Below are 229911 nucleotides of genomic sequence, written 5' to 3'. Positions count from 1 at the left end.
GAGAGAGAGGGGAGGGAGGGAGCTGGAGAGGGAGGGATAGAGGGGAGGGAGGGAGGGAGGTGGAGAGAGAGAGGGGGGGAGGGAGGGATGTGGAGAGAGAGAGGGGGGAGAGAGAGAGAGGGGGGAGAGAGGGAGGTGGAGGGAGAGAGAGGAGGAGGGAGGGAGCTGGAGAGGAAGGGAGGGAGGTGGAGAGAGAGAGGGGGGAGAGAGAGAGGGGAGGGAGGGAGGGAGGTGGAGAGAGAGGGAGGTGGAGGGAGAGAGAGAGGGGGGAGGTAGAGAGAGAGAGAGGGGGGGACATAGGAAGAGAGAGGAAGAGATGGAGAGAGGGAGGAGGGAGAGAGAGAGGGGAGTGAGGGAGAGATATTGAGAGAGAGGAAGAGATGGAGAGAGGGATAGATTGACAGAGGGAGGGAGAGAGGGGGGAGAAAGAGGAAGAGGGGGAGAGAGGGGAGGGAGAGAGAGGAAGAGATGGAGAGAGGGAGGGAGGGAGAGGGGGAGGGAGGGAGAGGGGGAGGGAGGGAGGGGGAACATGGTCACTAAACTAATCTAAACAGAGTTAAAGAGAATTTGGGGGCTGGTACATTTTGGATTCCTTCTGCCACTAATGAGACCTAAAGGCAAGACCGCAAGAATGTGAACATTCACAGAGACCATACATTGAAATTGAAAATCTTGTGTCAATATCTGAAATTACAAAGCATGTAAATTGCAGATTGTGTGCAATTGCAACAGAATTTCAGTTTTACTGTGTAATATGTTTGTTCAGTTTTTCTCTCTCTCGTAGATGGCATGTATGTAGCCTATTTCATATTTCTATTTAAATATAAACCCAACAGCAAAACCACAATCAGCTCTCAGTGCTCCCCTTTTAGCCCTGTTTGGTTGATTTACTAGATTAAATTATTTTACTGAGACAAAAATTAGTGCATGAACATTTGTGTCAGCTTGGGAAGACTCCCCAAGTAGACTCAACTACCCATGGAGACGGGAGAATCACTTATCCGCTCACATGTATCACTAGGCAGGGAGCTGGGAGATGCAAGCTTATCCTTATCATTTCGACTGAAATCAGCCCTCGGTTAGACTCACACTTCAACTCTCTTGATGTCATTCCAGTGCAATTTTGCTCTGGTTGGATCAACAGAAAATGCACACTGTCTAATTTATAAGTTTCAAAACCTTTAAACACGAGAGATCGATAATTTTTCTAAATTATGTTCAGAAGTTATGTAGGAATCCCTGTTATATTGAGTGGAATCTGTCAATTTTCACTTATCTCATTTAAATCCTGGATGTCTTTCGCCTGATAATGGTTGAATTAGATGTGGGTGGTGTTATCGGAGTCTGGAAATCTGAATCTGAATACTTCATTCCTGTTGAAAAGTCCCTTAAGTCTCACTCTATCACTCGCGTGAAAAACAAAGGGTTTCCGCACATTACTAAAATCGTTGCACTAATATTTGAATGTGACTTTTCCCATGGTACCATTAATTCAGTTGGCCTAATGGTGTTAACAGGACTATCGGTGTTCAGCATTTGTGACGTCAGTCAAACATTTTCTCATGGTACCCGGCAGTGTGGGAGACTGGTGCGACACAATTTCCTGAAACTCACTGACAAATCCTGACATTCTGTACACTCCCATGACACACACACACACACACACACACACACACACACACACACACACACACACATACACATACACACACACCTACACACACACACACACACACACACACACAGTTCAGCACTTCCTCCTAAGAAATATGAATACCGTATCCAGGAAGCCACACTTTGGCCACCCAGCACGGCACTTCATTTCCTTTGAAACAAGTGGAAGAGCACGACCATTCCCCGATGCACATCCCTATGAGAGCATGTCAATGAGGTGCAGATGACAGGGGTGCATTGTGAGATGGGTGCAGAGTGGGAGTCCCATGTGACACTCGTGAATGGGCTGCCGGGGGTTGGCCGGGGGGGAAGGATGGCAGGATCCACAAAGGCCCATTGAAGGATTGCAAACTAGGTACACGACTGGCACTGGTCCTCCTTCCCTTCCATGGGACGATAGGAGGAGGCTGCTGCTTGGTACTGACTGAATAGAGGGACTATTTCTGAAGAACTGGAGAGGGGAGGTTTATTATCGCCGTGTAACACTTCCTTCAGTCTGTTGATGGCCATTATGTCTACTTCTGCACATATACTCTGATTTACCACTGCGTCTCGCTCATAAAGCCTAGAATAAGCTGTTGTTTTGTCAGCACCATAAAAGAAATGCTGTAATTCAATTCAGTGACAAAAGATACAAAACTGATGACAATGTTCACTCTATATCAACATTTGACAATGAAATTATTTTTTCTCCATGTTCACAGAAGGAACATGAATTGTGAGTTGGCCATGTCATGTTTTTATTTTGCCTAGAAATGTAATTATATCAGTGAAGGGATGCTTAAGGAAGTCAGGTCAGATAATATGAGGAGCAACAGAGTCAACACATCAGGCAGCTTGTGTTGGATGAATGGGTCAAGGAAAGAACTTTTCACAGAAGGGACGAGGGTTTGAATCCCATTTTAATGATTGTATTACAGTAATTTACTTAATTTTTCACTTTCCTTTCAGGGCTATGGTTACTATCACTTTGTCATTGTCCAAAATATACAAACGCTATGACTCATTGAAGGCTGCCAACATGTCAGCCTGGCTATGAAGCTGTATTCAAGTCGTGAGTAAAAAAAATGTAACCCACAATTCTGCCAGAATGTGTGTTAATTTATTGGGGGTGGAACAGGTGAAATATGCCAAACACAAGATTGAGGAATTTGTGAATTGATTTAAGTCTACGGTGTTGTGGAAACCAAATGGTTTATGGACAGTGGTTATTATGTCATGTTCAGTCAGCACTGACTTTAATATGATATCTTTGTATATACACATATGACTCTTAGACTTTTAGATGGACCATGATAAAACTACACTCGTAGCCAAAGACAGGACTGAGTTCAGTGCATCCTCAGGAGCACTCGCTGTATTAGTGATAAAACAAACATAGTTACAAATCAATAGATCACACTTTGCATCATACATACATTATGCGATATCATAGATGATCTTAAACCACTTTGACATGTTTTATGTCAGCTTTATTTGCAGCTTCTTGCTGCCACAATTCTCAGTGTGAAACAAGTACAGTTGTTTTTAAACAGTATTTCAAACAGTCTGGATGTTTTTGCAACCTACTGCAAATAGCAGTGTGTTAGGCAGGAAAAAGCATCAAACCTCAGAATTGTTCACCTTCTTTAATTTACTTGAGTTCAACTATGTCTCACATACTGTACCCTATTGCCTTTTGTCATCACAGGAGAGTTTTACCGGTGCATTTGTACTAAGACTTTCTATAGCATTACTGTATATTTGCTGCCCTCTTGTGGTGTTCATAGTGCATCAAATGTTTAGATTGTTTACTTTAAATTACAGCAGGTCAAAGCAGGACAGTCCGCATAGGGAAGAATCAGAACAGTGAGTTAGTTGAGCTTTTTCTTTTTCAAATTCATGACAACGGAATTATACTACACACAATCCATTCTTAAAATTCTTGTTATGTGTCAAAGGCTTTCAGGACCCAAATGCAGACACAACTGGGAGGACAGAGACCAAAAGGAAGAGGGAAATCGAAGCAGGGATAATAGGACTCAGGTGAAACCCATCTGTGTGGGACAGACTATCACGAAGGCAGGAAAAGAAGGCAAAGTTAGGACTGGAACAACCAACAGCAACACAACACATGTGACGTCCAAATAAATAAATAATAAATTAATAAAAAGAGACTAAACAAGTCCCAAGTGTGCAAAGAGTCACTTTAAAGGGACAGATGATATTTTATATGACATTTTTACAAACACACATATATATATATATATATATGTATATATATATATATATATATATATATATATATATATATATATATATATATATATATATATATATAATAAGAGTCAATATTCTTTCCAATAAAAATCCATCCCGTCTTGTTACAAATCAGTCAAAGGCAGGACTTTGTTCAGTGTTTACGAGGCTGCCAACTCGGACTGAAAAGCACATCTTATCTGAGAGTGTGAGCATCTCCTGCAGTCTGCGTGACATTTAGACTCAGCAAGGTTGTTGGGCTGCAGTGCATGTTTTGTAACAGGAGAGGTCGACGGTCACATAACTCTCCCAGCGCCACCAGCTCTCCCACTGTGACACACTTCACTGGAGGGGCCTGTGATGAGGCAGCATATCCATTGACATACACACACACACACACAAACATGGGAATATGTTTACTAAGTATTTTGGGGAAGCACGGCTGTTTTCCTTGATTAATGTCATTGCATTGTTTTTTTTCTTCCTTTTTATGAAAAAGAGGATATTCAAATTTGCAGTTGCACAGTTTTCATGAGGGAAAGTTTTAATCACCTCAGAATTAATGCTGCACTTATTCATATTTTTATATATGTGTAATGAACTATTTCCTTCACAGCTGATCACCAAGTCAAAAGAATCAAGGCAATAACGCATGAATTACTTGTACTGTATTTTAAGTAGGTTTTTCTCAGAAATGACTTTTAAATTCACACATTTCTTTCCTCAGCGTGAAAAACAAGGCACACAAACAAAATTAGCAACTAGCTGGTGGACACAGAGGAGCATCTGTCTCTCACAACCACATTGTATTTCTCTCAGGAGTTGATAAACACAAAGGCGACACCTAGAGTAAAGTGAATATTGGACATACGTTACTCAGAGGTGTCCAGAAAGACCTCTCCAATCAAATGCCAATTGAGATGATGAAGTCAACAAGGTCCTAATATGTCAGTTTTAATGTTTACTGCTTTACTGTTTAAGATCATTTGAACATTTTACCGTCTGCCGAAATGTAACATTTTGTCTCTCTGAATATTTAGAAGTCTAGGTCTAGGCTAAACGACTAGAGATGTTGTTGAAAAATGCATTTGGGACATAGAGTGAGTGCATCAAGGGCGTTGGTGTTTCATCCCTTTCCTGGACTTCTAAAATAACCTCCGCGTCGTGTGCACAGGTCAGAGGGTTATCCTCACTGCAGGACCACCGGATGAGACACAGCAAAGGGTTTTGTTCTTCAGACCAAAGATAAGGCAGGAAGGGATATTTATTATCACACCCCTCCGTCCTCACGTCTGTCCTCGTCTGCTTCCTCCCTCTGACGAGCTCAATGTGTGTCTCACTGCACCTTTTTAATTTGCTGTCCCTATTTGTAGACCTCCTCCATCATACTTTCCTGAGGAAATCAACGATAAATGTATGAGATTAAAATGTAAAGTACGGGGGCAGTTTGTGGCTACATGTGCTCCCCATGGCCGACCGAAATAATTTCAAACATCAGAGATAAAAGTGTACGCAGCCTTTACTCTGTATACAAAAAATAATTAATACTTGTCTTAATTACCACTACTTTACAGACTATTCTTTAATTTGCATGGAAGGAAAAAAAAAATCACCAGCCCGTAGTTTGTCTCCTCACAGGGTCATTTTTCCATTGTTTGAATTATATTACACATGGTTTTTTTTTAAGTGGAATTGCAGAATACACACTTTAAGCAATACCCAAGATTTATTCAATGTATTATGATGAAGATACTCACAAGCTAATAAAAACAAGATTTATTTAGAAAAAGAAAGTTTGACAGGGAACAGTGTCATCTCTTCCTTCTCCATGTACACATGATCTAGTGGAATCAGCAAAAAAAATTTGCCCATTTTTTTTTTGGTATCTTATAGAGAGTTCCAACAATCTAATAACAATAATTTTGCACAACAATTTTATTGTGGTGAGTGAATATGGACATAAAGAAATATGTTATATAAAAAGTATGATATACTCCTGTTCGAGCAATAGATAACATTTAGTTGATTTGGATAGAAATAAAAAAAAGGCTTGGACTTGAACTCTGTTCCTTTTTCGTAAGAATTCTTTTCTGTCCTGTTTGCAAGTTGGTTTCCTCCAATAAACCAGACTGCAAAAAAAAAAATTCAAGGAGGATTGCAATTTGTTGTTCTGCTGAGTCAGACAGAGAAGTAGAAGTGGACCAAGGAATTACGTATGCTGAGTAAAACAAGCAGACAAGGGACAAAAAGATGCCAGATTTACATTAACAAACTGAAAGGGTTTGTGTTATACGAATTTATTTATGGATTAGGTTTAGTACTGGAAATACAAAATTGCATAAAAAAAGCACAAACATTAAAGAGCAATAAAATGATTTGCCATCAACATCTTTTTGTTACCAATAACAGTACAGTATCAATACAAGGAACCTGAAAAGTTTAGAAATGTATCCCTATGTAAAAACAGTATCATTTATTTTTCTTGAGGTGATGATTACAAACATTCAAACAGCTGGTCTGGCTTTTTATTCAAATTGTTTTAAGAAACAAAGCATAACACATATGATTTGTTTGTTTTATATTTTCTTGTTTTTCATAGGAGTTGATTTATATTTATTAAATATAAAGCCAATACCTAGGCAGTATTTTGAGACAACATAGAATTCAACCAATTAAGGCTTTCATGCAGGTTGCTCGTTGCTGGGGAATGTCTCCGGATCAAGAAAGGCAGTTGTAGCAAGCTGACTGATGCCCCTCTTTACTGAGTTCCTGTGCATGCTCTAACTGACCCGTCAATGAAAAGCCACTTTCTTCCCCCTCTCTGGTGCGTGGCTGGGCAGGAGTGCAAAGGGGAGGTGGGAAAACGATGGACAATACAATAACCCAACGCTGGACAGACTCACAATGTGAGGTCTCTGTGCCCTGGTCGACCAACAGACAGAGAGGCCTTTCTCATGATCCAACTGCTTTACCAATCCCACGCCAGCATTCCCTTGAACTTTAATTACACATGCATATTCACGTGCTAATTACATCACCTCGGCCAGGGCACCCTGTGAAGTAATTAAGATGGCAAAAGTATCATGTGATCCAAGGGGACCAATACAGAGAGAGGACATAGCCGCCTTGTGATTGCATAATTCTTCCAATAAAAGACAGACTGGCTGATAAGGACCCGCAGGATACCCAGCTGTGCCCTCATAACTCTAGCTTCAGCAAGCACAGCATGGCTCCATCCCATGTCATAACAGCAATCCAATTAAAACATATATTCTATTTTTACATGGTAATTGTTGGAAATACTAATATAGGCCTATTATTATGTACACAGTTTTTGTATTTCATCCAATTTGAAGCAATTGGTTCACATATAATAATTATTATTATAAATTAATATAATAGTAAAATTTTGAATGCAATAGAATTATGATTCATGTCTTTTCCTATTGCCTTGTGTCTTTTATATTTTATCTTAAAGCTGGAAGGAGGGAGTTTCCCATATGAAAGAAAATCAGTTTCTGGTGCAGCAGATAAAAAATAATCTCTTAAAAACAATGCACTCCATACAGTTGCTCAGGAAGAAAGGGCTCATGTAGCATTGTGGTTGTTGCCTCGTCTTTTATTAGATGCTATCTGCAGGAAATGCTTAGAGAAGACCTTTTTATTTGGCCGACCTTTTGCATGAAGACTTGTCAGGCTAGAACCTGGTCGATGTGTTAATCTCAGAACAGGCAGTGAAGCAATACGACTTTGCCCCCAAAGCTGATTCAGGCAAAGTCCATGAAGCTTTGGTTCCTTGAACACAGGAAGCTTCAGATATTTGTGTACTTGTGTAACAAGTATCTGACGACTAAGTGGATGGACTGACAGGATGATTGGTGTAATTTTCCCTTGGTATATACTGCATGTGGACCTCTAAATGTATGGATTATCTCCGTTTTAATGTATGGCGTGATGTGATCTTCAGGACACGAGACTGCAGGCCACACTGACATGACATGCCAATATCAAGTGGAGAGAAAAACAATATTCTTCAGTATGCTCCCATAATATTGAGCTTAATGCTTTCATCCAACCTACTGTGATAACACTGTGCTGATGTTCAAGTGAGTTTATAGTAAATAAACATAGATATACCAACTCTTATGCAAGTTGCACTATGATTGTAGCAGAAATAATAAAAATAATGGCTGTGATTAGAAATCATGTGTCAGTCAGTACCCACCTGCATTGCATTGGTAACACTTGGCAGGATCACCCAAAAACTACATAGCTGATTTCCATTTTGTGTAGGGGGGGGGGGGGGGGCATTGCCCGAGGAAGAACCTCTTCCAAATTTTGGAGCAGATAAGCGAGCAGATCCAGAAATTTGTATTTCACTTTGACACAAGGCGTTTGCCTTAGAGCACTTATAGCTGATATTTTGTTTGGTAACATAAAATTAATAAGTGCATCCTTCACAAAACGCAGGTGAGCATGGGCCTTGAAGTATATTCTAGTAACCTGTTGACGTGACCCAGCTGACACTAAGCAAGAGGCAGGGTACACCCTGGACAGACCAGCCCAACCCAGGGCCAACGTACAGAGACAAACAACCATTTAAGTCTCACATTCACACCTATGGTCAATTTAGAGCCTCCACCTAACCTAACCCCGATCATGCACTCTGGGAGGAAGCCGAAGTACCCGGAGAGAACCCAAGCAGACTCGCAGAGACTTCTTGCTGTGAGGCAACGGAGCTAACGACTGCACCACCGTACTGCCCCCGACCCCAGATGAAAGATGAAAAATGTAGCCTCATTCGGAGAACTGCATATTCAAAATGTATTTTTCATTGACAGAACAAATACAGATACATCAAAACTAGAGTTAACGTATTGCTAGCGACAATTCTGTATTTTTCTTTCAATGTGAAGGACATTGATAAGATGTTGTTGTACATTGTGAAAGGACAATAAAGGCATTCATTCATCTATTTATCTGGAGTTTGAATGCTAACTCAATCATGGTGGTGGAAATATCTCATGTGAAGATTAGTTAAATCTATTTCATAGATGGTGATTTGACCAAAATCAATGATTCACTGATCAGAGAGAATTGCTGCTTTGTCTTGCAGCCGCCTCCACTCTTCCTAACACAAAGATAGTTTGTTTTCCAGCAGAACAATTGCATTAAATAGCATATGTATTCAAGTTGTCATTTGCTACTGTACCGTGCAGTACTTTACTTAAAATTGTATTTATCGTTACTATTGGTTATCACGTCAGGTTCAAATATTTCCTCTTATTTTCTCGTGAAGCTGCCTCCGCTAGTTCAACTGGTTTTGTTAGTCAGCTGGTCAGTGCAAATCAGACTTCAGGTATGATGAAGTGTGCCTGTCTGCAGTAAAGAGCTGAGAGGACTTTCATAATCCATTTCAGAATTGTTAATATACTGTATGTTTGGTGTGTAAACTAGGCTATAAGATTGCAGATACCTAAGTCAAGAGTTTTCTGTAAAGAAATGTTTGGTAAACATGACTAGTCATAAAGAATGTTTGACACTTATTTATTTTCTATATTTTAACTCCGCTTATTTTGTATAACAGTTTGTGAAAAAGTAGTGTAATTTTCGGCTGATTATTCACGTGATTGGCTAAAAACCTTCCTTCTCAACAAAGCACAGACAAAGGAGCAGGAAGGGAGGCGACCGGGCCTCAAGATGAATTTTAGCGACTATTGGCCCTAAACTAGACAAACGGTGATGACATCCGAGAGGTGCGCTGCACCCAAGATTCATCCAAATAACTTCCTGTTGATCTACGGGTTTGGACCTGTAGATAAAACAGCTTGGCGTGGCTTTTTGGAGAAGTTAAAGGGTCAATCCACCAAAACAAATAGGAATTTTCTTGCTTGACAACATGAAACAACCACCACAGGCAACATCATCAATTAAGAATTATGTGTCTTGTCATTGAAAAGACACCATAAACACTTTTTTTCCTACCCACCATCTAAACAATTGTGATTGTTATGTTCGTTTATTGATTTTTCATTTATTTTAATTAAGGATTTTTGGTTTTGTTCTGTAGCAGGAAAGAAGGGAGATCGTGGCTGGGTTTTTCTTGTAAATTATTGAAAAAAAATATTAAACACCAGTCATTCCTTCCTGAATTAATAGTGTTTGTGTGAAAGTTGGAGACGGACAAGAGATAAAATGTGCCTCTATCCTATAAATATTTCTGTGTTTAGGGTGTGACACGCACAGTCAGCCTCTTCATTTAAATTCATCCTTTGTGACTTGATGCCTCTTAAACATGTTATTCTTACGTACATGTTGTTTTACTCATAATGGTTTTCACGAATTTGTTCCTTTTTCTGTTTTTTTGGTAATGTTTCCTGTTTAGGACTATTATGGCATCGCATATTATCAAAGTCACAAGGATAGGGTGTAATCTGCAAATAATTTACTCATGACGTTTGGTACTATTTTCAGAACTTGAACTTGTTAATTTCTATTTTCAATTTTAATGCTACTTAATACTTTGACCCCACAATAGTTCATACGTTGCACTTTTTAATCTCACTGTATTTATTTCATTGATTGTTTTAGATTAAACTAATCCACAGTATAAAGCAGTTAATTAGAGCATCTTCATTCAGTTGCAACACTGCAATGCTGCTTGCACGTTACTACATTAGTACCGAAAATAATAAAACAACAATGCAAATAATGGCAACATTATGAATGGGCCATTTTGCTGCCTCATGATTACTTTTAAAGTTTTAAGTATATTTTTTCTAATAATGTCTCTGTACTTCTGCTTCAGTAAAATTTTGCTACTTCACCCTGACCCCAGAATTTAGATTGTTGTTTTAATAATTGAAGCCATAACATCAATGTTAATCATATAATTCGTGCACATGTAGAATGTGTCTGCCAGTGTATTGTGCAGGTGCTACTGGCGGCGTGGGGATCCAAGTCTTTTTGCTCTTTTTCTTAGCAGGGACTTGTCTCCTTGTAGGGATGTTCCCCACAGTGCAAATCAGGTAAATGTTCGGTTTTGGTTATGTAAGGGTTGAAGATAAGAAAGATTGTATTTAATAGCTATGGTTACAAAACACAGACGTAAATGAACAAAATCCAACTCTCCAAACCTGAATTTCAGTCATGGCTTTTGGTTATTGGTGTGCCGAGATTTTCAGTCGCCAAGCCCCCCCCGTGAAAAACTGCTGGGAGAGAGAGACACGACACGTGTGTGTGTTTGTGCGCGCGCGCGCGTGCGTGTTTGCGTGTGTGGGTGTTACGCAGTGGAGGGGGCGGGTCTTCGTCGTCGTCGCGGTTCATGAATAACCAATGAGGAGGCGGCGGCCACGGGAGGAAGAACTGGCTGCTTCTGGTTTCCAGGCATAAATACAAAGCGGAGCCGGGTCGGAGGAGAACACGGCACAAAGGAACGCGGAGCAGTGTCGAGGGTTTTAAAAAAAAGAAAAAAGAAAAGCTGAAGACCAAGAGAGTCAGGTAACCAGCGGGCTCCACACGCACACGCACACGCACACACACACTCATCGCAGTGTGCGGCGGGTGTTTACCGACGCAGGACCGGTGTCTCTGTCCGTTAGTCAGTGTGTCGCTGGATGCGCCGCGCGTCTTTATTCATCATGTCAGTAAACGTGCGGAATGTTGGCGACATTGTATCGAATGTCACCGGTTTGTTTTGTGTTGATGTAAAGAAAACAACAACAACAACAACAACAACAGCAGCAACAACAACAGCAGCAGCAGCAGCAGCAGCCACCGGCAGATCAGATGAAGTGTTACAGTTCCACTGATGTACTGTACGTCTCTCTCTGTGTGTGTGTGTGATTTATTTTCTCTTATTTATTTATCTATTTAGTATTTGTCCACTTCTTTTTAAAATTTGGGGGTGTTTGCAACATGTTTTTTGAATAAGTCACCATAGAGCGACTTGGTGAAGTTTTCCTTGTTTCCCAACTGCCGCTGCCACTTTGGCATCACAGCTTATACGTGGCAGTATAGCGTTTACTACTGTGCAGCTCGATTGTCCTACTTTAAAAAAAAAACCCTGCTCTGCCTTCAGTCAGATTTTTGTTATTATCTGTTGATATGACATCGAGATAAAAAAAGTTTTTAGTCCTCGTTTTCATTATGGACATTTTCATCCCACGTTCCTCTAAGTCACCCGTAACCAGTATGAGCTATTACTGATGCAATAAGTGATGAATGTAAGGCATTTTTTAATACGAATTATAGAAGATCAAGAAGGGTCAGGTTTAGAATAAAAGGTTTTTAATCCGTCAAATATGAAGGATGATGATAATCAATGGATTTTGGTTCAAGAAAGGGATTTTGTGGCATCCTGTCAACTGAAAAGCCCCAAAACTATTTTGAAAAGAAGCCATTAGTTTCACCTCATTAACACTTAAGGAATGCAGATGTATTCAGATTGAATGAATGCCTGCATTTTTATAGGCTAGTTAAACCAGGCTAGTTTATAGGCTTAAACCTTCAGTGTGATTCACTGTCTTGGGTTAAGATGTATTTTTTTTGTTTACAGAAATTGACCTAAAAATAATTTTTCATGGATTTTGTTTCTATACATTTATTTATTTAATTGCTTTGGGGGGTTTTTGGAGCATAATCTGTCATCATCCTTCTGTTAACGTGTGGGTATATTTTCAAATAATACAAAATCGTTCCACTCTTTATGTGCACCAGGGGAACAGGCAGTCTGAGGTGTAGTAGCACAGTGGTGTGTGTGTGCGCGCGTGTGTGCGTGTGTGCGTGCGTTTGTGTCATCATCTCAGCAAGGGAAAACCAGAACTGGGACAGTGGAGTATGGAATGTCTGGCCTTTGCCCCCCCCCCCGGCAAACAACACAGCATTTTTTCAATGTAGGTATGTAGAAATGTTTGTTATCATACTCACACTTTAGCAGGACTGAGACACACAGTCATTGAAGATATTCCTACTCAAGGCTGGCCCTGCTCTCAAGAAGGCCACCGACAGACGTACTGTACTGTAGATTGCCATTTCTAGGTCAGTGGTAGCCCTCACCCACCTGCCCCCCCCCCCCCTCCTCCTCATCCTATCTACCCAAGCCCAGCCCACAAATTAATCTGCAGTGGTGGTGTAGAGCGTGACACATTAACATGTGGTGAGTGTATTTACAAGCAACCGTGGGAGGCATGGATGCAGTCCGTCAGGCAGGCCAGAGTGTGACGTGATCAAACGCCGTCTATGAATTAGATCATTCATTCATTATAATCAATGTTGCTTAAACTGGGACATCATTACAAAGGTTTGTTTCTCACATCATGTTGAAGTAAAGATAATAATAATAATAATAAATTTCATTTATAGAGCACTTTTCATTGCTAAAAGCAACCTCAAAGTGCTACAGAGTAGAAACAAGATAAAAGAAGGGTTGAAAAGAAAAAACATAGGTCGAAGAAAAAGAACAAACATTTAGGGGAATGCTTGTTTAAAAAGAAAGGTTTTCAGGCCCTTCTTAAAAGAGAGAGTGCTTTGTGGAGCCCTCAGGTGGTCTGGAAGGGAATTCCACAGGCGAGGAGCGGCTGAGCAGTAGGCTCGATCCCCCATGGTGCGCAGCCTGGTCCTGGAGGGGTGAAGGGTGATGGTTTTGTTTCCGGAGCGGAGGTTGGGTGAGGAGGTTTGTGGTGAGACTAGATCTTTCAGGTAGGGAGGGGCATTGCCATGGATGCACTGATGGGTGAGTAGGGAGATTTTGTAATCAATCCTGAAAGAGACAGGAAGCCAGGGGAGTGAGTGAAGGACGGGTGTGATGTGGTCATATTTTCGTATCCTCATCAGGATCCTAGTGGCGCTGTTTTGGACGTATTGAAGCTTTTGAATGCTCTTGCCAGGAGTCCCGGTGGGGAGAGCGTTGCAGTAGTCCAGCCTTGAGAAGACAAAGGCGTGGACAAGGTTTTCGGCATCTGACAGACAGAGTGTGGGACGGAGTTTGGCAATGTTCCTGAGGTGATAGAAGGAGGTCTTGCACAGATGTTTAATGTGGGTGTCAAATGTAAGATGAGGGTCAAATCTTACACCCAGGTTGGTGACTGTTGATGACAGGGGTATATTTTGATCAGAGAAGGTGATTTGGGTTATGGGGGATGACTGGACCTGGTGTGGTGTGCCAACTAAAATAGCTTCTGTTTTGGAACTATTTAGCTGTAGGAAGTTTTCTGTCATCCACTCCTTTATCTCCGCAAAGCAGGAGCTCAGTGATGATGATGACCATGACAGGGAGGCTGCAGATGAGATAGGGTCATTTTTTCTGTAGAGCTGTGTGTCATCAGCGTAGCAATGGAATGATTTTCCATGCTGGCTGATGATGCAGCCAAGGGGAAGAGTGTAGAGGGTGAACCGAGTTGGGGCCGAGAACCAACCCTTGGGGTACTCCACAAGTGACAGTGAGTGTTTGCGATTTTGCTCCTCCCAAGGAGACGTATTCTGTTCTCCCAGACAGGTAGGACTAGAACCAGCTCAGGGCGGAGTCAGAGAGTCCGATGGTGTGTTGGAGGCGCTGAAGGAGGATGTTATGGTCAACCGTGTCGAGAGCTGCAGACAGATCCAGAAGGATGAGGAGCGATGGTGATCCAGTGTCAGCCGCCATCAGCAGGTCGTTGGTGACCCTGACCAGGGCTGTTTCGGTGCTGTGGGCGGAACAGAAGCCAGACTGGAACTTCTCAAATAGGGAGTGGGAATTGTGACACTTTCTTCTGACCTTAAAAAAAATAAGAACCTGAACTGTCATCCTCCTCCTGTCCCTTGGATGTAGGTGAGGTGGAATCACACAAACCTACTCTACTTCCAGCAACTGGCTGAGCAGGCCTGATGGGCCACAGTGTGCTTGGTCTAGCTGATGCTGGAAGTAGAGTAGAGATTTGTGGCACAACCTCACCTACGTTTAAGAGGCAGGTCGAAGGAAATGTAGGAGCCCGAAACTCCAACAACACTTTTACTTTAAAGAACAGATTTCTAACACATTAAAATGTGTTTGATAAGGCCATAAGATGGATCACACTGGTCTCACAACACAATTGTTCTTTGTACTTGTGTTGCTTGACTTATTGTAATCAAATTATCAATATAAAATATCATGATATTTGGCCTTGTCTCTGCTATCAAGTTTGTTTGAGTGTGTATTTCATGGTCAGACAGCAAAGAAGCTGTGGCATTGATCCAATAATCCCAGAATACAAGTTGTTTGAAAGTGTGTGTTGGTGTGGCAACAGTCGCTCCAGGGTGTCGGATCAGGACACTGAATTGGGGTTCAGGTGAGAGTGCAGGCGAAAGAGAGAGATGGAAGCACTTGTGGAATTCAGACTATTTATCTAGACGCATTCCAGCATGCCAAAAACAAGGTCATCACATTTTAAGTACAATCCAAAGGAAATGAGTCGCGAGGAAGTCTTGAACGAGTCTTTAAATCTGAGGAGGACTCGCCACCGCTCATATATGACGAGATCCATTGATCTCAGGAGTGGGTGTGTGCTAGATCACAGGAGTGTGTATACCAGATCACAGGAATGTATAGCTTTGATCCTTCAACGGGATAGCTAATTATTATTATTAGTCTTTTACTGTCCAGGAAGTCCAAGAGACAGTGATCTATTATATATTTTTATATATACAATAGTGAAAATACCGAAAACACTCAATGAGAAGTTAGCAGGTGTGCACGTAGCAGTGCTTGGAAATTTATGTGTCAGCAACAATTCAAAACAACATATTACCCAACACCAACGATCGCAGAAAGGTCTTTAAGCTCGAGGTTTGTGTGTGTGTGTGTGTGAGACATTATAATGTATATATTTGATGATTCCGCAATTAATATTGTATCACTCCAGAATTAAAACTGAACAACTTCATTTTCTTTTTCTTTTTTGAAGCTCAAGAATGAGACTATTCATTGTGATACTGTTGAATCAATATTTCAGTCTAGAGATGTAGGAATCCAACGTTAAACAACTGGAAACTGAAACTCGGCTTTATTTTGTGCGTACAAAAAACTGATTCAGTAAAAGTCTGTGGTCCGAGCAGTAGGCTGTGGTAACGACTGCAGAATGGAGTCCGATTAGACAGAGTCGCTGCTACGTTCGTGCAGTATGGATAAAGGCAAAAAAGTATTACTAAGTTTAGTGCAACTAATGAACAGTAACAATCTGCCATAATAATCATAATAATAATCATATTGCCACAATGAAGTCTTGCTCAATCATTGACGGCATTGTCCACAGTGGCCTAATACACCCAGAAATAATATGCTGATAGCAACTGAAATATAAACAGTATGGCACTTCTAATAGAAACACCTGTTCAGGAAATCCCTGCGTGGTCGGACAAGGGTCACGAAGTCAGGTCATGTGTCGCATGTAGAAACGACCAGATTAGAAGGTTTAACCCACATCTGCGCTGGAGGTCAGTCAGTGGTTGATTTGAAACCAGATGTTTCAGAGATTTACAGAAAAGCATGTACAAAATATCTCCTTCTCTTCATAGTCTTTGTTTTTGTTTCAGCTGACACAAACAGTATCCTTTCTTTTCTCTGCGACTGCCTTTGTCAGCACTTGTCGGGCAGGTGATTCATCCAACTGAATTTTCAGGGTTGACAATTTGATTGCAACACAGTTGCTCAGATGTCAACATTGAAGCTCAAAGTTAAAACCAAGTGAATAGGACCAATATCCTGTGAGACAATAAAAAGGTTACATATTAATAGTGTACAAACTGTGTGTACTTGTACTTTTTCTGACCAATCAAAGGAGGATGAATGACAAAAAAAATACATGAGTCAAACATGATTTGGATATTTTCATCCACTGAATTCTTGGTGTGCGGACTTGAGTGTGAACCGTATCCTCTGCTCTGTGTCCGTGTGCTGCTGTGGTAACAGAGCGGGGAGTTTGCATATTTATCCATGTGTGCATATGCGTGTAACAGCAGGATATCACTTTTGCTATAGTTTTTTTTTTATGCATGTCAAGACAGGGAAAACAGACTAATTTCTATGGAGCCAAATCAGGGCCATATGTTTTGTTAATGTGAAAAAAATATGTTTATGTTTTCAGATTCAAATCACTTTTTTTCAGTGTCGAATCAAATTTTCACATTGCACCCTTTTTTTCACTTTCAGATCTTTTTTTCGGTTTCAGGTCGATTTTTTACAGTTCAGACTTTTTGCACAAATGTGGCGTGGGGGCGTGGTTTCACCTGAAGGGGCGTGGTATCATGGCTGAGAGCATAATAAAGAAGGATGGGGACGTTCCTCGATCACATTGGCTTCAGGAAAAGTAGGTACTGCAAGAAGTATAACCAATTATACCTTTAGTTTTGCCGTTTCCCACTTTCCCGCACGACTGTGAACGACGAGTAGACACTAGCTATGGCGTCTGCTCCACCAAGACAAACCGCTGGCACCAGCACTCAGGTAAGAAACGTTCGCAGTGTTTTAACATGCTCTTGTGAGTGCTGGTGCCAGCAGGTTGTCTCCGTGGTGGTTTGGCTGTTTAACTGCACAAATTGGCATTGTAATTTTATACTGCTGATTAGTACCGAGCCCAGTCTAACACAGCTTGCTAAGTGCAACATTGTCACTGGCATCAGTTTTTTAAATGACAATCACGTAATAAGGGTGCATATCAGCTGTACTTCTTGAAGTACCTACGTTTCCTGAAGGCCACGCCATCGACGAACATTCTCAACCTTCCTAGTTATACTCTCCTACATGATGCAACGCCCTTTCAGGTGACACCACATTTGTGCCAAAAGTCTGAACTGAAAAACATTGACCTAAACCCGAAAAAAAAGATCTGAAAGTGAAAAAAGGGTGAAATGTGAAAATTTGATTCAACACAGAAAAAATGAGATTTGAATCTGAAAACATAAAAAGACCACAAATATCAAAAATATTTTGAAAGTGAAAAATTGAAAGATAACGATTCTTTCAAAAGAATTCCGGAGTTGACTCAAAAAAAAATTGATTTGAAGAAACGTTTCCTACACTTATTTTTCTTTTGAACACAGTTTTATTTTTTCAAAGTTCAAGATCAAAACGTGAACTTTCAGTTGAAAATATTTTTTTCGCATTAACAAAACACGTGGCCCTGATATAGCTCCATAAATTTCATAATAAAAGCCACCACAACAGTTTTATCATTACGCTTCTTCTATGTCACAGTATTGCTTGTTTGCATATTTCTCGATCGGGCTAACAGGAACGCTGACTGAACAGACGCCGGATGTGTCGTTCTGGCACACAGCTTCCCATACGTTCAGAGCAGCCTTGTGCACTGGATTAGCAAGGTCACTAGTGTATTCTTCCTCACTCTTAATTTTACTGTCCTTGAGCAGGACCACTACAACAAAAAGATTAAAAAAAAAAAAAGCTGAAATGATAATAACTAATATTTATTTAGTTATTAATCATCAATCATTTATTTTATTCATTTGTACATTGTTGTTATTATTATTTATAAAATCTTGCCAAACTGCATCGGCGAAGAGAAGCAATTACCCACTGGGGGACGATAATCAAATGTAAATCTTGATCTGATTTGTGCAATGAGTGGCTTTTTCCAAGGTATATTGTTATTGAACGTATTATTCATGTCATTTATAGGTAAATTAAGCTGAGAAAATAAGTTGATTTTTTTCTATTTCCCTCATTATTGAACGTGCCATGATTTGACTCTGGGCCCTTGTCTTTGATTTGTCCCCCAGACTCCATCGAAGAGCAGCTTGGACGGCATGCAAAGTTGTGAAATTTCGTCAGACAGCACTGATGATCCTCTTAGTAGCGGCCTGCGTACTCATCGACAGCCTCGAATAGTAGTGATTGGCGCTGGCTTGGCCGGCCTTGCAGCAACTAAGGTCCTACTGAAAAACGGCTTCACAGATGTCACTGTTCTAGAGGCGTCAGACCACATCGGCGGGCGAGTTCACAGCCGTGAGCACGGTGAGAGGACGTGTGCCCGTTGACCCCCGATGTTTCCTTTAAACTCACTGTGAATGTGAGCCTTTTCACAGAATGACTGACACTGTAGCAGGGCTGCAGGCAGCTCAGCACAAAGACATGTTATCGACTCAACCAATTGCAACACATGTATTTGGTACAACTCTGTGCATTCATTCCTCATTTTGCAAAAACTTACAATTGGATTCTGGCTAAATCATGAAGTGCTACACCACACGCCCAGTAGAAATAGTCCAGTGACACATCTGAAGTTGGTGTAACAAATTTGCAGACATCGTATTATCTAATCTTAAGTGGTGCTCTTTCATATCAAAGTACAGCACGCTGGCCTCTTTTCTGGAGTCACATTATCATGAATTGGTAAATGCCTCATGTTTACGGGAAAATTGAAAACTGTCAAATCAGGCAACCATTCATTCACTCAATCGTCCCTTTATCTGCATGTCCAGATACAAGAGAAAACAATAGTGCTATTTAATTGATCTGTTCAAGTGACGTTGGTACATTTTGTCACAAAGTGAAGAAGTGCAGAATGTACATTTGTCTGCCTTTGATTTCCATCAGAACAAACTGCTCCAACTGGCAGTGATAAACAATTTGGGATCAGCATCTTCCCGTGCTGCTGATACTGTAGGCTTGTGAAAAAAGGTTGGTTACGTGAATGCTTCTTTGTGTGCGTAGACATTTCATAATCAAAGAGATGTTAAATGCCAATTCTGTCGTTACGTTACGTTTTTTATTAAATAAATTAACTGTGTGATGTCATCATCCTTAATAAAATATAATATGATTAATGGTATTCCTGTGGGCTTCAGTAACTCCAGCAACTTAATTGAATTGACCTTCTTCTGTTCAATCATCTAAAACGGAACTTTGTTTGTACCTTTGTTAAGTCTTTAGATAGAGTTTCCTTCAAAGCCACACAGGAGTCAAAGCGATCCAGTTTTCTTCCAACTTCCACTGATCTCACCTTTTTTTCTTTTTTCTTTTTTCTCGTAGGACAAGCAACTTTGGAGCTTGGAGCCACCTGGATCCATGGCGCCAATGGGAACCCAGTGTACCACCTGGCAGAGGACAACGGGCTGCTGGACCACACCACAGATGGGGAGAGGAGCGTGGGACGGATCAGCCTGTACACCAAGAACGGTGTGTCTCACTACCAGACCAATGTCGGGAAGAGGATCCCCAAGGACCTGGTGGAGGAGTTCAGTGACCTGTACAACGAGGTTAGAGGACACACACACGCACACACAGGCGCACACAGGCGCACACATGAAATCACAATTTCGTGCCCTAGTAGATGTAAATGGGAATCTGCCGGGGGAACGGCCACCGCCGTAACAGAGTTGTAACAAGCTGCTACAGAATATATATGACTCTGTCAGACTGTGTGGAAAAATACGATTTTCCAACCGAAAAGCTTCTTAGGAAGATACAAAATGGGATAACAATATGTTAAGGGGTGGATTTCTTCCTTAGTCCCTTCACCAATCCTCTGTTTATATCTGTGACAGCCCTATTAAACATACCTTCAGCCTTCGGACCACCGGAGCATGCTGATTTTAACAAGGAATTTTCGATTTTGTCGGCCCACTTCTCTGCTCTCTGCTCTTGTTGTCATATAAGTGGGTCACATCTGGTAAAGCGGTTGCAGAGGGGAAGGTACAGAACACACAGAAGACATTGAGTTTTCTCTAATCCCATGTACATCTTCTTCTTTTCTGTTTGCACCGTGTGAACCCCCACCTACGCTGTGGAAATCTGCTACTATGGGGTGTATAAATGAAAGTTGACTCGAATTGGAAAGACTCCAAGCTTCCATCTCCAGGATATAGTGACCTGACAAACTGTGGAATGAGGAGGAACATGTTCCTCTCTTGTCTCCCTATTCACCTGGATGATCGCCATAGTTGGCGTCACGTGGAGATGACTCATGATGCTGATGCGCCTTCATTTTCGATAACCTGACCATAAATTCTGTGTTGCTGTGTTCACACCAAACCCAAAGTCAATTTTCCCGTCGGACATTTCTTCACATTTAGTCCAAAGGTTCACTGGGACTCTAAAGATGAACTGATTAGATTTGTTCAAAGATCAAGATCACACGGCTGTGTTTTTGGTTGTCAGTCCATCATCTGTCTGTATGTTTTTATGTATTTCTATTTGTCCTCATGTCCATTCCATTCTTGTAAAAAAAATAGATCTCAGGAACGCCAGAAGGGTACAGCATTACGACTGGCACAAACACCAGTCGTAGAGTTCAGTGGTCAAAGGTTAAGGTCACTGTAACACCAAGAATTATGAAAACATGAGCCCGGACACGTCTGGATTGGTTGGCGAAGACATTCGACCACGGGGTGGATTATTTCTAGTTATTTGTAGGCGTCTCTCCATCATGCTAAAAGTAGAGTTTACAATTTCACACATTGAAACGCTCTGAACTGAACTAAACTGGTTTCTCTTTCCTCTTTTGCCGTCTTCTACTTTGTTTACATCCTTCCTTATTCTTTTTGCTTCAGATTGACCACGTCTCTCACATATCACCCACTGCTTTAGGTGTACGAGCTGACTCAGGAGTTCTTCCAGAACGGGAAGCCAGTTTGCGCTGAAAGCCAGAACAGCGTTGGCATCTTTACTCGAGACGTGGTGCGCAAGAGGATCATGCTGGATCCTGATGATTCTGAGACCATCAAGAAGCTCAAACTGTCCATGCTTCAACAGTACCTCAAGGTGTTAATGCTAATTAAATAGTGATTTACCTCATATTTACTTCATCATAACTATTTTCCATAGATATCCACAGATAAATATCCAGCGTTGCACTTTCTGTTGTTCCAAGTGCAATGTTTACCAGGCAGCAAAACACTCACTAAGAGATGTAACAGGTCTGATTGTCTTTGTTGAAATGTTCTTCTGTTTCAGGTGGAGAGTTGTGAAAGCAGCTCTCCCAGTATGGATGAGGTGTCTCTGAGTGAGTTCGGTGAGTGGACAGAGATCCCCGGTGCACATTATGTCATTCCAGAAGGTTTCATGAAGATTGTGGAGGTCCTGGCCAAGGACATCCCCTCCTGCACCATCAGCCTTGGCAAACCGGTCCGCTGCATCCACTGGAACTACTCGGCCCAGCATCAGGAGGTGATCGCCAGCAGCAGCGACACCAACCAAGACAACAACCACAATGAAAACAACCTCACCTGCCAGCCTGACCAGGACCCGCCGATACTGGGTCGCCCCATTTGCGTGGAGTGCGAAGATGAGGAGTGGATCATGGCCGACCACGTGATCGTGACAGCATCTCTGGGCGTACTGAAGCAGAACCACAAAGCCATGTTCTCCCCGTCTCTGCCAGAGGACAAGGTGCTCGCCATCGAGAAGCTGGGCATCAGCACCACCGATAAGATATTCTTGGAGTTCGAAGAGCCGTTCTGGAGCCCCGAGTGCAACAGTATCCAGTTTGTGTGGGAGGATGAGGCTCAGCTCGAACAGCTGGTCTACCCCGAGGAGCTGTGGTACAAGAAGATCTGCTGCTTTGACGTCCTCTACCCGCCCGAGCGCTACGGCTACATGCTGAGCGGCTGGATCTGTGGGCAAGAGGCGCTGCACATGGAGCGCTGCGATGATGAAACAGTCGCTGAGACCTGCACTGAGCTGCTGAGGCGCTTTACAGGTCAGGGGCGTTCACACACACAAGGAAATATTGCTTTACACGGTGGTTCCCCATCATACAGTGCGTTCTGTTCAAGAAGCTTTTGTGGGTTTTCTAGGTTAATATCTAAATCTATATATACGTTACCTCTCTTTTATTTAATCATCATCTAAACAATGATTTCTCAAGGATAAAATACTCTTAAACAACTTACAATAAAACAACTTTCTGTGTAACTCTGATGTATTTTGTGTCAGCTTCTGGCAGGAAACTGAAAAGACCAACTGCCATCTTAACTATTCTAGTTAAGCTTTAGGTAAGAATCAGTAATCTCGAGCTAACACAATAGGCCAAGTTGACTGAGAGTGAGCCTGTTAGTTCAGTGAGTGACTCACATGATCCATGAACCCACCATGGGTCATTGTGTGTCGGTTAGAGGAAATGACATAAGCTTCAGCTGACGTAAGTGGCTTTTTCACGAGAAAAGGCTGACAGATAATACAGCTGGATGACTCAGGTGTCTGTTTTTGTGTCCAGTGAGCAGCGGCTCACTGGTCTGGTGTCACGCCACAAAAACAAAACTGAGCAAAAGGAGTGACCGCGTGTTAGATAAAGGGACCGTCCTTTCTTTTACTCAGTGTTGTTACCGCTAGTTATCGAAAAGCACATCATCTCGTTTTTTTCCCTCAGGAACCTGCTTTAAGGTGATAGCATCATGAAATGTAAACGGCAAGAAAAAATAACATGACTAAAGGTTTATTTACCTTTACCTTTTTTTTTTTTTTTACAGTAGATTAGGAATATGTAGAGAGAAAATTCCGAGACTAATACTTGACACAGAGAAACCTAAGACCTGGAAGGTGATATTTTATTAATCTTGTGGCGGTAAAGTATTTATCTTGTGTGCACAAGAACACAAGATAATTTTTTATCTTGTGCACATAAAATGATAACTTGTGCCCACAAATGAATAACTTGAGTTTTTTGATACATAGTTACGACAGAGTATTAGGATCATATTCAAGAAAACAAAATTCAGAGTTTGAGAATCAAGTCATAATATTACACGAATAAAGTCCCAATTCAATGACAAAATTTTTTAAATATTATGAGAATAAAGTTGTAATTTAATGAGGGGAAAAGGAATAATATTACAAGAATGAAGTCATAATTTTGTTGAAATTTTGTAAAAAAAAAGATATTCTCTCAAAAAATTATGACTTAATTCTCTTAAAATGAATGAAAATGACTTATTTCTTGTAATATTATTTCAAATCAGATTTTTTTCTTTCCTTTTGAAGAGGTTGTAATACATCGTACTCCGTAGTTGCCCAGAAACGGGTCACAGTGCGAGCACAGAAACAGTGACGGTCCCTTCGTCCTGAGGTCAGAGGACCTATGGATGCAGGCTGTACGTCGCATACACGCTCACTCCTCATTGAGGTCATTGTGGTTTAATCCCCGCAGCTGTGGTTTGATTACATATAGACTCACTGGTGCCTCTCTGCTCACTGAGGGTCACAGGTTGATTAGTTTTGACAGATGGGACGTCCCAGTACGAGGCCTCAACTGACGGTCGCCGCGCTCTTAGTTTGCACTGGCTGGATTCTATCAGGCACTGGATTTTTTTTTTTAGACACCACACTGTCCAATGCTTGTCGCTAGGTTTGGTCCCTCCGCAGTCTGTATTGACGCCCACGTTCCCCGTGTCTCTCTCTCTTCTGCTCGTCCATCCACAGGGAACCCTGACATTCCAAAGCCCCGGCGTGTCCTGCGCTCCTCGTGGGGCAGTCATCCATACATCCGAGGCTCCTACTCCTTCACCGGGGTGGGGTCCAGCGGTGGGGACCGTGAGATACTGGCAACGCCACTGCCTTACGCCAATAGCACCAAGGCTCCAGTAAGACAACCACACTGCAAACACGCATATAACAAAAACACCTTGGCTATATAATGCAGTTCAGTAAACGTGAAAATAACTTATTGAACTGGTGCAGAAGATTTGGGAAGTTCGTACAACAAGAGTAGTTTCACTGACAGTACATGTAGTTGTTTACAGTCCCGGTGCTCACTCTGAGGGCAACTGGTGTCATCACCAACATGTCACATCCCAGCACACGCAGAGCAAATACAGCTGGTGTCAGGGGGGTAATAAATGCGGACTCTTGGCCAGCAGTCTAGACCAGGAAACCTGACGCTTTCTTGGAGAAGGGGAGAATGGGTTATGAGGGCGGGGGGTGTGGGATGAGGTTACTCACTTGACACTGGTGAAGGAACGGTATGACCTCTGCTCAACGCCCTGTCAAACAGAAATCTTAGGCTGGGAGCAAAAAAAAAAAATCATGTCACTCTGACATTGACAGATCTTGTTTTGGATTTGTTTTTCTCCACTAATGGATTTTCTCCTTCTCTCTCTGCTCCCCCACCCCCCACCCGCTCCTTCATCCTCAGCCTCTGCAGGTCCTGTTCGCTGGGGAGGCCACCCACAGAAAATACTATTCCACTACCCATGGTGCTTTGCTGTCAGGACAGAGAGAAGCCACTCACCTGGTAGAGATGTACCAGGACCTGCACAGAGCTCAAACCACAAAGCCTAATATGTAAATAAATCAAACCTCTGACTAATACTGGAGAAGAAAAAAAAACCTATATAAAACTGTGCGTTTTTAGTCTTTTTATTTTGATGATTAAGTTATACTTAAAAGCATAGTTTGGGCATTATTACATTGATAACAAATGAATATTGTTTCTATTGTAGTGTAGATTGAGATCATGCTAAATTTTATTTGGGGTGTACTGGTCAAAAGTTGCCAATGGTGCTGTCATTTTGTGTCCTTATCATTTTGTCTTATGTCGGTTTTTTTAATCAGTAATTTAATGTTTATAATAACAGCATCTGTAATTAAACATGTTTTTGTAAGTGCCTTCTGTATGTTACGTTATGTTATTTCAAAAAAATAATGGAAATACTACATGAAAATTGAGAAAGTTTTAATAAAATAAAAACTCTTATCATCATCGAGGAAGACGTTGATTCGGTAAATCATTTAACTCGGTGGTGGGAGCCATCAGATCTCCTCTTCACCCACTTCATTCATCTAAAATCTTAAACTCAGTGTTTTTGAAAGAAGAGAAAGACAAAAAAGTAAAGTGCACACGGTGGGAAAAGAAAAGGCTCCAGGGCTGTAATGCTGTGCCAAAGTGACAGATGGTGTTGGAACAGACCTCAACCCAGTCCTCACTTCTGTTGGACAACAGTGTTAATCCTCTTCAGCAGTGACAAACACAATCAGGAGCTGAGAAGAACTGGGAAAGTTTCAATTAGCAACAGAAAAAACTTAGATCCCCTCTTCCTACTTATTAGCAACTTATTTCACAGTAGTACAGATTATGTTTATTTGAATGAACACTTCCTGTTACAATTTTGCTATTGACACCACAGAACAATTCATTCAAACGTTTGTGCTTTTACACAAAAGTTGACAAAAGTATTTTGGGTATATAAACGCATTTAAAACACCATTAGGTTTATTAATATATTCCATTTGAATCTCAAGTTATGTGAATCTTGAGAGGACAATCAACCAATTTCTGGTAGCTAATGCTGGTTGAAATTAACAATAAAGAACAATAAACTACTTCATTTTTTGTAGACCAGGAATAATAAAGGTCGAGTAAAGGAGCCCTGTGGAACACCATCGTTTTGTAGACTAACGTGCTAACTATGGGATCTCAGATTTCCTTTAAATTTCATAATAAGTTCAAGACCTTAAAATATAATAAGGAGAAAATCCAAAAGTTCCTGCAGCAAGCAAGCACTTGGTGACAGTGGGGAAGAGGATTAAAAAAAACTCTTAACAGGCAGAAATTAACCTCTGACAGAACTGGACTCAGGGTGGGCGGCCATCTGTATCGACCGTTTGGGTTGGGAGGAGGACAAAGAAGAAGATGGGAGAGAGAGAGGAGAGTGGAGAGAGAGGGGTAGGGAAGAGAGAAAAGACAGACCAGGAACAGCTGCATATGCTGTTGTGTTCAAGTACTGTCAGAATGGTTTGGATAATGACAATAACTATAAAAGCAGTTCTTACAGCTGTAATAAGAGCATAGTAGCTCAAATTCAAAAAATAAAAAAATAACTGTTGAGTAGTAGTGGCAAATCTGGAGTTACAGAATCCTGCAAGGTGAGGACAGGGAGAGAGAGTGGACACAGGGAAAGAGAGAGACGACAGAGAGACAGCTGTAATGTCATATAAGTAATGAGGTATGGGGATCAGATATATAGTTCGTGACCTGGTTGAATGAGGGTCTTCACAAACACACTGGAACAACTGAAGAAATGGAAAAGGACTCTTCAGCACGACTCAAGTTGGATTCAATTTAATCTTTTGCTTGCCAAAAAGTAAAAGACAGGTTCAGTGCACAGATGAGGAGTCAGAGGTTCAGGCCAACAAGTCTGACAGGGAGAGACAAAAAAACTGACAGATCAGTAACCAGAAATACCAAATCATTGGACATGTATTGGAACTCTTGGCAAAGACGAGCTGGCACCGAGGGAAGGGCCCACACGGACACAGACGAAACTAATCAGGGTAGGTTGGACAATCACACAGACGGGAAGCACACAATGACAGGAAGTGAAGCATCAGGGACAGGATTAGATTAGATTGAGGTGAGTATATCAAAAATAAAACAGGAAACAATGAACGAACGGCCCCGATGAAAAACACAACTGAAGGCTCAGCACGAGACATGATGCAGAAATTGTTAAAATAAATAGTTATCTAAAAACGAAATAGAGTTATTTTTCTATTGACCATAGGTCTCTAACCGATCGTCTCAAAGTGTCTAGGGCATAGATACAGACGTGTACGCCAACACCAACATCCAATCAGAGCTTGAGTTACATTTCCTGGCAGATTAGTGACGATATACCACAACATGGCTCTGATGAACACAGCTCGGCCTAATTAAGTACAGGAAAAAAAGTTTAAAATCATTGACTGTATTTCCGTGCACCTAAGTCAATGTTCTTCGGAGACTTGACTGGAGAAAAAAAAAGATGTATTTCCACCATGGGCAAATTAAGATCCCGCAGACAGAGCATTGTTAGTATTCACTTGGGGTCGTTATTCTGGCCACCAGGAAAAAATATCTGGGCCTTAAGCTGCTAAATGTCTGACTCTTTGCCAGGTAGTTGCCTAATTCTGTCAAGCATTTAGTGCTGGCTGGCTTTATTACAGTGTGCCTGAGCCTTTTCACTTTGGAAAATGGGTTGTACAGTAAATTTGGCCATAAAACCAAAACAATATAAGCTCAGAAAGCCTCGAATTGTAAGATTTTTAAATTGTTTTTGTAGCTTTGGGAGAAAACCTCTTGAAATGAAAAAAAAATGACTCTCTTCAAATTCCACCTGAACATTCGACTTGCTGCTGTAAAAACATTGACGAGTGGAGCTTTAACACAAAAGTAAGGACATTCAAATGGACTAGGGGGATTGTTGTGCTTTTGTGAGTCTGTGCACAAGGCTTCAGAGCTGAAACCTCTTTTTCTTCTCCTGTGGGCAGTGGACTGACCCTCCCTCCTGCTTCATTCAGACAGTTGGAAAGCAGAGAGGGAAACACGGGGACAAAGTTCTGGCAGGAGTCCCAGGCCTGCCGGAGGAACACGTGAGGCTGCAGAGGCAGAGGACTTAACCATTCAGCTGCAGCTTTCAAAAGAGGGTAAAGTCATCCCATTCACTGTTTTGTTGGAACAGACTGCTCATTACATCGAGAAACAGTGTTTTCAAAGATCGGGGAGGAAAAAGAAAAACAGAAAAAATCAGGACGTGACGGTGGATTAAAGGGGGGGGAAACAAAATTTTGCTCAGAACAACCCACAAAGACATTAATGGCCAGAGGTGAAAAAACAACAACAAATTGAAAAATTAAAATCAATACTTAAGGCGCAGCATCCGCCATTATTGTTACCTTCTCTCAGCTGAGACTGAACACTGCAGTACACTGAACACACTTCCTCTCAACCAATTATACACAAACAGGATATTGAGGAGTAAATGACGAGGCCAGACTGGACCAATGACTATTGGGAAGTGTTCTGTATTGAGACTAATCATTATTCGCTAACTTTGTTTTTAGCTGTATAATGTGTTTGTGCTTGGCATGATACGAGTGAGGACTTGTGGCCTTTGCAAGCCATTGCACGTTTGAGCAAATCCTTTCGGCAAAACGCCTGCAAGAAGCTTCATCATCACTACCAAGTGACACCAGACACCTCAACAAAGAGAAGCAGTTCAAGCCATCGCACTGAGAAGTTACTGTGATATGTGTTCATTAATTCAGTATGGCTCTCAAAGGATTTTTTTATTAAAACTGGCCCTTGATAAGAAAGAAGGTTCCCCGGCCCTGGTGATAGTTTGGTCCGCATGTCGATAGAGTTTGGCCAAGACTTAAGCTTAGCATTTTTTATTATTATTATTACCATCGTCATTTTTTGTGTTGGTAGTTCGAAGCGCTGCGGATCTTCTCCAGTACATGCATTCAAAAAAAAAAACCCCAACTAAAAACATGTGTATCCTCACCTCCACCACATGGCACTGAAGTCCTTCTGTTCACAGCATCCTCAGTGCCATGTGAGAGGCTTGCTGTCCCAAGCTGCATGGGGAGGTCATTTATTTAAAAGAACTGCCTCAAGTCAGACACAGTGAAGGAAGTTCTGTTTTTGAATGAAAGTCCCTAAAAATACTCCAACTCCCGTCTTTCACCAGCATGCACAGTACTGCTCAGTGTGGTGTGTACACGGATGTTACCCTGCCATCCTCAATAACAGGCCTTTATAAACATATTCAATGGAAAATGACTGACTAAGTTGGTGGCTATAGAAGTGATAGCAGGGCAATAATTATTTTTTTCTTTAGACTAGAAGGTCCATGAAGGATCCGGCTGCTGCACATTAACTTGAGCAGTAGATGTCGTCAATTGCTGGCTAACTGCTTTTTAGGAAGCTGTCAACTGGTTTTCCAGCAACTAGGAAGTTGCAAGCAACTAGCGACTGCCTTTAAAGAAAACCAAAGTCAAGAGCTTTTTATATAAAGTCTGTGGTCAAAACACAAGTAAAGCAGGCAACCTTCTAAGAACCAGGACATGAAGAACAAACAGTACTGTTTGTTCTTCATGTCCTGGTTCTTGCCAGAACATTATTTCCTGAGTAAATAAACATTTACTTATAAACATTTTCTCAGTAAAAACATTATTTACTGAGAAAATTATGTTCTGTCAACTGAAAGAGGAAATGACAAGATAATACACTGAGTACTAGTTAGCTGACGTGCAGGTGACAATTAAGAAAACTGAGCTATGGTTATGTCGTAGGGCCACAACACAATAACAGATCGCAACGTGATTGGTCGTACAGCAGCTTTGTATTTCCGTTTCCTCCGAGAGTGGCAGATATTAACATATGGCAGAAAAGCGTAAGAAGAGAGGTACCTATACGTTGACGGATTTAGTGATGATTGATTTTGAAACCGATATATTTTTCATTTTGATTTTGATAGGCTTTAACGAACCATAACCCGATTGAAGTTAAACGCAGCATTAATACGAGATACTCTTGAATTATCTATCACATATTGGTCTTAATTATTTTGAGATATTCCCCTGAGATTTCTGCTGCCAACCAAGGGAGGTGAATTGAACTGAAAAATTTCATTGAACATAAAGAAAACAAGCCTTTTGTGAAGACTGAGACGCCTGTTGCTCTAAACAATCCACAGACTTCGCTGTGAACAGTTCTCACAGGACAAGGACATAGTTTGCTCAAGAAATGATAAGCAACAGATTTTAAGTACTTGACAATATGAGCAAATACAATTTAAAGCAATTTTATTGATGACAACAAATGAGTGAAAATGGGTAGTAAAACATTTCCATCTGTTGCAGTCGTCGTAGAAGGCTGATCATCTTTTGGGAAAGTTTTTTTTTTTGTCCAGCAACAAAAATCCGTATTGTCGTTGTATAGCAACAAGGATGAAGTTCATGGATCAATTGGCAGACCTGGTGATGGCAGTCAAACAATGAGAAAAATACAAAGACAAACTGCACACTTAATTGCCCAGATAAGTGTCGAGGTAATGTGTAAAATACTATTCAGATGAATGGGCATGAGTACAATCATTCATACATAAAATATGTACAGAGAGGTACATGAACACTCAGACACTGTCTTTCAGTTGCACAGTATAATGAAGTTGTGTCATTGCAACAAAGGAGGACTAAATCTGGATTCAAAGGAGAAAAAATAACAATTAAATACACATTTACAGACGCTGCTTAAGACTGAATAGATAAAATAAATTAGTATTTGTCAGGGCGACATTTGGAGAGGCAGAGAATGGAGATGTATGCCAAAAAATAATATTCTGGCGTACTTGGCACCTCAAATCTGCAGTTTCAGATTAGAGCCCACAGGCTCGGCAACATCTTCAGCAGGTCCATTTTCACAAGAGAGCAAATGTTTTGTTGGTATGAGCATGAAACATAAAGGAGAGAATAAGGTCATATTGGCAATGAACCTAAAAAGCACTTGCATGTAGTTGAATCAGATTCAATCTTTGTAGCATCCCAACCGATAGAGACATGAGAGATGGTGTAAGAGAAAAGAGGCAAACTGTACGTCCGTTCACAAGTTCATATGTCGTCGCTGCGTTTCCCAAAAAAACCCGTTCGTCCCATGAAACCGAACACGAAAGTGAACAGTTACGTTTTTCATACTACACCATGAGATGCCGCCGGGCATCACGCTCACAGCAAACCAGTTTTGTTTCTGACCGATGACCGGCAGGCCGAGAAAAGCGTTCAGGGAAAAAGTGCATCATATTTTTGTCAAATACTGAGAAATAGCTAAACATTTAAAAACAACACTCTTATAATAAACATCTGAAATATTTTTTTTTCTTCTTCTTTTCTCACTAGTGCAACAACAGACTGGATCAAATAAAGAAAAACGTTATTAACCTGCAGGCAATCAAAGCTCTTTAAACATCGAATAATTTTCTGGCCACAGTAGCAGAACAGTTCAGAAGGCAACTCAATGATTGATGCTTGAACACAAACATGCCAACATTATACACAGCGCTCTTTTTTTTAAAATATAGAAATAAATAGCTGAATTATTTAGCTTTATCCTCTTCTTAAATAATCTCCATCTCTATATGACTCTGATGCACATTTAATATAAAGTATCTAATACACAACTTCAGTTTCAACACTACTGTTATACATAATATAATTCTCTATGTTGCTTTCATTCAACTTTGGAGAGAAAATGCTTACAGAATGAAGGCCTGTAAACTTCAACCTTTTCCACTCATATTTACGACCTTAATATTGTAGAACATCAAATGTTGGTCCTTTTTTTTTTTCTTCTGGTTTTTGTTGACGTGTTTTCTTCTTTTCTTTTTCTTACAAACACTTTGTACAGAGTGGCTGTTAGCGAAGGCAGGATTGTCTAAAACTCAAAATCAACAAGTGCTTTTTGTTTTTGCACCTTTCTCACAAACCCTTTTCCTCCGTCGACAGAACCCAGCAGAACCAGTGTAGGATCATAATTATATGCAGTCCTGGAAGAGCATGAAGAAATGGACATCCACGACTGTTCTCACACACGAACCTCAAACATCATTACCACAAAACGCAGCTACACAAGTCCTCATAAACACTGTTGACTATGAAGTAGAGACCAAACGAAAAAACAACTAACGGTAGGTAACGGCTCTCGGCGTCAGTGTGCCCACAGGACAGACCCCTGCTCAGTATTCATGGAAACTGTCACCTCGCTCTGTTGCACACTCCTGCCATGAATGTTAAAATCTGCTGTATAGACAAATGAGGTAACAGGAACAACTTGTTTGCGTGTCGTTAGGTAGGAGACGTGACGTTGTCCCTCCCCCTGGTGCAGGATTCATTTAAAAAAAATCTTTAAAAAGAAAGATTGTAAGTGTCTAGAAGGAGCTCTGTTTGAAGGGGTTCTCCCCCGAGTTAGTATTGCACTTTCATAAGGGGACTATCTTGACGGACAGAAGAGAAATCCTTATTTCGGATGCGCCAAGCTCAATATGCGCCTTCCCTTAATATCTTCTCATATTTGGCCCTCTACGCCTTGTAAACACCAACATCTCTCTAACTCCACCCAAACCCATTTGCAGGATAGGTTTTAATGTAACTGTATAATCTCCCAAGTCTAAAATGAACCCTGATCACATCGTCAGGGTTATTTTCTCAGACTCGACAAAGCTCCCCCAGAGCCACAGAAGACAGTATACCTCTTTTGTTTGTCAGGCTGAGTGGTTCCCCTCACAACTCGCAATTTGATTTTGGTGTGTGAAATTGGCGGAGCGCCCCTTTAAATGACCACAGAGGAGGAGGGCCCACTCGGTCTCACTGCTTGTAAGTATTGCTACTCATACCTGTTGACGATTTCTACACTGAACAGTGACAAAAGACTTGCGCCAGCTCGAAGATGACTCACTCTCTTGGTTTCGACACCTCCGAAATATCAGAGCGGATTCCTGGGGCAACGTTTTCGAGTGTCTGATCACGCCGCCTGTACGACTGCCTGACAACACCAGTAGAGGGAGCCAGAGGATATCCACTGCTGGATAAATAAGGATTGTACGTGGGCTCAGCCACGGAGAGCCCTATGACGAGGAAATGGCACTGTTTCAGTAGGAGACGTTCATGATATATAAACACTACTGTATAATAACCTGGAGATCATGTTCCACGTGAAACAAAACACCCAGGAAGACTCATCATTCTTACAACATCTGACCCCTTCCCTCATTAATGGCACATTGGAGAAGAAGCTCACCGGAATGAGGACAGACACCGTTTTCGAATGGCACCGGTTTTTCGAGAGAAATGCATTATGACCCTTTCCCCCCCCCACAGGCTTATTGAAGAGCAACATCAGATGCTGCATCCTGTTCTCTCAGACAAGAGATTAAGGACAAAGAAAAAGTCCCAGTCGATGACATGATCCTGTTCACACATGAGGAAGCAGAGGATGCTAGAAGAGGCAGAATGCGTCATTGCCATGCAGCGGCTGTGAGACTGTCAAGGTCTGTGCGTTGCAGGGAGGCAGTGCGCCGCTGTGCCTGGAGCTGGTGCAAGCGCGTTGCTGTTCTGGGTGAAGCCGGAAGTGTTGAACGTTGTCCAATGTCAACTTTCAACGTACAGTTGTGCAGGGCAGGCGGCATGAAAGCCCATTCATTCAAATGTTGGCAGGTCTACTTCTGCATTCACTCATCCACGCACACGAACACAAAGCTCCCGTTTTTCGAGACTCTTACCCTTAAAGAGAAGTCAAGATCCTTTGAGGAAATCGATTTTCTTAAAACCCCTGCCGACATTTGGTGCCCTTCTCTGTGGTAAGGATGATCGCCGTGTGATGTGCTCCTGCCCGTGAGCCGAGGGTCGTCTCAGGTTTTTACAGCAAGCGCTATGTTGATGCGGACAGGTAAATACAGCATTGTCACCTGGCTCCAGGTGTTTCTCTGGAGAAAGGGGTCTGGGCTTTGTGCGACCACATGATTCATCTTCATATTGAAATGATTGAGAAACAAGGAACTTAGGTTGGGTTATTTGAGTTTGTTAGGTTTAAAACAGACCCTTTATGTCATATATAGTGCCACTGCGAATAAGCCTCCTGACTTGCTCTCTACCACAAAGCCAACTTCAAGGAGATATTGATTCCCAATGCTGGAATAGTTTTAGACTAGATTTTCTGTTTCAAGCTTGGGTAGATGATGCACATTGAGCCGCGGTCCTGGTTCATCGCGGTGAACTTTCATGGTGAACTGTTGTTTCTGTTGGTGCTGCAGACACACTCGGCCCCACGGAGTGGGCTCAAAACAGCTGGGTCTTTCGGACTGACCGGAGGCAAGATGGCACCTCACCAAGACGTTGAAAAATCTGAACAAGAGATGTTAGCAGAGACTGTCTGCTTTCACGTGGAGGATTTTGGAAAATCCAGGTCTCTTCTTCAGAGCCTAAAATAAAAGGACAGAATCAATATCTTAGTGTCATACAATACAAGTGTGACTTGTCTCTAAATACCTGGAGGCCAAATATTATATTTCTACTTCCGGCAAGTGTGCACAATAACTGATATATAAAAGGAAGTTATATAAAAAAAAACTGTAAAGCACTGAGGTGCAGCAGGTTAAGGACGACTGCCTCGCTCCATGTAATTCACCTCGACACAACTGAACATGGAGACAACTCTGGCTTCCCTCTCACAGCAAACTTGAAGAGGGGGATACAAAAATAAATTATAGCTGCTTTTGGAGACGTTACCTAACTGCTGTGAGCAACTCCGCCATCGCGAGAGTAAGATCCAAGAAGAACACACTGTAAACTGACTCATACAAACTAAACATAAGTCAAATCTGGGATTTCACCGCTTAAAAAAAATCTGTTTGTGTGTGGCCAACTATAAAAAATGACCTGAGCCTCTCACAGTGAGTCTCTTCGAGTGAGTGAGCAGCCGCACATCCACAGCCAACCATCACTGGGACCTGAAGGACTGAGTCATGGTTTAAACGGTGAGGAGCTGCAGTAAAAATAGATGCATCTCATCCTCTGAACAACTATTAACTCAACTGTTAGTCATGTAGCTATAGTGGTGCAAAACTCAGAGGACCTGTTAATAAATAAACATAATTCATAAGAACGTGCTAAGACGGTGAGCAGACCTCTGTTTACGGAGCACAGTCAACACTGCACTGGGTGGATGGAGTGGTGGTTATCCAATACAGGGATGAGTTTATGGATTACCAACCAGGAAAAGTGGGCAACTGCCCAGGGGGCCCCAGACCCTCAAGACCAAGAATGATTACCCCAAAGCATTTGAGTCTATTTTATAATGTCATCAATCAAAATGAATGACATTAAGCTCCCACTCACTCTCCCGAGGGAGACCCCCCCCCCCCATGCATTGCATTCTCATGTACAGCCCCGCTGGAAAAGTTCAGGCAAATGTCCGGACTTCAGTGCACGTCTGAAAAAGCTATAATAGAAGCAGGCACCAGTGAATTTTTGGCATTTTTGGAATAGATAACCTCAATGATTAATGAAGATCAATAATGAGCAAAACATGTTTTCCAGCTGACGGTTTGTCAAACTGAGATGAGTCTCAGATCAGACCTGAGACTCATCTCAGTTTTTCAAGGGAACCGTTACCTGCAGCTTGTTAACCATCTCATCAAACAGTTTTCTTGCTTCGGGACTGTTGGGGTCCTCAAAGTAGTCTTCTATACCGATCTGGACCACGATGGACTTCAAGTTGCGGCAAACACCTGAGCGGAAGGACAATTTGGGCATTAATCTGCGTTAGTTTTTAAGTTAATCATGGTAAAACAACAATAGCAGTTATGGCGGTCTCAATATTCACATTTACTTAAACTGTTTTAGTCGCCTAGCCAATAGAATGCAAAATATTGTTGGTGACTGATTTAAAAAAAATTACCTTTACCTTAAAGGAAACCATAACATAAATCAAAGCATATATATATATATATATATATAGTTATAGTTATAGTTATAGTTATATATATATATAATGTTTCTCTGTAGTCAGTGCAGTAGACTCACTGTTGAAGTGGAGCAGGGCTTTGGGGGTGACCGGTGTGGAGGTGAGCACCAGCATCTCCAGACCCTTCAGGCCTTCTCTGCAGACCTCTGCTGCCACCTCCTGGTTGATTTCACTCACATGGTCCAACTCCAGCACCTGCAGACGCATGCAGTTCCTCGCTGGTGGTGGTGGTGTTGACAGGCAGTAAACAGATGAAGCACATAAAGGCCTGTTTAAATGTAAGGACCAATCATGCCTGGAGTGCACACTTATTTTTCTAAAACAGAAATAACACTCATTTGGATTAAAATATTATACTTGAGGCTTTATTATGCTGCGTGTGATTAAAAAAAAGATATTTTTCTTCTGTGTCAAATGGAAAAGAATTCAGGGGCCGGTGCAGATCAAAAGTAACTTCTGTCCCGTCACGGTTTCTGCAACTGCAAAACTGTGCATTCGTGACAAAAAAGGCTTTGAGGGGTTACTCTGCCTTCATCATAGCGCTGAAAACAGAAAACGATCTTATGGTGCATTCGCGTGGTGTCGGAATCAGAAAAAGGAGTTTCGCCACTGGGAAAATTCACGTGAATGCCACCTCAAGTGAGAGTGGCGCCAAACGTAAAACCACTTGGAAAGAGAAGAAAGGTGAAATGTTGCCCATTTACACTTGAATAACAAAGTACAGAAATAACTACTTGTTGAATAATCGTTTTATAAGGAGCGTTTACCAAGCGAGGCCAAACCCTGGATGCCACATCCTGCCCCTCCCACACCGAGAGCGCGGAGGTGTGGCCAACATCGTCCAATAGTCTGCAGACATCGGTTACTGAAACGAGCCGGCTGTTGGCTGAAAAGAGACGAGAAATAACATCTGAATCCACTGATTCAACTGACATGAATTCACCACAACACATACGAGCATTTAGTTATGATCAAAGTTGTAAAGATACTGTATATTTCACCATACATTACCATGGGTGCAGTGGCGCCACCTGTAGGGAGATGATGTCTCTACAACCTGCTCCGAGGGCCCAGATCACCTCCTGGCCAACTGGGTCAGTGGCACTCCTGCAACGGGAAAGATATAATAACACAATTCATGAAACCCAGTTGTCTTTTGGTACATTAATCTGTTGATACATGATTAAATTGATCATTTACTCTAAAAAAACAACAATCGGATCTACCTGTAGGTTACAGCCTGCAGAGCTCGGCAGTAGCAGCTGGCCAGCCAGAGGGAGCGATCCGTCAGCAGGTTGGGGCAGTGTGAAATCTTCAGTATCAGCAGGTTGCTTCCTGTGGCCTTTAGCAGCGCCTCCAGACCCTCCTCCAGACAGCCACTTAGATGCAGATGTAAGTGAAGGTCGACGGGAAAAGACAGACAGAGCGGAGGAGAAAGTACAGTCATTCTCCTGTCCTTCACAGCAGCACTTCCGCCACTTACAGTACAGAACGAAATGTTCCCCGGAAAAAAAAGTTTGTGGCAACATGCTGCACGCGAGAGGAACATTTAAAAAAAAACGTCTTCAAGCTTTAATAGACACTTTCTCCCTCAAACGCCATCTACAACTGTTTACCTTTTTTCTGAACACACGTCAAATTATTTTCTTTAAAGCAATGAAGACTAAACTAACATTCTACATGCAGGTCACGATGAAATGGCTCAAAAAATGTCGGCATGCAATCGTTTTATCTCGTCTTGTTGGCTTCCTCTACAAAAGCAATACACGATATGTAAAGTTCCTCCCGTCAACTGGGTGATGTGTTGTGCAGCTGTAAGTTCCTACTTGTGTCTGTCCTGCTGCACGCGAGTCTCACCGTGTGCTTTTCAGGTAGTCCTCCTTTGTTTCCTTCTTGCCGCGCTGTCGCGGTTTGAGGTTCTGCAGGATGAGGGAGTGCGTCTGAGTGCACCACTGAGACAGCGTGCTCAGGAACTAAGAGAGAAGACACGGTGACAACGGGAAAAATATTCGTGACACACATTCATATTCAGCACACGCCACCGCTTTCGCAACGCCGCCGGCTATCGACTGCACACACTGTGTTCACCTTGGAAGAAATGCGGGCGTTCTCCAGGAGCACTCTGGTCCACACGGCCGGGTGGCGAGCCACGAACTTCCAGTCCCGGCAGACCTCCGCTGCCCTCAGCAGCGTTTTGGTATCCAGGTAGGTGAAGATGCAGAAGAGGGCTGCACGCATCTTCAGGATCTCCGGACTGATCACCTCGTTGGACTTGGACGGGCTCTTTTCATGACGACATGGCTTGCTGTGGACCCCATCCGACCGTCCTGTGGGAAGAAAGAGCCAGGTCTTTTTTTGGCGGGTTGGAATGTCTTATTTAAAAGAAAATGAATGTTTCTGATTGTTGAAATGAAAGGCTTGATTAAGGGACCATACGCCAGCATGTTTTTCATTTTTTGTTTGAAATAATGACTTGTAAATGTGTGTAAATTGTAAATTTTCATAAGGCTGACTGAGACTTATACTTTTATTATTGTAGACAAGCCCATTTCGGAAAAGCTAATTTCTTGAGAACGAACTCAGGTAAATACCTTTCAGTGTTAAAAGATATTCTGTCACATGGTGGCGCCAACCTTCAACAAGACACCACATGAGATGACAGGTTTGTTTTTTTCTCTCCCTCTTTTCAGATTTATTGCCATCCATCTATTGGCAGAGACCACGTGTCCAGTCCAGGCCCGGCTTATCCCTCGCGGCAAGATTGCTCCTAGATGACTCATTTCATCTTTGGCCTTGGAAGGCGTCTGCTCAAAACCATCAAGGCTATGAACCATTGCTTACACTCTCACTCTGTTTTTTTTCTCCCTCTTCTTCTCCCTCGCTCTCTCTCACACACCACCTACGCTCAAGACTGCTAAATGAACTAAAAAAGCGGAGCTGTGTGTTACATGCTGTGTGAAAAAAATGTGCTTGTAGATACATACCATCTGATACAACCTGGCACAGACTCTCCCAATAAGGAGAAGTACGTCAGAGCAGAGGAATGCAAGTAACATGTTGAGCGCGACGTGAGAAAAATGTTTGAGCTAATAAGGCAGTCACAGCAGTATATACCAATTTGTCATAGGGCTCTGGCCCAGTTTCACTCCTTCCCGGTCTGCCTTGGTCCAACCTGGGTTTTTTTTCGGACGAAACCCGACAGCAGGTGGAGGAAAATGGAGAGCAGCAGCAGTGAGTTTAAGGATCTTGGCAGGGCAGGAAGTTAACAGAGAGATGTACAATCTGTGGTGGATCTGAAGGAAATGTGCGAGCATGATTGGCGGTCGGACTTGGCTCAGTTACAGACGGCAAGGCTCCGCATGAGAGGGAGAAACTGAGAGCGATGCAACAGACAAGCAGCATCGAACAAATACAAATATGCTCAATGTCTCCCAAAGAGAGTATAGGACATAGCATACTAGTGTTAAATAAAATACACCTCAGGAAAAAAGGGAATTTATCTTACAGTGGTATGATTATTCTAGTTACCTCCAACAAAGGGGCGTTTGTTTGTCGTCACTTGTTTTGTCTGTCAGCAGGATTATGCAAAAACGACTCAACCCATTTTTATTAACTTTTGTGGAGGGGTGGGGTATGACCCGAGCAAGAACCCATTACATTTTGGAGCAGATCCGGACAAATGAGCGGAGTGTGTGTGTGTGTGTGTGTGTGTGTATATAGAATAACTGAAAAACGCATGGACGCATTTTCACAAAACTTGATAGGAATATTACTTTGGAGGGTGTCGCCTGATTATTAACTTTTGGAGCCGATTGGTCGGGCACGCACACAGTACGCTTGTACAGACTCGGCCTGCTGCTGAGAACTGTACGCTTGTCGCGTGAACAGCAAAAGCCGTATCTACAGAGTTTATGCTGATGCCTGCCTGCCTGCAGAGGATCGTGGAAACTTCCGCGACTCAAGATAACAGACACCGATGCAAGCAGGATTTCTCCCGGTGCTGCTGGCGGTCGGTCTGACCGTGACCGTCAATGTGTGTGCGAGGGACAACGCGAGAAAAAGAGAGAGGGAGCGAGAGAGAGAGAAAGCGAGCGAAATTGGGGAAAAAGACATTGCACACAGCTCATCTTTTCTGCTGTAGTATCGTTATGAAACTCGGCAGGACAAATGTAGCATATAGATATACTGTATATTTGGCAGCTTAGCATTAGTTTGTTTTTTAAATCAAAACACATGGCACAAATACATAAAGACTTGCATAAAACAAACGGCACCCTATTACCAATAAAGAATTAACGTTTCTTTTTTGAGCGTAGTCAAAAATACCAATTTCAAACTACTTTTACTCTTTCTGCATCTATTCTTTTGTGCATACACAATCCCAAACACACAAAACTGTTAAAAAAGTTGGAAAAATTGAACTGGCTTGAAGATTTATTCTTGGCTAAAGGAACAAGCTGTTTAACGAATAATCATCATCTCAATATCTCCACGGAAACTGGGTAACTGTGGAGACCAGGAAAAGGCCAAGATGTGGCTGAAAGTTACATGTTTGTCTCCTCACGCGGTGTGTACAGCTCACGACACCCTCTGCCCTGTGACCACATGTTTAGCAAAGGAATTGGATGGGAAAAATTCTTTAGAAAATCAAGATATTTAGATTTATAAGAGTGTTTGTGTTGCTGCTACTCATGAAGTGTTTATACAGTCGTGTCAACACACTGCGTCAGATATGGGGTCTCTTCCCTCTCTAAGCTCACCGTATATTCTCATGTCTGATCCACAGCTGATCATTCTTCACTTTGCACAGTGGATGGTGACACAGCGGCTGCATCTCACCCAGACCTAAATCCACAGTCACTGCTCTTAAGGAGTCAATTCAAGACCTTCATTATGTGAACCCTGGCTCCTGTGACTCTGAGCTGCAGCGTGGTCCATCTCCACCAGCTCCATGCCCTGAGTAACTTCACAGAGAGTCCTCACCTGTGTTGGGGCGGTATGCTGCCCTGCCCTGGTGAGGATAGGGCGGGGCAGCCTGCTGGACCTCAGCCACGGCTCTCCTCTCCTGCTCCCACATCTCCACCTCGGACTCGGTCGTCCGGGAGCCCACGTCCGACACGTCTCCCTCATCGCCCTCGGTGCTGTTCCTGTACGGTCGTCGCTGCCAGTTCTGGATGGCCTGTTTGCGGAGACCCCAGTTCCTGGAGCCGCCACACCCAGGGGACCGCTCGTAACCCCCCTCGCCCAGCCGACACTGCATGTGATAGTACTGGGCCTCGGGACAGTCCTCCATGGGATGCATCTCGACGCTGTCACTGTCGTAACCGCCAGATCCCTGCGAGACGGACTTTATCCGTCCCGATGCTCTGCAGCAAGAGAAGGAAGTGTGGCATAAATGACGAGTGAATCGTTTTTTTCTTTTGACAGGAAAACACAGCTAAGATCATGTCAATGACTAAAGCGTGATCATCATCAACACGACTACGACTCAACAGTTTCATATCTTGGAAAATATGTTTATTAATTTATCTTGCACACTCATTACTCAACGATAACGACGTAGAGCTAGAGACAGACAACCGCCAGACTTACATTAATCTGCACTTAAAAAAGCAATGTGTGAAAACGTTGTGGTTTTTCCAGGGAATGTGTGTAAAGGAAACGACTCCAGGAAGTGACCGCACTTAAACCTTGGTAAAACCCCAACCTGACATTTACACTTTTTTCCTTGTCAAACTTGTTTTTCCACAGATGAAATAAACAAAATATAATTTGTGGATTAGTCAGGCTTTAGAAGCTTATTATTATCAGCAAAGACTTCTACACTACAACGAACTTTTCACCAGTAGGGTTGGTACTATATTTATTTGAGTGAACCACCCAAAAATGAACCACAAATAAGGACGGTACAGTACTACTGACACAGAACCGCTGCATTTCAGAGAATTTATATTAGAATGAGGGCAGCTCTGGTACATATGTACTGTGACAGAGCTTAAAATAACCTCCTAGCCAGCACGAGTAATGAGCAGTTACAAATATCAGCCTCTCAAAAAGTAGGACATTTTTCTTTCCCTTTCTCATGTTTTTCTTCTCAGAACCCCATCCTCTTTCTCTCAGATTAATAGGGAGATCCACGGCATCTGCTTAAATCATTTTAGGAATAAAAATGAAAGTGAATGACTAGGTGATCCTGCAGGAAGAGCCCTTCTCAGCACATCCAAGTGAACAGGACGCAGGGAAGATGACAGTCACAGATTTAAATGGGCGGCATTTATATAGAGCTTTTCTAGTCAGTCAGTCAATGAGACTTTATTTATATGGCACCTTTCAAAGAAACCATATGCAATTCAAAGTGCTTTACAGGTGATTGACTAAACGTGGGACCATAAAAGTGAATTTAAGACTCGGATTTGGAGACTAATGCACCAAAATAAATAAATAAATAATAATTGAAAAGACAGCAATAAAACATGGGAAGTTAACATAATATAAGATACATAAAAATAAAAACTAACAATAAAAACAGCAATGAAAACAATAACAAAGTACAAGGCACAATAAATTATACAAATATAGTAAAAGGTAAATACAGTTAAATATAGTTAAAAATAAAATAAAATAAAAATCAACACTAAAATTTTAGTAGAACAAAAATTAAAAAGGAATTAAGACAATAAAAAAGGATAAAATATATAATAGTGATAAAAAGTAAATATAAATAATATGACCATTTCATTATAAAGCACTACATAGAAGCCAGAAAAAATAGGAGGGATTGTAACATTTTCAGCTCCTCTAATAAAGTGTAATTCAATTGGAAAAGACTCAATGAGATGAAATCTATACAAATATCAAAACAGCTCCAATAACTATTACGTATAAAAAATATATAATAAATGAGATTACTGATCATTAGAGAGTGATACAAAATGTAAAATGGGACAAACTGAGATATTTTGGTGCAAAATTGACGCATGTAGAATAATGATTATTGCACAAATATCTGGTGAGGTCAATATCAATTAATCACTCAACTGTCGCAAAAACGTTATCTGATGAAGAGCTATTAATAACTAGAGACAGGAGGCTTCAGGGGATGTCATTGGGCCAATGTGTATGTGTGTGTGTGTGTGTGTGTGTGTGTGTGTGTGTGTGTGTGTGTGTGTGTGTGTGTGGGATCTGATGGGGAAGGCCTGACAGGTTTTGCGTGACATCACCTTAGGAAACACACACCAACTGGGGACGACAGCTGTGTTAGTCAGAGTATTATGACGCGGCCATGTGTCTGAAATCTCCAGCAGAGACCCGGAAATACTCCAGTCACACCTCATGTTGCGTCTCAGTGCTGCGACTGAATTAGAGTCTCTGGTCAAAAACAGGATCTATTCCATCACATGTCACCGTGTCCAACACTGTGTAGTACATATGAATAATCCTTATGTGGATGTGTGAACAAGCATGTAAGATGAGGAGGCGTACGATTCAATAAATCTGTTGTTGTTGGAGTTAAATCAGTGACACAACTAACTGTTATTTACCATATCGATTCATTGTTTTGTCTGAAATATCACAAGAATATATCTAAATTTACAAAATTAGTCATTTAAAACATAGAAAAGTAACAAATCCTCAAATTTAAGAAGCTATTACAAGCAAATGTTTGCTTGACGAATAACAAACAATTAATTGATTAAAACATTTTATAGATTGTTTTCTAATAATCTAATTGTTTGAGCACCTAAAGATTACTGCATGAATCTAAGCTGATGCTGCTGCAGAAACCTAATGTGCTGTAATGTACAGTGTTTGTGGAGATAGTCAATCACATTCTAACCAAGGCACTTTCTCTGTTTTCATTGTTTTTCCCGAGTTGCTGTAAATTGCTACTGCCGTGCTGGCAAACATTTACACGGAGGAACGACAAGTTCTACCCTGAAGGCAAAAGGGGGCATCCAGCACTTTAGTGTGTTGGGTTAAAAGCTCTGTGGCTGTGTTTCACTACAGCAGCTCTCACTGGGTGAGAAAGACGAGCTGCACCAAATTCATCTGACAGGCAGGAGCCACAAAAATCTCCAGCTGGACCAGAAAAACCTACTTTTGTCTTTTCAAATAAACAGACGCACGTTTCACAGCTCCCGTAACCGCTGACCATCAGGAAATACACCAACATTCATATAATCATCTAGAGAACACTGCACAAGAAAAACCAATGTCTAATTCTGCCACTTGTAATATAGCAATTAGGATGATCCTGTCTCGGGCACATGAGGGTCTCTTCCCTTTGTATCGTAAAGCTCCTTATGGCACAGTGGTGCTCTGGATGGTTTACAATTTACGCTCAAGGTCGGACAAGGTGCGAGATTGTCCGTGGGCAAGGTGCTGACTTACCCTGTGCTGGGGGAGGAACGTCGCTCTGACACCTGGTACATGCCCCTGGTGCTCCCAGAGAGGCTGGAGTTTCTCTGGAGAGAAACACAAAGATACAGATTGGAGGGAAACAAAGGAAAGTATCATCATCATCATCATCATCATCATCATCATCACAGTTACTCAGTACTATGTGCTACTGAAGAATGTCTACAGTGTATGAGAGTTTTGATGGATACAGAAATTTGTATTTTGAAAATATTCAAACATATAATAAAGAGAATAAACTAAAACTTCAGCACAAAACGCTCTCTATGTCATTATCAAACAACCGTCTGTCAATCAAACAGACTGATTAGTTGTAATGGAATAAAATCAAATAGCTAATGAACTAGTAGCCTTTTTTTTTTTTACCATGGGGAGGTTTCCTTAGCATTTTCAAACGGGCTCTGACAGCTCAGATGTTGGTCAAAAAGACGAATATGAAGAGTATAATCAATATTGAAATGAGCTACACGGTTTCTTCTCTAATTAGAAGCATTTCTGTCTGGTTTGGTTTCATCTAACTTCAGCTCACAGATTTGAGCACATGACAGCGGATTAAAGCGTCTGAGTAAGTGTTGATCACTCACAGACGATGGTTAGGCAAGAGGAAGCTTGTGAGGACTGTTAGGATCATTTTGGCATTTGGCATAAGACACAGACGAAGTCCGTGAATGTCCTCGGTAAACGACATCCCAGTTTGACTCTGATATTTCTTTTCTTTTAAAAGTTTTGGCCCAGTGTTGACACGGGTCACCCTCAAGATGAATTCCACTGAGACCAGGAATTCCCACAGAAGCATTTCAGTACGTACTGCTGTCGCAAATCTTTGAGTGTATTTGTAACAGTGTATGCAATGTGATGGCGGTGGGGAGAGTACAATCTGACTTTCACTCACGTCTGTTTGCCTGAGAGCAAAATCCTCCGTGCCGCTCAAAGCCGGCCGTGCATTTAAGTATGCCGTGTGTAGTGTTTGTATATGTGCGTTTGAAATAACGCTTGTGTGCCGGACGGGCGACGTGCCGCAGAGGAAAAAATGTGCACAAACACAACACTCTGTCACTCCCTCTCTTTGCCTCTGCTTTACTCGCACAGCAGCCTGATTCTGGCTTCGTGCCAGTGGAAATGGACCATGGGAAGAAAAACAGGGGCAAACACACCATCCATGGTTTTCCCGGCCAGTCAGCAGTGAAAGCAGAGCAGGAACAAATCTCCCAAAAATGGATGGAATAAAAAAGACTCCACTCTGGTAAAACGTGTTTGGTCTGAACTCAATTTTCCTTTAGGCTCGCTCCATTTCTTCTTGTTCTCAGCCACTGTCGGTACTTAAACACTCATGTGGCTCTAAGACCTGAGAGGTAAAGGGACGACCTTGCTGATGCTGAGCCAGGTCGTGAAGGTGTGTGGTTGGTCGCCTCGCAGTGTAACAGAGTGCCAACCAGCGTCTGACTCCACACTTGTACCTGTCATGTCGATTGTTCACAACACTAGAACAGCTCACATGCAGAGAGACACGTCGCTGACAGATTTTTCAAAGAGATCATGTGTAAATTTGGGAAGCATTTCAGGCCAGCCAAAGCTCAAATATAGCTTCACGAAAAAAAAAACAAAAGTACATCTATCACTTTAAAAGGTTTTGTCTTTATGACAGAAGTCTGTCAAACGATCTCAGGCATCTCTGCAACAAGCTACCCGTGGCATTAGTAGGTGATCGAGCCACAGATGCCGACGATATCTTTGCACTTGGTGAAAGATATCGACTCAAAAGCGAAAATGGAGCAGCCAATTTCTCCCGGGCAGATCTGTACCGCCGAACAGCTAATTCAAAATCACGCTGGAACCTTGAGAAAGAGCAGCGAGAACTGGTTTCCATGGCAGCACACATTTGTGAAATGTAGAACGGGTCACCTCTCCAAGAGGTGTTGGATAATAATTTGAATTAGTGACATTTTTAAGAACAGGAAATGTCTGCCATTTAATCTTCTTTTTTTTGCAACAGTGGAAGCTGTGTTAGAGAGATGATCTCGGATTTCCGGAGCAAGACGGAGGCTTTAATGCAACAACACCCTCCGGTCAGGATGTAGTCTGCGACGGAGCCTTGATGTTTCCACTGTTTTGATGCTGAATGCTGAACGGACAGGAGTCAGGTCTCGTGCAAACACATGTCCTGGATTTAAAAGCCTACGGTGGCTGAGCAACACAAGACACAATGCTGCAGATAAAGTACATACACTTTATGGGGTAATATATGAAAACATCCCCGCCCTCGTACTTTTGTTTACTATTGCTCTGAGGATGATTCTCAAGACCCCATTCACGAGGCCAGAGCCATAAGGAAATTGATTTTCCCAGTTTAGTGTGGAGGGACTTGACTGGCCTGCAAAGAGAGAACTGGGTCCATATTTATCACACAGCTAAAAGTTAAACTTCAGACTTAAAGTAGAGAATAAAGCAATAATCTTTCACTTAAACCCCTAATTTAAAAAAGTTGGGAATAAAAGCCAAATTTGTTGAATAGCTTTTATTCCGCACTATGCAGCACTATCAGCATCATTGGCAATGATGAATAATATATGCAGTCGACTGTGTTAAAAAACTTCTACCAGAAGCGTAAAACAAACAAGTTCATCAAAACTTGCAAACCAGGTATAAAAAATGACAGCTGCATTATAAATTTGATAAACTGGATGAGATAAGGGTAGATTTTTTTATTGCTTAGAAAAATTAAGCAATCCATTAAGCAGACAGGTTGTTTCCAAACCTCATAACTTCAAGTCATGTTGCATTTAAGGTTAAAAAAATAATCTCTGCAAGGTTTAATTACAGTCATGATAATACCATCAATGAGAAGCTAATGAGCGGCTGAATTCCTGGAACGTCTTAAAAGGACCTCATGCACACATTGGTCTCAGACTGAAATCACACACACTGCTCCTCACTCAGTCTCATGGGCTTCTGCTCTACGAACAAACCTGCAGCTTGCAGGTGATATCAAGCACACGCTCATTGTGAGTACGTACGTCCTTTCCCATTTTCTTTCCCACTCACGCACACTGAATTCTCGACCTGTGTTTGCAGAGGATTTTAGATCTGATACCAGTTTATTAAACGTCACCAGCTGATGTATGGAAAAACTGGGGTGGCTGCTGCCCTTTAGCTTTTTAATAAGAAGACTTTGTTGTCTCAGGCATCTTAAAGTCTATAATGGGTTTGACCTGCGGTGCATCACAGCGACATTACTCATAATAATCAATGCTTGTACACAATTCAAAAGCGAAAAGCTGCCCTGTCAAGTAAAAACTCTCGGTCGCAAATCTTGAAGTAGCACTCCGTGGAAATGTTGTAGTGGAGTCTTAGGTGATAAAAAAAAAAGTGCAATGAAATAAAATTGAGTGATTCCGATCCAAAGGTCTGCTGTCTAATTTATTATAACAATCGAAATGTGTCAGATGAGCAGAAGTGACACTATATCTGTACGTTGAGTCAGAGATCCTCACCTGGTGTCCATTGCCCTTTGAGGCCTGGAGGCTGCAGCGTCCCAGGCTCCCGTTCGGCGTGGTGCCACAGCTGCTGATGATCTGCAGCTGTTTCTCCGCGCGGTCGGCTCGGTCCAGCAGCTCCTCGATGAACTGCTGCAGGCGCACCTTGGCGTTGGCTTCGCGCGCCGCCGTCTCCTGGAGGAACTGGTCAATCTGGGCGACCTCCCTGCGGGCGCGGGGGACAGTGGCGGTAAGATCGGCACATGCTTCAACCTGGACTGCTTATTTTGTTACAGTTGTCTCGTTGTGTCGTCAGAGGGGGAACTACAAATCTGCTGATTGATGTTCAGCTCACGTGGATTAGTATTGAGCCAACGGTCCTTATGTGACTGCGGGACGCTCTTTTTCTCCCCCATATTTTGCCAAAACCTCTCTCCCATATACACCAGCTGCAGTGCTGCCCTTTATACACACCGTCAGATAAATACACAATCCACACACACACACACACACACACACACACACACACACACACACACACACACACACACACACACACACACACACACACACACACACACACACACACACACACACACACACACACACACACACACACACACACACACACACACACACAGAGAGAGAGAGAGCACAGAAATGGCTTGATTTTTACACCGCAGGCAAAGGACAGCTAAGTTCCCATAATTTTAAGGGACAGCGTGTTACTTAGATACAATTGATTTCTAACTCTGGAAAAAAAAAAACGGTGGTTCTTTCTTTTTTTTTTAAACTCAGCCTAAGTCAGATCACATTAACTCAATAAATTTAAGCTTGGATTATGAATTACGTAAGAAGTCGGTGATTTCCAGCACCAATGAACAAATCTCTGCAGTGACGGAAACTGGCCTTGACTTGGAATAAGTTCAAATCAGACAAAAGGAACAAGTCAAACCCCCCACCAAAATAGTGTCAGTGGAAAATGCGAGTGTTTACCTTTGTGACAACTGCCACTGCTTTTCATATCCAAATATCTACCAACACAATCTCACATTCCCTCCTCTGTCCTTTTTGTTTTCATGCCTGTTCATGTGAAACTGCCTCCATGTTGGACGTCTGTTTATTTTTTATTTTATGCATCTATGTTTGTGACCTTATGTCAAGCCTGAGCCTCTACTGTGTAGACAATGCATTCAGGAGAGCTTCACAAGGCAATTCAATCATCTGACCAAAGGAGCCTTTAAAGGGTTCAGGGGATTGGGACATACAATCCAGTTTGAATTGGTTGTTTCTTCCTTTTCTCATTCAGACATCTTTAACATGACATGAAAAGCTAGCCCAGGTGTTTGACTGCAGGGGAGAAATGGAAGCACGTTATATCTTAACTGTGAGTAAATAATCAATGTGTCAGTAAATGATACGACGATTACGTTGCTGTTAAGTCGTCGCTTCCCATCTGTGATCGATCTTGTTTAGAGTTTCTCTCTTGGTAATTGCCCATAATGTGGTATAACATGATTTGTTGTATCTATATTGGGCTGAGTCATGAAAAATGACATGTAAAATTATTAAAACTGGCCAAATGCTGCACACTGTCTCCACTGCAATGAGAGGAAACTCCTCACAGTGGAAATTTACAGAGAAAACATGAAGTGTGTGAGTGTGTGTGAGACATGAACTGTGTCAGCCTCTAAGCTCTTCCATCCATCTCATCCTCACTAAACTGTAAACTCTCCGCTCTGCTTCTGGCAAAAGGCAATTTCAACATCCATCTGACACATCAGAGAGACTGTATGAACAGAGATCTCTTAGAGACTAACCGAAGATAGAAAAACAGGGTTTAGTTTCAACCACACGAGGGTTGAAAAAACTGCCATTATCATTGGTACTAAATCTAAGACAAACTTTTAAAAGACGTCTCATCGCCACTTAGACTTCATTCAAATTAAGGTTAAAAATATTTTGTTTTCCCTTTGACTAATAATGAGAATGGACTCATTTTTTGGCCACTTGGGGAAGAGCTGCAAACGCGACACTGAGACAACGCAGGCCTTTAAAGTTGTTCTGGTGTTTTTTTCTAATGCAATATGTCTGTGCACTAAATGTGCAACACAAATACACTTGCCTTGCCTAGAGGGAAGGAAAGATTGAAAGGATGGTAGAAGTAGACAATGACAAGAATATGATCTGCTTTGTGCAATATAAACACAAGGGTAGCTTTTTATAAATAAGTCAATATAAAAGCAACCCAGGATGGTATATATTAAAAATATGAACACTCCCCAGTCTAATGATCCAACAATTTAGCTTTTTTTTATGTCAATTCCTGAATTGCTGTAAGACCACCATGCTCATCAAATAATATATGCAGGAAAACAGATGCTGGATGTGGGAGTGCTCAGGTCAAAACAGCATGAATAGATTAACTGCCTCCACAGATAATATCATTGATTCATCCTACTGTATATCATGACAGTGCACAATAAATGACTCCAAGTATCGACTATTATCATTTGTTCTTTTCATGAATTATTTGTGCACCAGAAGAGATCCAGAGTGGAACCCAAAAGGTTTTCTTATTAAAACCTAAATTTGAAGTAAGTGAAAGACTGATGGCTTATTCGCTCGATGGGCAATGGCGAAAAAAGTGAAGCTGGTGTGAAACGTCTCATATACTTTGGTTTCATATTTACAGCCGTGCCGAACATGATGTATGATTAAGCAGCCGGGAGGAATTGTTAAGAAACAGAGAACAGTGCGATTGAGCACTGCTTTAGCTCAGCTTCTCGGGACTTCCTGAGAGAGTAGTTGTTGTCTTCACCTCTCTTTCCTCTGTGACTGGAAGAAATGTACGGGTGAACAAGACAGCCTGGCTGTCTAAATCACTCAACTGAAGTAACCTCACTCAGCGTGGAAATCCTAATGGAGGAAGACGGGAATGAGGCGAGAGATCGAACGAACGAGCTACATGGTGAAGGGGCGGCGAGAGAGAAGGAGAAGAAGAAGAAAAATCCCCACCAGATTCCCAAGAGACATGCATGGGGAAAGGGGTGAGACCGGAAACAAAGAAAGAGAGAAGAAAGAGGCTGAAGCTGAAGCTGACGCAAACCCACGAGGAGGAGAGGATGGCCACAAAGAGCGTGAGAGAAAAACACACCGCAGAGGCAAAAGATAACACGGCATCAGAAAACAGAAATCTGCAGTCATGCGAAAGCAGAATGCACAGGGGGTTAGACAGAGGAGGGGAGGGAGATGGGACGCGGCTGCTTCCAGTTGTCAGTCCAAATTTCAACTCACACTTCGCTCTCGCAGCCTGACTCGCACCAACACCTCAGAAATAAAGCCTCAAGGTGATAAACATGTTTACCCGGATGCTGGGGGGAGCTGGAAAAGCAAGCCACCATCTTAGAGCGAACGTGCAAAGTCTGGGACGTGATCCAGGGTGGAACATCGACATCGTCCTCGTCGAACCGATTCATGTTCATGGATGATGTGGAAACCACACATTTGTGACCCTCATGTTCACAGTTTGCTGAAAGTGTCCCAGAGTTCCGGCTCCTTTCTATCTCTGTTTCCGTCGCGCGCACACGCATCCAGATACAGACTTTGCTCTGATGTTGTTCAACACAAATTACTCTTCTATAGTTCTATAGTTCACTAATTCACATGTTGTGTCTCACTTGTTTAATTCATACGTCCGCGAGGAGTAAAAATGAAAAGTCCCCTTAAATGTGTGGTCATGTTGTGGGCAGTATATGAACTAGAGCAGGTTTAGCCATTAAAGGGGCAGTAAGCGATTTGGAGGAAGATTGTTTGTTGTTGATTTTTTGACTTCCCTGGTTGGGGCTTGTCGGCCTCCCGTACCAGCCTCGGGTACGGGAGGCCGACACGCTAACCACGAGGCCAAAACCTCTGAGTCACACCATCTGTCGCTAGCACTTCTGTCAAGGTGGCGGGAGTGATGATTACAAACTGCACACACACTGTTGTGTGGTGTGGTCCGCACCATTTTTTGGGGGGGGTTCAATTTACACAGCCAGGGCTGAGCCCAAAAAGAACGTGAGGAAGTATTAGCCGAATTTTACAAAATGTGAATTGGATTAATATTGCTTACTGCGCCTTTAATTCCTGACATATTGTATATGAAATACTTGTTATAACTGCAGTACCAAAGCATATGTCTGCTCTCAAGTCAAAGGTTTTACAAATATTCTTGGGTTTTTTGCTAAAAATTGCACAACTGATCTTACCACAGCTGATATACCACATCTATGTACAGTCGAGGGAACAAATAAATGTCATTGTTCAAAATTTACTCATAACCGATTTAGTCATTTCTCCACTGGATGCAATCTAACCACTACACTTCCAATGGATCTGTCCTTATAAAAGTAAATAGTACAAACAAAACCTCTGATGCAAGAACTGAGCCACAGTGAATCAGAGAATAAACACTGACACACAAACAGTGGAGAGTGAATCAATACTCCTGCACTGATTGAAGAGAAAAAGATCATAGTCGTTCATTTTTGTGTTATTACACATCAGTGGCCGCACAACACAAACACTGGCTGCTGCTTTATTCTCCCACGATTGGAAAAAAGGGGGCATGTTTAAAATGGGATGTCTTGTTGTCCCTCTAAGCTCATGGAAATAAAAAAAGAAGCACTATTTATTCTTTCACTTCCCCTTGCTACACAAACTTAACTGTAGTTATTATTAATTATTTTATGAAAAGGAATGAAAATGGGTTTTGAAAACCTCAATAAATTTCTCACGCTGTTATAGTGCTGCATGTGTACAGAGAAATAATGACTAAGCCAGGTTTCATTTCCCTTCTACTTAACGGCCATAACAAAAAGACTCGCGCACACCCAGCTGTTGCAGACGTGATTAATACAGCATGATCTTCTCAAAGCTTCTGTTGAAATGTTAATCACAACCACTGGTCAGCCTCCTTTCACAGTTGTCACCGTCTCTGGCCATTAATTCAAAATGATTCCTCATTAATATTTAGAGCAGCAATGATTGACTCAAAGGTCCGCATAAGAAAGCCGGGGATGTTGTGTGAATTCAAGCTTTTTTCCAGTTTAACAAAGGACAGCTGCTCGTGTGTGTCACTCTGTCTTGACACCTGGATCCTACAGCGTTTTGTCTTGATGAGACAGATGCAGTGAATTGTGTTATCGTGTCATAATGTCACCTATCTCTATGCATTACACACACAAATAACGCGGCACAAAGAGAGGCATCACGAGGAGCCGCTTCGGAGAGCACGGCGACACGAGAGGAGATGTGAGACCGACAAGGATGAAAGGCCGAGCGAAAAACGGGATGATGAGAGAGACACAGGCTGAAATGTGGTGTGTTTCCAAAGCCCCTCCGGAATAAATACGCATGACTGAGTTTCCCGAGAACCAGCTAATCCAGGTCCTGGCTCGAATCAATCAGAGGAAAGTAAATATTTTATTACGGCTCAAACGCTCCCAAAATGGCTGAGTCAACCAGAGACACAACAGCGAAGGTGATGGTGAAGAGCAATTTCAACATGCATGAAAGAAAAATGGATTCATTGGGCAAGAAAATGCCACACGAAATTCTGCTGTCTGAATTTCCAAAATAGAGAATGAATCTGTCCCCAAATTTGCAGAGGTTGACAACGGTGTTTTTGTTATTTTTAATACAGTGAAATCTGTACGGTAGAGCTGCTGCTAATGATTATTATTATCATTAATTAATTAATTAGTAGGTTAAGTCTACAGAAAGTTGACCAGAGCCCAAGGTAACACCTCCAAATTGCTCTTTTTTTTCTTATCAACAATCTAAACCTCAGAGATACTAAGTTTACAATGAAATGAAACATAAAATAGCAGCTAATCTTCACATGAGAACCTGAAATCCCCGAAGGATGTGGATTTGTTTCGCTTGAAACATTAATTAAATGCTCAATTGGTGCAGATTTATTTTGTGACCATAAACTACAAGAAAAATCAGAATTTCAAATTTTGAAAATTTTGAAAAATCAATTTTTTTTGGGATGCATACAAACATTCAACCTGCAGCCCGCGTTCATCTCTGTCAGCTTGACAGCCCGAGACAAAAAAAAGACAATGAAATCATGACGAAAGGGACGAATGCATACGTTCTGATGCTAAACCCCAGGAGATCTTTCAAGCAACTTAAATTTGCTGTAACCCTTCTGCTGACGCGCAGCAGCGAAGCGCTTGTCAGTCCTAACGAAATGAAAAGGAAGACAAACGTGTCCTGTGAAAGAGCGTCTGCATCATCCCTCTCATTTACCTCTTCCTCCCTGTTCAAAATGGTTTCATCCAGCCTCAAGGACAAACATGTCAGTTCCTTTCCGTCTAATGACAGACATGAACAGCCAACCGCCCATTAATCCTGCTCTTACTGGGGGCTAACAGACACTACAGTCTGGATTGATGTAATACCGCGCAGAGCTCTTTCTTGTCATGAGACACTTCATATCAATGCTGGAAATCTGACTATAACTATCTGTAGATTCCCAATCCTCGCAAATTCGCTTGGTGCGTATTGTAACAGTCCCTGTTTATTGATGACTGTGCAGAATTCTAACAAATGCTTGTTCATAAACATAAATCGAATATTAAAATTCTGTGTATTTAGTAGTGCATTTTGTGCATGTGTTTTTTTATATTGTGGTGGTGTTTGGCATCAGCAGCACTGCAATATTTTACCACCATCGAAACTATTTACTGGTTTTGCATGACATCTGCTCCTGCAGCGTGTTATTATCACTCCACCGTCTTATGCTTTGACGCCTGTTTGAGACACGCTGCACTCGAGTATTTATGTTGAAAACACAGGCTCCTTGGTTATATCAGGTCCAAACAGTTCCACGCTCACAGATAGACGCTGCAGATCACGTTCCTCTTTAACACCCATTTCTTAGAAAGCCTTCAGAAGTCTTGCCGTTGCACTCACCCTGCGATTTCTCCTCTCGCTCAGACGCTGACGATAATGAGGCGAGTTCTCCCTCTGCCCCGAAGGCTTCGCTTTGCATTCAGGATCGCTGGTCGGTGAAGAGTGAGCTTGTTTTCTAAAGGAGAGACAGAGACGGCGGAGAGCGATGGCTCCTCCAGCCTGCAGTTCTCATATGCTGCACACAGGGCACCGTGAGTTTATCATCACGGCTTTCAGGAATAAATCAAGCTACTTGGGTTGAGGCCTACTGCAGCACTGTGTGAGTGTGTGGACGCACGATCCCCCACGTGCACACCACATCCTGCAAAGTGTGTACTATTAGGGAATCGCTCACCTGATATGCTGCAATATCAGCACTGATACTGATCTCATTAAGTTGAGTGGGTATTGGTTATGAGATGACCGATCTACATTAAACAACGGTTCAATTTAAATTCACAGTTTCCACCATCGGTTACTTTCTTTAGGTAGGTCGGTAGGTAGGTGTACTTTTTTGATCCAAAACTGGGAAATTCCAGACACATTATTCCAATCAGTTCCACACAGTGAGGTGAACAGATATAAAATGTAGGAGATAGATTAGAAAGCATTGGTGTTAATAATTGGCAGAAACTCTGAGCTGAGGTATCAGAGATATGAGGGGGAAACTGTACGGTTAACACATCTCTAGGTGTATTACAGTATAACACAATCTGGAATGACACTGCTAAAAAAAATAACAGCCATTAAAATTACCACAATCTTGATAGAAAGTCAAAAAAAAAAAAGATACAAACTATAAGCCTCAAAAAGAAAAGTTTTTAGTTGCATGGCTGCGCATGATGAATATGTTCAACGTTAATCTTCTGGTTATTTTCTCAACACACTGATTCATTGTTTTGTCAAAACAGTAAAACAGAAAGAAAAAAAAACGGTCCCGACACCGAAGATATTCAGTTAACTGTCACGTTAAAATAAAGGAAAAGCACTAAAATCCTCGAGATTCCCAGAAGGTGGGACGAGGCAACATTTGGCGTTTCTGCGTGAAAAATGTCAAACAATCAATAATTCTCCGAATATTTTTTTGTCAGTCGTTTCAAGGCTGGAGTATTGGATTGCAACTAGTACGTTGGTCTCAGTGATGCTGTCTCAACACCCAGTTCATCTCATGCAAATGTTTCCCCAGAGAAGAGAAATAGTTAAGAATTTAAAGGGCAGCAGTGTTGCAGGAGCGCTCAGCGACGACGGCCATCATCCTCTCGGCCACGTATGGACCTTAAATGGAACTGCCTTATTGTAAACTACAGTAAAGATCAACGTTAATTGCAATTGGCTCTTGAAAATGATCCACTGGAACAATAATACAGAAATTAGCCTATAAGCAATTGTAGCGATTTTATGGCAACCAAATGAACCGCCTGTCGTGTGTCATCAGGCAATCCTTTTTCATTTCTCCTCAGGCTCCAGTTTCTGCTGATTACAGCTGCTCCGGTTTATTCCAGCTGCTATTGAAGCACTTCACAGCCACGCTCCAGAGACTCGACTGCTACAGTGAAGTGTGATGTTTATCCTCATGAATTGTCAGTGCCTGTTACAGTGTATTGTTGTTTGTGAGTGAGTTGCGCTGTACACCGATTATTATAAGGAAGACCGGACTGAACTGTACCCGAGGCATTTCATAATAATTCACAGTGATTGCGAGCGGCAATATAAATGATCAGGTCGGTGTCACATTCTCATGCATTGTACTGCCTGCAGCAAGAGCCATTTAGCAGGAGTTCCCTCTGGTTGCGTAGCAACTCACAGGTGACTCACGCTTAAAGCAGTTGACACTGCAGATGTACAACATGATGCATATGTTCTTGAAAGGGCACAGAGTTTCAAAAGAGTCTCCAAAAGCCACTGGTGAAAATCAAAGGTTAAAAAAAGTGAGGGTATGAGGTTGTTAGGCAGACACGTTTAAGCCGATAAGCTGCTCTGTGTCTTGTTAACTACTGCTTAGTCATCAACGCTGCTGCACACTCCCCAAGTGTGATACTCTTTTTCCATGTCTCCTCTGAATGAGCTTACTGTTTGACTGCCAGCTCCTCCTCGGAGAGACAGGGACAGAAAAAACTGTGTGTGTGTGTGTGAGAGAGGAGAGGCTGTTCTGCCGGCGTAGCTCGGAGGCAGTCACACAACAAAGACAAGGTTTTTTTAAGATTAGGACGTTCTCGGTTCGATGCTGATGTGGTACATGACCACATCTGCACCAGGCAGCATCCTCTCGCTTGTAACCTATACAAGAGAAAATACACGTCTCCTGCTCATTCAAACCAAGGAAACTATGTTTTGTCAAGTCCTGTCATGAGATGACAACTCACATTTCATATTTTGGCTACTGTGCCTCTGTCAGATATCCCACTATTGTGAGTTAGCCTTAAACCTGCAAAGGCCTTCTACCCTATTGTATAGGTCACAGACTGTATCCGGAAAGTGAAGCCAATGTGTAATTACCCTAAATAATTTCTATAGAAGTATATGAGAAAATGACTCTACTTCTCACTTGATTTATAACATCAGTAAACATTTTTCCTGAAGTGTTTATGGTCTCAATCTCCAGTTTCAAGTCTTCCTTAATACAGCATGATGTTCATTTTGTAAATTATGGTCCCATTTAGAGTCAAATAGACGATAAGCATTGGGGCATGGACACAGCGTGACTGACAGCTCGTACCGTCCAATGGGTGCAGGTTGCTGGTGTAGGTGGACGTGCAGTGGGACGAGCTCTCAGTCAGGCCCCACCCCCTGTTTCTCCAAATATGGTTACATCTGTTTTTTTAAAAATCAAGAGGGCGCTGGCCAAAATGCTAAACTCAAGGTTTCAAAACGACAGTTCACAAACAAAGGGGCGACGTCACGGTGGGTTGCCACTTGGTGTATATACTAATATATTGGAATATTATATGAATTCATTGAGTGGGAGTAAGAAATTCATGTTTATGTGACACAATTAGTCAAAATTAAATCTGCACAAATGTGAATATGTGCTGCTTTTCTCTCTTTTCTGTCACTGTAACCGACAGCTGTTTTTAAAAAAAGTCCAAAAGAAGAATCAATAACAAAAAGTAACATTGGTTCATTGGTTAGAGCCCTAATATGACCAAGAAGCTAAATCCTCCCTATTAATGCACTCACAAGCATGAAAAGGATATGGAATATAATCTCTATGTGCGCTGTTGCTGGTGCCTTTAGAAATCAGCGAGCAGCACATATACAGTGCTGTATGATCATATGATGTGTGCAGTGGTTTGTCTGTGATGAGATTAGAGGCCTTGGAAAATGCCTCTCTGCCTCTGACCTACTGTTGACATTCGGGCTCGATAAGGAGACGGAAGAGAAGTGATAAAAACCGGGAGGAACGTGGAAAGACGAGGCTCTCTGACCAGGAGGAATAAAGACACAGCACAGATACTAGATGGCTTGAGGCTCCAATGGCACTTGTCAACATTTGACGATTGTTTCAAAAAGGAGTAGGTATCACAAAGAAAAGAGCTTGTGTTTGAGGTTGAAGATGCCACGAAAAGTCTTAGAAATGATTCTATAAAAGTTGGAAAAGGGTTCTATTAAATTCTTCCAGAGACTTCTCTTCTCCTTAGATTGATTTCCTGCCTCATGATTCCCTCTTGTAAACACTTTCTAATAAGAAACTGCATCACTGTTTGACATTGGTACAACAATGGCACACATCTTTAAAAACCTTATTATGGGCAAGAGGATACATGGACTTATCCTCAGTAAAAAAATATATATATTTTACACATTGCTTCTACCAAGTCAAACCCAAAATAGCATCAATTTTTGGAATGCACAATAAGCCGAGCTGATATTAATTTCAACAAAAACTCTGAAAACCACTGAATTGAAGCCTGGTCTTACTCACTGCTTGTGCCGTTCTGTGGACGAGCTCCAAACCCGCGTTCAACAGATTCAGAGCCAGCGATAACTTCTATCAACACTCTGTGATTTGTATCCAAGTGCAACTTCTCTTAACAGGAGAACTCTTTTACTATTTCATAAAGCAGCCTGGCAGCTTCATGGAGAAACTGGCCTGAGAGTGAGAGAGACACAGAGAGAGAGAGAGTCGGGGCAGCAGCTCCTGTCCAACCCTCCATTCAGAACGAGCAGCTAACCGTCCCTGGAGGGAGCCAGATGCAGACCACATCTGGTGGGAGGGTATAATAAGAATCAAGCTATCAACAGAGAGGCAGAGGTGAAGGAGAGGAGGGGAGTGTGTGTACGAGTGTTTGTATGCATGATAATGTGTTTTATAGAAGCACCACAGCACTCGTCCGGACCTGTGGCCTGGCTACTCTTTCCACACACTGCAAAATACCATACTAATTGCCATAATAAACGATATTTGCAGTTCACATTTGAATGGTGACACAGCTCGTGTCAGCAGAATAACTTCCGGTCACTTACTGCTGTTTGTGGGTGAGCTCAGTCTCCTTGTTCACCAGATCCTGTTTGAGGTTAGCCAGCATTTCCACAGAGACGTCCACCTGCCGAGAGAGCTCCGAGGCCTTGTCCTCCAGGTCCTGCTTCTCCTGGCTCAGTTGCTCGCTCTCCTGCTTGGCCCGCTCCAGCTCGGAGCTCTTCCTCTCCAGCTCTGCCTGAAGGCGGCCCACACGGGCTGCTATTTTCTGCTCCACCTACAAGACAGGAAGCGCTCGAGGTTCTTAATGTCCCCGTGTTATATGAAACACAACGTGACGTATTCACGAGGTGTTCTTTTTTTTAACCAAGATTCGTTTATCAACAGATTCTCCAGCAACGGTTTCAGTCAAATCCGTTACTTGCCTCCATATTTCACAGCATCGCTGGCTTCGGGGGAAATTAGTTTCACATGGTTCTAATGAAATTTGATCAAATCAGTAATACTTTCACTCCACATCACAACACACTGTCAGTGCTCCATTTGTAAAACAGCCTGCTTCATCAAAAAAGTTTGATACAAGATTAAATATATAAATATATCAGTGTTTCAGTCATGCTTCTTCCAACGTAGAAATGGATCACAAATTCAAGCTTTTCTACTAAAAACTTTCATTTTTTGATTAATTATTCACCACATGCTCATTTTGGTCAGCAAAGAACTCCCCGATTGTGAGGCTGCGGGACTTATAGCTGACACGTTATTTCCATCTGTAACCATTTAACTGATCAGATTCAGTGTGTGTCTGTGACAGGGTCATTCATTTTCTCTCTGCTGCAGAGCTCGAGGCCCTCGGAGCGGACGGAGGGACATGAGGAAGAGTAATGCTGGTTGTTCAACGTCTAAATTAAAGACGAAAGGTGATGACTGTATAACTCCAGTGCCAGAGCACATCGATCTGACAACATGGTAGTTTCATGGTGTTGGGCTGCTTTGCGAGCAGTTACATGCTGGTGCCCACTGAGTGTCTCAGTGGTAGTTACTATGTGTTAGTATAAAATATAAATCCTGAGAGATCAATAGTTCAAGTGACTGAAAGTTATTTCATTTTGCATAACGTTTTTTCTCCTTCATCACTGAATAATTGTTGCAGTTCATTGGTAAAAGTGCTGAGAACATTGCTGCTCAACAGCCCTCCAATCACTGTGCACATTTGACTTTAATAGTAATCACCAGCACAGCTTGAGTCATGCACTTCATTTTCTTTCACATTGGACTCTGAGTAGTTACATGTCCCTTTGTGTACATTTTAAGTGATTATGATTCGCTTAAAAATCACTGCTAATATTAACAAAACATCCCACTGAATGTTGGTGGCCGGCTTTTATTCCTGGTTTTTAATTTTCCCACTCCCCAAGGTGGATATTTACATGGGGATTGAGTCATGTATTAGCATCCAATGATTGACACAACCGTTGGTGGGTGCCAAAGTTGGAAATGCTCAAAGTCTGTAGACTTTCAAGAAGGGAATTCTCCATATCAATTATTGATAAGTCGCCATATTAACTAAAATGGTCATAATTACCTCCTCAGACAACTTCTCCAGCCTCTCGTCCAGCTCCAGTCGTTCAAATGCGCGCGCCTTCAGCCTGGCCAGGCCTTCCTCATAGGCCGCCTCCACCGCACTAGCCGCGACGTTAGCAGCCACTGCCACAGCGGTGCTGGGGTTTCCATGGGGACCCGGGTCTGCGGATGTCATGGCTTTCTTCATAAAAATCTCCCCCAGGGGAAACTCCACATTGGGAATATACCGAGCTGCGCTGTTGGAGTTAGCCGCGGTCAAACTCAGGTCGTCCGCACAAGGGAGTTCACGGCAGGGGAAGCGGCGCTCCTTCAAAGCTGAAGGCCGCAGCGGCTCAAAGGGGTCGTTGTTGTTGGCAGGTGTGAGGAGAGCTCCCTCGGCCACTAGGGGCAGCAGAGCAGCCGCGTCACAGACACTGTTGGACTTGGAGAGGACGTAGAGGGTCTCGTACGTGTGGTTGTACTCCAGGTGGGCACGTAAGGAGGACAGGCTCCTGAAGCGCTTGTGCTCCCCGCAGCGAGGACAGCGGTATGGCAGGTCCAGAGAGGCCATTCCGGGCAGTAAATGCCGGAGGAGGGGGGGGTGCTCACGCAGCACAACGGTAGCGCCAGTATGAGGGCACAGAGGTCGAGCATCTGACAGATCCTCTCATGGTGATGACAGGACAACTACAGAAAGTCAGTAGGAAGAAAGATCCTATGTCCAGTGCAAGAGCCCAGCTCAGTCACATGACCACGCATAGTGGCAACAATCCACCTGGTCGTTTCACTTCATCTTTCATGGCTGCCCTGCCCGAGGCTCTGCAATAGGGAGAAAACACAAGCGAGGTTAAGTGTTTGATGCTGTGAATTTTGGTATAGCCTCGGATGAGAAGGAAAATCAAATGAACAAATAGAATTTAATCAAGTTAAATGAATTTTTGACAAAAAAAAGCAATGACACATGACTCATCGGAGTGCAATAATAATACAATATACAGAGGTCTGGGAGATTTCTGCGAAGATATGCAGCATTTTCCTGTAAACCAGATCCAGTCAATTCTGTTTATGGACTCCTGTAACTGTTGATTGAAACTTTTTGGTTTTTCTTCTTCTTCAATACCCTGAAACAAAAAGAGGACGATTGGGGTTATGGAAATGGAGCAATTAGTGAGAATGCTTCTTAGCGCAAACTAAGATTACGTGGTCAGGCTGGACAAATCTCCTCAGTCCCACAGTCCGTCATTAAGGGATCTGGTAGTGAAGAAGAGGATCACACAGGAAAGAAAACACACTATTTGTTATTTGAGTTGGCTCCAAATGCATCCTTTGCTTCTGTTCCCTGTTAAACTGCCTTATATATTTACTTATTTTTCAAAACCCCGGTAGAAGCTTAAGAAAAAATGAGTCAAACATACAGCAAATACTATTTCAAAATAACAATGAACCTTGAATTCAAAAATATTTTCTTAATTATCATAATTGTATCAATTCCACATTCAAGCTTCTAAGAGAACGACGCATTACTGTGTTTATCCAACAGTTGATACTCCTGATGAAATAAAAAAGGAGTCTCCACTGGCTCTACCACAACAGGTCGTCTGATCAAAGTAGAATGATCAAATCTCAGATCTTTAGGTGGCCAGTCCCAGACACTAGCACACTGACGCTGCTGAGCTCCTGCGAGGGGCGGGATATAGGTCTTTGTAACTATGCTAGCCCCTTGATAACCAAACCAAACCAGCAAACCAGCAACAGTTCAACAAATCTGTTAAATCCAGTCAGATGAGCTTAGAGATGATCTGATCTGTGTGTCCTCATCCATGTCCATAGTGTTGTTCGGCCAATCGAAAGACAATCCTGACCGTCACGTACTGATAAATGCTGAACGTATTACCCCTTGCTCATCGCCGTAATTTGTCCAAACGGTCGACGGCCGATTGCAGCTCATGAAGTAGAGTGTGCACAATTTGTGTATCAACACGGACCATTTGGATTTTAACCCGGCCGCTTTTGTGCACGTCAAAGACTGGAGCTTGTACCAGAACAGACTTTCTAAATTTCTCTCTCATAAGGTTCTACAGTGGCTATTAATGAGGAAAGCGGTCGGCACAGACGCCCGCGGCGTAATCACAAATCACAGATGCAGGCCATTCCTCACAGAGGGCTCGAACACTAGAAATCCCCAGAAGTCACTGAGACTGTTATTAGAAGTCTGGTGAGGCTGGATCGGGGAGTGTACTGGCAAGTCATGCCCACTTATTAAAGAAGGAGGGTTTCACAAACGCAGTCACTACACAGCAGACAGACGGCGTTCCAATCTGCTTAAAATTATACTACGCAAGGTATTTAACCAGGCAGGAAATGGAAGGAAGTTAGGCTGCTTGGTAGCCACATGTCACATCCTGCCAATGCAGCTGAGCTGAGACATCGCAGAGGACTGTATTTAATGTGGACTAGTGAAAAATGGGTGTGTCATACATAAGTCACACATATACTCAACGCTTTCAGTCTCTTTTCTTTCCCTCCGGCACCAAACAGTGCCAGGAGAACTCATCTTAGTCATGTAAATGAATACAGCAAAAATGCAGAATCTACAATATTAAGGCCTCGTAATTTATCCAATGGACTTTTTATTTTATTTTGAATATCTAAAAAAGCAACAACAGCTCAACGGGGGGAAAAAACACCATTTGCCGTGCAAAGGGTGGTTACTGTGGTCTTATATTGATGGACACATCAGAAGAAGCTCTTTTGTGTTTTGTGGTGTTTTTCCCCTATTATGTTTGTTTCTGACTGAACTGACTGAAATGATTAATTCCATCCACCCGCCCATTATCTATACCGCTTATCCTTTTAGGGTCACGGGAGCCAATCCCAGCTGGCATTGGGCGAGAGGCGGGCTACACCCTAGATGGGTTGCCAGCCCATCACAGGGCCAACATACAGAGACAAACAACCATAATTGGAAATTTACAGTCTACAGTTAACTTAAGATGCGTGGCTTTGGACTGTGGGAGGAATTACCCAGAGAAAAAGCCATGCAGACGGTGAGCATGCGAAGATTCAAACCCAGAACCTTCTTGCTGTAAGGTAACAACTTCATCACCGTGCTACCACTAAAATAATTAATCGGCTTTAATTTAAACCAACATCTTATTTATGCCACAGACAACAGGCAACAACCGATCAAAAGCAAAACAATTACAGAATCAACTTTAAAAAACAGTCTTAAGATGAGACAAACTATATTCTATTTCAAAATATATAGAACTCAAATAAAAAAAATAGAAATACAAGTCTTGTCTTTAATCAATAAGAGCTATACAGGGTGACTTATCAAATAATAACCAGACCTAGTCTCACCTACACTTAATTTGATGCGTTTAAAATATTCAGTGAAAATAAATAACTGCCAAAAACGAAAAAACGTACCAAACTATCTATCCCATTTGTATCCAAGATGCAGCCCCATCTGGTTGTGTGAACTACTGCTGATGTGATATATGAAGAGATCCTTTAAAAGTATGTGGTGGCAGGAGTGTTGCTTCTTTTTAAAATCCCTGCACCAATCAGAAGCAAATATGCCGACAATCTCAAGGCCACATTTTGTGTCATGGTACAATGTTGAGATACCACTTGGTGATGATGGCTAAATATTACTGACTGGCATATTTTTGAGGAGTACCGGATTTCCTTTTTACAGTATATCTTGTATGGACTGTACATCTGCTGGCTGATGGGAATACAGCAGCGTCAGTAAAGATCTATGTACCATTCTCACTGAAGGACACATTCCTTTCCTGACTGATATGACAGGCCATCAGAAATATCACCCTGATTGGTTGTTTCATTTTTTTATTTATTTTTTTGAATAACCCTATTCTGCAGACTTTTGATGGAAAGCTACTTTTTACAGGCTCTTTGCTGGGAAACTGCAACTACCTTGTTTTCATCATAATGGTGAAACGAGGCATAAAGTCTAATAATGGCATATACAGACCCTCATAAACAGAACAAGGGCTTCAATTTCTGCTTTCGTGCTTCTTTCCTACAAGGTCATGAGTGAGACAGACGGGATCAGGACAAAATGCCTCTATTTCTTTGGCTGTTTACATCTGGGCAGTAACCTGAAGTCGGGCTCGTTAAAAATAGAGGCTTGTTTACAGAGGTTGCCAACTCCTAGAGTCAACTCTATCGCAAAATGAAAAGGGTCACTGAACATAAAGTCAGCATGGGTGAATAGTCTCACGTGGACAGAGGGAATAAAGATATAGAAATTTCATGATAAATACCAGGAGTGAAAAGATGGAGGTGGAAGAGTGAGGAAGCTTCAAGAAGTATTTCACCTTGGTGGAGAGAAATATATAAAGTCACTCAGCATGGAGTCATTAAGTAAATTTGTACTAAGCACAACTAAATGTATTAAATGATATACAGCGTTTAATTTTGTAATTTTAGAGGTTAAAAGTAAATATATCGAAAATATGCCATAATACCCACCAATTTACTGAACATCCGAGTTGTTTCTTTTTTTACACCAAAGGTAAAAAGGAAGCAGTTACACACAAGGTAGAAATGTAAAGGCCAAATGTTTAGACCAATAACTGACGTGATCAGAGACAAGATGCCTCATGGATCAGTCTGATTCATGTTTCGGAAACAACAAATAAACCTTCTGAATTATAAGTGAGAAAGAGCAGAGGCAAAGGCTCAGTCGGTCGCAGTGCCAGTCGGTTGCTAATCACCAAATGGACTTTGTTTTTCCTTGCTGTTTGGATCAATGAATGAGATCATAAGGAGAGTTAATCATTACCACTACTAATTAAAAGCCTGTATTTTGATAGACAGTATATCAACATTGTAAAAAAAAAGAAAAAAGAACACACAATATCAATATCAGGATATTCATAAATTGGTTTTGGCACAGAAGGTAGAGGAGTGTGTCCATCAATTTCAGGGTTGCGTTCCATCCATCCCCACCTTCTCCCGTCTCAGCCCCATCTCCTTCAAATTCCATTCATACGGAATATTGTGGTGACAAATGTGATGGCTGACTGGATAATGTTCAGAGGCATTTGTTGAATCAATGAAGTGCTACATTTATTGTGAGAGACTCGGGGACGGGGCTGGGGTGGATGGTGACTAGGGCTTTTGATTCCAACGTTGCATATCTGGTTATAGGTTTAGGCAATGAAACCACAGATATATAGGTTAGGGAAAGGGTGTGGTTCTGGTTAGCCCCTAATCAGGAATGAATAAGCACTGAATCAGAGTTTTTTGCTACATAGTTATGTGTCTATGGCTTACATATACATATTTCTAATGTACTTACTATGTTTCTCTTGGGCCCTGCTCCAGCTGCTGAGTGAATGTCAGAGGAGTTATGTGCCCTCGACAATAAATTAAGAGTAGGTATGTGGCATGAAATCCCATACCTACTCATTCTCGACCTCTCCCTAGATTATGGCACCCTTTTTTTAAGCACTACAGGTATGTGGTCACTGGCTGACAGTTTATGTACACAGTACTGTATTTAAGCAGTTAAAGCAATCGAAGACAAATCAGTTTAAGCAATTATAGAAGGAATGGGGCACTCCTACTGCAGCTCTGCATGTAAACACTCTCATTGCACCTGCTGTGCTGCTTTATGTACTAAAGAGAAGAAGACAGAGGCTAACAGCAGCAACATCTGTTTGACACCACAAGGTTCGCAGATCCACGCTAATAGATACATTAATATTTCATTCCAGCACTCACCGTAGGATCAACCATCTCAGCGGTTGATCCCTCGCTGACTCAGTCTACTCTCTCCACACATACAGTCTAAAGGGTTTTGTTCTTGGTCAAAAACTGGAAAGGGCAGGTCATCTGTAAGGTTGCTCTTTTTTTTTTGTCTTTCTTCTCGAATACTACATTCAACAATTAGTGTTTCACTGATGATCTATTACATTTAAGCATATTTTTCACTGCAATATACTTGAAGACATAGGGCGATGTAAGTAATTGAACTTGGACGCCACTGTTCTGCAAAGCTTTTGGCGAGATAACACAATATTAAAGTACGTCCAGTCACATTCATGCCGGTGTACAGTGCAGCAACGTGAACCTGACACTACTACCCTGCTGATACAGCCTTGCCAACAAGGTCTGATAACACAGCCCCAACCTTCTCTGTATGTGCTGTATGTTTTGTAATGTTGATAACTTGTGACTTTAGATTGTTGGGATTTAATAGGGATAAGGTCAGTTCATTCAGGAAATACATTTATTCAAGCACACTTCTTAAATAACAGGTCAATATTTGTAATCATTGGGCTTGGTGTAAGGTACCAAGTATTTTCGAGTCCAAGTCAAGTCAGGAGTCATTGGTGTTAAAAGTATAAATTGAGTTGCAAGTCTTTCTTGATTTTGTCGGGTATAGTCAATGGGTCCAAGTCATATGACTCGAGTCCAGTCCTCTTCTTTGGCCTATGCTGCAGTCATTGCTGCGAAACTCTTACACGCTGCACCATGTGCATTAAACATCAGCCTTGCCCCCAGGGCTACACTAATGATGTGCCTGTTCAAGGTTCGGCTCTAAAAGGATGAACACCAAATGATCAAATTTGGTCTAAGTTCATTCATAAATAATAAAACTCGTCATTCAGTTACAAACAAAAAGCCAAGCGAGTGGGGGGCTCTATCTCATCGTCAGGTGAGATTTTTTCCCGTGCGCCTGTGCTCTCTGATAAAGATTTGTTTTGCCAGTTCTCTGCAACGCTCCACCCAGAGATGCTGCGGCACTGAACTCAAACTGGCGACGGGCAATGTGCTGTACGTGGCGGTGGAGGTGCCAGGGACTGCACGAGAGGTGTGACACGAGCATCATCCTACACCTCAACAATGGAGTTGTTATCCCCGCTGCTAATTCTCAAGTAAGAACAGTGCTCCTCCCACTCCCCGACGTTATGACTTTCACGGCCAATGCCAGAATAAGCATTGAGAATAAAATAACCACTTTGCCCAACCTTAGTTTTCTCTACATGGCACACTTTATGATAGCATAACTGTTACATGTAGTGAAGACTGCAAGCATTCTGACAGCAGTGAACGTGGAAGAGAACCCTTCATAGCTTAGACATATTCCTCGGACCGGCTACACTACAGCATATAGACGCTGTGAAGTGAACAACGAAATGTTAAGGGAAAGCTCCTAATGCCTTTTAGGCTCCTACATGTCAAAGTGTGTTAGCCCTGAGTAAGACATGAGACCCCCATTACAGGGCAATCTCATATAGCTTAGGCTCCTCGCCGGACAGCAAAGGGCAAACTCAACCTCTTATTGTATGTTGAGAATGATTCAGCTCACTTTGGTAAATTACACAGAGAGCTGCATTTCTGAAAAAGACCAGAATGAAACCTTACATCTAACAGTATTACAGACATTACAGTGTCACCCAGACACGCCCGTTCTTTTGTAACGTCTGATTTTGGATATTTGAAAAAAAAATTCTTGAATCAAAGTCAATCAGAACAAAACAACTCACAAAAGCTGAGCTGACTTCTGGCTCTTGTAAGAGCCTAACTCTGTTGAAGACTGACAGTCTTTAGTTGGTGTGTTGAGGCAATTTATCATGATACATTTGCCAAACTCATCAATTTGCCCTTATGGTTGAAGTCTATTCTACTGTAATGGTTAAATATAGTTATAATAAAGCATCCAAAAGTTTCACCTATACTTGGCTTTCCCTTATGTTTTTTTGTGGGTTTTTTGCATGTTACTCACAAACTCATAAACTTCTGTCAAGCTGTTCTTACAGACCATATTCAGGCGATGGCCATTTATTACTATTATTTTTATTAATATTATTATTTAAGATAAAAGCTAACGTTAGCATTCAACGAATGCCATTTAAATGGCTATTGTATGCAAACTATCTATCAATACAAGGACAAAGAAAGACACCACATTAATAGTCTTTCATATTTCATGACACGACCCCAGCAGCCACTGAAGCAATATGAACATTCAGTGACCATAGGGAGACTGAACAGAACAAGAAAGCCAAAGCTGCACAGCTCTTTTGCTGCAGTCGTCCCGAATGAGCATCATTAGAAGAGCTCGCGTCAGGGTGAGGACGGGATAGTGAATAACTTTCACAAATGTGAGCTGATGGACAGACTCATTCCCCCTGGCTCACCAATGTCTACTATTGATCCAGACGACTGGTCAGTGAAACGGTTATCCTTCAGTATACGCACACCATCAGTGCATGCCAGGAAGATGTTGTTAAACACAGTAACCCCCCCCTGCTTTCACTATATGTATGTGGACAGATACACGAATATGAATGAATGAAAAAAAAAATCTCATTGACCTGGTAGTTTTTTCAAAATGCAATAAGATCCATTAATAAGTGTCTGCTGTTGCCACTGTTGCCTTTCATTACAGTTACAGTCTCTTATCCAATCACCACTGAATAAGAGACCATACAGTCTCAGGATTTCGCTAGAACAAAAAACACAAGAAAGCTTCCTGTGTACGTACATTAAGCTCACTGTTCTGGCCAAAACCGTGATTGGGGATGAAGCTTCCACTGAGGACGTCTGTGGGAAATGATGCTGAAAATGGCCTCTATGATTTGTGGCTGCATTTCAGCCATCTCTGAGGTCCTCTTATACTCATTAATCCTGAGCCTGTGGTGGTATGATATTAACATTGCTGGTAGGTGGTAGGTTGAGGAAATGTAATATTTTATATTTCAATAGGGAAGACATGGCACTGTCTAATAAGGAAGGAAGATTTAAAATGAGAGAGTACTCGACAAAGTTTGATAAAACGTCATGGCGCATACATAAGTGGTTATTTGATGGGTTGAAAAACCTTAAAACAATAAAGATGAATCAGTAAATATTGAACGAGAGCATTTCACACGAGTATCAGTATTTTTCCCACTAACAGTCTGGCAGATACACGAGATTGTCAGAAAAGTTTGCCTGCCCTGAGGCCAGAATCCCGAGTCTGATCCTTGATCTTTAGCTGATGGTTGGATGAACATCATTTTGCAAGCGGGCACAACAGTAACAGATTGAGGCAGCTGTGCATGGGGACATTCTTGATGCAAAATTCAATACTAAAAGTTAGTTATGAATCAGTGATCAGGCAAATCACAAGAGAAAGGTTACTTTAAAAGCAGGACACTGGACAACAACGAAGTAACAAGATTCACATTAGTCACCAAACTAAAAACTTTGATTTGTTAGAGGTCAGAGTATTTTTGTTTTGAAGAAGAAGGCTGGTGTTATTCTAAATGATTGATCGAATGATTAACAGAAAATGAATGATTACAATTTTTTGCTAATCAAATAATTAGTTGATCAACTTTAAAACAAGATCGTTATTCTTCTCCAAAGTGAGAATTCGCTTTTTTTTGCTTCATTTCATATCTAAATATCTTTTGACTGCCGGTCAGACAAAACAAGAATTTTCCTAGGACTCAAACTCATCCGGCTGTAACAAGCTCTGTCTGAGTAGCCAAACAATGATTTGTTGTAATTTCCGTGCTATTAGACGTCCATTGTAATCCACAAACTGTTAAAAACACATCAGTCATTCGAACTGTTGCGCTGGCTGACATATTTTGTGATGAATTTGAGCTGCACTGTAGTTTATTTGGCATTAGTCCCACATACACAAACAGTATAGCTGGAAATGTACTCCCGTTTGAGTCATCTTTGCTATAACCTACATTCTACCCGTTTAAGAAAATTAGTTAGCCCTTTTTAACAACTAAACTTTATATTTTTGAAGATTTGTCTGCATGACCTAACCTGTCCTATCCTGTATCTCTGTGATGTAAACCACACCATGTTCCAAAAACAGCACTATTGCTACATGAATATGAGATTCACCGCGGGGCTACACGTGCCTACTAAAAACAAAAAATACATTCACCAGTAGGAGTATTCAATGCTAAGGACTGGCTGTACAATAGACATTTAACTATTCTGCATCTGTGTGAATTCTTGCTGACGTGTGATCACTGGGAAACCCTCTGACTGCAGTGATCATCACGTCTGCTGGAAACTGCAGGTAAGCCTCTCACTACTTCACTATGAACAAAAATCTGTCTTGCATGAGTGAGTGAAGCAGCCTGTCAGGGGCACACAGAGGCATGAGGCGCGCATGCATCACGGCGCAGACACAGGCCGCAACTGTTTCTTTAAAAGAAAAGGAAAGCAGTCAAGGACTTGAAGCTCAGTTATCTTTATGACACAAGCTCGTCATGCAGAAGAGCACACGTGTTTGTTTTCAGCTTTTAATCTTGTTAGCCCTCCGTTCCTTTTTTCTTTTTCTTTCGGCACGGCTGCTCAAACTTTTGTCACATCTCATTCCACAGACACAGCAGCACACCGGCTGAGGCTCAGATTTCCCATGCACCCAGAGTCACATGACGCTCTCCCACCTGGAGAGTTTGGGGAAATCCTGTGGGAATATTATTGTTAGAGTGCGAATAGTACAGAGTCATTATTTCCGATGACACTCGTGTCAAAACGTACACAGAAACAATGAAAACCCCTTTCCGCACGAGGACTTCAGCTTGTGAACTTGACTGCAAGAAGACACTCAAACGAATGTAGGTTGTGATAAAACAGTGTACGCATCGTGCTCTGTTCACCACAAGACCAGGCTACAGCTTTCTGTGCACAAAATCAACGCGCTTATCCAACTTGCAAATGCATCACATCTTAATATCCATAAATACAAGAATAACAGGTACAGCCCCCCCCCCCCCCCCCCCCCCCCACAAAAAAAAACCCCATCCAGGCCAAACAGGCCCATCAAAGTGTCCTGTGGCTCTGAGACTGGTCCAAGCTGTCGAATGACAAACGGTTAACGACGTGACCCGAGCCAACATTGACACGTCCGGACACAAACACGTGAATACTCGTGATATCTGCTGCACTGCACATGGATCAATCGTAAGCGGCGTATGAGGTGGGTGTGGACGAGCAGCATCAGCAACTGTCACCTCACAGCAGCCGAGAGAGCCACCGTGATGAATTAAGACACACACACACACAAACACACACACACACGCACGCACGCACTGGGGCCTGGATGGGGCCAGGTTAATACGCACGGACGCAGGACGGGAAGCGGTGCGCTCCCGGAGGGGAAAGGGGCGCGACAGCTTGGCCCGCTTTTCTCCGGCAGCACTGGCTCCTCTCTGGACTCCGACGCCGCGTTAAATCGTCGCACATGCAGCAGCGGCAGCGGCGTCAACGAGGCGAAAATGGAAGAAGAGAAAAACACACACACACACACACACAGCGTGCGCTCGCGCGCGTAAATGCGCGGCGACACAAATGCGCCCGCAAGGAGTCGAGGGTCGAGGAGGAAATAAGAAGAAATGTGCGTCTCACTCACCTCGCTGTCGTCTCCCCATTTTTTTTTTCCCTCCCCACCAGCTCCAACCAAGGAACCGCTCCAGCCTCCACTGACGTCACGCAGCCCCTTCTCTGCAGCAGAGAGCAGCGGGCCTGCAGAGGACGAGCAGGGAGGAGGAGAGGAGGAGGAGAGGAGGAGGGAGGAGGAGGAGGAGAGGAGGAGGAGGAGGAGGAGGAGGGAGGAGGGAGGAGAGAATATATATATAACATATATATATATATATATATATATATATATATATATACATGAATCATGAATATCTTAATCTTCTGATAAAGGACACATGCCTGTACCTGTGTGTCTGCTGGCTGAGGCCCTGGGTGTGTGGACATAAAAAAAAAAGAAAAGATAACAGCCGGTGGTACAAGCAGGGAGAGGGAGACAGTCACATCACCGACACCTCCCCATTCATCCCGCCCACTTGCTGTTTCTCCCCTTGTCAATCGTCCAACCAGTTTGTTTCTCAGTTAGTCTTGATACAGAATGGGGGGGGGGGGCAAAAAGGAGTCGTGCATTTCACAGACCACAGCTGTGGACTTTGTCCTACTGATGTTGGCCATACAATAGGGGTGAGATGTATTGGATGACTACAGTCACTTCACTTATCAACTTTTTGAGTCAATACATTGTATGGACAGTACCACTTGAAGGGAAGGGTGTCCGTCAAGCACCGCTTCTCTTTGGGAGGAGTCCAAATGCTTTGAGGGAGAAGTCGGTGAAGAGCCTGCATGGGAATATATTCCAATGCACATTGAGTCCAAGTCACACCAACTGGTGTTTCAAGAAATACACACTAGTCCAGTCTGAGCACCAGGATGAATATAATGGAGTCCAATACATATAGTGTAATGAACAGTAGCTTAGCGTGAAGCTTACAGTGTTCTGGGTTTTTTTGGGGGGGGGTTTTGTCAAATATAAATAAATCGATAATTATTTTGGTAATCAGTTCATTGTCTAAGTCATTCATCTTGCACAAAATGTCAAACTCTCAGCGGGTCCAGCTTCTCCCATCTGTGGATTTGCCACTTTTCTCTGTTTTATACAAGGCTGGAGGCCAAACCACCACGGGGCCCTCGGCCTCCAGGGGGCCCCAAAGGCCAATGGTCACCTTTGATGTTAAAGGACCAGTGTGGGTAATTTCACAGCATCCCCTCCCCTCACCCCTCCCCTTTCCAAGCATAGGGAGAATCTACGATGGCCTTCAGGTAATGTAAGGCTGAACTACTGTAGAAACGTGGTACAACATGGAAGAGGGTCTGCTCCCTGTGTAGAAGGGCTGATTCTAAGCTAACAAAACACAAACGTTCTACACATTGCTCCTAAAACATTTTATTTTTGCATTACTTTAAAATCATGTTATGTTTTGTCAAATTAGCACAAACTGACATACATTTCTTTTTTCTGTAATATTAGGGTATATCTACTGGCAGCTATGGGCGTGTCTTCTGTTTTGTCGATGCGGCTCAAAAAGAAACTAGCACAGATGCTGCTATAGCATCAGTTATATCAGAACTTGAGGATACAGAGATCAACATTTTTCTCAACGGAGAAGAGCTCAAACATCTTCTCTGTTGGACTGGCTCTGGCAACAGTGATAGACAAGTGATAGACAGATGGTTGGTCCAATCAGCAGCCAAGCATTTTTTTTAGTCAAGGTGTCTGCCCTTTTACCAAACTGTTTCCGCTGAAGCCTTCGCAGATGGTTCTGTGTAACAAACCATCTGCTCTTGTCAGGTTAATTAATATACAACACATGGAAAATTAATATTTTACAAACAATTTTTGGGTGGATAGTCAAAAACGTATTTTTTTGGGGGGGGGGGGGTGTGAGGTGTCTCTGGGGGATGTCTGACACTTGACATCAGTATTTCCAACGCCCTCGATACGGCTTTCTGTCGTTAGTGGTGGTGTCTGTCGACGAGATGAATTGGTGTTTCCAGTGTGTGGTAAAAATGGACTAAATCATCATTGTAATATTGAATCAAATTATGTTAGTTGGATTAACAGGAACAATTTTACACATTTTTACATACAGAGAAGAGATGCAACATAATACAGCAGCCCCCCCCCCCCCCCCCCCCCCCGTGACTAGAATTTGCAGGTAATGTGTTCACCTACTTTAGATCAAAAGCCACTTGTCTGGTATTTCTCCAACTGTAATAACATCTTACAGTCATTTTAACTGCAAAGCACTTGTCAGATATGGTATCAGCTGCACGCTGTTTATTTCCTCGTGGGTTCCTCGATATCACAACGTTTGAGAACACTACGGGTCAGGTCATACATTAAGATGCCATGTGGTATGTGTGTCACTTGAAATCAGCTCTCAGTGTTTTATGCTCCAGCTGATGCTTTGGTCCCAGGCATCACAGCAAAGGGGGTTTTCTGCACCAGTGACTTAAAAACTTGCTGTGTGTTTCCTGCAAGTGTTTCCTGCAGACACTTCATAACATTCAATACTTTTGACATGTTAAATGTCGTCCACCAAATTCAATCTTGATAGATCCTGACTGGATGGTTCTCTGACAGACTGCGACGTTGCTGAAGTGAATATTTTTTTGTGTGTGAACCAACCAAGGATATTTTATCACAGCAACTAACGCCTTGGTTTTTATAGGCTGCAAAAATCTTAAATCGCAGCAACTCTGGGTCTCTGCTGTCAGATTGGATCATGCCAAATCTCCAGGAAATGAATGCCAGTCTATGTACTTTACCCAAAAGGGACCTATGAAAACATGTGTGTGTGTGTGTGTGTGTGTGTGTGTGTGTGTGTGTGTGTGTGTGAGCGAGAGAGAGGGGCAGAGAGAGAGATCTCATCTAGGAGCTCAAGCACCACTCACTGGTCAGAGAAGAGAAGTGCACTATATGACAAAAATAACATTGTAAGTGCAGGTTGTCACCTACAGCAACAACAACAGTTTGGCAAACTGACTATTTCATTCAATAACGTAGTGTTGTCGAATGTACTTCACAGTCCTTGCTGCACAGTGATATATATGAAATGTATAAACATTTCGCTTAGTATTGAAATTACAAATAAAGCGCCTAGCTGCTTTTTGTCCTCCAATTTTCAGAAGAAACTATTTTGTCCTCTCAGCTTTATTCTCAGCAAATATGCTGAAACTTACAGTACAGTGTATTCACTGTGACAATGAGTATTTAGTTCCTTAAAAATCTGATAAAGTTAGCACAGTAAATCACAGTAAATACACAAATTATATTCAGGTATGTGGTGATTAAAGCTGTTACAAAATCAACTTGATTGGGAAAATGATCAAAATGCATAAACAATAAATGTTAAATCATGAAGTATTGTACATTTTTAATTGGATTTGTGGGGATTTATCAGCCAATTTGTGAGTTTTGTTGATCACAATCATCTCATATCAAGTCATGACAGGAATCCCTGTTGTTCTAGTTAAAAAAAATGATATGTATGGATGTTTAGGTCACACACAAGCTCAGTATTGTATGATAATATTTTAAAATACAATTACTGGTACACGAATGCAGGGTTCAATGTACAAGATCTGTTAAACATTTCTCTGCTTCGTTTTCCAACATTGGTTTTGATACTAAAAGTCTGACAGCAGCGGCGTTTTAATCAGCCAGGAGGACTTGACTCTCCCGAACGCTGTCTGGAGGCTGCAGCATGATAACTGTATTACAGTGTGCTCTGGCCTTGCTCAATTAAACAACAAGGAGGTCGTCTGATAAAACAGAGACGGTCTCCTCGACTAAAGTAAAGATGAATCCATTGTTACCGTTCCTGATGCCAAAATAACCTCCAATGTTGTTGAAGTTAAAATGAAATTGTACAACGGTGGTAATGATCAAGTCTGCACTCGTGACACTAAGTACTCTCCATGGATGTTGAGTGAAATGTGCAGCAGTATATGAGAGGTGATTTTATTAAATAGCCCATTAACATTTAAATTAGCCAGTGAGTGAAGGTGTTTCACGGAGATACACTGTCCACTGCATCCATCAGATTTTCCTGCATTTTTACAGTAACAGCTGACACCTTTAGGCGATTTCTAAAGCAGAAAAAAAAAAAATTAGCCCCCGTCATGATTTCAAAAGTAAAAGCCCAAACCTGTTACGTCAATCTCTACCCCTCTACGCCTTCTACATGCTGCACTCATCCAGTCATGACAGGGAAAGACTGACACACAAAAGCTTAAAAACTCTCTCCCTCAGGAGATTTTGATAGGATGAATATAATGCCGGGCCGTTTTCTCGTTCTCACGTCAAAAACCGTGGCAAATTTAGACCGAACACCTTTATCCATCCCTCCTCATTCATATTTATGAGACGTGAGTGACAAACACATTGTCGGGTAATTACAGTGTGGTGAACCTTCATTGTCTTTAGATTGGTAGAGACTGAGACATGCTGTGCTTTGGCTTGCTGCACTAATGCAAACCTCTCCCATGTAGATATTATTAGTCGCTGTTTGCTTAGCAACCACAACAAATGTCTGACACATTTTTGCATGACGAAAATGTTTTGTCCGGAGTTGATTTTTATTTTATTTTGGCAGACGGGATGCAACGAGGGGGATAACAGAGGAGACGACTGAGAGGACAAAGGGCATATCGTCTTATGTGTGACACTAACGATTATATATGTTGAAGTTATTCAACTGTTATTTTTTTATTGATGTCAACATCGAATGTGAAATCAGCAGAAGAGACAGACATCCTGAAGCTGCATGTTCAATTCATCATTAAGTGAGACCTAAAAATACTTTCCCACACTAGCCAGTATATATTACTGTGTCTATCTGACCTTAAGGTCAATTTAATTCAATAGGTCATGTTCGCCTAAATAAGCCACACTTTAACACATCAATAAGCCACGGCTCTGTGATGTAGCAACATCAATATTTCAACAAAAAAAAGAAGGAAACCAGTTAAATGTTTGAACAGCAGGGGGCACCAGTAATATGCAAGGATTAGCTGATAGAAATTATGACAGTAAGGAGAGAAATATTACTTTTTATTCATCAGATCAAAATCACATCAGATATTAGGTTGATTATAACCTTGTTGTCAGAGGCACCATAACTTTAAAAGAAATATCAAATGAATACTTGCATTTGTATTAATATTTGTCTGCCACATGATTCCCCTGTAAACAGCGAGGAGATCAATATGCTCACTGATCAGAGGCCACACGCGGTGCAAAGATGACAGCCAGCCTGGCTTCCTCCAAGCATGAGGAATTCTTGTTACATCAGACAGTCAAATGGGCTTTCGCCGCCTGTTAACACTCAGGGGAGAAACACAATGGACCGACATACAAGCCGAGTTCAGCCAATATGAGCATATCACCTCGAGTGCTGTACTCGTCGAAAGGATAAAATGTGGAACTGCCGGCGAACAGCATGAGAACCATTATCACATTCACTTCACGACAATGCAGCTCGACTGTGAGTGCACAGTTTATCGTTAAGCAGTCGAGCCATGAAAATTAGCTCGTGCACGAACACACAAACAAATTGAAGGAATATAAAAGATTTGGATATCACCTTCAGAATTATTTTATGTTAAATGATTTGGGCTGCTATTACTTACAGTTGGTGCCCAAACATGTAGCAGTATTCTGCAGTAATGTTATGACCACAAAGCTTTTTCATTTTCACCAAAGATATGTAGTAGGATTAACTGCATGTTGAAGCCAGAAAATACTGTATTTAAAAAATCAACCATTATCTAGTGCATGTGATATAATCTGTATGTTTACACCTTGACATTAAGGAACATTTTTCTCTATTAATGAGTAAACATGCACATTTCCAGGGGGGTGAATATTGAACTGTGTGCACTGTATATCTCACATTGTAGTGACGAGTGTGTTCCTGCAGGATATCCAGCAAATGAAACATCTTATGTCAGAAAACTTTTGAAATGATTCGTCATTTGTGCAAACAATTAGTGCATTGTAGAATACACCTGTACACATTTGTGCACCGAGGCATACACAGAGTATATTAATCTTGAAAAAATGTGATACGATGACAGGCAGTCTGTGTTGCAGACAGCTGAGTAGATGTAAAGCCATTGTTGATGATTTCTGAATGGAAACTGATCTTGCTGACTGCAAATGCATTAATGTACACCAACATGCACCCAACATGGTAATGGGTCTTGTAGCAAAGCCCCGTGTATCACAATGACAACGATTATCCAGATCTCTGCATTCTTAGCTTGAGCCACGGATGTTGCCATAGTAACACGAGTATGTCTTATCAAGTACAGCCCTTGTGATTTTTCATTGCAACTTATTTAGGCTGTTCACTGTAGGTATGACAACAGGCTATTGAGTAGTTGCATTCATTTCCATGTTAATGGAGTTAACAGGCATTGTGTGTTAGCCTAACCTTCGATCTTGCCTTGTCAAATTGTTGTCAGCTAATATTAAATTAGGCTTCTAATAGAGGCTTTTTATGCAAATGATGTAAAATGCTTTAAAAAACTATAAATAGGCATCATTCAGCTGAGAGCTAACACGACGGCCTGTGTGATATCAAGACATTTGTTGCTGTACTTTAATGATGAGATTTTAAAACTGTGTCCATGATGCTGGATAGTCAGAGGTGGTGATGTTGAATGGTAATGTTATTCATCATGATCACAGTATATTTTAGATTTAGCACTATGATGGCGCAGGCATGCAAGAAGCAGATGTCGGCAGTTTTGTTGCAGAAGAGGCTAAAATATTCTTATTTAAAACATTTACGGTCCCGATTTCCCACAATTTCCCACAAATTCTGTGTAAATATGATAGAAGCTGGAGACTTCGTGTTTCCACGTCTGGAGATGCACACTACTTAAAGCTGTGCAGCATTTTGCTGGCAAAGCATAACCAAAAAGGGCAGACTTTATTTGAACTTGGTAGTCACTTTGTAGCTCAAACTCGTCACATACTTGCACTTTCTCCCTCATTGAAAATAATGAGGTTGTTTGATGTGAGACCACTACGGGCCGCAATAAGAGGAGTAGACTGTTCAGGACACATGAAAGCTCTTCAGTTCATTTGGACCATGAGCGGCCATTACGGCGCCGGACCGAGACACCATGGAGGTCTGCTGACTTTATGGAGGGGCGCAGGATTTAATGATCGCGGCAACAGCTAAATCTGTCATCCTTTTAACTTCTGGTGGAAGGAGGGAGAAAATATTTCAGAGGTGTTAAACACGGGGAGACCTACAACATCTGAGGGCATGGTGAATGAGCCGCACGAACAGAAACACGGTCAAATTAAAAAGAACCGACTTTCTACAGCGCAGGTACTGCAGGACATCACAAATGAAGAGAATCTGCTACATAAATTTAAGCCCTTGATTGTAAGAGCGCTGCCTCTGTTTAAGTGATTGTTCAACTTCAATCATGCTTCTGGATTTGTTCATAATGAACATTTTCTTTGAGGGTTATTCTTTTAAATAAATAAAAAATACTGTTCTCACAATCCGCAAAGTGATGAATCCATAAATTATCTTTTTTTATCGTCCAGGGGGCAGGAAGCAGCACATCTACCTCTCACCATATCAATCTCTTCACAAGACGCCACTGTCGGTGGTGCCAAAAGAGACACAAACACAGAGTGGATGAGTAGGAGGAAGGAGAAGCCGATGGTGATGGAAGGATCAGCATCTATTCATTTATGTGCAGGACGACAGAGGAAGAGCCCCAGCTGAGTTGGGGTTAATATTCTCCAGGCTCAGTTCTGGAGAACATTGAGACCTGTCACCGCAGTGCTAAGCCCCAGTGACGAGAATCTGGTTAATGGTTAGACACAGCATCCTGCCACCGGGCACCATTTTGGCTCCATGACAAAGGAAGGCCTGCCTCAGCCACCGAGTACTGTGGAGGACCGGGGACGCGGTCACTGTCTGTCTCCCCAGTTCCTGATCAGTTAATGTTTGACAGACGCGTGGAGGCATCAATCCCGAGGAGCGACGAGGAGTATAAATGCACAAATACACAGACGGTGGGAGCCCAATGCTGATGCCGTAAACACGTCTTGTTAACAGGAAGCAGACCCTATGCCGCCACAGCACTGAGTGACAGGATCACAGATGACTAACGAGAAACGCCTTCCATTTCCTCACTTAGCATTTGTGCTGCTAATTCATCAAAGCTGAAATGAGCATTATTCGATTTGAAATTGCCGTACGGGAAAAGTTTTTAAATGGCAGAAGCTATTCGCACCAAAAAAAAATGTATTTCAGCCATACTGACAGAACCAGAGACTTACATAAGTATAGATACAAGATACAGATAGCATTTATATTATATTTAAACACGTATTTTAAACACTTTTCTGGTGCCTAGGTATGAACTACAACTTTGGGTCCTTCAAACACTGCTCAGTTTCTCCATTTTCTGCCTCACTTGTCTTTACCATGCTCTCCAAAGCAATTACAGAAAGTCCAATCTAAATCACATTGTTAATTCACATGGTGATTGCTTGCAACACGAGACAAGGGAATTTGGGGACCTGCAGTGAGAGAGAAGGTGTTTTGATTTTTAAATGTGTACCGCTGATCTGACTCATACATATGAAAGCCCCCTTTTAAGGCTCCCAGAATCACAGGAGGGGGACACGACGCGTCTCTCCAGGTTTCCAACACTCCACAGGTTTGAGATCAGAGACAGCTTCCGTCTGATTTATGATCGGGGCTTTTAGGCTTGGGAAACATACTGTACCATATACGTCCCCGTGTGACCCCAGCATGGCTCCTATACACTCAGACAAGGAGAGACGTCATCCTCTGTCCACCCACCCCCGGTGAAAGTGACGGTCCGTCGCCAACTAAAAGCCACTGGGAGGTGGGGAGGGGGGGGGGGGGGCAGAGCTAGCCATTGTGCTGAGGGGGAACGGTGAGGAATGAGGATGGGAGGGGAGGGGAGTGTGTGATGCTACCGCTCTGCAATGCCACTAAGCAGAGGGGGGGGGGGGGGGGGGGGGGGGGGGGCAATGGAGAGATGAGTACTTTCAATTTGTGCTCATAAGCATCATAAGATATCCAGTGGTAGAGAGTAACTAAGTACATTCAATCAAGAATTGTATACTTCACTACAAATCTGTGGCTTTATATTTTTACTTTAGTTACTTTAATGCCTGTAATGCACTGCACTCCAATTTCCGTCCACCTCCTGACCATCAGTAGCAGGAAACATTTTGTCGGTGTGAGATGTCGGAGGAGCAAGGCCAGAGTGGTCGCAGCTGACAGAAGGTCTCCGGGTAGCTCAGATATAACGGATATATCCACTCTTTACAACTGTGCTGAGCAGAAAAGAGTCTCAGAAAAGCAAAACACATTGAACCCAGAGAGGGGCTGGGCCAAGACAGCAGAAGACCACATTAGGTTTCTCTCATGTCAGCTGTAAAAGCATAAATCTGAGGCTGCGGCAGGCACAGGTTCACCAGAACGAGTGAAGACGAGTGAAGACAGGAAGAAAAAGTAGCCTGTTCTGGTGAGTGTGGATTTCTGCTGAGGCACATGGAAAGAAAACCCTTTTTTCGCTTCTTACTGTGAGTGATTGTGTCCGACGGGATTTTTGGCAAAAGTTGAAAATGTTTTACACACTTTAAGATATATTATATATTATCACACAATATTAGAGTTTTCAGAGGCTTTAACACTTTAAATGGGGGATTATTCATGACATGTAACGTTATGAACACAATGATGGTGCAGCTGTTGTAACTTACAAGAGCAGGAAATATCACTCTTTTACGAAATTATGGTATAAATATCGTCACATCTGAACGACAAACTGAATAAAATATGAAACCCTGATATAAACTTAAGTAAGATTCATAAAGGTTTTGATTATAAAAATGGATCAGGACCTCCAACTTTTTCGGAAAAAAAACTCAGAAATAGAATAGAACATCATAGAATAGAGCGGAATGCAATGGAATAGAATTCGCCATAATAGAACAGAAAAGGTTAGAGTGTACCGCAACATAATAGAATAGAATTGACCAGAACCGAAAAAAGAAAAGAATAGTATAGAACCTACTGTAATAAAATTGAGCATATAAAATGCAATAGAAAAAAGTCCAATTCATTCAAAAACTAAACAAAAAAACTGTGATCCTAAACTTTGTCAAACAACCACGGTATGATTCGCTCCGTGTGACTCAAGTCAATCATGTACCTGTCCGGAAAATAACGAGGCTCTCTGTTCTCTGCTGTTCTTTGCTAATGGCTCCAATTCACAGCTGTCAGATTCCAGCGGGCGTTCAAACAACTGTTGCGGCTCAGAGAGAAGCAAGCGGCTAATGCTGAAGTAGCTACATTTTGCATACATTTCATGGAGCTGCGAGGCTGCGACGCTTGATTTCGATGGTTAATTCAGATGCAGAATACATATTGCAGTCGTGGCGGCGTCGGGGCTGGTGTGCACATGCAAATCGTCGCCCCTGCTTGATGGGAGGGTGCACTGTGTGAGCAGAGCGTGCTCAGCCCACTCATTTTTATACTACTAGTCTTTATGTCCCAGCTCAGCCTCCTCTCCCAGTCTCTGATTCCATCTTGGCAATGACAGACACACACACACACACACACACACACACACACACACACATGCACGCTAATACACTTCACATACACCCGCGATCGGCCTTCCTCGCTCACTTCTCTCTTTCAGTGAAACACACATGGGCACAGTTTCCTCAGACTTCAACACGTTCCCTCTGCATCTCTATGGCGGAGCCATCATTATCTCGAGAGAGAGTGCCAGTGTTTGGCCACAGTATGCCTCCTTCCCAGCGCCGAACTGAACAGCCGAGACATAGGCTGCTGGTAGTGACACAGACTGTCACAGACATGCCTCATTACTGCTGTTGCAAATGTCAAAGCACTAAAGTATTCACTCAAACCTCTAGTGGACACGCGGTCACGCGGTAATTTATTTTATGGGATGCGGGGTTAACAGTGGTGCGTGTACGAACGGTGATGTTATGACGATGGGGGGGTTTTAACACGTTCCTTTAGTGTGAGATACTTTGTGAAATGGCTTGCATGCTAATGTGACAGCAGGCTTTCGAGATATTTGCAAGCAATATCATGATAGACAATTTTTTTTTGTGCACAAGCACAAGCTTCCCTTCAGAGTCATTACTTTCAATCCAGGAGGCTTTTCGACTATTTGCACCTGAGGCTTATTTGCTTCCTCCACACATGTCAAAGTACGTGTACTGGTCAGTTCATTGTGAACGGCCTTTTGTTTAAAGAACAGAGTTCTGAGTTTTTGATGCACATAGCAGCGGACACATATCATGATTGATTCAAGTGATCACTCACTGTAGGAAGCTGTAGTACTCTACCACCAGCTGATCGGGTTAATGGTTGACATTTCGGCCTGTTGTCACAACAAGCTGCTGTCACAGCCATCGGAACTGGGTGTGGAACTGTTACAGAAAGGAGGTGAAGAGAAGCTAACCAGGTCCGTGTTACTAACACATTAACGTTCCTTTTGTGAAATATAGACTCAGGTGATAACACGTCACAACCACCCCGTTTACATCCTGCATCAAAATGTGTTTTGGGTGATTGACTTGCAATCAGATGTTGCCTGACCACATGAGGTGAATGCACCCAAGACACATTCATTTTACTTTAGTTTAGTTTTGTGATATAATTGTGTGTGACAGTTCTGAACCAGGGAGGAAACAGCGAGGCAATTAGCAGCCATTAGCCAGTAAACACACAAAGCAGTCCTCTCCTCAGTCCTCCGCTGCGGACCTTATTCAAGACTCTCGTGGATGGAGACAAGACCAATTTAAAAGGAAGCAAACACAATGGCGGAGCTTGGCAGGTGGCTGCCGTCTTCTTCTTCTTCTATCTTTTGAGAAGACGTGACATGAGCAGAGCTGAGCGATCAGGTTGAACGATAGAGACACGCATATTAAAACCAGGTTAAAACGTAATCAGATTAAAATCATATCTAGATAGGCACCAGTTGTAAAGTGTACAAGTGACACTTTTCTATCTTACAGTTGATCCAAAATTGATCATTATAGCAGCCTATGTTATAAATAATGAAAGAGCACCATGTTCCTGCACAAACCGGAAGCAACCATCCCCCAACAAACTGCGATTTCAGACCGGCAGGTTCAAAAAGAAATAAAGATATGGTTAGACAGCTGTGAGCGTGGACTGTCGAGCTTCCCAGAGGTTGCCACAGTGTGCACACAGCTGCACCACACCGCTGCCGTGCAGAGCTGTGAGGGCTCCAACCTGGAATGTTCCAAGGGCAGCTGTAAAATTTCCTATGTAATTGAATTGCGATGAAGTCATTCAGCTGGCTGGGTATGTTCACTGCTTTCCATTCACTTAAAGTGCAGCATACACGGTGAGTCCTTTGACATTGTTACCATAGAGATGTTGTGCACTGGATAAAAAAAAGTCGACCGAGGTCCTTGACCTCAGAGTTGACTTATGATTTACGAAAGGCGCAAGGAGACAAAAAAGTTATTTTCTATGTCTTGCGCCCTCGCCTGATCAGCAATACAAATGAAGAATTTGGGAGCCGTAACAATGGAATGAATTAGGCACTTTAAAATGTTTGCATAACGAGCTCCTTGTAGCCGCAACGGTTCTCCTCTTTTTAATCACCTGCACTCTCCAGACCACCTACACCCTTCTTCATGATCAGATACAGGGCCGACGGGTTGATGTATGATCCGAGGAATTAATCTGCTAAGCCTGATTGCCATAACCGCCATGCGATTATGCACCTTGATTACTGAGTCCACCCAAAGGACAATGACGTGCCCCTGTGCACATTTTAAAGGTGCGCATAAAATTACGTGGTGATTACCCCTCAATAGATCAATCCACAGGCGAATGAGACCGCGTGGCCATATAGACAGTCTCAAGTAGTACTGTGATTATTAATAGGTACTTGAGGTGACCTGATACCTGTGGCTTGAATCAGAGAACCTGCCTGAGATCCTTGATATAAGCAAATAAATTCATTTTCATGCCCTCTGAAAGTCATTATTGGATTATTGTTGTAGAGGCAGAATTGTTTGGAGTTCAAGCATGGATAAAAGGGGTGTTGGGCTCTTCAGGGCAAACCGGGGCCGTACTTGTCCCTTTCGAGCTCCGCGTCAGACGCTCAACGGCGCCAGAAACGTCGATGGGCTTGACACAGAGGAGGGCAGCGTGCTCCAGTCATAAGCCTATATAACATAGACTTTCGATGTATGATGCAAAAGAAATTAAAACCATTTTTTGATATAGATTATGATGAAAAAAAAAGTGTGCCAATCAGAAGAAAGAGCACACAAGTAGTGAACATGAAAGTACATATCATTCTGCAGTGACACTTATCCTCGTTCATTGGGTCCATCTAATCCTTCACTGTCATTTTTAAGGATTTTTTAAAATTTTTTATTTAATCCTGAGCCAAATTACTCATTTGGTAAAAGCAGATAAATAGCCCCAATGACTTATCCAGCAGCAATCCTCCCTCAAGTGATTAATTGGATGAGACAATGAAGAAGTGAAATCACATCTGTTTATGGTTTCCTCTCCAGTTACATATGGAATACATTAGTCACACAGAAGCATTGCCTTGGATACCCCACCCCCACCCACCCCCAATGCAAGAGCCCTGATGTTAACATGTTTTCATCAGTAAAACACTGTTAAGGAGTTAATGTACCCGATGTGCTACCACTCACGGCAGACGTGCATGTTCTGAGAAAGCCTGCTTGTCAGTGGCGGTCATGTGCCCTCCCTGCACAATGACTTAATAGCCTCAGCAATTACACATTTCTACATGAGAAAAACAACAACAACAACAACAACAAACGTAAATGTCAGTCAGTGGGAAATAACTGATTTATGTCTTTTTTTAACTTAGGAAGGTTTACGACACGGTAAACGTATTTGACGAGTATGAGCTGGAACTGTACTCACATGCTGCAGATATATCAAGGACCATTTACAGTATGCAAATGTGAATTTGAGCTTTCAAATGCACAAATGCAGAAATTCCATCAATGGCCAGAGTTCAACAACTCTTCAGTCTTCAAGTGTCTGAATAATGGTCACCGGGGCTGCAAATCACTGCAATTCAAAACCTCAACCATCCATCACTGGACAATGTTTGCCTCTGAAACAACACAGGTAGAGGGAGCGCGTGCTGATGTCGGACCATGTGAGCACACTGTAAGTGATGATGAGCGGTGGACAGCAACAGAGGACGGGCACATACTATTCACAGTGTTCCATGTGGCACTTTCACACACTGGTACAGTATGTTTGTCAGCTACAGACAACGCAGGCACTAACGCACTGCCGTGGGCGAGCAGAGCTGTTTTCTGCCAGCCGACTGTGTCATGGGCACATGCATGTCATGCGTACCACCAGGGAGTAATCCAGGCCTGCGTGGTTTGCAATGCCGGACTACAAGATCTTTGGCGGTCATGAAAAGACGCGCAGATCACAAGGCATCTTGGAAACCCCACTTTATGTTTAGAAACAACATTCTTCTTCCCCGAATCGCTTGTACTCTTTGCACTATAAACAATTTGCATTTGCTTACTTAAAAACACTATTTGTACTATGCTCAAAAGTGTGCGAGTTTTACCACTTCATATAAAAACTGCAGTGCCATTTGCTTCTGTTCTTTAAATAGTGACATACAAATTCAATTGCTGCCATCAGAAGGCGACGATGGCTTGCGCCACTTTTTTCTTTCTTTCCCTCTTCCTTGAATTCTTTTTTACAAGAATACATAGACAGATTTTTTTACAAAAAGGGACGAAAAAACCCCCCATGATAATAGACCATAATTGCATTCGACAGTTGAGTGGAAATATATATTTTTATTGCAAAAAGGAATGAATGAACAAAGAAGTGAATGAACTGAGGGGAATCAGATCATATCACTGACATGGCAAGAAAATTCCCTGTTAAACGTGTTTTTCCTGCAGAGATCACCGGGGTGTTCCTGGGCGTTTTATCTCTACATTTACATCATGAGAACAGTGTTATTTGAAGTTGAGTGGATTCGGCATCACAGCACTGAGTAACAGGGTATTCACTTTAACGTGCTTGAGTCAAAAGCCCTGTGAGTCACATGGCAGAATGCCGTTGTCCAATGTTGTGCCACAGGTGGCCTGATATAACGTATATTTTGGGAAGGAACACGCTCATGTGAGCGCTCCGACGGGGGGTCTCAATGCTATGTGAAACAGATTGGGCAAAGGAAAAAAAATAGTCGTTCCATCATTCTGAACCACGGCACAAGAAACTCGCTGCTTCCAGAAAATGTTTATTTTGTTCATAAACTTTTCATAAAAATAACAACATCAATATTAATTTGAAGTATTGTAGAAAGTGTGTATGTACAAAATCTTTACTTTGAACAGTTAATATAACTTAAGGCGAGTTAAATTACTTTTTTGCAGTACGCTGTTGGTGACAATTTCACCAAACTCTCGACATTGTTTTATTTTTATTTATTCTTTTATTTTTTCATATTTTTTTCAGCATTCATTCCAGTAAAAGATGCCAGGTGTCAAGACCCGTTCATCGTCAAGGTAAACTCCACAGAAACGTGCAGCAATGTGTGCTACCTGATTACTAGTCAGATTGCTTTGCTAGTCATTTCTAACTTGATCAAACACAGTTCTGTACATACTGTAAAACCACTTTTTGTTGAAAAGCCGTACCAGTTCACATTAATGGTCCCTTTTAAATCTGGATCAGCAGTCCAGTGAAATAACTCTCATCATACCAACACGGGGATGAAGTGCGAAAAAATGTCTCTGATATCAAATTGTAACATTTAAAATATTGTGTTACTGAACAATATAGCCCTCAAAAAAACCAAGACATTATCAGTGATTTAGAATACATTTCACTTTAGAAATGACACTCAAGTGTGATAAATGTAAAATATACAGTTAGCTATAAAAATACAAAGAAGTACAGTAATACAAATATATTTATTTCCCATTTATGATATATCTTTCACAACTGTAATAATCCAAACAATTGTAACACAACACAAAGACCAATGACAGAAAACACTGACATCCAAATGATAAGGAATTCAAACGAACACTAAATCTGATTTAAAGATGGACAGCTTTATGGCCGGAGCCATAAATATATTAGCCTACATTCATGTCAATAGCCCCCACTCCGGAGTGAGGGAGTATACCTTGACAGAGGTTGATATTCCGTTTAAAGGAAAAGGGAAAGAAAACACTGACATAAACATGCATCTCAAGGAACGCAGTCCAAACCATTGCTCTAAGAATGCTAAAAAGCAACAAAACAAACAAAAAAAAAAACCCCAACTCTTAAATGGCGATAGTAATAATCAATTAAGTGCAAACCATCCAGGCTCCGAGGCGGACGGGAGGTCGGAGCTGTCCACGCGAAGAGGTGCTGAACAGCGGTCATGCAGTGTCGGAGCAAGAGACGTTGGGCTCTGACGACGGTCACAGCAGCCACGGCCACTGTGCGAGCTGTTGGTCGACGTCCACAACTGGTGCGTCCTCGCTTTGGAGTCTGCAGCGGGTCCGAGGCAGAAAACCCCCTAAACTTTCTGCTCTCCCTCTCTGCTCCTCAAAAAAAAAAACCAGTCAGTCAGTCAGTCAGTCAGTCAGTCAAGGCATTGGCGAGCCAGTCGCAGCGACCCGGGACGTCGAGTGGTGGTCAGCTGGCTTCTCCTCCAAGACGGAAAGAGCGCAATGCTTGCTGTGTGCGTGTGTGCGCGTGTGTGTGCGTGTGCGCGTGTGTGTGTGTGTGTGTGTGTGCGCGCGCGCGGACAACGTGGCCTCGTCTTCAGATGCCCTCGGGCAGAGTGAATTGCCACGCGGCGGCGGCGGCGGTCACCTGAGGCTTCAGTTCCATCTTCTCCTTCTGCTTCAGGTGAACGCGCCCGTGCCGCTTCCGCTCGTCGCTGCGGGCGAACCGCTTGCCGCACACGTCGCAGGAGAACGGCTTCTCGCCGGTGTGAGTCCTCGTGTGGGTGGTGAGGTGGTCGCTGCGGCTGAAGCTGCGCAGGCAGATGCGGCACTGGAAGGGCTTGTGGCCCGTGTGGATGCGGATGTGCCGGTTGAGCTCGTCCGAGCGCGAGAAGCGCCGGTCGCAGCTCTCCATGGGACAGGTGAAGGGCTTCTCCTTGGCGGGGCCGTGGGCGGCGGCGGCGGGGCTCTTCCGGGCCCGGGGGGCCTTCGTGGCGCGGGCGGTGTAACTCTGGGCGAAGGAGTCCGGCAACAGGGAAGAGTACAGGATGGAGTCTATGGTGCTCGGCGGGGCTGGCGAGGTGTACAGGGAGTCGCACGGATTGGCCGGCTGCGGGGGCTCGGGGAACGGCTTGAGGGCGGAGGAGAGGCCCATCGGCGGGAGGTAGCTGCTGTACAGGGGACTGGAGTAGCTCTGGGAGCAGGTGTCAGAGAAGCACGGCTCCTGTTTGATGCCCCCCTCCACTTTGAACTCCATCTCGGGGTTGTGGCAAATCGGGGGGAACGTGTCCAAAAGTTCCTTCACGTCCATCTGCTGGTCGGGGGGGAAGTCGCTCGACATGGGGAACGTCTCCGTCTGGAAGCTCGTCTCCAAACAGTCGGACTTGCCGAACGCGCCCCACTCGTAGCAGCTGCCCTCGAACTCGTTCTTGACCACGACGGGGAACGAGGCGGCCTCGGACTTGGGCTCGGCCTTCTTCTGGCCCTGCGCACCCGAGGGGCCGAAGCCGAGCTGGGAGGCGGGCGCGGGCGCGTCGTGGGCCTGGTCGTCCGGGTACCTGCGGCACGCCTGGCCCGGGGAGTAGGCGGGAGGGGCGGTTCCGGAGCAGGTGTACTGTTGCCTCTCGCCGCCGTCCATCGGCGCGGGCGACGCGTAAGTTGCCCGACTGTTGCCGATCTGGTGCACTTCTGAGAGGGGCAGGGTCGAGATACCCACGATCTCGGTGATCATGTTGAGCAGTGTCTCGGTGCTGCACGGCGCTCCCTGAGATGCCTCCACATAGAAGCTGCCGGAGTAGGCGAGCGAGGAGCAGGAGGAGGGGGTGTAGGTGTCTTTGGAGCACTCGCAGGGGTTAAAAGCGAATTCCGAGTTGGAAGCCTCGGTTTTGAGGGTCGCCGGGGCTCCTTCTGTTGGATTAGAATGAGACAAAACTTTGTCATGGCGAGCGGTTCACATCGGGGGCGTCAGTGCAGATTAGAGAGACGAAGAAAACATGGGTTACATAAACATTTGCGCGTATTTTGGCACGGGGTTATATCTCTGCGACGGCTTCACGCACACGGGTGCACGAAAAGTGTTATCTACCCCCCCCCCCCCCCCCCTCCCCCTCCCCGCCCCCGCGGTGCTCGAGAGCCAACACATTTAAATCCGCATGCATGCACATCGTGTCGAGCGCGCAGAGACGCGAGCTCACCGTGGCCGAACTGGGCAGGTGCCCCCCGCTCCGCGTCGACGTACACCGCCTGGTCGTCCTTGCGCGCGCTGTTCTCCATTCCCGCGGAGGAACTGTTGCAATTCTCAAAGTGGGGGTAAAAAGAATCTTTCGCATTCAAATCCATATTGTTCAACATAGTGATGCACGTAGAAGTCCGTCGCTCCCGGGGAAGGGAAGGGAAGGGAAGGGAAGAAGAAGAAGAAGAAGAAGAAGAAGAAAGAAGGAAGAAGAAAAAAAAAAAAAAGGGAGGAAATGTTGAACAGATGATGTGGACGGTGGCTTTCTTTCAACCTCCTCTTTCGTGGTTTTCAACAAAGGATCCAAAGTGGTCTGTGTCAAAAGGTGTAAAAAAAAAAAAGCAATTGGAGGTATTCCGTTTCGTGTCCGCTCCTCGGTAGGTGTTTGCTTGCTGTGGATTTCACATCAGCGACTTCCCCTCTCCTCCTTATATACACTTTGGCAGCTCCCTCGGCCCTCCTCCCCATTCATCAGCTCCAGTGAGAGGATTCCCCGCTGCGTGTAAACTTCATGCCCATATATGGACAGAGGATGTGACGGAGTCCCCCCGCCCCTCCCCTCGCTGCTCGCATACTAGAGAGATGGAGTCTGACGTTTCAACAAGTGGCGGCCAGTGTCGGGAGGTGGAGCGTGTTTACTGATGGCGTTTGTTTTGACACACAATCGATTTATCATTTGACTCCCAAAAATTAATATTGAAAGTAAATGAGGAAAAGATGAAGCGGGTGCTCTTTGCTATCACCCTCCCTCTCTGAAAAGATCACTCTAGAGGTGTAATATGCCAAACGGCCATCTTTTCATATTGGAGATGACACTAGGCTGTTCGTCACCTACAGGAGGGATATTCCAGTTTGGTTTTGATTATGAGAAAGCGTCGCCTTTAGGGAGGGAGGGGAGTTACGTTACAGATACAGGCGACTCTCACATGTGTTATAGTCCCAACTGGGGGATAACACAAAGTATTTTTTTTGGAGTTTGGTAGAAACTATAAGTCAATTTGATTTCTTTATATCTAATTATATTCACTTCATGATTTTGAAAAAGGCCTTTAACTCAATAAACAGCAATTATTCGATTTCGGCCACAGACTTACTGGTCAGAGGTCAGAGACACTTTTCGAAAAACCTTTTCTAAGTGTGTTCCACCAGTCAGGCTATATGTAAATACACGTTTTTATAATACTTTATTACCCTATAACATATGAAAACGAAACTCTACAATAATCTATAACACATTTTAGGAATCCATTGTGGGCCTATAGATATTAGCAGACTTAATATTGTATGCTATTTTAATGGGACAATACAACAAGCAGGGGTATTTAGCATACTATAAATATAAAAACGGACACGAAAACCAAAACATAATTCAGGGTCAGATTGACAACACTGGTGCAAAAAAAAGTTGTTTTGGAAGAATCAGGCTAAAATAGCTCCTTTTTTTTCAAGGCCTCTTTTCACCGAGGTTCATACTGCAACACACTGAAGCAACACATGACACAACTAAAAAAAACAACTAAAATGGGAGCACAGACGTATTCACAGGTTTATTTTTTGCCTGACAACTAGCTGTGCTTTGTAGACCTGACACCCAACACCGTCAATCCTTGTGTAATAGATTGAGGTGAGGACTACAAAGCCACGTGACTAAACAATGATGAATCAAATGATTTAAGGCAAAAATTCAGAAGCTCGAAACAGATAATTGTCTGTTCTCCTACAAGACTGAGTCTGTGAACTGCAGTCCAGCTCAGCTAATTTCCCCTCTCTCTACTCTACTGTACTCGTTTTCAGCAGTTGAACTGAAAGACCTCTCCTCGGCAATCCACCGCAGATTTACTTTCACAAAATCCCTTCCTCTCGTGTGGCCGCTGGATATTGTGGTCGCTCGCACCATCGGGGTGAATAACTGCAAAGCCCAGTCTAAACGAACCCCTGGCCTTTAAAAGCATTGAAGGGAGTCGATAACACCCCTGAGGTGTTCAGTGGTTGAACCCAACTGTTCACATGACATTTCAACCCCAAAGCTTTTTTTCTCTTTTTTTTCTTCTCCCTTTTTCGCATCTGTTGCCGGGTGCACTCCGTGGTCACACTTCCTATTACCAAAAGTCAATACTCTTTTATAGGACGTTGCAGTCTGCAGCAGACCTCTGGCACCAGTCGGAGGTTCAGGACCACGGATAGCGACGGTGCAGCATTCAGCCTTGTAATCACACGTGAACCGGCAGCACACACAACTTTCACTTGTGATATTGCACTGAACGGCCCCTGTGGTCCTGTATTCAACAGAATGGCAAATCTTTTGCATGACACCAATCCAATTACACCCCAGAGGACGATGGGAAAGTATTGTCACTGCTGCTGTAACGATTCTTGCCTCTTTCCTGTGGTGCATTTCTTTTCACAGGAACAACGTTCAACAGAATCACAATGTTCCTGATGCTACAACACCAGCAGGAGCCATGTAGTTTAAGTGGTATAATGTGTATAACTCACACACACACACACACACACTTAGTCGTCTGGCTGTAACAATTTTATATCCCACTTTCATAAGGATTCAAATTTATGCAAGCTACTGGCCCCTGATAGCTTTCAATCAGTATTTTAGTGAATATTTTAGTCAATGATGGAAAGTAACAATATACATGTACTAAAACAGTACTTGAGTACATGTATATGGTACTTGTATTCCTTTTCTTCTTCTTTTACTGTATATACTACATTTCTGAGGGGAACATTCTACATTTGAGTGTACTGCATTTATTACACAGCATTAGTAACAATTGCTTTTTATATAATAAAATACAACAACAAGGTTACAATATTGTTTAGATACACTGACGTGAGCCATTTTACCTCATAAGTATTTTTTACTTTCAATATTATATTGCAAATTTCTTGCTACTAATTCATTGTGCTTGTGAATGCAGGACTTATCTTGTATTATATCTATTTTATAGTGTTAAAGTGCTTAAGTAAACGATCAGAAACATTCTCCAACCACTGGTGTAAGAGCTGGTTTCCTCAGAATAGGTCACAAAAAGTGGGCATGAAGATGACAATCGGGTGAGAAAGATTAAAACTTACACCTGTCTAATGCAAACCAACACAACAGTTCTACTGTAACATTTAGCCATTTTTAGCAAAGCTGGTAACATTCTGGTTTTTGGTGACATTGTTGGAATTTTGTATATTCAATTACATGTTTACTACTGAGGTCATAGTGGTGGTGTTGTACAGAACTACATTATGTTAAGAGGTGTTTGTAAGTTTTTGTTTTTCACTACTTATATACATGAGAGCAGGAGAATACAAAGCCACATCTAAGTACAACCTCTAGACAGTTTCAACAAAAGCTGAACATTATAAAAGTAGACTTAGTGGCAGAGCAGTTGTAGCGGCTGGACTCCATGATATTGTACTACTGAGTGGATATTAGTAATTTAGACTTTATTAAAATGCAGACCGTCAAAATAGACAACGTGGGGAGGGAGAGAGCAAACGTAACAACAGATACAGGCATATAGTCAGAACCAAACCAGAAAAATTGCAACTAGCCAAGCAAGACTCCCCTAAACTGATTTTATTTTTCAGACAATTCTCAATTTTTTCTCCTTTCCATTCAATACCATAGCCACAAAACCTGTGACAAGGGCTCACCAGTGCACATGGTTGTACACCAGCGAATGTTATAAGGTGAAAAAAAAATCACTAATCATGACATTTTACCAATAATCACAGGATTTTTTTTTTTTTGGAATGCTGTAATGTGAGCTCAGATCTCAGTTCATATGAACATCATCCACGTTGTTATGGATGAGATTAACTGAACATAAGAAAGCTTATAGGGCTATATGAAATAAAATGTACTCTGTCTACTGCAGCACAAATGCAAAGCGCCTATTAGATGTAATAAACAGCCTGGTTGTACCAGACTACTCAAATTCTATGTTATTCCCTTCAATACTGAGCGGTGGACAAAGAATCAAAGGATCTCGAGTCACTTCCCCGTCATCTTTTCATGTTAGTGTATGATAATAGCATATAAGCTCTTTCGCTGCAGCAGTGACATTCTCCGGTACAAATGGTTTTCACCTCAGATGTGCACTCTAATTCTGGGCCCAGAGATGTTTAGCTTTGAGGAACTGCCTCCAAGTAATCCAGGGACTATTAAAACCAATCTGATCACACAGAGTTCAGATCACGGGATGCTGTTACGATAACTGCAGTGTGGCTAACCTCTCTCCTCCATAAAATGCCACAGCACAAGTAATGGATTTATGTAATGTTAGCACTTACTGACATTATAGCGCAGGGGTAACTCCATACCTGTGAGCGTTAAAACCAAAGCCTTTGTTTTGTTTCCTCACATCTGAGCACGGTGAGACAAATTGCTCATGTTTCTTAGTTGGTACGGAAAGAACGTGGAGCAATGCAAAGTTTCCTGGTTTAACAAGGATGTTGACTTCAAAAGAAGCTCAAAGTGCTGGCTATGGGAAGAAGATGAAACATTGCTTTCATGAAAGTATATCTTGGCACTTCCACTGAATGGATAGTTGATAAAGTAAAACCTGCTTTAATAAAAGCCCCGACCTAAAATGGGCTCTACTTGTAGTCTGTCCGTCTCATTTAACCAGTGTTTTAATCTGTGTCCACACAAGCTGATGAATTAAAGAAATCAATCCAGCTATCTAATTATTATATTATCTTTCTAATCATCTGTCTTGGTTAATCATTTAGTCATTTAATGAGCAAAGAGCTTCCAAATAATGGGCACGCACTGTGACATTAATGTGTATAGATAATGCATATTTGAACAGGAATAAGAGTCTTTGTGCTTTATGCTCATTTCAGCCGGCTCACATGCTCACAATGTCAGCGCTAGCAAGCTTATTGTTCATGCCAAGTTCACCATCTTGTATTAGTTTGGGAGTTTGCTTGTTAGTTTACATACCAACATTTGCTAATTAGCATTAAACAGAAAGTACAGTTGACGCTGAGGGAAATGTCTCTCTGGTGAACTACATGAAGGGTCAACGCCCTAGCATGATAACAATTTATTCTTAGAATTGTTGGTCATAAGTTTCATGGCAATCCCTTGGAAAGTTGTTAACATCATGGCGGCACTATACAGGACAAGTCACAAGGATTTCTCATCCAGACATCATGCATGTCTGTATATTATATATAAGTTTTTGGTGGACCTGCCGACCGACCAACATCACTACCACTAGAGCCCAGCCACTATGTGTGACTAAAAATGCTCATGCACAGCAAAAACTACATGAAATAAAGTAGATATTGCAGAGTAGTCCGTCTCTACATGCTTAAAAATGTCCTGACATCTCCAGACCCCATGCACATTGAAACTGTCAAACCAAAAATGTATAATCTTTTTTTGATCACAATATTCTGTTTATATTTTATATATATATATATTTTTTAAACTTTTTTGTTTTTAAATAGTGTTAATGTAAACCTCTGGCTGTGTTATTTTCAGGCTCACTCCTGGACAGGGTGTGGGAGGCTGAGTTCCCGAGTTGATGGGGCAGTGAGGAGTGACTGCCCTCTGACATCACCACCTGCCAGATGAAAGCTGTTTCAGACAGTAATGTCTGTTGTATATTTTGACTTTTAATATTATTCTTAAGAGTTGTGATAATAAAAGGGGCCGCCACGCGGACAACACTGACATTCTGCTTCACACATCTGAGGATGAACACAGGCTGCGGAATGTTGATTTTGCTAAACTGTGTAACAGTCGAGCTATTGACAAAAACAAAAGGCACATCAATAGATCATATTACACCTAATTTCTGTTAGGTACATGTTTGTTTTAGATTTTTAATTTTTTTTTTATTTTGACTAAAAGCCAGAGGTGAAGAGAAACCATTCAGCATTACGCATAAAGATCAGCTATAATTTGCTATTCTTATAGATATCTTTATTGCCATTGTTTTGAAAAAGAATTCTGGTTAGAAATCGAGTAGAGGACTTCGACTGGTTATTGAAAATCAGTCAGTTTCTCATCCATGTATTTCCACTGGGAATTCTAAATTTAGTCGACAGTCCAGCCGCTTTGTCTTTTGATTTTCTCAACCGCTTAAGACCCAAACAAACTTCTGTCTCAAGACTATTAGATTTGAGGCGTTGGTTGGTTTGTCACATCCACATCCCTCGACAACAACATGAACGAGAGTACTTTTGCACTCAGTAAATCTTGCTTCAAAATGAAACGTACCTCACATGAGTGACAGTACAGCTCCTCAAAGTGTCAAAGCCTTGGCATTCTGTCAAGCCACAGTGTTTGAATGTAAATAATAGAAGAAACCTGATCCGTACCAGGAAATCCACTGAGATGCAGAGGCTGTCGTTGCTGTTTAGAATAAAAAAGCACTTAAACCTTGCATGATCTGGAGAGGTTAGCAAGACACAATTTTTAAAAAAAAAGGAAGGCTACAGCTTTGTCTATCCTTACAGAAATGAAATGCACATTTACATTCAGCCTCAAGTGCTGTGTTGCACTTTTGACAAATGCCTTTTTAAAGTTTGTCGAAGCAAAGCAGATTTGTTGGAGCAATCCAACGAAAGCAAGGGTTGCACAAGAGCTGGAGAAATCCATCTACCTCCCCCAAATCACATTTTGACAGGTCTTACAGTCAAATCTCCCCCAGGGCACTAGATGAGGGAACATCTTAAATCTAAACCTGGATACAATAGGACCTGTAAGACACCGCAAAATGGATTGGGAGTGCTAAAACCACAGAAACCTCTGCCGGAAACACGACTTTCTATAAATACAAGATACTCGCCTCAGCTGCCAAGTTCGTTATTTTCTCTGCCTCTCTCTCTCGTTTTTCTCTCTCTCGCTCTGTAATGTTGGGCTCTGCATAGTTATATATACTACATCATCACTCAAACACTGGGCAATTGACAGAAAAATAGCACAAATAAGAAAAATAAAAGCAGCGGAAGCGTGGTTCTTCTTTTGAAGGAACATCTCCATCCTGCTCTTCCTCCGAGAGTGGGAGTGGGTTAGGGAAGCCCGGTACCAGGCCCCGATGCCGCTGCTGCTGTTGGTGTGGCAGGTTTCCCGTGCGATCCAAAAATACTTTCACACTCGCCCACTTTGGTCCCCAGCCGCCTGTACTCTTTGGTTCTACAACAGGGATGGGTGAGAATCACATTCAGCTCTCCAATCGTGATTGCGGAATGCCCCAGTGATTCTTTAACCATGCCCCCAGACTCCTCCACACACACTGCACTCGCATGGCTCCCACCTTGCCCTCTTCTCTGTTGGATCCATGCTCGCAGCACTCTGACAGTCAAATTCTTGGGCCTGATCCAGCCACTGCACCTGCTGTTACCTAACCGCCTGTACATCTTGAAGAGAAATCAATGTAATAGAGCAGTGGATTTGTTTCAGTTTGAAAAAAATGTTTGATTAACTGTAGATTTAGCGTCAAGCAAGCAAGTATCTAGTTTATTTGCTTTATCAGATAAAATCCCCTGAGACTGAAACTCAATAATGTCCAATAACAAAAATCACTATCATGCAACATGGGACTAATTGCAAAACTTTTGACCAGCAGAAGGTAATAGGTCTACATATTCTAGTCTCTGACTCATCTGCACCCACACTGATTTCTATTTGTTGCTCTTTCTTCCATCCAATGACACCACAATGTGTATGAAAAGATATGATTGTTAATAATTGGAAAAGCATCGCTCCCATGACCGCTTCATTGATGCACATGCGGCCATTATGGGGACATGCAATGCAAACAGATTCAAACAAATGGCCTAGCTAACAGCAGACATGTGAGGAAACAGATGAAGAATGTTGAGAGCTTGCAGCTAACAAAAGTAACTATGGAAACGGCCAGCTCTACATTGCACTAGCTTCCACAGCTCTCTCCAGAAATAAAAACTGTTGGGCTCAGAGCGAATCAGGTAAAGACAAAAGATCGCGGGTGAACCTATTTATAGTGAGCCTTACATAACATACATAGACCTATGTTGGCTGAGGCAAGTTTGGTGCTCAGCAGTGAGCTTCTGCGGAGGGGGGGGCAAAGGCAGGGTAGTGAGAGCTGGCGACTGCTCGATCCTGGAGGGTATTTCACAGAAAGACAAGACGTCTAAACAGCAATTAGAGAGGAGGACTTGCTGTTTTGATGTCAGGGAGAACAAACACCGTGACACTGTCCTGGGAGGGTAGTGATGTCAAAGCAGGAGTACCGTGAACAACATTAACAGGCAATGAGATAATGAAAATTGACTCATTGCACGGTTCATAACCACGGGGCTCAAGAAGTGCATGGCCAGTTTGCCCTGATGTCTTGTAGAATTGTATGGGAGGTAAAAGAAGGAAAAAAGAAAAAGTTGGCTCAGAGGAGACTTCACGCACGCGGGCGCACGCACACACGCGCACACGCGCACACACACACACACACACACACACACACACACACACACACACACACACACACACACACACACACACACACACACACACACACACACACACACACACACACACACACACACACACACACACACACACACACACACACACGTATCACTGTGTGGCCTCAGGACAAAACATCTGACATCTCCAGTGAGATAATATGAACATACAAGCCCACATACGCTCAGAGAACCTGTGTGAGAGCCGCTGCAATGCAACAGCAGCGATCATCTAGAAATAAAACCTGCCACCATATCTTAAATCCAAATTGAGCCATTAGCATAATTATCCACTTATACTGCTTTAATTCCAAGTAGCTCTCCAGTGTAAGTAAAATGATAGCTAAGCTGTATTCAAAGAGCCTCTTTCCCACTCACAAATGCCTTATTAATTAGCTCCCTCTAGCATAAGTTCCCGGTAATTACATTCAATACAGCAGCGAGTGCCTCGGCAGGCTGGGGAGGTGGTGGTGAGTCTAACCACTGTTTAACAATTTTCTAGTTACTCGGGAGATTCACGACGATTTTGATCACCGAGCTGCGGCCATTTGGACAGCGCATTCACTCCATTTCCACTGCTCTCTCTCACAGCCAATTCATTGGCTGTTGGCAATCTCAAAACATTCACTATATATATATTCACGCCCTGATAAGGCTGGGATGATATGCAAATGAACACTCCCTGACTCATCTGTTTATTATGCAGTCACATTAGTTAGCTCTGATGCTGTTTGGCTATTATCCCATCTCGCTGTGAAAAAAGGGTCTTGGGTGAGGGGGATGGATTGCGCAGTGAGTGCTTTAGTCACACAGACTGTCAGCACTCTTCAAAGAAATAAATGCATTTTAGACCGTAGTTGCATTGAGGGGATGTGGAATCCATTTCCTCTGAGAGAAACGGCAAAAAGGCAGAGGATATGGCTCATCTGTGCCCAAATCCCTCGAAGTCAAAGGGTCAAACGATGAGCTCGTGTCTCCCACGACTGAGCCCCAAAAGCATCATTGCACATTACATACGCACATTGTTGACAATTCAGTCAACTGCATGTTTCGCAATGTTAAGAAAAATCCTACAAGATTGATCTGAGAGCTTTTTCGAGATGAGCACAATCACTAAGTGAGATTTATTTGCATTGCTGTTGATTTTACAGTATCTACAGTTGTCATGAATAGAGAAGCTGAGGGGCATGGTGTGTCTTCTGATAAATGTGGTACTACCAATCTGTGGCTTCACAGCCAATCTGCTGTTCCTCTAACTGACAGAGAGACTATTTTTAGTCATGCAGCCTGAATGCACCGTGCTAAGCCCTTAACGATACAACTGCTCATCTAGCCCATTCAGAGGTTGGACCCCCAGTGGTCATACAAGAGAGACAGAAAGCCAGCATCAGTGCTCTCGGTACCAATGTTTTATATTTGGTGTCAAAGTATTAATAGGAACTGTATGCCCCGGTCTGTGAATATACGCCAGCATATAAGCATTGGCTATCCGTGCCTTTTCATGACGACTAAGCAGCAAGCCTTCACAACAACTGCGCTCCATGGAAACCATGCAAAAAAAGAAATAACTTGCAGCAGATTGACGTCAGCTTGAGGCCTTCAAATCTGCCATCTGACAAAAGACAGAGTAGCAGGCTGCTGTACTTGAGGTCAGTGTGTTGAAGCCACTGTCTGCTTTGACTGACTGTGAGTGTTGAGATCTTTGTGAACACGTGAGGAGTTGTTAACAGCAAGTTGAGTAAAAGATCTTTACATACAAGACAGGCACAGTTTATGTCACTAACTGAAAACAGGAAGCAGGTAAAAAAATGTTGACTGCTTAGAAATACTGAGAAGGTCAGTAGAATTTCTGCTACTCTTTACATTGAGTATGATGTCAAAATATCCTGGCTCTCCAATGTCAAATGTACAATAAATAATACATGTTTGTATTTCTTCAATAGTATGTACTCTATAAGGCATGAATTTTTATGAATTTTAGAAAGACTTGTAAAATAAGAGAAAAAAGAGACGTAGTGAGATTTCACCTGGAGAAAAGAATGAGAAACTGGAAAGGACAATTCTTTTGTTTTTGTTGTACACTGTCGGCGGTCCGGTGTGAAGGAGAGTCAAGGTCTGAGACTGAACAAGCAAGCTCCAATTATAAAGGAGGTGGAAGGCAACTTTCTGCCTCTATCATTTCAAGCAGGAGATTCTAGCTGCACGTTTAAATCAAAAAAGCAATTTGCTTTTGTCAGTGGGGGAAACATACCAAAATTACCAAACAAAGCGCAATACGACAAAAAAGTTATTTAAACTTTTTATTGTTTTTAACAAAGCATGACCAATGTCACAGTCCATGATGTAATCCCTGCCAGTCTGAGTTTTTTGTTGTTTGTTAATGTAGGATACTAAAATTGCTTTAACTTTTAGAAGCAGCAATTTGAGAAATGTTGAGCAAGAGTAGAATGTTTTAAAATCAAAAGCTCATTCATTATGAACCAAGAACAAATGATTACTGAAAGGGTAGCACAAGTAAAAATGAATTCTCTTATTTGTCAAGTGAAAGCAAAAACACTGTCATTTAAGTGTTTTGCTTTCCCTTGACAAATAAGACAATTAATTTACCCCACTTAGAGAAGTGGATCACCAAGTGAAGCCATGTAGGCGGTTGAAGGTGTCAGGAATATGATTTCTGTAAGTAAAAATCATCTTAAGTGCATAACTGAAGCACTAGACGGTGCATGGCTCAACATACAGCGAAGTTAGGGTAGCTGCACTTGCCATTCAGGGAAATACCTGTGAGAAAACTATTTTAAATTAAGGTTCAATGTGGAAGTGAGATCATGAATGCCATTTTTTTAAGCTGGATCTTCTTCGTACAGTTTTTTTTACAGTACAATATACCTATAACACCTGATCATTATGTCGTTTCGATCACATCCAAATACGTGAAGGCCAGTATCTTAGAAAATTAGATGAAAACTACAGAATCAGTATTGTTCAGCCATCATTAATACTGTCAATGCTGACCAGCCAGTAAAGGGGTGGCTTCCTTGGCCCCTGCCAGTGCTGTCATTGTACTGTTCCCAGATATATCCTGTTTCCAGATACTGTCTATAAACATTATTGATAATGTTAGTCCTGAGTTCTTCATAAAGAGCAGCTGCCTTTCCTTGGTATGGACCTTCTTTGTTTCTGTAGTGATGGAGGGCTCTCACTGCCAAGTAGTTGATGTTAATCCAAATCGGGCCCCTCCAGTAGGGGGCATCATGCTCTGTGTTTCGTTTCATATACATGGTATCGGCCTTGGAGAGTGAGCGCAGGCCATAGGGTGTCCACAGCTTATCGGAGTCTCTGATGTCTCGGAAGATATGCTCTAGTTTAGGCGAGGCAGGTTGGAGGATCTGCAGTAAGAAGGGGAACAAGCTAACGTAACCCAAAGCATTGACATACTGCAGCTTGGGGGCCTTGCGGACTGAGCGCACAAGGCGAGCCACGGGGAACTGATGACGTGGTTGTCCAGGTGGTACGTACACTTTCTCCTGCTGCAAAGACACGGCTTGGGTGTGGTTGCCAAAGTCGCCGAAAGCACGGAGTTGTTCCGACCAGTGGAGCTCATTCAGCAGGTTGTTGTCACAGAGAACTTGGTGAGAAAGTTCGTAGTCCTGATGGGGCTCGCCAAGAAGCCGAGCGACACTAGCCATTATGCCTGAGGACAAGGCCATCCAGCAGTGTAAATCAACATGCCGCTCATCTGCGGATGGGTGCGATGCTCGAGGGTAGTCATCCAACCCTGAAGTCAGGGTCTTGGGATTGAGGAACAGATTGGTGTCCTTGTCACGTCCACGCCAGCGATAGGAGTTGGGCAGGGGTCCTGTCTGTGTGGTGTTGTACCATTCAAACCAGGTTTTCAATCTGGGGAAGAGCCGCCGGAGAAAAGGCAAAGTTGGCTGGAAGGCTGCCTTGTCGGGATTATCAGAGAACTGTTCAATAAGTTTCTGAAGAGCTAAGAAAAGAGTAGGTGGGTTGGCATTCTCATTTCGCTGAACTACAAACTCAGCAGGGACCTTACTGCGAGCCTCATCTCCCAGGATCTGCTCACGGGGGATCCAGCCTTCCACATTCATTAGGTCTATCCAGTGGGCAATAGCCTCCCTTGACACCTGGGGATCCCACTTACTGAGCAGCAGCTGGTGAAAACCCTCATCCCAGAGGAATCCTCTGGGGAAGAAAGAACGTGACGGTACGGCGGTGAATAAAGCACCTTCCGGGTACAGGAGCGGGTACTCATTGTAGACTGACTGCACCACTGACTGGCCATGAAAGTAGCCCATTCCACCCAACATGTTGCTTAACGCTGCCTTACCAAATCGAACATGTGCCTGGCTAAAACCTTTGCTCTCAAGCCCAAAGGTCCTCTCAAACTTTGTGTCAAACTCAGCTTTTCTGTTCTCCAGCTCCTGGGTCATGATTGAGCCCACCAATTGGTTGGGACGACGGTGGAAACTTCCAGACTCAAACAGAACTTCTATCTGGAACGGCATTTGGACGGTCACCTGGTGAACCACAAAATCACTCTCTTTCCTCGTGTCGGGAGGCTTCTGTTGGTTTTGGTGATGGGGAGGCTTGTAGGTGTCTACAGCAATGTAATGCCTCTTCTCCCCAGAGGGAAGGTTGTAGACAAACCTGTGGTTCAGACTGTGCCTCACAATCTCAGTCAGCTTCTCCAAGCCAGGAGACACAGTCTTAAGATAGTTGTAACTGAAAAGGTAAGACACCATTGTTAATTGTCCTGTTTTTTCAGATCTATGAAGCAAAGGCAGTCATACAAACCTTCAAACATTGCTGCTCTATAAATAATCTTAACTGCACTATGCACTAGCTATGCTCAGGTAGCCTAAGCATAATGTATCTTAGCCTCTGCTGTCTCATGTTGTACCGATGACAGAGTTTAAACGACTGGTCACGCTCCTTCTTACACTAAATCATCTATCTCCCTACAGTAACTCCTATTTCATACAATTGTTATCATCTCTATCAGTGCATACTGGACCTTTCGATTCTTCTCTGGCCCTCATGAACGTGTGAAATATTTTCTTTCCCTGTGAATGCTGTTAGCAGATCGAGCTTACAGTCTTGTTCTCAAGAATTACTACAACAGTTCTTTCTGAAAGGGGATAATACGCTTCAGTGATTAAATGGCAGCTGTGCTGTTTCAGAAAAAAACTACATACACACATATATATGTACATACACGCACCCATACATACATACACATTCGCTCCACAACTGGACAAACCTTCCTTAGTCATTTAGACAACGACCTTGGTGTCCTCTTTTAAAAACCCATTTTTATAAAATTGGTTTAGATTAGAGTTTTGGTTTTGGTTTAGGCTTAATCACTGATCTTTTCCTAAAGGTTTTTATTGTCTTTTGGCATTGACTTTTAAAAATTGTAATTTTACTCTATTTTCTGTTTGTGTGTGAAGGTCTTTGTAAACCTTTTTTGGAAAATATGAAAAATATTGGATATTGAAAATCCTGCATTTACTGCCATCTAGCAGTTGCTTTTTTTCTTCTTTCTTTTACCTTCCCTGTAGTTAAGTATAGGATCACACTACAATAGAACTTAACATTAATACTGTATCATCAAAAGTGTAAAAGACCAAACGTCTGATTCTGGGAATTTAGAAAGGTGAAATCAGACAATTTTAAGGGTCACTTCAACTGCTATAAAAGGTGCTTTGTGAAATGAATAAGATTTATCAACCTTTTTTTCTTTTTTCTTTCCTCACTGAAAATTGAACCATTTGAATCGGCACTCCAAAAAAATAACTATATTCTGTTCAGTTAGAAAGTTAATTAGTCTCTGTCATTCAACACTGTGTTCCCTCTGGCATTCTTGATGATGATCCCTTCCCTTTGAAGGTGCTGCTGATTTTACCGTTCAGTCCTGTATTTATTTAATTTACCTGGCATATTTGGCGCTGGATAATTCCCCAATAACAGGCTTTCGGAAGGTGATCTTAAAGTTTCCGAGCTCCTCTGAGAAACCAGTGATGGATGCAAGGCGGTTTTTCTCCTCGACGTGAGCCTCCAGTGAGCCCTGTGTGTCTGCTGCTGCGTAAAACATCAAGGAGATGACTGGCGCTTGAGGGGCAGAGCTCTGGTGGGTAAAGGAAAAGAAATTAGCATCCTAACATCATCGTTATTTCATACAGAATAACCATTGACTGTGATATCCATGGGAAAAAAAAAGAAAAAATGTGGGTAATGGATCATCTGCACATATACTCACATGCTGCTTGGCAGTGATCCTCCAGGTCCAGTCTCCTCCGTGATCCCCTCCCATCCTCTTGACAAACTCTGTGGTCAGGGTGAAGTCGTTGTCTCGGATTTCCTGGACACCAAAGGTGATCCCATCATGCATCAGCCAGCCATAGCCTTGCAAACGATCCCCCTGCTCACAAGTGTGCCTCAAGTTTACGTCCATGTCAGAAAACTGACGCATCCACATCATGCCTGGGGGAGATATGATGGTGATGTTGATTAAATTTGGTCGTAAAGCACAGATGATTCACAAATGAAGCTTTTAAATTATGCTTCTTACTGTGTGACAACAATCTGAAAAAGTGCCAGGTCTCATTTCCCTTACTGTTATCTTATCAAGTGCAATAAAACACAGACAATCTGATCACGACATAAAAAACGACAATCATGTAAAATATACAATCCTACCAACCTGTCACCATGGACTTGGGACTCCTGGTTTTCATGCCAAAGTAGACCTGCGGCCTGTATGAACCCCAGAACCTCTCCGAGGAAACCTTGGCACTGCTGCTATTCGCATCCAGGACGGGATGTGACTGGTGCAGAGTCACCACCCTTTTGGCCAGGCTGGACCGCATGTAGAGGGCATAAAAGAACCAGATGAGACTGAATATGCAAAGGCCGATAGAGATGTTGATGAAAACTTTGCCGATGTCAGTTTTCTTTTTCTTCTCCTTGCGGTGAAATGCAGAGGGCTTCTCATCTTTCCTCGGAGGGGGAGCCGCCTCACTGGTCACCACCCTCTTCCTCTGCCTACCCATCCTGCCCTTCTGAAGCTGGAGACAAGAGGAGGAAGATATTAAGATTTTAAAAATTTTGTTTTGTGTGTGGCTGTGTCAAAGGAACTGTTTAAAACAATGCTTCCTTTTAGTTTGTCCATTCCATTTAATAAAATCATCATTTGTTTGTTTGATTATTTAGTTATAGGATAGTGAGAAAGAAATATATGAACAATACAATAAGTTTACAGCTGAAAAATTCATCTTAAATGGATTACTGAATGGGCCTTCCAGGCACAGGCCACAGGACCTTTAAACAAGCTGTTACATGAAGTGTCCTATTAATATTGCTCCTTGTAAGCTCGACCCAATTGCCCAAAAAGAGACACAAAACAAGAATATATTGACACAAAATCACTTCAGAGACAAGACACAAAATGGGTAACTGAAGATGAAAAATGCAGGCGAAACCGCCCGTTATCAGGATTCCCTCCTACATTTAATGGCTCCTTCCAATCCTGCTCATGCACGGACGGATGGACAAAACATAACCTCCTCGGCAGACGGCAGAGGTAACAAAAAAATAAATGCAAAACAACCACAAAGATAAAACAACTAGAGAGAGCCGCAAAGAACAAGCATAGCTAGACAAAAACAAATCACAAGGAAGAGATGTTAAACGGCTACAAAAGACTCGTCTCTCTCTCATGTTGGATGAGAAGGGGCCCTTTAATATGTCTGTGCCCAAGGGGCCCCACTGTCTCATCATCACTCCTTTCTAAATTGGACACTTTCTAAATTGGACACTTTCTAAATTGCCCCAAATCTAATTTGGAACTTCTTTACTGCAATTTCTTTCTTTTAAACTTATATATCTGCAATAGGCTAATATCTGGCAGTATAGCTGCCTAACCACGTATCTACCTAGCTCTAATATCAATGAGGACAGATTACTATATAATTATGTATCATAATTTCATCTTTAGATAAATATGACATTTGACAACCCATATACTGATGGATTTTTTTTTAAAAAGGACAAAAAATAGGTCAAATGAAACGTGATCGATTATCTTGTGGTCGACTAACCGACTCATTGTTGCAGTCAGTCAGGCTGTGTGTATCTCGTGCTTGGTTTAGCAAGGTGCCCGGATCACCTGGCAAGCGACCGAGCGAACGTTTTAATGTATTTCAACACAACTGTTATTGATATTTAGAGCACAGTCATAACTATTGACATTTTATGAGATCGAATGCGTCCATACCATTTCTGTGGTGAAGCCGTTTGTCTCTGGCTACAGCGGTCTCGCTGGACTTAACCTTACACGGTGTATGACGATGGCAGAACCACGTGCTGCCATGTCGCCGACCGTTGACCTCAGCTTGCAAGAAAAAACGATTCCTCAATTTTCAAATAACCGACACCTGCTTTTACCCGGAGCACGTTCAGCCGGGACCCGCCGATCCGCCCCGGTAATGCAACGTTGCCACAGCACAGAGAGGCTGCACGCTAGTGGTGCCGCGGCACTAACGTCAGGGTTTTAGCCACCGACGACCAGCTGTCGCGATGTAAAGCGGCTTTAATAAGTCTGCAGCTCATAAAATGTGCTTCCAGGAAGTAGTTCTGGCTCAGTGTCCATTGAGAAAGTGATTACCGACCTGTCAAAACACCAGAGTATCAGCTGCTCATCCTCCGTTGCTAGCTAACTAGCCACTTCCTGGTTCGGCGCTCGCTTCCACTGACGTGTACGCTCTGCTCCATGTGCTGCGTTCACGTAGCGTCGGCGAAAATGGGAAGAGCGAGGAAACGTGAAGGGAAATACATGTTGTCACTGTGGATTCTTTTTTTCTTTTAAACACATTAATGCAGCGCTTTGTCACCGAATGTGCCCATGTCTTGTATTTGGACTCAAACATATTGGTGCCAAAAATGAAAAGTGTGAAAAATGCTAAAATATTGTTCATGAAGTATTCAGTCATCCGTGAGTGTATAAAATGTTATTATTAAAGACCGAAGTCAGTACACAAAATTATATCATAGTCACTTTCTATTTTTTGGTCCTCCCGTAAAAAGTTGGCTGAAATGTCACTTTAGGTTCTTAGCCTTCACTATGTACTGGACAGGAGGTGCGTGAACATTTCATAGATAGTTTTCCTTCTGACAAAAAACAAAACAAAAATAAGAGGACATCATTACTGTTGAATGTTGATGAATGCCAGTCTTATTGAAAGACCTATTGTATTTTAATTTCTACAACTACATAAAACATTTTTATTCATCTTACATCTGCACTTACTTGGTTTGGTGACCTGTGGGTATAATGATTCCATTTTATTCCTGACAAATACATTTGAAAATTCACAAAAAACAGACCAATCTAATCAAATTGATGCATTAAATGCTTGTATCAGGACCCATTCTGATTCAAAAGCAACTAAAACAATCATTTGATCATCAGATTTGATTGATGCACATCTCACCCTGCTGACACAATAGAAGTAAAGGAAACAAACAAATTTCATTTTGATGCTTTTTTTAATGAATGAAATATATTTCTTATCCACATTTTTAACTTTGGTCAACATGTAAAACTTATACAGATAGTAGCAGAAACATCTGTATCTACCTAACATATCAGGGCTGCCTTTTCACTGACAAATTGAACAAATTCCAAGTTTAATAACAATTTCCAGATTAATTCTGCTCTCCAGAGCAAGTCTGGCTTTATATTGGAAGATTACCAGTCCATAATCCATTGCTGACCATGTGGCTGCAAATACATTAACTGCGTCAGAATGCTGAAAATATTGCTTGCTCAATTCTTTTTTACAAACATTAACCCCTGTTAATTCTTATTTTCATAAAGGGCTTCCATTGGTATATTTGCCCAAATGTAATAAATCACCCACACAGTGCCCAAACACCTCTTGCTTTGATAGCTGTGCCGTACAAAGTGAAGATTTTGCACCAGTGACCAAGATAAAGAAAAAAAAAAAGCACTGTTCATGAGGGATCAATATAATCACTGGAACCAGAAGGTACAAAGCAAGGTGTAATAAGTTTGTGGCAGAAAATAAAAAGGTTTAGATCCTTGTTGTTGAGCTAAATTACTAAGTGCTCACCGACTGTACAGTATGCTCTGTCTTTTAAGTGCTTTTCCCCCATTTATAGCGCATAACATGAAAAAAAAAATGGAGACGGCAACAGATGAAGCAAAGCAAGAGACAAACCACCTAAACTCTCCTCCCACAAAACCCATCCTGTGCACCTGTCAGTCACCTGCAGCTCTGACTCAAATTTTTTTTTGACAAACAGGTACAAAGACTAAGGCAACAGGGGCGCATCAACCCCAGAAATAAAGAATATTTTTTACAAAAATGTCAAAAAACGGTGAGCAACAAGATGAAGGGAACTGAACGCCCAGGGCACTCTTCAATCAACTTTCACCGAACGTCAACGTTGGTTTGTGTAATGACAACAATATCAGGGGAGGAACAAGGAAACTTTAGACTGCCAGCATGCCTGGTTTCAGGAAAACGTGCTGGAGCAGAAACAGAACCTGTAGTTGACCCTCCTCCTCCTGCTGCTGCTGCTGCTGCAGCTGCTCTTCCTCTTCCTGCATTAGGTCTTGATCACTCCTCCATCTCCTTCGCTTACAAAACGCTTTCGCCCTCTGGTGGAGAAAATGAAATTTGGAAGACGTGAGTATAATTTTGGCATACACCTTATACTATTAAAATGTTACGGATGATAATGGGTTTTTTTCTCATTGTCAACAAATCACATTAAAATACCAAAACCACAAAAATCAAGTGTTGCCGGTGTAACCAAAGGCTTAATACCACTGTCCACAACCAATTAAAACACATCAATAAACCACACATGTTGCTTCATTATCATGAAAATGGGCAGTGTAGTTTATTCTGAGTATTCAGAGTCCCATAAAAGGAACCTTTTACTCCTGCCTACTAAAGCCACCATTGATGCATTTCATCACAGTACAGTCATATCATTTAGTTTACAGCTCAAAAGACCTTTTTAAAGATAAATATCTCAATCTATAACTCGGTTCGAAGCAGAGCGACAGGCAGATTAGGGAGGTTAGAAGGTATGAACCCATACACTATTTTTGTTTTTGTTGACATAAGAAATATATATTGAATGAATGACTTAAGGAGAATATATTTCTGAAGAGCTATTTATTGCCCTAACTAACCTGGAGGGACAGGCATCCCTCAGCTTTTTGGTGATGACAGACTCCTGGTAGCACAGGTCCACGAAGGTCTCCATGATCGAGTGGGCATGCGGCACATCGAGGTTGATTTCAGGGAGTTCATCGTAGACACGCTGGAAACCCTGCATGGAAAATGTGTAAACATGGATAGTATTATGACCATAAGAAAAGGTTAAATACTCATGCATTTTATAAAAGTGTGTTGTCCAAATTGCTCAAATCATTTCTCATCATTGAGTGACTGACCCTGTTCATCTGATCCACAGTGATGAGGCCTGTTTTCCAGAAGGACTGAAGCAGTTTTATCATCAAGTGACTGGCAGTGTCACCTTTCGACTCCAGCACCATCACCACAGCCTGAAAAAACAATTGTATACAACTTCATGTAAAAAAAAAAAAGGGCGGGACATGTTATACACAAGTGATCTAAAGTCAAATATTGAAGTCGAATTAAAGTCTGTGATGATCAAAAGGGATTTTTTTTTCTCTCCAGACACTGGTAAGCTGCACATTTCCCCACATGGTGGCAGTGTTTAAACACAAATATGAGGAGTTCACCATCAGACATTTTAACACAGATACCAGGTGAACGACTGACAACCTGACTGTGCTGTTCTCATTATTTGTGCTTTTAAACATTTTTTTTAATACTTTTTTAACATTTATTTAATAATCATAAAAACATTTAAAACATTCTAATTTCTGTATTTAATTTATAAGGCATAAGGCAATTTTTTTAAAACTATATTATATTAGAGAATAGAGGCTTTCAACTAATTGAAAGTCAATTTTCTTTGCTAAAATTAGAAATATTCGGTGACACATTGCACTGAACTATCAGAACATCGCACAGCAATTACATTTGTATGGAGGATTGACAGTTCTGTGTTATGCAATGTGCTTCTCCGTTTTGGATTGATTGATTGATTTAGTACCGAGCTCTGCTAATACATCGTCGTGCAAGTGAGAGACAGTTGCCGAGAAACTCGCACTGTCCTTGGCAGAAAACAGATAAAAATCATGGAGGAGTTTTTTACTCAGTTCAGTTTTGGATCATCAGTTAACTTGACCGGACACAAAAGAGAGGGAAAAGGTTCACATTGCTGATTCTAACCATGCATATATCTAAAAATATGACTATAAATTTTTGGCATATCGGAAAATACAATTTATACTTGAGAAGATTATGTTTCGATAATTACAGGCAACAATCAAGACAACAGACAAGCGTCAGGTTTACAGTACCTCATAGACCAGCTCATGGTGGAAGTGCGGGACTTCCAGGTCCCGCAGACAGTGCTCTGCCTCTGTCACGTCTCCTGATATCAGGTACTCCTTGAGCAGAAGGTTCATCTGGGACAAACACACACACACACACACACACAAATAAAACCATAGTCATTTTGCGTTCACATGGATGAATACAAAGAGCCAAAATTATTACAAAAACACCTGAAATTACCAGTCCGTCAAAAGTACTTTCATCAAGCTACATGTGGAAATTTACTCCAGCGCTAACCTGGCTTCCTTGGCACACCCGTCTGATATACCCGACAACTTAAAGGGCTCTATTTTAACAATCTACACACGTGGTCAAAAGCGAATGGCGCCAGTGTATTCAGGACGTGTCTAAATCCACTTTTGCCGGATTAACGGTGGAAAAAAACAAGTCGCTCTGCCCCGGGCGCGTGGTTCAGGAGGGTTGTGTTTAATTAATCATGGGTGTGTTTTAGACGTGATAAGCCAATCAGAGTGCCCTCTCCCGGTCCCTGTAAAGGCCAGGTGCCCTTGCACCTTGATGGATTGCTATAATAAGGGCGGATTTGCAGGGGGAGAGAGAAGAGAGAACGCCTCTATGCTGCGATGAAAACGCAGGGTGCATGCTCACATTGTCCCCCTGCCTATGTAGGTGCATATTACCGTCGTGATAATTCAGCCTTACGATAACATTTAAAAACTGCACCACTGACTTCACACCAGGTTTTTTCTCGGTCAATCGATTTGCGCTGCTTCAAGTGAGCAGTGTGCCGGACCACAGCTCAAGAACAACAAATGCATTTGCCATTTAAACAACTCGGGCACTGAACAGGAAAATGACAACTGTGTCTGCGTGTCGCTCTCGGATTTCTTCTTCTTCGGAGCTGCACTTAAATCTTTTATTCTGGGGTTCATTTTTCAGTAGGCTTGGTTATGTCACTCTCACTGCTGAGCTGCATGCACAGTTTGACTGAAAACTATTTATGGAACAATTAGTCATACCACTTGAGATTTGAGAGAAGCGTGATTGATGCAACAAGTGCAAAAACCTCAGGGCGCCAATCCAACACTTCTGAGTCAACTCTGGGTCTAATTCACTGAGCTGAGGGAATGTGCTGCTGTCTGAGCGTCACGAAAGCCATAAGAGGAGGGAAGTGTAACTATGACAGACAGGACGACAACAGAAGGGAGGATTAAGAAATTAACAAGGAGGGTGCAATATTAAACAATGGAGAGGAGAGAGTGAGAGCAGTGAGTGGAAGAGGCCTCCACCCTGAGGCCGCACAACACCAGGCAGGAAATCAAAACTGGACAGGAGAGCCTGATGGTCTGAGGGCTACTGAGGCTCACACCACGCTGCACGACCGAGCACTCACCGACAGACAACGCTCTCACTTCAAAACATACACACCTCCACTTCAAAATGTTGCACAACTGACAATTTTACAAGCGGTGTACTTTAAACTCCCACACTTTCCACACCCACAGAGCATAAATACCTCCAGAATATCCAGATCATGGAACAACAATTAATAAATAAACAAAGACGACGATGAGAATACGTGGGGTGCAAGAGTGTTTATGCAAAAAACAACAAAGTGCAGGTCACAGTTTAAGGTTCGTCTGTCTAACCGTGTCCCGCAGCCGCATTTTTGCAATTCCCACGTCTCAGGGGAGAAAAGTGCTCCGCTGACACGGCAACATAGCAGAGCGCTGGCCCGTGGCTCTCTACCCAGCATGCATCTCTGCCCTGTGTTTACATGAAGTCAACAAAGAAGCAGAGCTTGTCCTCCAACCTCAGGTGATGAGGATTAGCTATTAAATCGTTTGAGTACAGAAACGAACAGGTGACCTCTCGGGTTATAGTTTTCTTATTAAAATGTACAGTATTTTCCCCGTTTGGCCTGAGCTTACCTCTTTGACGAGATGTTTGACGGGTCTCAGGCCTCCACCCACGCCCCACACATTATCTAAACGAACCATCTTCGTCTTCATGGTCAGCAGCACTGCAGCACGGTCTAAAGCCACTCTGAAAAGAAGTTAAAAAAAAATATATAAATATATGATTTACCGAATTTAGCATGGAGGTCCAAAATTACCAAGAGGACACCACCACACAGATGTTTTATTCTAAATGAAAATTATCTGACAACCACACAGAGGAAAGGAAGACATCTGTTCCTCTTTAAACAAAAAAAAAAAAACCACAGAGAAGGAACATCAAAGTTTGTTTTGGTTGCATTGGATTATCTACTTTTTGTCATCTAAAGTGGAAATAGACAACTTTTGGGCTTAATCGTATGATGTTAAATATGATTTCAGAGTGCTTATAGTGGTCCCCTATTAGTCTCACTTTAACTATGTTATTCCCTTGGCCACCGGGACATGGTTTTTCGCAGAAAAATGACGACTCAAATCTGGGCGAAACAAGAAAGAGAGAAACATTCCCCCCGGTATCAGTAGCCAGTGATGGAAATGGCAGATGGTGGAACAGCCGAACTGACAAAAACAACTCAACCTCACAAAAGAAAAAGAATCCTGTTCACGGAAAAACACAAGCAGGTGAAGAAGGAAGGAGAGGGACTGAAAAAGAGATAAAACAAGACTGAACATTGGACGGACATTCAATCCAAGATTTCGGTCTGGGTTGATTTAGCGACACCTGTTGTTACTGGTGGTAAAAGCAAATACGGGTTTGATACGACAGCTCACTGAATTACTGGGCGAATAAAACAAACTATTGTTGTTTTGATAAAAGAAGTTGGGTAATAATTTGCCCTTTTCACCATTCTGTGAGCACATTTATAAATAATGCAATACTTTCCTCAGTGGGCCATCGGCTCAATCGCCACTGTGTGACCTCGTTCTCGACAGATCATAACCTACAAGACAATCTTTGCCACAGAATTTAGATTTTTTTATTTAGAAGGAGAAGCTATCTGCGTATTCACTTTGCTCGTCTTTGCTCACCTGGCGTGCTCACAGGCCACTTTGCCCTTGTAACAGTCCAGGAAAGACATGGGGAGGACATGGTCCGCTATGGCCCTGGCTATGAACTGGCCGAGCATCTGAAAGAGAAACATGACAAGTGGCTCCACAGCACACATTCAAGACATGCAGACACAGTGCGGCTAACTTAAGCTGTTTTCAGAGTCCGGACATTTCCCGGAGTTTGCCATTCACGAATGGAGAGACTGTCTGAGTCAGACGTGTTCACAACAGCGGGAACATTTCCAGAACATTCAGACGAGGGGTTGGCGCCTGGGAACATTTCCCACTTGCTCGCTCGCTGTCAATTCTGCAGAGATTTTCCCCCGTATTCTCACATGGGCGCACACTGATATCTTCTGCAAATTTGACTAAGGGGTTGGCAGAAAGGTTTGGCGAAAATGTCCAGAGCAACATTTGCCCTCTCACATTCGGCCACCCCGGAAAAGTTCAGGGAAATGTCTGGACTTCAGTGCATGTCTAGAAGCAGCGTATGTGAAGTCGGTTTTACCTGCGGAGCCTCCGGTGTGTCCAGAATGAGGTCCGGCAGCTCTTTCAGCATCTTGTCGAAGGCACGAGCCATTTCGCTCTGTGACAACATCTTGCCCGACAGATCAGAGAGCAGGCGGGAGGTCAGTTCTCGGTGGCTGGCCTTGCCCTCGAGGGACAGGGACAAGGCCAGGGAGGAGAACTCGTACTTATGGTGGCCCAGGTTGAGCCCTTTGAGCAACATCTGAGGGGAATGAGGATACATAAAAAAGAGTGTAAACTATGACATGTGGAGTTTTGTCTCCAACTAACGCCGTTACCGATCTGATGAGCTTAAATCCGAGTCGGCCCGCAGCGAGCGAAGGGAAGAGGAAAGGCTGAGTTTTGAAATGCTTTACCTGGACCTCTTTTGTGTCTCCGTGTTCAAAGTACTCCTTCACAATCGGGTTGACCATTTTCTCCAGTTCCTTCTCGTCGACTTCTGGCACCACTTTGGCGTAAACTGTGTCTCCCTACGCAAGAGCAGACACATCATCATTAATATGTACACAAATGCGGACGCATGAACCATCGCAGCCTTTCACATCTTGATTTCAGCGTTGACCATTGAAATTTAAACACTACGGCCTGAATTAAAAGTTTAATAACAGTTAGTGTCACCCAAAAATCAGGACCTGCAATGTACACGCTCCGAGGATTAAAGACACGTCTAACCAGGTGTGAAAAATGATACCAAAAGCAAAATGATGCTCAAAACATTTCTTTCATTATGCAGACGATTGATTTAAACTTCTCTCCTTCGTTTCAGAACTTTGTTCAAAACCAGTCTGTCTACTTTTGAGCTGAGGTGTCACTCGACCTGGAGAACGACAAGCGGCACTGGCTGGTTAAAGTACTTTCCATTTTACTATCAACAGGCTGATTCATTTTCCTGTTTTGCACTCAAGCTACATGGGGAGGAGGGAAACAAGACAACTTTTGGACAAGTACACACAGAAGAGAGAAACCTCAGGAAAGGTTCCTAATTTTTTGTCTTCCCGTGGTGACCATTGATATTTTAACCAGGGATTGGTTAAAAAAAGATAAAAAGGGGAAGCGTTCACAAGCACGACTTAGATATTTAAGTCATTTTGACACTGTGTCAATTTCCCAATGACAGAAGGAGCCATTCCATTCAGGAATCCTTTCTCAGGTGAGCCCCTCAGGCCGATTCAAATTCCTCAGTCTGCCCATGTCCCATTTATTTTTTTGTGCCACTCTGACCCAGTTCCCTCTTAACACACTGACATCTTTCCACTACACTCCTGCAGCACTCAAGGCCAAGTCACGCGGGCTTTTCTGAGTCCAAAAACTGTTATCAACTTCTTCTTGCCAGAAGCTCCATTCCCACCCTGCGCTCTGTCAGCGTGACCGTTAACAAACTTGGCCTTCAGCATCACACGGGGCATTTTGCTTGATAGCGGGGTTAAAGATTGAAAATACTGCCGATTGCGACGGGACAGGGCCATCTGGGTGAAACAATCATGTGAGCTGGCTTTTAATAAATGGGCTGTGGCAAAATAAGCAGCCCCATTACATTAACCATCCAGGATAAATAACGTAGAAATTGAATGTCCTTTGATCATATGACGTTCCAAGGTATTGCAATTCATGATGAAAGAAGCAATGCACTCTGTATGTCATTGGAGATGCAATAGCTTGTCGCCTGAGCGTGGACTCAGCAGCAGCAGCCTCTCAACATCAGCACATTCGTTTGACACAAGAAATAAAAGGTGCTGTCCGACACACCGCGCAGCTTTGATCAGTGGGCCTCTTTGGAACAAAAAACTGCTCCACACAACAGGTCTGACCAACAACGACTGTGATAAACTAACCTGCGCAAAAAAAACAACACCGTGTTGGGAGAAAGTGTGTTAAGACGACTGGTGTCAGTATTTTTTTGTACTAAACAGACTTGGCACCAAAGAAAGAATGTTCCTCTTTAGAGTTTAAACAACTAGTTAGTTCAGTTTGACAGAAACTTCATCTCCAACTGTTATAAATAAATCTTTAAGTCACTGATTGGATGAACAGGCAGTGCAAACATTTCATAACAATATATGATAATTCTTGAATGAAGTGGAAAGATGCGTCTTCACAGTTTTGAATTACGGCCTCGTATTCTTAATTTTCATTGAGTTGAGTCCCAACTTTGCTCCATAAACACAACAGACCTAAACCCCAAACAAACACGAGTCTGTCGTACTGACTCACCTGGGAAGATTCATCATAGTTGGGGTCCCGCACATCAGGCTCCTCATCTTCATAAACCATCCCAGCAGCCCCCCAAACTCCTTTACCACCTGCCCCACCTGCAGGTAAGGGGACACGGCCAAAATAGCTTGCGTGAAAAGGATTTCCCCCCCCGCCAATGCTATAAACGGCTATTTGGAAAGGTCAGTCATGAAAAGCATATTGTTTCCAACCAAACTAATTGTCACTGTCTGTATATACAAACCACAGACTCCAGAAGTTCAACATTTCTTGAACAGCAACCATATAACTATGATTAATATTTATACGTGCCTTTTTCCATGACAGTTAAAACTCCAAATTATCTGTTTAATGCTTTGGATTGTCAAAAAAGACAAAGCCCTGTGGTGTACTTCTCTTCAGCACTGTTAAATGTGCTTCTCTGCCTCGAATCCTGCGACTGCAAATTGTACCTTTCTTTGGCAGGCCTCTGCCCTTGCCCGTCCTGGATTTGCGGTCGTTGGTGTTGACTTTGCCCTTTGGACTGTTTGGGTCGCTTCCCGCCACGTCTCCGGACTCAGAGAAGGACTCGCTGGTCGAGTTGCGGGACGAGGACTTGCGCAGGCGACGCTTGGCTTTGGCTTTGAGCCGCGCCTCGTGGAGCAGCTTCTCCTGGGGCGTCCAGTTGCCGTTGAGCTCGGCCTCGTTCAGCTCCTCGTCGTCGTCGCTGCAGGGGCGATTGGCCTCTGCCAGCTTGTCGTCGAAAGCGAACATCCCTGTGACCAAAGGAACAGTTGATTTTCTGTTAACTCACTTGTTCACTTGGGACAATTGGACAGTTTGTATGACCACCTTAACTGGCCAAGATTCAAATTAAGGTCAATCATAATGCTGGAATAAACTGTAATATTTAAGGCAATAAAGTGGGTTTCAATTTAGTGGCAACGGGGTGGAGAAGAAACCTTCAGGTTTCTGTTCCGGTGGACAAAAGGTCCATGAAGAAGTGGTTTTCTGGCTCTGGTGTGGAAGAGAAATCCTCAGCGGCCATGTTGCAAAACAATATGGTAAGCCTTCACAAGAGAGCGAAGGATGTCATATATACACAACTGTCACATTAGTCTCACGTTTAAATGCTTCGTAGCATAAATGTGTGTAAAACCAAAAATGTTCGTAAGAATGTGAAACATACCAATTTAGTCAGAATATAATACTCTGTAGAATCTATAAATATTAAAGATTAAAGTTCATTTCTGTGTCCAAAATAGTGAATTAACTGCCATTTGGGCATCTGCTGAAACACTGTCAATAACAACTGTGGTAAACAACTTGGTGGCAGAGTTGTGGCAGATATATATATATATAGATATATATATATCTATATATATATATAAGGATGACCTAATCAAATCAGTATACTTTGCAATCAGGATTAGCAATAATCAGTTATGTTTGAATGGGTTAACCTAAATGCAGAACAAAGCTACAAGTGATTTATTGGGGGGGGGCTGGCTGAGGACAAAGAGGGAATGGCAGTTTGCAGGACAGAAGGCTGAGGCGTGATGGTTGGATGACTGGCCAGCAGGCAGGAGACAGAGACTGATGAGGCCTGGGGGTTGAGTGGAGCTGGAGACCGATGGAAATGATCTGGTTATAGAGGTGCATTGTGTGGCGAGTGTCACAGGATTGTTACCAATCCCATATGCTGTCGTAGATGGGTGACAAATTAAAGGAAATACCTGAATAAATTAAGTGCATTCATAACAAATGCAGACGCCTCCATACATACAGGGAACAAGGGCTCACTGAATGGTTTAGGGATTATGAAAGTTAGGGTGTGTTAGCTTGGTATTGAAATGGAACCATTTCTTGTGTGGAAATTCATTGATTTGACATGTTCGCTGCCAAGTTGTAGATGAACTTGTGGAGACACCGTTGGCTTGAAAGCATCAGTGCTTCAGCCATGCGTAATCCAAATCTCAACTCAACTGAACACCTATGGGAGATCATGGAATAATGTAGTAGACAGTGCCCTCCACCAACAGTTCAGAGACTGGGAAAATCTATGATTAGGAAGAAATTAAGGTGTTTTGGACGCTCATGGTGGAACAACACCGTACCGAGACACATTATGGTGGTTCATTCAATAATTTGACAATTTTCTATAGGATGTTTAATGTTGCTTCGCTGCATGTAGGGAAACGATGAGAAGAAAAACAAGGAAAGAAAAAATATGGTTCAGGATTTGTAATGCACCAAACAGCTCAACATTAAAGTGAGACATTAGATATTGGCGGTGAACCTGCTGTGATTGTTTGTCTTAGGTTTACCTGCACTTCGAGTTCAGCCAACGGCAGCTCCGAGCATAAAAACAGTGCAACGTGGCTGCGTGTGCTACAGCCACACTGGAGGGAGGGGGCAGCACAAATTCACATGCCCCCCCTCTTCTTGTGACACTCACCAGCTCTGTTAGCAGATGTAAGATGGGTCAATGTGTCAAGTAACTTATACTAATTTCTGAGTAGAAAAAATGCTAAATTGTAGGGATCTAGTCTCTTTTAAGTGCGGAGAAAGAGACAACAACAAGTGGTACTGGAGTCCTTCTGCAGAGCTGGGAGGGAGGGGAGGGAGCAGAGGGGAACACATGCTAGAGAAACGCTGACACCAGCGTCTCTCCATTCCTCCCTCTTCTCGCGATCCGTCCGAGTGGCCCTGACTACATATGGCATGGTAGGGCCCACGGCTGGTCACATGACGGGGCTGTAGGAGAGAGGCAATGCAAGAGGAGGAGGAGGAATTTGCGAGGGTGTAATGAATACTTATATCCCCTTATGCATGACAGTTTGAAGAGTTATGGCCATATAGATTACAGGAGATGTCGAAACCCCACAGAGGGAGAGGTGGGGGGTAGCGTCCAAGCCACCGACAAAAACCAACAACCTAAAAACCCTGCAGCCGTGTGTGAGCTGTGCAAAATAAACCAACTGGAAGCCGTCTCCATGCTTCTGTCGCAGGACAAAACAACCTTTTGAATGTGCTCGAAAAAGATCCCAAACTTTGGTCTGAGTTCGGTCAGCTCGGAAAAGTGAGTGGCAAATCAAAGGGAGCTCCTTCGAGCGAAAAGCAGGACGCCTCCCTGAATTAACCTGCTGTAGAAAGAGCAGCAGCACCACCACACCCATGGCCTTCAGAAATCTGTAAACAGCCGACCATGTGTCATCTCCTCCTTCCGCTCCTTCCTCCCTCCCTCATGTAGGCCACAGGGGCTTGCCAGCGCTGTAAATTAGGAACTAGCCAATGGCTGCGTGCCAAACACAAGACCGGCCAACTGGAAAAGAGCAAGAAAAAAAAAAAGGAGTAGAAAAAAGGCAGAGGTGATTGCCAAGGCGAGAGTTGCAAAACAAGTACGATAGAACGAAGCCAAGTCAAGTAACCTCCTATTTGTTAAACAGGGTGGAGATCATGTGCCTCTGTAACGCAGAGCTCGACTGTCACTGCTTAAAGAGCCGCTGTCTTACTCAACAAGTAGGTCTGTGTGTCACTGTCTCGGCACTATAAAGCTGCAGCAACAAACTTGCTGAATATACAAAAAAAAAAAAGTCAACACTGTCTTGATGGTTTAAAAAAAAAAAAAGAAAAGAAAAGGAAACACCCCCACAGTTTAAACACACAGCCAGATGCAGGCCAGCAGTGGACCTCTGCTCTCCATGCTGTGTGGGAGTGCTCCACAGCCAGCGGGCCCGACCTGCAGCCTTGACAGGTTTAGCTTCAGGTATTCGTGCAGTTGCAGTGTCTATGAATGAGAAGGGGGTCAGTCGAGCAAAGAACTTCATTTCACATACACACAACCCGCCCCCCCCCCCCCCGTAGGTATAAAACCTAGTTTCCAAAACTGCGATTGCAACTGTATGCATGAGTTATTCGAATTATCGGGAGAATCTCTCAACTGCAGCCAACCCGCTGGATTCACACAGACGTTTCACCGTGCAGAATGGTGTGACACTAGGAAAGCAGTTTTTTTTCGCATTCATCCGACTGCTGCAGGGGGAAAGTTTGGGTTCTCACCTTGAGTGTGGAGAGTTCAAGACGTGTGGGTATGAGCAGGACCTTAAGTCCAACAAAACTGGTTTGAAAGAAAATCATTGTGCAAGTAACACAAGTGTGACGTGGAAACACTTTCCAGCCTCCGGCGCACACACACCGCGGAGAATTCAGGCTGCCTGTAAATCATAGGCCCCAAATAGTTGGTGTAATTCAAAAGGTAACCAGGTTAATTAACATCTTAAACAGTCAAAACGTGGAGGAAATGAGCCATGTCTTTTAAATCCCTGCGTATCTCAAGATGAGCAACTTATGCAGTGTATTATATTTGACGGCACTTTGAGGGCAGAGGTGGCTGATCCAACACGCACAGACCAACGACCCAGTTGTGCTCATCTGTTTGCACAAGGACAGACAGAAACTATGCATTTAGACAACGTTAACCTAGTTTACACATCCAACTTTCTTCATTCCTCTCCTTTTTGTTTCACGGCTCTACATTGACTCTTAGTCTCGGTTGAACGATCTGGTTACATACGGTTCAACAGGGTAAATATCTGTGGCATGGCTTTGTCTGTCAAGACACACACAGAGACACATGTGCTCGGAGGTAAAATAAGCATCTGCAAATGGAAAAGCCCGACCGTTTGTGGTCTTGTGGTGATTATCTATCGGATCGAGAACAGGGTGTGGATGTCTTTAGGGTTTAACTGTCATTTCATCCAATGAAAGGAGACTCAAGTTAACTTGTGTGCAATATGCGGATGCGTGTTTAAATATATGATGTTTAAATATACAAGAGGATGAGGAATTAGTCCCGTGCTTTAATCAAATAAAAGTACACCGGTTGCCACATGTTATGTCTTTTTTTATTGCAATTAATGCAGTAGAGGAAAAACAATCAACTTGATCTAATGGAAACTTTTGCTGACTGTGTGTTCCTAGTCACCCTCTGCAACAGTTGAAGAGCAACAACACAGATAAAGTGCATGGGGAGGTGCGTACAAGAGATTAGAGTTACTCAGATTACAGTAAAGAGTCTGATAAAGTGCTGTTGGGTTGTTTTGTTTTTTTGCATTCTCAACATATTGCCTCGGCTGGTGCACTGCAAAGCACCACTCGACACATGTGGCATTCAGTTTCCAAACTGAAAGACTTGGTGTGCTTGACATTCATGGCAGTGGCGTTTGTTCCGTGCACTAAATACACACATTTATCCAGGCAGTTATGTAAATGTCCTCACGGGTGGGGCTCCACGCAGGCTTTAATTCTGCACCTATGAGGCATTTATCACAGCACAAATGGCGTCTGTGTTGCCCCCCACCCAAAAAAAAAATCAACACAGAGAAATACGGCCTGATAAATCTGCAGAAATAAAATGAATAATGTCTGATTTTTAGAAGTAATTTCTCATGTTAGTTATGAAGGGAGACAAAACACCAAAAAAAAACATCCTTCCTGAAAACAGAACAAGTTCCCAGATGTCGGAAAAATGTACAGTTGGTTTTCTGCTATGCGCGTTGATGTTATATAATAAATATAACGCAAACAACTCGACTCATCTGATGACGAAGACCCTGGAACGCAGCAGAAAAGCTTTGAACAGGCTCGAGTTGAGTTTACTATGTCAAGATGTTTTGACAAATTGAGACTATTATTTTAAGATTTTTATCTGTTGTTTGGTAGATTAACTGATTAACTGTAAACAGAAGTTTTGAAAAGAAAGCGGGCGACACAGAAAGGTCTTATAAGCCTGGACCACATGATGATAACGCGTCTACCGTGTAAGTTTGATTTACTTTCCCAAGTCCGACCCACAACATATAGACAGTTTGTTTCCCCCCCACATCTCGAGACAATAGACTCTTTGACAGTGTGCGCGTGTGTGTGCGCGTGTCCATCTCATCAACAGAGGCTGCTCAATCAAGCGTGGCAGACCCTGCTTGAGAAAAAGAAAAAGGGCCAGTCAAGTTGATGCAGGAAGTCCATCTGTTCTGTGACACACACACACACACACACACACACACACACACACACACACACACACACACACACACACACACACACACACACACACACACACACACACACACACACACACACACACACACACACACACACACACACACACACACACACACACACACACACACACACACACACACACACACACACACACACAATCAAAGGAACAAACCATGTGGCGTCTCCCATGTACAGATTTGCCTCTGTGTTATCTCACGAATCAGCTGGTGTGCTGGTGTGTGTGTTTTCAGCATTAAATGCTTCAGGTGAAACTTGGCAAACTCTCGTGTGCTTCATTTACACCTTGCAGTCTACACACAGCTCACTATGCATTTCTTATGCAACCTTTAAATACACAGCAGCAGCAGTAGAGATTATGTAAGGAAAGCCTCCCTATTGGCTCCTACAGTAGGCTATACATGTCGACGTCACCGCCATGGCAGACAGAAGGGACAGCTCAAATATGAACCAAAAATATGATTTATATTTTTGAAATCATATAGTGTACGACTATATGACTAAAGCCTTAGTCACACTCTCCTTGCAGTGACGAGGTGTGCGTGTGTGTGTGTGTCGCCCACAGTTAGGGGATAAAACACCAGCGCGGATTTGAAATCACATCCCCTGTTTGGAGATTTGCTCGGTGATTCATTTGTTGTGCTCGCGTCACAATCTGCGGGAGAATGGCGTAAAAAAAAATGTTGCTGTGCACTGCGCACCGAGCCTAAACAAAGGGTCAGCTGGTAGAACGTACGCAGTGATGCGTGATGATATACATAAATACACGAGAGATTGAGGAAGTGTAACATCGTCAAGGAGCGGAAACAAACAAAAAAACAGGAACCAAAACAGATCTTTACATTTCGCGCAGAAGCTGCAAAACAGATCGTCTTGGTATGGAACAAAAATATACAGCAGGACCGTGTGCGCGCGCACATATGCCTCTGTGTGTGTGTTTGTGTCCTAGGTTTGTGTACGCACGCACGCGGACTTGTGAAAGCGGAAGTGAGCGTCGTGTCCTCGTCCAATCAGAAACGTTTAAAGGGTTAAGCGACAATAACAGGGGAACAACAAAAACACCGTGCGCAACGAAGCTGCTGGAAAAAACAACCACCTTTATAATGTGAATTAGGTTCGGTTCTAGTCGCCGTGTCCGAAGTGCAGCGCTGCGTCATGTGCAGCGACTGTTGCACCAGTGCTCGACTGCATATATATCCGAGTGTGTGTGTGTGTGTGTGTAGGTTTAAACGGAGCACATGGTGGAGCATGGCTGTGCGCTGCAGCCCATCCCATGCAGGGACAATGGGGGATCGGGCAGAGCAGGCCCCAGCGCCAGGCTGCTGCACCGAGGCGACATAGAACGCACGGCCGAATATCATCCACTCACCGTCGGCTTGCTGAGCGGCGGGCCACGTATCCACTTCGGTCGCCATGGCGCTCTCCGAGTGCTCGATTAAAAAACGATCCTCAGGCTGCGAGCTGCAAAAGACCCCCCCCCCCCCTCTCTCCAAAGAGCAAAAAATAAATAAACAATGCAAGCGAGGCGTCTGCAGGACAAAGTGTTTTGCAAATTAATAAACGACAAAAAAATGGTATTTTGATAAATGCCACGTGATGGAGGACGCTTGAAGTTATTCTGACCCCCTTCTCTTTGACGTGCTGCACGGTCTCAGATGAAAAGAGCCAAAAAAGGAAAAAGATTAAATTCTATTTTGAGATTCAAAGAAAAATAACGTCGAGGAGAGAAGGGAGGGCGACGCGAGGGGCCGAGCTCTTCTCAGCGTTTGCGGCTGCACAGAGGAGAAATAAACGTCGTCGCCGAGGTGAGAACTAGTCGGTGAGCATTTCAGCAAAAACACAGGCTGCTGGGTAAACAAAGTCTGTTTTTAACTTTGCAACAGCAACGCGAGAGGAGTCACGTGGAGGCAACGCGGACGGGGAGTGGTCGGGACAGGGGGTGGGTGCTGGTCCGCCTCGACCAATCACAGAGCAGGAAAAAACACCGTCCGCTTAAATGTCCCTTAAAATTTATTGTGCCACGGTAAAAATATCTCAGCATGTTTACTAAAGACCCGCACACGTATTCTTCATTTGTATTCATATGGGTTTACTTTGATTGTGTCTGATTGTAATTCTCCTTCCTGTTGTTCAAGCTGTGATGTACATTGTTGTTGTTTTTAATGTATTATTAATAAAGATGAGATGCATCAAATTGTATCAAGTATGCACGTTCGTGAAGCCACTACAATACACTTTTAATTACATGCTTTTAAAGCTCTGTAATGTTTTGTTGTTGTTGTTGTTGTTGTCATTGCTGCCAAGTGGCTGCTGGATAAATTGTAAACTGTAGGTGGTGCTACAGATGTTTGCATGTTCACGTCAATCTTTCTGTGTTTTTTAGTTTCATCACCTGTCTGTTCCAAAAGTAGCACACTTGCACTCCTTTGTTAATTTTACTCATTAACAAATGAAAAAAATAACAGTTTTTTACTCAGAAAAAACAATTGGGGGGTTTAATATGGTGAGAATCTAATCGTTCCTGGTTTGTGTGCAGTTGTCTGCATGCCCCCCTTCGTCTTGCTCCCCTCATTACCTCATCTCTCAAACGCTAATCTTTTTCTTTTTTTGGGCATATTTTTAGGCGAATCAGAAAGTTTGACTTCTTGCACACGTCACATTCAAACCACCAGATGACGCTGTGCAGCTTACTTAGCCGATCCGCACGCTTGCTTGGTGTAACGTATTTATCACTAGCACCCAACTAATAATGATGGGTTTTTTTTCCTTCTTCTTTTAGCGATATCTATGTTTGTCTCCTCCAGCTGAGCTAGTGGTTCCCCTTTCACATCTGCATCACAATATCGTCTCTATGTGTGAAATCTTATTGATTGTGCATAAAAGATCAGACAAGAGATCAAAGCACGATGTGATTCTTTTGCAGGTTTTGACCCCCGCAGTGCCTCCTTTTTCCCGACTCCAGAAAATTGGACACAGGAAACCTCTGAGAAAAAATGAGCCTTAAGGCCCCTCATCATGTCAGTGGATTACACTGTTACATTGACACACAGTGCCCCTGTGTGGCCCCTGGTGTGTTTTGGGGGACTCCAGCCGTGGTGAAAATAAGTAGTTAATCATGTGGGGCAGCAAATTATTAAATTTAAGAATAACGATAAGAAATAACAGGTGAATACATAACAAGCATGTGTCCACATTGACAATAGACTCTCAGCTCTGTTGCAGCTCTTCCAATTAGATATAATCACAGATTCAATCCTCATTTTTCTCCTTGTGACTTGTTCCTGAAACAATGAAGCCATCAGAGTGAGAGCAGCCTGATGATTCATCCCGAGTGTGACGGCGGCGAGCTACCCACAAGTGGGTGTTCTCAGCCGATTCCTCGCCTGCCTAAATAAATGTTAGTCATTAGCCATATTTCAAAGCAGGACATTGCTCCGACTCCAGCTGCAGATGTGTAAGATGTTCACAAAAGCACACACTCGTGTATTTGGTAGCACTTGTTTATTTTGACACAAAAATCCACAGTTTTTTGTTGAATAAAGTAGAGCATATGTCAGTGTCCATCATGGTAGCATCCCAATGGGGGGGAAAAAAACCTCAATTGGAAGAAACCTAAATACCCCACCATCTGAAAAAGCACCAAAAGATGTGCAACCAGATTAATCACACATCTATAAATGAGACAGCATCGCATTGTTTGGATTTCACATCAGAGAATGCAACAGAAATCTGGCTACGCTATACACCAAGATACGAAATCAACTCGATGACATAAAGATGTCGGGATGTTCATATCAACAAATATCATGTCAACAAATACCGACGACAACTTTGGCCTCATAATAAGCGACAATGATTAAAACACCACAACAACACGGCTGACAATAGCTCCCTCACACACGTACGACACACTGAAGAGCTGCAGGTAGAATTGCACAAAGATACCCTCAAAGAACACCACGTTTCGTAGTAATATTAATCTGAACGATTCCACACACACAATCACATATAGATACTGCTATAAATCCTGCTGTCCCATAGCTGCAGGAGTAAAAAGGAGAACGCCTGGTTTCCCAGGAGACAAACAGCCTTGAGATTTCCTGAATCAACAGGGTTTGATGTTTTGTTTATTCCGTGCAAACCAGTTAAGCTGTACCAATGTGGGCTCTGTGTGTTTTTTCCTTGTTTCTGTTCATCAATTCTTGGCATTACAAAATAAAGTCAGTACAAATATAGAGTAGATACTATCTCGATAAGGAAAAGTAAACAGTCCTTTGCAGTCAAAACTCGGCGAGGTAACAGTCTTAAAACAGGCCTTGGCCCACTGTGGCAACGAGGGTAGAGTTGGGGCATTTTGTCCGTACATACGAGCCGCTGTGCTAAACTGAACTGTTCCGTATACACCGAGCTCAGTTGGGCTTTGATGTGAAATCGGAGTCGGGGGTCAAACTGGCTCCAGTTTGTGAATCTCGGGTGTTACCATTATGTTTAAGTCACAGAGCTAAACATCTGCGTTTCTGAAAAAGCAATATCAAAAGGATCGTCACAAAACCCAAAAGGTCGTTCGGCAACAACTCTTCTGTCCATCTGGATTTTAAAATAGACTTTTTTTAATCGCTCTTTTCCTATGTCACGACTTTATTCCTACCTATGATATTTCCTTTTAAGTATTAACACGAAAAAAATGTAAATGGACATTTTGTTATTTCTACATATGACAACTACAACTACTGGTCTGGAAAAAGAATACAAATTTATAAAGGCCAGACCAAAATACCTGGAGGAAAATAACACATGTACAATTTATGATTTTTGGCCTCCAACTAAAAAAAGATTTAACAAATACATTGGTGCCAAATAAACGCATCATTTTAAATAAAGAAAACAATTAAATATCAGTTAATCCCACAAATAGAGCAAGGGCATGCCTAATTTCCTGCTACAATCTCGATGTGAAATAAAAGAAATTCAATTGAAAATATTCATATAAAAACGCAGTGGAAGGATGTTTATTTCATGCCTATCTGCCGTTACTCGCATGTAAAGTTAATACACGAGAGGCACAAACCAGGGCAGAGTGAAAACCAGATAATCTGAGTTTGCACTCGGGAGAAACCTTAAGCCAAAGGCATTGAAATGCTGTGTCATGTACAATCGAGGGCCTTTGCCCGGCACAGCTCCCGGATTAGAAATGAAGAGGTAAATATCTTCTTTTTTTGTCCCCCCCCCCCACAAGTTAATTTCCTATCAACCAGCATCAACTAGAATAAGGAAAAAAAGGTGTGATTACTATTGCTAAATACTATTTTTGCAAGTCTCACATGTACTGTGTATATTTTATAAAGAGACTGCTAAGCACTGCTAGAAAATCTTTGCCCATCTGATGCACGACTATACACAGTTTACAGAAAACACACACATTCACATAGCAGCATTAAACTATAGGACGCCTAACAGAGAGTCTATCTTTATCGAGGCACCATGTACTCGGATTAGAAAAAAAGACAAATCATCTAGACCTATTGAAAATGATAACCGTCTTTGCCTCGAGCCAAGAGAAATGAACAGCAGCCCCGAGGCCTCTCTGTTGGTGTGAACGCCCCCCGTCACCTCTGTAACACACCCGTGAGTCACCGCACAAGAGTTTTGAACGGAGCGCATCAAGATGACCCTCGTAACAAAACCAAACTGCGATACTTGCACTCCCTGTAGACACACTTCTTCTGAAAGCACACACGCACACAGGATTTGTCTTTGACAAACATAAGGTGTTCCCTGCCTACAGAGCGACGAATGAGTTGAAAGCACATTGCCCCCGGGAAAGTCAGCTTCGCTCGGAGCCAAGGACGCACTGAAGTGTCCCCCAGCCGACGAACTGCAGAGACCCTCGTCTCGTAAAAAAAACAAAAACTACACCAAGACAATCATGGTCAAACTGTGATTTGAGAAACTCTCTCCTCTCTCTAGAACTAACTCTGTTCTTGAGTACATTGTGTACCGAGGATTGATCACAAGACAATATGTGTGTGTGCTATTCCTACTGCGCACTGACACTAACTCCATTAAATCCTCAGTAGTACAGAGCGTCAATCGAGGGTTTCACACTCCGCCTACCCGGGCAAAGACTTTACGGACGCTGCACAACTGGAATATCAACTGACGAGTGGTTTCGTATACAAACCAGGACACATTTGGAGAAAAGCAGTCCAGCTCTATGTTCAGTCACGGAGAAAAAAAAGCGCATCACACTGACTGCGACGTTCGAGCCTCACCTCGTACATTTACTCAGTTCGGACAAGCGTTACACAGGGCACTTCTTCTCGAAGCCCACACCTGGCAGTGTGTGTGTGTGTGTGTGTGTGTGTGTGTGTGTCGCCTCGCTGCAGGTTTGGACCCTTTTTCTCCAGACAATTTTCAGTCAAGCAACTTGCTATAAAAGATTCTCCGTAAACAAATAAAATGATCTATTTTTGATGTTGTTGCGACACATAACCTTTTACATTCATGACCAGTGGTGAACCTATAGGCTTAAAGTCCCCTGCCTTGTAGAAACTCAACGGTCCGTCCGCGGAGGAATCGGATTTACATTGCCTTTGCAAAAAAAAAAATAAATGGCAATGACCGACCGGGAACACGTTCAAACACGTTACATCCAAAGTCAAAACAGTCTGGTTATTGAAACAGTATATTCATGTAACAGTTTGAAACATCAATGTATAACCATAATACCATTGTAAAGCTTTGCCACCTATACATTTCAATCAATGTTTGCACCCCCTCTTTTCTTAAGGGAACAACAGAAGACATAATGTATAAAAACCACAAACGTTGAATCGGTCATAACACAGGCCTTCTGTCATTATTTCTGCTGATGAACAGAGGGAAGTTGGCTGGTGAAAGCAAAAAATTCACCCTAAAACAAATAAAACAAACATTTGGAATATTTTTGTGATCAATATTTGTGCGTAGGGTGGAAGGCCGGTAATCTCACACTTATTTGCACTCTGGTCTTTTGAAAAAATGAACTGTCCAACGATTTTACTTCATTTACTCCAAGAATATTGTTATTCAAATGTCTGTTAATAACCAGTCGAGTTCATGGTTGCAAATACAGATCAAATAGGATATAGTACATTCTATGAGGCAGTGGATCCAAACTTTTTTCCCATACAACCCCTTAAACTGAAAGACAATTTTGTTGAGATCCATCTTACATTGCATATGTCAATTAGTCATCAGCAGTTTCATCAAAGATTGATTTTTGCTCATCGGATTGTTTAAGTTTAGTTATTTTTGATTGTGAGCACAAAAAACAGCCAAGATTAGAGAAGAACCAGAAGATTTGCATATAATCGTTTGGTCTTATACTGTCAATCCTCTCACGACGCCGCTGATTTATCTTTAGACGCCTTTGAGGGCTCCTGAACTTCTGGTGGGGAAACGACTGATAATACGGGATTTCACTGAAAGGAGTAAAAATGCTACTTTAGCAAGCAGGGGGATCTTAAGTAAACGGTAAAGGGATGTGGGTGTGTTGACACTACGCTACCTGTGAAAACGGATTTGGATAGCATGTTGAAAAATGAAGGAGAAAGAGAAGGAACAATTCCATTAGATTTCCATCACTTTGGCGAACAAGATACGCTTTCTCCTAAACCACAAACCCAATTACGTGAGCCAAAATGACAACACGCGACTCTCAGCTGTCAGGTTCTCATTTGAAATGGGCTACAGGGGAAACAGGTAGAGATCTACTTCTCGTCCCGTCTCTCGGCTTGTAACCATCAACACCTACAAGACTTTTTCTTCAGTGATTCAACTTTTTCACCTACTCGTCTTGAGCTGCAAGGATGCCATCCAGCATAAACATCTCACTTTTTTTCCCCGCCCCACTTCTTTGACCACATCTCACTGGCCTGTCAGCCTACGAGGCTTCCAACGTGATAGCCGCCTCGTCGCCCGTCTTCTGGATGACAGTGGAGGACGAGGAGACGCGCCCACTCTGCTCAGTGCCGTCGTCCGAGAGAGGTGACTGCCCGCTGGCCTTCGCTCGGAGGGAGCAGTCCGCGCTGTCGCGCAGCGCGTCCACCCTCGCGGCCTCTTTACCTCCTCTACGCAAATGCCCCTTCTGCAGTTCCTCCTCCGCCCGTTGCTCTCTCTTCACGTGGCAGCGGCACACCTCAATGCCCGAGTCACCCGTTAGTCGTCGGTGACGGAAATGATCCTCCTCGTCGTCATCGTCTTCTTCTTCTTCGTCGTCGTCGTCGTCGTCGTCTCCCTCCTCTTCTCTTTCTCGTTTCTGCTCATCTTTGCTGTTGCACTGAGCGAACGGAGCCACATTTGAGGAGAGGAGAGCCTGTCCAGGGCGAGACGGTGTGAGCCTGGGGGTTGGACCACGAGGGCAGGCCTCTCCTTCTTTCTCTTTCTGAACAGCGATGATTCCAAGTGGGTCAGAGAGGACAAGAGGGCGGATTTGACCAGGAGGGAGGGAAGATGAAAGGATGAGGGGAGAAAGTGGGAGGCGAGAGGGCTGCGGAGGATGAGAGCGCAGAGGAAGAGACAGCGACAGAGCCGCAGGCGAGATTCCTCCACTGCCATGGGAGGAACGTCTCTGCACAGGTATGACGTCTGGAGTGGCCGCAGGTATAACAGCAGGTGGAAGTTGCAAAGGAATTGGCGGGGAGGGCGTCAGTGTGAAAGTGGCCCCCATCCCTGGCATGAAGGCAGAGTCGCCCCCCGCATCGCTGGGCGTGGAGAGGTGGCTGCTGTCGTACGTCTCGTCCGTCACCTGGACAGAGAAGGAGGTGCTGGAGGGGGAGGTGAGGGAGCACGACTCACAGGAGCAGCTGGTGTAGTTGTCAGAGCTCTGGGAGGAGGTCATGCCACTGGGGCCGGGGCCGAGATAGGGAGGGCAGGGGTTACGGTGGTGGTGGTGATGGGGAAAAGACGTGCTGGGACCCCCCATGGTGCCGGCCTGCAGGGCGAAGACAGAGCTGTAAGGTGGAGGAGGGGTGCTGGGCTGCGCCGCCACCTCCTCATAGGACGGCAACTTGAAGGAAGCCAGAAAACCTGCGACAAAAGAAACCTCAGCTCAGACGTGGCATCGAAAATACTATAACAAACAAATAATGGGCTGATTCAACAACTTTTAAGTAATTTTTGCTGAAACAACGTTGAAAACATAAATGAAATCAGATATTTATAATCCAATTTAAAGATTTACACCTTCAGACTGTGGAGGTGAGCAGATAGTAAGAGACAGACCGGCAAATTGTAGGTTTGTTCTTTTCATGCAACTTGTCGACAAAAAAAATAAAATAAATAATAACTCTAACAATAGTTCCAACAAATTAAAGCTATTTTTCTGGCATTGTATTTTCTTCAGAGTTCTCCATGCTTTTACTGGGGGGAAAAACATACTAATATTTATTTTATGATGTATTCAAATTATTGATTTTCTATGAATATATATTCTATCATCTAATATAACTGTAAATGTAATATCGTTGTAATTGTAAGTTGGTGAAAATTATTGTTGTAACAAGTTTTTTTCTGTGCCAGAAGTTTATTTATACCGTAGGATAAGCCCCTTGAGATCCATCAAACACACACAAAGTGTTTAAAATAATGAGGAGCACTAAAGTTACAAAACAAAAATGTAATAGTATTTCTAAACAGTAACTCAGTCTGCAAATTCTTTTTCAACACAAGACCTCTGCATCATTTTAAACCTTTTTCAGACTCTGCAGCTAACGTGGGTGCAGAACTGCACTTCGAAAACATATCACTGGGTATGAAATATTAAACGTACTGAGGTCCAGCATGGAGGAAGGGTAGTTGCAGGCTCCGTTGTAGGCGATCAGATTGATCTCCCGCTGCCTCTGCTGCTGCTGGATTCTCAGCTTGGCCCGGCGGTGGCGGTAAGCACAGAAACAGCTGAAGAGGATCAGCATCGTCCACAAAAGCCAGAACCCTGAAGAATAAAGAGGAAATGAATCTAAGTGCTCGTCATTATTAAAACAAAACAGTGAGGTTCTGGTCTGTTTTCTGAATTTCATCTCTGATATGAACTGTTATAAAACCATCAGTGGTTTTCGGATCTTTCACCACATAACAGAAATTATTATGTTGTTGTTCATTTTCTGAAGCATACCCTTCAACTTCAGATTAATTTCCTTTGTACCAAGTCTATCACAATGTCAACTTTCACATAACATACAAGTAAGTAATTATTGCATTCTTTTTTTCTTACCAGGGGCATATATATTTTCAAAAGTCTAGTTTTAAGTAGAAGATTCTAATATTTGAAATCAATGTAGGCATTTACTTGACTTCATTTCTAAATGTCCTACATATGATCCTGTTTTCAAATGTCAATTTCAAAAGGGATTTTTTAATCAAAATTCAAATTGAACGAGATCTATCATTGACAAACAACAATGACTATAATTGTGCGTGGAGAGAGAGAAAGCCTCAAAAAGGGTTAAAAATGACCATGTAAATATTTGAATGCAATATTCCCAATTTTGAAAAGATATTCACAAGCTACTGTGTGAGAAGAAAGACAACGTTGTTCAATAGCAGTTTAAATCACTTTGAAACATAAAAATTGAATGAAGGTTCCATTTAAACCACAATGACAATTAGAGTTCCATAAATAGGGGTGCTAGGATTGAGTATATATGATTGATAAACTGACAAGTGAGATGTTTGGGAGGAATTGATACAGGTTTTATGATTATTAAAAAAAAAAGAGAGTAGCTTGTCTGCATATTTTGGGTGGACACATCCAGTAAGTGCAGCAGAAATCATCCAAGTCAAAATACTATTATAGTCTGGTCTTAATATGTGATGACAATGTGAGCAAACATCAGATCTTTGTGCCTTCCCGATAAACGGCAACAGGACGAACGTCTCTACAGTGACAGTGGACAGGAAGTCAGTCGGGGGACTCACACCAGAGTTCGTAATAGTAGGTACAGCAGCCTGTCTCTCCGCAGCAGTGTCCGGTCGCACACAGGTAACCAGGACTGTTGTTGACTCCGGGACAGTACTTGGTGCTGACTACAGGCTGGCTACCAGAACCCCGGTGCGGCTTCACCACCTAGTGGACAAAACAGCACATCGCAATGACGCCACAGTGGAAATAATGTGAAATGCAGAAGGAAAGTGGTTATTATCGCAATGGTTTTCCCTTTACAACATAATCCTCTCTCAAGGTCCATTTATTAGCTTCCCCCCCCCCCCCTTGGAACTGTTCCCACTGTATATACTCGGTTTACAATGTATTATTTCTATTTGTAAATATTTATAGAGGTTTTTATGTCCTTGTGTTTATATTGCACGTTTCATTATTTTAGGTTTTTTTTAACTGATGTTTCTCCCTTGCTTTTGTGACATGGCAACTTTCCCTGCAGTGGGACTAGTAAAGGATTATCTTATCTTATCTTATCTAATCCTATAACCAGAGGAAAAAGTCAAAACAGGACAGGAGGCTACTGACATCCTCCAACCTTTCCATTCTTCAGTCACGTGATGGCAAGTGATCTGCCTGCATGGCAACCGAGCAAACTCCGTCTACTGATGAAAACCATGAGAGGCAGTTGAAAGTATTACGCGGGATTACACTTAGGGAACATAACACTGACATTTCATCACTATATCACTGTGGTCGCCTTAGCTAACATTTGCATATATGCACAACAAGCAGACACAGAGCAACATCAATATTCACTTGGAGTTATATTAGTAGCCTTTAAGCTTTAAGATCATTTTATCAAGTGACAGTGTATCTGACGGCTGCTACAGTTGAAGGCAAAATGAGGCCACCAAAAAAAAAAAAAAATCCCCAACCTTATCAACCTTGCGCATGTCGGACTCCTTCTGAGGAACAGACACCTAAAAATGAGAAATGAAAATAGCTCGGTCAATTTTTACGATCCCATCTTAGGTCATTAGCAAGTCACCGTGAAGGACACGAGCAAGTGACGCACACAAACCGAGATATTCGATGTTTAATGTTTGACACAACATAAAAAGGTGATGGTGAATTTGAGCTCAGGCACTTTGGCAGAATCACAACTCACAGTGATAATGCAGCAAGAGGAGGTTGCTAAATCTGCTATGTACATAGTAACCACACATGAGACTGACAAATAATTATGGATTGCCATAGCAACCATCGTAGTTATGCTTGGAGGCTTATTCTTTTTTTTTTATACTCATGTTGACCAGGTTTTATATCACCCAGTGGTATGACACGTGTAGTTGCGGTCGATAGGTTGAGAGCCGTACCGTGGCAGCTTCGGTGCCGTCCAGCCCCTGCAGGGAAATGGTCATCTGGTGAAACACAGAGACGTACAATGGTTAATAATAAGACGGAGCAGTTTGGCAGAAAGAGAAATGAGACGGAGACAAGAAAAACAAAAAAACAAAAAAGATTGGCTGAGACAAATGATGGTGTGTTTTCATTCTACTAATCAAGGCACGACTAAAAAAGGTCCCAGAAGGGCCATTTCTCCAGCTGGCTGCCACACACCCGCGGCCCTTCAAGGAGATGGGAAGGTCAATGGCTTCTTAACAGAACCTGTGAGTCTCCTCTTGGGTCGAGACACCAGACAGAGGACACGGATTCCCCGGACACACTCTGAAACCACGTTTGTCTACTTCTTGCTCTCTCTTTCCTCTTTTCTGACCAATGCACATGTGCATGCAAAACATACACCTCTGACGTAGTGATACAATTAAACAGTGCAATTATTTTGACCAACACACTGCACGGAACATTTATCATTCTAAAACAGAGGATAAACTCCCAAGCATAAGCCTTTGTGTCAACCCGTGCACTTATGAATAACAGATGAATTCCAAAACTCATGTTAGCAATCGTTATCAGTAATTATGTTCATGATAGGCTGCACATTGTCTTTGTAGTGGATTAAAGTGTTCAACAAAGTTCATGCTTTTAACATGAGGTATACAGTATAATCATAAAAAAACATACATGTCAAAACTAATGATTCATTTAACCTATTTTTTTAAAATTACAATGTAAATTAGATGCAATTATTTGATTGAAGGAGAAGGACAGGACACAGTCTTTTAAGCTTAATTTCAGCTAAATGATAACATATGAACTAAGCTTGTAAAGAAAAACAAATTATATACAAATCATATACAAAGTAACACAAATAATTTGGCAGAGAGAAATGTCAACATCATGCAAAACAGTCGGCAGAGTCTTGGCTTTGCGAATACTCAAGCCATGGATCCTGTTTGTACCGGTCGCTGTAGAAGCATCTCTTCCTGTTGCCCTGCATGGTCCGGGGAGATACATAGACATGTGACTATAGACGCTCATATTTTCTGTTATGCATCATATGCGTCTATGCAAAATAAACACTTTGCTGTGTCCACAGGTTGTATCTTGAGTTGAATGCTACATTACACAACATTAACACGATGCTTCGGTGGAAGAGCAAAGTCTAATCAAGAAAAAAGCAACTTGCACAGCAGCTTGCAGAGCATGGGACCGAAAACGCTGCCAAATATTGATCTGATAGCAGGCAGAACTATGTGGCCCTGAACACGTGTTCTTCACCCCTATTGAGGACGGGTACAATTTTGATTCCAGCGCACATACGACATTGAGGTTTGGGTTCTGATTCCAAAATAAAAAATGTATACTTATAATATGCAAATGGTGGCTAAGTCGACCACGGTAATGCAGACAGATAATCAGGTTATTGCTTCAAGATTTGACACTTAACATTTGTTATTGTGTAATTTTCATCTGCTTTGCTGCAACTAATTGTAGATAAATAAGAGATCCTGCAGTGGTCAAATAAATGTGGCCTCAGGCAGTCCATCACAGAGTTTCTATACTCTTATGAAAGTCAAAGTCGAGAGGAGGTGAGTCTGGCATCAATGTCGAGCTGAGTTCCTGTGGTAAAACCCACCACACGTCAGTGAATACGTGCACGGGTGCCAGGAGACCACAGACTAACCACGAATGATTTCCACCCCTGAGGTCCCAAAGGTCTCCACAGCTTTGCAGCAAATATTGTGACTGGAGGGGACAAAATAAGGGGGGAGATATGATTTCGAGAAAGGTAAACTGTGGCCACAGGAAAGTGAACGGCTGCACTGAAACACCCGGATTCGACGTGATGGATGTCAGGATTATGCCTGAAGATGTTAAGCCATGCAACTGTCACAGATTGTTCTAAAGGTGAAGTTGCGGTCTCGCACTTTTTGACGGTGTCATCACGTGGGGCGAGGTGTGAATCACGGTCACTGTCTGCTGCCTGTGGGCTCCCGTTCCGACCTGGTACTAACGTGATCCCACCACGAGCGGCGGACAGCTACAAGTTTGTCAGATCAACCCCGGAATTAAAATATGTCTCCAGCGAGACCCCGTGATCAGCTCTCACTTCCCTGCTCTCCACACAAGTACACACACGGACATGGTTTCTGTGATCGGTGTTCACACCTGTGATCGGATCATTTACCATTATACAGGAGTATTGTGTGAAGTCAACCACTCGTCTACGGTTTTTGTTTACCTTGTACACATCCTGTTTACATTGCAAAATGCTATTGCTAATTTTTATATTTCCTTATGTTGACATTGCATGTTTACTTCTTTTCTCTTACTTTCTTTGCTGCTGCAACATGGCACATGTCCCCAGTGTGGGACGAGTAAAAGATTGTCTTAATTCTTACCGTCTGAATTGTAAAGAGCATCTAATATGATACTTCATTGTGCCACTGGAGCAAATCTGGAGTCAAAGTTTCAGTTTGTTTGCCCTCTGCCTGGGAAGTAATTCTGTTTCTGCTGTGTTTCAGAATCTCTTCCAGGTTTCCACGTCCTGCCTTTGTCTTCGCCGTTGGAATCACAACTGAACCGTCTGGAGACCTGCTGCACACACAGACCTCTGTCCTGGACTTATTTGGGCCAAAACTAAAACTGTACAACTAACTATTTAAATCACCTTCTGCCTCAGAGATCGGTATTCTGCTCGGCGAGTCCAACTGAAAGGAAAACTTAACAGTGGCCTATAAATAGACGTTTTCCATCACCTCTTCTTTCCACTGACTACAAACAAATGGCAACCGTGGCTGACTTTGCTGAACATTTGCTGCAGTGAAGTGAAGCAAACATTGCAACTAGACACAAGCCAAAAGATGCAGAGAGGAGGGAATGAAGAAGACGGATGCATGGGCACAGAAGAATTTGCCAACAACAACAACAACAACAACAACAACAGGCGGAGGGAGGCATGTTGCTCTGCAGAGTCTGTTGACAGCAGCATTGTGTGTGTGTGTGTGTGTGTGTGTGTGTGTTACCTCCTCAGCCTTCAGCCCGAGGCAGAATGTCAACTTTTTCTCAGGATCCATGTCCGGAGCTGGATGCCGAGCTGACCAGAGGAAACGCGGCTGCAGAGGTGGGATGTTACGCTGCTAATCCCCCATCACCGCCGTCCCACTCCCACAGACACGGCGGCCTCTCCATCCGCCATTCCCCCGGACGGACGCACGGACGCGCGGACGGGCCGCTCCTCGACGCAGCAGGGCCCGCGGTGTATCGCAGTGGGGACGTTGTCTGCCGTCGACCGCGGTTTCGCCGTAGTGAGAGAGAAAGGAGAAAAAAAGAAGGATGTTTCAACCTTTGTTTTCGCGGAGAGGGTCGGAGCCGTGCATGATGTCACGCTCCTCCAGCCCCCGAACTACTTGTATGGGAGCGCAGCGGCTTTGATTGGCCGGAGCTCCCAGCAACAGACGCACAAGAGGCGGCTGCAGCCGGGCGCGATGCACACTGATGCTCTGTGGACGAGACACACACACACACACACACACACACACACACACACACACACACTGTGATGCTCTGTGGACGAGACACACACACACACACACACACACACACACACACACACTGTGATACTCTGTGGACGAGACACACACACACACACACACACACACACACACACACACACACACACACACACTGTGATGCTGTGTGGACGAGACACACACACACACACACACACACACACACTGTGATGCTCTGTGGACGAGACACACACACACACACACACACACACACACACACACACTGTGATGCTCTGTGGACGAGACACACACACACACACACACACACACACTGTGATGCTCTGTGGACGAGACACACACACACACACACACACACACACACACTGTGATGCTCTGTGGACGAGACACACACACACACACACACACACACACACTGTGATGCTCTGTATTGTGCTTATATAAGCTTTAGAAATAAGTGAGTGAGTGAGTATTACATTTCAAAAACCATTTACATTATTACTAGTATTATTATCATTATTATTATCATTATTATTACTTAACGGTGTCCTCACAGTGTCGAATAATCATAGCTTGGTCAGCCTTAACAGTTCCTACTATTTTACCAATTCATAATTTTTTTTTCAATCCACTTCAGTTCCATTATTATTTATTTTAATTTCTAAATACATTGACCTGAAAAGCACAAAGGTTCAGAACCATAACTACTGCTTGATGCCAAATTAGCATCTTCGATTTAATATATCTCATTACACTATAATGAATACAATATGTTATATTTCATTTTCAATTAAGTAGAAGTGGCCATAATTGTCCAACAACAGGATTGGCAAAGCAGGCGATTGCCTGGGGCCCCGGACTGAGAGGGGGGTCCCCAGGAACAGCTGATTTTCGTTTGTCCACATAGCAACTACACTTTTGTGAGAACCCCCCTAAATTCTAAGATCAGTTACGTCACCTCCACCCAGTTCAATGTAGCAATTCAGCGGCAAGTTCATAAATCAGGTCAGTCCTTTGAGGCCTCAGCATGTTGCCTCCCTACCTATCCAGTACAGCACGTGTATGGGTAGATATGCAAAAGCTTTGGTGCAAACTATAAAAAGTAAAATTTAAGCTTTTGACTGCTGCGTCAACATCTGCTTGTGTGCAGGACATTTGACAGCTATTTTGACAAAAATGCTTTATGCCATACTTTTTTAAAACAGGGCGACAGCTTTTAACTTTTCTTTTATTCTTCTTGTCTGCAGAGGTCCTTTTTGTATTTTTAGGCCTCTCTTTTTGCCTGCACATCTTTATAAACTTTGGGTTGCTGTCAGGACACCAATTTTGAATTTTGATTGAAATATTCATAGCAAAATAAAAGGTAAAATAAATAATTCTATTAAGTGTATTCAGAAGTATAGCTGTAGTTGGTGTAATACTTCTTTAATAGTATCATGTAGATCCATATCATAGGCAAAAACACACCAGGGGAGATACAACTCCACTAGCGTGCAATGAGTTTGTCTTTTGGTCAGAAGAGGGCAGCAGACAACAGGCTTTCACATTTTGTCATAGGTGTGTGTGTGTGTGTGTGTGTGTGTGTGTGTGTGTGTGTGTGTGTGTGCGTGTGTGTGTGCGTGTGTAAATGGAGCACTAATAAACAGGGTTTGTTTGCTTTTAGAGGTCATGTGATCAACAGTGTGTTTCACAGCAATTAATCAATAATTCAAAACAAAACCAAGGTTTTGATTTTTTAAGAGAATTCAAAATAGTTATAGTTAAAAGTATCTGTAGTGGACTGCAATCGGTCAGTATTTTAGGTTATGAGAATTAGGAGGTGAATATGATTTGAGAAGCTGCTTCTCTTTGTAAATCTGGGGTCCTGCCTTTGTCGACATATTTCAACATGTTTGTTTGCAGATTTCTACTCATATCAGTTGCATCCACCGTACTAATATATACCCAGTGGTACTGTTATGTTCTCAAGTTGTTTGGTCAGCTGCCTTGTTCACCCACAAAGCACATATACTTCCTCTGACCCGCCGTAGCTCATACACATGTACATGCACACACCCACACACACAAAAGCAACAAACCCCAAAACAAATGTAAACGGGAAGTTGTGTTTTATTTTTTCTCCTGAAGATGCATTGACTAGTAACAAGTCCATCATGGTGTGGTACAGTCTGTTGAATCATTTAGTAGAGATTCAAAATGAAACTCACAGCCAGTAATGATATTTGCTGTTTGTTATGTGATTTACAGTAGGCAATAATCACTCATGCTTATTACTTTACAACTTCTCTACGACTCACGGAATTTGTGGATCATGCAAACCGAGACCTGGAATGAACCAAGTGAGATGTGGCCTTGGAGCACGTCTCTCTCTCTTATCTCATACCAGTGGCACCAACACTTTTTTATATACAGTCTATGGTCACAACCACTAAACCATTTATTGACACATGCAAGGTGGGTTATTGTCCACTTAGGCTGAAATGTTTTATTATGATATTGCTCTATCATGCACAATATAATATTCTTTTATCAATCTGCTGTTGTAAAAACATTTTATTTAACTATCCTTCAAAACGTAGAGAGCTAATTAGTTTATTCCCTTTTTCATTCCACTTGATAAATCCTCACACGCACAGACAGTCATGTATCTACCAGCACAACAGCACACACACAGTGAGCGCTGTATGGCATGATGGGGTGGTGACAAAAGACAGGTTGTTTTGTAAGAGATTACATGCACCCCAGGCCCAAACACGAGAGCTCATCCTGCAGACTTTGACACATATAGCTTGTATATGACAGTAAGGAATGACTCTTGTGGCTACGCGGTTGCTGTGTTGTTATGAAACCTGCCCATCAACTGACAGTCAAAAGTCATGAAAAATGATGTCACTCTGGAAAGCAGATAAGGAGAAGAAGACAAAAAAAACAACAACTCTAATTTCAAACTTCCTCTTTCTAATTACCAACAGAAAGTCCACAAAATTACCAAGTTTGCCAAATGCTGGGGAAATGCAAAAATGGTCAGGTGCTGAAAAAAGAAGAAGAAAAACAAAGAAACATACATCTGCCTGCACTCACCACATTGTCAAGTCACATCCTGTGCCTCATGGACACGTGACATTTGAAAATGCCACCGTACGTGACATGCACAGTGCACAAAGGCTCCTCGAAGGGAGAGAAGAATCCCATATTCTCTGCATTATTACCAGCCATTCTCCAAAGTAATGACCTGCATGTTAAATTACATCCGCCTATGTTTGTGTGTTTGTAGTACGAGCATGTTTCCCCGTGGGCCCTTTTCGAAGGCCCTGCTTTTGCACTGCATTAGCTGCTTGGTATTCTAAAACATGCAAAGGCTCTTTATTTGCGCCAGATGCCAGAGGAAAGATAAAACTCAGTTCCCTCTAAAGTTGTCAACGTCCGCTCTTGTTTTTTCATACTGACCGCGCTTGATCAGATTCTGTAAGCGACATCGTCGTGGAGCACATGAATACACTATTATGAATGACAATTTAAAAGTATATATATATTTCTATATTTGTGTTTTTCTGTGCTCATCTTACTTTTGAGTGGGCGGGACTACAGAAACAGGTGACGCCACATTCCATGTGTATCAGTCAAATGTTCAAAATTAAAGCTATAAACCACAACCCCTCCCGTATTCGCTCATTCACTGTACCTGATATCAACGGTTCCCAAACTCGGGGGTGGGGACCCGTGATAAATGTGAGGGGAAAACAAATCAACCGATCTGAACTCGATCACTACACATGTTCTGTGCTCATGTACTGGCAGGTCACAACAAGATTCTGTTTCATTTTTAATGGATCACATGACAAAAAAGGATGGTTGCCCCAATACTTCACAGTGAGCGGTGAGATTTTTTCTCCATTGTTTCATGAATTGCCCGTCGGCTAAATTTCATCCAGAGAATGTGGACACTCGTGTAAAACAGTGCAGTAATTTAATTGCACTATAAACAGGGGCTTCGGGCTCAGTGTGATATGGTTGTTTAGGTTTGTTGCCTGCGTTACCAGGGAGACGCCTCTGTCAGTCAAGTCGGATTTAACCACACCCCCACCGTCCTGGAGAAGCAGATTAGCAGAATTTCTGAGCGTTCAAATCTCAGTTATGTCCAACTGAATAATGTCTGTCTTCATCTTTGATCATTCCCTCTTAAAATTATTGATGTCATGAGAGCAAGACTCAACATTTGAATCCAAGTCTTCATCAGGTGCTTTAAAAGCAACGTCAAACGTTGTCCATCCTTTTCCCACCAAGGGTACCCCGACATGAGGCCTTCACGTCAGATCCTCCCCTCCCCGAAGATCCTCCAGCAGCTGTCACTGCTTAAAACAGCCCGAGTCACTGGATCAGTGTCTTTGGCCTCTTTGTTTGAAGTATGACTGCAGTGTGTTATCATCGGCATTGTAAATCAGCTGTCCCTGTGCTAATATGCCACAGCTGCCAAATGAGAGGAGACGATAGACAAAAGTATTCCTGTGATGTTTGTCGAAGGAGCGGGACGCGAATGTTTGTCATCGTGTGCCGCGGTTGCAGCCCAACGCTGACCACGAGCAAACACGGCGACACGCGAAGCATCGCTGCGCATGTCAATACACAGACCGAACTAAAGGCCGCGTTGCTTAAACACACTGCTGTGCCTCATCACTTCATCCTTCATCAGTCATGTGAGTCGACACTGTTCCATTTTCTTTGGGAAACACACAATATTTTTTGCTGATGTGGGAGAATTAATATGACTCACTAGACCTCGGAAAGACGGCACAGCCTGCCTGCTAAATAATGTGCTGGCAATTAAGAGCCGTTGTTTTTTGGGCCCAAACTTTAACTCACAACTCTCACAGACTCAAACAGCTGCCTGTTCTAACATTTCTTTTTCCTCCCCCGGCGTGATTTCTTTTTTCCTTTTTTTTTGTTTGTTAATGAAAGTATTGTTTCCACATGAAGTCATTCAAGGGAAGCAACGTATTATTATTACTGTGTGACTCTGAACTCGTTCACAAAAAGACAAACAGAGGGACACGTGACCGACAGACTGTTTTGCAGCACTACTCTCCTGTTCCACCCTTTTTGACAGCGGATTAAACTGACAGACCCCCACTAACCCAGCCCCCACCCGTACCCACTTCCTCAGCACACACACACACACACACACACACACACACACACACACACACTGGAACCACAGGCAGAGGTCCATGACATGTCCTGGCAAGTCAACCGCAGTTAACTTAATGAGGGTAGTAGAGACCATGACACACACACACACACACACACACACACACACACACACACACAGGGGTATTCTATCAAACATGATTATCATGCCGCTGAGTGACACAACCAAAACATCATATGAGACGACTTGCGTCAGGTTACCTAACTCTGCAGTCGTAAATCCCTCGCTACACATTCGCCACCAAGAGAACACAAACAAAATGTTGCATACCATAATCCTCTAGACTTGTATCTTGATATTTGTGTTTCCTTGCAGGTTAAACTGGATTATCTACTGAGCCTTGCACATCCTTAAATTAAACCCTATGTAATTTTCCTTGTGTAACACAGACGCACTAGTCAGACGGGTGCCTTAAAACCATTCAAAAACTAAAAAAGATAGTTTTAAGTAAAAATAATAACAAGCGACCAACAGTAATAAGAAAGGAGTGCCTGCACTGAAAACTTGCACAAGTTAGTTTGGAAGCATCTTGTGTGCATGCATGGGTATAGCAAGCAATAATGTTAAAATCGTTCCATGGGATTTATGCTGCTTTTGACAGCCACACCTTCACATTCAATGTGCACACAGTGACACGGACCCCAAAAATGGAAAACATCAAAAAGAAAGGAGATGAAAACCAACACGGGGGGCTCACATCCATGAAAGAGTCAGACTTGGGCCTGAAGTTAACTTAGACCAGACTGTTGAACAGAATAACTAATACAAAGGATAAACATTGATTTGAAGAGGAGGAAAACAGAGGGGGGAGGGGGAATTGAAAGGAGTGCATATGGGAATCAGAGGGGAACATGTGAATATGTTTAATAAAAGGCCTCCGTATCAGTGCCGTTCCTCCCCTCGCCCCGACCCTGTTGATGACGCTCCCTCCGCAGGACCTTGATGGCTTTCTTCAGTGTTTGGCATCACGGCTGCTGACACAAGGCCTTTTGTCTCAGTCCGGCACAACAAAACAAGAGGAACCCTGTGGACTATTATGGCCCAGAGAGGAACAGAGAAGCGCACACACACACACAAACACACACACACACACACACACACACAGCGAGCGCACCAAGGCGCGTTTCACCACTCACTGATGCAAGCCAGCTCAGCAGAGGAAACTCCAGCACAAGCAGAAAAGCTGGTTTGCAGTGTGTGTGTGTGTGTGTGTGTGTGTCTGCCGCGTGTCTGTTTCGCCCCGACTGCGCGTCTCACTCGGGTTCAACGACACCGTTTCACAGGGGGACCATTTCCACTGCTACGGCCGTGGCCACACTTTTGATAGACGCGCCCCACGCCATTGGAAGCACATTGAACATGCTCCGGAGGGGAGAATGTTGTGTCGCTGCGACGTCTGTTCTCCCGGTGAGAACTGTTCATTCGGGGGCGAGAGAAAGACACTGACCGAAACTGAAACGTGCCTCCCCGTGCTCGATATCGCAGACAGCTCTCTGAGGCTCTGCACTCGTCTGTGTCACACCTGCTCTCGGCGACGCGAGATGAAAGCGCGCCCGCGAGGAATTGCACTCGTGCGAACGCCACAAATTTGTTATTTTTCTCCCTCTCTGACTCCGAGTCAAACCCTTCTCAAGTCGCTTGGTCTCTCAGTTCTCCCTCCTTGTTTTGTTTTTTTGGGTTTTTTTGCTGCACATTTCACTCCAGTGGATTCTTGGCAGGCCTGACTCCACCACTGACTCTCTCTCTCTCTGTCTCTCTCGCTCGCTGTCAGTTTCCCCTTCTCCCCCGCTCTGCTGCTCTCTGTTTTCTGTCTTTTTTTCCGGAGTCCTGAGACACAGTGACCCACTTCCAGTTCCTTCCCCCCTCGGAGGCAAAGTGAGCGTGTGTGTGAATGAAATGTTAAGGCCAACGGATTTGGGTGTTTGCACCATTTTTGCTCCAAAGCCCCTCATTGCTCTTTCTCTTTTTTTTTTTACCCATCCCCACTCACTCCCTCTCTGCACAACCCGGGGAAGCGTCCTGTTTGGGAGTGGGACTGGATAGGGATCTTTGCCATGAGTCATTACCAGGGGGACCCCTGGCACTCGGCTGTACCCCCCCCCCCCCCCCCCCCCCTCTGCATGCAAGGAATGCTAGCTCGGTGCCCTCCAGCCTCAATGAAAGGGGACACTCATTCAGATGCGGACGGCAGCAACTTTATTAAAGTTTGACGGACAGCTGGGTGTTGACAAAGAGCAACAATTTTTTTTAGAAAGGAGGATTTTTTTTTTCCTAGCGCAGAAAATTGACGCTCAGAAGGTTTTTTCAGAGTTCTTTTTTTCCCCCCCCTTTCTCTTTTCTTTTTTTAGGTGTGCACAGCTGCACTTTGGGGCTGTGGAAACATTTGCAGGCACACAGACACACACACACACACACACACACACACACATAGCTCTGGCTGCCTGATGCACTCTGTCATTAAACATGCATGCAACCTTTGTTAGACCTATACCTGCACAATCCATTAAAACAAAATGAAAAAGTTAAATAAAAAGTTTTTCTCTCTCTCTCCCCCTCTCCCTCTCTCCCTCTCTCTTCATATCCCCCCCCCCCCCTGACTCCAGCCTCTCCTCCCTCTTGTTTTTCTCCCTCTCTCCCTCTACCTTCCCCCATGGCTCAGTCTAACAGGGCCACGGGTTCAAAGACGTGCGAGGACCAGAATGTAGGTCAGCCATTGGTGCTGAGTTACCGATGAGAAACAGCTGTGCGCTCGTGGGCCACTCTCTCCGTCTGCCATCGCAGAGCTGCACCGAGCGATAACTTCAACGTTCAGACTCACCCCGTCCCACCACCACCCCACCATCACCCCAACCCCTGCTCTGAAACTCCTGTACTTTGTTCCACTTTACTCTGATGAAAAATGATGAATAAGGGGAATCGCATGAGCACTTCAGCTTTGCCGGCCTATTGAGAACTGTGCCCCTGTGTCTAAATGCAAACGAATATCATACTCAATTGCTGCTGTCCCATTGATCTTGATGCACGCACAAAAATAAACAAGCGTTCCTGTGTTTTTTTTTAAACTTTTTCCCAACATGCATTTTTCCTCTCTTGTTGCTCTTTCGCCTCCGGCATAAAAAGACCCCCAGGAGGTTCAGCGCCCTCCTTTTCTCCCTCAACTACAGCCGGGCACATCTGTGGTTCTGCCTATTGTTTTTTTTCCGATAAAAACGTTGCTCAACTGCAGAATGTGTTTCCCTCCCGCTGCTCCGGACAACAACTGGTGGTGTTGCATGAGTTAACCAGCAAATGCCTGAGCTGAGTCAGAACCCGTGGCGGGTTCGGAAGGTGACACCAACTCTAACATGTCTCCATTAGCCCTAGATGCCCCTCCAGATCTGTCGTCACTGCCAGTGCAGGTTTGTGTATGTATATATATATATATGTATATGTGTGTGTGTGTGTGTGTGTGTGTGTATGCATATATACACAAAGACAGCTCCTGGGGGTAATTCCCTCACAAGGCACACAGGGATACAACCTGTCATGGGGGGAGGGGGGGGTGATGACTTATTTGTGAGGAGAGGAGCGCCCTGCACATAAATCTTGGCCTTCAGTATTGCGCAACAACATATGGCGAGACGTTCCCGAAGCCAGAGACGAAACAACGCAGGCAAAACAAAAACACCGCTGAAGCTGTGTGTGTGAAGCTGTGCAAGCAGGAAGGGAGTGCTGATGACTCCTCGCACGCTGGACCCTCTTTTTTTCTTCTTTCTAACACCCCTCCCTCCACTGCCAGCTCAGCACCGGATGTGAGCCAAACCCTGTACCTTGCAGCTGTGACGGGCCTAAAACGCCAGATGGGCAAAAATAATGCACATAGAGGAACGCAAGACACCCGAACACACACACACACACACACACACACACACACACACACACACACGTGTCCACATATGCAAGTGTGCGTGCAAGAACGCGTAAACAGAGGTCCAGTCACGAGTCGTATCACCCCGTGAGATGGCAGTGGTGTAATTACAGTGGTGTGTTGTCAATGACATCTGTGCCGGCCACGCCCATCGGGCCGTCTGATGAAAAGCTTGAGCTTAACATTTCAGCAACACAGGTATTCACACACGCACGCACGCTACTAATTATCGGTGCGGCATGTGGCATTGTACGTTTTCCCAAAGCTTGTGACTTGTGTTTTTTTGTTTTAGTTCTATCTTGCAGCATATTTAGCCAAATTTGAGACTATGATTGTTCGAGTGTTTCAAAGCGGATTCGTGCTGCAGATGCGGTTCGAGGAGTTTCTGTGAACATGTTAAGTATAGTTTGACATTTCTTTTCTCTTTCCTTTGCCAAGAGCTAGATGAGAAGATGATTACCAATCTCGCGTCTGCGAAGCCGTTTGCAGACACGAAGAGCAAACATTCTCCAGAGTTTGCCGTTTTTCCTGTGATGAACGCAGCAGGAGGATTGTGCGAGTGTGACGCACTCACAACGGCGGGAACATTTCGGGAATAGTCGGGGGCGAGGGGTGGCGCCTGGGTGGAGCACGCAGGAGACGTGACGCGACTCGCTCGCCGTATTCTCACATTGGATCTACTCTGACATTTTTCTGGAAATCTTACCAGGGTGCTGCCAGGAAAACCCCCAGGAATTGTCCGGAGCAACATTTGTGGAGATTCGCGTCCTCAAGTACAGCTCCTCCGGAAAAAGTTCAGGAAAATGTCCAGACTTCCGTGCATGTCTAAAGGCAGCTTGTGTTAATAACTATGGCGCTGGAGGAAATGAATACAGATTGAATGGAGAAACACAACATATAATTCCCCAGTAAAGCCAGAAATTTTCATTTTCATATTAATCTTTATGTATGTACTAAATAAATGACATATAGGCCGTGTTGATTTGTGAGCATTACGAGTGTTGGTATGCATATACTTGGAAACCTTCCCCTCTACTTCTAGTCGTTATGCTAGGCCAATCACTAGGCCACAGTATGAGCCAATTAAAAGAAAAAAATAATTATGCAATTAGGTAAACATTAGAAGAAAAGCATCACTTCTACTGAATTCAGATGCGCATACAACAAGTCTCAAAGGTTAGAAGCAACGACACAGGGATTTTTAAATCCAGACATCCTGACAAGGATTCTCAGTGGGACATCAAACTCAAATCTCAAACCCCGAGACATGGCCCTCAGTTTTACTTGTTTCAATAAGAGACCCTTTTCATCCACTAATATTCATCCATTATGAGAAGAGAATCACATCCACTGGTGGGTGGTCTGTCACCACCGTCCTTCACTGCTGCCCACCCACAAGAGAAGATGGGCCTGGTTTGCATATTTATAGGGAGGATGTTTGTTGTTAGAGACCCGCTGCTTGAGAGTATGAATTAGCTTAAGTTCGCCAGTTGCCATGGTCACGGATATGGTTGTTTTATTTGAGGCCATTCAACCTCGCATACAACCCCCGCCCCCCTCTGAGGCTTCCTTGAGTCTCCATGTCCCTGTTGGTGTCTGTGTTTCAGCCCAGTCTGATTTTTTCCCCCCTCACAATTTGAGGCAGAAAATAACGCAAAATTTCAGAAAGTCTTTATGATTTTCACAGTATATCTCTTATATTTTCCACATCCTACGCAGCACTCGAGCTCCGGCAATGCTTCAGACCGCGGAGGTCCGCACGGACGACATATGCCAGCGCAACACGGTGCTATCACGTGATCACTGAGCACAAGAGGGGAAGGAGCAAGTGACAGTCGCTCTACCGAAGCGCCTGAAGGCAGAGGAACCGAGGACCCCAGGAATCCTGGAGAGGGTCCCGATGAGCGGTGCCAGACGCAGAAAACAGTCCAGGTGCTACCACTGGCGCTACAGAGACAAGGTTGGACCGTGACACCGAAACATGAAACGAAAAGGCCGAACAGGTTGCCTCCTCTTCAGCCTCTTGTTGTGTAAAGAGCTGTCAGCTCTGTGGGCAGAAGCACACAGATGGAGGAAGGACATATGACGGGTCACAGGTGGGGGAACGCATGGGTGGAAGGGAAAGAAAAAAAAACCTTTCGGATGGTCTTCATGTGCACATATACTGTCAGATCAAGAACACACTGCTGACGGGTTGAATGGTAACCGAATGGTAATGAGCTGCAAAGATGTCAAATCAGCTATGAGCAAATTTCAGGAGCGAGAAAAATGCAGAGTGGAATAGTGTTTAAAATCATAATGTATATATATTTGGATATATGTGGATTTATACATTTTACATATGTTAACATGCATACATTTAAAAAAATACTGCTAAAGGCATATAACCCAATAATTTGCATCGGTGATATAGCTGCTATGTAACTATGTTACCATCTGTTAACACTATTTTGTCTATACTACAACCAGTGCTGTGTTTAATAATTGACAAGCAGCAGTTTTTTTTAAGCAGGTATCTCTGACGGTCACTTTCGATCTGCCCACCACTGTTGGAAGAGTTGTCTCTCTCCTCTTCCGGGTGGACATGCAGGTCCCCTGGGCTTAAAATAATGTTGTGATCCTTGTCCTGTTTCTTCATGTATGTTGTGTTTGTGTGATTTTTTTTCGTCTACTGTGAGTCAGATTTCGCCTCGAGGGATAATGAAGACCTCTGAATTTAACCCATAAGAACTTCTACACCATTTACTGGTGCTGATTTAAGCGTGGTTGTGCAAAAATATGAATCAAAGAGACATGACATGACTGTACATCTGAGATATTCTAGCAACAAACATGAAACCACAGACTGAGGTTTGAGGCCTGGAGCCACCTCAAAGGTTTCAAGTCTGTAAATGTACAGTGCCTCTTTGTGCTTGCAGGTGCAGACACATTTGTTTTCCCTTAGGTAAAGATGTTAAAGCAAATCAACATAATGATTTCAAAAGTTTTTTGAATGCACTCTCAACTAGATGACTAACCAACGCTGCATCATGCAGTATAGGATTACATTGTTGCATGAGTGTACAAGAGGTGTGATCAACCCACCCCCGTCCATTAGTGAATATTTCCAGAGAATTGTGTATTTCTCTGGTACATCAACAACCATGACACTCCGGACACTCCTGACAATGGGGGGGGGGGGGGGGGGATTACTACGCAACCCATGTGGTGGGTTGCATCAGCCTAAAGCTGAATGGAAAATTGTGAATTGCAGGTGTGAAGTCAAACAAGCAGGAGCACCTTTGTGTTTGTGGAACAAACCATCGAATGTGAGACATTGCTCGAGACCTAGCAGAGCGTGCTCATGCTAAATACAATGTGACCTTTGATCGGTTTGGACACGAACACTGGATTTTTGGCCTTTTAATAGGCTTTCACTCTATCAGCTCAGGGTTTTAGCGTCTATTTCAGCGTCTATGGGCCTATGGCTCGATTTGTGCTCAAAAAGAAAGAACACTTTTACCCCATTGATGATAATCTGATCCCGGGCCTGCTGACAGGAAATGCAAAATGTGTCCGTGGACTTCAGCCCTTCCTCCAGTCACCCTCAGAGTGGAGTCGCATTAACAGGCCTAATCCTGATTAAAGTGTGGGCCCGAAATGGTGGAAAGCAGACTACAGTAACTGACCTTTGGCCTAAAAAAAAGATGAAGTGAGGGGTGGGAGGTTGAGGGTGATGGCAAATGGGAGGAAGGTCGTCTTCAAACAATCAGTGTCGACATGATAAACAACCCCGCCCCCATCCCTGCTCTCTCATTAGCTTTCTTGAATACCGATCACACTGGAGCCACATTAGCACACTGTAGCAGAACTGAACTCCCCACCATCCCTAATAAGAGGGTTAAATTATTTTTTATTTTTTTATAGTTATATTGACATTCAACAAATGTCTTTTTTGGGAAAAAAATGTCACAAAGGTAATCTCACAATCTGCAAAGTAAAAGCACAAAATAGCTTTATGAACATATTGATGATTAGATTTTAGAGCCAGTCATGGTTAAAGTAGTCAGTGAATGAAAAAAAATTTTTCGCCACAAACTCCTCTCAGACTTGACATGTCTGTCCTCATTCTATGTCCTGGCTCCAGGCCTCCAGACTGTTTATTGTCAAACGAGGTTTTATGCGCCACAAGAGTGATGGTAAATGCAACAGGGATGACAGAAGAGTCTTGTATAAAAAAAGGAACCACCCTCAGATCACATGTTGAAAACATTTGGGTTATTTCCTGGGAACATCACTTTGATTGGGGGTTTATCACTTTGAGACTGACAGCGGCAGTGGAGGAAGCAGAAAACACATGTTGCTGATAATCCTGCTACCCAGTCATGCCTGAAATGGAAAATTGACTGAAACAGGAGAATTGAATTGCACATTTATAAAGGAAATAGACAACTTTTTGGCTTAGACTTATCATTATAATGTCAAAACTGATCGCAAAGTGTAACGGCGATAGAAAAACAACACCATCCATGCTTGCATTGGTCCTTACCGGCAGCGTCTTTACGACGCCGACCACACAATAATAGCAACTGGAACCGCTGGGGGCAGGAAAGTTGTCTGTTGCCTCTTTAAGAATATAAATGTCATTTTCATCCCTTTAAAAAAAAGACGTTCATTTGTTAATAGTCTCAGTTAGCAGCCATTACACATGAACGACTTCTGCAGACCTGCAGCACAGGCCTCAGTGTGGTATGTATGTATTAAATGTGACTGTTAATAATCTACAACTGAACTGAAGGGAAATGGCAATAACAAAATGTTGATGTGGATACTGAAGACCATAACGAAGAGGCCTTTAGGCCTATGATTGAAGTGAAGTAAATGAAACTAATTTTTTTTAAATAATAATGCAAATGTTAATATGTCACAATATAATGTAGTGTACGTGCAGGAATTCCCCAGAATAAATTTACTGGTGTGTTGACGAAATCAAGTTGTTACGAGTAATTTTATTAAAAATGGAATACAGAGTAAGAGAGAAGTCTTTGGCTGACAGGCCCAAAACAATGAGAAATGCAAGGCTCACGCCACTATGATCAGAGAGCAGATGATAAGTCTATAAATAGAAGCATGCAGTGGGAGGGACTAAGGATATTTCCCCCTGCTAAAAGGATGGTTGAATTTCTGCACTGTAAGGAGCACTTTGGTAACCATCGCATCATTTCCCTTAAAACAGATACAGTATCACATGCACGACACCAGGATGACAATGACTCCAATATTTCTGTCATGCTTATTACCATGGAAAGTAGAGAAGCAACAATTGATATTACATTACAGCGTATTATTTTTATGGGTTTGCAGCCAAACATTTGCAGTTGTCCATGTGACTGTTGTTTGGTTGCAATTTTAAAAATATACAGAAACTGTGCAACAGGCTGAAATCCAACAGGTTCAAGATAATTAACAGGCATTTTGGTATTTGCCTAGGTTTATTAGATCAGATTAGATTCGACTTTATTGTCATTGCACAGAGTACAAGTACGAGACAATCGAATGCAGTTTGTATCTAACCAGAAGTACAAAAAGCAGTAAAGTAAAGAGTATTTATATGTACTGTTTTGTAAAATATATATAGGATATGTACAAGTGTTGGCAAGTCTGAATCTACTGAAGTAGTTAAATACAGTATGGTCATTCGCATGCTCACATAAATGATCCTTGCAGGGTCAAGGGCAGGTTTTCTTTTACAGGCGTTTGCTAAATTGCGTTGACCTGCAGCGAGGTCAAAAACATGCTCACACAACAAAAACCAAAAGAGAAAGACGGTGCTTGAGACTAAACCTGTGGCATCATCAGAAATGAGCTGCAGATACATGTACAGAGTTCAGAAGCACAGTGCGTTGAAATCACTGCATATATATGGGCTTGTGATAAGAAGTGTAAAAGCTTCATAACTTAACTCTATAATTAAGCATGTATGACTGGGCTATATTCTCACTATGACTGTACAATTGCTGCACAGTCGACATACGGCTAAATCGCTCTCTTATCTACTGCGTCCTCACATCACCAGGAAGAACGTACGCTGGGAAGACAGCAAACAATATTTTCCACTGAAAACTATCAAAACAACATTATAAATAAGTCATTGATTCTATTAAGATTAAGCAGTGAAACAAAAAAGCAAATCTTCCGTGATCTGATCTTATGTACAATGGATTAAAACTTGCATTGTCACGGAGCCTGACCTCATTAAGTGGGTATTAAGAAGACAAACAAAAGATAGTCAACACAGCATCGAAACCATCCACATCATCGTGGCCTTTGCAGCCACCTGCATCATGGCAACAATGAATTTCTTTTGAAAATGTATCACAATTACAGTAAACAGGATTAAGACACAGAAATGAAGTCATGCATAGCGAAAGCAGGCAAAACACAGGAAATAAAAACTCTTGACGTACATAAATTCCTTCAGTTTCATTTGCAGCTGAATGTGGTTTCTGCATGGCTTCAGCCTGGTGAACCAAATATAACAACGATTTCTGTAAATGTCTTTTATACACAACATTTATTATTGCCTACATCCTAAATGTCTGGACAGTGGACAATATTTTCACTTAAATCATAGTTAAAATATATACTAAAATTAACGCAATACAACAGACCTGGAATAAATCCAAACTTCACGAAACTTAAAACTTCATGAAAGTTAAAATGTTCTCTTTTTGTAGAAAATTTTTAAGAGAAGTATTTGTCTTCACAGCCTTTTTACTGGCTGCAATTTGTGGTATTTATGAATTGTGTTCTTTTTTTCACAAGATTTATATTCTGTCCACCCAAATTACATAAGGAAGATGACTTATTATTATAAACAGCTCTCAGTTTAATGCATTACTGTAAATTTAGCTGGCAATTGTGTAAATACAAAACAAAGTACTATTCATAATATGCTGTGATGACTTAATATTTCTATGTGCATTTGAGTAGCGGATGACGGCAGTGATATTGAGCTTTACACATTTCCATATTTAAACATCCCTCCTGTTCACATTGACAAAAAATACAGCAACAGACTTAACCAGCAATTTGTAATGGTTGGAAATCTTGCAATCTATGATTAACTGTCTGCAGTACAAGTCCCCATGAGGATCCTGTGTGACTTTTCTATCAAGAAACTACAACAATAACAATGTTTGCGGCCTCTGGTCCTCGAGGGCCTCTCCTCATCATTCACTGTAAAAGTCACTGTGGCGCCATGCAATTTCTTCAAAATGTACAATCTGATGCACAAACATCTGGCTCCTTGCAAATAACTGCTTGCCATGCAGAGCAACCCACATTACGCTCTGCAAGGCACTCCTGCTGAGATATTCATAACTCTTCCTTTACTCCAGCAAGCGAGACACCTTGCTCACTCCCACAGTTCAGCTGCAAACAGACTTACACACACTGCTGAGGGTTTGCATTGAACATTTAGCAGTATTAAGGTTTGGTTCTGCTGGGAGCTTCCTTCTGAAAAGAAATACTATGGCCAGAAGTAGGGTCTAATGACGTTAGACTTGACTTCAACAAAATAAAAAATAAAAAAAGGATTGCAACTCAATTCGACAGCAGATGAGAAAAAGGTCATTTGGGGATTGCAAACCAGTAGACAATCCTTAAAAGTAAATTCTACTGTGATGGAAAAGGACAGGAATGTGCAGATATTTGGTTTTAAAAAATGAGTTAAACCACCAAACTGGAATTGTTGTAGATCATTTTCTGTCAATGAAAGGATTAATCCACACTAGCTGTTTCAGCTTAAACCACAACACAGAAATAAGACACAAAGGCACAGCTTTTGTTTTATTTGTAAGTAATAAATAAGACATTTCTATGTTCATTCTTTTTTTGCAAATAACTATTAAGTGTATGAAATGAAAATGGTATAGGACTCAAGTTTAGACCCATAGTCTTAACTTTTTACTTGCAAAATAATGACATAGCTCCTGCTGTGGTTAGTTTTCACAAATGCATTCATGCCATTATTCAAACGATGCTCATATAATAATAATCTGAATTTTCATGTAATAATGTAATTTAGCAACTTTCAACCGTGCAAATAACAACACGAGCATATTCCTGCTCATGAGCCAGTCCCGCCCGCAGCCTCATACAACACTTTCATATTGAGGTGGACAGGAAATGAAAAAAACACCAACGCTGTGACAGAAATATTCTGCCTCGTCACACACTCTTGTGAGAAACAGCTGACGTGTATATAGCAGCCGGGCCTTTACGACTGAGTGGCCGCTCGATGTAGTTTATTTCACGGTTCAAATGCGAACGCGTACTTTTGAGAAGTTAACATAAATTCTGGCAACCACAGCGACGCAACACCCCAAGTTCAACCGTGACACACGCCCAGGCTTCCTCCCAGCCACTCAGAGGCCGCCTATCTGCGCGTCACACCAATCAGCGGAGGGGAAGGCGGGTCGTTCAGCCTGTTGCTAGGGCATGTCCACGATGACTTTCTATCCCGTCACACCAATCAAATCGCGCCTCACGGGTTTTCTGCCCGCCGATTGGCCAAGACACATCCGGAAACCCGGCCCGCAGGCTTTTCTCATTGGACGGACGCGCCGTCACTCGGCTCGACGATTTCAGCGAGCTGCTGTTGATAGTGTAGTTTGAAGTCGCCAAGGCTCAGAAGTGAACACAGCAGCAACGTTACATCGCTCTGAAACTTCTTTTTTTAATTTTTTTTTTAATTTCAACTCCATTACTTTATGATTTGTACATTTGTGTAAATAGATTTTTTTTCTCCAATTTTTTTTTTAAATAACGAGACAACAACAACAACAACAACAACAACAACAACATGGAACTTAATTCTCTTCTAATTCTGCTGGAGGCTGCAGAGTACTTGGAGAGAAGAGACAGAGGTATTTTCAAGCTCAATCGACAAGTTGACAGCGTTTGCACGCTCGTGATTGTTCTGCGGTGTGGAGCCTCGGGGGGGCAGCTAGCATCACACTCCGTCATATGTGAAGTTTGATCGTGCCCTGCCACAGTGCAGGTATGATGTCACTTTGTGTAGACAATGGGACACAGACAAGGACGATGGGTGCAAACTGGACCCGGTATAAAATAAAATAACTGTAATTCACTATTATTTTTAGGATGTCATGCATTTATAGACATGTGTTAAGAGGCGGATCAAAAGAAACCAGTCGACATTGAATGCAGCATCCCAAAGGCAGATGTCACTAATCAATGGCCGTGTAATATTGACTGTGTAGAATGTTAGCTGTTGCTATACAACGCCTCATGGCTCACGTGTAGCCTCTTTGGCTAATTCCTGATTTGTTTCTTTAATTCCTGCAGAGATCACAATAACAAATGAACTCAAGTCATTTGTCTCTCTCCTGTCCACAGAGGCAGAGCACGGTTATGCGTCTGTCTTGCCGTACAGTAGCGACTTTTCCTCAAAGAAAACGAAAACCTCGCCAATATCCAGGAAAACTCAGAATAACAGGTAAATATGTATTTCTGGCTTTTATACCCCCCCCCCCCCCCCCCCCCCCCACACACACACACACATACATACATACACCCTCCTTATGTATTTATGTCCATGCCACACACACACACACACACACACACACATACATACATACACCCTCCTTATGTATTTATGTCCATGCCACACACACACACACACACACACACACGGTGGAGAGAGGGGAGCTGTGTTCATACACACACACTGCCATCTTTCTCGCTGCCTGGGCTGGGCTCTCTGTTTTGGTCTCTCAAATAAACACTGCCACGCGTACACTGTCAACTCTGCTGCTCCCCTCTCTCTCGGTTTCACACACACACACGCGCACACAGACATGCGCACACAGACATGCACGCGCACACGCAAACACACACACACACACACACACATGCACGCGCGCGCACGCGGCTGGCTACGTGCTCTCACCTGTGCAAAGCTTTGCTTTGTGCCTTTATCGTGGTGGTGAGTGTGTGATCTGTAGGGTCCCTCACGCGCGCTGTGTGACGTCACAGATCGACGCTTCCGATCAGGATGATCAACTCAGTTCCTCTTGTCTATACCAACACATATTGTATATTATATTATTATATATATATACACATACACATACACGTTCCCGGCGAGGGGGCTTCTACAGTTCACGCGTTTGAGTTTCAGTTTTGGTTCGTCCATTTAAAACACCAGCTGGTTAATGTTTAATTCTCCTCTCTTATAAAATGCAAAGGGCCTTGTTCGGCAGGAGGATCGACAGTCAGGCCCAAATGATATATCAACTTCATTATCACATGATCCGCCACTTCTTAGATTTATTGTTTTGTCTATAAAAATGTCCCCGTTTCATGCAACCCACCAGAGCAAAACTTGAAGTTATTGTACATTCCACAACCATGTATTACAAAGATAAAGCTACAAATCTTTGGGAGGATGAAGGGATATGGCAAAAAACAACAACTATTGAAACATTTTATTGATAATCAAAATAAGTGACTGTAGTTTCCTATTGATTAATCGACTAACTGGGGATAACTTGGGCAGATTTTTGGTCCAATTCAAGTGAGGGCCGGTCGAATGTGGAGACTTTAAAACATCCTGGACTGAATGCAAACCTTTCACAAGGTTATCTTGTCTTCATTCAGATGTCCGTCAAATATTTGTGTTGCGTGTTGCTGTGTACTGTCAATCCAGTTTCACTCCCAACAACACTGACACGTCAATAATGAAAATTGAATAATAAAAATACCGTTGGCTAATATTAGTTTTGGGAAAAACGGCGGAGCACGTCAACCTGTGGAAACACCACTGTGATCACCTTTTTTAAGGCGCATGGTTTTGTAAAATTGAAAATTAATTTTACTGCAGACCCCTCCGCAGAGAAGGGAGTCTGTTAAAGAAACAATCTTTAACAGACTAACATAATTAGGTGTGTGTGTGTGTGTGTGTGTGTGTGTGTGTGGCAGGTGGGTGTGGTGGCTAAAACAGACGCTGTGACAAACACTGGGTTTCATGCACCAGACCTGGTTTTCCCTCCTTTTTTTATCATGACTCTGAGTAAAGGAGGCAAATTCCCCGGATCCCTTCAAAGCTCCTACTGTTTTAGTATTTTTGAAAGCAACAACATGGATGTAGGAGGGGTGGAGAATAAGAAAAAAAACTTGTTTCATGCTCGAGCCTAGGCCCTGTTTTCGATTTTAACAGAAGCTGGTGTGTCAGTTAAAAAGTACCACGCTCGCTTTGTAGCATCGACAACTGCTGTTAAAGTGTTTGATATCAAAGACCCAGATCTTCAAATTAAACAAATAACGTGTTTTTTTGCGATGGTGTATTATTCAGGGCGTGTGGAGAGAAAAAAATAAATCAGTTGGGAGTTTATTTCTGCACACAGAAAGAAAAAAAGCCTTGGTGGAGTTTCCTTGTTTACTTGTAGGCTGTTGTTCAATCAAATCACAAAGACAGACAGAGAGAGAGAGAGAGTTGAACTGCTTCACCTCTCTGTCGCACTAGATACCAAATTCAAAATATAAATAGCTCAGATGACAAATTTGGCGATGGGAATTTTTTTTTTTACTTCCTTGAAATCGTGTGATGATTCCCTCGTGGGAAAATGTACACAGGAGCTTTGGCAGTTTTATATCCCGTATAAAAGGTGATAAAAGGCTCATTCACCGGCCGTCAGGGCAGAACTTGTCTCATCAGACCACGTAGTCCTTTGCACGCCACATCGCCCCTTTTACATAACATGTCACAGGCGTGTAAACCCGGCGTTCATTACAGTTCCGTGTGCATTCTCATCCCGTGAAGAGTGTCATATGATTTCCTGGTCGTGCCCTGTGTTTTGACTGGGGACGTTTCATAACTTCCTCCACGATGGATTGAAGTCTTTTGAATCAGGTTATTGGCAGCAGCGCTCGCTCATGAAAGATTTTGTTGGAGGCGGCGCCGCACTATCCCAGTCGCACACGGTCAACTGTAACCCCGTTGGTGCAGCGAGCGGGCGTCACCGGTGCCTTGGCCTCCTGCTGCACACAGCTGTGTGTGAGCCGCTGCTTTTGCGAGCTCCGGGCCTCCAAAACTACTCTCAAAAGGCTTGTTGTCAGTCTGGCCCTTTGTCGCTTGCTGTTTTTGTTTTTATATTGCCACGGTATCCATGGCGGTCTTGTGAACAGAGGGCCTGTTTCAGATGGACTGCAGTGCCCCCCCCCCCCCTCCCGCTCCCGTCTGCACATCATAATAGAAACCCTCCTCAGAATAGCCCACACGCTGAGGAATTCTGTAGCGTCCGGGCCTCCAGACGTCTGGGCGTGTTTCTTATCCTATGTCCACGCTGCCGTTCAGTCAGCAGCAACAGTGCGTGTGTGTGTGCATGTTGTTTGCAGGGAGGAGTGTGTTGTGCAGTGTCACAGATACTGCTCTCTCTCTCTCTCTCTCTCTCTCTGGGCCATGTTTGACCTCTGCTCCAAGCTCTCGGACAAATGTCACACGGACATGAAAATAGACTGTAAACGTTGGGCTTCATTCTTGCACAGTTGTCATGGATGTCTATTTTTTCAGACGGGCGTGACCCAGTTTTCTGCATGCGCGCGCCCTTAATTTCACCAGATCCGAATTAATATGCAAGTAAAATACAACGCTGTATTTCTTCGTGTACAGCAACTACTGCATTAAAAAGCCCCAGAGCCACCTGAAGGCAGAAAGAAAAAAGAATAAAGCATGTTTCTCCTGAATGCTTCTCAGATCTGCTGTCTAAGTCTACTTAGCACTTCTCCCAAATGTTTTACTTTGTCTTAGTCTTAGATAAATAATAAAAAAACATTTACTAACCTACTCACATGGCGATTATTCATTACATTTACTATCCTAACTCTCACGTCTTGTGGTTTGAAGTTTGTTTTGTGTTTTTTCGGTACACGTTGTCTTGACTGTCATCTTTTGTCTTTTTGTCTGTTCGCCCTTTCAGATCGTCGCACAACGAGCTGGAGAAACACAGGTAAGCTGACGCCTGAAATTATTTTTACCTGCCCCCATCTCTCACGTTTATCTGATGTGCGTGCACGTCTTTACCACGGCCGTTGAATTCTTAGCAAATGGAGTAAAGGATAAATCGTCAGATGTGTTTATCTCGAGTCAGAAGCGCCAGATTGGATCAGAGGTTGTCTTCAAAGATATCCACAGATTGAATCAATGAATTCCTCGCGACTGAGAGCGGACGAGCTGATTTTCAAAGAGCAACTTCGTGTTGATGAGATCTGTCTCCGTTTTCACGGGGTGAAACTCGCTGCCTTGTATGGAAGGGGAATCCTGTCAGTAATGTGATAATCCTGCTCAGACTGAGCGTCACTTATCCACAAGAAGAGAAGGCCACAGAGGACACACACACACACACACGTACATACATAATACCCAGTATGCACCATACTGCAACTCAGAAACTACTCTCTCTTCTGAAGTGCTCAGCTTGTGGTGATGTGATACGCTTGCTCATTAAAGGTGCAGACGTCTGTTCTGACTTCTTTAACAGGGGAAGTGACTTCACATTTCCAAAGGGAAGGAAGACCCCTCCTACATACAACAAAATTTAGCTTCTGTAGAGTCTTAGGTAGAAGTAGTAAAACAGTTTTTTAAATTTTTATTTTCCTGATGCTGTTTTGCACCAGAGTGACCTCAGCTGACTGTGAAAAAGAAAAAAAGAAAATCACCCTGCCCAAGGATTTAGGAAACAGCTGATGTGACTGTCAGCATGTGAGCCGAGCCCGAGATGGGCGTGTTGTCGACTGCGTGTGTGTGCGTGACACCGTCACACACGTCGAGGGATTGGCTTTTTCACTGCCAGACATGGTCACATGTCTGGCAGTGAGTAATGAGATGTGTGTGTGTGTGTGCGCGTAGAGCCGAGAGGAACAAGTACAGACACAGTTCTCTCTCTCTCTGACCTGGGACCCAGAGGAGGAGGCCCCGGCTGATCACGCTGCAGGTGTTGAGACACACACCAGTTACCTCATGTCCGACGACGGGGTGTGGTCGCTTACCAACCGGGTGACGTCCAGTCACACGGACAGTGCCAGTAAAAAGTGTTCCGTCATGAGTTTACTCACTTCCCTTGCGTTTTTCTACAAAAAAACTGTTTTCTTTTTTTCGACATCCAGTGCAGTGTGTCATTACTGTGCCGTTAAAAACGGGAATTACTCCGTATAAGGTTTTGACCATGATGTAAGGACTTCTAGATAAAATGATACCTTAGAGGTCTTTAAAAGTCACGCCGCGCTGCCCCTAGTGACAAGTGAAGCGTTGTTCTGTATTTATATCCACTGTTTTTAAGGATACATTTGATCCTGCTGTGACAAGCTGTAGTCGTTGTGATAGTTTGCAACTCGATGCATCCTGATTCAATCACCGCCTTCTGGACTCGCGGCCTCAAACCGCATCGTCATGACTCCGACACACGTGTGTTAAAGGTTGAAGCTGTGACCTCAGGCTTTTAGCGCAGTACATGTGCATTCAGTGTATTTTATTTACCCGCTTTAGCTTAACTAATATGTGCGGCTGAGATTATTAATTGATCAACAACAATTCTGACACTCTAGTCTTTTATCAGCAAAAATGAAAAAAACAACAACAACCAACAGCTGACCCTAGCTACTCAAATGTGAGGACTTTTACTAATTTCTCTGTTTTGTATCACATTATGGAATATCAGTGGGTTCTGGGCTGTTGGTCAGGCAAAACAAGACGTCTGTTTACTCAAAACTTTCTCAAATGTCATTAGATCAAACGATTAATTGATGAGTGAAAAAAATGCATATCATAGAAACTGAAAGCAATTATGTTCAACCCTAAACTGGTATGATAGACATGAATCTACCATTGTCGTCGGTTGATCTCTGTCTGTCTGTCGACTGCTGATTCATTCGAAAACCCAAAGTCCCCCGCCTGTTGCTCTCGGTCCAACCAGTTTATTGACTATGAGACTAGTTTGGAGCCTTTGCTCAAAGCCCCAGCTCAGCCCTGATCCATCATCTGCACTAGACAAACTATTGTTTCCTCGGGTTCGACGTCCCCCCACGCCCTCTGACTCCGCTCCGGCGAGGTGCTGCCGTTTGAATCCTGACTCACGGTCTTGGTTTGGTCATGTGTCATGTGTGTGTTTCGTTCACGTAGACATCCGGACACGTAGACAGGCTGACTGATCTGATGGATGTCGTTCGTCTTGTTTTATAGGGGTTGTGCCTGACCTGAGGATTTTTGTCAGTCGAACGCGTTTGGTCTTTGAAAATGTAAAACGACAGGGTCCATGTTTGTTTGTTTGCTCGTAGAGGAGGGGGGGGGGGGGGGGGGGGGGGGGGGGGGGGGGGGGGGGGGGGGGGGGGGGGGCGTGAAGGAGATCCGATGACAAGTGGTCACTGGAGATGCACACAGAGACACATTGTGATGCCAAGTGTAAACCGACGTACTTAGAGCTGTCCACTTGGGATCGGATCACCCGAGACGCACGTTAATGCGCCCTGAGTCAGACGTCTGGCTGGGTGCCAGCCTCGTCCCTTAGGCTTGTCTGTCCTCACACAACCTGCTGATCTGCCGCAGCCTGAGCGCAGCCTGTGACGGCCCTGTGCAGACCCGAGTGGCACCAGTCAGAACTGCAGAGCGTCAGCTCGACACTTTCTGTGAAACCAAAAACGCTACCGTGTGGTCGGCCTCCAATGGCACTTGCTTCCTTCCCATTTCTGACTTGAGCCGCCGATCATCGCGCCTGTGACGACTGGTTCGTGCCACAAGTTTTCGTTTTGTTTTTCACATAGCATCTGTTTACAGGAAATCCTGAGTCCCGTCGAACGAGGCCGGGCAACTGCTACGTGTGCGTCGCTCACCTCAATTGCGCACACAAGATTTACAGATCTATTCTTATCCCTCCACACGCCACCCATGGCAATCAGGTGCTCTCGGTTTCATTTTTTTTTTTAGATCGCTCAGAGTTTTCAGATTGATTTGAAACAAACGGTATTCGTTTACAGTACGGTGCAGGGTGTGTGCCACTGCAGGTAATTTGCAGCAACCGTGTGACACCCCTAGAACTTGACTCTGAATTTACACAAACTCCGTGGACACGGGCGGGAGCAGGCTCTCACTTCGTCACGGTCTAATGTTCTCTCTAATTCAATTTACTCTCAGTGTCTCCTACTCCCAGCTGTGATGAATGACTTGTTTGGTTTTGAGGAGCTCATTCCTCGTGTGTGTGTGTGTGTGTGTGTGTATGTGTATGTGTGTGCGCGCGTGTGTGTGTGACTATAGGCCGCAGCAGCAGCACCTATCTGAGCCGTTTGATGAGTTATGGCAGTGGGAGGGGGAGCCGTCCACAACCCCTGTTACTTCACCCCTTTACCTTCTACTCTTTGTCTCCCTTTTTTTCTCTCCAGAGACCACATCTGTTTTTTCTGTTATCTTTTTTTCCCCCCCTTTATCCTCATTCTTGCTCCTCCCTCCGAAAAAAAGTGCCCGAGTCAGCAGAAACCTGAGGCACTAAGGAGGAGAAAGGTCCTACTGCAAAAACTCATCTGTGCCCGTTTCTACTCCTTTGAGGAATCTTCACATTAAGGTCATATTATGTCCACCTCCTGCTTTTAAATATGAATTTATTAAAATGTCATGTTCGCCTCTTAGTTAAAAAAAAAATATGTGGAAAGTTTCTTTATCCTTTAAATGAAAATGTCAGAAAATATTGAGCAACGTAAAGGAAAAAATGAGGTGATGTTTTCAAATAACTTTGTTTTGTCTTGACAAACAGTCCAAACCCAAAATATACTCAGTTTATTATTACATAAGACATAAAAAAAAATAAACCCCCCCACAAAATTCTCACATTTTTAGAACCTCGAACTTGAGAGTGTTGGGAATTCTTCCCTTAAAAAAAATAGTTGCAGATTCATTTTTGGGCAGTCGACTAATCGATTAGTTGACTAAATTGTTGGACTGACTAATAGAAATTAAATTGTTGATGAAGTTATCAGTGTCTATGTCTATACTACTGAATAAAATACCTGTAAAATCAGGGTCAATTTGATGCAGTTCTGCAAATTGTTCTGCAACATTTCCTGCATTGGACTAATACAACCAGACACTGCATATGAAAGGGACGTCTACATTGTTTGATACATTTCTGTAATCTCCTTAAATATCTTTTGGTGTGATTGTCCAACTTTAAGACTGGATGTGTCCAGTCAGTAGAGTTGTAGCCCGAGGACAGTCTGGGATGTAACTGCTGAAGGAGCTCCACAATAAGAAAACATGCTACAGCTGGAGGTCAGCAGCAGAGGTCACACGAAATATCTCCACCCCTGAGGTCGTCGTGCGCCGAGAGGTTCTGCAACTTTCTCAGGTCAGACCGGCTGTGGTCGCTGCACTTATGCAATCTGCGAGAGGCCTGGGGGATGATGCGCGCCGGCGTTTTTTTTCTGCGTTCGTACACTCATTGCACAGAGATTGTTCGAGTGTGTGAACGCGACTGGCGCAGACCTACATTTAGGTGGGAGCATTCCTTCCCCCCTCTCAGGTGTCTCCGCTGTGGGCTACAGCACGTTTCTGGGTCAGTAAACCTGACTCACTGCCGCCAACCAGCTGATGCTCATAAAAACAACAGCATAGGACGCACTTTAACAAGGTGTGTGCATAGCTTTGTTTTTATTTAACAACAATAAAGAGGAGGAGCGCAGGAAGGAAAGTGCATTGACCGAAGCATTCGTGGTCTGGGCCCGGGCCCTGTGTGCCTGAGGAGGAGGAGGTGGTGAAGACATTCTTGAGTGCTGTCGAAGGGAGGAGCGGGAGGCAGCGTAGGACGTGGCTGCTCTGTGTGTCGAGCAGGCAGCTTGAAATTCAGGTCAGCGGAGTATGCACACATACACTGGAATGTAGAGTTAAGTAACAGAGGCGGGTTGGGGGGGGGGGGAGTCTGCGGGTGGATGGGGGTCAGGAAACTAGCAGGCCGAGCATTACTAGAATGCTCCGCAGCTGCGTTCGCTTGTGTTGCCTGTTTTGTTGGCAAGCGGACGATCACGAGCGAATATTATTTGAATCACTCATTGATGGAGTGGAATAGAGCTGCTGGCTATCCGTCATTCACTCGTTCTCTTTACGTTATATTGTGTTGTAAAACAGCAGCAGCCAACCTCAAATGACGCCTTGTCACAAGTTGCCAAAGTCGAAGGGCTGTGGTCTTGGCATCTTGCCATCCCGCGACCCCTTTGGGTGGGGGGCCGGCTGCTCCATGACCTCCCCTCACAGTCGACGACATGGAAGCTGGAATCTTCTCTCTGTCCCGTGTTAATCATTGACGAGAATTCATTATAAACCAGAACTCCTTGTGTCGGGGGGGGGGGGGGGGGGGGGGGGGGGGGGGTTTGTCGAGCTCACTGAACTTGTCTCTGCTAGTCTGTCCGACTGTTGCAGACCTTCTGTTCAGTGCATGCGGCGGAAGGCAGCTAATTTTCCAGGTCTGTCACTCGGCATTGTGCTGATGTGAATCAGAGATGCACAGGGAAGCCCCCCCCCCCCCCCCCACGCGCTTTCTTTATGCTCACACGCTCTCCTTTTACAATTTCTAGTTGACATCTGTTTTTCTGTTAACACCACTGTAAGCCGCCTGTGCTGAGGAAGGGATTTTGTATGATGATCCCCGCTCGCACGGGGGGATTGTTTCGGTACGCGGAGAAAGACAAAAAATCAACTAATTACTAGGCATTCCCTAGCACACCCATTGGAAATTCCAGTTAGTTTTTCAGGGAATGCTACTACTACATGAGTGAACAGGGAACTGCCTAATTCTGCGGTTTTCCTGTTGTTCAATCACCAGCTAAGCATGCTCCTCTTTCTGTAGAGTAATTCTACGAGGAGTGTCACGAGGCCCCGCCCTCTGTCTGTGTTGTGTTCAAGTTTCTGTTTGCGTGTGAGAGCAGAGTCATGTGAGAGCTGGCTCCGCGCTCCTGCCGTCAGGAAAGGGTGTTTACGCTTGGGAGACTTGTGCGCTCCTATCTCACCTCAAAGTCGTCTCCCCACACAGCGGGGTGGGTGTGGCGTCCCCGACGACAGAAAACAAATACACTTTGTCCCAGACGACTGACATTTCGAATCGGCCCGATGAAAGCGCCCCGTCTCCCCGCGTGTCTCATGTCTCGCTGGCGTGGGCAGCGTGGCAAACCACTCTGGCAGTTTCACATGACCCGCTCTCACGTTGTTTTTCAGCGACGGCACATAAGATGTCTGTTGAATGTAAACATGTTCGGGCAGAGGGCTGGGAGGTGACAGGGAGACTGATGAAGTGGGCTGCTGAAAGGCCTAGTGTGTGTGTGTGCGTGTTGTGTTTGTCGTCCGGCCCTCTGGGTCGGGCCCCTCACCACCTCAACCCTCCCTCCAGCTGCCTCGTTACTCCCCAGAAACCTGCCAGCCAGATGTGGAGCCACTCACTCTGGCAACCCCGAATTCCACCAGCTCACCATGGTGACCCACACTCGCGCAACGCAGCAGCCCCCACTTTCCCCTTCGCCGAAACAGAGCCGCGCTGTAAACAGGCGGCCAGATGCAGAACAAGTTTCCGTTTTTTGGGGAGATAGACAGAAACATGAATTCTTGTTTATTAGAACTTTTTTTTTCTGCCTGTATTTTTGTCTGAAATTCCTTTCAGTAATGTGCAGGCAGATAACACCGACTTAACTGCTGAAATCTAGAAACACAAGAGTCTCATCAAAATATGTTTTAACGGGTACAAAACACGAGGAGTCAAAACGGATTTATGGTTGAATTATTAGGGTCAACTTTATTTTTAGTGATGTTGCCTTTTGCTAGATCTCGGCAATTAACCTGATGAATGCAATGTTATGATTACTGATAAGAAAGATGTCTAAAACTATATATTTTTTTTTTTAAACGTCTTTGCTCACTGTCGGCTTTACGCGGAGGCGATCAGACCGGTGGATCCGTCATGCTGACGTCTCAAGTGAAGATGACACCAGAGGCCTGGTATCACCATTTTTCCTTTTCCTGAGACCCGACATGGGAGCAAACTGAGTCAGCTCCGGCCCCGTCGTCTTCTGACGACCTTCGACCTCACTTAGCGGGTTTGGCTCTGTGCCAGACAAGCCGCTCACTCCTGCGCCGTATGGGTTGAGGAATGCGTCCGGGCTGCAGCGAGCTCATTAGACGGTGCCGTGAGTGAAGGCCTGTTGTTTGCACTGGCTCGCCTTCTCAGGCCCAGCAGGATTTAAAAAAAAAAAAAAAATGATGTGCCGGACCACTGGACGGTTGTAGGACGCACTAATGTCACCAAACAATGTGTGGGAATCATTATGCGTGTGTGTGCGTGGATGCTGTAAAACTGTGTTATCTGTATTTGCATCTGTCAGATACACACACATGCAGGGAGGTGAGATACGCTGCTCGCGTTTGACTGAAGCTGCAAAACAACATATTTCATGCTTCTTCTTTTTCTTTTCTTTTTTCGCCTTGGGAGTCTGAAGCAGTGTGACCAGATCTGTGATAAAGGCCCTGGTCTTTACCCAGTAACCTTGGAGCTAAGTCAGCAGTTTAAATAGCTTGCTCCAGTTTTCAGCAGCGTGCAGCTCCCTGAGCAAAAGTTCCTTATTTTGTCCGCTGCCTTTTGCTTTGTTTTGGCACCGCGCCCCTGGTGAAGAGGGGAGAGGAGGGGGGAGGGGGGAGGGCGAGGCCAGAGATCAGACACAAATCATCCCGTGGTGCTCCACACGTGAGAACAGTCAGGTGGTCATTCCCCCCCCCCCCCCCCCCGCAGACGTGACTCCAGAGCAAATCAGATTTACTAATGCGTCCTCTAATGCAGAGAAATTGCAGTCCATTCCATTTGTTTGTTTGTTTTGGCGGTTTGAGCTGCTCTCATATTCAGAAGAGATTTTCAATGATCGAATGATGTTGCTGTTGCATGCACTGCACGGTGAAATCTTAAACTTTTGCACTTTGCTGACTCTCAAACCAGATATCTGCCACAACCCCTAATGTGACATTACACTAATAGTCTCACACTGGGACACTATTCACGACGGTAATATCAAAGAGGGAGCTATTTTCAACACCCAGACAAATTGGGGAAATGTGTCACGGGATTCTGAACCGTGCGAACAATATGCTCCCCGGGGACATTCGCATTCGTCTGGCGCAGCACTCCTGCGTGGCTGTTTTGAGGCAATTTGGTAAACATTGCGTGACCAGGGGCTGGATTTAGGGATAACAAATGTGAGAGAGGGAGGGTCCTCGCTCCGAATCAGCTGTGTAAAAAAAAAAAAAAGAAGCCGAGTGTGTCTCGCGTCAGGGGCAACACGTGCTGCTGGGGGGGGGCACACTGCCAGTTGTAGCCGGGCCGCCTCTTATCGATACGCACCAGAAAACACACAAAGCTTTTCTCCGGCAGAGTCACAACAGAGGACAGATATAGAAGGAAGACGTGTTGCACTTAGTGCACGTTGTAGCAGCAGAGAGAGGGCCTGCCCAGATACAGTGGATCATTATCCCCATTAACAGGCAGCAGCAAGTCAAGAGCTGCAGAGAAATGTGCCACTGAAGAAGCGGTATTTCTTTCTTTTTTTAATACTAACCTTTTTTTTATCCGTGTTCACATTTTGAAACAGTCCCAACGTAATAAATCATAGAACAAATAGTCAAAGGGTAAGCACACGCACACACGCGCACACACACAGACACACACACACACACCCACACACACGTGTCTCACTAATTACCACATTTTATTTTTACCAATTTTTTGTCTCTGCTGAAAGCAACATCTTAATGTGGTGTGATATTTGTCCCTTCCTTTTATGATCTCACCACGGTTCAAGATACATTACAAAACAAATGTATCATTATATCCTTGTTCCAGGAAGGGTTCCAGTTGTGCACATCTCCTGAAAAAAAAAAAAGGGGGGGTGGGGGGTTATGGTTAACTTGCAGGTCAGCACATTCAGATTGTTGAGTGACAAGTTGTCTGCGTTCGATTTCGGCTCTGCTGAAAATAAGCGACGTGTCCGAGGGGCTTGACGACCAAACAGTGGAGACATTCATTTTATTTTCATGTGGTTACAAAAAAAAGTGCATCTGTGTACATTTCTGCCTGCTGCATGCCAGGTCAAATATGTGGTGAGCATACAGGTGGTGCCTGTGAAGAGGCCTGTGAAGTTTTCTTGGGGGGGAGGAAAGGTGGGTTGTCCGGGGGAGAATATCTTTTGGGGGGAACGCCTTGTTTTTGTTTTTCATTACAAGAGAGGGAGGGGTGGTGGAGAGCGAGCAGGGAAAACAAGATGGTCGCCCATTGGCTCAAGTTACCCTTTGGATCATGTGTATGGAGTGCTGCCTGGTGCAGCTGAGCACACTGCACTCAAAGGGCCCTTCTTTCAACCCCAAGAGAAAGTCGTCCACTCGCTCAGACCCCATTCCCTTCCAAAAAACCCCACCCCTCTCTCTCCCCCCTGTGCTGCAGACCCCAAGCTCCTTCCTGCCTGCTTCCCCTGGCCGGACTCCAAGTGCTTCATGTGGTTGGACTGGGGCAGGTTGGAGGTGGACCCCCACCCCACGTCCTCAGAAGACACTTGTTTTCCAGTGCGATGAGGGTGTGTTGGTGTTGGCAGGGTGGAGCAGAGGGGTGGAGGGGGGAGCAGCGGATGGGGGCCGGGCGGGCGGAGGCTGCCCCCCTGGGAGAGGAGGAAATAAAAGAATGAGCGCACTTTCACACGCCCTTTTTTTGGGGAAGGCCTGTGTGCACCTGTAGAGAGGTAGAGGTGGTTCTGAGGGTATTTTTTCGAATTAGCTTTGAGAGAATCTGGTTTGCTTTTAAAAGCTACAACAAAATCCCCCAAAATTAAAGATGCATTTCTCATGTAGGACTTTGGATTGTTGTGTTTAGTCCCCGAGGCCGTCCTCCAATGAACTCTGAAATGGAACAGAGAGCGCTGGTGAGAGGGTCTCACTCTGTGTGAAAAACACAGGTGACGCCCTTCCTGAAAAAAGGAAGAGAAAAAAAATATAGAAAACATGGAAAAGACTGTGTGCATGTGCAAAGATTGTGTCCTCGTGCTGTAGCCGTGTGCTCAGCTCCGCAGCCGGCTCCAGAGAGAGAGCTTCATTTCTCCGATCAGGTTTATTGTGGTTGCGGCGATGGCCAGCGGAGACCTCGCATTGTCGGAGTTTGTTTACCGTGCAGCCGGAGTTAGCCAGAGGAACCGGAGAAATGGGGGGGGTGGGGGGAGGCTAGCCGGGAACAAAGACCCGGTTCATGGACTAGCTTGACTAATGGAGGATTGAAAGGCCTTTATGAACAAAGTTGAATGGACCAAGGACAGAGAGGGGAGGTAATCTGCTGATTAAAAAAAAAAAAAAAAAATGTCGTGAATAAAGGCAGTCCTCTACAATATCCATACAAAGTCGCTGCATGACCACACGGAGATTAACTTTGTTTTTTTTGTTGTCGCCACTATCGCAGCATTAAAACGTCTAAATGCTGCATCCAGCGAGCGTTTACTTGGCAGTCCAGGGTCGGTGGCCTGCAGGGCTTTGGCAGGGACGCAGTGTTTTCTGAGGTCACAATTTGTGACATCAGTTCAGCCGTCGGAGAAGATGAGAGTTTCAGGCAGCAGTGAGAGCATGGATTCCATTTTGTTCATCAACCCAAAAAGAAAAAAGTTGAGGAGGATAATGATAATGTACCACTAGACCACTGGTTGGCGTGGGATCCAGACTATTTATTTATTGGAAACTGTGGTTGGTAAAAGATTCATAACGTTAAAGATACTACAGTAGGCTCATTGTGGAGGATGAGGACACATGCATTGCAGAATGAGAAGGGTCTTAAAGGCGTCTGGAGCCTGTGGAAGCTTTGAAAATGTGTAACCACAAGACTGTGACCCCCACCAAACCTCATCTCACAGTCAAGACCAAAACTCTCAACTGAGGCCAATCCTGCAGAGCATCACCCCCCTGATCATGTTGCATTAACCCTCCACTCTCACTACCTCGCATATTTTCCATGAACCGATGAACCTGGAAGTCAAGAGCACTGTATACGAGGAGCAGTATTTCTCTCTGGATTAAGCTCTTGTCAGTCTGTTTTGTGTTGGTACCTGGACTTGTGCTGACTCACCAACGTGCTTGTGTGTTTGCAGACGTGCCAAACTACGGCTGTACTTGGAGCAGTTGAAGAAACTGGTGCCTTTGGGTCCAGACACCACGAGACACACCACACTGAGCTTGCTGAAAAGGGCCAGGATGCACATCAAGGTATAAAAATAAAAAAAACAGCTTGATGAAAAAAGAAAAAAAAACACAACTCAAAAACAAAACAAAAAAACCCTAAAGGGCCGTCATTCCTTCGATAAGGTGTCGTTTTCAGGACTGTCATTTATTAGTCGACCGGCAGAACGTTGACACCAAATTCATCGGGTCATTTGTCAAGCAAAACATTTCCCGGCAATTTGAAGATGTCACCGCGAGCGCTGTTGAATTATGAAAGACAGTTTTCTGACTTGTGAGGATTACTCAAAAAGATCGTTTGAAGACGACTCCGTGGTGAAAACGTGTTAGTTTCATTTCAAGTGTAAACTAAAACTGGATAGATTCTCATCGACTTACGCGAACTCACGCTCTGGTTCTCCCATTTCTTCTAGCTCTGTGGTTTTCTCCCTTGTCTCCTTCACCACGTGGTATTCTCTCCTCTATCAATCAGAGCCTTAAAAACAGAAAGTGGGATATTTGTTGGTTGATCTTAAGATATGTCAAATGAAAAGAGGAGAATGCAGCAAACTGGAAACAATCAGTGCTCGCGGAATATTATTTCATTCTCAGCCTCGGCGCGTCGAAGATGAGCAGCAAAAGGCAAACATTACCGGGAACTTGCTGTTTACAAGCAGCAACAATGCGGTCGGTGGAAAATCCAGACGTAGCCAGTTTTAACCCTTCATTTCCTGTTTGTCGCGCACGTCCTCTTTGCTCAGGCGATCTGCGCTGATTCTCGTCACCGTGTCGTGTCTTTCTCAGATCCCACGTGTGTGTGTTCGGCTCCGCTTTGATTCGCCACCGAAAACGTTCACATGAAAAACAAGTGCTAAATCTAATCCCAGTCTGAGTGAAACTCGGCCACTTCCCCACTACATGTTGAATTCTTTTTTCTTTTTTTCACTGTTGTTAAATTCTCTCTTGTGACTTTGGCAGAGGTCTGACTGGCAGGAGATGATAGAAAACAAAACTGGGCTCATAAGGTTTCACATTTGATTTGAATAACATTGATAACGGCGTCTGTGTTTGATGAAGGAAATCAAATGTTTCGTCTGTTGCATTTTCTACTTGTTTTTATTGCCTTTTAATTTGTATTCGGGAAAAAAGGAACATTTGTTTATTTAATTAAGATTATTTAAAAGATAAATGTCACATTTTGTAAATATTAATTTAGTGTGTTCCCTCACAAGAAGTTTTTGGATTCCTCCTGCAAAATTGACGAATTGCATCGCGTGGGAATGAGAGAATTGACAGGGGAGAAAAATTCCCACACTGGGAACTTGTACAACATTTCAGCTGTGCAACAAAAATAAATAAAAATCGATGAACGGATTAATTAGTAATCATATAGTCTACAGGTGAAGGTGTAGATTGATTTCCGTTGCGTTTGTGTCTCTGCAGAAGCTCGAGGAGCAGGACAGGAAGGCTCTGAACGTGAAGGAGCAGCTGCAGCGAGAGCACCGCTACCTCAAACGCCGGCTGGAGCAGCTCTCTGTGTCGGGGTCCGTCGAGCGCGTTCGCACTGACAGCATGGGCTCGACCATCTCCACCGACTCTGAGCAAGGTGCGCTGGCATCAAAACAACAACAACAACAACAACAACACCCAAAAAATACTAAATCATGCATCAGCCCACCAGGGAACATTGTTTGTTCCAAATCTGGACAGTTAAACTGTTTGTACATTCAATTTTCATGTCATTTAGAGAATTTGAGTTCTGATGACAAGCACATCCATGCATAACTTTCTGGAGGGCATTAAGACGTGCATCCCATATCATCTGAATTAGTTTTAGAGAATGTTACATTAGCCTTACTGGGCCAAATGGACACACGTTAAAGAAAACAAAATGAAGATCACCTCCGAATTTTTCTGCAAATCAATAATGAGCACATACACACACACACACACACACACACACACACACACACACACACACACACTTCACAAACAACTTCCGAGCGCAGCACCATTGGTGCTTCCGTCCACATGGAAACCCGGTCAGAGCTGTTTTGCTGTTTGTCTTTCCTCTCATTGTCCACCGATAAACCCTTGAGCCACTTGAACTTTAGCCCCCTGCCTTGTTTGCAGGCGATGGCCCCGAGGTGAAAGGTTAATGCCTCAGCTTGCTGGTAGGTAGCAGTCAGCTTAAACAGCTGAGCCACGTTTCATCTGCGGTTAATGCTGTAAATACACACAGTTATCAGTTACTTTTGTCCACTGCTGCTGGTTCTGTTTGAGCATCATTAACCTCATGCACCTCACCAGAAGTGCTCTCCAGGGGGTCACATGGTGTTTGAAACACCTCCGATCACTTCTATGACTTTTTTATCAGAAGTTTGCCTCTCGGTGTGGTAATTTTTCCGAGCTTTCACTTGCATCTGCCGTCACAGGCTCCACTAAAATACTTAATTCGGACCATTGTACTTTATGTTTTCTAATTCTGGATGCAGTTGTTAATCAACGGAGGGGGATTAGCTGTCGGAGCACAAAGATCGGCCTGTTTGTCCAGTGTTAACAGCGGCCAAAATCCGTGTTTCAGCCACAGGCGCAGCAGGCTCCCTAATAAAAATATGCCCGCGGTCGGGAGGAAATGGACAGTTTTCTCTCTCTTGCTCCGTTACTGAAAATAAACCTTGTGTTTTCCTTTTTTTCCTCTCACGTTCAGATGTGGACATCGAGGGCGTGGAGTTCACCCCCGGCGAGGTGGACAGCGTGGACAGTATCAGCGACGGCGAGGAAGAGGACCACTACAGCCTCCAGAGCAGCTCCAGCGACACCAGCTACACGGCCACACATTCCCACAGACTGCAGCCGCACCACTGTTAGAAACAGCGCGACCATCCAACTCCCAACCAGCTTCCTTGCCCTCCTGCGTCCCCTCCTCTCACTCACCTGCCTCCCCTGACCATTTGCCATCGCCGACGGCGCCTACTACCTACATCAGACCAGTCCACGACGGCGGTGCACCCCGAACCAATTCCTCCCTTCCCGGCCCCGGGTCTCCAGGAAGCATATGGAGCTGAAATGCCACCTAAGCCTTCCTGACCCCCCCTCTGACCACTGACCCTACCTCACCCTACTGTATCCTGCCCCCCTCCGACACGCCCTGCCCCCCCACTGCCCTCACAACTCCTACCCAGTGTAGCAGCAGGCTCAGAGAGCAGAGCAGAGTGTTGTGGTGGTCACCTTTGACTTGTTGATCAGGAAATTTTCAGTGTGTGTTTGTGTCTGTGCATGTGCAGGAGAAAGAGGAACAAAAAAAAACAAGCAAGCAAGGGAGTTTAAGAGAGGTCAAAAACAAAATCAAAGATTCACATCATCTTCATGTGGCAGTAATACACAGCCGGGGCTTTGCACTAGGTTTGTGACATTAATGCCAAAGCACTTCTGCAATATACGCAACATTGGGACCTCTAAAAGCAATTTTCATCACACGGTATCGTCCCTTTGCACAATAAGATTGACAAAAGTTGCTATTGCAGATTTCCTGCTCGTTTCTTGACACTGACGGAAAATGGTCAAAGCGTAAAAAAGAATTGTTCGGCATTATGGGGAATTGACTCTTGAACTCTTCTTCTTGTCCAGAGTCAGATGAGAAGATTGATGCGGCCCTCATTTCTGTCCGTTGGATATGAAGCTGCCAGTTAGCGTAGCTTAGCATGAGGCCCTGGAAATGAGCAGACGCAGATTGGCCTGTAAAAAGCGAAATATCTTTGACCAGCACTTACTATAATAAGCACATTAGATTTTGTTTTGGGTGTTACGTGGAAGATCAGGGCCAAAAGACAGTCGGGGCACGGGACGCCCCCAGAAGAAACTGCAATTTACATTTGTACACTTGGCTCGTACAGATTTAACTTTAGAGGTTATAACTTTATAAGCTTTAGAAGTGCTTGTTGGCGTGTTTCCAGGGGAGGCGAGCTGCTGCAGATTCGTACTGGCCGCACGGACGCGAGAAAGGCATCGATCCTCTCGTCTTGTTCCTCTTGTTCGTTTTGTTTTTGACCCCTTTCAGTTCCGTGGATGCACTGCACTTCTTCTGCACCGGTGTCACCAAACATTGGACTTTTCCAATAGCTTAACTTTTCGTAGATAATTAGAACACCTTCAGAGTCAAATGTGGCCAAATGTTTTGGGCAACAAGACAAAGCTGATGAAGTTACAGAGCTGCAGCGGTGAAGAAAGAATGTAAATAGATGTACAGTCACTGTCCAAACCTTCACGTCTCCCTCTGGTTGGTTTGCCCTAACCACTACTCCACACTACTGACCACTACAATCTACCACCCTGCGGTGTGGATGGACTTACAATGTCAAGAGATTTGCAAGGAGTTGCCTCAAAACTAAAACTCTATCCCTTAAAGATTGTGTCTCAGTAGCTAATTGATGTAGCAATAAATGCACGAGGCGGGCGATTCCTCGTGAGGCAGAGTTTGTCTTTCACCCTTTACCCTGTAGATGGTGACAGGGCACTTACAGAGAGCGGACCCTCCTTTTTTCACTCATGGATCCTTCTCTCTCCCCCCCTTCAAATGCCATCTACCCCAGAAATTTGCATTTCTCTGCAGCTCTGTTACTTTTTTCAAGCAGCGTTTGCAACTTTTGTTGTTGTTCTGATTAACAAGTCAAAGCAAAAGAGACATAAGGACCAGCTCTAATGATTTGTTCTCTGTAGCGGATTTTATTTTTAGCCAACGTAGAAAAGTAATGACAGCCAGCGGAACTTTTAATTTCTATAACTAAACTATTGATTTTTATTTTCTCTCTCTTTGCTCAGCGCGGCTGAGGACCAACGTAGACGAGATTCTTCTCCAGCTTTGTCTCTAACTGATGCACAATAGTAACTATTGACAGAGGAGGTTGCTTCTGTTGCTCTCTGACCAGTTGTGTAATCACGGGGCCTCTGGTCTCTGGGCGGCTCCTCAGGGCTCGACGTCTCGATACTTCAAAAACTGCAAAGGGCCGATCCACCACGGCAGGTCTGACCAAAAAAAAACTAAAATTAAAAAAAACTACGACTCAAAAAACAAACAAACAAACAAAACAAAAAAAAACTTGCATACAAAAGAAGCTACTTGTCACTAAAAGTGAATCTAGCCAGTGTAGTCTATATTTCTTGTATTAAATTTTGTATTATATTTTCCTAAATGTGCTCTTGTAATGAAAAGACAAAAAAAGAGTGAGTATAGCTATCTATCTATATATAAATATATATGTGTGTGTGTGTGTGTGTGTGTGTGTGTGTGTGTGTGTGTGTGTGTGTGTGTGTGTGTGTGTGTGTGTGTGTGTGTGTGTGTGTGTGTGTGTGTGTGTGTGTGTGTGTGTGTGTGTGTGTGTGTGTGTGTGTGTGTGTGTGTGTGAGAGAGACAGACAAACAGACAGGAGGCCAGGCTTGTTGAATGGAGAGTGGGGGCAGGGGAGCTGATACACTGGCCCCTCTCCCTTGGTCGACTCTCCTGCTGTCGTTCTGTGCCTTGGTGAGCCTTCGACCTCCCTTCGACCTCCCATCATCCCCCCCCCCCCCCCCCCCCCCCCCCCCCCCCCCCCCCCCCCCCCGCCCACCTCCCCAACCTGCGGCCCCTGCTCAGGACAACGATCCCATCCTCTAGATCTCAACCTCCCTCTTCTTCTTCTTCATCTTCCCTTCCTCCTACTCGTCCTCCTCGTCCTCCTCCTCCGGCAGGGTTGAAAGCTTGGATTTCAAACCCTCACCATGCCCAAACACTTCCGAGAGCGAGGGGGCATGTGAAGAGAAGGCCGCGAATAAAGAACAACATCGAAAACAGCAAAAAAAAAAAAAGGCCCCTCCAGTCTCGACTGAGAAGCCGCTGTTGAACTACACCCTGTCCAGGCACTCCCTCGCCTCTTGACGCCCGATCATCTGCCAGTGCCGCCACTGTCACGGAAAAAGAAACAAAAAAAAAAACTAAAACAAAAAAATAAGGAAAACCACACACTGGCAATCTCCCATGGCAGCTTCCAGTCGCCCCCGAATGGTTACCAACAGGGTTTAAAACTTTTGGGCTTGAGGCATGTTTATCTATATATATATATATATACAGCATATATATATATATTTTTTGTCATTTTACTATTCTTGTATGTTGACTATGTGTTTGTCCAGTGGGAGTCCCTGGGAGAGGAGCGATAAAAGAATAATCCAATCGATGGCAGCTTACGGTGTTATCCTCCAGCCTCCCAGGGGTCCATCCCCCTACAAAGTGTTACCCGTTGATCAGGGGACTTCTTGAGACACAGCAATATGACCATCTTGTGCTTTCTGAGGGAGGGCGGGGCCGGCAGGGTTTTGAAGACAAGCAGGTGGTTTTGCTTTTGACTCTGTGGTGCTTTTTTTTTTTTTTTTAATTTAAATTTTGGTGACCAACTTTTTGTTTTTGTTTAAATTAATTTTTACATCCTATCTGCACTCTCTCCATACATGCAGGAGAGCAAAAATTAAAAAAAAGATTAACTAGAGATGGGGGGGGGGGGGAAAACTAAACTTTTTTTTGACATCCAAGAGTTTACATTCGTGTCCAAGGACTTCGACGTGACTGTTTGTAGCGATAATGTCCTTTTTCAGTTTGTTGGTCAAATGAACAACTGAGTGAACCATATGAACGACAGAAGATTCTTCTCTTGCACAGAACCTCCCGGTAAGAAAGGTGACAGGACAAATACGGAGTGAAGTGGGGATGGGCGGAGGGCCAGATATGAGATTAATATTTTTTTTCGGTGGCGCCGTTGACATCGCACACACTCGGCACCGAGTGGTTTCTGGAGGTAAAACCATTTAGTTTGAACGCTGGACAGATGGACATTCTTTCAATGATGTGCCTTGGAAAAAAATAACCAGATTGTACCAATCAATGATGACTGTTAAATCAGTCACAGTTGCTCTTAGTTCCTACCCCTCGAGGAGTCAACAGGAGGTGTTACTGCTTCTTTTCTCATTGCAAAAAAAGTAAAAAGGTGAACATTTATGTCGACTAGTTGCAGGGGCCCTTCACTGAACTCCGGTCAAAGCGTCGGATCAAAGCAGAACTTTGTCAAGAGAGACGGGTTCGAGAAAGTGCAGACCAGTTTTTGATATTTTCTTTCTTTTTTTTGCTGTTGCACAGAGATTTACCTAAATGGTTTTTTTTCTTTTTCCGAAGAGCACAAAAGCACAGTGTGATGTTTGGGGAAGTCAGCAGGCAGAGACACAGAGAGAGAGAGGGGGGGGGGGGGGGGGGGGGGTTTGTGGGACGAAATCAGGGTGAAGCGCAGTTCAAGGACGGTCTGCACATGAGGGCAGGGCGGAGGCAAGACGAGCTTGTGCTCAGAGAAGACGTCTTCGCCGGCTCAAAGCCTGCTGGGTAACGGTGCTGACAAAAAAAACGACACGAGGACTTCCATGAAATTTTTATTCCTGCCAAATGAATTGTCACTTTTTTAAAAAACCTTGCGTGCTGAATGATTAGTAAGAGTATATGTAATTCCAGCAGAATAGCTTTAACTACTTGTAGGCTTCTAGGTCAGCTGTCCACTTACCAAACCCCCAGCATTCATTGTCTTTCCTTCTTCTTGTGTATCGGGTGACGTCTCTAGGGTCGTTTCGTCACATCAACGTTAAGTAAGGTTCACCTTTTTGTTCCCGCTCCGGAGGAGCAAGACCTGGCTGGGGTTTAGTCGAGAAAGAGGACGGTGGGGGGTCGGTTGGGGGCTGACACACTGTGCAGAGTAGGGAGAGTTCTGTGCCAGAGACCTGTGAATATGTTCCTGTTTAGCGGATGTGTAATATGCATTCTGAAGATGTTATATAAGTTCCTTTTTTTGTGTGTGAGTGTGTGTACACAAGTACCTGGTGCTGGCTACGTTAAGCAAACACTTGAAGGTATTGTGTATTCTCTCATTGTAATATAATTAAAATGTTTTATACATAAAGATGCCACAGTCTCATTATTGCCTGCAGCAGCGGAAATACAGAGATAAACAAGTTCAAAAGTTAAAGGGCTTCCTGCTTGGTTTGTGCAGACATGAAACGACGATCTGTCGTCTGGAGTATTATCTTGTTTTTAAAAGGTCGGAGTTAATGCTTTTGGTAGAGCAGAGAAAAGAAAACCAGACAAATCAGGCAAATAAATAAAAACAGTAAAAAAGTTAAAAAATATATTTTTTAATATATTTTTTCACATAGTCTTACACAGTTAAAATAAATCTACATTTATTAGTTTATCAATCTGATCTACAAATGGTTCATATTAAATAATCCTTCAAAATACTCATCATACTAAATAATCCTTCAAAATACTTTTTACGAATTTCTGAACTATCATTCAAGTATTGCAGCACAAAAATCCAGCCAATCTAAAAGGGAATGCAATCATTGAACTGTAAAGGTTTATGAGAACCACGATCATCTCCATCACCAGTTCAGATTGAGATGATCAATTCGCACGTCAGCGTCACAGTCGTACAGTTAAATTACATCAAATGATGAATCTGCGCGTGATCGTGAGAAACCTGCTCATTCTGTCTTTTTTCCCCCACACAGGTGACTTTAGTATTTTTTTTTAAGATTATCAGCGCTCTGGTTCAAGTACAGTATCACAGAACATATTGCATGCTGACTCTGCTAACACACAGTCTTTGAAAAGTGGGACATTTTGTAAAGTTGAAAAACCCAGAAAATGTCTCCATGCACATTCAACCATTAAAATATAATCTTAGTCTTTTGAAAAGCATCGGACGGGCGATGCATATCCTGTGAGTGTTGTATGCTATATTTACACAATATATACTGAATGTATATTCTATATTGACCTTTAAGTTCCATGATACTTTTTTTGTTTACACAATATAAAAGATCTGTCTATCGCATGCTCTCTTTCTTTCTCTCTCTCTGTCACAAACACATTGACTGTCTGTCACAGTCAGACTGCAAACTATGAACTGAAGAAAATCAGTGTCAAACTGTAAGAATAAGTTATAACTTTGTGAAAGGAAAAGTATACATGCTAGTTATTAATAAATAACTATTCTTGAATGAAAGAAGAGTCTAATAAAAATATTACAAATTGACAAAATTGACACGTTGGTCAAACTTTGCATTTACAGTGACGTAGTTACAGCATTAAATAAAATTGATGCAGCTGCTCTGATGAGTTAACAAAAAGGCGATAAGAGTCAGATAAAAGGCTCAGTACCTGACGAGACCTGAGATTTAACGAAAGCCGGGAGAGGAGCAGAGACGACGGACAACGGAGAGCAGAGCGAAAGACGTGGAAGTCAAAAGTCAAAGCGCAGAGAACAGAGTTAATCAGACAGGTCGGGGGAAAAACAGTGCAGAGGAACGTGAGATCCCAGCGAAACCTCAGTGACGCTGAGCTGATAAGAGATGATCCAAAGGCATTGTGTTGAGTTCATGTCAACTGCACAATACTTCACACGCACACAGACACATGCAAACACACACACGCTCCTGTCAGATGAACTGCTGGGGTTTCTGTGGGGGAGCAGCAGCAGCAGCTGAAGCCAGGTTCTTGGCCGCTTCTTTGGCCTTTCCGGACGCGTCCTTCACCGTTTCCCTGAGCAGCCGTGGGGGCGACTCTCCTGCGAGACCACAGAGTGTCAGACAGAAAAATGAGGACATGACAAAATGTTTTTCTGAGCGCAATTTCTGAATACGTAACATTGCTGGGCTTCATCAAGCCGGTTTTAGCCGTTTTCAGACATGAACATCAGGAAAATGTACAGAAAGGTGGGACCGGACATTTTCCGGAGTTTGCCGTCCACGTATGAAAAAACGCAGCAGGAGTCAGACGCGTTCACAACAGCAGGAAAATGTCTGGAACATCAGGCAAGAGGTTGGGCCTCGGCAGAGCGGCCACTCGCTCGCTGTGAATCTTTGGATATTTGCGGAAAGAAGCCAGTGCTCGTGTGTTATATTTGGCCCCTGGTGTGAGAGAGGAAGTGCAACGCTGCTGGGAAACGGTCCAGAGGTGAGTTTGAAAACATTAACAATATGACGTTTTCTGTTCTTGCACACGCTGCATCGGCGATGTATTTCAAAACACATTCCCTTTCTGTTGAAGCCTTAATTCATGCTCCTCAGCCAGAGGAAGATGTTCTCACCGGTATCATCATTTATTCAATCAATCAAATTTAATTTATACAACCCATATTCACAAATCACCATTTGCCTCATAGGGTTTTACAAAATGTCCATGGTCCTTAACCCTCGACTCTAGTGAGGGGGAAATAACAGGGAGAGCCACAAGTGAGGGATCCTTCTTCCGGGATGGACCGACGGCAATAGATTTAGATTTATTTATTCAATATAAGGAAGTAGAATGCGGACCTGGTTAGTACTGTGGTTGTACAACGGTCTTTTGCTCCAATTACCTGAGAGACAAAGTACAAGCAGCAAATTTCACTGTTAATACTCAAACTGGTTTGTTTTCCTTTTTTTTTTCCTTTTCCTCGCTCGAGTTGATTTCTTGTGTGTGTTTGCTTCACTGACCGTGTCGCCCGGTCGAAAAGAGCAGCAAGCTCCGCCGACACCTGCTGAAACTTAAAAGGTAACTACTTGTGAAATCATTGCTCGTCTGAAAGCATCTAAATCTACCTGCAGGTACTTTCATGAAAAAAATACTTCTGAGCATCACCACAGTCTGTTGTGCTGGAGTTACCAACAGCTGTTACAGTGACAATGGGACAGAGGGTGTTTCAAGCTTTTAAAATCAATTCTTAAAATCCATTTTTACAGACTTGCCTTTATGTAACGTTGTCTTTAAAAAATTATTTTGCTTTCCTTATTTCTTATTTTTATTTATTTGCGTTTGTGATGTTAATTATTCCAATTTATTTTATTTGTAATTATGACTGCTTTTAGGTGATGTTGTCTTTTTCTGCTTTTTAGTTCTTATTTGTTTTTATTGGTGTGAATAAATTTTGTATCCTGCGTCTGCTTTGTCTGTCAAAACGTCATAAAAATAGTGCTATATAAGTTATTATTATCATCATTATCATAATCAAGGGTTGCTTTGAACAGTAAATGGGAAAGTAACAGATTTATTTGAACTTTCTTATTACATCAAGTTTTGATTCTGAGTAAGTTCTGACTCATGAGTCTGATGCTGACACAAACTGTGAAATGAACTTGAGAAGCAGACTCGGTGTCAGAGAGTGATACTCAATATTATGAATATCAGATCCCAACTCAATTCTCAAACTGAGGTTCAGTGCTCTCGTATGTAAATGAGACGATGCTGATATTTTATAGCACATTCAAATTACATGAAAAGAAAGTGGTGTGTGCGAGAATGAGAAATGAGTCAAAATGACACATCTGTTTGTAAAAAGTCAAATCAAGAAACTTGATTGGATTGATTTGAATATTAATGTAACTACTCTTATCTATTGATAGAGACAATACTGTGATATGATTCTGTCAACCCATGGATCAAGCACAAACTCTCCTGAACTGCTTTCAGACAGGCACTGAAGTCCCCGGACATTTTCCTGAACTTTTCCGGAGGAGCTGCATGTGATGCGCAGCAAGTTATGGTCATGTCCTCCTGCCTCCTGCGTGCTCCACCCAGATGCCACAGAACGTGAACATGAACGTTACAAACATTTTCCCGAGTTCATGTCTGAAAACAGCCAACGTCGTGACTTTGTTCGAATGGTTTTGGACCCGGCAACTGTCTGCAATCACAGCGTCACTTAAACAAATGCACACCAAACTCTTTCCCTCAACACGTCCAATCAGAGGAGAAATGGTTTTAAGAAATGCTCCAAAATAAATAAAATAAAAAGGCCAAATAACCAGATAAATATCTGCTCACATCCTTCAAAGCTTTTAAAGCAGAAATACTTGAAATCATCTCTATTTTCCATCACTTATAATAATAATAAAATTAAATTAAAAAAATTAATAAAACTACTATTCAATGAAATATGAATATGAAACCATTCCAATTAGAGTAAATTCTTAAAACTTAATTCATTGAGATTTTGACCAAATGGATTGTGATTCACTTTCCTTACTGATGTGGCCAGTATTGATACTAGATGACCCGTGCGTTAGCTGAGCATTAGAGGGAAAATACCACTGCAACTAATTTTTCCTCACGGGGTGGGCTCAGATTTGATCTCTAACAAAAAGTGGCACTAAGTTCAACTAAACTATGCAGGATCTACTTCTATACCAACACTAGAATCATTTCTCGGTCACTTTTCTTCAGTTTGACTACTCTGACTTTATCAAGACAAATGTGGTGTGTATCTGCACACACATCACACACACACACGAGGGGAGACGGTCACTACCTGAGCTACAGAAACTACTGAGTGAGGCTCATATACGTAAAGGCATCATGTGACAACCCCGGGCAAGAACCTGGGATGGCATATGGATGCCTCACTGCGAACATACTTACCACAAAACTCTGCCTGATGCCAATCCCTGCAGTGTCATCATCAACAAAGGGACAGCGGGAAAGAATCACAACAATGGGAGAACGTCCCTTCAGACTGCAGTGTGCTGCACAAGCACAACACACAGCTTTCACCACACAACCCTCAGTGTTCAGGGTTCACTGCCAAACAAGCCACTACCCAAACAACGCCAAGGAAATGCACCTTTCTGATGATTAGAAAGGGCTTTTCAGGATTCTTATTTTCTGCTGCATTCATTTATCCATTTTTTAAGTCTCTGAAATGTGTCAATGAAGGGTAAAAGCTTTGTGGAAGAAAAATTAAAGGGATCCTGATCAGAGTTGAAAAGATTAAATCGACAGAAACATAAATTATTAATCATTTTTATTATCGAGTCATCTTTTAAACCAAAAATGCCATGATTTCAATTATTTCAAATCATGTAATGTGAACATTTACTGATTTCTTAGTCTTGTCATATCAAACTAAATACAATTGTGGGCTGTTGGTTGGACAAAACAAGCGGTCTGAATGTGTCCAAAAAACAATTGACAAATCACAAATAAAATCATCAGATTGCTCATTAAGGGAAAAATAATATTTGCAGCCATTGTTGTGATGGAGAATACACATCTCTTTTCTATAGATGCACTTTTTGTTCCTGAAAATCCATATTTAACAAAGTGCAAATATATTACTTTCTCTAATCAAGTATCGTGATGTTGCCCGTTTTCTTCTTATTTTGGGGGGTTGGTGGAAGAAGTAACTTATCTTTTTTTTGTTTCATATATAAACTCAGACATAAGTAAATAGTCTTGATAAACTGTGTACAATGTGTCGCAGTCCGATGTTTTCAGGAAAGAAAGTCCTACTTCTTGAGTGAGTTTTCTCCATTCCAGAAATGGCACCAATTGAATGTAAACTTGTTTCATTTCCCCACGAACTGTTTCCCCGTTTCTGCCGGTGAATCAACGTACCCTGTAAGTTGGACAGTGCGTATTCCAGCCCTTTCATGGCCTTCACCTGGTTGCTCTTGAAGCGGGCCAATCCAAACTCCTGGTGGAAAAGACAGACCAGGAAATGGCTTTACATACATGGAGTTGTCTGGAAAAACGATACTTAACTAACGTTGTTCGCTTTTCTTCTCTCTGTGGATTCCCAAATATGACTGGCATCTTCCATATTGACATCATAACAACTTCTTCATACTATGACCTACAAATCAAACTAAACTTAAACTAAATTTCACTGTCTGTGGACTCAAAGGGTTATTACCGTTCACAAATTTTTCAATCTCTTTGTAAAATTTTAGAAATTGTTTGTAAATCTGATGTGGGACATGGTTAACCTAATCTCAATACTTATCATTTGATGATAAAGTGGCCAATCGGCTTTGGTGGAGGTGTGTGCTCTCTTCTGAGTGCCCTTCTAGTTTAACGTGTTTTAAGTGAAATTTCTCGCTGCATAAACAAGGTGAAATGTACCTGAATGGGTCTGGAGAAGCCATAAATGCCGGAGGAGATCCATGCCTCCCGTTTCAGCAGCGTGGTGGCTGGCTGCTCCGCAGAGTCTCGGAAGACGCAACGTTCTTCGACTGACTAATGTGGTAAACAGAAAATGGGAAAACAGCAGGTTCAGGTAAACCGTGTACAGCATTAGAAGCAAACCTTAAAGCTGCATAATGCGCAAGTCATGTCAAGGTTCTTCTTCCCTGGGAGATTATGACATCTGAGCTGCGTTCAAACGCTCGCCTTATTTGAAGATCAGACTGGCTGAATTAATATTTCCTCCTCCCTACTGGGGTAGCAGCTACACCTGACCGCACTTTGCAGTCGTCGCACAGAGTTCAGTCTATTCTATCAGCAGAATGAACAGTAAGACACAAATGAAATCCTGACTGCTACATGCACTCAATTTTTATAATGCCATTGAAATGTTACAGTAAAACACAGAATCAGGCGCCTCACCATGAGAGTGGTGTGGTTGAGGTTCCAGGTGTAGATGGTCAGGCTTCTGTTGACCGGGTCCACGATGGAGTCCTCGAGGATGTACACACAGCGAGACATGCCAGAGGGAAAGAACCGCTCCGCCCAGCGAGGCAGCCGATTGGTCTTCGTCAGGAGGCGTCTAGAGAGGAGCTGGCGGTCCGCAGTCACCTCTCGGTACACAACGTCCTCCGTTAGAACATGGGTGCTAGTTGATAAAACAAAAACACAAAAACATGTCCACCAGATCGTTACTACAAACTTTAAGGTTTCATGTGTCAAGAAGAAATCAACCTTAAGACAATGCAGAAACACACTGTCATGGTTATGAAACATTACAGAGCAAAGATAATTAGGTCAATAATGCAAATAAAACAAACCCATGCAATTAAGAATATACTGACCTTTGCTTTACTTCTCTGATGTGTTTTCTCACTTCTCTACCTTTATAATGACCAAGAGCTTTTTTTTGTAGTCGTAGCTTCACAAATGAGAAGCAATGTCTCTTCTATGTCTAATGTCTTCTAAATGTATATTAGGATTTACAAGATTCTAGAATATATTAAGGAGTGTGAGGCCTTTTGAAACCAACCAAATCAATCCCAATAAACATCTACTATATATCAAAAATACAACTGACCATGAAAACATATTACAATACCTGAATGGGTTAGGGTACCTCTGCCAGAAAGCAGAGACAACATGGTCCCACGTGCTGCTGATGTCTGTGTTATTACAGAAATACTTGACCATTCTTCTCTCGCTGGTGAGCAGGATGGCCTGAATCCCAAACCCTGTGGTCCCCTGCTGTGGCTACACTAAACACTGACAAATTGGACATTGACTCCATCCAAAGTTTGGAACAGTCCTGTAAAAGTGAGGAGAACCATCGGTTAGAATTCCATACAAATGATGTGTACATGTACTTAGAAGTTCTTTATACTGCAGGTCAATTTTCAGATTGTGCAACAGCATGCACATATACAGTTTATCTTCATAACCTTCAGAGATTTTGCCATATATTTTACAGCACACTACACTGTATCGAGGGCAATTTCGGATTTTTATTTTTGCATCAGTATGATCATTACATAACTTAATTTGGTAGGTATTTATTTGTGGGGTTAGGTAGAAACTGCCAGTATACTATCCATAAAGAGTTTATCAACTGATTTTCTTGACAATCTTATTCATCACCATGAAGTATCATCTCAATATAATATTGCATACGAGTATTTTACTCGTGTTCTCACTCCAGTTGCACATCCATTAATGGATACCAGGATAATCAGGTGTGAAATACTAAATGGTGGTTTGACATTCCATGTCTAAAAAACAAAAAAGTTTTCTAAGTTGAAATGGGTCGTCCCTGACAGTGACATGCGCAGTGGACCTTTAAATGCCTCGCGCTCTCCGCTGCATCGTCGTCTTCGGGTGATTCTGATTTCGATCGAATCTGTGAAACATCTTCCTGAATGAGCTCTCCAACAAATCCCACAACTGGGACAAAGCTCGAGGTTCAGACGGCGGAGCTACTGAAGATAACAGTCCGCGATAAAATGACGAATATCAAATGTGAAAATGACGTCGTCCCGGTTTAATAGATGACGCATCGTTTGAACATAGTCATAAACATCCTGAGTACCACATGTCACGTGGAACACAAAACATAAACCACACTAAGCAAACCCACAGACAGCTCAACAATAACTGACACAAACGCTCTCTGACTGTAACTGATTGTAGCTGTCACCTTGATTTATACCTTCTCAGTGAGCTAAAGCTGCTGCTTGCTCTCAACGGGAGTTCCCTGCGCGGCTAGCGGCTAACAGCTAACAGCTAGTTAGCTTCTAAAATAGTAATTGAACAGTTTAAAAGCTAAAGGTGAGTGCCAGCCCGGTATATCTATATCTAGACATCTATAAATATATATATATATAGTTATTTCACAGCTATTTCACGTCTGTTGGCATTTGACAGCTCTGCCAACAACTACAATTAGTCAATTCAATTAGTAAGTTTAGTTAGCTAGCGTCAATGCTAAGTGTCAAAAGCTCTTGGCTAATAGAAAACAAGAGACGTCTTACCTGGAGTTACGGCTAATGAGTGATGAGACTGATGGACGTCCACAGTGGGCCTGTGTCTGCTGGGCCTCGAGCCGACAGATGAATTAACGTTAGCTAATAACATTCATGTGGAAGGAGCATAGCAACTATGAAACGGTGTAGGACTGTTATGGCATTACTTCCGGTCCACATTTCAAAGTAAAACCCTTATGGACGAACGGATGTGACCGTTGACAACTTAATAAAAAAAGAAACAACAACAACAAGGATGATAATGATTATAATAGAAAGTTAGTCTACTGACGTAGGAATCTACACACGAAAGTCATTATCACATAAATCCTAAATTTAACATTCATTTTCAAACACATACTATTAGATCTTGATTATAGTAAAATAGTTGATAATAAATCTATTGCAAAATACACACTGGCAGCTTGTGTATTGATGAGTGATTATTATTATCATGTTCATTATTATTATTATTATTATTATTATTATTATTATTATTATTATTATTATAATTTACATTCCTATTGCACTGAAACACTTGATGAAATATCTGATTAATGCAGCAAAGTATTGCACCAGTTTCTGCATCTAGGCTATGAAAAATAAGAAAAGTCCAGAGCCACACATTTCTGCCAGATTGTGCTCATCATTGAAAAGAAAATTTAATTTGATAACCCATGATAACATCACTGTGGGCTATTTTCTCAGACTTGAAAACAACTCCCTCAGTAGAGCCATTGAAGATATTTAGGGTTGATTTCACAGTTTGTGGAAGATTCAGACTAGTAAATGGTGTTTGACATAAACACTGATTATTGAAAATGAAATGAAAATGTGCAACTTCCTTGTCATCCTTGTGGTTTTCGCCATCTAGTGGATAAAACAGGACATGAACATAAAAGTACCTCAACTAACAATTAGTCAGCAAATAAAGTTTTAATGTAAGCTGTCATTGATCCGATTCGTTGTGTTAAGTATGGTTCATTTCTGTAAAATACTATGTCAAGAATATGTGACAAACCAAAACATAGTCTTGTTTCAGCCTTGTAAATAAAACCACCATCTGATGTAATACATCTGCCAGTCCTGATGGTGTCGCACTAACATATGTTGAACTGTTCAATCCGGGTCCTCGTTCGCTTCTTCTTCTTCGCTGGTCTCTGCGAAGGGAAGTGTCCTCCATGGTGTCATTGTAGGGTCTGCTCAGGTTGACCGTCCGAAAATACGCGATGTCTGGCTACACGCCCGACGAGAAGCTGCGTCTCGGGCAGCTTGCAAAGCTCCGCAGGCAGTGGCTGAAGGACCAGGAGCTCAGCCCGAGGGAGCCCGTGGTACAGGCCAAACCCGCCGGCGCCGTCGCCAAGTTCTGGGCCAGCTTCCTGGAGCCCAAGAGCCTGTGGAGGATTTACGTGAGTTCGCGCAAAACGGCTAACGCTAGCGGACGAAGCGTCGACCTGTGATAACGGTTGACATGCGAGGTGTTAGTGAAGACACTGGACGGTGTAAACGTGGAAGTGCGATTAGAGCCGCCAGCAGGACAGACAGGGTTAATGGTTCCCTCGTCACCAACGTGGTGAAACGTCTGATGTGAACGTTTTTTCACGTCACAGTTGTGTGTCTGCTGTGTGTCGTCCACATTGGGGTCAGGGAAAAAAAGCTGCCATTGAGCAACCGGTCCAATGTTTAGTGTCTCCTGTGTTTCCTCCACAGAAGACATTCTGACGTGTTACAGAGAGAAACGTGTAAACAAAAGAATGAACTACTGGGACTCTTGAATAGAACCGTTAATGTGATCTGAAACACCTTTCCTTAAAATGTCTGTTGTGGAACAACACCTGTAAACACACTTGTTGTGAACCGCTCATTGAAGATCCAACTTTTCAACAGTATGTTATCAAGCAGAAGCAGAAGAAGTTAAGATTTGACCTTGTTTTTTTGTACAAAGTTAGAGCGTGAACAGCATGAGGCAGGGCCAAGCCAGCGGTTGCTATTTCAAATTTTTGTTTTGGTACAGGCAACTGTATGGCCACCTTTGTGTCATTACATACTAACGCAAGTGAAGAAACTGGGTCTGTTTTATTCAGAAAAGTTTTTTATTACAAGTTTTTCTCATGTAATACCTTCAAATTGAGAGTTTACTTAATTTATCTTCCGAAATGGACACAGTTTTAGTTAAAGGTTTGGTTAGTCAGTGATTTAGCCTCAGGGAAATGATTCAACAATCAATTGTTTAGTCAAGTTGATTTTGTCTATCACATACAGTCTAGTTTGCCAAATTTGCCTCAGAGAGCTTTGCAATCTGTGAAATATATGCCACTCTCCATCCTTAGATCACCAGTTAAAGTTAGTCATCATGCTAAAATGGCGCATTCTTTGAGTCCATCTTTGGTGTTAATTTGGGGGTTTGCTGCATTAGATCATTATAACTTTGATGTTGTTGATTTTCTTTGTTAGCTAGATGGAACCAACTACAGGCCTTTTGCACAGCAGATATTTTGATGTCACAAGGGTCAGATTCAACACTCTCGTGGATAACTATGACCTGAGTAAAGCATTATTTACATTATTTAAAGAAAAGCATTATTTTCAGCAAAACAATTTATATGCATAAATTAATTATTTCCTAGGGTGAGAGAACAAGCTCCAGGTTAAAGTAATACATGTTTACTATGGAGCCATGAGGATAAACACCATGATTAATTGTGTACTTCTCTTTGTTTATATGTATTTGTTTTATCTCCTTACAGACCTACAAAGCATATACGGGGGGAGTTTTCACATTAACGCGGCTCTTGATACCTGCTTGGATTGTTCACTACTACGTGAAATACCATGTTGCTGTAAGTTAACAGAAATGTTTGACATTAGTTGTGATGTTACATTGTACTATAAAAAGATCCAGGTGCACCTTTCCTGCACCTTGGGTCCTGTCTGCTATAGTAGACCCTAGCCTCTATGTGCTCAGGCTGCAATGATCAGATCCTCTGCGAAATTCACGAGTACGGTACGGTAGTATTTCCTGATTTCTTGGTCTACTGTAATATTTTCTGTGACTGTTTGGCCACAATGATCATCTTCATATCAGGGGATGCATCACTTAGCTCAGTACCTCCATGTTGCTCAGTAGTTTCCTGGTCCCCCAGCATCTGAGTAACCCATTTGTCTGTTTAGTTAGTTCGGACCCACAGTCTACCAAAGGTGGCAACACTATATGTAGCCTTTGACATTTAACTTGTAAACTTTTTTTCCAGTATGCATACTAAATAACAGTGTTATTATTCTCCACAGACAAGGCCATATGGTATTGTGGAGCTGAAACCCAAGCTATTCCCAGTAAGTATGACTCCTCTTGTCTCATTGGTCCCTTTCATTCCTTGTATGCACTGCTGTTTATGAGCTTCCTTTACCAGCCCAAGGTAGATCAGATCTCATGGAAACTGGACAAGCTACTCTCTGAGACATGTATTTTTAATGTTTTTTTTCCTGATTTTGTGTTTAGGGTGACACAATTCTGGAGACAGGCGAAGTTGTTCAAGATCTCCCTGAGACCCATGGTCATCACTGAAGTTGAAATTGAGTTTATGTTGTAAAAACTGTTCATATGCCAATAAAATATAACATTGTCACATCATTTATGACCATGTATCTGATTAAGAAAATTATTTTAAACGGTGAGAAGCTGTAGTGTTTTTCAGAAAATCATTTTCCACTCAATTGCCGGATCACGACAGTAAAGAGAAAAAAAAAGTTTTGTTTAACTCAGCCTTAGTAGCACAGCATTAAGTTTAAAGTTAGAATTGAATGTTTGGTTTGGTTTATATCAAATCTGGTAGAGCACAATGTAACAACTAAAAAGCGAGCATTGCATTATGCACAAAAAATAAACTGCTGAACTGTAATGAATTTTGACAGCTGTCGAATATATTATTTCTATTCTTATATGACTTGAATGGCGTTTCTGACATGCATCAGATTGCAGTTGAACTGGATTCACAGCCCTGCCACTGCTGGATAACATATCGTTGATCCCCAGGTGAGGAAATATGAATGTTAGTAGCAACAAAGAGACAGATGATGAAGTAGGGATGAAGATTATATTTAGCTGTATGTGTAATGTGAAAGGATATGACATATACAGTGTCAAAATGTACATTTAGTGGGTATAGTGGTATCATGCCTTCGTTTGCGCCCTACTCTGCCTCTGATTAGGGGACTCTGACATTCTTATTTTAACTAACCAATCACCATTCCTCATCTATCCAACCTAACAACAAAGGCAACGAGAACAAGCCAATCAGAGAGAGAGGAAGGCGTGCCACTCTTGCGCTATCCTAATGTGCATCAGAGGCGATTTAGAAGTGGATACACGCGATGTCGATTGAAAAATACGCCGCATACCTGCGCATACCCTCCACTACACTACTATTGGTAGGGCAGTAAAAAGGGACAACAGGTATTAAAGTGTCAAGCTGTCTGAAGTCGACACTGGGCATCATATAACATGAAAAACATGGCCTAAATGTCTCTTATTTTGTTGAGCACCGACCGGAAAGCAACGTTTATTAATAATAAAAATGTTCATATAAAATGATAAAATATTTCATACTTGTATATATTTTTTTCATTAGTGGTTGATCTTTATTTTTTTTTGCGTAAAAATACTTTTTGTGTTTTTTCAAATTGCGAGATGTTCCTTTTATTTTGAAGGGCGGAAATGGCTTGTGGAATTCAAACCAAACATATATAGATATAATATTCATGAACGATAGGTTGTGAAATCCAGGGAGTGTAACGAAGCCAGGTTGTCGGGAACGAAAATCACGTAGAAATGGATCTGTTTCTACCAAAAGAAGAAGGATAGTTAACTGCCAACCTTATACGTCTTTGAGGAAGTCAGAGGTAAACTTTTCTCCAACGTCCTAGCTATATAGCTAGATAGCATATTAGCCTAGTTAGCTCGCCTGCTAACTGTAGCTAAACAAGTCAATCTGTTCGTAAACTTAAGCCAGGAGTTCTGGTAACCGGTTGCGTCAATTTCTGACAGAGTAGTTTGAAATTGTCAATATAATGTCAGCACCTAATGCGGCGTATTCCCACTTGATACGAGACTCCACTCTCCTTCATACAGTCGGCGCCTGGTGCGGTTCTAGCCTAACGTGCTAAGCTAACAAGCAGATGAACAACACAATCGAAGGCGAGGAAGGAAGGACAAAAACAATCGTCTATTTAATATCAGGTTCATCACATTGTGATCTTTTGACAATCTAAGATACGCCTATCAAGATTAGTGACAAACGATCGCGGTGTATACAGGGTCTCGATGGTACAGTGCGATCAGATCTGCTAAAGAAGGGTCATGGTTGTCTGACATAACGCTACTCATTTGTGTTATGTATTCTGCCTTGTGTGCTTAACAACATTATCAGTCACGACCTGAGTTTCTGTCGTTATGTTCAAAGACATAAATGTATTATTGACGATTTGCCGTACGTGTATTTGTACTGAGTTGGGTGTGTCTGAAATTACTGGTGTGCACATGCAGTTTTAGAACGAAATAGGTTGTTATGAAATAAAATAAAAACACATTATAGCACTAGATTATCTGGTAAGAAATCCATTTTTTAGGGGGGTATATTTGATTGGGTTCATAAGAAAGTGAGAAATTGTTAATGACGAGAAATGAATAATACGTTTCTGGGAAAAACGCCAGGACATACACTTCATTACATTCACCTGCACAATGTTATTCAATACAAGAGCCCACAGTTCCAGTTTATGAAGCCTATAATGATCAGAATTTGTCAACATTGTTGAAAATATGGATGGGGTTGAGAAGTGCTCATAACTTTGTGTTCTCCCTATGAACACGTGTGGTGGTGTCAGACTTTTAATGACACTAATGAATATAATTAAGTCCAGCACAACACTGGGACTAATTCGACCTCTGTGCTAAAACTTGCGTGATTGGACGAACACCTCTATGGCAAGGTTAACAAAAACTGAACAGTATAATCTTCCTAAATGTTGAGTTTACTGCAGATCTTTTGTATTGATTTGCTTTAAATTGTACAGTTGTATCTATAATAATATAGTGACCCCAGAACCTATGGTTAAAACTGATGTGTATACAGAAATGTGCTTATCTTTTTTAGTTCTTCTTCATGTGTAGTGCACAGGTACTGTAAGTCCAGTGCTGAAACTAAAGGCAACTGAAAGGTCTGCACACTGTGACTCGACCAGGAAATTAATGTGCAGTTTAATGTGTTTTTTCTTTGATTAAGGCATAGCATTCAGACTTTAAAGTTGCCTCATGAATCCACTGCATATGCATTACTCAAGGTGCTATATTCTCACATAGGCTCACACGGACATTCTCTGGATATTTTACTCGGGGCTGGCTGAAAAAAGACCTGGAGCAACATTTGTGGGCATTTGCGGTCTCACATACAGCACCCTGGAAAAGCCTGCCTTACATTTCTTATTTGGTAAATGTGAAACTTTCTTATTAAAACTTATTTTTAACCATCTTTTTTTTTCATGTCAGATCATGTCAGCAATTAAGTTAGCCCTGCAGCAGAGCCAGAAGAGTGGAAGAAGGAAAACCTCTGACGCGATGTCTGCAGAGGTGTCGCCAGACTCCAAGTGTCCCATCTGCTTGGACATGTTTAACAACATTTCATACCTGGACCTCTGCCTGCATAAGTTCTGTTTCCGTTGTATTCAAGAGTGGTCCAAGAACAAAGCAGAGTGCCCTTTATGCAAACAGCCATTCAATTCAATCTATCACAGTATAAAATCAGAGCAAGACTTTAAGAAGTATGACTTGCAGCCATTGAATAATGGCTCCTTTGGGAGTTTTGGGGGAGTGCGGTTTAGATACCGCACAACTCTTACTGGAGTCCACCGGCAGATGCGTGAAAGGACCTCTCCACCTCCAGACAATGGAGTGATGTTCGAAGCCTCAACAATCCCTCCCCAGCAGCCCCAGGACCGTTACATCCGGCGCATGATGATGAGGTTGGCAGCCAAGAGGAGAGCTGCGAGTGAGGGCAGGGCCGTGAACAATGTCAGAGAACAGGAAATGATCAACTTCAGGAGGGAACTGTACCGACGGGGGGTGAGGGTACGGACTGTTCGGGATGGTGGCCGCTCGCGGGACACCACTGCTGAGTTCTATCGAACAAATCCTGCCTGCCTACATCGACTGATCCCCTGGCTGAAAAGAGAACTCAATGTGCTGTACGGTTCCCACGGCTCTTTGGTCAACATAGTTCAGCACATCATCATGTCCCGCATCACACGTTTCGACATGGAGGATGGGGCCATTCAGGAAGAGCTCAGGCCGTTCATCCAGGGGCGCACGGAGCACTTTCTTCATGAGTTCATCAGCTTTGCAAAAGCCCCCTTCAACATGGAGGCGTATGACCAGCATGCTGTGTATGACTGCCCAGCCCCTTCTTCAAATGAAAACAGCAGTTCCAACTCATCTGTAATAGCCATTTCAGAAGACGAGGAACAGTCTGCTGAGTTTGACCCACCTGGAGAATCCATGTCTACTCTGAGTCAATCGGTGTGGGATGATGAGACGCCTGGGCCGTCGTATTCCACGACAGCAGAGCAGAGCAGGGCAGAGCATCTGTCAGTCCTCGACTCAGACTCAGACAGCAGCTTAGAGGAGGAGTCACAGGGGTTTGGGGCTTCTCCACAGCAAATGCGCCCCCATAACAACACAGACATGACTCAGGGTGAAGGTAACAACGAAGAGTGTTTGTCTTCTGACAACGATGACTGTGTCATTGTAGGCTTTGTCAGGCCAACATTTGACAGGACTCCCGAGCTGGTTAAGCTCTCCTCCGACTCTGATGAAGATACTAAGGAAGTGCCTCGTTTACCTCAACACATCCGCTTCTCCAGTCTCAGTCCTCCAGCTTCGCAGAGTAGTGATCCAAGTGGTGCTGGGCGGTCAGAAAATGTAGAAACAGACCGCAATCATCGCTCTGATTCAAAAGTAAGATGTACCTCTCCAACATTTAGTAATCACAAGACATCCAGTAAGTCAGACAGAAAAGACACAGAGGGAGGATTTGTCGGCAATGACAGATCTAGGGAGAGTCACTGGTCAAAGGACCGAGACCAGAGGAGAAGGAGGAGGTCAAGTAGTCGAGAGCACAGGCCATCCAGCAGGAGTCAGGCTGTCTCCCAGAGCAGCGTCAACACTCCATCCAAGGAAAGAGGTTATTCTTACTTGAGTGGCAGAGACTCGTACTCAAAACGTCACAGTCGTTCTAAAAGGAGGGACAATTATCAGAACTATCAGTCATATAGACATTACAGCCAAGACAGAAATGACAGTGGGACACATTATACAGAGAAGCGGTCTTACTATTACAGTAGTCGCAATTACTCAGACAGGCACTCGTACTCTCGCTCCAGGAGCCGCAGCAGAGATTCGCGGAGAAGGGGCAGGAGGCGTTCTCGATCGTATTCCAGTAGTTGCTCTCCTTCTGCTAAAAAGAAATCCCACAATGACAAGCCTGGTGGAAAGAGGAAATACAAAACGAGGCATTTGGAGGAACCGTCCAAAAGCACACTTCCCAAAGCATATCGTGAAGGTGACACCTCCACATCATCATCAAAACACAAGAAAAAAAGCAAAGAGAAACATCGAAAGAAATCCAAAGAGAGGCAGAGTAAGACCAGAAGGAGCCTCAGCGTGGAGCTCGTCGACGACAAAAACGCAGAAGAACGGAGCAAACGGCATCATAAGAAAAAGAAGAAACACAAGAAAAAAAGCAAACGGCACAAGAGTAACGAGCGCACGGAGAAGCACTCGCCCACTGTAATCACCATTGGCAGTGACAGTGATTCTCTTGCTGATGACGGGGTCGCCCAGGACAGCAGCAATAATAAGGACAACGCTATTGACAGTACCACAGGTGCCACTCTGGCCTCTCCATCTTAAGCTGCTTTCTGACAAAACTAAAGTCCGGACAGTTTACTGAACTCTTTCCGGAGGGGCTGTATGTGAGGATGCAAATGTCCGCAAGTGTTGCTTTATACATAGTCTGGAATGTTTCCTGCCAGCCCCCCTAGTAAAATTTCGGGAGAATGTTCGAGTGAGCTCATGTGAGACTACAGCAGGAGTGAGTGCTACCCGGCACCACCCCTCACCTGAGGGTCCAGGAAATACTCCTGCTGTTGTGAACTCGTCTGACTCTGACAATCTCCTGCTTGGTTCTTCATATGCGAACGTCAAACTCCACAAAATGTCTGGACCCAATTTCACAGAGTTCATGTCTGAAAAAAGCTATAGAGAGGTGGAGGTCCTGATTCCCGCTGTGTCGAACGGGAACCGGTGGATTCATTCTCATTGGCCAATGCGTGGCAGCAATAGTTTAGATCAAAACCATATTCAGTGTGCTGAAACTCACCAGAGCTTGAAGGTTGTGGGGTGAATACTCATATCCCTTTTAAATATCACAAGTTTTTTCACTGCTCATTGGACACACACATCTGTGTTAAACCGACGGGTGGTTATCATCAGAAAAATTACTGTTTATGTCTTTGACTGTGTTGGCTAATGCCTAAAATAATGCGTTTCAATGTGCAACATGCCACTATTTGATTAGGCAGAAAAGAATAATATTGGGAGTGTCACATCTTTTATTTTTTTAAACAAGTGTCAATTCTCATTCTGGAAATTAATTTTCTTAAATGGATGCATTTTGTTTTGAAAGTGCTCTCAGGGATAAGGTCGAGTACAGTGATTATTTTTTATTGGTTATAATAAGTCGGCTATATTCTTTAGACAAAACATTTCTACCTGTTGCTCATGGAGCACATCCTGTTATCGGCAGACGGTGTTTATGTTTCAGAATGAGCTCTTTTCTATCTAATTTTATTTAAAATTAAAATGTACTGAGAAACACTGTGTGTATTTGATTTTTATTTTATTTTAGGTATGGCCGAACGGAGTAAAAAAGATTTTCTTCCTGATTCTTTTAGTCATCTTCAGTCTGGACTGCGAAAGATTTAAAAATTTGCTCTTTCTTTGAATTTGTATAATATTTATCCAACTTGGCTGAGACAGGTAATAGGGGCAGTTATTAAAGAATAATATATGTTTGGTAAATAAATCTTGACTTTGTTACATGGACACAAAAATACAAAGAACGAACATTAGGTTTCACAGATGGATTACAGGGTGTTTCAAGCATTGAGCAGATTTAGTATTGCAGACAGCTGAAAGGAAACAAACAGATAAATATAAACACAAATACATTGTTTGCTTTGGGGATGGATCAGCAGTGAAATAGACAAAAATAAAAACCTAAAATAACTTGTGAAGGTACAGTGAAAAAAAGGATTGCTTATGAACTTTGAAAAATTACTTCAATTGGTGACACAAAATAAAGGAATTAAGTTTGGATGACTAAAACGTATCAATTGTTTGAATTTGTTAACTTTAAGTTGAACATAATTTATTTGTGTTTTACCAGTCAAAGTATTTTTCTTAAAGTTGGAAAGCAATTGTATTTTTTTCAGTGTAGGTTCGCCTGCTTTTATTTTGAAAGGAGTCCAACCGGAAGCTAAATGTTTAACGTCCGTTGCTCAGGTGGATGTTGTTAACGACCGTTTGTCTGTAGAGCTTCTTCTCCTGGACTTGGTCACCTCTTCACTCCTACAGGCGAGACAAATCAGTCATGGCTTCCACGGCGCCCATTAAGGTGACAAAACTAAACTGTAATGTGACATTGTCAAACCTCGCTCGCTGAACACGCGGACCCGGAGATATTCAACGAGCACGCTTAGCTAGGCGACTGTAAACCAGCTGCAGCTCTGACAAACCTGAAGTGCGTGGGGGGATTACAAGCTCTTAGGCGTTAGCTTCGTTTTAGCAAAAGCACAAAAGTCGTACGGCTTTAAATGAAGACAACTAAAACTCGTGCTAACATTCTCAGGCTAATCCCCAAGGTTTATGTGTGTGTGTGTGTTTGTGCTAAAGAGGAACCATGACAGGTACAGTCTCCGTAGCACGTGTTCACCCGACATATTTGACCCACGCACCGTCACAACCTCTCAACGCGGATGGAGGAAGTAGCAAAGTCTTTACCTCAAGGAACATGAAGTAAAACTTCTCTGGAAACCTTTAAATAACTAAAGGTATAATCGGCACACAGTCATTCTGAAGGCAGCCTGGCCCTTTGTGTCATGCTGTCATACACTGCTGCTGTCAACCACCTGGAACAACTCCAGTCTCATACAACATCGTAATGGTCGTTCTGCTGTTGAGTTATGCTGACGGATTCATCCGTTCATAGCATGTCAGTGAAGGTAGAGTCCAAACAGCAGAAACACCACCTGTGCTTTGCAGTACAGATCCACTGCACCACGAAACACAACACCTCTCAGAAATCTAAACTAAAAGATGTAGGACTATTGGTGTATAACTGTTACGAAGTGCATGTCAGTGTTGTAGCTGGTTTTCAGGTGGGACATATTTTATAAAGTGTAAATCATATATGATTGTATGTAAAATCCATCCATTAGCTAATCTGTTTACAAATCTATCACAGGACTCAAACACACAGTGGCATACAACCATTCACACTCTTGAAATAAAGTTAGAGATGACAGTTTGGACTGTGCGAGGAGTACCCAGACTGTCAGTAGCTGTTTGCTTTTTAAAAAATTTTTTTTTTTACAATTTTACATTTACAACATTTACAGACAAAATGATTAATGGCTTAATTTAGTCAAAATAATCAGTTGTGACAGTGGAAAATAATAGTTAGGTGCAGCTTTACAATATTAGCCACTGAAATGTAGTGAAAATAATGTGTATATGGTGCTAGATTCAGGCACTGACATCAGCTGAGCATAAGCAGTAAAATAAATACAGTATGTGCAAACACAGCTTTTTCTCTTAGAGGGACATAACAGCATCGTCATGTGTCATCAGAGGAATTTGCCCTTTGGTAAATGGATTAGTGACTAATTTAAATTTGTGAAAAGAGACGATTCGCACTCACCACCTAATGATGTATAATATTTTTATTGCTGACAACTGATGTACTTGTGATACATCACGTGAGTTGTTTAACCTGGATGATGGAGATTCTGATGGCGAGGAAGAGCCTTGTGCTCTAAAACGTCACTACATATTAAATCATTCACCGGGAGGTTATGGGTATGCAGATCTTCTTTTCAAACTTTTCTGATATGTTGTTCATCCAGCACATATCAAAAATGTTTTTACTGGATGTGCGAGTTCTTTTCCCACCCTTTTTTGATTTGGATGGGTCCTGTTTGTGCATTGTAAATGTTTTATGTATACATTTTTGTATTTACTTTGAAATTTGTCTACAGGGTTTTTGGTCAGACATTGAGTCTCAAATGACTAGACTGTTAATGATATTTTAATAATTTTTTTGTCTAGATTGGAATAATTGGTGGTTCAGGCCTTGATGATCCAGACATCTTGGAGGGAAGGACTGAGCGATATGTCGATACACCGTATGGAAAGGTTAGTGAAATTGTGGTTTAAAGTTTCTTATTTAATAGAGCCATCTAAACACTAAGCTCTAATGGCATTTTTTTCTTGTAATATAATTCCTTGCAGTGCTGTTTCATGTGTAACTTGATCATTCTGCTTTTCTTGAACAGCCATCTGATGCCCTGATACTGGGGAGGATAAAAAATGTGGAATGCGTGCTGCTCGCAAGGTAAGAAAAGGGCGTTTTACTTGTGGGAATCATGAAAATGTGTTCTGTTGGCACCATCTAGTGGAAATTCATGTGTCAAATACAGAGATGCATCCAGTGTATTTGACACTGGATGCATCTCTTCACACGGTATTTCACTCCCATGTAAAAATGAGGTTCATGTTAAATTGGAGCATATATTTTCATATTTCTGAAATTGATCTTTAAATCAATGTAATGATGTATGTCTCTAATACAGTTTCTTTTTGTAATTCTCCTACTCATAGGCATGGGAGACAACACACCATAATGCCATCCAATGTGAATTACCAGGCCAACATTTGGGCCCTGAGAGAAGAGGGCTGTACACATCTCCTGGTGACCACGGCCTGTGGCTCACTCCGGGAGGAGATCCAGCCAGGAGACATTGTCATCGTAGATCAGTTCATTGACAGGTGAGTGTGACGTGACCACATCAGCAGCTTATGATTCAAATTGCTGATCGCTGGTCCTGAATCAACACCCTTGTGGATAACTATGACCTGTATGAATGAGTATCTCAGACACAAGTGAGAAGGAGAGTCATTTTCTCATAGACTTCCATAGAAACTGATTATTTTTGCAAGCGGTGTGGTCGCCCTTTGCTGGTCCATTTTTATATACAGTCTATGGTCCTGTTACTTCTTTGCTTTTGTGAATAAAAATGCGTTCCATTGAAGAAGATGAGCGGCAGCAGCAGAATACAGCGACATGAGGATCCACTCCAGTCGGGCAAGAACAGAAACCTGAGGCTGCAGCAGGTTAAGACTTAAAGAGGTGGTCTGGTCTGAACCAGGCTTTCTGTTGATGTTGGGTCAGAATTATGTGTAAACAGCATGATTCCTTGGACCCACCCTGCCTGTCAACAGTGTCAACAGTCCCGGCTGGTGGTGGTGAAATGACGTGAGGGATATTTTGTTAGCACACTTGAGCCCTTTAATGCCAATCAATTGTCTTTCAAAAGCCACAGCCTATAGCGGGTTGTTTCTGACCATGTTCATCCCTTTTTGGCCAATATTTACCATCTCCTAGTGGCCAATTCCAGCAGGATAATGCACCATGTTAGAAAGGAAAAGTCCTCTCATACTGGTTTCATGAACATGACAATGTGGCCAGTGCGCTTCAGCACACTGGCCTCTTCAGTCAGTTGACCGGTGGAAATTAGAAATTATCGGATGAATTCATATCAATATGGACCTGGATCTTTAAAGCAATGTTTCCCACACCTTGTGGAATCTATGCTGGGAAAGAACTGATGCTGTTTTGAGAGCAAACGGAGGCTCAACCCCAGTATGGGTACAGCGTTTCTAATAAAAGTGCTCGGTGAGTGTGTCACTCAAACAACTCATTTAAGTGAAGCATCATCCAAAAGCCAGAGCAGCTGTCTTTTGTCCATGGGGCAAAAAAAACAACAACTCATCGTAGCGAGGAGGGATTAAAAGGATAACCAAGAGCTCAATAGGGAGAGTCCAGCTGTCCCAAACACGGTTCAGAACTTGATCCTAATTTTAGATTCACTCTGGCTCCGTACTGCTTCAACACGGGGGGCGATCGGTGCTTCTCAGCAGAATGAATGTGGGCACTGTCAAATGGAGGGCCATGAGTAATGTCAGGCAAATTATTTTGTAAGCAGCTGGAACACTGCTCTCTCTCTCTCACACCAGTGCACACATGGTCAATCAATACCAGGGAGAAGTCAGAGAAACGAGGCGAATCAGAAAGCCCCTGTCCAGATGTGTGAAAGCTGTTGACAAGGGAAACTTTGGGGGAAATTTTAGACTCGCAGATTAAACTTCTTTTCAAGTTTACAAGACCGGCGACTTCTATGACTGACATTCACATCCAACGGTTTTGATGTTTGCAACATTAAAATAATAAAAACAGCATCATAACATATGCAACATCACATCACAGCCATAAATGTGTTTCTGCTTAATTAAACAGATTCAATATGTATAAAAAAAAGTTTCCAGAGTGCATTGATGTGAGTTACGTAACATGACTCCACTGTTCTTCTCTTATGAATGAAACTCAGTAAAATGAGGCTATAACAGATCAATGTCTCACTCTGTAACTTTTCAAATAGTCAAATGGTTGTTGTGTCACAACTGTAGATGAGGTCGACTGTGCAACAATTCAAGCATCTTCCCACAAATCTCAGTGACAGTACTCGTGTGACAAGAGCGTCCAGATATGAGTGAAAACAGAGGGAAGGAATTTACTTGCTGTGGTTGTCGAAGCCCACGTTTGTTTATCATGTTCAGTAGGGGAAAATAAAACTGTTAACCTCGGTTTGATATTTCGTCGAGCGCTCTAGTGTCACAGTTGGCTTCGGGCTTCGGTGAGAATTAAAAAGGTTGTCTCTGTGACATTCCCCTTGTGGAAACGGTTAACACCAATATGGCGATGGAGCTTCTGGAGCACGACCTTTGCTACCAAGATAGATTCGTAAAAAGTTGCTGTTCCTTCCTTCCTGTCTGTCCATGTTGTATGAAGTGCCTCACTTTTCTGAGCTGTGAACATTCAGTCATTCTCATTCATTTTACTGAGCCAATATCATGCCTTTGTGCATGTAAATATATTTTGAATCACTCAGATTTGAAAATGAATACATTTAAATGTATATAATAAGGGTTTTGACTATTTGTGCTGTCGTGGTCTATTTGTTGTGGTTTTTTTAAACATGCACTCTGGAAAAGTGGGTCTTGATTTAGCGGTTCACATATGACGAACACTGCAGGAGATTGTCAGAGTCAGACACGTTCACAACTGCAGGGACATTCTGTGGCATCTGGGTAGAGCAGCAGGAGTTGAGACATGACCATGATTCTGCTACGGAAGGCAGTTTTTTTGTTAACATTCATCAACCCGTCCACCTGCTCTGTTCCAGAAAATGTGCGGAGAAATATTTGTGGACATTTGCATTCTCACATTCCCCAGCCCCTCCAGAAAATTTCAGGAAAATGTCCGGACTTCGGTGCATACCTGAAAGCAGCTCTCATGATGAATCTTGCAAGGAATTATCCCTTGAATTAGCAGCTCCCTTTGGTTTTTACAGCGCTTTAAGTCAAATTCCTTGTCATTTTAATTGAACAACTCTACTGTCCTCACTCTCTCTGTGAAAACGTTTAATAAACCTACTGCCCACTATCTCCTTGAAAGGAAAACAGACACTGTAAGCAACTACCTAAAAGTGGAGCATTTAGCAGCAAAAGTTAAAAGCTACTTCCCTCAGGAGTTGGTAGAAAAACTAAACAACCTGAGCTAAGAGAGTGAATATTGGACTTCCCATCACCAGGTGCCAACAGGCAACTGTAACTGTTGGATGTGAAATTTAGCCACTAATGCCTATATTTATAACTAGATTTCCATGCTAGTCAGCTTTCTAGGGATGACAGCCCACGAACACACCAGGTATCCTCTCTCGGTGGCTCAGATTGCATTCGGTGCTTATGAATTCTTCCGTTGCCGGTGAACCTGAGAATATCTTTGCATGAGAAAGTAGACTTTCTCAGCAGTATCTTTGACCTCGAGGCTTCTATATATATGCCATATGTTCGTATGTGTAGCATACAATGAGCGTGACTCGAGGCAGTGTTGTGCTCTCTCAGTTGGCTGATTGCACAAATTCCATTCAATAACTCAATATGTGCAGTGAGAGGTGCTTTTTAAATAGGGTGGCTTATTTGTTACCGACGGGTTGGCGTACAACTGGCTGAATTGAGGCCGAACTGAGTAGCGAACTGTCTTTCCACAGTTGTGTCAGTGTGTTCTCCTGTGCACTCGTACACAAGTTCATCACGTTGCCCTGTGTTTTTTTTTTTACTCGACCGCGACAAGTATGAAGAACAGACAAGATCTGTTTATCAGAAATGAGGAAGTTGCTCGCCGGGACCTGTTCAGACTTGTCCCACAACATGTGACGGCCGTTTCTCTGGGCTTCGCTTTATTGATGCCACATTTGTTGTCATCATCCCCTATTGTTTTTCTGTCCAAACCAAGAATTTAGTTACCTACTTGTGTAGGTCGGTGCTGCTGGCTTTTGACATGTTTGTAGCTTTTAGCTTCTCACATAGGCCTTGACACTGCAAAGGCTCTAAACTCTCTATGTTTACTCTTTATTTGAGATTCTCTTGTTTCATTTTGACTTGTTATTTTAAACAAATAGCCTCTCAACACTGACATTTAGTCGATAAGTTTTCCATGTCACCATCTGCATTTAAATGTATCAATAATTGAAAAATGTAGAGAGTATAATTTATATAAAAGAAACTTGATTATATATGGGTTAATTTCTAAATAAATCAAAATGACATCACCTCGTGAAGTACTTAATTGTACAATAATCCTTTATAAACAAAGTAAACTTTGTCTTAATATTCTCAAAACAAAAACAGAATTTATGTAAACCAAAACACAGATTAAATACGACACGAGTGCATGGATAATGTCCTATTTATAAACTGTAGTTTGCCGTGTACTGTAGGTGTCTGTAACACCTTTTTTTTAAAAACATTTTGTTATTATAAATCTGTGGGAGCCATTTGCAACAGTGATTCTAAAAATTACATTGCTAATGAAATGTCAAGCCAAGCAAATTTGACGTATGTCACACACACAATCATTGTACTCGGTCCGCAGTTTATCCCACACACTCAAAGTAGGGTGGAGCTGCCGCTCGCTGAAAACATTTAATCACTTTATTGTTCCAGTGCAAGGGTTATGAGTAAGCGGTAGGGTTGGGCATCGACATAACAGATCACCGTCGACTGAAAGATGCATATTTAAAATGCCTAAAATAATTGTGTTATGACTCGTTAATCGCTGGGAAAATATAACCAGTAGACATTATGACCCATATCTTTCTTAATATAACCAATCCTTCTTATAATTCAGTGTTTACAAAAGACCCACAGGCAGTCACAGAAACCCGGATGTCTTCAGGTCTCTGGGCTAAGTGAGTCAGTCTCTTGGAGGAGTTTGTGCAGCGCTCTGCACGACGCAGTGCCTGGTATAGCTCCACTGATTCAGCAGAACTGTAAACTTAGTGTAAAATTGCAACTGAAGGAGAGTCGTTGCGGTAAAAATGGAGACGAAGGTGCCGCCATGCCCTGTAAATGCTTGTATAGTCGGTTCATGATATCATTATGTTTACTCTATTCCCCATGTTTTTTCTCTTCACTCAATCTGTGCTCAGCCTTTTTTCCTATAGAAGTGTTTTGGTGTATTGATGTCTGTTTTATTTTTGAATGTGTTTTTTACCTCACCTTTTATTTAAAAAAATGTTTTTAGTTGTTCAACTGAAACAAATAAAGTTTAATGTTTAGAAATAAATACTAAGTTGTCCATAATTTTTTTATTTTTACATATTACTCTTTGTGGATTGTTGGCCAATTCACAACAACTAAATCCAACAAGAGCATCTGTTATTTACCCAGTTTACCTTGACAATAACATTCACTACTTCCTGTTTGCTTCCTTTTGCCAGGACTACCAAGAGAGCTCAGACACTTTATGACGGACAGCCAACCAGTCCTCCCGGCGTGAGTCATATCCCGATGGCTGAGCCTTTCTGCAACAGAACCAGAGATGTGAGTGTATGAAAACCTGTACAAATAGATCATTTCATAGAAGTCACCTGAGCTTCAGTACATTTTTACTAAATTTTACAAAACTTTTGTATTGTCCATAATCTTGTCTAAAGTTGTGGTCAAATGGTGTTCGAGGAAACAATCTAACAAGATTGAGCATACATTTTTTGAACTGATTTAGGTAATTATGTTAAATCATTTCATGTTTTGAAACATTCACAAATAAACATGTACAATACATGAACAGTTCAAATATTTTTTTTTTAAATTTTCAAATAAATTACCAACATTGAGATTGCAGTTTACCTTCAGTTCATTTCAATTTCCACACTGACAAAACAGTATTTGTCAGTCAAAAAATATTGGTCCATAAAATCAATTCCGTTTATGCTGTTTCAGTTTATTGCTTTGTGCTATAGACTGAAAAAGCTTGCAGATCAGCAGATACCACATGGAATTGCTGCTAGTCATTCAACACCACATTAAAGAAGATGAGATAAATAGCTATTCAAACCATGGTGAACAGAACCCTCCTCTTGATGGAGCTTGATGGAGACACTTACTAGCTCTTCTGTCCTGGTGCAGGTTTTGGTGGACGTGGCCCGGAGTCTGGGTATCAAGTGCCACGTGCGAGGGACCATGCTGACGATCGAGGGGCCCCGCTTCTCCGCGCGGGCAGAGAGCCTGATGTTCCGCCAGTGGGGCGCCGACGTCATCAACATGACCACTGTGCCCGAGGTGGTCCTCGCCAAGGAGGCCGGCTTGTGCTATGCCAGCATCGCCATGGCAACAGACTACGACTGTTGGAAGGAACACGAGGAGGCGGTAAGTGGCGGGCTGCCAATCTCATTACTAAAGTGTTTCTTGGGTCATTGTCTGTGTATGTGAGTCAGTGCTGGTCAGGGTGAAGCACCATGCATTTTGGGTGACATCACACCATCCTGACTTTTTTTTTTTAACCTTACGCCTATCATCACTTTAGAGACGGTAACCAGGATGATAATGTCAGTTAAACAAAGGATTTATTACTTATCTGCTATATAAGTCATAACAGGTAATTAATCTTTACCACTTTTTCTTTACCAAGTCAAAACTACTGAACTGATTGCCATGAAACTTGATAGAGGGGTGGGACATGGGTCATTTTGCGGTGGATCCGGGTGAAGGGGTGGATGCTGGAATCTTGTTTCTTTGTTTCTTTAACATTGTGAGGTAGGGCGTTTTGCTACAATTTTAGCAATTTCCCTGTGAATAATGGTGTAATCCTGCAGAAAAACAAACAAAGCAACCAAAAAACAAACCATAGTCGGGGGCTAAAACATAAATTCCTTGGCTGAGGTAACGAGAATGATGATGAGCAAAGCACATACCTCCGCCAAGCCGAACAATCCGGATTTGCACCAAATTGCACACAATCACAAGATACCAGTCCAGTTTGTTTGTTGGGTGGTTGTTAAATTTGTTTGTCAGCAGGATTACACAAAAACTACTGAACAGATTTCTGTTGAAACTTGGCAGAAGGATGGGACATGAGTCAGGGAAGAACCCATTCAATTTTGGTGCGGATCCAGGATTATTACTTTCCTTAACATTGTGAGATAGTAACCCTCGTATTATTTGTTCCAGGATATTTAACAAAAGAATATCACAATATTTGTGTTCAGGATTACGAAAATAAACTTCTCTGCAACTCTGTCACTTTCAAGGCAGCCCTGTTTCTCCAGAGGTTTTTGCCATCTGTGCTCCATAAGCAGGCTTTTGTGACTTCTAATGGCTTCTGAGTGACCTCCTCTCTGTCAGACACTCTGGATATTGCAGTTGATATACAGCGTGTGGGCGAATTCAGCTTATTTGTCACCGATCCAGCCCAACTCACAACTCCACTTCCGAGTTCCTGCAGCTGACCTCTTCCCCCTCCTGTTGCCGAATACTCACCACATCCTTCCGCCCACCGCCCCCCCCTGTTCCTCCAATCTCTCCCAGCTTCATACTACCTCCTGCCCCAGCCTTCCCCCGGCAGTTTGCCTGCCAGCCTCCGGTGGATCCCCTGCCAGAGGAGGTTGACTCACACTGAGTCATCAACTTCACGGTCTTCATCCTCGCAAACGGCACAAAAACATGAGCCCTAGTTGTTGAGCGTGATATGAAAACAAAGCACTCCAGTGAAGGGTTAATGGGTGAAACTGAAGTTGTGACTCTCTGTATTGTACACTCAAATTATATAAGAATTATAGATACTTTCACATGGATATACATGGATTATCTTGACCAGATGAGTGAGGTCTCAGTTTCTGCTTGAGACCACAGCAAATAAACGAGGACAGACATTTTGACCCCCCCCCCCCCCATTCTTGAAGTGGTGTTATGTAATGTGAATAGAATGAAGATTGCCAGTGACATAGACTCGTCCGGTGAAATGGCATTAAGACTTGTTGCCTCGGAAATATGCCAGAAAATCAATAATCTGCTGCTCACATCCGCACTTAGGTGAAATTGTTGTTTGAATTTTACACATATTTCTCTGGCTTACTCACAGGCCCTGTTGTGACAGCAGCGCTAATAAACAAACCTATTTTTACTTTCCTGCTCACCTCAGGTTCCAGGATTGAGGTGTGACCTCACGTGACATGCTGCATGTGCAATGCAGTGACTTTGTGTTTTCTCGAATCACAATTTAAGGTGGCGTGAAAATTCAACTGTATCATTAGTCGACTTTTAGATTATGTCACTCATTTGCAAACTTCTGTTCAACTGAAACATCAATATATTGATAACAAGTACTTATTTGCACTTGTAAGTTGGATCAACGATATGTTATATACTTTGTCTCCCTGTGTTCATTCGTGTGTTTTCCAGAATGAATCAGCCTCACTTTCCTCACTTTCTTTTTCCTCTGCTGATCTATTCTTTTATTACTGCGAATAATACAGCTGCAAGTACTTGCTAGTGTGTATTCATTAACTGTAAAAAAAAGACTTCAATAGATACACAAGTGTTTATACTAAAACAAACAGTGCATAAAAGGCAATTTTTACTGATATAAATATTAAGCACACATTAGTCGGATTGCCATCAACAAGCTTGGGAATTCAGAAGGTATGTGTGGTGCTGTATGTAGAATATAAGACAATATTAACACGAACCAGGAATGTCCATTGGGACTTTTTGATTGCTGCCATATTATTCACATACCGAACGTTTGTTCTATTTAGCACAAGTAAAGAAGGATCCATGTCAACATTATTTGGAAATACAAAGTGACAAGAAAGTGAAATTTCCTTTGCTCTTTTTTTCGTTTAACACAGGCAGCTATTATTCTTCCCTTGTGTCAGGTCTGTGTTGACAACGTGATGAAGACGATGAAGGAGAACGCCAACAAAGCCAGCAGTATCCTGCTGACTGCAATACCGCAGATTAGTCAGATGGACTGGGCTCAGACAATGAAGACCTTGAAAGTAAGTTGTCAACTTTATGATGAATCGTTTCCATCAAGTCTTTGGAGAAGTTGTGAAAGAGGTTCTGTTTATCTTTCAGTCGGTCTAATCAAACCGTCTGCAGTATGACTCCTTTCAAAACACAGCCTGGTTTATAAAAGTATATATTATAAAATTTTTTACAATGAGGTCGAAGTGGCAGAAGTGACACTCAAAGTGTTTTACACTACATGCCGTTCATACTGATGGTACAACCATCTGGAGGAATTTGGGAGCTCAGTATTTTGCCCAAGGGCACTTAAACACGCCAGCCACAGGAGCTGGGGATCAAACCAACGACCCGCTCTACCGCCTGAGCCCCAGGAGCAAACAATGAGCTTTACCTCTATCTATGAGGTTAGTGCAGACATCATCGTTATGTGGCTTTGCATTGAAAAAATGCTCTGATGTGATGCCACATGACTAAACGTGATGAGGGATTTGCATCAAAAGTGTTGAACATGCTTGAAGTACATTGAGGTTGCAGTAAGGTAAGTAGTGATTATTTCTATTCAGAACTTGTCTTTGTTTATTGTCAACAATTACACTTTGGGAAAAGTGTAGCATTAAAAATCGCTCATGTTTTAATCTTTAGTACTGGAATTTTAGTAATGACGGCACAGATGTTTTATTTGAAACTTAAAAAACAAAGTTTATAATGCTATCCTGTTTTTTCTTTTTAAGAAAATTAACTAACCTCCTGGAAACTTCTCCTCAAGAGTAACCTGAAACAACTTTAACATGATCTTGACATAGAAAACATAGTTGTGGCTGTGTATTTATCTGTGAGACGTACATGGGGGAAAAAACTTTTTTCTTTCTTCTGTTGCAGTCAATGGCACAATCTTCAGTAATGTTACCAAAACACTAGAATACAATAAAGTAGAAAAGGAATCCGAGACGCCACCTGCACCGACTCCGACACGGACAACAGACTCGACTCTGCCTGTGGATTTGTCATCAGTGAATCACAAAAAAAAGTGCCTCACATAAATAATGCATGTGCTGTGTTTTCAGCTGGAGTTTCACTGTTTTTCCCCCCTGACTCAAACATAAAAAACTCCCTCTTCGTTTTCATCAACACGTCACCGTTTCTCTCTGGAAGCCTTCAATCCAATCACATGTTGAAGTATAAAAACACTCAACAAAATATTTTAAATCTAACTTTCTAGATTTTATTTTCCGTTGTCTGTAAACATTTCAAATTTACATACATATACTTTTTGCCAGTAAACCATTGGTGTCTTTATTGCTATTTGTGTAATAAAAAAATATTTGCAAGTGCAGCACATGGATATTTAGTTTCTGCCTTCGTCATTTACTTTAAAAAGTTCAAGCCAATGTCTGGAGCACAACAATGGCTTCAGCAAAATGTTGTCAGGATCAAATCTTGTTATTAACACTGGGAGTATTTCTATCTTATCGGGCAACATTTTGATATTTTTGTGGTTCTCATTTGTTTTTATTTGTTTGTCATGAATATTTTCATGTGCCACATGAATCCAAAAAATTAAATTTAGCAGCATTTCATTGATATATCATCGTATCAGATCTGCAACTTTTCCAGTAGCTACTATTAAAACGGTTGACAGTATATGAAAAACGTACAGTGACTGTCTCTATAGACACTGGTGAGACACTTTTGCACATACAATATTTGATATATTGTCAAATTCATCACCATCTAATGAAATCAACATTTTCGTGTTCATTTTTTTCTTATCTCAACCTCATCACTCTGCACACTATCTAAAAAAAGTTGGTCTCCTTGTATTTCCTATTTTGGATATATCTAAATATATATTTATATCTATATATATAGATATAGATATATATCGAACACTATCAACATATTGTGCAGCATGGAGTGGAATAATGTTGAGCCTGTGCAAAATGGCAAGTGTTTGAAAAGAGTAATGTTTTAGAATTAGAGTTAAAAAATGGGAATTACAAAAAAGAATGTAAGGATGAATAAATGACGTATTTATATCCTCTGGAATTGCCTGTTGAGATTTGAACTTCTGGTCTTGGAAGAATGGATGTTTGCTGGAATGAAATATACCTTTTTTTATTTCATTATATAATTACAATCTAAAAACAGCCTCCTGTTTGACATATAATGGACTGACGTGAACTGATTTTATTGCTGTTACCAAAACGTGCTTTTTCTGTGTCTTCAAATCATAGGGGGACATAAAACCAAATAGGTAGTTGAAATTCAGCTAATGTTTAACTTGAGGAAAAGGTAGACGCTTACTGTAGCTTCTATAATACATTACACATTATTAACTCCTCATTGCTATCCATCCCAGATGCAACCTGAAGGCCTTTTGTGTAGAAAAGTACGTTTTTGTACTGGGATTGAATCTGGTGCTTCATTTCTGTTCCCTCTGTAAAAAGTTGACAAACTTCTGTCAAATACAGTGTATTCCATTTTGTGTTTTATGACTTGAATATCTCCCTAAAATGTCCAGTGGAAAAAAAAAAAAAAAAAAAAAGTTGCATCAGCCTTGATGTGATTGTTGTGTAAAGGCCAGAGTTTCAGTATAACATGATAAGACTTGAAGTTATGTAAAGCATTTTTTCTGTGTCTGATCCGTTCCTAAAAACCTGTTTGGGAAAAGAAAATCCAAGGAAAAGTATCTAACAAAAGTTTATTCTCCCTATTCTCCCTTGATTTAAAATCTGCAGTAAACCAGACATTACAGTATGAGAAGCATAACCCGATTACTTTTGCTTCTAACCTGCTTCCTACCATAAAACACTTTACATTGACATTTTTTTTTTTTCTAAAGTGCATACTTATCGGAGATGTGGATATCATTTGTACAAACAGAAAATGGGACTCTACAGAGATAATTCTTACAGAATATAGTGCATCAGTTGGACACTAACGTGCTTTTTTTTTCTCCAATGGTTTTTGTGTTATTTGGTTAAATATTTGACATGGAAAACCATTGAGAAGTCAGAAATCTTAATTGGGTTTATGAGAAAAACGGACCACAATCCTACTGAAAAGAACTAAACATTTAAAACGGTCGAACTACAGTAAGCTTCTAATTTATCTTCCAATGATACAACCGAAGCTAAAAATCAAACAAAAAGTCTTAGTGTCGCTGTAAACTGTACACGACAGTTTACCGAATAGCATTTCGATCGATATAACTATATTGCAGCTTTTTTTTTTTTTTTTAGCTTGTTATTTTACATATTAGCGACTTTGTGCCAATTGATGACCCTGATTTCGTTAAAAAAATAATAATAATAATGCAGTCATGCTTCGATAAAAACAGACGAATAAATAAAAAATAGATATTGCAGCAGAGCAGTCAGTGTGTGGTGTTGAGCCCGCGGGCCTCTGCGGGGCCCGTCTCTCCCGAGCACCGCCCTCCCCGGTCCCGGACCGAGAAGGAGCAGCCCGGCGGATTCCAAAAACATTTTTTTTTTTTTTTACAGAGACTCCAGGAAAGCTACCACGTCGTCGTGGCCGTTGTCTCTGGCCAAGTCGACGGGCCGACACTTGGCGTTGTCCCGGGCCTGCGGGTCGGCCAGGTGCTCCACCAGCAGGCGCGCGGTGTCCACAAAGCCCTCCCGGGCCGCGTCGTGCAGCGGGCTGCTCCCGGTGCGTCCGTCCGCCACGTTGGGGTCCGCGCCGTGCTTCAGCAGCACCCTGGCCACCGGTGTGCTCCCCATCATCATCACCTTCCATCGAGAAAATATATTCACACTGAGATCCCAGATCGTATACATTTCATCAGCCGTATATATATATATATATATATATATATATATATAGGCCTATGAAAACGTGAAACTAATTTAAAAAAGCTTTACAAATATATATTTACTCCATTATAATGGAGGATTGATCACAAGAGCGACGATTTGTACACCTGTGATTTAATAAGACACACTGGCCCAATCATTTTTTTTTTTTACCTTCCTCGTTTCTTTTTTTTTCAGATAATTTATCTTTGGGTATTTGGAATTAAAAAAAAAAAATCACATTTCAGCACCTCGCTTGTTTGGCGAACTGGTGCTCCGGATAAAACACGTATGAAACCGTTTTCGTACAAAGCACAGAACAGGTTTCAGACATTGTCCAATACACGAACTATAATTAACTTCATCTGAACTATTAATTTTGTGGAAGTGTTGCTGTTCCTCTTCGGACGCACCGAAACAAAACGATGCCAGTCCGACATCACCGAGTTAAAGATCGTGACTTATTTGCGCCACAGGCCTTCAGAAGGCCCACCACAGATTCACTCTCGTTGTCTTTCATCGTAAAAGACTAATTATATTTCATTCAACCGACCGAAGTATGAAGGAGAGTTGTTGTTTTCCCCTTCACTACAATACAAGCTCGATTAGACGCAAAGACACTTCGTCTGCATTTTGAGACGTGTACGCATTTTCAAAAAGGAATTTCAATAGAAAATATTTAAAAAAAACAATAAGATTATGCGCTATATGGTAAATTTGGGCTTGTTAGAAGCTCTTATTATGTTAAAGTTGCTCATGTGTTGCTGTAAGAACCTATTTGAGAAAGAAAGACGGATCCGAATAAAACCTCACTTGGATTAGACATTTCCTGTGGATTGAAGAGCCAAATATTTATTATGATAAGAATATTTTCTGTATCACTCTATTTTAGGCTGCTCGCATGACCTGGTTACACTATTATTAATATTAATATTTCGCCTGGTATGCACTGAGAAATGAATAGTGTTCCTAAAGTCAAACCATCGATTGTAACTCGTGCGTAAATCTCAACTCTCCTCAAGAGTATTTGTTTTCATTTTGCGTTTTGAAAAATTCTAATTCAAAGAACAGCTGGATAGTGTTTTCGCAAATAAACAAAACAGGACAAAGTTGAGGTGGGACCGGTCCACGGAGACTCGCGGGACTCCGCGTAATTGTTTAGAGCTTTCTTAGGGAAATCAAAAATGAAAGAAGATATTTCAAGCAGCCTAATTGTGATCTCGTTCCCTGTGCGGACACTTTGTCATTCGATGCCAGTGGTGTTGACACGCAGTCGGAGTGCGCACAGGGCAGAGTGGATCGGCCGGCGAGGCGCATTGCGGTGACACTGACCTGCAGAGCCGTGCGTCCGAAACGGTTGAGCCCGTTAACCTCCGCTCCTCCCCGCAGGAGAAGCTCCACATCTGCCGTGCGCCCCTTCGCCGCGGCGCTCGTCAGCTCATCCGCGACGGTCATCGTCGTCGTGGTCGTGGTCGTGGTCGGCGGCGGCGGCGGCGGCGGCGTCTCCATAAATGCACAGGTAAAGCTCGATGGCGTGATGCTTATCGGAGAAAAGGAAACCGCTTGAGGTAAAGGACGAGGGGGGAGGAAAAGAAAAAGAGAGAGAGAGAGAGAGAGAGAGAGAGAGAGAGCGCGCGGTGAACGATCGCGGTCCGATGGTGTGGATGTGTGGGCGGCTCGTCCTCCGCCGTCCCGCGGCTGGTCAGTGTGGCGTCTCGCCCTGGCGAGTGGGGACGTGCATTGCCTGAGCAGCGGCGGCGGCGGCCGGTCGCTCGGTCGCTCGGTGTGTGTCTGGGCTTGTTTTGAATGGGTGACGTCAGTGTCTGTTGCTGCAGTGGCGCGATCGTGCGCATGCGCCGCTGCGGCTGCCGGTTGTTCGTTTGACAGCCACTTTGACTCTCGTCTGTTTCTCCCGAGGTGGCCTCGCGCGGAGACGACGGATCGACAAACAACAACAACATAGGCACAGATTAAGATTGATGGAGCAAAAATACAAGAATAAATCAGCTGTTGTGTGGCTGCATGGCTGTTGTCATAAGTTTCAACACCATCTTGCGATGCATGAAGTCATAACAATAAGCCCCAACTGTTATATTAAAGTGCACATTAATTGATCAATAAATAGTGTAGATAGGGTTAATAATAACCCTCAGTCTGTGGTTCTGCACACATACATATACTTTTGGTACTTTAAGTATATTTTGATGGTTATACTTTTGTATTCAGGACTTTTTACTTTTTAGAGAGTATTTATACATTTATTATATATCTCATTATCATTATAAATACTGTGACTAGTTTGGAGTCTCAAACTTCAACCGTGACCCTGGACACAGAAGCTTGTTTAATAAAAAATCCAACCTCTGGTCAGGTATTTTGCTGTTTGAAATATATGCAGCAGAGCCAAATGGCTGGATAACTATGAGAGAGGACTTCCTATTTCCCCTATCTAAATTATTATTATCATATTTAACACTGGCTGCACTGTGGCGTGGTGTTTGGCACTGTCGCAAGAAGGTTCCGGGTTCGAATCAGACCATCCAGGGCCTTTGTGTGGAGTTTGCGTGTTCTCCCTGTGCATGTGTGGGTTCTCTCCGGTTACTCCGGCTTCCTCCCACAGTCCAGACACATGGAGATTGAGGTTTGGCATATTGGAGACACTCTAAATTCACCGTAGGTGTGGTTGTGCGTGTGAATGGTTGTTTGTCTCTATATGTTCACCCTGTGACAAACTGGCGACCTGTCCAAGGTGAACCCCTGCACGCCATGTCAGCTGGGATTGGCTCCAGCCCCCCTTGGGAAGGATTAAGCGGTATAAATACAGTAGATTATTAATGACTATTTAACACTGATATTTTTGTACAATTCTGAATGCAGAACCTTTACTTGTAATGAGGCATTTCTACTTTGTAGGATACTTTTACTTTGGTAAAGGAGCTGATTACTGCTTCTACCAGTGGTAAAGACAAAATAAAAAAGGAGCCTTTGAGAGTTTTAATATCTGTTCTAAAAAAGTAGGTTTTTACACCAACAGGCGCTTCTCACAGATGCTAATGGGGATTTTGGGGAAGTGGTCAGTTAGTGTTGTTTTTTATAAATATTTCTTCTCGTTCAGATTTCACGTTTTATTGACCTGATTAATTGCAGCACATAAAGCTTTGGGAGATGTTCGGTTCACTCCTTCTAAATTTTGTCTATGTGGTTACGTGTCAAACTGAAAGCAGCACCGCTCAACAATCATACAAAGAATGAAACCAGGAACTACTCGTCTGCCCACAGCCATGCTGAATAATCAACACCAAGCCTATCACAATACTGAAGTCCTATGATTATGTCTAATCATAGGACTTCCGGGCAAAAATAAGATGATGAATCGCATGACACGACAGCAGCAGTCACGAGCACTGTCCACGCTGGGCGCATGCAGATTAAAATGGGGCTCACATTTGTCTCAAAGGAATCCCGAGCATGTTTCAATCATGTTTCCATTAAAAAAAAGTAAGCTGTTGCCATGAATCACATCCAAGAGACTAAACATCCAGTCTAACCGCCTCAGACCACCGACATCCCAGGCTCAATGTGATAGCAGACGTGTTGCATCTTATTTTCGATCTAGCTAGTCCCCATTATTCCATCCACGACAGACAATCAGCGTTTCCATCCTCACCTCACACAACACACATTTCATTTATTGTTCAATTACAGGTCACATTCCTGACGAAGGCGTCACGCATCGGGTTTGTGTGGTTCTCTCTCTTCCGTCATTCGCAGCAGTGGTTAAGGAGGTCAAACGACGGAGAAGCACAACATTAGAGTTTCACTTTGAGTTGTTAACACACATTTATTACTTCTGCTCCTGTATATTCTTTTTACACATATAGCAGCCATTGTTTTACACTCAATAGCCGTTGTCTCTTCCATGGTGGAGACAGACGAGCAATCCATTGGCTCGTCTGGTGAAAGATATTTACTGACATGACGAATCTGCTCCTCTGTCGTACCACGAATCAGCTGTCAGAAACTGCACCCTATTAAAAAAAAAATCTATTTTAGTCTCTTAAGTAAACACTGACCCAAATTCTTACTCAGAATTTGTCACAGATGACCTATTACAGCTGCCGTGCTTCATATTTGTCTGAAATGTGTTGACCGTTTTGAATATTTCAGGAATTTCAAAGAACCTGAGTGCCAGGACTCCAGTGGCCCTCAATGGCTCTGGGCTTCCTGTGTATCGTAGGGTTTTTACTACTTTAAAATAAATGTAAAAAAAGTTTTTCAATATGCAAAACTGACATGATAAGGGACATCTTACTATAAACTGTTTTGGTTCAAAACAAGCTCTCTGCAGGTGTACTTTAAAAAAAAAAAAAAAATCAACTCAGCTCACTGCTGATGAGCTGGAAAGTCATGTGATAGTCAAGCATTCGCATCACGTCATTGTTCTCACACACACTCACTCACATGAGTATTTCCGTTTCAGGCCACCTTATATTCCTACTTCAGGACATAGTCGACGCTCTTGGAATGTTTGGTCAAACAGCGTATTAAAATCAATGTGTGTGTGTGTGTGTGTGTGTGTGTGTGTGTCAATAGTCTTAGTTCTCAAGTGTGGAATGTATGATTGTCTGGGGCTCACGGCTTGTTGCGATGGAGGTTGAGTGTGGGTGGAGGTGTGCTGGTTTGGAAGTCCCCTGTGTGTGTGTGTGTGTGTGTGTGTGTGTGTGTGTGTGTGTGTGTGTGTGTGTGTGTGTGTGTGTGTGTGTGTGTGTGTGTGTGTGTGTGTGTGTGTGTGTGTGTGTGTGTGTGTGTGTGTGTGTGTGTGTGTGTGTGTGTGTGTGTGTGTGTGTGTGTGTGTGTGTGTGTGTGTGTGATTACAGACATTATGGCTTGTGCCTTTTATGTTCTGTTTAAAGTATGGAAGAGTCAACAGGTCACAGTTTTACACAGCAAAAGAGCGACTTTGTAGGGGACAGTTAAAGCTCGCTTTTAATAACAAGCGAGGCCATCATCAAACATGTCTCACTCGGCGGTTTGTCTTTGTAGGGCTCGACTTCATGACTTCATCAGTGCATTTGGAAAGTTCTTTTGGTCAGAAAAAAATGCTTTAGGAAGAAAGCCCTCCTCTCCATCGCTAAATTTAGCAGTTTAGTTCGGCGGAAAGTGGTCAATAGTAATGTGGGCATCATTGTAATCCGTCAGAGGTTTATGGTGTTGCTCACAGAACTTCCTCGGAGTTACACACCCCAGCTGTGTGCTCTGTATTTTCTTTTGACAGCATACGGCTTCTGAGAATTAAGGAATGAAACTTTTACCCTTATTTGGAAGTTCGCTTTTATTTTTTTACATTTTTTTTTATTTCTTATCATGCACACTTCACTTTGTGCTTTGCATTCTAACACTTCAGCGCCACAGAAACCACTGTCATCGGCAGCCGAGAAGGGGAATACCTGCTGCGATTGCCAGTGAATGAAATCACCTCCTGCTTATTTGAAATCCCCCTTTTATGACTTGTTTTGAATGATTTTATTGTCTGCCCTTCTGATCGCTCAAAGAATACTGTGCTCGCATGTCGGAGCCCTTACACAAACATAATTACTGTAATGACATCCACTGCCACCAAATGAAGTCTAAAGTGCAAAGATTCGCGGCGACAGGACAAATTCAGTTCTCTTGTTAGATGCGGGGTGTTTTCTTCTCCTCTGTCATTTTTTTTATACATCAATAAGAAAGCTTGGATACAGTAAATGCCATTTTCATAAAGCACGCATAGTCAAATTATATTATAAAGTTGAAATGTTCTTTTTCAGCCTCTTCAGAGCGGCCAAGAAGTACGCCAAAAACGGTCACCTTGGTTCTGCCTCCACCCAGTGGCGTCAGCAGCCGCCCTGGAGCTAGTTTTCTAAAAGTCAAGTAGAAACACACTTCTGCTGATAGCCTCTCATTGCTAGTTAGCAATTCACCACGATATGTGGTATTTCACCGTGCTGTGATGGGTAGAGGCCCTGTCCTACTTACACGCTGTCCTCTCACATTGTTTCAAATGTAATTGTAGCTGCCTGACATTGTTTGTGTCTCATCCCGCTCTGACATTGAGGGATCCGATCGCCACGCCAAGATTTAATTGCAAAGCGTTTCATTGAAGTTCCGTGTTATGGCTCAGTTTGACTCATGTGTCCTGACCAGGCCTTCGCTCTGATCCAGCCCTTTATTTGCAGACCGCACATTACATCAAAGGCACATCACAAACTGCGACTTGGGTTAAACACACAATTTGGTCGACTGTACTGCAGATAAAGCCTTTGTTATGTTGGCATTTTTGCTTTGAAGTCGTCCTGTAGGAACAGTTTCCATGAGCAGGAGGATAACAGCCAGACAGAGGGAGAGTTCTGTTTTATGCTTGAGGTTACTGTGTAATACCCTCATAATTAATCCATTCATTCAGTCGTACTATGCAGCTAGTCTTGAATACCTTCTTCTTTGCTCATCTTGGATATTTAGGTCAAAAGATAAAATCGCACTACGCTGCACCAAAAAAAAAAAACAATTAATATTTACAATGCTCCGTTGTAATTCCTGATATAGACCAATGACAATTATTCATCGAGAGGAAGTGGCCTCATACACTGCGATCAGGGAATGCTTTGTATGATTTTTTTTGAGGCCATTTTGACCTTTGTATGCTTTATGAAACCCGACCAGTATCACACCGTTTGTTCATCGTTTGTCAAAATTGGAACTTCCCCACTGGTTTCTGCTCTGGCTAAAAAAAAATTCAACTTTAATGAAACTTTATGTATAGGAAAAGTATTTACAAGCAGTAACTTGTCTTTTGTTCAACAGTAACAGCCCAGGATGAATTAGATTGAAAGGCCTCCCTGCTAATTATTCTCTGAACCAGACATGGACTCATTCTGTAAAAAGTATCACTAAATATAGATCTGGTTATCTAGCCGCAGTGTGCCATATTTTGTGTTTTTGATGCATTACATTTTAATCTAGTGGCTGTTCAGAAGCAAATAGGAGATTCATCACATGCTTAAGATTCTTATCACAAGATCATTTAGAGAAATGCTTTCATATTTTATGGCGAATCAGTTTGATAAATTCAGCGAATGCAGAGACATATTTACTATCCACTGGAGGATTGTGTGATATCAGTATGATATTATATATTTTATCATACATTTTCCTGCATCTGTTGTGCTCACTTAGGGTCTGCATGTCAAGCGCGGTGAAAAGGTTATCTGGCCTCTCGGTTAATGCCGAATAATGCTCTCATGGCAACTGAAGTGGTAGCACATATTAGTGAAATTCTCCAATGCAACACCTTCTTATTAATTTGGTACAGGGCGGTTGCGTAATACATGATTTTTAATGTTTTTGATGAATATGGTTTCATTTCATTTCCCTGTTGTTATGATGTTTATGAAAGCTGAAAGGGAGCTTTTAGTGGTGTCTTTTGAAATGGCTTCTGGTCTTGCTTTCTTAAACGTAAAAAAAAGCATTGACGGTTATATATGCATATTAATTTATAGTCTTCATCCATACAGTATGTGTTGTGTTTGCTTGTCAAACACGGAAAGCACAGTAAATCCCAGTGTTTGTGTGTGACGTTGTCTTGTGAGCACAGGGGCACTGATAGTAGCTACTCAGTGTAGTGTGTGTGTGTGTGCGCGTGTGCCATCCTGGGTCTTACTTCATCACACACAAGAAATTGTTAAGCTTCTTTGGGAGTATGTCAGAGGCATATAAGGTCACAGACTTCCAGGGATTTGGCTGCAGATGGAGAGCCGAGCGTGGAGGGAGGGAGGGAGGGTTTCTGCTGTCGTTTTTCTTGGTGTGCCAGTCACATGCACACGGAGCAGTCGATGCCCAGTCGACAGTGACTGTCTCGAGTCACGGGGCCACTCCAATAGACGTGCTGAGATAGATATAAAATGAAAAGTCGCAGGGGAAAGAAAGGTGTCAAAAGGTGAACATTTACAGTTATTACAGCGGCTAAGTTGACTTAGTTTGCTCCAACAAGGAGTCTATTGAGCTTTGGCTAAAAGTGCTGGTCAGAGTTGGGGCACATGCTGATACTGAGATGATCTTTTATTCTGTCTGGAGATAGTGAAATGTACTGTATAGTCCGTTTATTGTGGTTTCTTTTTCCAGGATGTGGGCAGGACGAGTACTTCCATGGTTCCATGGTAATGATTAACAGGGAGGTGACATCATTCCTTATTATGACAGTGATTACTTAAGTTATGCTTACACAGACAAAACCAGTGGCTTCATAACTTTTTATTATCCCGTGGAAACACTTTGGGGAATCTTTTTTTCCATATTGAACCGATATATTTATGAAAGCTTTCATCATTCATTTATTTTCCAGAGAGCGAACATCTAACTGCTTTTGTTTTATTTGTGACAATACAGCAGGACTGACTGACTCACAGGGCGTCTGGTTATGGCCTTTGTGCAAGGTCAATCTTCGGACATGCGTACATTTATTATGATCAGGTTGTTATGCAGGGAAGCACCAGGGATAGCTTTGTAAAAAAACAGACATTTACCATGTGACCTTGATGTCACTACTTAGTACATTTTTTAGCTTACGTGTTTCACCCTAATAATGAGTTATCATTTTGTGATTGAACCCCCTCCCCTATATTCAACAGTGTTAAGCTAGAAACATGGTTCACCATAGGATACCTTTTACATAAATCTTTTTCTGTATATTGTTGTTACATCAGATCAGCTCTTCTCCTCGATGACTTCCAGCCAAAGCGAGTCATGTCTGCTTTTAGAGGCGTGTGTGTGGGCGGCCGTAATGCCATCAGCTCAGCTGAGAGCCACGAGATAAGTAAGAAAAATAGTAGAAAGGTGAAAGTACATGATTTAATGATGCTTCCGAATTCCGTAATGCCAAATGTTTTGTGAAAGTATTCATACGCCCATCCTTTTTTCTATAAAAGAACACCCAGTGTGTTTTTCATATTTGCAGAACAGAGCATGGGCAGATAATATGCAGCTTTGATTAAAAGGTGAGCCATAGCAGAAGTGTTTGCTCTGAGTTGAGGGTGATGTCACTTGTCTCTGCGCTGTTCGGACTCTGCTCTTAGACTAATGATCGGGGGAAGCCGCTGAAGTATGAGTTTTAAACTTTCTCGCGGTGAATTTCTCCTTTAATCCTCTGCCTCAGAGAAATCATGTTGCACACGCACACGCACTGCACACTTCCTGTGTGTTTGTCCTTGGTCGAGGGAAGGCGTAGGTGTTTACTGAATGGATTTAAGATGATTACTCAGCGGAGATGCAGTGTGGTTCCTGATGGACCCTATAAAGGCCATCAGACACGGAGGAAGTGTGAATGAGAGGTTTACAAAGAGGCTGACAGACACCATGAATAAATAGTTCCCATTCTCACGAACATGTACAATAATCCTAAAAATATTTTTTGAAATATTTATGCTTGAATATTGTAAACACGACAACATACCATTACCTGCTTATTGCAATTCTGCAAGAACAGAAAGAGAAACCTGACCATATGAAATTAATAATATCACATGATAAGCCAGTGAGTCATCAGATGCGTTTGACTCCAGCACAGTGACGCATGTTTAATGACGGACCTTTGCTTTTTCATACCTCAGTCATCATATCTGAAATGGAATTTGTCTTCATCGTGATTCTTATTTTATGGCCAACGTGCCTCATCTTACCTCGAGTTCAACTGTAGTTGACTCTGTGGAGATGTCACCACCAGGGGGCAGAATTGTTTCTAAATTAAACTAAAGACATCGGATTGATATGTGCTGAAACCTCCTTTTCCCAACCTGCATAGACGTATTCACAGTTATGGTTATAAACTCATAATGTGTCAAATAGAAGAGAAGGGAATTGTCATCAGAAAATAATATATTTGTGAGACTGTAAAACTGACGGATTGCAGATGGGGTCCCACATATGGTTTGCTATATAATCCCAAAAGGCTTAAACCTCTTAGAGCTTATTTACTATAATTGAACATGATATAATACTTTAGGCTACCAACATACTTGCATATTAGTCTCTTTACTCACTGCCTCTTCACCCATTGTGTCACAGTGAATAAATATATCAGAATGAATAATTACCAGCGCCCAGTGGACAAAAATTAAGTGTGAGATATCGGGACTAAATGTTAGACGTTGAAGTCATCAGTGAGCAGGTGGAGGCTGCGGCTGTGCAGTGCGAGTTGCTCTCAGACAGATAATGTGTTTAGTCACCCGCCTCCCCCCTCCTGCCTCCCACATCAACACCATCCCTCCGGGCAATATGAGACGTCTGGGAGAGCAGAGGGGTGAAACTAGAGAGATGGCGCAGTCACTGGCCCATGTAATAGAACGATAGGAGGAGTGTGCCAACATGGACGGACACACACACACACACACACACACAACCAAACACACACGTTGGTGAGTTACATGTGAGTATGCTGAGCAGTGTTTAAAAAGCAGACCAGCATTAATTTGGTCAGTGGCTGTATTATTTCTTGTATTTCTGTGTTTTGACACAAAAATACAAGAAATCATTTTTGTTGTTATCATTTTATTATTTTGTATTGTTAATTTAGTCACAACACCTCCATGTCATCATGACCGAGGAGCTGGAACTAGGAAATGAAAGACTAAAAAAATATCTGTCAGTATTGTGTCAAAACACAATAAGCAAGTACATTATCCATACTGTACTGAAACAACAGAAACTATTGTAAGTTAAATATTAAAACTCATGCTTGATTAAATGAAAATAATTTTCTGAACAACTGAACAATCTGTAAAATAATCTCAGTTATGATTCCCATTTACACACTGCTATATTTCCATGTGTACACAGCACAACATTAGAAAACCGTGATCTTTATTGAAAAACAACCACAGTAACTTAAATGAACACACATGTAGTTTTGCAGACAGTGCTTAAAATTGAAGCTGCAAAAACATGAATTACACGAAGCGTGTAAATACAGGGGGCGAATAATGCTCAGTCGCCAGGTAATTTCCGTGTTTACTGCTGGCCCAGGAGCTTCTGCAGCTTCCTGTCATGTGATCTCCCTGTCTCCAAGAGGTCTGGTCCAAACACCTGTTGTCAGGAAGCAGGGAGGAGGGGGAGGCATGGATCCCTCATTAGGGGCTGCTGCGTTATTATAGCAAACATGTAAACGCAAGCATGAATGAAGGCAGGCCGACATCCAGAGACGGAAAGAGACGCTTCGACCTGACTGTCTCTCGTGTTCATGTGTCTCTGGGTTTCCTGTCTGCCTCACAAACTACAATAAAAGATAGATGTTCTGCTTCTTTCTTTTTTCAACCATTCCAAACCATATTCCAGAATCTTATTTTTTTTTTTTATTCATTAAAAGTCATCAGCTTCAGTTTGATAGTCTCTTTTTTTTTTTTTTTTTTTTTTTTTAAATCAGCCTGACAACAGCGCAACATTCACATGACGAAAATGAACAAGTGCCTCATCGTCAGGCTCTGCAGGTGACAGCGACACTGATCACAGTTCGCGAGGCAATCACACACGGATTTCCATTTGCACACGGGGTAGAATATGTCATCAATCACAGTTAACTTCTAATTTCATCCCTGTTTATTCCACAACCGTCCACCTGAGGATGGGATGAGGCGTCCCTCCGGCGCCACTAGATGGCACTGTGCCAACAGCCATCCCCCCATCTCAGAGCACACTGACCTTATTCCCTATCTATCTAATTACACATTAGACCTGTAATATGCCATTCCACGTCCATGGGTCTCAGATGAATGGTTTCCCCCTCCCTTCCTCTTCTCATCTCTCTCTCCCTCTCTCCTCCGTTCTCCCTGTTTCCTCCCTGCATCTTTGCACTGTTCCGGCCAGCTTCCCTCAATTACTGTCACGGGGCAGGCCACAACATCGGAGGAGGCTGTGCGTGTGGATTGGAGGGTGGGGTGCGAGATGAGGGAAGGGGAGGAGGAGGAGGAGCAGGAGGAGATGTGTGTATGTGTGTGTGTGTGTGTGTATATGGATGTGATGAGAGGAGGAGACAGCTGATGACATACCAGCGCACGGTATATGTTTACAGGTGTGCTTGTGTGTGGGCATGCGTGGCTGTTTCCGTGCCTGCGTGTTTGTGTGATATGCCCATGGGGCAATTGCTTGCCACACACCGTGGCTGTTGCAGCAACGACGCTGTGACAACAACGGTTTGACATTTGGGAAGGATAAATATATTCCACTTAGAATGAAGCTATTATCTTCCGCTAGTTGTGGCAAAAATAAAAATAAAAAAGCTGGAAAATCTATAATGACACAAGCTGCAATGATTGTGGACAGCACTGTGTATGTTCTGCCATATCCCCCTGGCTGCATTCATTGTCAAAATCAGGCAGAAATCCGGTCTGCTGTGATTTATTCAAGTTGTTATATTATTGCTCATATTTTACACTAAGCTGTACAGCAACGGATTCTTCTTTACTGGTCTCAAAGTAAAGCATCATACATCATTTTTTATACTGAAATTTGAGGTGTTAAATCGTTACAAAGTTGTTCGAATTTGGAGTAAGATTTGTATTGGCATTTTTTCTCATTAAATGAAGTTGCACAGCTTCCAAAGCTGGCACGCAAAGGTAAACCCCAATAATGACTTCCCTCCTAAGTCACAAATAAACATCAGCATATTGAAGTACAAAACTTTTACAGTAGATTCTTACACCACAAGTTTATATTTCTTTTTGACCTCAACTCCTCAACTAATGTTTTTCAGGAAGCCAACACACCTGAAAACAGTCAGAACATCTTAAACTACAACACATTCAAGTCCTCAAACCATCATCATAGTGGGTATTATGTTCTTATAATGTTGTATAATGTTGTTTTGAGGTTTGTCAATCCGGGCTGGTTGGACGGTTAACTCACACCTGTCCTTGTAGAGCCTATTAGTACATAAAAATATTTCTACTGGGATCAAAACATTGTCCTTTATAATCTTCAGTCAATATCCTGGTGTAACTTTTTTCATCAATACTGATTTCCATTAGCTTTGTACCTATTTGTGATGTGTGTATAATTACCCCTTATGATTTTGACTGGTAATATACATTATGTACTGTATGGACAGCAGAGTGCCTGTGTATACGTTAGGACAGATCTTCCTTCAGAAAAGTGCCACGTCAGCCAAAGGGCGAGTCCAGTCTTATATTTACAGCACTTGAGTAGAGTATTGTCATATTTTTATGACTTACCATCAAAATGACTTACAAAAAAAAATGCAGTTGTAACAAAAGAGGCTGTTTTTAGTGAGTAAATGTTTTGTTCATAAACAAAGGTAATTCATATTAGTTCTGTTCTTACTACCTGAGATATTTGCCTGCCGTCGCAATCATGCGATCATTTTTGTGTGTGTGTCTTGAGGGTCTATAGGTCAGGTCACATCGCAGTAATTCTCCCACTCCTCAGATATCTTCATTATGAACTCAGGCAGGCTCGCCTCATTAAGAACCCTGTTCATGCCTCCTACCTCTGCAAAATACTTCATACATAAAATCCCTAATTTCCTGTCTGGGTGAGTGCAAGTAATTGAATCATTTGACAGAGAAGAAAGATAAGAATCACTGAGCTGAAGGTGTGTGTGTGTGTGTGTGTGTGTGTGTGTGTGTGTGTGTGTGTGTGTGTGTGTGTGTGTGTGTGTGTGTGTGTGTGTGTGTGTGTGTGTGTGTGTGTGTGTGTGTGTGTGTGTGTGTGTGTGTGTGTGTGTGTGTGTGTGTGTGTGTGTGTGTGTGTGTGTGTGTCTGTGTGTGTGTGTGTGTGTGTGTGAAATATTGTAAACCATGGTATTCATCAGGTCTATGCTCTGTCTTTTCACGTTGCGCCAGACTGAAATGTCGTGAAACTTTGTCCTGACATTTTGTGTTTCTCAGAGAATTAAGCCCACCGACGTTGGAGTTTTCCTCCAGTATCACCACCAGGCTGATATTTTTGTTTTTTAGCGAAATTGTCTTAATGACTGTTGGATCAGATGGATTGCTGTGGAAGTCGGTGCAGACATTTATGGTGCCCAGAGGATGAATCCTAATGACTCCCATGACTTTTCAAGGGACAAGGTGAGGTGAAATGAATAGTTAAATAAATCTTTGAACTTACTCACCGTGAACTCCCTTCTATCTGGAGTGATAGATTATATCAGTGTTGATGTTTACTCCCAAATTGTGCTCAAGGAAAACTTTGATTTTGACCTTTTGAAAGGTTTATTTGCCTTGGTGATGCAAGAGTTGGCCATGTGAGCGAGACAGCACGGTGAGCCGCTAAGTGGGACCACAGTCTGTCAGCCACTGAGCTGCTCTATCGGAGCAGTTGGGGGTTAAGTGCCTTGCTGCAAGGCGAAATGATGGCACTGTAGTGGCAGACACTTTCTCATTCTCACCGCCCCGTCCAGATTTTCCCAAACAGTCCGGGCACTTAAACTTGCGACACAAAGAATACGAGCCCATTTGTCTCCAAGCTTTTGTGTTACCATGACTTCAGCTGCCTTTATGCAAATACAGGATGACTGCATACATCAGTCCTCTTCATTAAGTCATAATCATGCACTGTGAGAAATGCGACAAAGCAATTATCCTCCTCCGGTTCAGGTAGCGAAGCATATTTGGTGATGATTTTAGTGTAACCTTTTGCATTCAGTCATGAGAGGAATATTATTGTTTTCAAAGATTAAAGAAATAAAAAAATCTTTAGACGTAAAATATATTTTTTGTCCCAACTAGCTCAAGGTTGGTCCTTTGAATTAACTAAAAATCATCCTCGGATGATTGATGTCCTTTATGCTTCAGCCACTGAAAACTGCTGCTGCTGCAGAAAGGGGTTGGAGAGGGCTTTTTTTAGGGCAAGAGGGAGGGGTGAAAGGGTGAAGAGCGGGGTGAATCTGTTGTGC

General features: G+C 42.7%; 12 protein-coding genes and 2 long non-coding RNA genes across 25 annotated transcripts; 6 read left to right on the top strand and 8 right to left on the bottom strand.

The window, feature by feature from the left end:
* The first annotated feature begins 11020 nt into the window (after positions 1 to 11020).
* Positions 11021 to 25487, top strand: smox (spermine oxidase). 5 transcript variants are annotated; one of them, XM_035637743.2, is made up of 8 exons: positions 11021 to 11412; positions 17078 to 17234; positions 18664 to 18898; positions 19916 to 20142; positions 21473 to 21646; positions 21839 to 22583; positions 24302 to 24462; positions 25014 to 25487. In XM_035637743.2, exons 3-8 carry the CDS (start codon positions 18691 to 18693, stop codon positions 25164 to 25166), a joined length of 1668 nt encoding a protein of 555 aa, XP_035493636.1. In that variant the 5' UTR covers positions 11021 to 11412; positions 17078 to 17234; positions 18664 to 18690; the 3' UTR covers positions 25167 to 25487. The 5 variants fall into 5 exon arrangements, with proteins under 5 accessions (XP_035493636.1, XP_035493634.1, XP_035493633.2 ...); XM_047334040.1 differs by lacking the exon at positions 11021 to 11412 and adding an exon at positions 15525 to 15715; XM_035637741.2 differs by lacking the exon at positions 17078 to 17234.
* Positions 25488 to 30428: 4941 nt separating this feature from the next.
* On the bottom strand, positions 30429 to 72505 carry fbxo41 (F-box protein 41). Of its 2 annotated transcripts, none has more exons than XM_035638178.2 (14): positions 72382 to 72505; positions 60994 to 61790; positions 59456 to 59685; positions 48065 to 48272; positions 44547 to 44620; positions 41139 to 41521; positions 38244 to 38482; positions 38013 to 38128; positions 37382 to 37534; positions 37167 to 37262; positions 36923 to 37041; positions 36215 to 36373; positions 35804 to 35919; positions 30429 to 34611 (listed from the first exon to the last, which is right to left on the bottom strand). In XM_035638178.2, the coding sequence occupies exons 2-14, from the start codon at positions 61540 to 61542 to the stop codon at positions 34549 to 34551; spliced, it is 2505 nt and encodes an 834-aa protein (XP_035494071.2). In that variant the 5' UTR covers positions 61543 to 61790; positions 72382 to 72505; the 3' UTR covers positions 30429 to 34548. The 2 variants fall into 2 exon arrangements, with proteins under 2 accessions (XP_035494071.2, XP_035494073.2); XM_035638180.2 differs by lacking the exon at positions 72382 to 72505 and adding an exon at positions 72095 to 72297.
* A 15192-nt stretch (positions 72506 to 87697) lies between these two features.
* On the bottom strand, positions 87698 to 105422 carry LOC118312700 (early growth response protein 3). 2 transcript variants are annotated; one of them, XM_035637529.2, is made up of 2 exons: positions 105292 to 105422; positions 87698 to 90543 (listed from the first exon to the last, which is right to left on the bottom strand). In XM_035637529.2, the coding sequence occupies exons 1-2, from the start codon at positions 105296 to 105298 to the stop codon at positions 89234 to 89236; spliced, it is 1317 nt and encodes a 438-aa protein (XP_035493422.1). In that variant the 5' UTR covers positions 105299 to 105422; the 3' UTR covers positions 87698 to 89233. The 2 variants fall into 2 exon arrangements, with proteins under 2 accessions (XP_035493422.1, XP_035493421.1); XM_035637528.2 differs by lacking the exon at positions 105292 to 105422 and adding an exon at positions 90831 to 91308.
* Positions 101625 to 108165, bottom strand: mogs (mannosyl-oligosaccharide glucosidase). Of its 2 annotated transcripts, none has more exons than XM_035637527.2 (5): positions 108028 to 108165; positions 106062 to 106425; positions 105618 to 105841; positions 105292 to 105485; positions 101625 to 104080 (listed from the first exon to the last, which is right to left on the bottom strand). In XM_035637527.2, the coding sequence occupies exons 2-5, from the start codon at positions 106408 to 106410 to the stop codon at positions 102310 to 102312; spliced, it is 2538 nt and encodes an 845-aa protein (XP_035493420.1). In that variant the 5' UTR covers positions 106411 to 106425; positions 108028 to 108165; the 3' UTR covers positions 101625 to 102309. The 2 variants fall into 2 exon arrangements, with proteins under 2 accessions (XP_035493420.1, XP_035493419.1); XM_035637526.2 differs by lacking the exon at positions 108028 to 108165 and adding an exon at positions 107634 to 107988.
* A 720-nt stretch (positions 108166 to 108885) lies between these two features.
* On the bottom strand, positions 108886 to 125531 carry pdcd4a (programmed cell death 4a). The gene is made up of 11 exons (XM_035637223.2): positions 125020 to 125531; positions 118043 to 118345; positions 117591 to 117688; positions 115736 to 115849; positions 115360 to 115581; positions 114831 to 114928; positions 113775 to 113889; positions 111849 to 111956; positions 110850 to 110960; positions 110586 to 110725; positions 108886 to 110042 (listed from the first exon to the last, which is right to left on the bottom strand). Exons 1-11 carry the CDS (start codon positions 125063 to 125065, stop codon positions 109991 to 109993), a joined length of 1407 nt encoding a protein of 468 aa, XP_035493116.1. The 5' UTR covers positions 125066 to 125531; the 3' UTR covers positions 108886 to 109990.
* LOC124850471 lies at positions 124733 to 143155 on the top strand. The gene is made up of 2 exons (XR_007031324.1): positions 124733 to 124869; positions 141060 to 143155. It is a non-coding gene; the product is annotated as an uncharacterized LOC124850471 (long non-coding RNA).
* On the bottom strand, positions 127137 to 139488 carry LOC118312952. 2 transcript variants are annotated; one of them, XM_035638049.2, is made up of 6 exons: positions 138999 to 139488; positions 135945 to 135989; positions 135504 to 135548; positions 134607 to 134754; positions 133462 to 133623; positions 127137 to 132719 (listed from the first exon to the last, which is right to left on the bottom strand). In XM_035638049.2, exons 1-6 carry the CDS (start codon positions 139047 to 139049, stop codon positions 131575 to 131577), a joined length of 1596 nt encoding a protein of 531 aa, XP_035493942.2. In that variant the 5' UTR covers positions 139050 to 139488; the 3' UTR covers positions 127137 to 131574. The 2 variants fall into 2 exon arrangements, with proteins under 2 accessions (XP_035493942.2, XP_035493944.2); XM_035638051.2 differs by lacking the exons at positions 135504 to 135548; positions 135945 to 135989; positions 138999 to 139488 and adding an exon at positions 135154 to 135460.
* Positions 143156 to 157254: 14099 nt separating the features above from the next.
* On the top strand, positions 157255 to 177971 carry mxd4 (MAX dimerization protein 4). Of its 2 annotated transcripts, none has more exons than XM_035637217.2 (6): positions 157255 to 157524; positions 157967 to 158117; positions 161599 to 161628; positions 172805 to 172919; positions 174315 to 174477; positions 175582 to 177971. In XM_035637217.2, exons 1-6 carry the CDS (start codon positions 157461 to 157463, stop codon positions 175740 to 175742), a joined length of 684 nt encoding a protein of 227 aa, XP_035493110.1. In that variant the 5' UTR covers positions 157255 to 157460; the 3' UTR covers positions 175743 to 177971. The 2 variants fall into 2 exon arrangements, with proteins under 2 accessions (XP_035493110.1, XP_035493111.1); XM_035637218.2 differs by having other exon boundaries at positions 157257 to 157524; positions 158018 to 158117.
* LOC118312544 lies at positions 170412 to 173663 on the bottom strand. The gene is made up of 3 exons (XR_004794247.2): positions 173525 to 173663; positions 173271 to 173367; positions 170412 to 170554 (listed from the first exon to the last, which is right to left on the bottom strand). It is a non-coding gene; the product is annotated as an uncharacterized LOC118312544 (long non-coding RNA).
* A 3086-nt stretch (positions 177972 to 181057) lies between the features above and the next one.
* On the bottom strand, positions 181058 to 189583 carry prelid1b (PRELI domain containing 1b). Of its 2 annotated transcripts, XM_035637216.2 has the most exons (6): positions 189411 to 189581; positions 187985 to 188191; positions 187306 to 187531; positions 186823 to 186936; positions 186316 to 186394; positions 181058 to 182509 (listed from the first exon to the last, which is right to left on the bottom strand). In XM_035637216.2, the coding sequence occupies exons 2-6, from the start codon at positions 188074 to 188076 to the stop codon at positions 182382 to 182384; spliced, it is 639 nt and encodes a 212-aa protein (XP_035493109.1). In that variant the 5' UTR covers positions 188077 to 188191; positions 189411 to 189581; the 3' UTR covers positions 181058 to 182381. The 2 variants fall into 2 exon arrangements, with proteins under 2 accessions (XP_035493109.1, XP_035493108.1); XM_035637215.2 differs by lacking the exon at positions 181058 to 182509 and having other exon boundaries at positions 185706 to 186394; positions 189411 to 189583.
* A 955-nt stretch (positions 189584 to 190538) lies between these two features.
* ndufb6 (NADH:ubiquinone oxidoreductase subunit B) lies at positions 190539 to 193032 on the top strand. The gene is made up of 4 exons (XM_035637220.2): positions 190539 to 190810; positions 192149 to 192241; positions 192690 to 192734; positions 192901 to 193032. Exons 1-4 carry the CDS (start codon positions 190631 to 190633, stop codon positions 192964 to 192966), a joined length of 384 nt encoding a protein of 127 aa, XP_035493113.1. The 5' UTR covers positions 190539 to 190630; the 3' UTR covers positions 192967 to 193032.
* A 1085-nt stretch (positions 193033 to 194117) lies between these two features.
* toporsa (topoisomerase I binding, arginine/serine-rich a) lies at positions 194118 to 199329 on the top strand. Its single transcript, XM_035637211.2, has 2 exons — positions 194118 to 194300; positions 195946 to 199329. The coding sequence occupies exon 2, from the start codon at positions 195949 to 195951 to the stop codon at positions 198361 to 198363; it is 2415 nt and encodes an 804-aa protein (XP_035493104.1). The 5' UTR covers positions 194118 to 194300; positions 195946 to 195948; the 3' UTR covers positions 198364 to 199329.
* A 651-nt stretch (positions 199330 to 199980) lies between these two features.
* On the top strand, positions 199981 to 213207 carry LOC118312539 (methylthioadenosine phosphorylase). Of its 2 annotated transcripts, none has more exons than XM_035637214.2 (8): positions 199981 to 200128; positions 201841 to 201927; positions 202068 to 202126; positions 202393 to 202560; positions 207633 to 207735; positions 208321 to 208560; positions 211068 to 211190; positions 212041 to 213207. In XM_035637214.2, the coding sequence occupies exons 1-8, from the start codon at positions 200105 to 200107 to the stop codon at positions 212077 to 212079; spliced, it is 843 nt and encodes a 280-aa protein (XP_035493107.1). In that variant the 5' UTR covers positions 199981 to 200104; the 3' UTR covers positions 212080 to 213207. The 2 variants fall into 2 exon arrangements, with proteins under 2 accessions (XP_035493107.1, XP_035493105.1); XM_035637212.2 differs by lacking the exon at positions 199981 to 200128 and adding an exon at positions 200709 to 200735.
* A 641-nt stretch (positions 213208 to 213848) lies between these two features.
* cdkn2a/b (cyclin-dependent kinase inhibitor 2A/B (p15, inhibits CDK4)) lies at positions 213849 to 216780 on the bottom strand. Its single transcript, XM_035637219.2, has 2 exons — positions 216306 to 216780; positions 213849 to 214910 (listed from the first exon to the last, which is right to left on the bottom strand). Exons 1-2 carry the CDS (start codon positions 216480 to 216482, stop codon positions 214659 to 214661), a joined length of 429 nt encoding a protein of 142 aa, XP_035493112.2. The 5' UTR covers positions 216483 to 216780; the 3' UTR covers positions 213849 to 214658.
* Between the last annotated feature and the right edge of the window lie 13131 nt (positions 216781 to 229911).

Source organism: Scophthalmus maximus, chromosome 8, assembly GCF_022379125.1.
Source record: "Scophthalmus maximus strain ysfricsl-2021 chromosome 8, ASM2237912v1, whole genome shotgun sequence".
NCBI classification, from domain to species: domain Eukaryota; kingdom Metazoa; phylum Chordata; class Actinopteri; order Pleuronectiformes; family Scophthalmidae; genus Scophthalmus; species Scophthalmus maximus.
The sequence above is the reverse complement of the archived record's forward strand: the minus strand, read 5'-3'. Positions and strand labels throughout refer to the sequence as shown.

Excerpts from the sequence above, each read along its gene's own strand:
- cdkn2a/b (XM_035637219.2), bottom strand. The coding sequence starts at position 216,482 with ATGGAGACGCCGCCGCCGCCGCCGCCGCCGACCACGACCACGACCACG. Across the intron at positions 214,911-216,305 it reads TCGGACGCACGGCTCTGCAG|GTGATGATGATGGGGAGCAC; the intron begins GTCAGTGTCACC and ends TCTCGATGGAAG.
- smox (XM_035637740.2), top strand. The coding sequence starts at position 12,756 with ATGTCTGGCCTTTGCCCCCCCCCCCGGCAAACAACACAGCATTTTTTC. Across the intron at positions 12,807-18,663 it reads CAACACAGCATTTTTTCAAT|ACTCCATCGAAGAGCAGCTT; the intron begins GTAGGTATGTAG and ends TTTGTCCCCCAG. Across the intron at positions 22,584-24,301 it reads GCTGCTGAGGCGCTTTACAG|GGAACCCTGACATTCCAAAG; the intron begins GTCAGGGGCGTT and ends GTCCATCCACAG.
- LOC118312700 (XM_035637528.2), bottom strand. The coding sequence starts at position 90,987 with ATGTTGAACAATATGGATTTGAATGCGAAAGATTCTTTTTACCCCCAC. Across the intron at positions 90,544-90,830 it reads ACCTGCCCAGTTCGGCCACG|AAGGAGCCCCGGCGACCCTC; the intron begins GTGAGCTCGCGT and ends CTAATCCAACAG.
- toporsa (XM_035637211.2), top strand. The coding sequence starts at position 195,949 with ATGTCAGCAATTAAGTTAGCCCTGCAGCAGAGCCAGAAGAGTGGAAGA.
- LOC118312539 (XM_035637214.2), top strand. The coding sequence starts at position 200,105 with ATGGCTTCCACGGCGCCCATTAAG. Across the intron at positions 202,561-207,632 it reads GTAGATCAGTTCATTGACAG|GACTACCAAGAGAGCTCAGA; the intron begins GTGAGTGTGACG and ends TCCTTTTGCCAG. Across the intron at positions 207,736-208,320 it reads TCTGCAACAGAACCAGAGAT|GTTTTGGTGGACGTGGCCCG; the intron begins GTGAGTGTATGA and ends GTCCTGGTGCAG.
- fbxo41 (XM_035638178.2), bottom strand. The coding sequence starts at position 61,542 with ATGGCCTCTCTGGACCTGCCATACCGCTGTCCTCGCTGCGGGGAGCAC. Across the intron at positions 38,483-41,138 it reads AGCATACCGCCCCAACACAG|GACGGTCGGATGGGGTCCAC; the intron begins GTGAGGACTCTC and ends TTCTTCCCACAG. Across the intron at positions 37,535-38,012 it reads GACTACCTGAAAAGCACACG|TGGCTGTCTGGAGGAGGGTC; the intron begins GTGAGACTCGCG and ends TCTGCATCTAAG.
- ndufb6 (XM_035637220.2), top strand. The coding sequence starts at position 190,631 with ATGTCTGGCTACACGCCCGACGAGAAGCTGCGTCTCGGGCAGCTTGCA. Across the intron at positions 190,811-192,148 it reads AGAGCCTGTGGAGGATTTAC|ACCTACAAAGCATATACGGG; the intron begins GTGAGTTCGCGC and ends ATCTCCTTACAG. Across the intron at positions 192,242-192,689 it reads ACGTGAAATACCATGTTGCT|ACAAGGCCATATGGTATTGT; the intron begins GTAAGTTAACAG and ends TATTCTCCACAG.
- pdcd4a (XM_035637223.2), bottom strand. The coding sequence starts at position 125,065 with ATGGCGACCGAAGTGGATACGTGGCCCGCCGCTCAGCAAGCCGACG. Across the intron at positions 118,346-125,019 it reads CGCCGCTCAGCAAGCCGACG|GGATGTTCGCTTTCGACGAC; the intron begins GTGAGTGGATGA and ends CTTTGGTCACAG. Across the intron at positions 110,726-110,849 it reads CTGTGGATCAGATGAACAGG|GGTTTCCAGCGTGTCTACGA; the intron begins GTCAGTCACTCA and ends TTTTCCATGCAG.
- mogs (XM_035637526.2), bottom strand. Across the intron at positions 105,842-106,061 it reads TCCCAAGTCCATGGTGACAG|GCATGATGTGGATGCGTCAG; the intron begins GTTGGTAGGATT and ends TATCTCCCCCAG. Across the intron at positions 104,081-105,291 it reads TCCAGCGCCAAATATGCCAG|TTACAACTATCTTAAGACTG; the intron begins GTAAATTAAATA and ends TTACCTTTTCAG.
- prelid1b (XM_035637215.2), bottom strand. The coding sequence starts at position 188,076 with ATGGTCAAGTATTTCTGTAATAACACAGACATCAGCAGCACGTGGGAC. Across the intron at positions 187,532-187,984 it reads AGGTACCCTAACCCATTCAG|CACCCATGTTCTAACGGAGG; the intron begins GTATTGTAATAT and ends TTTATCAACTAG. Across the intron at positions 186,937-187,305 it reads TCAACCACACCACTCTCATG|TCAGTCGAAGAACGTTGCGT; the intron begins GTGAGGCGCCTG and ends TTACCACATTAG.
- LOC118312952 (XM_035638049.2), bottom strand. The coding sequence starts at position 139,049 with ATGGATCCTGAGAAAAAGTTGACATTCTGCCTCGGGCTGAAGGCTGAG. Across the intron at positions 134,755-135,503 it reads ACATGCGCAAGGTTGATAAG|GTGGTGAAGCCGCACCGGGG; the intron begins GTTGGGGATTTT and ends TTTGTCCACTAG. Across the intron at positions 132,720-133,461 it reads TTCCTCCATGCTGGACCTCA|GTTTTCTGGCTTCCTTCAAG; the intron begins GTACGTTTAATA and ends CTTTTGTCGCAG.
- mxd4 (XM_035637217.2), top strand. The coding sequence starts at position 157,461 with ATGGAACTTAATTCTCTTCTAATTCTGCTGGAGGCTGCAGAGTACTTG. Across the intron at positions 157,525-157,966 it reads CTTGGAGAGAAGAGACAGAG|AGATCACAATAACAAATGAA; the intron begins GTATTTTCAAGC and ends TAATTCCTGCAG. Across the intron at positions 161,629-172,804 it reads AACGAGCTGGAGAAACACAG|ACGTGCCAAACTACGGCTGT; the intron begins GTAAGCTGACGC and ends GTGTGTTTGCAG.